Source organism: Engystomops pustulosus, chromosome 11 (assembly GCF_040894005.1).
Source record: "Engystomops pustulosus chromosome 11, aEngPut4.maternal, whole genome shotgun sequence".
Taxonomy (NCBI): Eukaryota; Metazoa; Chordata; class Amphibia; order Anura; family Leptodactylidae; genus Engystomops; species Engystomops pustulosus.
In genome coordinates, this window is record NC_092421.1 from 80,228,848 (window position 1) to 80,517,205 (window position 288,358).

General features: G+C 46.7%; 5 protein-coding genes and 1 long non-coding RNA gene across 17 annotated transcripts in view; 2 read left to right on the top strand and 4 right to left on the bottom strand.

Moving 5' to 3' along the window:
- Window positions 1–37,243, top strand: part of STK32C (serine/threonine kinase 32C) — a 285,927-nt gene extending 248,684 nt beyond the window's left edge. The window contains exons 7-12 of the mRNA XM_072131004.1: window positions 21,953–22,056; window positions 24,081–24,197; window positions 30,351–30,476; window positions 31,468–31,599; window positions 32,362–32,426; window positions 35,415–37,243. Coding sequence (XP_071987105.1) covers window positions 21,953–22,056; window positions 24,081–24,197; window positions 30,351–30,476; window positions 31,468–31,599; window positions 32,362–32,426; window positions 35,415–35,568 — 698 coding nt within the window. The 3' untranslated portion in view covers window positions 35,569–37,243. The remainder of the gene's footprint in view (window positions 1–21,952; window positions 22,057–24,080; window positions 24,198–30,350; window positions 30,477–31,467; window positions 31,600–32,361; window positions 32,427–35,414) is intronic.
- Window positions 37,244–38,942: 1,699 nt separating this feature from the next.
- LOC140106524 (uncharacterized) lies at window positions 38,943–43,044 on the bottom strand. The gene is made up of 3 exons (XR_011850798.1): window positions 40,864–43,044; window positions 40,080–40,769; window positions 38,943–39,985 (listed from the first exon to the last, which is right to left on the bottom strand). It is a non-coding gene; the product is annotated as an uncharacterized lncRNA (long non-coding RNA).
- A 4,189-nt stretch (window positions 43,045–47,233) lies between these two features.
- On the bottom strand, window positions 47,234–74,245 carry DPYSL4 (dihydropyrimidinase like 4). 2 transcript variants are annotated; one of them, XM_072129611.1, is made up of 14 exons: window positions 73,889–74,245; window positions 66,576–66,664; window positions 63,614–63,798; window positions 61,118–61,282; window positions 59,925–59,986; window positions 59,764–59,844; window positions 58,121–58,189; window positions 57,923–58,043; window positions 55,105–55,261; window positions 52,384–52,525; window positions 51,562–51,732; window positions 51,309–51,488; window positions 48,631–48,802; window positions 47,234–47,453 (listed from the first exon to the last, which is right to left on the bottom strand). In XM_072129611.1, the coding sequence occupies exons 1-14, from the start codon at window positions 74,225–74,227 to the stop codon at window positions 47,362–47,364; spliced, it is 2,025 nt and encodes a 674-aa protein (XP_071985712.1). In that variant the 5' UTR covers window positions 74,228–74,245; the 3' UTR covers window positions 47,234–47,361. The 2 variants fall into 2 exon arrangements, with proteins under 2 accessions (XP_071985712.1, XP_071985713.1); XM_072129612.1 differs by lacking the exon at window positions 73,889–74,245 and adding an exon at window positions 72,021–72,331.
- A 35,501-nt stretch (window positions 74,246–109,746) lies between these two features.
- Window positions 109,747–232,514, bottom strand: JAKMIP3 (Janus kinase and microtubule interacting protein 3). Of its 10 annotated transcripts, XM_072131094.1 has the most exons (25): window positions 232,109–232,514; window positions 199,585–199,810; window positions 196,411–196,908; window positions 194,846–194,893; window positions 177,357–177,572; window positions 173,996–174,115; window positions 172,698–172,844; window positions 170,972–171,103; window positions 170,657–170,692; window positions 168,217–168,276; window positions 165,705–165,821; window positions 164,848–164,976; window positions 164,173–164,256; window positions 161,746–161,808; window positions 159,202–159,300; window positions 157,764–157,862; window positions 157,625–157,678; window positions 155,247–155,312; window positions 155,090–155,158; window positions 154,911–154,988; window positions 154,436–154,639; window positions 130,391–130,456; window positions 129,570–129,610; window positions 125,690–126,344; window positions 109,747–113,433 (listed from the first exon to the last, which is right to left on the bottom strand). In XM_072131094.1, exons 2-24 carry the CDS (start codon window positions 199,717–199,719, stop codon window positions 126,272–126,274), a joined length of 2,634 nt encoding a protein of 877 aa, XP_071987195.1. In that variant the 5' UTR covers window positions 199,720–199,810; window positions 232,109–232,514; the 3' UTR covers window positions 109,747–113,433; window positions 125,690–126,271. The 10 variants fall into 10 exon arrangements, with proteins under 10 accessions (XP_071987195.1, XP_071987197.1, XP_071987196.1 ...); XM_072131096.1 differs by lacking the exon at window positions 194,846–194,893 and having other exon boundaries at window positions 157,619–157,678; window positions 173,996–174,109; XM_072131095.1 differs by lacking the exon at window positions 194,846–194,893 and having other exon boundaries at window positions 157,619–157,678.
- A 7,488-nt stretch (window positions 232,515–240,002) lies between these two features.
- Window positions 240,003–264,437, top strand: BNIP3 (BCL2 interacting protein 3). Of its 2 annotated transcripts, none has more exons than XM_072130561.1 (6): window positions 240,003–240,162; window positions 252,732–252,906; window positions 253,572–253,656; window positions 256,997–257,103; window positions 258,164–258,313; window positions 262,875–264,437. In XM_072130561.1, exons 1-6 carry the CDS (start codon window positions 240,117–240,119, stop codon window positions 262,918–262,920), a joined length of 609 nt encoding a protein of 202 aa, XP_071986662.1. In that variant the 5' UTR covers window positions 240,003–240,116; the 3' UTR covers window positions 262,921–264,437. The 2 variants fall into 2 exon arrangements, with proteins under 2 accessions (XP_071986662.1, XP_071986663.1); XM_072130562.1 differs by having other exon boundaries at window positions 240,006–240,162; window positions 252,735–252,906.
- A 15,253-nt stretch (window positions 264,438–279,690) lies between these two features.
- PPP2R2D (protein phosphatase 2 regulatory subunit Bdelta) overlaps window positions 279,691–288,358 on the bottom strand; it is a 16,621-nt gene continuing 7,953 nt past the window's right edge. Inside the window, exons 5-10 of the mRNA XM_072129530.1 lie at window positions 288,194–288,306; window positions 286,940–287,117; window positions 285,436–285,600; window positions 283,723–283,892; window positions 283,536–283,627; window positions 279,691–281,477 (exon numbers count right to left, since the gene is read on the bottom strand). Coding sequence (XP_071985631.1) covers window positions 281,198–281,477; window positions 283,536–283,627; window positions 283,723–283,892; window positions 285,436–285,600; window positions 286,940–287,117; window positions 288,194–288,306 — 998 coding nt within the window. The 3' untranslated portion in view covers window positions 279,691–281,197. The remainder of the gene's footprint in view (window positions 281,478–283,535; window positions 283,628–283,722; window positions 283,893–285,435; window positions 285,601–286,939; window positions 287,118–288,193; window positions 288,307–288,358) is intronic.

The following is a 288,358-nucleotide window of genomic DNA, read 5'->3' on the forward strand; positions in this document are numbered from 1 at the left end:
TAGAGCTACCGACTGATGGCGCCATGCCCACGGATGGTAATTCGGAGGAGGAGGAGGTGGAGGAGGGGTGGGAGGAGGAGGAGGCATAGTAGGCCTTTGAGACCTGGACCGAGGTAGGCCCCGCAATTCTCTGCGTCGGCAGTATATGACCAGCCCCAGGGTCAGACTCGGTCCCAGCCTGCACCAAGTTAAGTGTAGTAGCGTTCTTATAAGTTTGGGATATGGCGGGTGAGGGGAATGTAAACAGATGCGCAAGAAGCGCATGATGCGCATGGAGCTGGCGTTCCGCTGCCAGGCGAGCTTTCGCCAATCCAAGCCCCTGTCTCTAGGCTACTCCCCAAACAGCACTTCTAAGAACCTTTTGTATAAGATCAAGTGTAGTAGCGTTCTTATAAGTTTAGGTTATGCCGGGTGAGGGGAATGTAAACAGATGCGCAAGAAGCGCTGAAATAATATCCCTAAATGGTAAAAGTTTGCCAGTATATTTTGTGGATAACACAGCAGGGTGGCGACAAAGTTAACAACTTTGATGTGGAATCCATGAAAACAACCCAAATTTCTGCCTGACACACCTCGTTTGATAAAGGGACGATGTATGGAGGCAGCTATATGGATGACTTTTGGAGGTAGCAATGGAGACAACGTGTGGAGGCTGCTATGGAGACAATTTAATTTGGATAGTGCCTGTATGTGGCAGTCCCAAACATTTTTCAAACCAGAGGAGCAGGTAGGTGGCCCTCCAGTAAAATGGGATAGATTGAGTGCCTGTATGTGGCAGTCCCAAAAATGTTTCAAACCAGAGGAGCAGGTAGGTGGCCCTCCAGTAAAATGGAATAGATTGAGTGCCTGTATGTGGCAGTCCCAAAAATTCTTCAAACCAGAGGAGCAGGTAGGTGGCCCTCCAGTAAAATGGAATAGATTGAGTGCCTGTATGTGGCAGTCCCAAAAATTCTTCAAACCAGAGGAGCAGGTAGGTGGCCCTCCAGTAAAATGGAATAGATTGAGTGCCTGTATGTGGCAGTCCCAAAAATTGTTCAAACCAGAGGAGCAGGTAGGTGGCCCTGCAGTAAAATGGAATAGATTGAGTGCCTGTATGTGGCAGTCCCAAAAATGTTTCAAACCAGAGGAGCAGGTAGGTGGCCCTCCAGTAAAATGGAATAGATTGAGTGCCTGTATGTGGCAGTCCCAAAAATTGTTCAAACCAGAGGAGCAGGTAGGTGGCCCTCCAGTAAAATGGAATAGATTGAGTGCCTGTATGTGGCAGTCCCAAAAATGTTTCAAACCAGAGGAGCAGGTAGGTGGCCCTCCAGTAAAATGGAATAGATTGAGTGCCTGTATGTGGCAGTCCCAAAAATTTTTTAAAACAGAGGACCGGGTAGGTGGCCCTCCAGAAAAATGGAATAGATTGAGTGCCTGTATGTGGCACTCACAAAAATTGTTTCAAACAGAGGACCGGGTAGGTGGCCCTCCAGAAAAATTAAATGCATGAAGTACTATAGCAAGAGCCAGTGGGCCCTGTCAAAAAATAGCCATTTTCCTCTGCTTTACTGTACAAAGAGGAGGAGAAGGAGGAAAATGAGGAGGAGGAGGAGGAGTGGATCAATTATTCAGGTTGAGCTTCCTTCACCTGGTGGAGATTGGAAATTCTGAGAAATCCAGCCTTTATTCATTTTAATAAGCGTCAGCCTGTCAGCGCTGTCAGTCGACAGGCGTGTACGCTTATCGGTGATGATGCCACCAGCTGCACTGAAAACCCGCTCGGACAAGACGCTAGCGGCAGGGCAGGCAAGAACCTCCAAGGCGTACAGCGCCAGTTCGTGCCACATGTCCAGCTTTGAAACCCAGTAGTTGTAGGGAGCTGTGTGATCATTTAGGACGATGGTATGGTCAGCTACGTACTCCCTCACCATCTTTCTGTAAAGATCAGCCCTACTCTGCCGAGACTGGGGACAGGTGACAGTGTCTTGCTGGGGTGACATAAAGCTGGCAAAAGCCTTGTAAAGCGTACCCTTGCCAGTGCTGGACAAGCTGCCTGCTCGCCTACTCTCCCTCGCTACTTGTCCCGCAGAACTACGCACTCTGCCGCTAGCGCTGTCAGAAGGGAAATACTGTTTCAGCTTGTGCACCAGGGCCTGCTGGCAGGGGCGGACTGGGAAAAAAAAGTGGCCCTGGAAATTTTTTTTAAAGTGGCCCTATATTTTAGGCGGCCAAGCTGGGCGTGGTCGACACAGGTGGGCGGGGTCAATAAGTCATTGGTGGAAGATTAGCAAAATAGCATTAAGTAAAGTATCCCTTAGTTATGATAAAAACTGGATGACAACATCATGGATTAGACATCATTGCCTTAATGAGATACAGGCAGTCCCTGGGTTACATACAAGATAGGTTCTTTAGGTTTGTTCTTAAGTTGAATTTGTATGTAAGTCAAAACTGTATTTTTTATAATTGTAGATCCAGACAAAAAAAATTTTGGCCCCAGTGACAATTGTAGTTTCAAAATTTTTTGCTGTAATGGGACCAAGGATTATCAATAAAGCTTCATTACAGACACCTTACAGCTGATCATTGCAATCTGGGACTATAGTAACATCCAGAGAGGTCACCAGAGGTCACAGGGGGCAGAGGGGTCTGTCTGTAACTAGGGGTTGTCTGTAAATTGGGTGTCCTTAAGTAGGTGACCGCTTGTATACTTATAATCTGTACATTGCCCATTCGTCCCAATCCCCCCGCAATATACTCATAATCTGTACAGTGCCAGTGCCCATCAGTCCCAAGCCCAGGGGCTTTGCTAGCTTTGTAAAAGATTCGGGGCACGGGCCCCAATGTATAACTACCAAATTCTCAGTATTGTACTGTAACCTACAAACTCTACCCCCACGTTACCCATTTTAGTGCCCCAACAATTAATGGAGTATCCTCATGCACATGTAATCTTTCCACAGAACCAAAGGAAGGCCCTGTACCTATCATGAAAAAGATAGCCCCCACTTTTCCTCTACACGCTGTTGTGCAGAATGGAGAGGCTATAGGTGGGCCATAGAATATAGACTGTGATTTTTAGCACTCCCATAGACCCAAATAGGGAACAAATCCCACACCGTAAAGGGGTTTTCTCATGAACAAAAGTTAGGCCTTATCCACAGGATAGGGCCTAACTTGCTGATCAGTGCCGAGACCCCCACAGATCACGAAAATGAGGGCTCCATTAGACTAATGGAGCAGACGGCCGTTCTGCTCTATTAATCTCTATCTTTGGATAGGGCTTAACTTTTGTTCATGGGAAAACCCCTTTAAGGACATCTGCACATGGTGTGGATTGTCATGTAGAAAATCCACATCTAATATGTGCGATTTTTATCCGAGTCTTTCATGCAAATTTCATGCATAAATCTGTGAGAACATACAGGAAAGAATGCATCTTCTACATTATTTTTTCTAAATTACATTCACTTTACTCCTACTCTATTACACTGCAAAATCTGTGTGTAAAATCTGCAGGGAATCCGCAATTTGTGCAGATAGCCTTACTACTGACACACTGCTCACCCCTTTGCTCACACCAAACCCCTCTCCTAACACCTCCTGAACCATCTCCTCACACCTGACCCCTCCACTTACACCTCCTGAACCATCTCCTCACACCTATCCCCTCCACTTACACCTCCTGAACCATCTCCTCACACCTGACCCCTCCACTTACACCTCCTGAACCATCTCCTCACACCTGACCCCTCCACTTACACCTCCTGAACCATCTCCTCACACCTGACCCCTCCACTTACACCTCCTGAACCATCTCCTCACACCTGACCCCTCCACTTACACCTCCTGAACCATCTCCTCACACCTGACCCCTCCACTTACACCTCATGAACCATCTCCTCACACCTGACCCCTCCACTTACACCTCCTGAACCATCTCCTCACACCTGACCCCTCCACTTACACCTCCTGAACCATCTCCTCACACCTGACCCCTCCACTTACACCTCCTGAACCATCTCCTCACACCTGACCCCTCCACTTACACCTCCTGAACCATCTCCTCACACCTGACCCCTCCACTTACACCTCCTGAACCATCTCCTCACACCTGACCCCTCCACTTACACCTCCTGAACCATCTCCTCACACCTGACCCCTCCACTTACACCTCCTGAACCATCTCCTCACACCTGACCCCTCCACTTACACCTCCTGAACCATCTCCTCACACCTGACCCCTCCACTTACACCTCCTGAACCATCTCCTCACACCTGACCCCTCCACTTACACCTCCTGAACCATCTCCTCACACCTGACCCCTCCACTTACACCTCCTGAACCATCTCCTCACACCTGACCCCTCCACTTACACCTCCTGAACCATCTCCTCACACCTGACCCCTCTCCTAACACCTCCTGAACCATCTCCTCACACCTGACCCCTATGCTCACACCTCTAACACCTGCCAGCCCTACTGTTCACCCCTTTGCTCACACCTGACCCCTCTCCCACCACCTCCTGACTCATTTAAACCCTCTTTGGTTTTACCTGTCCAGGTGTCATTCATGTGCTGGCTCTTATTCTTAGCTCCGCCCATTACTTCCGGTCCGGACATCTTCTGATTCCCCCGTTCTGCTCCTCCAGGGTTGTAGTTCCCTATTCTCAGTTGACCCAGACTCCGGTGTGGAGGCGGGGCCAGCTGTAAGCACACCACTCTCTCCTCCCCACCAACCACAGCAGGAGCAGCACGATCCTTCCTACTGAGCTCACAGCCTCTGCCTGGCCCTGGTAGCAGTGCAGGGAGTCCTCAGCTCCGTGCTCTTAATATCATAGGATGCTGCCCTGGGACATCCGGGGCCCAGCAAAAAGGATCCAGGGCCCGAGGCTCACCTAGCGGGCACTGGCACAAGCTCCCACTTTGCTCTCGGAGCACAGCACAGGGGTAGGATGAGGCCTGTGCTGCCAGCGCGGGGCTGCTTCCTGCTCCGCACTCCCCTGACCAGCCTGCGCTGTACAGCAGCAGCGTATGATGCAGCGGCCTTAGAGCAGTGTCAGTGTGCTGTGTACACTTGTCGGCCCGGTTCCAATCAGCAGTTATGTAGCACCAGCGCTGCACTGCCTGCCAGTGTGATGCCTCACCTGCGGTCGGCCTGACCAGCCTCAGCCGGCCCCAAATCGGCCCCGGACCTGTTGGCCCACCGGGAACGGCCCCGGTGGGTTCAATAGCCAGTCCGCCCTTGCCTGCTGGTATTCATGCATTCTCACACTCCTTTCCTCTGCAGGGATGAGAGTGGAAAGATTTTGCTTGTACCGTGGGTCCAGGAGAGTGAACACCCAGTAATCGGTGCTGGAATAAATTCTTTGAACGCGAGGGTCACGGGATAGGCAGCCTAGCATGAAATCTGCCATATGCGCCAGAGTACCAACGCGTAAGAATTCACTCCCCTCACTGGCCTGACTGTCCATTTCCTCCTCCTCCAACTCCTCCAACTCCTCTTCTTCTGCCCATACACGCTGAACAGTGAAGGACTCAACAATGGTCCCCTCTTGTGTCTCGCCAACATTCTCCTCCTCTTCCTCCTCATCCTCCTCCACCTCCACCTCCTCCGATATGCGCTGAGAAACAGACCTGAGGGTGCTTTGGCTATCAACAAGGGAATATTCTTCCCCCGTCTCTTGTGACGAGCGCAAAGCTTCCGACTTCATGCTGACCAGAGAGTTTTTCAACAGGCCAAGCAGCGGGATGGTGAGGCTGATGATGGCGGCATCGCCACTGACCATCTGTGTTGACTCCTCAAAGTTACTCAGCACCTGACAGATATCAGACATCCACGTCCACTCCTCATTGTAGACTTGAGGAAGCTGACTGACCTGACTACCAGTTCTGGTGGAAGTTGACATCTGGCAGTCTACAATCGCTCTGCGCTGCTGGTAAACTCTGGATAACATGGTCAGTGTTGAATTCCACCTCGTGGGCACGTCGCACAACAGTCGGTGAGCGGGCAGTTGGAGGCGGCGCTGCGCTGCCCTGAGAGTGGCAGCATCTGGGCTGGACTTCCTGAAATGCGCACAGATGCGGCGCACCTTCGTGAGCAAATCAGACAGATTGGGGTATGTCTTGAGGAAACGCTGCACTATCAGATTTAACACATGGGCCAGGCATGGCACATGTGTCAGTCTGCCGAGTTGCAGAGCCGCCACCAGGTTACGGCCGTTGTCACACACAACCATTCCCGGCTTGAGGTTCAGCGGTGCCAGCCACAGATCAGTCTGCGCCGTGATGCCCTGTAATAGCTCTTGGGCGGTGTGCCTTTTGTCGCCTAGGCTCAGCAGTTTGAGCACCGCCTGCTGTCGCTTAGCGACGGCACTGCTGCTGTGCCTAGAGCTACCGACTGATGGCGCCGTGCCCACGGATGGTAGTTCGGAGGAGGAGGTGGAGGAGGGGTGGGAGGAGGAGGAGGCATAGTAGGCCTGAAACACCTGGACCGAGGTAGGCCCCGCAATCCTCGGCGTCGGCAGTATATGAGCAGCCCCAGGGTCAGACTCGGTCCCAGCCTCCACCAAGTTAACCCAATGTGCCGTCAGCGATATATAGTGGCCCTGCCCGGCAGCACTCGTCCACGTGTCCGTGGTCAGGTGGACCTTGTCAGAAACGGCGTTGGTCAGGGCACGGATGATGTTGTCTGACACGTGCTGGTGCAGGGCTGGGACGGCACATCGGGAAAAGTAGTGGCGGCTGGGGACCGAATACCGAGGGGCGGCCGCCGCCATGAGGTTGCGAAAGGCCTCGGTCTCTACTAGCCTATAGGGCAGCATCTCCAGGCTAAGCAATCTGGAGATGTGCACATTAAGGGCTTGGGCGTGCGGGTGGGTTGCACTATATTTGCGTTTCCGCTCCAGCGTCTGGGGTATGGAGAGCTGAACGCTGGTGGATGCTGTGGAGGATCGTGGAGGCGACGATGGGGTTTTTGTGCCAGGGTCCTGGGCAGGGGGCTGACTAGCAGCTGACACAGGGGAAGGAGCAGTGGTGTGCACGGCCGGAGGTGAACGGGCTTGTTGCCACTGAGTGGGGTGCTTAGCATTCATATGCCTGCGCATACTGGTGGTAGTTAAGCTAGTAGTGGTGGAACCCCTGCTGAGCCTGGTTTGGCAAATGTTGCACACCACAGTCCGTCGGTCATCCGGTGTTTCCTTAAAGAACCTCCACACTTCTGAAGATCTAGCCCTCGCCGCAAGAGCCCTCACCACGGGAGCTTCACTAGTTGACAGTGGCGCTGATGCACCAGCTCTGGCCCTGCCTCTCCGTCTGGCCCCACCACTGCCTCTTCCAACCTGTTCAGGTCGAGGACTCTCCTCCGTCTCAGAAGCACTGTGTTCACCCGGCCTCTCAACCCAGCTTGGGTCTGTCACCTCATCATCCTCCGATCCCTCAGTCTGCTCCCCCCTCGGACTTCCTGCCCTGACAACAACTTCCCCACTGTCTGACAACCGTGTCTCCTCATCGTCGGACACCTCTTTACACACTTCCACTACGTCAAGAAGGTCATCATCACCCACAGACTGTGACTGGTGGAAAACCTGGGCATCGGAAAATTGCTCAGCAGCAACCGGACAAGTGGTTTGTGACTGTGGGAAGGGTCCAGAAAACAGTTCCTCAGAGTATGCCGGTTCAAATGCCAAATTTTCCTGGGAGGGGGCAGACTGGGGGGGAGGAGGCTGAGGTGCAGGAGCTGGAGGAGTGGGGATTTCGGTGACATGGGTGGACTGCGTGGAAGACTGACTGGTGGTGGACAAATTGCTCGAAGCATTGTCAGCAATCCACGACATCACCTGTTCGCACTGTTCTGGCCTCAACAGTGCTCTACCACGAGTCCCAGTAACTTCAGACATGAACCTAGGGAGTGTAGCTCTGCGGCGTTCCCCTGCTCCCTCATCAGCAGGTGGTGTCTCACCCCGCCCAGGACCACGGCCTCTGACCCCTGCAGTAGTTGGACGCCCACGTCCCCGCCCTCGTCCTCTACCCCTAGCCCTCGGGTTAAACATTTTTAAAATGAGAGTTATAACTTTTTTTTTTTTTTTACTTCTTTTTGGTTTTTTTTGTGTTTTTTTGTGTTTTTTTTTTTTTTTTTGTGTTTTTAAAACCAAACAATCCTATCCTATTGCTATGGCTATTTTCTAGCCAAGTATCAAAGGAAGCACACTACTATGCCAGATGAGATGACACTGAGTTATTGCCTAATAGAAATCCAACCCCTACTGAATTTTGCCACTTCGGCCTTTGCTATGGATATGTGCGCCACTAAGCGCAGAACACAGCGGTCGCAAGTCTCACTACAAATTGCTCAGAATTGGCAAGTACATGCACTGCAGAAACTACAGCCACCAGCAGATCAACCAGAAATCAAATATATAGAACGCTACTGTAGGCTTCAAGAAGCTGTTTGTATTCTCCTATGGCTATTTTCTAGCCAAGTATCAAAGGAAGCACACTACTATGCCAGATGAGATGACACTGAGTTATTGCCTAATAGAAATCCAACCCCTACTGAATTTTGCCACTTCGGCCTTTGCTATGGATATGTGCGCCACTAAGCGCAGAACACAGCGGTCGCAAGTCTCACTACAAATTGCTCAGAATTGGCAAGTACATGCACTGCAGAAACTACAGCCACCAGCAGATCAACCAGAAATCAAATATATAGAACGCTACTGTAGGCTTCAAGAAGCTGTTTGTATTCTCCTATGGCTATTTTCTAGCCAAGTATCAAAGGAAGCACACTACTATGCCAGATGAGATGACACCGAGTTATTGCCTAATAGAAATCCAACCCCTACTGAATTTTGCCACTTCGGCCTTTGCTATGGATATGTGCGCCACTAAGCGCAGAACACAGCGGTCGCAAGTCTCACTACAAATTGCTCAGAATTGGCAAGTACATGCACTGCAGAAACTAAAGCCACCAGCAGATCAACCAGAAATCAAATATATAGAACGCTACTGTAGGCTTCAAGAAGCTGTTTGTATTCTCCTATGGCTATTTTCTAGCCAAGTATCAAAGGAAGCACACTACTATGCCAGATGAGATGACACTGAGTTATTGCCTAATAGAAATCCAACCCCTACTGAATTTTGCCACTTCGGCCTTTGCTATGGATATGTGCGCCACTAAGCGCAGAACACAGCGGTCGCAAGTCTCACTACAAATTGCTCAGAATTGGCAAGTACATGCACTGCAGAAAGTACAGCCACCAGCAGATCAACCAGAAATCAAATATATAGAACGCTACTGTAGGCTTCAAGAAGCTGTTTGTATTCTCCTATGGCTATTTTCTAGCCAAGTATCAAAGGAAGCACACTACTATGCCAGATGAGATGACACCGAGTTATTGCCTAATAGAAATCCAACCCCTACTGAATTTTCCCACTTCGGCCTTTGCTATGGATATGTGCGCCACTAAGCGCAGAACACAGCGGTCGCAAGTCTCACTACAAATTGCTCAGAATTGGCAAGTACATGCACTGCAGAAACTACAGCCACCAGCAGATCAACCAGAAATCAAATATATAGAACGCTACTGTAGGCTTCAAGAAGCTGTTTGTATTCTCCTATGGCTATTTTCTAGCCAAGTATCAAAGGAAGCACACTACTATGCCAGATGAGATGACACTGAGTTATTGCCTAATAGAAATCCAACCCCTACTGAATTTTGCCACTTCGGCCTTTGCTATGGATATGTGCGCCACTAAGCGCAGAACACAGCGGTCGCAAGTCTCACTACAAATTGCTCAGAATTGGCAAGTACATGCACTGCAGAAACTACAGCCACCAGCAGATCAACCAGAAATCAAATATATAGAACGCTACTGTAGGCTTCAAGAAGCTGTTTGTATTCTCCTATGGCTATTTTCTAGCCAAGTATCAAAGGAAGCACACTACTATGCCAGATGAGATGACACCGAGTTATTGCCTAATAGAAATCCAACCCCTACTGAATTTTCCCACTTCGGCCTTTGCTATGGATATGTGCGCCACTAAGCGCAGAACACAGCGGTCGCAAGTCTCACTACAAATTGCTCAGAATTGGCAAGTACATGCACTGCAGAAACTACAGCCACCAGCAGATCAACCAGAAATCAAATATATAGAACGCTACTGTAGGCTTCAAGAAGCTGTTTGTATTCTCCTATGGCTATTTTCTAGCCAAGTATCAAAGGAAGCACACTACTATGCCAGATGAGATGACACTGAGTTATTGCCTAATAGAAATCCAACCCCTACTGAATTTTCCCACTTCGGTCTTTGCTATGGATATGTGTGCCACTAAGAGCTAAACACAACGGTAGCAAGTCCCCCTGCTAATTCCTCACAAAATGGTAAAAGATGCAAATTAAAATAAAAAAAGTAGAATTGTTATTGTAGCCCTAAGAAGGGCTGTTGGGTTCTTTGAGAATCACTCCTGCCTAACAGTAAGCTAATAGAACACCCTAACGCTTTCCCTGACCAGCAGCAGCTCTCTCCCTAGCGGCATCCAGAGACAGAATGATCCGAGCAGCGCGGCCAGCGGCTAGTCTATCCCAGGGTCACCTGATCTGGCCAGCCAACCACTGCTATCGACGTGTAAGGGTACCACGTCATGCTGGGTGGAGTGCAGAGTCTCCTGGCTTGTGATTGGCTCTGTTTCTGGCCGCCAAAAAGCAAAACGGCGGGAGCTGCCATTTTCTCGAGCGGGCGAAGTATTCGTCCGAGTAACGAGCAGTTTCGAGTACCCTAATGCTCGACCGAGCATCAAGCTCGGACGAGCATGTTCGCTCATCTCTAATCAGGAAAGGTTCTCATCCAGGATCTCTCTGTACTTGGCCACATTCATCTTTCCCTCCATTACACCTGGCGGTCGTATCCCCCCCCCCCCCAATAGCTTGATGCTGCCCCCCATTTGTCACTGCTGGGATTCTATTTAGCAAGTGATGAGCGACGCCGGGCTTTCTCTTCTCTTAGAATTAAAACCAGAAAGTTCAATCTTCATCGCACCAGAGCAGAGAATCTTATTCCTTATAGTATGGATCCTGCACTTAGAAGCTTCCCGATTCTGCCATAAAGCCCCAACTGCTGGAGGCCGCAGTGATAGGTGACTCCCATCTCCTTCCTGCATCTCTGGAGCTCAGCCATATGGTCCTAGGGTTCTTCTTTACCTCTCACCAAGGCTATTCTCCAGCGATTGCTTAGTTTGCTGTACTCTGTGCTCTTAGGAACCTTGAGTGCTGCAGAAATTCTTTTGTAACCTTAGCCAGAACTGTGCCTTGCCACATTTCTGTCTCTGAGCTCCTTGGGCAGTTCCTTAGACCTTATGATTCTCATGTGCTGTGACATGCACTGTGAGCTGTGAGGTCTTATATAGACAGGTGTGCACCTTTCCTAATCAAGTTTAATCAGTTTAACATAGCTGGACTCCAATGAAGTAGCCAAAACATCTCAAGGAAGATCAGAAGGAAATGGACAGCATGTAAGTTACATATGAGAGTCACAGCAAAGGGGCTAAATACTTATCACCAGGTGATATTTCAGTTTTTCTTGTTTAATAAATCTGCAAAAATATCTACATTTCTGTGGTGTCAAAGTGCACATTACTGGGGGTGGGGGGGGGGGGTAGAGGGCACATTACTGGGGAAGCAGAGGGCACATTACTGGGGGGGCAGAGGGCACATTACTGGGGGCGGGGTGCATATTACTGGGGGTGGGGGGGCAGAGGGCACATTACTGGGGGGGCAGAGGGCACATTACTGGGGGCGGGGTGCGAATTACTGGGGGTGGGGGGGCAGAGGGCACATTACTGGGGGCGGGGTGCATATTACTGGGGGTGAGGTACACAATAATGAGCAAAAAAAAACGTTTTTGATCTTACCAATTGGCTGCAAAAAATCAAAGAGTGAAAAATGTAAAGGGGTTGTAATTAGAGATGAGCGAACATGCTCGTCCGAGCTTGATGCTCGGTCGAGCATTAGGGTACTCGAAACTGCTCGTTACTCGGACGAATACTTCGCCCGCTCGAGAAAATGGCAGCTCCCGCCGTTTTGCTTTTTGGCGGCCAGAAACAGAGCCAATCACAAGCCAGGAGACTCTGCACTCCACCCAGCATGACGTGGTACCCTTACACGTCGATAGCAGTGGTTGGCTGGCCAGATCAGGTGACCCTGGGATAGACTAGCCGCTGGCCGCGCTGCTCGGATCATTCTGTCTCTGGATGCCGCTAGGGAGAGAGCTGCTGCTGCTCAGGGAAAGCGTTAGGGTGTTCTATTAGCTTACTGTTAGGCAGGAGTGATTCTCAAAGAACCCAACAGCCCTTCTTAGGGCTACAATAACGTTCTACTTTTTTTATTTTAATTTGCATCTTTTACCATTTTGTGAGGAATTAGCAGGGGGACTTGCTACCGTTGTGTTTAGCTCTTAGTGGCACACATATCCATAGCAAAGACCGAAGTGGGAAAATTCAGTAGGGGTTGGATTTCTATTAGGCAATAACTCAGTGTCATCTCATCTGGCATAGTAGTGTGCTTCCTTTGATACTTGGCTAGAAAATAGCCATAGGAGAATACAAATAGCTTCTTGAAGCCTACAGTAGCGTTCTATATATTTGATTTCTGGTTGATCTGCTGGTGGCTTTAGTTTCTGCAGTGCATGTACTTGCCAATTCTGAGCAATTTGTAGTGAGACTTGCGACCGCTGTGTTCTGCGCTTAGTGGCGCACATATCCATAGCAAAGGCTGAAGTGGCAAAATTCAGTAGGGGTTGGATTTCTATTAGGCAATAACTCAGTGTCATCTCATCTGGCATAGTAGTGTGCTTCCTTTGATACTTGGCTAGAAAATAGCCATAGGAGAATACAAACAGCTTCTTGAAGCCTACAGTAGCGTTCTATATATTTGATTTCTGGTTGATCTGCTGGTGGCTTTAGTTTCTGCAGTGCATGTACTTGCCAATTCTGAGCAATTTGTAGTGAGACTTGCGACCGCTGTGTTCTGCGCTTAGTGGCGCACATATCCATAGCAAAGGCTGAAGTGGCAAAATTCAGTAGGGGTTGGATTTCTATTAGGCAATAACTCAGTGTCATCTCATCTGGCATAGTAGTGTGCTTCCTTTGATACTTGGCTAGAAAATAGCCATAGGAGAATACAAATAGCTTCTTGAAGCCTACAGTAGCGTTCTATATATTTGATTTCTGGTTGATCTGCTGGTGGCTGTACTTTCTGCAGTGCATGTACTTGCCAATTCTGAGCAATTTGTAGTGAGACTTGCGACCGCTGTGTTCTGCGCTTAGTGGCGCACATATCCATAGCAAAGGCCGAAGTGGGAAAATTCAGTAGGGGTTGGATTTCTATTAGGCACTAACTCAGTGTCATCTCATCTGGCATAGTAGTGTGCTTCCTTTGATACTTGGCTAGAAAATAGCCATAGGAGAATACAAACAGCTTCTTGAAGCCTACAGTAGCGTTCTATATATTTGATTTCTGGTTGATCTGCTGGTGGCTTTAGTTTCTGCAGTGCATGTACTTGCCAATTCTGAGCAATTTGTAGTGAGACTTGCGACCGCTGTGTTCTGCGCTTAGTGGCGCACATATCCATAGCAAAGGCTGAAGTGGCAAAATTCAGTAGGGGTTGGATTTCTATTAGGCAATAACTCAGTGTCATCTCATCTGGCATAGTAGTGTGCTTCCTTTGATACTTGGCTAGAAAATAGCCATAGGAGAATACAAACAGCTTCTTGAAGCCTACAGTAGCGTTCTATATATTTGATTTCTGGTTGATCTGCTGGTGGCTTTAGTTTCTGCAGTGCATGTACTTGCCAATTCTGAGCAATTTGTAGTGAGACTTGCGACCGCTGTGTTCTGCGCTTAGTGGCGCACATATCCATAGCAAAGGCTGAAGTGGCAAAATTCAGTAGGGGTTGGATTTCTATTAGGCACTAACTCAGTGTCATCTCATCTGGCATAGTAGTGTGCTTCCTTTGATACTTGGCTAGAAAATAGCCATAGGAGAATACAAATAGCTTCTTGAAGCCTACAGTAGCGTTCTATATATTTGATTTCTGGTTGATCTGCTGGTGGCTTTAGTTTCTGCAGTGCATGTACTTGCCAATTCTGAGCAATTTGTAGTGAGACTTGCGACCGCTGTGTTCTGCGCTTAGTGGCGCACATATCCATAGCAAAGGCTGAAGTGGCAAAATTCAGTAGGGGTTGGATTTCTATTAGGCACTAACTCAGTGTCATCTCATCTGGCATAGTAGTGTGCTTCCTTTGATACTTGGCTAGAAAATAGCCATAGGAGAATACAAACAGCTTCTTGAAGCCTACAGTAGCGTTCTATATATTTGATTTCTGGTTGATCTGCTGGTGGCTGTAGTTTCTGCAGTGCATGTACTTGCCAATTCTGAGCAATTTGTAGTGAGACTTGCGACCGCTGTGTTCTGCGCTTAGTGGCGCACATATCCATAGCAAAGGCTGAAGTGGGAAAATTCAGTAGGGGTTGGATTTCTATTAGGCAATAACTCAGTGTCATCTCATCTGGCATAGTAGTGTGCTTCCTTTGATACTTGGCTAGAAAATAGCCATAGGAGAATACAAACAGCTTCTTGAAGCCTACAGTAGCGTTCTATATATTTGATTTCTGGTTGATCTGCTGGTGGCTTTAGTTTCTGCAGTGCATGTACTTGCCAATTCTGAGCAATTTGTAGTGAGACTTGCGACCGCTGTGTTCTGCGCTTAGTGGCGCACATATCCATAGCAAAGGCTGAAGTGGCAAAATTCAGTAGGGGTTGGATTTCTATTAGGCAATAACTCAGTGTCATCTCATCTGGCATAGTAGTGTGCTTCCTTTGATACTTGGCTAGAAAATAGCCATAGGAGAATACAAACAGCTTCTTGAAGCCTACAGTAGCGTTCTATATATTTGATTTCTGGTTGATCTGCTGGTGGCTTTAGTTTCTGCAGTGCATGTACTTGCCAATTCTGAGCAATTTGTAGTGAGACTTGCGACCGCTGTGTTCTGCGCTTAGTGGCGCACATATCCATAGCAAAGGCTGAAGTGGCAAAATTCAGTAGGGGTTGGATTTCTATTAGGCACTAACTCAGTGTCATCTCATCTGGCATAGTAGTGTGCTTCCTTTGATACTTGGCTAGAAAATAGCCATAGGAGAATACAAATAGCTTCTTGAAGCCTACAGTAGCGTTCTATATATTTGATTTCTGGTTGATCTGCTGGTGGCTGTAGTTTCTGCAGTGCATGTACTTGCCAATTCTGAGCAATTTGTAGTGAGACTTGCGACCGCTGTGTTCTGCGCTTAGTGGCGCACATATCCATAGCAAAGGCTGAAGTGGGAAAATTCAGTAGGGGTTGGATTTCTATTAGGCACTAACTCAGTGTCATCTCATCTGGCATAGTAGTGTGCTTCCTTTGATACTTGGCTAGAAAATAGCCATAGCAATAGGATAGGATTGTTTGGTTCTAAAAACTCAAAAAAAAACAAAAAACACAAAAAAAAACAAAAAACACAAAAAAACACAAAAAAAACAAAAAAAAGTAAAAAAAAAAAAAAAGTTATAACTCTCATTTTAAAAATGTTTAACCCCAGGGCTAGGGGTAGAGGACGAGGGCGGGGACGTGGGCGTCCAACTACTGCAGGGGTCAGAGGCCGTGGTCCTGGGCGGGGTGAGACACCACCTGCTGATGAGGGAGCAGGGGAACGCCGCAGAGCTACACTCCCTAGGTTCATGTCTGAAGTTACTGGGACTCGTGGTAGAGCACTGTTGAGGCCAGAACAGTGCGAACAGGTGATGTCGTGGATTGCTGACAATGCTTCGAGCAATTTGTCCACCACCAGTCAGTCTTCCACGCAGTCCACCCATGTCACCGAAATCCCCACTCCTCCAGCTCCTGCACCTCAGCCTCCTCCCCCCCAGTCTGCCCCCTCCCAGGAAAATTTGCCATTTGAACCGGCATACTCTGAGGAACTGTTTTCTGGACCCTTCCCACAGTCACAAACCACTTGTCCGGTTGCTGCTGAGCAATTTTCCGATGCCCAGATTTTCCACCAGTCACAGTCTGTGGGTGATGATGACCTTCTTGACGTAGTGGAAGTGTGTAAAGAGGTGTCCGACGATGAGGAGACACGGTTGTCAGACAGTGGGGAAGTTGTTGTCAGGGCAGGAAGTCCGAGGGGGGAGCAGACTGAGGGATCGGAGGATGATGAGGTGACAGACCCAAGCTGGGTTGAGAGGCCGGGTGAACACAGTGCTTCTGAGACGGAGGAGAGTCCTCGACCTGAACAGGTTGGAAGAGGCAGTGGTGGGGCCAGACGGAGAGGCAGGGCCAGAGCTGGTGCATCAGCGCCACTGTCAACTAGTGAAGCTCCCGTGGTGAGGGCTCTTGCGGCGAGGGCTAGATCTTCAGAAGTGTGGAGGTTCTTTAAGGAAACACCGGATGACCGACGGACTGTGGTGTGCAACATTTGCCAAACCAGGCTCAGCAGGGGTTCCACCACTACTAGCTTAACTACCACCAGTATGCGCAGGCATATGAATGCTAAGCACCCCACTCAGTGGCAACAAGCCCGTTCACCTCCGGCCGTGCACACCACTGCTCCTTCCCCTGTGTCAGCTGCTAGTCAGCCCCCTGCCCAGGACCCTGGCCCAAAAACCCCATCGTCGCCTCCACGATCCTCCACAGCATCCACCAGCGTTCAGCTCTCCATACCCCAGACGCTGGAGCGGAAACGCAAATATAGTGCAACCCACCCGCACGCCCAAGCCCTTAATGTGCACATCTCCAGATTGCTTAGCCTGGAGATGCTGCCCTATAGGCTAGTAGAGACCGAGGCCTTTCGCAACCTCATGGCGGCGGCCGCCCCTCGGTATTCGGTCCCCAGCCGCCACTACTTTTCCCGATGTGCCGTCCCAGCCCTGCACCAGCACGTGTCAGACAACATCATCCGTGCCCTGACCAACGCCGTTTCTGACAAGGTCCACCTGACCACGGACACGTGGACGAGTGCTGCCGGGCAGGGCCACTATATATCGCTGACGGCACATTGGGTTAACTTGGTGGAGGCTGGGACCGAGACTGACCCTGGGGCTGCTCATATACTGCCGACGCCGAGGATTGCGGGGCCTACCTCGGTCCAGGTGTTTCAGGCCTACTATGCCTCCTCCTCCTCCCACCCCTCCTCCACCTCCTCCTCCGAACTACCATCCGTGGGCACGGCGCCATCAGTCGGTAGCTCTAGGCACAGCAGCAGTGCCGTCGCTAAGCGACAGCAGGCGGTGCTCAAACTGCTGAGCCTAGGCGACAAAAGGCACACCGCCCAAGAGCTATTACAGGGCATCACGGCGCAGACTGATCTGTGGCTGGCACCGCTGAACCTCAAGCCGGGAATGGTTGTGTGTGACAACGGCCGTAACCTGGTGGCGGCTCTGCAACTCGGCAGACTGACACATGTGCCATGCCTGGCCCATGTGTTAAATCTGATAGTGCAGCGTTTCCTCAAGACATACCCCAATCTGTCTGATTTGCTCACGAAGGTGCGCCGCATCTGTGCGCATTTCAGGAAGTCCAGCCCAGATGCTGCCACTCTCAGGGCAGCGCAGCGCCGCCTCCAACTGCCCGCTCACCGACTGTTGTGCGACGTGCCCACGAGGTGGAATTCAACACTGACCATGTTATCCAGAGTTTACCAGCAGCGCAGAGCGATTGTAGACTGCCAGATGTCAACTTCCACCAGAACTGGTAGTCAGGTCAGTCAGCTTCCTCAAGTCTACAATGAGGAGTGGACGTGGATGTCTGATATCTGTCAGGTGCTGAGTAACTTTGAGGAGTCAACACAGATGGTCAGTGGCGATGCCGCCATCATCAGCCTCACCATCCCGCTGCTTGGCCTGTTGAAAAACTCTCTGGTCAGCATGAAGTCGGAAGCTTTGCGCTCGTCACAAGAGACGGGGGAAGAATATTCCCTTGTTGATAGCCAAAGCACCCTGAGGTCTGTTTCTCAGCGCATATCGGAGGAGGTGGAGGTGGAGGAGGATGAGGAGGAAGAGGAGGAGAATGTTGGCGAGACACAAGAGGGGACCATTGTTGAGTCCTTCACTGTTCAGCGTGTATGGGCAGAAGAAGAGGAGTTGGAGGAGTTGGAGGAGGAGGAAATGGACAGTCAGGCCAGTGAGGGGAGTGAATTCTTACGCGTTGGTACTCTGGCGCATATGGCAGATTTCATGCTAGGCTGCCTATCCCGTGACCCTCGCGTTCAAAGAATTTATTCCAGCACCGATTACTGGGTGTTCACTCTCCTGGACCCACGGTACAAGCAAAATCTTGCCACTCTCATCCCTGCAGAGGAAAGGAGTGTGAGAATGCATGAATACCAGCAGGCCCTGGTGCACAAGCTGAAACAGTATTTCCCTTCTGACAGCGCTAGCGGCAGAGTGCGTAGTTCTGCGGGACAAGTAGCGAGGGAGAGTAGGCGAGCAGGCAGCTTGTCCAGCACTGGCAAGGGTACGCTTTACAAGGCTTTTGCCAGCTTTATGTCACCCCAGCAAGACACTGTCACCTGTCCCCAGTCTCGGCAGAGTAGGGCTGATCTTTACAGAAAGATGGTGAGGGAGTACGTAGCTGACCATACCATCGTCCTAAATGATCACACAGCTCCCTACAACTACTGGGTTTCAAAGCTGGACATGTGGCACGAACTGGCGCTGTACGCCTTGGAGGTTCTTGCCTGCCCTGCCGCTAGCGTCTTGTCCGAGCGGGTTTTCAGTGCAGCTGGTGGCATCATCACCGATAAGCGTACACGCCTGTCGACTGACAGCGCTGACAGGCTGACGCTTATTAAAATGAATAAAGGCTGGATTTCTCAGAATTTCCAATCTCCACCAGGTGAAGGAAGCTCAACCTGAATAATTGATCCACTCCTCCTCCTCCTCCTCATTTTCCTCCTTCTCCTCCTCTTTGTACAGTAAAGCAGAGGAAAATGGCTATTTTTTGACAGGGCCCACTGGCTCTTGCTATACTTCATGCATTTAATTTTTCTGGAGGGCCACCTACCCGGTCCTCTGTTTGAAACAATTTTTGTGAGTGCCACATACAGGCACTCAATCTATTCCATTTTTCTGGAGGGCCACCTACCCGGTCCTCTGGTTTGAACAATTTTTGGGACTGCCACATACAGGCACTCAATCTATTCCATTTTACTGGAGGGCCACCTACCTGCTCCTCTGGTTTGAAGAATTTTTGGGACTGCCACATACAGGCACTCAATCTATTCCATTTTACTGGAGGGCCACCTACCTGCTCCTCTGGTTTGAAGAATTTTTGGGACTGCCACATACAGGCACTCAATCTATTCCATTTTACTGGAGGGCCACCTACCTGCTCCTCTGGTTTGAACAATTTTTGGGACTGCCACATACAGGCACTCAATCTATTCCATTTTACTGGAGGGCCACCTACCTGCTCCTCTGGTTTGAAGAATTTTTGGGACTGCCACATACAGGCACTCAATCTATTCCATTTTACTGGAGGGCCACCTACCTGCTCCTCTGGTTTGAAAAATGTTTGGGACTGCCACATACAGGCACTATCCAAATTAAATTGTCTCCATAGCAGCCTCCACACGTTGTCTCCATTGCTACCTCCAAAAGTCGTCCATATAGCTGCCTCCATACATCGTCCCTTTATCAAACGAGGTGTGTCAGGCAGAAATTTGGGTTGTTTTCATGGATTCCACATCAAAGTTGTTAACTTTGTCGCCACCCTGCTGTGTTATCCACAAAATATACTGGCAAACTTTTACCATTTAGGGATATTATTTCAGCGCTTCTTGCGCATCTGTTTACATTCCCCTCACCCGGCATATCCTAAACTTATAAGAACGCTACTACACTTGATCTTATACAAAAGGTTCTTAGAAGTGCTGTTTGGGGAGTAGCCTAGAGACAGGGGCTTGGATTGGCGAAAGCTCGCCTGGCAGCGGAACGCCAGCTCCATGCGCATCATGCGCTTCTTGCGCATCTGTTTACATTCCCCTAACCCGCCATATCCCAAACTTATAAGAACGCTACTACACTTAACTTGGTGCAGGCTGGGACCGAGTCTGACCCTGGGGCTGGTCATATACTGCCGACGCAGAGAATTGCGGGGCCTACCTCGGTCCAGGTCTCAAAGGCCTACTATACCTCCTCCCACCCCTCCTCCACCTCCTCCTCCTCCGAATTACCATCCGTGGGCATGGCGCCATCAGTCGGTAGCTCTAGGCACAGCAGCAGTGCCGTCGCTAAGCGACAGCAGGCGGTGCTGAAACTGCTGAGCCTAGGCGATAAAAGGCACACCGCCCAAGAGCTATTACAGGGCATTCCACATCAAAGTTGTTAACTTTGTCGCCACCCTGCTGTGTAATCCACAAAATATACTTGCAAACTTTTACCATTTAGGGATATTATTTCAGCGCTTCTTGCGCATCTGTTTACATTCCCCTCACCCGCCATATCCTAAACTTATAAGAACGCTACTACACTTGATCTTATACAAAAGTGCTGTTTGGGGAGTAGCCTAGAGACAGGGGCTTGGATTTGCGAAAGCTCGCCTGGCAGCGGAGCGCCAGCTCCATGCGCATCATGCGCTTCTTGCGCATCTGTTTACATTCCCCTCACCCGGCATATCCTAAACTTATAAGAACGCTACTACACTTGATCTTATACAAAAGTGCTGTTTGGGGAGTAGCCTAGAGACAGGGGCTTGGATTGGCGAAAGCTCGTCTGGCAGCGGAGCGCCAGCTCCATGCCAAGATCCAACTAACATAGTTTTAACTGCAGCACCTTTAATCTACTACTAGTTCACTGCCTCCATACATGGTCCCCTTATCAAACGAGCTGTGTCAGGCAGAATTTTGGGTTGTTTTCATGGCTTCCATGTTAACTTTGTCGCCACCCTGCTGTGTAATCCACAAAATATACTGGCAAACTTTTATCATGTACCGATATTATTTGAGCACTTCTTGCTCACCTCCTTTGGTTCCTCTCTGCCACCCATTGGTTTGAAGCCTGAGTCCATTTAGGGTATGTCGCCATGACACTCTCTAGCCTGCTGCCGCTGCCTCTGCATGCCGTCCCCTATAGTGTCAGGGTCAATTATTGGATGTTTTAGATGCTATCTAGCTTCATTCTGTCACTCTGTCATGGCCATGCTGTTGCCCATAATTTTGGCATAATGGTGCGTTTAAGCAGCCTCAGAGGCATCCATGCATGCTGCCCCTGCTGTTTCCTGTCCATTTCCGTGGTGTTTCCATCCTTTTCTGAGGTTCCCAGGTGTTTGGCCAAGCTTCCCTGTGCAGAGCCTTGGTCCCCTTGAAAAATGCTCGAGTCTCCCATTGACTTCAATGGGGTTCGTTATTCGAGACGAGCACTCGAGCATCGGGAAAAGTTCGTCTCGAATAACGAGTACCCGAGCATTTTAGTGTTCGCTCATCTCTAGTTGTAATACTTTCTGTACCCACTGCAAAAAAGAGGGGGGGGGGGGCAGATCATACTCCATAATATGGTGCAAAGATTTGGCAGGGAAAGAGACCCTGCTTACCCCTCTGGATGTGGCAGAGGGGGGCGCCGTTCTATAGTTCACCTCAGGCAGCAGAGAATTTAGGTTCACCCCTTCCCATTAGCCAACTGGAGAAGTATCTTTCCTTCATGGTCCCTTACATATAGATCTATGGTAGTGAAGCTCACTCATAGAAACACAGCGCAGCTCCCTGTATAATGGCAGAGCAAGGTACTGCAGCTCAGCAACAATGCAAGTTATAAACCATTGATAGTTGATCCATGGGAAATGACCCCCAACTTCCACAGCGGAGCCGGGCGAATTAAAATTCAAATGTAAATGTTTCCTGAAGTAACATAATTTGATGGAATAACCTGGTATTTCTCTCCATCTCAGCCCCAGAGATTTTCCAGTCCTTTCTCAATGGCGGCACCGGTTACTCCTTTGAGGTTGATTGGTGGTCGTTAGGGGTCATGGCGTTCGAGCTCCTCAGGGGTTGGGTAAGTAAATGTTTCATTAGTCAACTTGTTGCATTTCAGTTCCCCTTTGCCGCTGCTTCTGGGTCGTCTTTTCAGGACGGATTGGTTGAATTTGCCAGGAATGTTACTGAAATTTTTACAAATTTGGGACGATTGACAAATATCACCTATAAGGACACTGAGAATTACACAAATATATTTGAATGTTCCCAATCATGGACTTCAATTACATATTGAAAGAGTAAGGGGCTCCCTAGAGCGACGGAAATCCAGCAGTGACCCATAGAACAGGTCAACGCAGACAAACATCAAGCGACATGTAGGACGACAAAGGGGCTCATTTACTAAGGGCTCCGTGGCCGCACTTTCGTAGGGTTTCCCAAATTTTTCTGTTTTGGGTTTCTATAGAATGACTGCAGGCAGAGAACTACAAAACTGTGAGGAATTGATACAGAAAGTATTCAAACAACAACATTTACTTGCTGAAATGAGGAAACCCCTTTAAATCTTCCATCATTGTACTGTGGTCTATGAACGGGATGCATGCTCCCCACCGCACCTGGTGGGGCGCACACTCCCCATCACACCCGGCAGGGCGCACACTCCCCATCGCACTCGGCAGGGCGCACACTCCCCATCGCACTCGGCAGGGCGCACACTCCCCATCGCACTCGGCAGGGCGCACACTCCCCATCGCACTCGGCAGGGCGCACATTCCCCATGGCACTCGGCAGGGCGCACACTCCCCATCGCACTCGGCAGGGCACACACTCCCCATCGCATTCGGCGGGGCACACACTCCCCATGGCACTCGGCAGGGCGCACATTCCCCATGGCACTCGGCAGGGCACACACTCCCCTTCGCACCTGGCAGGGCGCACACTCCCCATCGCACCTGGCAGGGCACACACTCCCCATAGCACCTGGCAGGGTGCACATTCCCCATCGCACCCGGCAGGGCGCACACTCCCCATCGCACCCGGCAGGGCGCACACTCCCCATCGCACTCGGCAGGGCGCACAATCCCCATCGCACTCGGCGGGGGCACACTACCCATCGCACTCGGCGGGGCGCACACTCCCCATCGCACCCGACAGGGCGCACACTCCCCATCGCACCCGGCATGGCGCACACTCCCCATCGCACCCCGCATGGCACACACTCCCCATCGCACTCGGCAGGGCGCACACTCCCCATCGGACCCGGCAGGGGGAACACTCCCCATCACACCCGGCAGGGCGCACACTCCCCATCGCACCCGGCAGGGTGCACACTCCCCATCGCTTTCGGCAGGGCGCACACTCCCCATCACACTCGGCAGGGCGCACACTCCCCATCGGACCCGGCAGGGGGAACACTCCCCATCACACCCGGCAGGGCGCACACTCCACATTGCTTTCGGCAGGGCGCACACTCCCCATTGCTTTCGGCAGGGCGCACACTCCCCATCGGACCCGGCAGGGGGAACACTCCCCATCACACCCGGCAGGGCGCACACTCCCCATCGCTTTCGGCAGGGCGCACACTCCCCAACGCTTTCGGCAGGGCGCACATTCCCCATGGCACTCGGCAGGGCGCACACTCCCCATGGCATTCGGCAGGACGCACACTCCCCATCACACCCGGCAGGAGGAACACTCCCCATCGCACTCGGCAGGGCGCACACTCCCCATCGCACTCGGCAGGGCGCACACTCCCCATCGCACTCGGCAGGGCGCACACTCCCCATCGCACTCGGCAGGGCGCACACTCCCCATGGCACTCGGCAGGATGCACACTCCCCATCGCACTCGGCAGGGCGCACACTCCCCATGGCAATCGGCAGGGCGCACACTCCCCATCGCGCTCGGCACGGTGCACATTCCCCATGGCACTCGGCAGGTCGCACACTCCCCATCGCACTCGGCAGGGCGCACACTCCCCATGGCACTCGGCAGGGCGCACACTCCCCATCGCGCTCGGCACGGCGCACATTCATTAGATCTTGGCAGATTTCATGAACAACAGACTAAGTAATTTTTTATCATATTCTTATTTTTCCATAGCGGCCGTATGACATCCATTCCAGCAATCCAGTGGAGACTCTCGTCCAGTTATTTAGCACAATCACGGTCCAATACTCATCCGTCTGGTCAAAGGATATGATTGCACTTCTGCGGAAGGTAAAATATGCTACACATAACATATGATGGGGGATTGCTTAGCAGCAGACTGCGCCATTCTCTGTGTAGTGGCTGAGTCGAGGTACTGCAGCTCAGTTCCCATTAAAATGAATGCGAGATAATTTGCAGTAACCTGGCCTGACCACGACACAGAGAATGACGCTGTTTACTTGCTTTTCCATTCTATCATCTGCTATGACTAGTGATCTGTGGGGGTGCTGGAACCCCCCCCCCCCCACCCAATCTGATATTGAGTTTCTGTTCTATTGACCCCTCGTGAATATCGGTCGCACTGATACATGTAATTACTCATCATGTAATATTGCTACATGTGTCTCTCTGCAGCTACAGTAATAGTTATATCGCATCCATGGGCTGTAATTTCTCAACCATCTGAAAATCTTTAGAGGGCGGAGGACATTGAGGCGCGGCGTAGCCTGGAGTCATTTCGAGGCGACTTCCATTAATAAAGTGTACACTTCAGGCTCTGCTTGAAAACCGAGACTCCTGTGAAATTGGGTCTAAAAGCGAGAAATAACCAGTTCTGTAATATGTGATAGAAGCATGAAATACGGGATTTTGGCAGCTGTGACGCTTTCTGCCGACTTCAAACAAGAGAAAAGTAGAATTTGTTCTTGCGAAACGTAAAGTGCTTTGCTTGTAGATGTGGAAGGAGAATGTTTTAAAGGGGTTTTCCATATCTATATCCTCTACTAACCAGCTCTCCCTAGAACATAACTCCTGACCGCCCTGGATTGAGGGGTTCAGTTTGGGCTTTGTGGATCCTTCACACAGTCCTGGGCCTCAGTGCAATGTAATAGTGATGCAAGGAGCCGACGGCTTTCTGCTCTACCATTAACCTGTGCAGAGGAATGGATCAAAGATGAAGGCTACAAAACATTAGGGGGGGGGGTTATAGATGTGGGTGCTACAGGAAAGCATAAGATAGGGGAGAGGACTGGAGAAAAGAGGCATCTAAAAGAAAAATAAAAGGGGCTTTACAAGGGGGGGGGATGGGGCATTATACAATGTATTGAGCAGAGGAGGAGGCGTGATGCAAGATGGGGACCAGTAAGAGGGGCAATGTTATATTTTTGGGTGCACTAGGGGGTGAAGTTATGGGAGATTCACAGATGGGGTAGATTTTCTGCTCCTATTGGTGCCACTTCACACAGCGGATCAGCACCAGCGCCCCCTACTGTGCGACTATTAGTATAATTTAGGACTGGAAAACCCCTTTAAATCAGTAACAAATGTCTATAATAAGTGCAGATAACATGCAGAAACACGGCAGCTCATCAGCGCCATCTAATGGTGCGCAGGAAAACAGCAGAAGAAAAGCAGCAATGACTCCATATTCCATGTGTGCGGGAGGTGGCTGCGGATTCTGCTGCGGATTCTGCTGTGGATTCTGCTGCGGAGCTACTGTGCCTGCAGCTCGTCTTCTAACAAATCTGCTTGGGATAAGAATATGATTTTGACTCATTGCAGCCTGGAAAATAGACTTGAAATAATTCAAGTTGCAGTTAAAGGGATCATCCAGGATTCAAAAAACCCATCTGTTCACATCCCCACAGTATAGTAATGTAGCTCAGCCCCAAACACTTAAAGGAAATCTACCATCAAAATCATGCATGATAAACCTCATAGATCTAGGCAGAAGGGCTCTGGGGGTGTTACCAGTGCCCCTCTGTGCTGTAGCATCAGTGTGGCTGATTCAATAGGGGAGATTTATCAGACGTGTCTGAAAGCAGAACTGTTCCAGTTGCCCATGGGAACCAATCAGAGCTCAGCTTTCATTTCCCCACAGATGATTTATAAAGTTAAAACTGAGCTCTGATTGGTTTCCATGGGCAACTCAAAAAGTTTTACCTCAGACACAACTAAAAAAAATCCCTCCCAATCTCTCCTTCTGCCTGATGTAATCTCAAAGCAGCATGGGAGGGGGAAGTGCTCCTGCCCAGTGTAACAGCTTGTGAATCTGCAGCACAGAGGGGTTCTGATAACACCCCCAGGAGCCCTTCTACCTGGATCTATGAGTAAGTTTCCCAGATGGATTCTGATTATAAATTTCCTTTAAAGGGGTTTTCTCATGAAGACAAGATTCTTATATGTATTCAGGATAACAAAATATCACGTTCTCCAATTCACTGTTATTAACAAAAATCCAGAATGTCACAGATCTACGTCCAACCTGTCTGATTACAATTTGGTTGTCCTTGGACACGACCGTAGATGTTGTGACTATGGTGGACGGATTCCTCTGCATTGCAGGGGGAGGGGCAGAGAGCGCTACAGACACTACTGGTACCTACTGGTTCAGCGGCTGCTACACTGTTCTCAGCCGCAGAGGACACAGCAGCAGCTGCTCTACAGACAACATAACCTCTGGATCCCAGGGGAGGGAAGACATAGCAGTGCTGACTGTGTTTTATTGATTAGGTGAGGTAGCAGTGCGTGTTATTAGCCCAAATTTAATAAGTGTTTGCGCCAGTTTTCTGTCTGACTTTTCACTAGAAAGAACATGGAAACTGCCTGTACATTTAATACACAGTACACAGGACACTGCACATAGTACAGACTGCACTGATTTGGATAAATGTGTCTCCGTGTGTAATATACATCTCATTGATCTCATCATCATCAGACATATCGCAGAGCTGTGTATGTTATGGCTGAGATATAGCAGAGCTAAGTGTGTCATTATGTGTAATATCTCATCATCTCTCATCTCTGATCTGTCTCATCGCTTTCTATGTGTCAGATACAAGTACAATGTCAGAAGGTAAATGAAAGTGTAGATAAACCCTGGACCCTGATAATCTAAGCACATTGTCAGCACACAGCATCTCATAGCACAGAGGGATCATGAAGTGTCTGCTCAGAGAGTCCCCACTCACAGCACAGAGGGATCATGAAGTGTCTGCTCAGAGAGTCCCCGCTCACAGCACAGAGGGATCATGAAGTGTCTGCTCAGAGAGTCCCCGCTCACAGCACAGAGGGATCATGAAGTGTCTGCTCAGAGAGTCCCCGCTCACAGCACAAGAGGGATCATGAAGTGTCTGCTCAGAGTGTCCCCACTCACAGCACAGAGGAATCATGAAGTGTCTGCTCAGAGAGTCCCCCCTCACAGCACAGAGGGATCATGAAGTGTCTGCTCAGAGAGTGCCCACTCACAGCACAGAGGGATCATGAAGTGTCTGCTCAGAGAGTCCCCGCTCACAGCACAAGAGGGATCATGAAGTGTCTGCTCAGAGTGTCCCCACTCACAGCACAGAGGGATCATGAAGTGTCTGCTCAGAGAGTCCCCACTCACAGCACAGAGGGATCATGAAGTGTCTGCTCAAAAGAGTCCCCACTCACAGCACAGAGGGATCATGAAGTGTCTGCTCAGAGAGTCCCCACTCACAGCACAGAGGGATCATGAAGTGTCTGCTCAGAGAGTCCCCACTCACAGCACAGAGGAATCATGAAGTGTCTGCTCAGAGAGTCCCCCCTCACAGCACAGAGGGATCATGAAGTGTCTGCTCAGAGAGTGCCCGCTCACAGCACAGAGGGATCATGAAGTGTCTGCTCAGAGAGTCCCCGCTCACAGCACAGAGGGATCATGAAGTGTTTGCTCAGAGAGTCCCCGCTCACAGCACAGAGGGATCATGAAGTGTCTGCTCAGAGAGTCCCCGCTCACAGCACAGAGGGATCATGAAGTGTCTGCTCAGAGAGTCCCCGCTCACAGCACAAGAGGGATCATGAAGTGTCTGCTCAGAGTGTCCCCACTCACAGCACAGAGGAATCATGAAGTGTCTGCTCAGAGAGTCCCCCCTCACAGCACAGAGGGATCATGAAGTGTCTGCTCAGAGAGTGCCCGCTCACAGCACAGAGGGATCATGAAGTGTCTGCTCAGAGAGTCCCCGCTCACAGCACAAGAGGGATCATGAAGTGTCTGCTCAGAGTGTCCCCACTCACAGCACAGAGGGATCATGAAGTGTCTGCTCAGAGAGTCCCCACTCACAGCACAGAGGGATCATGAAGTGTCTGCTCAGAGAGTCCCCACTCACAGCACAGAGGGATCATGAAGTGTCTGCTCAGAGAGTCCCCACTCACAGCACAGAGGGATCATGAAGTGTCTGCTCAGAGAGTCCCCACTCACAGCACAGAGGAATCATGAAGTGTCTGCTCAGAGAGTCCCCACTCACAGCACAGAGGGATCATGAAGTGTCTGCTCAGAGAGTCCCCGCTCACAGCACAGAGGGATCATGAAGTGTCTGCTCAGAGAGTCCCCACTCACAGCACAGAGGGAACATGAAGTGTCTGCTCAGAGAGTCCCCGCTCACAGCACAGAGGGATCATGAAGTGTCTGCTCAGAGAGTCCCCACTCACAGCACAGAGGGAACATGAAGTGTCTGCTCAGAGAGTCCCCGCTCACAGCACAGAGGGATCATGAAGTGTCTGCTCAGAGAGTCCCCCCTCACAGCACAGAGGGATCATGAAGTGTCTGCTCAGAGAGTCCCCGCTCACAGCACAGAGGGATCATGAAGTGTCTGCTCAGAGAGTCCCCGCTCACAGCACAGAGGGATCATGAAGTGTCTGCTCAGAGAATCTCCGCTCACAGCACAGAGGGATCATGAAGTGTCTGCTCAGAGAATCTCTGCTCACAGCACAGAGGGATCATGAAGTGTCTGCTCAGAGAGTCCCCGCTCACAGCACAGAGGGATCATGAAGTGTCTGCTCAGAGAGTCCCCGCTCACAGCACAGAGGGATCATGAAGTGTCTGCTCAGAGAATCTCCGCTCACAGCACAGAGGGATCATGAAGTGTCTGCTCAGAGAGTCCCCGCTCACAGCACAGAGGGATCATGAAGTGTCTGCTCAGAGAGTTCCCGCTCACAGCACAGAGGGATCATGAAGTGTCTGCTCAGAGAATCTCCGCTCACAGCACAGAGGGATCATGAAGTGTCTGCTCAGAGAATCTCCGCTCACAGCACAGAGGGATCATGAAGTGTCTGCTCAGAGAGTCCCCGCTCACAGCACAGAGGGATCATGAAGTGTCTGCTCAGAGAGTCCCCGCTCACAGCACAGAGGGATCATGAAGTGTCTGCTCAGAGAGTCCCCGCTCACAGCACAGAGGGATCATGAAGTGTCTGCTCAGAGAATCTCCGCTCACAGCACAGAGGGATCATGAAGTGTCTGCTCAGAGAGTGCCCGCTCACAGCACAGAGGGATCATGAAGTGTCTGCTCAGAGAGTCCCCACTCACAGCACAGAGGGATCATGAAGTGTCTGCTCAGAGAGTCCCCGCTCACAGCACAGAGGGATCATGAAGTGTCTGCTCAGAGAGTGCCCGCTCACAGCACAGAGGGATCATGAAGTGTCTGCTCAGAGAGTCCCCGCTCACAGCACAGAGGGATCATGAAGTGTCTGCTCAGAGAGTCCCCGCTCACAGCACAGAGGGATCATGAAGTGTCTGCTCAGAGAGTCCCCGCTCACAGCACAGAGGGATCATGAAGTGTCTGCTCAGAGAGTCCCCGCTCACAGCACAGAGGAATCATGAAGTGTCTGCTCAGAGAGTCCCCGCTCACACTCTGGAATATTACACCGGCCATCACTGAGTGATAGGAGCTAAAACACCAATAACACTGAGTAACATTGTATAGTAAGGGGTTAAAAATGATCTTTATTGTGTAACATCACTGGGTGATAAGAATTTTCTATCATGGGAAAATCCCTTTAAGTAGAGCTGAGCTTCAGAACCACATAAAAGCTTTGGCCCGGGTTGACGCTGTCTTGGAGACCCCTATAATGTAAGATGTTTGGTGTTTGTAGGGTCCACAGAATAATCCATCATTTTACTGCATCTAATATAGAAGGGACATGAAGCAGCTCTGAGATAAGAATTTACCGTTTAGTGTATACAGCTCCAGTGCAGAGCAATGTGTCTCCATGGTTACAGACCACAAACAAACCACTGATCCTGCAGGACACGTTCCTGCTGTGGATATTCTGTGGTGAATACCCTGACTCTTTGTCTCTTTGTCCTTGTCACCTCTCGTCACACGAGTGTCCCGGGGGGGGGGGGGGGGTTGTGCTTTTAGTAATATTAGGGGCATTAGATGCTCAGGTTCTTCACTGTCTTATCCTAAAATTTGGCTTTTCCTTTAGCTATTGACAGTGAACCCGGAACATCGCTGCTCCTGCCTCCTGGACATCCGGACCTCGGCCTCTCTATCCGACGTGGTCTGGGAGGACGTACTGGAGAAGAAAGTGGAACCAGGTTTTGTTCCCAATGCAAGTCTGGGCTCTTTGTATTTAATAATTGTAATCATCATCATAGTGATGGGAGAAATCTATATCTATATTATTATCATGGAACATTCTCAATGTGATCCATAAAACTGGACTCAGGACCGCACCTTCAGACCCTGCACCCTTCAGAGCCTTCATCCTGCACCCGTCAGACCCAGCGCCCTTCAGAGCCTGAGCCCTTCATACTCTGCAACCTTCAGACCCAGCACCCTTCAGACCCGGCACCCTTCAGACCCGGCACCCTTCAGACCCGGCACCCTTCAGACCCGGCGCCCTTCAGACCCGGCGCCCTTCAGACCCGGCGCCCTTCAGACCCGGCGCCCTTCAGACCCGGCACCCTTCAGACCCAGCGCCCTTCAGAGCCTGAGCCCTTCATACTCTGCAACCTTCAGACCCGGCACCCTTCAGACCCGGCACCCTTCACACCCGGCACCCTTCACACCCGGCACCCTTCACACCCGGCACCCTTCACACTCGGCACCCTTCACACTCGGCACCCTTCACACTCGGCACCCTTCACACCCTGCACCCTTCACACCCGGCACCCTTCACACCCGGCACCCTTCACACCCGGCACCCTTCACACTCGGCACCCTTCACACCCGGCACCCTTCACACCCGGCACCCTTCACACTCGGCACCCTTCACACTCGGCACCCTTCACACCCTGCACCCTTCACACTCTGCACCCTTCACACCCTGCACCCTTCACACCCTGCACCCTTCACACCCTGCACCCTTCAGAGCCTGTACTGTCTTTATATGGAACTTAATATTCAGGACCCCCATTTCAATGATTGTAAGGGTCAGTCCGATGACCTTCTATGATGATATCTAAGCCTTGTCCTTGGTTCTGACTGGGTCCACATGAGATTTTCTGTGTTAGACACACAATAGACTCCATAGATTTAGTCCGGGGTCCATCACATTTCATCTTGGTTCGGATCCCCTCAGCGTCTTCTCTTCTCTACAGAAAGGCCGGTTACATTGTGATCCAACGTTTGAGCTTGAGGAGATGATTCTAGAATCCCGGCCGCTACATAAGAAGAAGAAGAGACTGGCCAAGAACAAGTCCAGGGACAACAGTAAGGACAGCTCCCAGTCGGTAAGTCGCTCTGTGCTGGGGGGTCAATGCAAGTGACTGGATTCCCCCCCGCCGTGTGCATATTCTTTACTTACATGGGACTGCTGCTCCCTCCATAAGAAGCAGACAATCGTGTGTCATATGTTACACAGGACTGCCTGTTATCTATGGAGGGAGAGACAGCAGTCCCATGTAAGTTACACAATAAGGACCTCATATGAATGCACACTCCATAGGGAGACACATGAAACACCGCGCACACAGGGAAGGACAGAGCAGCGAAGCCTAAATGAGTAGGTGATGGTGACAATTATATCCCAGCTTGTGGGACCGGACAGTTTTGGCTTCTGTCACTAATGTTAAAATAGACCTAAGTACCTAAATACAGCACCAGAACTAAGCTTAGTACATCCAAACAAAATGTTTGCAGTAAAACGGCAACCAATGAGAGCTTAGCTTTCATTTTTTCACATGAAAGCTGAGCTCTGATTGGTTCCCATGAGCATCTAGAACAGTTTTTCTCTCCAAAATGATACATACATGCAGCACCTCCAAATGATATACATGGCACACAACTAGTTACAGGTCTCTACCTGCCGCAGTCCTTGGATGCCCAAACAGCCTCATCCTTTCCCCCGATGACCAGCTCGTAGTTTGCAGCAATCCCCTACCCGGGGCTGGAGGCACAATAATGGCGGCTGCACTTAAAGGCGCAGTGATAAATAGTTCCCTGCATGAGCGTCTGTACGATTACTGTTATACTAAGACCCTTCTGTATCACAGGACGACTACCTGCAGGAGTGCCTGGACGCCATCCAACAGGAATTTGTCATTTTTAACCGTGAAAAGTAAGTACAGAAGTATTCCCTTAGTTATATATATTTATATTTAAAGGGATTCTGTAGTTTTAGGTATTGGCTTTGGATACTGTGTGACCATTGGGGTTTATTAGTGGTAAAAATGAGTTTATACTGCAGCTTATCCAAGTGCACAAGGGGTGTGTTCTCACCATGCTGTGCTCTGTCCTCACACTGCGGTGCTCTGTCCTCACCCTGCTGTGCTCTGTCATCCCCCTGCGGTGCTCTGTCCTCACACTGCGGTGCTATGTCCTCACACTGCGGTGCTCTGTCCTCACACTGCGGTGCTCTGTCCTCACACTGCAGTGCTCTGTCCTCACCATGCTGTGCTCTGTCCTCCCCATGCTGTGCTCTGTCCTCCCCATGCTGTGCTCTGTCCTCCCCATGCTGTGCTCTGTCCTCACCCTGCTGTGCTCTGTCCTCACCCTGCTGTGCTCTGTCCTCACCCTGCTGTGCTCTGTCATCCCTCCTCTGTGCTTAGTCCTCATCCTGCTGTGCTCTGTCCTCACACTGCGGTGCTCTGTCCTCACACTGCGGTGCTCTGTCCTCACCCTGCTGTGCTCTGTCCTCCCCATGCTGTGCTCTGTCCTCACCCTGCTGTGCTCTGTCCTCACCCTGCTGTGCTCTGTCCTCACCCTGCTGTGCTCTGTCATCCCCCCTCTGTGCTTTGTCCTCACACTGCTGTGCTCTGTCCTCACACTGCTGTACCCCTAGCTGTCTGATTGAGCTGTACTACAGCTCCTCCTCTTTGCTCTGAGTTGAGCCGGAAACCAGTTACAACTATTACCTGCAGGAGAAGATGTGGAGCCGCTCAATGTAGGGTTCAGGACACAGCAGTGTGAGGAAATGCTTCCAGGTGAAGGAGCTACAATCATGTATACAACCATATAACATGTATAAAGGTTACACATCCATCCTGGGGTGTACTGAGGACTGTGTGGTCAGAACTTCATCTGGATCCCGAGGACTGGACTGGGCCAGTATATTGTGACGATATAATGACGATATAATTGATATAATGACAGTATTTTTCTTCTACCTGACGGTGACCTCGCATGACACGAGCCGAAACCTGCTCATCTGCAATGGCCAATGGCTGCAAGATGTTTTACCTGCAACATGGTGCGGCTGTCGGCCACTGTATGTGGCATCTGATTGCAGCTGAATGACAACATTATGGCCTCCTCCTGCGACCACTAGGGGGAGCGCCAGAGCTTAGTGCATACAGTTTATACATATAATGCAAAACAAGGTGCAGTGAGCTCCCCCTAGTGGATGGGAAACAACTAGCATTGAATGTTACGATATCAGAGATGGAGATTTCTTATATTCTGTAAACGCTGCATAATAAATGCGTTACTATTCATGTGGGTTTGGATCAGAATCCTATAGTAGGTTCTGCCAGGATGTTTTCAGCCATTTGATGACTTAATCTTCCGGCGTGTAGGTGATGAGTATCTGGCGCTGTCTGCTACGTTATAATGGGCCGGTAATAGAATTATTGTCTCCCTGTAATCGGATCACGTTTCCTGCTGCTGCTGAGCATGAAATGTTAATATGGTTATGAGTAAAGCGGAGCCTCGCCGCACTAATTACTCTGCTATAGGGTGCGGCGTCAGCTCCATAACCATTGTTTTCAGGAAATCTTCATATAATGTGAAGCCAATGTATTTTCTATAGAATAAACACATTACCGTTTTGTGTCTGCAGCTCCAATGCAGAACAATGTTTCTCTATGGTGACAGACCACAATCCTGTGACCTTGTATTGGTCTATTGTTTTGCTCACATGCCTGCATTACATCTGTTTAGCATATCCTATAGATGCATGGGCTGCACCACTATTGGGTTATCTATTCCGATAGATACACATGCAAATACAAACATACACTCATACACATATATACATGCACTCATGCACATACACATATATACTCATGCACATACACTCATACACATATATACATACACATACACTCATGCACATATATACATGCGTATACACTTCTATACATACACTCATACACATATATACATACACATACACTCATACACATATATACATACACATACACTCATGCACATATATACATGCGTATACACTTCTATACATACACTCATACACATATATACATACACATACACTCATACACATATATACATACACATACACTCATGCACATATATACATACACATATATACATGCACCCATACACATATATACATGCACCCATACACATATATACATGCACCCATACACATATATACATACACATACACTCATACACATATATACATGCACTCATGCACATACACATATATACTCATGCACATACACGCGTATAAACTTCTATACATACACATACACTCATACACATATATACATGCACCCATACACATGCACATATATACATACACTCATACACATACTCATACACACATGCACATACACTCATGCACATACACATACACTTCTATATACACGCACATAAACTCATATACACGCACATACACTCATACACACTCGTGCACTTCTATACATACACACATACATTCATACATACACACACACACACACACATACACTCATACACACTCATGCACATGCAATTCTATACATACACACACACATACATTCATACACACGCACACACTTCTATACATGCACATACACTCACACACACACATACATACACTCATATGTAACATAATATAAGAAGCTCCCACAGTCCCGGTGCCGGATCTGTGAGTAATGTCCTTGGTTTATCCGGATGGATTCTGATGGGAGATTTCCTAGAAGTGAATTGCAGATGTTGTTGCTGGACCGGTCTGATCCTCATATCCCTTGACACCTCCCAATACACATCACATACTTCACAGTTGAAGAACAAATATTCTGTGATATGATATCATTTACACTTTCTTCAGTTTTGTCATTTCCTATTTATCCATTTTTATGGAAAATTCATATTATTTCAGGCTAAAGAAGACTCCGGATCTGGGGACGCGGCTGAGCGTGGAGTCTACGGATGAGGCCGAGGCGCCAGTGGAGGGGGACGCAGAGAACGAAGCGGAAAGCTCCACCCTGAGCATGTGCGTCTCCGTCTGCTCCTCTACCGGCAGCATCCACTAAGACAATCCTGGGGCGCGAGGTCACGGGGGTCATTCTCAGGTGCAGAAATGAAGACTTAATGAGACGGAAACCAGAACAAGCAGTGGAACAAAACTGCGCAAAACTATCACAATACAAGGTGCACTTAGCCGCTCCTTGGCGCTTCAGTGGCGATTTTTTACAGGAATATCATGCGATGGAGTTTCCATTTCCGGTTACATTATAACTGTAGACGCCTTTACGCGTTTTCCTGTGGATCTTGTACTGACGAGGAATCGCATGGAGGTGGCGATCAGCTGGTGCCCCCCGTACAGAAGACCGGACACGGCTGCCAATCACTGTTCTGCTCCAATCCCCGGATAAATGATCCAGCACATTTATCCCCCCACGTACGGATACGTTTATACATACTGACCCCCCATCTGACTCTGTACACACAGGGGGCTGTTTCATAAATTTCATCCATTCATCCCTTATACCATTTTTTCTCGGCTTGTATATTATTGAAAGAATTACATTTTTAATTCAATTATTGAATAAAGCATCGGAAATTGTAGGTTTTGCATCGGAAATTGTAGGTTTTGCTTGTCGTGATGTGAACTTCATGGATCTTTAGATGTAATTAATGTGATTTTTGCAGGAACCATCCACAGGAGAATGAATGCAATATTGTGGCGCCATCTGGTGGCGGCAAGTATTCACTGCATTCACATAAGTAAAACTACAGTGCAGTGCAGAGAGTTTCAAATTTTTTTGGATAAGGAAACGCCAAATGCAGGGGTGCATTAGCCATACGGCGAGTTGAGCCTCTTGCCTCAGGGAGCAACACCTGCTGCATGGTGGGGGCAGCATCCAGGGTGCAGTTATCTTCTACAAAGCAGTATGTGCCACTTAACACAGATGTCAGCGTGGGTGTGAGATTGCATGGAGAGCCCACTCACTAATACATTACTATTACATGAAGCGGAGAGGGGGCTGCAGAGAGTTTATAGTTCCTCTGTTAATCTTCCTGAGCAATGGTAACTCTGAGCTTTCCCAGTATCTAATAAGATCAAGAAGTTGTACAATATTGTAGGTGCCTGTTCAACAGTCTTTGTGGAGGGTAGAGGCTGGCAAATAGTGGCGATTCTTATACACTGATCCTAAAATTGCAGATCTGCCACAATGTGCAAATTTAAGCCTTTGATGTTCATGCTTAAAGGGGTTGGTCATGTGCCTTTACTGCCTAATTCCTAAATGTTCATCAAGTGATTCAGCAGTCCTGATACTTACTTTTGTGTTGTGTGCAGACTTTCCGTGCTTCTATGTTTACATGTCTGAGGAGTGATGAATAGGAGGAGCTGTAGCAGGAGAGTTGCTCCCTCCCCTCTCCCTCCCCTATCCCTGTCTCTGTCAGTGGGAGCAATGTGTGAGAGACCCAATGAGGAAGGGCTGGAGCAGTGAGAGGGAGCTGAGTATATACAGAGAGCAGCGCGGGGAGAACAGGGAAAAGATGAAGCTCTCACAAGAGGAAAATCCACAGGTGCAAGCAGAGACGTGTCTAATGGAAGAGATTTATCCAAAAGTGGCCAATCCCTTTAAAGGAGTTGTAGCAAGTTTGATTGTTATTCCGTATCCAAAGGACAAGGATCCTTCTCCTGATTGGTCGGGGTCCGTTCTTGTGATCTTTTGTTAAGGTCAGACCCTCGACAATCTGTTCCGCATCTAAAGGATTGGGGATCACAAACTGATAAAATTTAGTACAACCCCTTGAAGTGGAAGGGGCCTGACAATAACTTCCATGATGATACCAGTCCAGCTCCTGATCTTTCAGAAATCTCCTTTCAGGAATCAGAGACGTCCTACAAAGTGCCAAGTATATACGGTGTCCATTCCCGAAAAGGGGGCGGGTCACACTACTCATGTGGGTGTGGCTAAAAAGAGGAAACTTGCCGAATTTGGGCAGATGGGGTCTATATGCACCACAATAAGGATGTCTAGATACGGCACAAAGATCCGTCCTGTTGATGGGGTTGAATATCAATTATGGTCATTTACATTTACATTGGGGATTTTGTTTTCTTCATTGTTACAATTTTGTAAAGAGACCGAACTCACATTCCAAAATGTTTTAACATAAAGAAACCCACAATTGAATGTTTAACAAACTTTATTCATAACAAATATTGTAACAAAAATTCTTCCTAACATGCAGCGGAATATAATAAACCGTATATAAGACTGAACGCTACGAGTGGTGGAAATCCGGAGCGACGTAGAAAATAGGTCAAAACGCGACTGAGAATTCGAGGCCAGCAAAATAATCCAAAAACATTACCCCTAGGCAAGATGTATGGCCACAGCTGAGACCTACCTGATGTGGTCACCTACTAATGGGGGCCACGGGGAGGGGGGGGGGGATTTTTCTGTCTTTTCATTAAACATATAGAAAAAATAGACCAAAGCGGCTTCTTATTATTCCTACTAAAAAAGATGCGGATCTTCCACTAAGGATCAAAAATGGTTTGTTTTACAAAAATTGACAAAAACCTAGTAAGTTCTTTGATTGAATCAGTTCGTCCTATGAACCTGATGAGCCTGAACCTTCGTTATAGACAAGGGGGCGGGGTCATGATCAATTCTGATGACGAGTCAATTAGGGATGATAGGAGTCAAATGGGGGAGCGGTCACATTGATGGAGGTCTAGTCCTGTCCATCAGTGCCAGAGGGAATGAATGGACCCCCTGATCATACACATGTAGATAGGTGGTGTTACTTATGGTAGACCCCCCCGATCATACACCTGTAGATAGGTGGTGTTACTTATGGTAGACCCCCCCGATCATACACCTGTAGATAGGTGGTGTTACTTATGGTAGACCCCCCCGATCATACACCTGTAGATAGGTGGTGTTACTTATGGTAGACCCCCCGATCATACACATGTAGATAGGTGGTGTTACTTATGGTAGACCCCCCGATCATACACATGTAGATAGGTGGTGTTACTTATGGTAGATCCCCCGATCATACACATGTAGATAGGTGGTGTTACTTATGGTAGACCCCCCGATCATACACCTGTAGATAGGTGGTGTTACTTATAGTACACCCCCCGATCATACACATGTAGATAGGTGGTGTTACTTATGGTAGACCCCCCGATCATACACATGTAGATAGGTGGTGTTACTTATGGTAGACCCCCCGATCATACACATGTAGATAGGTGATGTTACTTATGGTAGATCCCCCGATCATAGACATGTAGATAGGTGGTGTTACTTATGGTAGACCCCCCGATCATACACATGTAGATAGGTGGTGTTACTTATGGTAGACCCCCCGATCATACACCTGTGGATAGGTGGTGTTACTTATGGTAGACCCCCCGATCATACACATGTAGATAGGTGATGTTACTTACAGTAGACCCCCGATCATACACCTGTAGATAGGTGGTGTTACTTATGGTAGATCCCCCGATCATACACATGTAGATAGGTGGTGTTACTTACAGTAGACCCCCGATCATACACATGTAGATAGGTGGTGTTACTTATGGTAGACCCCCCGATCATACACCTGTAGATAGGTGGTGTTACTTATGGTAGACCCCCCGTTTATACACATGTAGATAGGTGGTGTTACTTATGGTATACCCCCCGATCATACACCTGTAGATAGGTGGAGTTACTTATGGTAGACCCCCTAATCATACACCTGTAGATAGGTGGTGTTACTTATGGTAGACCCCCCGATCATACACATGTAGATAGGTGGTGTTACTTATGGTAGACCCCCCGATCATACACATGTAGATAGGTGATGTTACTTATGGTAGATCCCCCGATCATAGACATGTAGATAGGTGGTGTTACTTATGGTAGACCCCCCGATCATACACATGTAGATAGGTGGTGTTACTTATGGTAGACCCCCCGATCATACACCTGTGGATAGGTGGTGTTACTTATGGTAGACCCCCCGATCATACACATGTAGATAGGTGATGTTACTTACAGTAGACCCCCGATCATACACCTGTAGATAGGTGGTGTTACTTATGGTAGATCCCCCGATCATACACATGTAGATAGGTGGTGTTACTTACAGTAGACCCCCGATCATACACATGTAGATAGGTGGTGTTACTTATGGTAGACCCCCCGATCATACACCTGTAGATAGGTGGTGTTACTTATGGTAGACCCCCCGTTTATACACATGTAGATAGGTGGTGTTACTTATGGTATACCCCCCGATCATACACCTGTAGATAGGTGGAGTTACTTATGGTAGACCCCCTAATCATACACCTGTAGATAGGTGGTGTTACTTATGGTAGATCCCCCTAATCATACACATGTAGATAGGTGATGTTACTTATGGTGGACCCCCTAATCATACACCTGTAGATAGGTGGTGTTACTTATAGTACACCCCCCGATCATACACCTGTAGATAGGTGGTGTTACTTATGGTAGACCCCCCCGATCATACACCTGTAGATAGGTGGTGTTACTTATGGTAGACCCCCCCGATCATACACCTGTAGATAGGTGGTGTTACTTATGGTAGATCCCCCGATCATACACCTGTAGATAGGTGGTGTTACTTATGGTAGATCCCCCGATCATACACATGTAGATAGGTGGTGTTACTTATGGTAGATCCCCCGATCATACACATGTAGATAGGTGGTGTAACTTACAGTAGACCCCCGATCATACACATGTAGATAGGTGGTGTTACTTATGGTAGACCCCCCGATCATACACCTGTAGATAGGTGGTGTTACTTATGGTAGACCCCCCGTTTATACACATGTAGATAGGTGGTGTTACTTATGGTATACCCCCCGATCATACACCTGTAGATAGGTGGTGTTACTTATGGTAGACCCCCCCGATCATACACATTTTGATAGGTGGTGTTACTTATGGTAGACCCCCCGATCATACACATGTAGATAGGTGGTGTTACTTACAGTAGACCCCCGATCATACACATGTAGATAGGTGGTGTTACTTATGGTAGACCCCCCGATCATACACCTGTAGATAGGTGGTGTTACTTATGGTAGACCCCCTAATCATACACCTGTAGATAGGTGGTGTTACTTATGGTAGATCCCCCTAATCATACACATGTAGATAGGTGATGTTACTTATGGTGGACCCCCTAATCATACACCTGTAGATAGGTGGTGTTACTTATAGTACACCCCCCGATCATACACCTGTAGATAGGTGGTGTTACTTATGGTAGACCCCCCCGATCATACACCTGTAGATAGGTGGTGTTACTTATGGTAGACCCCCCCGATCATACACCTGTAGATAGGTGGTGTTACTTATGGTAGATCCCCCGATCATACACCTGTAGATAGGTGGTGTTACTTATGGTAGATCCCCCGATCATACACATGTAGATAGGTGGTGTTACTTATGGTAGATCCCCCGATCATACACATGTAGATAGGTGGTGTTACTTATGGTAGATCCCCCGATCATACACATGCAGATAGGTGGTGTTACTTATGGTAGACCCCCCCGATCATACACATGTAGATAGGTGGTGTTACTTATGGTAGATCCCCCGATCATACACATGTAGATAGGTGGTGTTACTTATGGTAGATCCCCCGATCATAGACATGTAGATAGGTGGTGTTACTTATGGTACACCTGTAGATAGGTGATGTTACTTATGGTAGACCCCCCGATCATACACATGTAGATAGGTGGTGTTACTTATGGTAGATCCCCCGATCATACACCTGTAGATAGGTGGTGTTACTTATGGTAGACCCCCCGATCATACACATGTAGATAGGTGGTGTTACTTATAGTACACCCCCCGATCATACACATGTAGATAGGTGGTGTTACTTACAGTAGACCCCCGATCATACACATGTAGATAGGTGGTGTTACTTATGGTAGACCCCCCGATCATACACATGTAGATAGGTGGTGTTACTTTTGGTAGACCCCCCGATCATACACCTGTAGATAGGTGGTGTTACTTATGGTAGACCCCCCGATCATACACCTGTAGATAGGTGGTGTTACTTATGGTAGACCCCCGATCATACACATGTAGATAGGTGGTGTTACTTATGGTAGATCCCCCGATCATACACATGTAGATAGGTGGTGTTACTTATGGTAGACCCCCCGATCATACACATGAAGATAGGTGATGTTACTTATGGTAGATCCCCCGATCATACACATGCAGATAGGTGGTGTTACTTATGGTAGACCCCCCGATCATACAAATGTAGATAGGTGGTGTTACTTATGGTAGACCCCCCGATCATACACATGTAGATAGGTGATGTTACTTATGGTAGACCCCCCGATCATACACATGTAGATAGGTGGTGTTACTTACAGTAGACCCCCGATCATACATATGTAGATAGGTGGTGTTACTTACAGTAGACCCCCGATCATACACATGTAGATAGGTGGTGTTACTTATGGTAGACCCCCCCGATCATACACATGTAGATAGGTGGTGTTACTTATGGTAGACCCCCCGATCATACACATGTAGATAGGTGGTGTTACTTATGGTAGACCCCCCGATCATACACATGCAGATAGGTGGTGTTACTTATGGTAGACCCCCCCGATCATACACATGTAGATAGGTGATGTTACTTATGGTAGACCCCCCGATCATACACATGTAGATAGGTGGTGTTACTTATGGTAGACCCCCCGATCATACACATGTAGATAGGTGGTGTTACTTATGGTAGACCCCCTGATCATACACATGTAGATAGGTGATGTTACTTATGGTAGACCCCCGATCATACACATGTAGATAGGTGGTGTTACTTATGGTAGACCCCCCGATCATACACCTGTAGATAGGTGGTGTTACTTATGGTAGACCCCCGATCATACACATGTAGATAGGTGGTGTTACTTATGGTAGATCCCCCGATCATACACATGTAGATAGGTGGTGTTACTTATGGTTGACTCCCCGATCATACACATGAAGATAGGTGATGTTACTTATGGTAGATCCCCCGATCATACACATGCAGATAGGTGGTGTTACTTATGGTAGACCCCCCGATCATACACATGTAGATAGGTGGTGTTACTCATGGTAGACCCCCCGATCATACACATGTAGATAGGTGATGTTACTTATGGTAGACCCCCCGATCATACACATGTAGATAGGTGGTGTTACTTACAGTAGACCCCCGATCATACATATGTAGATAGGTGGTGTTACTTACAGCAGACCCCCGATCATACACATGCAGATAGGTGGTGTTACTTATGGTAGACCCCCCGATCATACACATGTAGATAGGTGGTGTTACTTATGGTAGACCCCCCGATCATACACATGTAGATAGGTGGTGTTACTTATGGTAGACCCCCCGATCATACACATGTAGATAGGTGATGTTACTTATGGTAGACCCCCCGATCATACACATGTAGATAGGTGGTGTTACTTATGGTAGACCCCCCGATCATACACATGTAGATAGGTGGTGTTACTTATGGTAGACCCCCCGATCATACACATGTAGATAGGTGGTGTTACTTATGGTAGACCCCCCGATCATACACATGTAGATAGGTGGTGTTACTTATGGTAGACCCCCCGATTATACACATGAAGATAGGTGATGTTACTTATGGTAGATCCCCCGATCATACACATGCAGATAGGTGGTGTTACTTATGGTAGACCCCCCGATCATACACATGTAGATAGGTGGTGTTACTTATGGTAGACCCCCCGATCATACACATGTAGATAGGTGATGTTACTTATGGTAGACCCCCCGATCATACACATGTAGATAGGTGGTGTTACTTACAGTAGACCCCAGATCATACATATGTAGATAGGTGGTGTTACTTACAGTAGACCCCCGATCATACACATGCAGATAGGTGGTGTTACTTATGGTAGACCCCCCGATCATACACATGTAGATAGGTGGTGTTACTTATGGTAGACCCCCCGATCATACACATGTAGATAGGTGATGTTACTTATGGTAGACCCCCCGATCATACACATGTAGATAGGTGGTGTTACTTATGGTAGACCCCCCGATCATACACATGTAGATAGGTGGTGTTACTTATGGTAGACCCCCCGATCATACACATGTAGATAGGTGGTGTTACTTATGGTAGACCCCCCGATCATACACATGTAGATAGGTGATGTTACTTATGGTAGACCCCCCGATCATACACATGTAGATAGGTGGTGTTACTTATGGTAGACCCCCCGATCATACACATGTAGATAGGTGGTGTTACTTATGGTAGACCCCCCGATCATACACATGTAGATAGGTGGTGTTACTTATGGTAGACCCTCCGATCATACACATGTAGATAGGTGGTGTTACTTATGGTAGACCCCCCGATCATACACATGAAGATAGGTGATGTTACTTATGGTAGATCCCCCGATCATACACATGCAGATAGGTGGTGTTACTTATGGTAGACCCCCCCGATCATACACATGTAGATAGGTGGTGTTACTTATGGTAGACCCCCCGATCATACACATGTAGATAGGTGATGTTACTTATGGTAGACCCCCCGATCATACACATGTAGATAGGTGGTGTTACTTACAGTAGACCCCCGATCATACATATGTAGATAGGTGGTGTTACTTACAGTAGACCCCCGATCATACACATGCAGATAGGTGGTGTTACTTATGGTAGACCCCCCGATCATACACATGTAGATAGGTGGTGTTACTTATGGTAGACCCCCCGATCATACACATGTAGATAGGTGATGTTACTTATGGTAGACCCCCCGATCATACACATGTAGATAGGTGGTGTTACTTATGGTAGACCCCCCGATCATACACATGTAGATAGGTGGTGTTACTTATGGTAGACCCCCCGATCATACACATGTAGATAGGTGGTGTTACTTATGGTAGACCCCCCGATCATACACATGTAGATAGGTGGTGTTACTTATGGTAGACCCCCCGATCATACACATGTAGATAGGTGGTGTTACTTATGGTAGACCCCCCGATCATACACCTGTAGATAAGTTTTGCTTATGTGTAAACCCGTTTAACACCCAACAGACTCCATGTACTGGAATTCGCTCGGCCCCTCGGATCTTGTTTTTTTATACTTCAAGGCCCAATTGGCTCTTTATCAACACTTATTATGGTTTTTGATGAAAAATTGACCCTAAATATTTATTTTCCAAGCCCAACAAGATGGATTTGGTGAAGTTTAAGAATCCACATTACGAGGATCTCCAAGGGTTGTCATAAAATAAAGAAAATAGCTTCTTTCTAGATATATTTCTATGTATATTTCTGGTAACATGCAGGGAACTTACTGAGCTTAGGATATAATTTATAGCGGAGTAATATGTGGGCTCCTTAAAGGGACATCCTTAAAGGGGAGTTCCAGTTATTAGAAGTTGCTAGGACACTTGCTGGATCAGGAGGACTCAATCAGTGCAGGTTGTACATGAACATTGGGGGACACATCCTCAGGACTTGTGGGGTCTTTCCCAACTTTCCTAAACTCAGTAATAATTCCCAAGTTTTTCTAATAAAGGAAAACCCTTTTACATTTGTTCTTTTATGATGAAACCTTTGTGCATCGCTGCATCCACCTCCCAATGGACATCTATGACCCAACACAAGTGTGAACAGAGTCTTATTCTCCAGACTTTGGCTACAATGTATCACCACTAGTGCGCTGCTTGGAATGTAATAAACCTTTTATCTACTTGTGTTCTCGCTATAACAATAGGAGATTCTCTTCTTGGCAATAATTGACATAAATCAGAGCATTTCCTGTATCCCTGGACGTTACCTGGAGGCCGTCACTGTGTGAGCTGAGATAGAAATCTCTATGGATTCACTGCTGGAAGAGAAGCAGTCACTTTTCTGACAAGTAAATGATACTTTTCTTTAGTAAGCTCCTCCTACTGGTAGGTGCAGGTGACTAGTAAGCTCCTCCTACTGGTAGGTGCAGGTGACTAGTAAGCTCCTCCTACTGGTAGGTGCAGGTGACTAGTAAGCTCCTCCTACTGGTAGGTGCAGCTGACTATTAAGCTCCTCCTACTGGTAGGTGCAGGTGACTAGTAAGCTCCTCCTACTGGTAGGTGCAGCTGACTAGTAAGCTCCTCCTACTGGTAGGTGCAGGTGACTAGTAAGCTCCTCCTACTGGTAGGTGCAGGTGACTAGTAAGCTCCTCCTACTGGTAGGTGCAGCTGACTAGTAAGCTACTCCTACTGGTAGATGCAGCTGACTAGTAAGCTCCTCCTACTGGTAGGTACAGGTGACTAGTAAGCTCCTCCTACTGGTAGGTTCAGGTGACTAGTAAGCTCCTCCTACTGGTAGGTTCAGGTGACTAGTAAGCTCCTCCTACTGGTAGGTTCAGGTGACCAATAAGCTCCTCCTACTAGTGGATGCAGGTAACTAGTAAGCTCCTCCTACTGGTAGTAAGATGTGTTGCTCCAGGTGTCTATATGCTGCCACCTAGTGGTTTGGATGTGGATTGCAGCTTATCAATGTCCTGCAGGAATGTCCTGGATTGTACTGAGTTTATGTGAAAGAAGTACAGGACCTACGAGACAATTTACCAATCTAGGAACTTTCTGTAACCCTATAAATTCATCAACATGAGGTAAAATGAATTATATTATGTGCAGAAGTTACTGCAGTGAGAGAGGATCAGCAATCACATTGTAGATTCTATCTCAGCTCACAAGACGACCCTAAAGACGACCTCTCACCTCTCCTGACACAAACTCTTTACTTGCTGTTCCTCGGTTATTCCTCTAGGAAATGCATGAATTCATGGGCTCCAGACACTCAGACACAATCGTCTCTTACAGCGATGATGGAAGTGGTGGCACCTGCACATTTACAGGAGGAATAATAGAGGAACAGCACATTCTAAGCAGGGGCACAACCCTGGGGCGCAGGACGATTGGGATTCCCCTAATTTGTCTAATCTGAGAAGTTCCGTACAGGGTAATATAAATCCTGGGGGCTGAGATCGGCTGTGCACCCCCTACCCCCACCCTGGGGCCCTACCCCCACCCAGGAGCCCCGGGGCTCACCCCCACCCAGGAGCCCGGGGGCCCTACCCCAACCCAGGAGCGGGGGAGCCCTACCCCCACCCAGGAGACTGGGGGCCCTACCCCCACCCAGGAGCCCCGGGGCTCACCCCCACCCAGAAGCCCGGGGGCCCTACCCCCACCCAGGAGCAGGGGAGCCCTACCCCCACCCAGGAGCCCGGGGGCCCTACCCCAACCCAGGAGCGGGGGAGCCCTACCCCCACCCAGGAGCCCCGGGGCTCACCCCCACCCAGAAGCCCGGGGGCCCTACCCCCACCCAGGAGGCCAGGGAGCCCTACCCCCACCCAGGAGACCAGGGGCCCTACCCCTACCCAGGAGCCCGGGGGCCCTACGCAGGAGCCCGGGGGCCCTACCCAGGAGCCCAGGGGTCCTACCCAGGAGCACCGGGGGCCCTGTCCATTTTGCAATCTACTTTTGTTTTAGGAATAATTTCTACAAATGTTATAGTATTTTCTATAATGTCCGTGTCAGGAGAGTTGCTAAGTCCTCTCTAAAGTCTAATCCCCATCTCTATGTCACCCCAGTATCAATCCCAATACAGTGCGAATCGCCCGTCCCCTTCATACACAATTGTCAGAAGGGAACTTTTTGTTTCAAGGTTTCCTTTTTTTTTTTTCATTTTCACAAAATCCTCATGCTGAATTTGCGACTTTTTTTTTCCTCCTGTACATATGTGGTTTACTATGAGAGTGAAGTAATATTAGAACGGCCACCGGGGGGCTCTACGATTTTTTGTGTTGTGCGTCTTGGTATATGGTCGTCTTTTTGAGATCCTGAAAGAAGAAAACGAGTTGGGTTAAGTTTAGGAGGTTGTGTTTGTATAGAATACTTTGTGATACAATATAATATTTATATATTATGTATCATTAGGATAACACTTCATATCTTACCAGGGAAACTGAGGATGAGGCCCCTAATGTGAACCTGTTAGCAAGGATGTCATTTTTAGCTGGTGACAGGTTCCAATAACCTCTGCTATATGGATTTATGCTATATGCCTTTGTCAGCATTCTAATCATTTCAGTACTTTATATAAGTTTATTTCACATTACCTGGCGTGTGTGTCCCTGGAGCCGACTCTTATATCACTATAATGAATGCACCAAGGAGACTGAGACACAATCACACACATGCTGCATCTGCTCATTTCCCACAAGGACTCATCACATGCTGCGAGCAGGAAGCCAGGCGATGTGAAATAACGTTTTATAAAGTAGCATCAATATTCAGAATGCTGACAAAGGCATTTTTAATATCATAGGCTTTTACAACCTATCACCAGCTGAAAATTATATTCCTGGTGACAGGTTCCCTTTAATTGGACAAGATTAATATGCACTTGAATGTTGAACCTCAATTTTTGTAGAAAGCAATATGTTAGCACTTTATCATAAGGGAATCATTGTAAAAGTTGAATGGGACCTGCCCCCAGGAACGAAATCCAAGTATTACCTATGAGATGCAATGGCTCCATCATAGGCACTTACCATGATGTTCAGCTGAGGTACATAAGGATACCATAGGGCCCCATAGCAAAATATAGAGCAGGCTTTCATATTCCCAGTCTAGTTAAGTTGAGAAATATAATATACATTTATATTTCTCTTCTACAGGACCCTGAACGATGAAACTGGCTACTTGTAGCCACTATTGAGGGGGGCGGGTGCACAGGAATTCAAGCGCCTTCCAATAAACTTAATAGAACATTAATATTATTATTATTATAATAGAACCTGTAAACATCTTTTGCATTGAGCTCCCCCTGGTGGCGGCTGCAGTAATGTATAAAGCAGCAATTCATGTTTCTGAGCCTCTTCCCTCTATGTATCAGCTGCATTCTCCACCGACATGGTGAGTACAAGGTAAGTACCCCACTGGGGGTTCCCTGTTGTTGTTACATTGTATCAACTGGACACAATATTTGCAAATTCAGTTATAAACTCAATTTACCTGACAAGCTGAACCCAGACTGATGCAGATTCCGGACCGGCGCCATCTGTACTTTTCCCGGACAGGCCGTGATCCTTGATGTTGGGGCGGGAGCTGCTGTTTTTGCAGTTATTGTGACGTCATGAACAGGTCCGTCATACAGACCCCTGGGAACGCCTCGGACCTCTGCCATCTGACACATAAAACACAAAGCGCAAAATCATTTATAGAAGCAAAGTGGGAAATGAGGTAATTTCATGGAGTTTATAAGTGGGTCACCGGATCTAATCCCTCAGGAGCGAGCGGGAATATCGGATGATTACAGCAGAAAAGAACCGACCTCATTCTCTCGCTCCAGAACTCAATATAAATGCAGAATTCTGGATACAATGTGAGTTCTGAAAATACTTATCCACAGCTCATATGTCACCCCCAAAGGGGCAATTCTCAGGGAGAAGAAGCTGCTTTATAAAGAAACGTGTCCCGGGTCTTTTACATACAATGAGCTACATCATTTCTTAAGGGAGAATTTACCCAAATTGATCTCCAAGGGTCTATAATGGTCCTATACCATAAGGTGGGGGGATGCAAAGTCACAATAATATTGGTGCCTTCCAATAGTAACCTAGTTTAACCAGGGCAAAGCGGTATAAGGTGCTGTGCCAGAGCAAGGGGGTATGAGGAGCTGTGCCAGAGCAAGGGGGTATGAGGCGCTGTACCAGGGCAAGGAGGTATGAGGCACTGTGCCAGTACAAGGGGGTATGAGGCACTGTGCCATGGCAAGGGGGTATGAGGCGCTGTACCAGGGCAAGGAGGTATGAGGCACTGTGCCAGTACAAGGGGGTATGAGGCACTGTGCCATGGCAAGGGGGTATGAGGCACTGTACCAGGACCAGGGGGTATGAGGCGCTGTACCAGGGCAAGGGGGTATGAGGCACTGTGCCAGGACCAGGGGGTATGAGGCGCTGTACCAGGGCAAGGGGGTATGAGGCACTGTGCCAGGACAAGGGGGTATGAGGCACTGTGCCTGGGCAATGGGTATGAGGCGCTGTGCCATGGCAAGGGGTATGAGGTGCTGTGCCTGGGCAAGGGGGTATGAGGCACTGTGCCAGGGAAAGGGGGTATGAGGCACTGTGCCAGGGCAAGGGGGTATGGGGCACTGTGCCAGGGCAAGGAGGTATGGGGCACTGTGGGAGGGCAAGGGGGCATGATGCGCTGTGCCAGGGCAAGGGGGTATGGGGCACTGTGCCAGGGCATGGGGGTATGAGGAACTGTGCCAGGGCAAGGGGGTATGATGCGCTGTGCCAGGGCAAGGGGGTATATGCGCCAGTACCATAAGGAGGTCAAATTGATGGATGTTGATAAAAAGTCACATAAATATGGGAGCAACTTATTAGTAACTTAGTTGTAGTTGACTCTGTGGCTGGACCTCGGCAAGGGGGTATGAGGGGCTGTAGCGGGGCAAATGGGTACAAGCGGCTGTAGTGGGGCAAATGGGTACAAGCGGCTGTAGTGGGGCAAGGGGGTATCAAGACCATCGTGAGAAATGCTGATACACGACCCAACACTACATTTATTTTACGGCACAACCCAATGTAATAATTCTCTCTCCCTTGCTTCAGTCTTAGGGCTACATAACGTCAGACATGTAATCAGAGAGCTCTGGCGCACATATGGGGTACATGTACATCGGGATCAGATCCCATTCACATGGAGTATCACACGCAGTTTATATGTCACATTATTATATGTATATTTGGAAATTCTACCATTCTGGAAAGATGTTCTAATTGTTATATCAGGACCGACCACAGCGATCCCCAGTATAGACTAGAATATCCTAAAAGGTGGTATCCGGGCTGGCAGCACTAGTATATATACTGTATATAGAGATGCACAGGTGATGAGTGTGTAATTGGTGATGCAGAGGATCCTCTGGGGATTATTATATTATTATTATAGTGACTGTGACTGTAATCACTAAATGTTCCCATCTCTGGGGGTGACGCTAATTCCTCGTGATGGTCGGAGACGCTCAGCGCTGCGGGCGGCAGGACCTGTCACATCCAATCTCTCATCCAAGCAGCGGTTCCAGGGGATGAAATATGGTTCATGTGTTCAGGATCCACAGACATCCCGGACTTGTTCTTACAGTCAGAGATGTAATTTTTATTCTGCTTTGATGGTGGAATTTTTTTTCCCTGGATCTATCACCATTTATTACAGAAAACCTGTCATCAGTTATGACCTTCACCCCCGGAGACCTGTGTGATCAAACCTTAGTCATTATTGTTAGTAGCAGCAGGACTGTGATAAATGCATTTGTATTCAAGGATTGTAGCTTCTCCAAGTGCACTGGATGTGTCCTCACACTGCTGTGCTCTTATCTCTCTGTAGTGAAATGCTCCACCTCTGCTGTAGTATGCAAACAGAAGCCTAATGCAGCTTTCACAAGGAGGAGTGGCTTTGGAACAGTTAAATAGAGAGCACAGAGCACAGCAGTGTGAGGACACCCTCTCAGAGCATTCGGAGCAGCTACAATCTTGGAATATAAATGCATTTTCCACAGTCCTGCAGCTACTAACAACCTAAACAAATAACTGCTTATACTCTACAACATCTATTGCAGGAAGGTCCCTATTGCACATAAGTGACCAGAACAAATGGATCGGACGTATAGTGACCCGCATGTCACTCACCCTGTTCCGGGCTTTAATCCTCTTGTATACAAAATCCGGGAATGTTTTCCTAGGAACGAAGCGTCCAGACCCCTGGCTCACATGGAGGGTCCCATCCTCTAAGACGATCCGTCCCTGACTTATGACCAGCTCCGGCGCTCCGTGACACTCCAACCCTTCAAATATATTCAGCTCCACGGCCTGATGGGAAAACGCGCGTCAGCGATCCGCTGATAAACGTACAATGATGGGAATATAGAGAATTGTCATTTACCAGGTTATGGGTCTTGGCTGAAATGATCTTCACGGTTTTGGGGTTCCAGATGACGAGGTCGGCGTCAGAGCCGGGGGCAATCCTGCCCTTGCGCGGATACAAGTTGAAGATCTTGGCGGCGTTTGTGCTCGTTACTGCGACAAATTCATTCTCATCCATCTTCCCCGGAGTCTGAAAATGAGGAAAATTTGGACCCTTTACATGATTCACATTACTCACTGCTTTGTTTTTCCCCTTATTTAAACTTTTTGGATATTTTTAGTTTTTTTCATTTCCATCTTATAGAGGAGTTCAGCTCAGTTTATATTTTGCACATCCCAAACTCTCCCCTACCACACTGACCCCCTCCTTTTAAGTAAAAATTTTTACGCTCACATTCTCATAAAATCAGCTTTATGTAATTATATTACCTGGAATCAGCGGGGGCGTGTCCTGCTTGGTAGACCCCTCCCATCTACTCCTCCCCATGCCTTATGCCTCCTTACTATTCACCACTTCATGTCATGTGACCAGGGTGTAGTCATCTGAGGTCCTTTTACCCCTAAAATTTGCCAATTCTACCCCATGTATGTATCTGATCACATGAAATCACAGCACATAATCAGCACCTAATCACAGTCTCCTAAAATATTCCATAGTTTATCATCCCAAATAGCCCCTTCATGGTTATTTTATATAAATCCCATGGATTCCTTATGTGCAGCCTTATGTGGCCCTCTCAGCAGCTCTGGGCCCCGGCACTCGCCCGGTACTAGCGCCGGTCCTGACTGCTGTGCTCAGGTCCTTCCCGCAGGGGTCAGTATTGAGAAGTCTCCTCCTTACCACACATTTCTCCCATATAATGGACATTCTTTCTTCTATTCCGTTCGTTCCCTCTGGGATAAGGGTAAAGTCGTCCTTCCCTATGGCTTTCTGTGCCGTGGTGAAGGTGCAATGTGCGCTGCCTGTTACCTGAAGGTCTGAACTGCAGGGAAATAGGCAAATATCAAAAGTCAAAAAGCCAAAGAGAAATAAGGGCGTATGAGGTTTGTGATGTGCCCCTGAGGATGTGCTGGATGTGACAAGAGACATAGGTTGGGTACATGGAAATCCAACTCATGGCCAAGTCCGCCTCATACGTGCAGCGTGTCCTAGAGGGGAGGGGGGAGGAGGACGCTTCTAGCCGCTGGTTTATATATATATATATACGAGGACGAAGGGCCCAGGAAGGTAAAATCCACCGGCCCGATCCTTATCTCCCCTGACATCTTCCTTTGGAGTTTGGAGGACATTAGATGGTCGTTCAAACTTGTCAAATTTCTGTCCTATTCTAAACCTCTTTTAGGGCTCTTGCACACAAACCCTATTAACTATTACAGTTCCGGCGCGGCAGAGGGAACGTCCTTTCATTGTATTTCTGTATAATGCAGCATCTCTTGTCCACTGCCACTACTGCATGCAGCCCGTGGGACTGTGCCACCATACGGCACCTATACGCAGGTTTCACATGTCCATGGACAAGAGCCCATAGACTGTGCCCAGCACATGGTCACCATCGTGAAAGCCGCCATATTGGATCAAGGGCAATCTTCCAGGGGGATGGTGCTCATGCAGAATATGCCTTGTGATGCACAGCTATGTGACGTGTTGTCTTATGGTGCTGGACACAGAGCTGAAGACGATGGATCCAATCGATATGAACCTGTAAGAGAATCTATGGAGAATCTTTGTGCTGATAACATTTAAACCACAATTCTGGTCTTCTTTAGGATGCTACATGAACACAATTCCATTGGAATAACTTGCCCTTGATCCAATATGCTGGGTGTAAAGATGGTGGCCATGTTGTGGACATAGCAAATTAGAGATGTCCACTAACTCTGGAGTATCACACCCGTCATATTCCCTTTAGTTTCTGAGGTCCTAGGACTTTTGATCCTCCCCATATAATAAAAATGGATTCTTCCTAACTACTTTACAGGCCAGAATTTACTCTCATTCACATCTTCACCTTCTTCTTCCTCTTTCTACTCTCAAAATCAAAGACATTTGTGGGAGAGTGGTTACAGGTAGAGACCATCAGGAGTATCACATTTCCCGCTCTTGGTTTGGGTTCTTTAGAGGACATTGTGTTTCTACTAATAAGAAGATAAAATTCCTCCTATTGAGGAGAAATTCTCCCAGCGGGAACATAAATAATCATCATTCAGGAGAGACTTTGTGGCTCCCATTGTCTGAATAAGGTCTTTGTCCCCCTCGGACTGCATTAGGTCCTTAGTAAGACCTCTACAGGAAGCACCTGTGGTGGGAATGTCTCCATCCATCAGGAATCGATATCCCTACTGCTCAATCAAGACTTCACTGAAACTCAGATATTTCTACTCTTCCACATAATGGGGGTCATTTACTAAGGGTCCGAATCGCTCTTTTTCGTCGGGTTTCCAGAAAATTACCGGTCTGCGCCGGAAAACCCGACGGATTCTGAAAAAACGCGGAATAAAAAAAAATGTGTTGTTTGACACGCACTTACCTGCACCAAGAATAGGATGGTGAACTCTGGCAAACCTCGGCGCAGCAGCGACACCTGGTGGACATCGGGTGCACGACCTAAGTGAATCGGCGGAAGACCCGAATCCTCGACGGAGAACCCGCCGCTGGATCGTGACAGGACCGGGTAAGTAAATGAGCCCCAATATGTTGAACTCAGCAGATAGACTAAGCTCTGGCTGAGGATATCTAGTGCACAGTTAGGCGTGTTCTGTTGGGATTCATTAAGATACATAATCACGGTTTAGGTTGGAAGCTGAATAACGTCTTGGGAGGTCATGTAAGAATTGGAGATTGGTTTTGTTTCTGATATTCATGCATTTTGATATGGCTATAGAAACTATCACAGATCATTACACCAGATGTCCGAAAAGTCGCGACAAAGTGGTCTGGAGATCTCCTCATCTTGACCCTTCACTAATAATTAAGCGTTGTCTTTAAGGGACATTTCGAAATTTGACCATAGACATTGGTCAGAAGGAGAAGCCAAGAGAGACCATCTGAAATGTACAGGGGTGTCCTGAATATCCTTCTACCTTTAGTCTATAGGAGAAGACAAGTCCCCACCAGAGAGCTCTTCATCACCTCCATCAACTCCAATTTTGTGTCACTTTTATCTCCATACAAGTTATCGGTTATTTTATGCAACAAATATGCCAATTATCCCACTACTGTCAAGTGGGCAGTCCTTTAGTAGAAGAGACAACCTGGCTCCACCAACATGGAAAGTAACGAGCCTGATTATAACGATAGGATCTATAACTAAGAGAAAAGGTTGGCCAGTAATGGTGGGAATTCACCGGCTGTGACAGGATCAGTGGAACACAACCTAGTAAAAGATACAGAGAGTCGGAGTAGATAATGAAAGATTCTCTTAAAGATGACCATGTCTTTTAGTAAGAGGTTATCATAGTCCCCTATCTGTGATGGTAATGGAAAGTCTCAAGGACCCAATATTCTACACCGGAACAACCAAACATCAGTAAGTGTATAAAATAGACAATAGTTGTGACCTACCAGGACAGTAAGGAGCTGAGATACTCGGAGGTTGTAGGGTCCGGATTAATAGGTGGTGAAGTGACGAAGGCGGCAGCTTTTGCCCAGTTTTTGCTCCAGTAGTGGGTGCCATCGGTGCCCAGAGCGGCTGTGATTGTCTCTCCATACACCACTGTACCTGCAGACACAAACATTCAACTATTGGGATCCACTGACTGTAATGTTTCCAACGTGGATGATAACACTTGATAATATTTTAATGGTTAGGATTTGGAACCTTAGTGGCCAAACTGAGAACTGCAAAACGCAACAGTCAAATGTAACATGTTCTGTAACTGTCAGCACCTGTCCAGCAAATGTGCAACCACAACTGGCCTTGGCGCTCGCTGTCAGACTGGGTAAGTGGTGGAGAGCTCACCCTGTGGCGTCCCTGCGGGCCAAGGCCCGGCCTACAGCAGATAAACCGCCCTGACAAGGGCGAACCCACTAACTGACCCTACAAGATTACAGGGAAGACTTAGTCTGGCAACTGCTGGATGGTGGAGCAGACAGGTAACAGGAATACTGAGATAGACCAGTGTTCACACTGGCGCACAGAAAACTAACACAAGTCTGAGATGGGGAAAGCGCGGTCACACTGGGAGATGCATGACACTGAGGGACAAACAACAGATACAGACAGACAAGCGGAGTCGGATGGAACCGGGTCAAAACCAAGATGGCGGCAATCAATTAGCAAAAAGAATGGTTGGTAGGCAAATAAGAAGTCAAAGCACAGAATAGCAGAATATAAGGCAGTAATGGACACCGCCCCCAGCACTGACTGGCTCAGCCGTCCATCACTCAAACCACAGCTGCAGACAAAACAAGTTCAAAGTCAATCACAGGCAGCACAGAAGCCTGAAACCTGAGTCTGAATCTGCGAGTTCTGACAGCAACTTTCCTGCGGCGCCAATACAGGTAACATGAAACATTTCAAGGACATTTGTAATGTCGGAAAGTATTCAGAATTCAGAGAACCCTTGGACCACAATCTGATGTGGAATGGACCATTGCCCTGTATCACACAGGAGAGACCCGCAGGATTCTTGGCTCAGAACATAAAACCCATTAACTGTCAATGATACAAAATTGTAAGATGTCATCATTGTATCATAATAAGGTTCTCATTTTCTGCACGGAAGATAAGACTGCAATGATATAAAATAACATCTTAGAATAGCGACAGAACAGCCATGGATGTAAATCTCAGCATCGCCTAAGGATGAAGCGGCCACCACCGGATGCCAGGGAATTCATTATCCCTTCATGAAGAAATGACCTCATTTTTGTATTTCTGCAAATTACTCTGGTTTTATTCTACTGTTTCCAAGAGGGAATAGAAGAATAGAATGCATTAGGTTTGGAGATATTTGGTATTTGCAACCATCAATAACATTCAGAAGAAGAAGAAGAAGGATAAATATGGAAATTGAGGGGTAATAAAATATTAATGTATACAATGTTACAGGGATTATCAGTTAAACTTAAAGACCCTAAACTATAAGTTAGTGCCTCTATCTAAAGGACCCAGCGTGTTGTGCATCAGAAATCATGTGGGGAATGTGTAATACCTCACCTTCCCTGTGGGGGCGCTGTAGAGAGATGAAACAACTACCACTGAATTGATCACATTACACCTGGACTCAGGGGATCTCAGCAGCGTGGTGGACGCTTTCTGATCCTCTCATTGTTGGGTAACCCTGATATTGTGTGAAATGGAGTGGACTATATAGCCCAGACAGTTAGTATTGCCATAGAAGGACCCACATAGGTGATCAACTAGAGATCCACAGGTGTGAGGCACTCGAAACCCAAACCAAGTGGACACATGGAGAAGTCCTGGTAACACATCTGCATCGCAAACCAGCAATGACAAGTCCATGTATCACACAGCCAATGTGCAGCGCAACCCCTTACAAGTGAATGCAATACCGAACACAACCACTGTATTACCTGTGGCGCTGTCTCCTCATTACTGAGCTCTCACTTTATAATAATGGAGTCTGCGGTGTTAAAGTGTTGCAAACTTTTTGAAGAAATAAGCCCAAGGGTGCAGCAGCCATGAGGAGAATTGAGCCTCTAGCCTCAGGCAGCACCAACTGAAGGAAAGTGGTGGCAACATCAGGGGCGTAACTAGGAGAGGCCCCTTAGCAGACTTCTAATATACATATCTGCTGAGCTATGTGCTGTGTACTGTGGAAGATGTGCACTGTGTGCTGTATAATATGTATATAATGGTGCACACGCTCCACTGTTTAGTGTAGCAGGTATGGTCATGGGCCCCCTGACACTGTGGGCCCCATAGCAGCTGCAATGGCTTCTACCGCTGTAGTTACACCCCCTGAGCAGCATCAGGGCGCAGTCACCTGCTACAAAGTAAGAACTGACCATTACAAATAGTGTCTCTTCACACCTGATGTCACCCAGGGGGGGGGGGGAGGGGGGCTGCATGGAGACTGTAAATAACATGATATGTTACTATTGGTATTGAAGGAGGGGCAGACCGTTTTATGGTTCCCCTCAGGCAGCAGAGAGCGTAGGTTCTCCCCTGAATAAGCCCTAAATGTTGTGACCCTCTGTATGTATAATATACTCCCCTCCAGGAGCCTCCCTGGGGGGGTCACTTACAGAGACTCTTCTGCACATTCTGCTCTTGAAAACTTTCCAGAAAACCAGGTGAATAATTATTTCTACGGTCGCTCGAAAATGAGATTTTCTGCTACAACGAACTTGGGAAATAACTCACAATAAAAAGTCCCTGGAAATGTCTGTGATGGAGACGGTGAATGTTTGTTACCTTTCCGCTTTGCCTGAGCGATGACATCGGCCGCCCCTCGGCTCATGACTTTGGTGATGTACAGGGGGCAGTTGGCTTGTTTGGCGATGGTTATCGCACGGTACGCCGCCTCCGCTTCAACCTGCGGGAACACGAGACACCACATCGAGATCTATTCCCTGTAACGTGCTCTACACACAGGTGAAATCTGTCCATTACCTCCTCCGGGTGACTGAGGACATGACCCTCCGGGCCGCTGACGCCAAGGTCTAGCAGACGCTTTTGTTCCTAAATGTAATAACATCTTATTAATATTAATAGTACATGGAGATAAAGACCAGCAAGGAATGACCCCTCATACAACTTTCATTGAGTTAAAAACAAGGTAAAAAGTCACTTGAATTATATCCCCCATCGTAACAAGTCTGGGGGTCTGGGGGTCCGGCTACTGGACTGAAGAAAACGGCCTTTGTGATAGTAGAGGAGGATGTACATTGCTGTTCTATACATCTCTATGGGACCACCTGTGTCATGATCAGTGGCAGAACCAGAAGACGGACCCCCATTGTCACTGTCCAGCTGTGTGTGTCAGGAGATGATAAGCTTTTACTACTAGATTGGTCCTCGCATGCACTTTTTTCGGACTGTTTGCCGTTTTTGGGATTTGCGCAGCTTTGACAGGTATTTAACAGGGGTTTGCACTGGGATTGTGTCGCAGCTGCGCTTCAACCATGCGCCAGAGATCGGGGAGCTGGACGTCGGACAATCCGACTGATTTGGACTGAGCGCGGGATTTAACTTTCAAATTGTGTCACAAGACCAAGCACTTACATGCACCAGGAAGAAGAAGGTGAACTCCGGGGACCTGAGCGGGGAAGTAACACATGCAGGATATCGGGGGCATGATCTTAGTGACTCCCCGCACAGTGCATTATACAGGGACAATGCACTTACATGCACCGGGAAGAAGAAGGTGAACTCCAGGGACCTGAGCGGGGAAGCGACACATGCAGGATATCAGGAGCATGATCTTAGTGACTCCCCGCACAGTGCATTATACAGGGACAATGCACTTACATGCACCAGGAAGAAGAAGGTGAACACCGGGGACCTGAGCGGGGAAGCGACACATGCAGGATATCGGGTGCACGATCTTAGTGACTCCCCGCACAGCGCATTATACATGGACAATGCACTTACATGCACCAGGAAGAAGAAGGTGAAGTCCGGGGACCTGAGCGGGGAAGCGACACATGCAGGATATCGGGCGCACGATCTTAGTGACTCCCCACACAGCGCATTATACACGGACAATGCACTTACATGCACCAGGAAGAAGGTGAACTCCAGGGACCTGAGCGGGGAAGCGACACATGCAGGATATCGGGGCGCAGGATCTTAGTGACTCCCCGCACAGCGCATTATACACGGACAATGCACTTACATGCACCAGGAAGAAGAAGGTGAACTCCGGGGACCTGAGCGGGGAAGCGACACATGCAGGATATCGGGGGCAGGATCTTAGTGACTCCCCGCACAGCGCATTATACACGGACAATGCACTTACATGCACCAGGAAGAAGAAGGTGAACTCCGGGGACCTGAGCGGGGAAGCGACACATGCAGGATATCGGGCGCAGGATCTTAGTGACTCCTCGCACAGCGCATTATACACGGACAATGCACATACATGCACCAGGAAGAAGAAGGTGAACTCCGGGGACCTGAGCGGGGAAGCGACATTGGGTGCAGGATCGGGGCACAGGGCATCATACACGGACAATGCACTTTCGGGGAACTTCGTCGGACAGGTAAGTAAATGGGCCCCTACATGTCTATTTAGGACCCCACTGAGTACCAACCTCCTCAATGATGTCTCCATTCTCTGCGTGAACCTGCGCCACTGCTCCCAGATCACGGATGATGCTGAAGATCTCATACATCTGTCAATGGAGAAAATGAAGATCAAACTACATAAAACAAAACACGACGGCATCTCACAAAAGGTTTTATTGTAGGGCACCTGAGCGTCCGTGCACTGGTATCTATCCTTGTAGGACATGTAAACCAGGAAGGAATTCACACCTGCAGAAGAAGCGAGACATCGGGGATAAAGCTGATCCGCCAAATAGAAGAACTTTCATATAGAATTATATGTGACTGTAATGTGGAATCAGATGAATTCATAGATGTCATAAATGATGAATGTACAGAGAGATGACATTCAGGAACCATCGGATCATCATGGATCATCCTATAACTTCTGTTATGTAAGATGAGATGCTCACAGGTCTCATCCATGTCGTCCATTGGTTTCTATAGTAAAGGGCTGCACGTCACTCCACTGGGTGTGCAAGAAGGGGCTCAAGTCGGATACCAGTCCATTAAGTATAATAATAACAAAAAAAACACTTGGCCCTCCATTTGATGATGCAAAAACACAGAATTTTACTGGTGTACAAAGTATGACAATCCAAATTCATGTAACGTTTCGGTCTTTACTATAGACCAGTGATGGCTAACCTATGGCACTGGTGCCAGAGGTGGCACTCGTAGCCCTTTCTGTGGGCACTCAGGCCATCACCAGAGAGGACTCCAGGTATCTTCCTACAGTCCCAGACAGCCCAGGACTTGCTGTGCACAGAGCCATTTTAAAGGGACAGCTGTACCTGGGACTATTTTCTGCTATATTGGTGCCTCAGAGTGCTGGTATCAATGAAAGCTGTGACAGAGAAGGGAGTATAAATCACTAATTACATTTCTGTGTTGGCACTTTGCGATAAATAAGCGGGTCTTTGTTGTAGTTTGGGCACTCGGTCTCTAAAAGGTTTGCCATCACTGCTATAGACCTTCTTCAGAAAAGCCTCCTCCGCAGAACTTGCTGCCTCTCGCCTCTCTCATCATCATCATCCTCTTCCACACCTTGCAATCCGTGTCTGAAGAAGGTCTATAGTAAAGACCGAAACGTTACACGAATTTGGATTGTCATACTTTGTACACCAGTAAAATTCTGTGTTTTTGCATCATCAAATGGAGGCCAAGTGTTTTGTTTTTTTTTGGCATTTGGTTTCTACACTAGATTTGGATGTTATAGGGACAGGTGAGTGAATCTGATATTTTGGTGACTCCCGAAGATTTCAATGTAAATTCGGACCAACTTGTTCCCCATCCTGATTTTTGGTGGATACTCTGTAATATTCCGGGCTACATACGCACCCTTGTCCTTGACCAAGGCTTCCATCTCCTCTTTGAGGCTCTCGTGCCAGTGAGTGATGTCCACATGTAGCGAGTAGTCGCAGCACACTTTCCCATCCGCCCATTCTCTCCACTGGTCATAAGCCGCAGCCAAACTCATCCCAGCGTCCGGAGAGACATGGTCAACTAGGAGAAGAGGAGATACCTACAGATCAGTCACATTCCTGTTACATTTCTATCGTTTCTTACTATTTGTTGTATAGAGGTGTGGAGACTCTTCCCAGTGACAGATAAAGGACTTTGTATGAGCATAACGTACAGAATATTGTATCGGTCCCTTCTAATAGGCCCACTGGGGCTGTGCTGTATACTACTGGGGGCAGTGCTGTATACTACTGGGGGCAGTGCTGTATACTACTGGGGGCAGTGCTGTATACTACTGGGGGCAGTGCTGTATACTACTGGGGCTGTGCTGTATACTACTGGGGGCAGTGCTGTATACTACTGGGGCTGTGCTGTATACTACTGGGGGCAGTGCTGTATACTACTGGGGGCTGTGCTGTATACTACTGGGGGCAGTGCTGTATACTACTGGGGGCAGTGCTGTATACTACTGGGGGCAGGCTGTATACTACTGGGGGCAGTGCTGTATACTACTGGGGGCAGTGCTGTATACTACTGGGGCTGTGCTGTATACTACTGGGGGCAGTGCTGTATACTACTGGGGGCTGTGCTGTATACTACTGGGGGCAGTGCTGTATACTACTGGGGGCTGTGCTGTATACTACTGGGGGCAGACTGGGCTGTGCTGTATACTACTGGCGGCAGGCTGTATACTACTGGCGGCAGGCTGTATACTACTGGGGCTGTGCTGTATACTACTGGGGGCAGTGCTGTATACTACTGGGGGCAGTGCTGTATACTACTGGGGGCAGTGCTGTATACTACTGGGGGCAGGCTGTATACTACTGGGGGCAGTGCTGTATACTACTGGGGGCAGTGCTGTATACTACTGGGGGCTGTGCTGTATACTACTGGGGTCAGTGCTGTATACTACTGGGGGCAGTGCTGTATACTACTGGGGGCAGTGCTGTATACTACTGGGGGCTGTGCTGTATACTACTGGGGGCAGTGCTGTATACTACTGGGGCTGTGCTGTATACTACTGGGGGCAGTGCTGTATACTACTGGGGGCTGTGCTGTATACTACTGGGGGCAGTGCTGTATACTACTGGGGGCTGTGCTGTATACTACTGGGGGCAGACTGGGCTGTGCTGTATACTACTGGCGGCAGGCTGTATACTACTGGCGGCAGGCTGTATACTACTGGGGCTGTGCTGTATACTACTGGGGGCAGTGCTGTATACTACTGGGGGCAGTGCTGTATACTACTGGGGGCAGTGCTGTATACTACTGGGGGCAGTGCTGTATACTACTGGGGGCAGGCTGTATACTACTGGGGGCAGTGCTGTATACTACTGGGGGCAGTGCTGTATACTACTGGGGGCTGTGCTGTATACTACTGGGGTCAGTGCTGTATACTACTGGGGGCAGTGCTGTATACTACTGGGGGCAGTGCTGTATACTACTGGGGGCTGTGCTGTATACTACTGGGGGCAGTGCTGTATACTACTGGGGGCACACTGTATACTACTGGGGGCTGTGCTGTATACTACTGGGGGCAGTGCTGTATACTACTGGGGGCTGTGCTGTATACTACTGGGGGCTGTGCTGTATACTACTGGGGCTGTGCTGTATACTACTGGGGGCAGTGCTGTATACTACTGGGGCAGTGCTGTATACTACTGGGGGCTGTGCTGTATACTACTGGGGGTTGTGCTGTATACTACTGGCGGCAGGCTGTATACTACTGGGGTCAGTGCTGTATACTACTGGGGTCAGTGCTGTATACTACTGGGGTCAGTGCTGTATACTACTGGGGGCAGACTGGGCTGTGCTGTATACTACTGGGGGCAGTGCTGTATACTACTGGGGGCTGTGCTGTATACTACTGGGGGCAGTGCTGTATACTACTGGGGGCAGTGCTGTATACTACTGGGGGCAGGCTGTATACTACAGGGGGCAGGCTGGCTACATACTGGGGGGGGGGGGGGTCTGTGACCAATGCATTTCCCTACCTCGGCTTATACTAGTCAATAGGTTTTCCCAGTTTTTGATGGTAAAATTAGGGGTCTCTGCTTATACTCGGGTCGGCTTATACTCGAGTATATACGGTATTTTAGCCTCAGAAACCACTTTAGTACATGACTGTTGGCACATGGGTGTAGGTGCAGGTGTTAACCAACCACCATGGAAACAACTTGAGTTGTTAAGTTCTGTGACTAGGCCTATGGAAACCAGAGGCCCGGTAGGTACTGCCCCAGTATTTCTTGGTATTAATGGCTCAGAGTCAGATGTAGTATCTGTAGGTCTATTAGTGGATGAGTCCGGAGAACCTTAGTGGTTACGAGGCAGATATCTGTTGGGATCATGTACTGGAGTCTGTGGTGCACTCACTTATCATGGTGGTGCCTCCTGACAGCGCCGCCTTGGTTCCTTGAAAGAAGTCGTCAGCGCTGGTCATCCCCATGGTGGGCATCTGTAGTCTAGTGTGCACATCTATTCCTCCAGGTATAACCAGCAAGCCATGAGCCTCAATGGTCTTCACTCCACCGGGGACAATGAGATTTTCTCCAATTTGCCTACAAAACAAAGTAACAACTGGAAAACATTCTAATTTGAGGGTCCACGTGCCTCATCATCCCCCCATTTATTTGCCCAAATATTACGATTTTGTGAGCTCCTCATAGACAATACTGGTTGAAACAAAAGTCCCAGGACTCCCTTTAAAGGGGTTTCCCACGATAGAAAATTCTCACTTTTATACCCCCAGTGATGTCACAAAATAAAGGTCATTTTAACCCCTTACTTTACAATGTTACTCAGTGTTATTGCTGTTTTAGCTCCTATCACCCGCTAGGCTGCTCAGTGCAAAATCCCAGGGTGTGGGCGGGGCCTCTCTAAGCACAAACACTATGACTTATCTTGTTCTGTGGGGTGACAATGTGGTTACATTATTAGGGTACAGGTGTAAATACACTTTCATCTGGCCTTTTGATTTAGCACGTAAATCCTCAGTAGGGTTGAGCAAACCCAAATCACAAAGTGTGGCAAGAAGTTTGGGTCCAGGGTCATCGCCACCGGTAACACTTGTGGTGTTAACCCTTTAAAAGCAGCCAGCAAACCTGTGCATGCCGCATTTTCCCTACAGTGGGTGCCACCTCCAGGTGTTGACATTCGGTTTCGGGAACCTGTCCTGAACTTTTGTTTAAAGTTTGGTTGAACTTGACAAACTGGAACCTGAATGGGTTTGCGCATCACTAATCATCAGAAGATCTTCCACCCACTTTTCGATGTAATCACTGCACTCTGCATCCACTGCACTGTATATGGTGACAAATGACTGGTGAGACCTCGCTGACACCATAGGGGACTCTTGTCCCCATTTGCCATGGAAAGGTCCATCTTACAGACATGCATCCACTGATTGGTGGTTGGACTCATGTAGTCCACATACCCAGGGTCATCCATGCTGCTCTGGGATCTTTGGTTGCTTTGTTCACCTCTTCAATTGGGTTTCTTCTTTAATAACCAATGAGTTTTGGAGATAAAGGGGGTCATTTACTAAGGGCCCGATTCGCGTTTTCCTGACGTGTTAACCGAATATTTCCGATTTGCGACGATTTCCCCTGAATTGCCCCGGGATTTTGCCGCACGCGATCGGATTGTGGCGCATCGGCACTGCCGTGCGCGCGACGCAAATCGGGGGGCGTGGCCGAGCGAAAACCCGATGGATTCGGAAAAAACACCGCATTTAAAAAACAAAAAGTGTAGCGGAGCTTGCACTTACCCTCACCAGGAATAGGCCGGTGAACTTGAGTGCATTTCAGCGCAGCAGCGACATCTGGTGGACGTCGGAGGAACTGCCTTAGAGAATCCTGCCTTAGCGCGCCGCTGGATCGCGAATGGACCGGGTAACTAAATCTGCCCCAAAGTGTCTGTAAATTATGAGTCTGTGTGTTCCCTGCAGAAGTCAGTAACCATTTCAGAACAGAACGGATGGGGAGGTGAATAAAGACATAACAGAGGGCACCAGATATATTGAACAATATTTAGTCTTCTGGATGGAGGGTCACAATAATGATTCTACTAATATCACTAATCCAGGGGATAAATACTTCTATATAGAAGTCCCCTTTAAGCAGTTACTATTGGGATTATTGCACTCACTTTACAGGTTCCAACGGATGCTTTAAAGGAAACCTACCACTTATAATGGCCGGGGTAAGCTGTAAGTACCGAGCACCAGCTCAGGGTGAGCTGGTGCCGGTACTTACTTTCGTTAGTGTTATAAACCGCGGTATTGCGGTTTTAACACTTTTTAAACTTTAGAGCAGGAGAGGCTTCGGCGCTGCGCGCGACCGTGCGCGCGCAACATCTCCGCTATTTCCTATGTAGGTGCACGCACGATCATGCGCACGCAGCGCCGAAGCCTCTCCTGCTATAAAGTTTAAAAAGTGTTAAAACCGCGATACCGCGGTTTATAACACTAACGAAAGTAAGTACCGGCACCAGCTCACCCTGAGCTCACCCTGAGCTGGTGCTCGGTACTTACAGCTTACCCCTGCCATTCTAAGTGGTAGGTTTCCTTTAATAGTCTAATAGTACGAGGCTGATGTCAGTCAGTCCCAGCATCGCTCCCACTACTCCAAGCGTCAGGGTGCGGTCACACATTGCAGTTAAAACTGCATCGCAATCAGGTTTGAGGTGGTTTTAGGTGCAGTTTTGTCAATTTCACAGGTAAAAGACATGGGGGTCATTTACTAAGGGCTCGATTCGTGTTTTCCCAATGTGTTACCCGAATATTTCCGATTTGCGGCGATTTTCCCTGTATTGCCCTGGGATTTTGGCGCACGCGATCGGATTTTGGCGCATCGGCGGCGGCATGCACGCAACGGAAATCGGGGGGCGTGGCCGAACGAAAACCTGACGGATTCGGAAAAACCGCCACATTTTTTAAAAAAAAGTGTTGCGAAACTTGCACTTACCTTCACTAGGAATAGGCCGGTGAACTTCAGTGCATTCCGGCGGGCCTCGGGGAACTTCAGCACAGCAGCGACACCTGATGGACGTCAGAGGAACTACCTTAGTGAATCCCGGCCGGACCCGAATCCTCCGCAGAGAACGCGCCGCTGGATTGCGAATGGACCGGGTAAGTAAATCTGCCCCATGAACTGAATGTGTGAATTTGATTTTGAAGGAGAAAGCTGCTCCACAAATGCCAGATGTCTTTCACTTGTTAAAATAAGTAATATCACCTAAAACCAACCCCAAAACTAATTGCGATGCCGTTTTAACTGCAACGTGTGAACGCACCCTCAGGGTTGTTACGTAAAGCAGAACTTAAGACACCACTCACTTTATTAAGCCATCTTCAATGTATATGTCCGCGCAGAACGACTGGTCGTCATTTACGATCTTCCCTCCTTTGATTAGAAGTCGGTCGCTCTACAGAAGAAGAGGGAGACTTATTAATATACCAGAGGCTCAAAACGCTACATAACCACAAGAGGGTCCGCGATACACAGACTAGACCCCTAGTATCTCTTCACTAGTCACGTTATACTTATGTAAAGTTAGGGTCATTCTGATAAACCTGAAAGTTAAACTGGGACCATTGAACCCCAAAACGGATAATAGTGCACGGTCTATTCCTCGCTATAGAAATGCCAAAACAATGAAACAAATTGTCAGTAGGGAACGTCCCTTGTCCTGATGGGTTCTGGTGGATAGACGAGGCTGTGAAGTTATTACTATATCACAGCTTCTATCATATCCTTCGTTGGAGGGGATGGTGACAAGGAGGTCCCACGGCCTCCTCCATCTACTAGCAGGACACATGAGGTCAGAGGAATCCCCGATCCTGCAGCCACAGGGTCACATGACCAATGTCTCCCAGCAGCTACAGAGAAACGTACATAAGGTAAGTAGAATATGGGAGACCCTATTAAGGACTTGTCTTCACCCGGGTAAAATTTGTAATTAGTGGTCAACCCCTTTAAGTAATTTATGGGGTTATGAATGGTGAAGCCTCCTAGGTCAATATCATCCCAGGAAGAATTGCCTTGGGTTATGGTCACATATGTCGGATATTTTGCAGATTTTATTTCCATTCATCTTAATCAGATTATTTGCACAACATGACAGAATTTTGCAAAACCCGTTCACATGAATTGAAAAGTTGTAGAAATTTCTAGATGTGAACATCCCCTGATCAGGGGGGGCAGCTCAGAGGCTGCAGGGGGGTACAATTATATATCATTGTATATGAAATGTCAGCAGGAGATGATGCAATATTAACATTTTTATGTGTAAATATTTAATACATCACAGAACAGGAAGTAGGATAATGTGTCTCCTGTCCTGATACTGAGGGGTCTCTATACCCACAATTCCCAGTGTGGAATGAAAAGCAGATAATGTAATTTCATGTGGCAGATTGTAATGAATAATGTAATAGTGATCCTGGTCACTCCCAGGCAGAGCTCTCTGTATGACGTCTTCTGGAAGCAAAGCCCCTCCTAAAATGTGTATATTATATCATTTATATTATATAGTTATTATAGGACACAGGTCAAAGTCTAACTGTGGTTCAGAGATGAGGGAATGACAATTACAACATGATATCTATCTATCTCCTATCTATCTATCTATCTATCTATCTATCTATCTCCTATCTATCTATCTATCTATCTATCTATCTATCTATCTCATATCTATCTCCTATCTATCTATCTATCTATCTATCTATCTATCTATCTATCTATCTCATATCTATCTCCTATCTATCTCCTATCTATCTATCTATCTATCTATCTATCTATCTATCTATCTCCTATCTATCTATCTATCTATCTATCTATCTATCTATCTATCTCATATCTATCTTCTATCTATCTATCTATCTATCTATCTATCTATCTATCTATCTCCTATCTATCTCCTATCTATCTCCTATCTATCTATCTATCTATCTATCTATCTATCTATCTATCTCATATCTATCTATCTCATATCTATCTATCTATCTCATATCTATCTATCTATCTATCTTTCTATCTATCTATCTATCTATCTATCTATCTCATATCTATCTATCTATCTATCTATCTATCTCATATCTATCTATCTATCTAGAAATAGGTGAAAAAGCGGTTTGTCTTTTATTCCATAGTGAGTAACAGTACTGTTACTCACTATGGAATAAAAGACAAACCGCTTTTTCACCTATTTCTGGAGTGCTGCCCGTTTTCTCTACATCCTAACTAGAGGACTTATGGCCCAGTCCTAAGGTGCCTGCACCCAACTTCATATACGAGGTTTGTGCCGCTTGGACTTTCTTTTTGGTATCTATCTATCTATCTATCTATCTATCTATCTATCTATCTATCTATCTCCTATCTATCTATCTCCTATCTATCTATCTATCTCCTATCTATCTATCCATCTATCTATCTATCTATCTATCTATCTATCTATCTATCTATCTCCTATCTATCTATCTATCTATCTATCTATCTATCTCCTATCTATCTATCTCCTATCTATCTATCTATCTCCTATCTATCTCATATCTATCTCCTATCTATCTATCTATCTATCTATCTATCTATCTATCTATCTATCTATCTCATATCTATCTATCTCATATCTATCTATCTATCTCATATCTATCTATCTATCTATCTATCTATCTATCTATCTCCTATCTATCTATCTATCTATCTATCTATCTATCTCATATCTATCTATCAGGGTCCATGGATGCATCATCGACATGAGGGTCCATGGATGTATCATCTACATGAGGGTCCATGGATGCATCATCTACATGAGGGTCCATGGATGCATCATCTACATGAGGGTCCATGGATGCATCATCTACATGAGGGTCCATGGATGTATCATCTACATGAGGGTCCATGGATGCATCATCTACACGAGGGTCCATGGATGTATCATCTACATGAGGGTCCATGGATGTATCATCTACATGAGGGTCCATGGATGCATCATCTACATGAGGGTCCATGGATGCATCATCTACATGAGGGTCCATGGATGCATCATCTACATGAGGGTCCATGGATGCATCATCTACATGAGGGTCCATGGATGTATCATCTACATGAGGGTCCATGGATGCATCATCTACATGAGGGTCCATGGATGCATCATCTACATGAGGGTCCATGGATGTATCATCTACATGAGGGTCCATGGATGCATCATCTACATGAGGGTCCATGGCTGTATCATCTACATAAGGGTCCATGGCTGTATCATCTACATGAGGGTCCATGGATGTATCATCTACATGAGGGTCCATGGATGTATCATCTACATGAGGGTCCATGGATGCATCATCTACATGAGGGTCCATGGATGCATCATCTACATGAGGGTCCATGGATGCATCATCTACATGAGGGTCCATGGATGCATCATCTACATGAGGGTCCATGGCTGTATCATCTACATAAGGGTCCATGGCTGTATCATCTACATGAGGGTCCATGGATGTATCATCTACATGAGGGTCCATGGATGTATCATCTACATGAGGGTCCATGGATGCATCATCTACATGAGGGTCCATGGATGCATCATCTACATGAGGGTCCATGGCTGTATCATCTACATAAGGGTCCATGGCTGTATCATCTACATGAGGGTCCATGGATGTATCATCTACATGAGGGTCCATGGATGTATCATCTACATGAGGGTCCATGGATGTATCATCTACATGAGGGTCCATGGATGTATCATCTACATGAGGGTCCATGGATGTATCATCTACATGAGGGTCCATGGATGTATCATCTACATGAGGGTCCATGGATGCATCATCTACATGAGGGTCCATGGATGTATCATCTACATGAGGGTCCATGGATGTATCATCTACATGAGGGTCCATGGATGTATCATCTACATGAGGGTCCATGGATGTATCATCTACATGAGGGTCCATGGATGTATCATCTACATGAGGGTCCATGGATGTATCATCTACATGAGGGTCCATGGATGTATCATCTACATGAGGGTCCATGGCTGTTTCATCTACATGAGGGTCCATGGATGTATCATCTACATGAGGGTCTATGGCTGCATCATCTACATGAGGGTCCATGGATGTATCATCTACATGAGGGTCCATGGATGCATCATCTACATGAGGGTCCATGGATGTATCATCTACATGAGGGTCCATGGATGTATCATCTACATGAGGGTCCATGGATGCATCATCTACATGAGGGTCCATGGATGCATCATCTACATGAGGGTCCATGGATGTATCATCTACATGAGGGTCCATGGATGTATCATCTACATGAGGGTCCATGGATGTATCATCTACATGAGGGTCCATGGATGCATCATCTACATGAGGGACCATGGATGCATCATCTACATGAGGGTCCATGGATGTATCATCTACATGAGGGTCCATGGATGTATCATCTACATGAGGGTCCATGGATTCATCATCTACATGAGGGTCCATGGATGTATCATCTACATGAGGGTCCATGGATGTATCATCTACATGAGGGTCCATGGATGTATGATCTACATGAGGGTCCATGGATGCATCATCTACATGAGGGTCCATGGATGCATCATCTACATGAGGGTCCATGGATGCATCATCTACATGAGGGTCCATGGATGCATCATCTACATGAGGGTCCATGGATGTATCATCTACATGAGGGTCCATGGATGTATCATCTACATGAGGGTCCATGGATGTATCATCTACATGAGGGTCCATGGATGTATCATCTACATGAGGGTCCATGGATGCATCATCTACATGAGGGTCCATGGATGCATCATCTACATGAGGGTCCATGGATGTATCATCTACATGAGGGTCCATGGATGTATCATCTACATGAGGGTCCATGGATTCATCATCTACATGAGGGTCCATGGATGTATCATCTACATGAGGGACCATGGATGCATCATCTACATGAGGGTCCATGGATGCATCATCTACATGAGGGTCCATGGATGTATCATCTACATGAGGGTCCATGGATGTATCATCTACATGAGGGTCCATGGATGTATCATCTACATGAGGGTCCATGGATGTATCATCTACATGAGGGTCCATGGATGCATCATCTACATGAGGGTCCATGGATTCATCATCTACATGAGGGTCCATGGATGTATCATCTACATGAGGGTCCATGGATGTATCATCTACATGAGGGCTGTATTATCTAGGGTACATGGCTTCCAAATTCTCCCTCTGTATTGTATATTTGGCTACTTCCTCTTCTATTAGCTACAAATTATTAAGTTACATAATTGCCAAACAATCTTTTGGACCCTCGTATCAAAGCTCAGACTGAACAGATTTATTTGGATTATACAGAAGGAAATAATTGACCCAGATTCAATCTTTGCTCATTAGTGATGGTAATTTACAATCGATGGGGATGTGATGTCTGATGGGGGGGTCAGTAATTCCCACTTATCTATAAGTGATTCTATAGGAGAACCTGCAAGCGATGATCACAGCAACAGTCAGCAAGAAGAAAACATGATACAAACATGACCCATATACGGAGGCTTCTTATATCGGTATACAGAGGATGAGCCCCCTCCCCGATACAGTGCATGCAGACCCCTGAGCCCTAGATATAAAGTGATGTGGGGCTGGGGGTCCCGGTGTGTGTTGATGTTTTTAAAGGGCCTAAGAGCATTGACTCTGCTGATATCATGGCTGTCTCTGCCCCGGATCATCCCCCCCCCCCCCTCCATCCCATCTTACAGTAATCCTGGGGATGTTCTTCTTTCCCTGGTACGACATCCTGGCTGCTTGAGATCCCCAACTTCCCAGCAAATGAGGGGTCCCCGGTCAGGGCTGTGCTCCTAGGTATTGTGCGTCTTGCCAGTCAGATGGGGTGGGGGATGTGCTTTTTGTTGTGCAGGGCTCTGTGGCTCCCCCTGCACTGGAAGCAGCTGATTACAATGCCAGCCTCATCCTCCAGCCAGGGGCCTCTCCTAGGGCCTGCGCCAGCCCACCTCCCCCCACCAGAGGGCAAACAAAGGACCAGCCTCTCATGGAGGATGCTGGGGGTGACCCTGCGCCCTCTCCTGGAGCACCACATCACACCTACACCCACAGCACCCACTGACAGGATGCGCTTAACCCTCTCACTGCCGCCTGCAATTCTCCAACCTGCCAGTGAAGGGGTTTCATCTAAGTCCAGAGTTGTCAGGAATAGTAGAATAGAAATAATACAGAATAAAAACATCAATTCAGGTTCATAAGAGAATTGTCCTAAAGTTGTGGAATTTTACAATGAAACATGTAACCAACAAACAATAGAAAAAACATCACTGAGAAATATTTACAATTATTACGATTAATATGGGATAAATAGATAATTAGATAGAGGATAGATAGATAGATAGATAGATAGATAGATAGATAGATAGATAGATAGATAGATAGATAGATAGATAGGAGATAGATAGATAGATAGATAGATAGATAGGAGATAGATAGATAGATAGATAGATAGTTAGATAGATAGATAGATAGATAGATAGATAGATAGATATGAGATAGATAGATTGATAGATAGATAGAAGATAGATGATAGAAGATAAATAGATAGATAGATAGATAGATAGATAGATAGATAGATAGATAGATAGAAGATAGATGATAGAAGATAAATAGATAGATAGAAGATAGATAGATAGATAGATAGGAGATAGATAGATAGATAGATAGATAGATAGATATGAGATAGATAGATAGGAGATAGATAGTAGATAGATAGATAGGAGATAGATAGATAGGAGATAGATAGATAGATAGATAGATAGATAGATAGGAGTTAGATAGATATGAGATAGATAGATAGATAGATAGATAGAAGATAGATGATAGAAGATAAATAGATAGATAGAAGATAGATAGATAGATAGATAGATAGATAGATAGATAGGAGATAGATAGTAGATAGATAGATATGAGATAGATAGATAGGAGATAGATAGTAGATAGATAGATAGATAGATGGATAGATAGGAGATAGATAGATAGATAGATAGATAGATAGATAGTAGATAGATATGAGATAGATAGATAGATAGATAGATAGATAGGAGATAGATAGATAGATAGATAGATAGATAGGAGATAGATAGATAGATAGATAGATAGATAGATAGATAGATAGATAGATAGGAGATAGATATGAGATAGATAGATAGATAGATAGATAGATAGATAGATAGATATGAGATAGATAGAGAGATAAATAGATAGGAGATAGATAGATAGATAGATAGATAGATAGATATGAGATAGATAGAGAGATAAATAGATAGGAGATGGGAAACAGTGAAATACATATATGAGATATTAAAATAGATAAATAGAAGATGAGATTTCTATATATATATATTTACACAGATATGAGTGAGAGAGAGCTGTGAGATAGACAGATATATTTATCTATAGAAAGATTAGACATATTTATGACATATATCATCATTGCTGCTTAATAAAAATTGGATAAATAGAATACACAACAGAGATGATAAAAGATAGAATACAGTATATCAGTATAAGCGGGTGCTATACATAGGGGGAATTTGGTGCAGTATGTAGATGGGTATTACCTGGGTACTTGCTGGGTTTGTCTCCTCTTGTCCACTCTCATTCATTGGGGGGTCCACTCTCTCAGCTGCCCCTTGCCCATCCATGCTGCCCCCACTGCTGCCCTCACTCCCACACTCACTGAGCCCATCAGAGCTGGCACTGGAGCCTGGCACCTGCGCCTTCCTCTTCTTCCCAACACTCAGGGAATCAAAGTTAATGTTTTTATTCTCGAATGCCCCCTCCACGTTGCAGAACATGCCCCCATACTTCTGCCTGGGCTTGGGGCTGCCAGACCCCAGCTTAGAAAAGTAACTGGGGACATCTCCCTGTAGTGTGTCAGTCCTGCTCCTCTCTGCCATGGCTGTGGATGTGCGACTCTGCACGATAATCCAAAGTGAAGTCTCTCCTTGCTCTGCCAGGCTCAATTTGTGGAAGGGACAGTGTCTAGAAAGTGTCACATAACCCCCTGAGGTTATACCCCAGATGGCAGCTACTTGTGATGACCAGGGGTGTGGTGCTGTCCCCCTGCTGCCATAAAATCTTATAGACTGGGACACTACAGGGTGTTGTAATGTACAATACAATATACAAAGAGGAAGAATATAGTAAATAGATACATTGTTACATAAAGATAAATAGATACTTTATATACAAGATCTTCCAATAACATATAATAATACTTATAATAATACTACATTCCGGGTAGATCTGCATAATATTCATCAGTGACAAAGTGGATTAGAAATAATTTGCAAACAAATTTCTAGATTTTAACCGTTTTGGGACCAGACACAATGGGGGGGGGGTGTTTACTAATTCTAACGCAAGCACGACTGTCGGCATCAGAGATCAGTCTCCGGAAAGCGCAGCCCGATATATTAAAGTACCACACGGCTGTAAGTAAATAATGGGTAGACGGTAATAATCAGTCGGGCGCCATAAAATGCCGACATCAATGAGATGTGCGCCAAAATCTTATATGGACTGCACCTGGTCTATTGATGCGCCAAAATTGCACCAAAAATGCCGACATCAATGAGATGTGCGCCAAAATCTTATATGGACTGCGCCTGGTCTATTGATGCACCAAAATTGCACCAAAAATGCCGACATCAATGAGATGTGCGCCAAAATCTTATATGGACTGCGCCTGGTCTATTGATGCGCCAAAATTGCACCAAAAATGCCGACAGAATATACCAAAATGTGACGGATAATGTGGAAAAGTTAGGTCACGCCCACTTGCACCCAAAAAAACTAAAGATCCCTGCATTTTTTTAGGTGCAGATACAATAATAAAATTTGTTGGATGTGTTTTAATGCCTTCAACTTTGTTATTTTTTGGGCTACCAATGTGACTTTTGTAGCTATTTTTGCCCCAGAGAATTAAAGGTTTCATATTTTTTTCTTGTTCAGTATTTTTAGTTTTCGCCAAAGTTTTACACTATGGTGGATTTACCTTTACGCTTGTTGTTATGGCGCAGGAGACTTGTGATGACATGAGCCTGCGCCGGGTCAGTTTTGACCCGTCACCATCTGACAACATCATTCATCCCCTATGGTGCAGAGCAGCAGGTAAGTATATTTGTTTTGTTTTTTTATTGGCTACTGTGGGCAGCTCTAAAACTACCTGGGAGCAGCACTGGCTTCTGGGGCATGGGGGTAGCTCTGTAACTACCTGTGAGCAGCACTGGCTTCTGGGGCATGGGGGTAGCTCTGTAACTACATGCGGGTAGCACTGGCTTCTGGGGCATGGGGGTAGCTCTGTAACTACATGCGGGTAGCACGCTCTGTAACTACCTGGGAGCAGCACTGGCTAATGGAGCACGGGGACAACAATGTGACTATTTGGGGGTAGCACTGGCTACTGGGGCATGGGGACAACAATGTGACTATTTGGGGGCAGCACTGACTACTGGAGCATGGGGGCAGCTCTGTAACTACCTTGGGGCAGCACTGGCTAATGGGACATGGGGGTAGCTCTGTAACTACCTGGGGGTAGCACTGGCTACTGGGACATGGGGACAGCTCTGTGACTACCTGGGGGTAGCACTGGCTACTGGGCAATGGGGGTAGCTCTGTAACTACCTGTGAGCAGCACTGGCTTCTGGGGCATGAGGGTAGCTCTGTAACTACATGCGGGTAGCACGCTCTGTAACTACCTTAGAGCAGCACTGGCTAATGGAGCACGGGGACAACAATGTGACTATTTGGGGGTAGCACTGGCTACTGGGGCATGGCCGCAACACTGTGACTACTTGGGGGTAGCACTGACTACTGGAGCATGGGGCAGCTCTGTAACTACCTCGGGGCAGCACTGGCTAATGGGACATGGGGGTAGCTCTGTAGCTACCTGGGGGTAGCACTGGCTACTGGGGCATGGGGGCAGCTCACTACCTGGGAGCAGCACTGGCTACTGGGACATGGGGACAGCTCTGTGACTACCTGGGGACAGCACTGGCTACTGGGAAATGGGGGTAGCTCTGTAACTACCTGGGGCTAGCACTGGCTACTGGGGCATGGGGGCAGCTCACTACCTGGGAGCAGCACTGGCTACTGGGACAGCTCTGTAACTACCTGGGAGCAGTACTGGCTAATTAGGTATGGGGACGACACTGTGACTACCTGGGGGCAGCACTGGCTACTGGGCCTTGGGCGCAGCTCTGTAACTACCTGGGGGCATCACTGGCTACTTGAGCATGGGGGCAGTTCCATAACTACCTGGGGGCAGCACTGGCTACTGGGGCATGGGGACAACTCTGTAACTACATGGGAGCAGCACTGGCTACTGGGACATGGGGGCAGCTCTGTAACTACCTTGGGGCAGCACTGGCTACTGAGATATGGGGGCAGCTCTGTGACTACCTGGGGGCAGCACTGGCTACTGGGCCTTGGGCGCAGCTCTGTAACTACCTGGGGGCAGCACTGGCTACTGGGCCTTGGGCACAGCTCTGTAACTACCTGGGGGCAGCACTGGCTACTGGGGAATGGGGGCAGCACTGTTACTTCTTGGGGGCAGCATTGGCTACTGATTCCTCCATACATTTTGCCATCCTGGTGATAATGTTTTTAATCACTTGTCGCTGCCTCTGTTTTCTGCCCACTCTCGATCAAGCGCTGTGTATGAGAAACAGTGAAGAAGAGAAGTGATAGATATCAATTGCGTCTCCTCTCCAGGGTCCCCTGAAGCTCTGGTGAACTGCAGTACCACAGCTAAGCCACTATACAGAGCATGGAGCTGTTATTCCATTTCTATTCTCTATGGAGGTCCTCAGTGATCTGACATTGATGACTTAGATTTGTTTTGTTAAAATTTGTATAAATTAACAATCCACCAAACAATATTATAGTATTTCCCATCCCGGTCTCTTCCTTGAAGTTGTGTCCGTGCCTCCGGCCTGCATAGGATCCGTTCCATAACCAATACACAGAGATATGATTGTTCCTTTTGGTAGGAGCAGTTTGTGTCTGTATATAATATCATAAACCTCAGACTTCAGCAATAATCCCTTCTTCACATCATCATCATCATCATCATCATCATCATAGTCATCATCATCATCATCATCATCATCATAGTCATCATCATCATCATCATAGTCACCATCATCATCATCATCATCATAGTCACCATCATCATCATCATCATCATAGTCATCATCATCATCATCATAGTCATCATCATCATCATCATAGTCACCATCATCATCATCATCATAGTCATCATCATCATCATCATAGTTATCATCATCATCATCATAGTCACCATCATCATCATCATCATCATCATAGTCATCATCATCATCATCATAGTCACCATCATCATCATCATCATCATAGTCATCATCATCATCATCATAGTCATCATCATCATCATCATAGTCACCATCATCATCATAGTCATCATCATCATCATCATAGTCACCATCATCATCATCATAGTCACCATCTTCATCATCATCATCATAGTCATCATCATCATCATCATAGTCACCATCATCATCATCATAGTCACCATCTTCATCATCATCATCATAGTCATCATCATCATCATCATAGTCACCATCATCATCATCATCATAGTCATCATCATCATAGTCATCATCATCATCATCATAGTCACCATCATCATCATCATCATCATAGTCATCATCATCATCATCATAGTCATCATCATCATAGTCACCATCATCATCATCATAGTCATCATCATCATAGTCACCATCATCATAGTCATCATCATCATCATAGTCATCATCATCATCATCATAGTCATCATCATCATAGTCACCATCATCATAGTCATCATCATCATCATAGTCACCATCATCATCATCATAGTCATCATCATCATCATAGTCACCATCATCATCATCATAGTCATCATCATAGTCATCATCATCATCATCATCATAGTCATAGTCATCATCATCATAGTCACCATCATCATCATCATCATCATCATCATAGTCACCATCATCATAGTCATCATCATCCTGAGGCTTGTGACATGTCAGACCCTACAGCAGGTGACTGTCAGTCATTAAGCTCTCGTGTGACTGTCACCGATTATTCCGTAGCCGGGGGGTTCTGGTGATGTCTCTTCCATGTCTATATGTCCTCCCCATCATACAGGGGAAGCAGAGGAGACGTGTGGAATAATATAAGGAGTAATCATAGAAATAAGGTCAGTAGCTTTTCTCTAGGGCAGATATGGGGGTAAGAACCAGCACTTAACCCCTTCAGCATTTCTTTATGACCCTCTTTATTCCTGACCTGTGCCCCCTTGTATGTTTAAAGCTACGGCTATGTTGACATGGTGCCATGGCTGCCACTGTTCTTGAGGTCCCAATTAGAGATGAGCGAGTATACTCGTCCGAGCTTGATGCTCGTTCGAGTATTAGAGTACTTGGAACGGCTCGTTGCTCGGACGAGTATTTCCCCTGCTCGAGATCGAGCATTTAATTCAGAAAAGACAGTGAAGAACACAATGAAAACAGTGAACACAGGATCATTTAAGTGAAGACCACAATGCAGATGTTTCCATACATCTGCTCACTTATCCAAAGAAACGCGCGCCGAACGGCGTCCACCAGGTGTCTGTGCTGCGCTGAAGTCCGCCGAGGCCTGCCGGAATGCACGATCCTATACTTGATGAAGGTAAGCGCGTGTCCCGCGACACTTTTTTTTTTTTAAATCCGGCGGTTTTTCCAAATCCGTCGGATTTTTGTCGCCCCCCCCCCCCGATTTCCGTCTCGTGTATGTCGGTGCAGATGCGCCACAATCCGATCGCGTGCGTCAAAATCCCGGGGCAATACAGGGAAAATCGGCGCAAAACGGAAAAATATGCGTAACCTGCCGGTAAAACGCAATCCGGGCCCTTAGTAAATGACCCCCAATGTTCTTCATATTTGTGAAGAACATCGTTCTGCACGCGTGTCTTCCGATAAGTTAGCAGATGTACGGAAATATCTGCAATGTGTTCTTCAGTGTTCTTCTTTCAATCTGTTCTTTCAGTGAAAAATGCTCGGGTCTCCCATTGACTTCAATGGGGCTCGTTATTCGTTACAAGCACTCGAGCATCCGGAAAAGTTCGACCCGAGTAACGAGCACCCGAGCATTTTAGCGCTCGCTCATCTCTAGTCCCAATGGCTGAACTCCCATTGATCAGATCACTCACCCAGGAGCACATGGTGAGGTGTTCTGATCCATCGACACGGCGGGTGCTACATTGCTGTGATGTCATTACTGTAGGGTGCTGGGGCCCAGAACCACAGGGGCCACATCTGGCAGGGGTGCTTTTGGGTTTCACATGGCTGTAGAGTTGCGGCGATGATAGACCTGCGCCCATTTATGTAGAGGGGTCCAACAGGTCAGTATGAAGTGGTCACTGGTCTTACGCACCTTGATGGTTACATGATCCGGACTGAGGGGTTTATGCTGTAGCTCCGCATATAAAGCATCTATTATCTCCGTAGTGTCAGACACTTACAGGACTAACGCGTTTCTGTGTCCACCTGTCTCTGGTCATGTCTGAGACTCAGGACTCATGTAGAGACTGAAACGCATTGGTTTATTCAATGTGTTGTCTGACTGTAGATCTCAATGACAGCTGCTGTGGATGGTGCTTACAGAACAGAACCGGGGACCTCCTGCGGCGTAACTGAGCCCGTCCCTGCCTGAGCCGCTCTTATTACCTTAGATTTGGTTAAGGAAATACTTCAACTTCTCATGTAGCAATGTGATGCAATATTGAAACGAAACTCCTCACTATCATCATTATCATAATCACGTTGTTATTATAATACGTTATATATATAATTAACATAACATTATAATAACGGATACATTCACCCATCGTAAACGATCTCATGTCCCCATCGCCAACACTTTCTTTATTTTCCTCTGGAAGATTAGGTTTTCCTTCCAAACACCTTCCCCTTTATCCCATCTCCAGCCCTTTACTCCATAGGGATCAATGATCTTTATGGAAGAATTGATTTCCGCCTTCTGTCCATCTGTCAGCGGAGACTGGTATACGCCGTGTACACTGCCCGGTAACATGGACCGGGTCTTCTATCCAAAGGACAAGTCCTGATCCTGGTGCACACAAAACTGAATTTACATAAAAATACAAATGCTAAAATGGTTTGGGACCTGGAATCTTATACCCTATGGGTGTCTGGGTGGTAATTTGGGGACTGCTGGACTCCCTTAGAGGAACTTTCCTGGGAGAGACATTGTGCTGCTATAGCTCCGGGCTTTGAGGGACGACACATACACCAAGAAGATCAGGTCTTGTACTATACACCAGGTCTTGTACTATACACCAGGTCTTGTACTATACACCAGGTCTTGTACTATACCCCAGGTCTTGTACTATACACCAGGTCATGTACTATACACCAGGTCATGTACTATACTCCAGGTCTTGTACTATACTCCAGGTCTTGTACTATGCACCAGGTTTTGTACTATGCACCAGGTCTTGTACTATGCACCAGGTCTTGTACTATACACCAGGTCATGTACTATACTCCAGGTCTTGTACTATACTCCAGTCTTGTACTATACACCAGGTCTTGTACTGTACACCAGGTCTTGTACTGTACACCAGGTCTTGTACTATACACCAGGTCTTGTACTATACACCAGGTCTTGTACTATACCCCAGGTCTTGTACTATACTCCAGGTCTTGTACTATACACCAGGTCTTGTACTATACACCAGGTCTTGTACTATACACCAGGTCTTGTACTATACACCAGGTCGTGTACTATACCCCAGGTCTTGTACTATACTCCAGGTCTTGTACTATACTTCAGGTCTTGTACTATGCACCAGGTTTTGTACTATGCACCAGGTCTTGTACTATGCACCAGGTCTTGTACTATACACCAGGTCATGTACTATACTCCAGGTCTTGTACTATACTCCAGGTCTTGTACTATGCACCAGGTTTTGTACTATGCACCAGGTCTTGTACTATACTCCAGGAAGAGGTCTTATACACCAGGTCTTGTACTGTACACCAAGTCTTGTACTATACCCCAGGTCTTGTACTATACTCCAGGTCTTGTACTATACTCCAGGTCTTGTACTATGCACCAGGTTTTGTACTATGCACCAGGTCTTGTACTATACTCCAGGAAAAGGTCTTATACACCGGGTCTTGTACTGTACACCAGGTCTTGTACTATACTCCAGGTCTTGTACTATACACAAGGTCCTGTACTATACACCAGGAAGAGGTCTTATACACCAGGTCATGTACTATACACCAGGTCTTGTACTGTACACCAGGTCTTGTACTATACCCCAGGTCTTGTACTATACACCCCAGGTCTTGTACTATACACCAGGTCTTGTACTATGCACCAGGTCTTGTACTATACACCAGGTCTTGTACTATGCACCAGGTCTTATACTATACCCCAGGTCTTGTACTATACCCCAGGTCTTGCACTATACACCAGGTCTTGTACTATACCCCAGGTCTTGTACTATACCCCAGGTCTTGTACTATACCCCAGGTCTTGTACTGTACACCAGGTCTTGTACTATACTCCAGGTCTTGTACTATACCCCAGGTCTTGTACTATACACCCCAGGTCTTGTACTATACACCAGGTCTTGTAATATGCACCAGGTCTTGTACTATACACCAGGTCTTGTACTATACACCAGGTCTTGTACTATACCCCAGGTCTTGTACTATACACCAGGTCTTGTACTGTACACCAGGTCTTGTACGATACACCAGGTCTTCTACTATACTCCAGGTCTTGTAATATACACCAGGTCTTGTACTATACACCAGGTCTTGTACTATGCACCAGGTCTTGTACTATACACCAGGTCTTGTACTGTACACCAGGTCTTGTACTATACCCTAGGTCTTGTACTGTACACCCCAGGTCTTGTACTATACCCCAGGTCTTGTACTATACACCAGGTCTTGTACTATACCCCAGGTCTTGTACTATACTCCAGGTCTTGTACTATACACCAGGTCTTGTACTATGTACCAGGTCTTGTACTATACTCCAGGTCTTGTACTGTACACCAGGTCTTGTAGTATACACCAGGTCTTGTACTATACACCAGGTCTTGTACTATACACCAGGTCTTGTACTATACTCCAGGTCTTGTACTATGCACCAGGTCTTGTACTGTACACCAGGTCTTGTACTATACTCCAGGTCTTGTACTATACCCCAGGTCTTGTACTGTACACCAGGTCTTGTACTATACCCCAGGTCTTGTACTATACCCCAGGTCTTGTACTATACACCCCAGGTCTTGTACTATACACCAGGTCTTGTACTATACACCAGGTCTTGTACTATGCACCAGGTCTTGTACTATACACCAGGTCTTGTACTGTACACCAGGTCTTGTACTATACCCTAGGTCTTGTACTGTACACCAGGTCTTGTACTATACCCTAGGTCTTGTACTGTACACCAGGTCTTGTACTGTACACCAGGTCTTGTACTATACCCCAGGTCTTGTACTATACTCCAGGTCTTGTACTATACTCCAGGTCTTGTACTATACACCAGGTCTTGTACTATACTCCAGGTCTTGTACTGTACACCAGGTCTTGTACTATACACCAGGTCTTGTACTATGCACCAGGTCTTGTACGATACACCAGGTCTTGTACTATGCACCAGGTCTTGTACTCTACTCCAGGTCTTGTACTATACACCAGGTCTTGTACTATACTCCAGGTCTTGTACTATACCCCAGGTCTTGTACTGTACACCAGGTCTTGTACTAAACCCCAGGTCTTGTACTATACACCAGGTCTTGTACTATGCACCAGGTCTTGTACTATACCCCAGGTCTTGTACTATACCCCAGGTCTTGTACTATGTACCAGGTCTTGTACTATACTCCAGGTCTTGTACTGTACACCAGGTCTTGTACTATACTCCAGTCTTGTACTATACACCAGGTCTTGGACTATACCCCAGGTCTTGTACTGTACACCAGGTCTTTTACTATACACCAGGTCTTGTACTGTACACCAGGTCTTGTACTATACCCCAGGTCTTGTACTATACCCCAGGTCTTGTACTATACCCCAGGTCTTGTACTGTACACCAGGTCTTGTACTATACCCCAGGTCTTGTACTATACACCAGGTCTTGGACTATACCCCAGGTCTTGTACTATACCCCAGGTCTTGTACTATACCCCAGGTCTTGTACTATACACCAGGTCTTGTACTATACACCAGGTCTTGTACTGTACACCAGGTCTTGTACTATACCCCAGGTCTTGTACTATACACCAGGTCTTGGACTATACCCCAGGTCTTGTACTGTACACCAGGTCTTGTACTATACACCAGGTCTTGTACTGTACACCAGGTCTTGTTCTATACACCAGGTCTTGTACTATACACCAGGTCTTGTACTATACTCCAGGTCTTGTACTATACACCAGGTCTTGTACTATACTCCAGGTCTTGTACTATACTCCAGGTCTTGTACTATACACCAGGTCTTGGACTATACCCCAGGTCTTGTACTGTACACCAGGTCTTGTACTATACACCAGGTCTTGTACTATACACCAGGTCTTGTACTGTACACCAGGTCTTGTACTATACACCAGGTCTTGTACTGTACACCAGGTCTTGTACTATACTCCAGGTCTTGTACTATACCCCAGGTCTTGTACTATACACCAGGTCTTGTACTATGCACCAGGTCTTGTACTATACACCAGGTCTTGTACTATACACCAGGTCTTGTACTGTACACCAGGTCTTGTACTATACACCAGTAATAGGTCTTATAGGTACTATACACCAGGTCTTGTACTATACACCAGGTCTTGTACTATACACCAGGTCTTGTACTATACTCCAGGTCTTGTACTATACACCAGGTCTTGTACTATACACCAGAAATAGGTCTTATAGGTACTATACACCAGGTCTTGTACTATACACCAGGTCTTGATCTATACTCCAGGTCTTGTACTATGCACCAGGTCTTGCACTATGCACCAGGTCTTGTACTATACTCCAGGTCTTGCATTATGCACCAGGTCTTGTACTATACTCCAGGTCTTGTACTGTACACCAGGTCTTATACTATACACCAGGTCTTGTACTATACACCAGTTGTAGGTCTTATAGGTACTATACACCAGGTCTTGTACTATACACCAGGTCTTGTACTATACTCCAGGTCTTGTACTATACACCAGGTCTTGTACTATACTCCAGGTCTTGTACTATACACCAGGTCTTGTACTATACACCAGGTCTTGTACTATACACCAGAAATAGGTCTTATAGGTACTATACACCAGGTCTTGTACTATACACCAGGTCTTGTACTATACTCCAGGTCTTGTACTATGCACCAGGTCTTGCACTATGCACCAGGTCTTGTACTATACTCCAGGTCTTGCACTATGCACCAGGTCTTGTACTATACTCCAGGTCTTGTACTATACACCAGGTCTTGTACTATGCACCAGGTCTTGTACTATACACCAGGTCTTGTACTATACTCCAGGTCTTGTACTATACACCAGGAAGAGGTCTTATACACCAGGTCTTGTACTGTACACCAGGTCTTGTACTATGCACCAGGTCTTGTACTATACACCAGGTCTTGTGCTATACTCCAGGTCTTGTACTATACACAAGGTCTTGTACTATACACCAGGTCTTGTACTATACACCAGGAAGAGGTCTTATACACCAGGTCATGTACTATACACCAGGTCTTGTACTGTACACCAGGTCTTGTACTATACCCCAGGTCTTGTACTGTACACCCCAGGTCTTGTACTATGCACCAGGTCTTGTACTGTACACCAGGTCTTGTACTATACACCAGGTCTTGTACTATACACCAGGTCTTGTACTGTACACCCCAGGTCTTGTACTATACACCAGGAAGAGGTCTTATACCCCAGGTCTTGTACTATACACCAGGAAGAGGTCTTATACACCAGGTCATGTACTATACACCAGGTCTTGTACTGTACACCAGGTCTTGCACTATACCCCAGGTCTTGTACTATACCCCATGTCTTGTACTATACCCCAGGTCTTGTACTGTACACCCCAGGTCTTGTACTATACCCCAGGTCTTGTACTGTACACCCCAGGTCTTGTACTATACCCCAGGTCTTGTACTGTACACCCCAGGTCTTGTACTGTACACCCCAGGTCTTGTACTATACCCCAGGTCTTGTACTGTACACCAGGAAGAGGTCTTATACCCCAGGTCTTGTACTATACACCAGGTCTTGTACTGTACACCAGGTCTTGCACTATACCCCAGGTCTTGTACTATACCCCATGTCTTGTACTATACCCCAGGTCTTGTACTGTACACCCCAGGTCTTGTACTATACCCCAGGTCTTGTACTATACACCAGGTCTTGTACTATACCCCAGGTCTTGTACTGTACACCAGGTCTTGCACTATACCCCAGGTCTTGCACTATACCCCAGGTCTTGTACTATACTCCAGGTCTTGTACTGTACACCCCAGGTCTTGTACTATACCCCAGGTCTTGTACTATACACCAGGTCTTGTACTATACCCCAGGTCTTGTACTGTACACCAGGTCTTGCACTATACCCCAGGTCTTGTACTATACCCCATGTCTTGTACTATACCCCAGGTCTTGTACTGTACACCCCAGGTCTTGTACTGTACACCAGGTCTTGTACTATACTCCAGGTCTTGTACTATACCCCAGGTCTTGTACTGTACACCCCAGGTCTTGTACTATACCCCAGGTCTTGTACTATACACCAGGTCTTGTACTATACCCCAGGTCTTGTACTATACACCAGGTCTTGTACTATACTCCAGGTCTTGTACTATACACCAGGTCTTGTACTATACCCCATGTCTTGTACTATACCCCAGGTCTTGTACTATACCCCAGGTCTTGTACTGTACACCAGGTCTTGTACTATACCCCAGGTCTTGTACTATACACCCCAGGTCTTGTACTATACACCAGGTCTTGTACTATGCACCAGGTCTTGTACTATACACCAGGTCTTGTACTATACACCAGGTCATGTACTATACCCCAGGTCTTGTACTGTACACCAGGTCTTGTACTATACTCCAGTCTTGTACTATACACCAGGTCTTGTACTATACCCCAGGTCTTGTACTATACACCAGGTCTTGTACTATACACCAGGTCTTGTACTATACACCAGGAAGAGGTCTTATACACCAGGTCATGTACTATACACCAGGCCTTGTACTGTACACCAGGTCTTGTACTATGCACCGGGTCTTGTACTATACTCCAGGTCTTGTACTATACCCCAGGTCTTGTACTGTACACCCCAGGTCTTGTACTATGCACCGGGTCTTGTACTATACTCCAGGTCTTTTACTATACCCCAGGTCTTGTACTATGCACCAGGTCTTGTACTATACTCCAGGTCTTGTACTATACTCCAGGTCTTGTACTATGCACCAGGTCTTGTACTATACCCCAGGTCTTGTACTATACACCAGGTCTTGTACTATACTCCAGGTCTTGTACTATACCCCAGGTCTTGTACTATGCACCAGGTCTTGTACTATACACCAGGTCTTGTACTATACACCAGGTCTTGTACTATACTCCAGGTCTTGTACTATACTCCAGGTCTTGTACTATACACCAGGTCTTGTACTATACCCCAGGTCTTGTACTATACACCAGGTCTTGTAGTATACCCCAGGTCTTGTACTATGCACCAGGTCTTGTAGTATACCCCAGGTCTTGTACTATACACCAGGTCTTGTACTATACCCCAGGTCTTGTACTATACACCAGGTCTTGTACTATACCCCAGGTCTTGTACTATGCACCAGGTCTTGTACTGTACACCAGGTCTTGTACTATACACCAGGTCTTGTACTATACTCCAGGTCTTGTACTATACTCCAGGTCTTGTACTATACACCAGGTCTTGTACTATACCCCAGGTCTTGTACTATACACCAGGTCTTGTAGTATACACCAGGTCTTGTACTATGTACCAGGTCTTGTACTATACTCCAGGTCTTGTACTGTACACCAGGTCTTGTACTATACACCAGGTCTTGTACTATACTCCAGTCTTGTACTATACACCAGGTCTTGTACTATACCCCAGGTCTTGTACTATACTCCAGGTCTTGTACTGTACACCAGGTCTTGTACTATACACCAGGTCTTGTACTATACTCCAGGTCTTGTACTGTACACCCCAGGTCTTGTACTATACACCAGGAAGAGGTCTTATACACCAGGTCATGTACTATACACCAGGTCTTGTACTGTACACCAGGTCTTGTACTATACCCCAGGTCTTGTACTATACCCCAGGTCTTGTACTATACCCCAGGTCATGTACTGTACACCAGGTCTTGTACTATACCCCAGGTCTTGTACTATACACCAGGTCTTGTACTGTACTCCAGGTCTTGGACTATACCCCAGGTCTTGTACTATACACCAGGTCTTGTACTATACTCCAGGTCTTGTACTATACACCAGGTCTTGTACTATACTCCAGGTCTTGTACTATACACCAGGTCTTGTACTATACACCAGGTCTTGTACTATGCACCAGAAATAGGTCTTATAGGTACTATACACCAGGTCTTGTACTATACACCAGGTCTTGTACTATACTCCAGGTCTTGTACTATGCACCAGGTCTTGCACTATGCACCAGGTCTTGTACTATATTCCAGGTCTTGCACTATGCACCAGGTCTTGTACTATACTCCAGGTCTTGTACTATACACCAGGTCTTGTACTATGCACCAGGTCTTGTACTATACACCAGGTCTTTTTACTATACTCCAGGTCTTGTACTATACTCCAGGTCTTGTACTATGCACCAGGTCTTGTACTATACACCAGGTCTTGTGCTATACTCCAGGTCTTGTACTATACACAAGGTCTTGTACTATACACCAGGTCTTGTACTATACACCAGGAATAGGTCTTATACCCCAGTACTTGTACTATACACCAGGAAGAGGTCTTATACACCAGGTCATGTACTATACACCAGGTCTTGTACTGTACACCAGGTCTTGTACTATACCCCAGGTCTTGTACTGTACACCCCAGGTCTTGTACTATGCACCAGGTCTTGTAATGTACGCCAGGTCTTGTACTGTACACCCCAGGTCTTGTACTATACACCAGGAAGAGGTCTTATACCCCAGGTCTTGTACTATACACCAGGAAGAGGTCTTATACACCAGGTCATGTACTATACACCAGGTCTTGTACTGTACACCAGGTCTTGCACTATACCCCAGGTCTTGTACTATACCCCAGGTCTTGTACTATACCCCATGTCTTGTACTGTACACCAGGTCTTGTACTATACCCCAGGTCTTGTACTATACACCCCAGGTCTTGTACTATACACCAGGTCTTGTACTATGCACCAGGTCTTGTACTATACACCAGGTCTTGTACTATACACCAGGTCATGTACTATACCCCAGGTCTTGTACTATACTCCAGTCTTGTACTATACACCAGGTCTTGTACTATACCCCAGGTCTTGTACTATACACCAGGTCTTGTACTGTACACCAGGTCTTGTACTATACACCAGGTCTTGTACTATACACCAGGTCTTGTACTGTACACCCCAGGTCTTGTACTATACACCAGGAAGAGGTCTTATACACCAGGTCATGTACTATACACCAGGTCTTGTACTGTACACCAGGTCTTGTACTATGCACCGGGTCTTGTACTATACTCCAGGTCTTTTACTATACCCCAGGTCTTGTACTATACACCAGTTCTTGTACTATACACCAGGTCTTGTACTATACCCCAGGAAGAGGTCTTATACACCAGGTCATGTACTATACACCAGGTCTTGTACTGTACACCAGGTCTTGCACTATACCCCAGGTCTTGTGCTATACCCCAGGTCTTGTACTATACCCCAGGTCTTGTACTATACCCCAGGTCTTGTACTGTACACCAGGTCTTGTACTATACCCCAGGTCTTGTACTATACACCCCAGGTCTTGTACTATACACCAGGTCTTGTACTATGCACCAGGTCTTGTACTATACACCAGGTCTTGTACTATACACCAGGTCATGTACTATACCCCAGGTCTTGTACTGTACACCAGGTCTTGTACTATACTCCAGTCTTCTACTATACACCAGGTCTTGTACTATACCCCAGGTCTTGTACTATACACCAGGTCTTGTACTGTACACCAGGTCTTGTACTATACACCAGGTCTTGTACTGTACACCCCAGGTCTTGTACTATACACCAGGAAGAGGTCTTATACACCAGGTCATGTACTATACACCAGGTCTTTACTGTACACCAGGTCTTGTACTATGCACCGGGTCTTGTACTATACTCCAGGTCTTGTACTATACCCCAGGTCTTGTACTGTAGACCCCAGGTCTTGTACTATACACCAGGTCTTGTACTATACCCCAGGTCTTGTACTATACACCAGGTCTTGTACTATACCCCAGGTCTTGTACTATACACCAGGTCTTGTACTATACCCCAGGTCTTGTACTATACACCAGGTCTTGTAGTATACACCAGGTCTTGTACTATGTACCAGGTCTTGTACTATACTCCAGGTCTTGTACTGTACACCAGGTCTTGTACTATACACCAGGTCTTGTACTATACTCCAGTCTTGTACTATACACCAGGTCTTGTACTATACCCCAGGTCTTGTACTATACTCCAGGTCTTGTACTATACGCCAGGTCTTGTACTGTACACCAGGTCTTGTACTGTACACCAGGTCTTGTACTATACACCAGGTCTTGTACTATACACCAGGTCTTGTACTATACACCAGGTCTTGGACTATACACCAGGAAGAGGTCTTATACACCAGGTCATGTACTATACACCAGGTCTTGTACTGTACACCAGGTCTTGTACTATACCCCAGGTCTTGTACTATACCCCAGGTCTTGTACTATACCCCAGGTCTTGTACTGTACACCAGGTCTTGTACTATACCCCAGGTCTTGTACTATACACCAGGTCTTGTACTGTACTCCAGGTCTTGGACTATACCCCAGGTCTTGTACTGTACACCAGGTCTTGTACTATACACCAGGTCTTGTACTGTACACCAGGTCTTGTTCTATACACCAGGTCTTGTACTATACTCCAGGTCTTGTACTATACACCAGGTCTTATACTGTACACCCCAGGTCTTGTACTATACACCAGGTCTTGTACTATACTCCAGGTCTTGTACTATACCCCAGGTCTTGTACTGTACACCAGGTCTTGTACTGTACACCAGGTCTTGTACTATACTCCAGGTCTTGTACTATACACCAGGTCTTGTACTATACTCCAGGTCTTGTACTATACCCCAGGTCTTGTACTATACACCAGGTCTTGTACTATACACCAGGTCTTGTACTGTACACCAGGTCTTGTACTATACACCAGGTCTTGTACTATACACCAGTAATAGGTCTTATAGGTACTATACAGCAGGTCTTGTACTATACACCAGTAATAGGTCTTATAGGTACTATACACCAGGTCTTGTACTATACACCAGGTCTTGTACTATACACCAGTAATAGGTCTTATAGGTACTATACAGCAGGTCTTGTACTATACTCCAGGTCTTATACTATACACCAGGTCTTGTACTATACACCAGTAATAGGTCTTATAGGTACTATACACCAGGTCTTGTAATATACACCAGGTCTTGTACTATACACCAGGTCTTGTGCTATACTCCAGGTCTTGTACTATACACCAGGTCTTATACTATACACCAGGTCTTGTACTATACACCAGAAATAGGTCTTATAGGTACTATACACCAGGTCTTGTACTATACACCAGGTCTTGTACTATACTCCAGGTCTTGTACTATGCACCAGGTCTTGCACTATGCACCAGGTCTTGTACTATACTCCAGGTCTTGCACTATGCACCAGGTCTTGTACTATACTCCAGGTCTTGCACTATGCACCAGGTCTTGTACTATACTCCAGGTCTTGTATTATACACCAGGTCTTATACTATACACCAGGTCTTGTACTATACACCAGAAATAGGTCTTATAGGTACTATACACCAGGTCTTGTACTATACACCAGGTCTTGTACTATACTCCAGGTCTTGTACTATGCACCAGGTCTTGCACTATGCACCAGGTCTTGTACTATACTCCAGGTCTTGCACTATGCACCAGGTCTTGTACTATACTCCAGGTCTTGTACTATACTCCAGGTCTTGTACTATACACCAGGTCTTATACTATACACCAGGTCTTGTACTATACACCAGTTATAGGTCTTATAGGTACTATGCACCAGGTCTTGTACTATGCACCAGGTCTTGTACTATGCACCAGGTCTTGTACTATACACCAGTTATAGGTCTTATAGGTACTATACACCAGTTATAGGTCTTATAGGTACTATACACCAGGTCTTATACTATAAACCAGGTCTTGTACTATACTCCAGGTCTTGTACTATGCACCAGGAATAGGTCTTATGGGTCCTATACCCCAGGTCTTCTACTATACACCAGGTCTTGTACTATACACCAGGTCTTGTACTATACTCCAGGTCGTGTACTATACCCCAGGTCTTGTACTATACACCAGGTCTTGTACTATACTCCAGGTCTTGTACTATACACCAGGTCTTGTACTATACACCAGGTCATGTACTATACACCAGGTCATGTACTATACTCCAGGTCTTGTACTATACTCCAGGTCTTGTACTATGCACCAGGTTTTGTACTATGCACCAGGTCTTGTACTATGCACCAGGTCTTGTACTATACACCAGGTCATGTACTATACTCCAGGTCTTGTACTATACTCCAGTCTTGTACTATACACCAGGTCTTGTACTGTACACCAGGTCTTGTACTGTACACCAGGTCTTGTACTATACACCAGGTCTTGTACTATACACCAGGTCTTGTACTATACCCCAGGTCTTGTACTATACTCCAGGTCTTGTACTATACACCAGGTCTTGTACTATACACCAGGTCTTGTACTATACACCAGGTCTTGTACTATACACCAGGTCGTGTACTATACCCCAGGTCTTGTACTATACTCCAGGTCTTGTACTATACTTCAGGTCTTGTACTATGCACCAGGTTTTGTACTATGCACCAGGTCTTGTACTATGCACCAGGTCTTGTACTATACACCAGGTCATGTACTATACTTTAGGTCTTGTACTATACTCCAGGTCTTGTACTATGCACCAGGTTTTGTACTATGCACCAGGTCTTGTACTATACTCCAGGAAGAGGTCTTATACACCAGGTCTTGTACTGTACACCAAGTCTTGTACTATACCCCAGGTCTTGTACTATACTCCAGGTCTTGTACTATACTCGAGGTCTTGTACTATGCACCAGGTTTTGTACTATGCACCAGGTCTTGTACTATACTCCAGGAAGAGGTCTTATACACCGGGTCTTGTACTGTACACCAGGTCTTGTACTATACTCCAGGTCTTGTACTATACACAAGGTCCTGTACTATACACCAGGAAGAGGTCTTATACACCAGGTCATGTACTATACACCAGGTCTTGTACTGTACACCAGGTCTTGTACTATACCCCAGGTCTTGTACTATACACCCCAGGTCTTGTACTATACACCAGGTCTTGTACTATGCACCAGGTCTTGTACTATACACCAGGTCTTGTACTATGCACCAGGTCTTATACTATACCCCAGGTCTTGTACTATACCCCAGGTCTTGCACTATACACCAGGTCTTGTACTATACCCCAGGTCTTGTACTATACCCCAGGTCTTGTACTATACCCCAGGTCTTGTACTGTACACCAGGTCTTGTACTATACTCCAGGTCTTGTACTATACCCCAGGTCTTGTACTATACACCAGGTCTTGTACTATACTCCAGGTCTTGTACTATACACCAGGTCTTGTAATATGCACCAGGTCTTGTACTATACACCAGGTCTTGTACTATACACCAGGTCTTGTACTATACCCCAGGTATTGTACTATACACCAGGTCTTGTACTGTACACCAGGTCTTGTACGATACACCAGGTCTTCTACTATACTCCAGGTCTTGTAATATACACCAGGTCTTGTACTATACACCAGGTCTTGTACTATGCACCAGGTCTTGTACTATACACCAGGTCTTGTACTGTACACCAGGTCTTGTACTATACCCTAGGTCTTGTACTGTACACCCCAGGTCTTGTACTATACCCCAGGTCTTGTACTATACACCAGGTCTTGTACTATACCCCAGGTCTTGTACTATACTCCAGGTCTTGTACTATACTCCAGGTCTTGTACTGTACACCAGGTCTTGTACTATACTCCAGGTCTTGTACTATACACCAGGTCTTGTACTATGTACCAGGTCTTGTACTATACTCCAGGTCTTGTACTGTACACCAGGTCTTGTAGTATACACCAGGTCTTGTACTATACACCAGGTCTTGTACTATACACCAGGTCTTGTACTATACTCCAGGTCTTGTACTATGCACCAGGTCTTGTACTGTACACCAGGTCTTGTACTATACTCCAGGTCTTGTACTATACCCCAGGTCTTGTACTGTACACCAGGTCTTGTACTATACACCAGGTCTTGTACTGTACACCAGGTCTTGTACGATACACCAGGTCTTGTACTGTACACCAGGTCTTGTACTATACCCCAGGTCTTGTACTATACCCCAGGTCTTGTACTATACACCCCAGGTCTTGTACTATACACCAGGTCTTGTACTATGCACCAGGTCTTGTACTATACACCAGGTCTTGTACTATGCACCAGGTCTTGTACTATACACCAGGTCTTGTACTGTACACCAGGTCTTGTACTATACCCTAGGTCTTGTACTGTACACCCCAGGTCTTGTACTATACACCAGGTCTTGTACTATGCACCAGGTCTTGTACTATACACCAGGTCTTGTACTGTACACCAGGTCTTGTACTATACCCTAGGTCTTGTACTGTACACCAGGTCTTGTACTATACCCTAGGTCTTGTACTGTACACCAGGTCTTGTACTGTACACCAGGTCTTGTACTATACCCCAGGTCTTGTACTATACTCCAGGTCTTGTACTATACTCCAGGTCTTGTACTATACACCAGGTCTTGTACTATACTCCAGGTCTTGTACTGTACACCAGGTCTTGTACTATACACCAGGTCTTGTACTATGCACCAGGTCTTGTACGATACACCAGGTCTTGTACTATGCACCAGGTCTTGTACTCTACTCCAGGGCTTGTACTATACACCAGGTCTTGTACTATACTCCAGGTCTTGTACTATACCCCAGGTCTTGTACTGTACACCAGGTCTTGTACTAAACCCCAGGTCTTGTACTATACACCAGGTCTTGTACTATGCACCAGGTCTTGTACTATACCCCAGGTCTTGTACTATACCCCAGGTCTTGTACTATACACCAGGTCTTGTACTATGTACCAGGTCTTGTACTATACTCCAGGTCTTGTACTGTACACCAGGTCTTGTACTATACTCCAGTCTTGTACTATACACCAGGTCTTGGACTATACCCCAGGTCTTGTACTGTACACCAGGTCTTTTACTATACACCAGGTCTTGTACTGTACACCAGGTCTTGTACTATACCCCAGGTCTTGTACTATACCCCAGGTCTTGTACTGTACACCAGGTCTTGTACTATACCCCAGGTCTTGTACTATACACCAGGTCTTGGACTATACCCCAGGTCTTGTACTATACCCCAGGTCTTGTACTATACCCCAGGTCTTGTACTATACACCAGGTCTTGTACTATACACCAGGTCTTGTACTGTACACCAGGTCTTGTACTATACCCCAGGTCTTGTACTATACACCAGGTCTTGGACTATACCCCAGGTCTTGTACTGTACACCAGGTCTTGTACTATACACCAGGTCTTGTACTGTACACCAGGTCTTGTTCTATACACCAGGTCTTGTACTATACACCAGGTCTTGTACTATACTCCAGGTCTTGTACTATACACCAGGTCTTGTACTATACTCCAGGTCTTGTACTATACTCCAGGTCTTGTACTATACACCAGGTCTTGGACTATACCCCAGGTCTTGTACTGTACACCAGGTCTTGTACTATACACCAGGTCTTGTACTATACACCAGGTCTTGTACTGTACACCAGGTCTTGTACTATACACCAGGTCTTGTACTGTACACCAGGTCTTGTACTATACTCCAGGTCTTGTACTATACCCCAGGTCTTGTACTATACACCAGGTCTTGTACTATGCACCAGGTCTTGTACTATACACCAGGTCTTGTACTATACACCAGGTCTTGTACTGTACACCAGGTCTTGTACTATACACCAGTAATAGGTCTTATAGGTACTATACACCAGGTCTTGTACTATACACCAGGTCTTGTACTATACACCAGGTCTTGTACTATACTCCAGGTCTTGTACTATACACCAGGTCTTGTACTATACACCAGAAATAGGTCTTATAGGTACTATACACCAGGTCTTGTACTATACACCAGGTCTTGATCTATACTCCAGGTCTTGTACTATGCACCAGGTCTTGCACTATGCACCAGGTCTTGTACTATACTCCAGGTCTTGCATTATGCACCAGGTCTTGTACTATACTCCAGGTCTTGTACTGTACACCAGGTCTTATACTATACACCAGGTCTTGTACTATACACCAGTTGTAGGTCTTATAGGTACTATACACCAGGTCTTGTACTATACACCAGGTCTTGTACTATACTCCAGGTCTTGTACTATACACCAGGTCTTGTACTATACTCCAGGTCTTGTACTATACACCAGGTCTTGTACTATACACCAGGTCTTGTACTATACACCAGAAATAGGTCTTATAGGTACTATACACCAGGTCTTGTACTATACACCAGGTCTTGTACTATACTCCAGGTCTTGTACTATGCACCAGGTCTTGCACTATGCACCAGGTCTTGTACTATACTCCAGGTCTTGCACTATGCACCAGGTCTTGTACTATACTCCAGGTCTTGTACTATACACCAGGTCTTGTACTATGCACCAGGTCTTGTACTATACACCAGGTCTTGTACTATACTCCAGGTCTTGTACTATACACCAGGAAGAGGTCTTATACACCAGGTCTTGTACTGTACACCAGGTCTTGTACTATGCACCAGGTCTTGTACTATACACCAGGTCTTGTGCTATACTCCAGGTCTTGTACTATACACAAGGTCTTGTACTATACACCAGGTCTTGTACTATACACCAGGAAGAGGTCTTATACACCAGGTCATGTACTATACACCAGGTCTTGTACTGTACACCAGGTCTTGTACTATACCCCAGGTCTTGTACTGTACACCCCAGGTCTTGTACTATGCACCAGGTCTTGTACTGTACACCAGGTCTTGTACTATACACCAGGTCTTGTACTATACACCAGGTCTTGTACTGTACACCCCAGGTCTTGTACTATACACCAGGAAGAGGTCTTATACCCCAGGTCTTGTACTATACACCAGGAAGAGGTCTTATACACCAGGTCATGTACTATACACCAGGTCTTGTACTGTACACCAGGTCTTGCACTATACCCCAGGTCTTGTACTATACCCCATGTCTTGTACTATACCCCAGGTCTTGTACTGTACACCCCAGGTCTTGTACTATACCCCAGGTCTTGTACTGTACACCCCAGGTCTTGTACTATACCCCAGGTCTTGTACTGTACACCCCAGGTCTTGTACTGTACACCCCAGGTCTTGTACTATACCCCAGGTCTTGTACTGTACACCAGGAAGAGGTCTTATACCCCAGGTCTTGTACTATACACCAGGTCTTGTACTGTACACCAGGTCTTGCACTATACCCCAGGTCTTGTACTATACCCCATGTCTTGTACTATACCCCAGGTCTTGTACTGTACACCCCAGGTCTTGTACTATACCCCAGGTCTTGTACTATACACCAGGTCTTGTACTATACCCCAGGTCTTGTACTGTACACCAGGTCTTGCACTATACCCCAGGTCTTGCACTATACCCCAGGTCTTGTACTATACTCCAGGTCTTGTACTGTACACCCCAGGTCTTGTACTATACCCCAGGTCTTGTACTATACACCAGGTCTTGTACTATACCCCAGGTCTTGTACTGTACACCAGGTCTTGCACTATACCCCAGGTCTTGTACTATACCCCATGTCTTGTACTATACCCCAGGTCTTGTACTGTACACCCCAGGTCTTGTACTGTACACCAGGTCTTGTACTATACTCCAGGTCTTGTACTATACCCCAGGTCTTGTACTGTACACCCCAGGTCTTGTACTATACACCAGGTCTTGTACTATACCCCAGGTCTTGTACTATACCCCAGGTCTTGTACTATACACCAGGTCTTGTACTATACCCCAGGTCTTGTACTGTACACCAGGTCTTGCACTATACCCCAGGTCTTGTACTATACCCCATGTCTTGTACTATACCCCAGGTCTTGTACTATACCCCAGGTCTTGTACTGTACACCAGGTCTTGTACTATACCCCAGGTCTTGTACTATACACCCCAGGTCTTGTACTATACACCAGGTCTTGTACTATGCACCAGGTCTTGTACTATACACCAGGTCTTGTACTATACACCAGGTCATGTACTATACCCCAGGTCTTGTACTGTACACCAGGTCTTGTACTATACTCCAGTCTTGTACTATACACCAGGTCTTGTACTATACCCCAGGTCTTGTACTATACACAAGGTCTTGTACTATACACCAGGTCTTGTACTATACACCAGGAAGAGGTCTTATACACCAGGTCATGTACTATACACCAGGCCTTGTACTGTACACCAGGTCTTGTACTATGCACCGGGTCTTGTACTATACTCCAGGTCTTGTACTATACCCCAGGTCTTGTACTGTACACCCCAGGTCTTGTACTATGCACCGGGTCTTGTACTATACTCCAGGTCTTTTACTATACCCCAGGTCATGTACTATACCCCAGGTCTTGTACTATGCACCAGGTCTTGTACTATACTCCAGGTCTTGTACTATACTCCAGGTCTTGTACTATGCACCAGGTCTTGTACTATACCCCAGGTCTTGTACTATACACCAGGTCTTGTACTATACTCCAGGTCTTGTACTATACCCCAGGTCTTGTACTATACTCCAGGTCTTGTACTATACTCCAGGTCTTGTACTATACACCAGGTCTTGTACTATACCCCAGGTCTTGTACTATACACCAGGTCTTGTAGTATACACCAGGTCTTGTACTATGTACCAGGTCTTGTACTATACTCCAGGTCTTGTACTGTACACCAGGTCTTGTACTATACACCAGGTCTTGTACTATACTCCAGTCTTGTACTATACACCAGGTCTTGTACTATACCCCAGGTCTTGTACTATACTCCAGGTCTTGTACTGTACACCAGGTCTTGTACTATACACCAGGTCTTGTACTATACTCCAGGTCTTGTACTGTACACCCCAGGTCTTGTACTATACACCAGGAAGAGGTCTTATACACCAGGTCATGTACTATACACCAGGTCTTGTACTGTACACCAGGTCTTGTACTATACCCCAGGTCTTGTACTATACCCCAGGTCTTGTACTATACCCCAGGTCTTGTACTATACCCCAGGTCATGTACTGTACACCAGGTCTTGTACTATACCCCAGGTCTTGTACTATACACCAGGTCTTGTACTGTACTCCAGGTCTTGGACTATACCCCAGGTCTTGTACTATACACCAGGTCTTGTACTATACTCCAGGTCTTGTACTATACACCAGGTCTTGTACTATACTCCAGGTCTTGTACTATACACCAGGTCTTGTACTATACACCAGGTCTTGTACTATGCACCAGAAATAGGTCTTATAGGTACTATACACCAGGTCTTGTACTATACACCAGGTCTTGTACTATACTCCAGGTCTTGTACTATGCACCAGGTCTTGCACTATGCACCAGGTCTTGTACTATATTCCAGGTCTTGCACTATGCACCAGGTCTTGTACTATACTCCAGGTCTTGTACTATACACCAGGTCTTGTACTATGCACCAGGTCTTGTACTATACACCAGGTCTTTTTACTATACTCCAGGTCTTGTACTATACTCCAGGTCTTGTACTATACACCAGGTCTTGTACTATACACCAGTTCTTGTACTATACTCCAGGTCTTGTACTATACACCAGGTCTTGTGCTATACTCCAGGTCTTGTACTATACACAAGGTCTTGTACTATACACCAGGTCTTGTACTATACACCAGGAATAGGTCTTATACCCCAGTACTTGTACTATACACCAGGAAGAGGTCTTATACACCAGGTCATGTACTATACACCAGGTCTTGTACTGTACACCAGGTCTTGTACTGTACGCCAGGTCTTGTACTGTACACCCCAGGTCTTGTACTATACACCAGGAAGAGGTCTTATACCCCAGGTCTTGTACTATACACCAGGAAGAGGTCTTATACACCAGGTCATGTACTATACACCAGGTCTTGTACTGTACACCAGGTCTTGCACTATACCCCAGGTCTTGTACTATACCCCAGGTCTTGTACTATACCCCATGTCTTGTACTGTACACCAGGTCTTGTACTATACCCCAGGTCTTGTACTATACACCCCAGGTCTTGTACTATACACCAGGTCTTGTACTATGCACCAGGTCTTGTACTATACACCAGGTCTTGTACTATACACCAGGTCATGTACTATACCCCAGGTCGTGTACTATACTCCAGTCTTGTACTATACACCAGGTCTTGTACTATACCCCAGGTCTTGTACTATACACCAGGTCTTGTACTGTACACCAGGTCTTGTACTATACACCAGGTCTTGTACTATACACCAGGTCTTGTACTGTACACCCCAGGTCTTGTACTATACACCAGGAAGAGGTCTTATACACCAGGTCATGTACTATACACCAGGTCTTGTACTGTACACCAGGTCTTGTACTATGCACCGGGTCTTGTACTATACTCCAGGTCTTTTACTATACCCCAGGTCTTGTACTATACACCAGTTCTTGTACTATACACCAGGTCTTGTACTATACCCCAGGAAGAGGTCTTATACACCAGGTCATGTACTATACACCAGGTCTTGTACTGTACACCAGGTCTTGCACTATACCCCAGGTCTTGTGCTATACCCCAGGTCTTGTACTATACCCCAGGTCTTGTACTATACCCCAGGTCTTGTACTGTACACCAGGTCTTGTACTATACCCCAGGTCTTGTACTATACACCCCAGGTCTTGTACTATACACCAGGTCTTGTACTATGCACCAGGTCTTGTACTATACACCAGGTCTTGTACTATACACCAGGTCATGTACTATACCCCAGGTCTTGTACTGTACACCAGGTCTTGTACTATACTCCAGTCTTCTACTATACACCAGGTCTTGTACTATACCCCAGGTCTTGTACTATACACCAGGTCTTGTACTGTACACAAGGTCTTGTACTATACACCAGGTCTTGTACTATACACCAGGTCTTGTACTGTACACCCCAGGTCTTGTACTATACACCAGGAAGAGGTCTTATACACCAGGTCATGTACTATACACCAGGTCTTGTACTGTACACCAGGTCTTGTACTATGCACCGGGTCTTGTACTATACTCCAGGTCTTGTACTATACCCCAGGTCTTGTACTGTAGACCCCAGGTCTTGTACTATACACCAGGTCTTGTACTATACCCCAGGTCTTGTACTATACACCAGGTCTTGTACTATACCCCAGGTCTTGTACTATACACCAGGTCTTGTACTGTACCCCAGGTCTTGTACTATACACCAGGTCTTGTAGTATACACCAGGTCTTGTACTATGTACCAGGTCTTGTACTATACTCCAGGTCTTGTACTGTACACCAGGTCTTGTACTATACACCAGGTCTTGTACTATACTCCAGTCTTGTACTATACACCAGGTCTTGTACTATACCCCAGGTCTTGTACTATACTCCAGGTCTTGTACTATACTCCAGGTCTTGTACTGTACACCAGGTCTTGTACTGTACACCAGGTCTTGTACTATACACCAGGTCTTGTACTATACACCAGGTCTTGGACTATACACCAGGAAGAGGTCTTATACACCAGGTCATGTACTATACACCAGGTCTTGTACTGTACACCAGGTCTTGTACTATACCCCAGGTCTTGTACTATACCCCAGGTCTTGTACTATACCCCAGGTCTTGTACTGTACACCAGGTCTTGTACTATACCCCAGGTCTTGTACTATACACCAGGTCTTGTACTGTACTCCAGGTCTTGGACTATACCCCAGGTCTTGTACTGTACACCAGGTCTTGTACTGTACACCAGGTCTTGTACTGTACACCAGGTCTTGTTCTATACAGCAGGTCTTGTACTATACTCCAGGTCTTGTACTGTACACCAGGTCTTGTTCTATACACCAGGTCTTGTACTATACTCCAGGTCTTGTACTATACACCAGGTCTTATACTGTACACCCCAGGTCTTGTACTATACACCAGGTCTTGTACTATACTCCAGGTCTTGTACTATACCCCAGGTCTTGTACTGTACACCAGGTCTTGTACTGTACACCAGGTCTTGTACTATACTCCAGGTCTTGTACTATACACCAGGTCTTGTACTATACTCCAGGTCTTGTACTATACCCCAGGTCTTGTACTATACACCAGGTCTTGTACTATACACCAGGTCTTGTACTGTACACCAGGTCTTGTACTATACACCAGGTCTTGTACTATACACCAGTAAGAGGTCTTATAGGTACTATACAGCAGGTCTTGTACTATACACCAGTAATAGGTCTTATAGGTACTATACACCAGGTCTTGTACTATACACCAGTAATAGGTCTTATAGGTACTATACACCAGGTCTTGTACTATACACCAGGTCTTGTACTATACACCAGTAATAGGTCTTATAGGTACTATACAGCAGGTCTTGTACTATACTCCAGGTCTTATACTATACACCAGGTCTTGTACTATACACCAGTAATAGGTCTTATAGGTACTATACACCAGGTCTTGTAATATACACCAGGTCTTGTACTATACACCAGGTCTTGTGCTATACTCCAGGTCTTGTACTATACACCAGGTCTTATACTATACACCAGGTCTTGTACTATACACCAGAAATAGGTCTTATAGGTACTATACACCAGGTCTTGTACTATACACCAGGTCTTGTACTATACTCCAGGTCTTGTACTATGCACCAGGTCTTGCACTATGCACCAGGTCTTGTACTATACTCCAGGTCTTGCACTATGCACCAGGTCTTGTACTATACTCCAGGTCTTGCACTATGCACCAGGTCTTGTACTATACTCCAGGTCTTGTATTATACACCAGGTCTTATACTATACACCAGGTCTTGTACTATACACCAGAAATAGGTCTTATAGGTACTATACACCAGGTCTTGTACTATACACCAGGTCTTGTACTATACTCCAGGTCTTGTACTATGCACCAGGTCTTGCACTATGCACCAGGTCTTGTACTATACTCCAGGTCTTGCACTATGCACCAGGTCTTGTACTATACTCCAGGTCTTGTACTATACTCCATGTCTTGTACTATACACCAGGTCTTATACTATACACCAGGTCTTGTACTATACACCAGTTATAGGTCTTATAGGTACTATGCACCAGGTCTTGTACTATGCACCAGGTCTTGTACTATGCACCAGGTCTTGTACTATACACCAGTTATAGGTCTTATAGGTACTATACACCAGTTATAGGTCTTATAGGTACTATACACCAGGTCTTATACTATAAACCAGGTCTTGTACTATACTCCAGGTCTTGTACTATGCACCAGGAATAGGTCTTATGGGTCCTATACCCCAGGTCTTCTACTATACACCAGGTCTTGTACTATACACCAGGTCTTGTACTATACTCCTGGTCGTGTACTATACCCCAGGTCTTGTACTATACACCAGGTCTTGTACTATACTCCAGGTCTTGTGCTATACACCAGGTCTTGTACTATGCATCAGGAATAGGTCTTATAGGTACTATACACCAGGTCTTATACTGTACACCAGGTCTTGTACTATACACCAGTAATAGGTCTTATAGGTACTATACACCAGGTCTTGTACTATACACCAGTAATAGGTCTTATAGGTACTATACACCAGGTCTTGTACTATACACCAGGTCTTGTACTATACACCAGCTCTTGTACTATACACCAGAAATAGGTCTTATAGGTACTATACACCAGGTCTTGTACTATACTCCAGGTCTTGTACTATACTCCAGGTCTTGTACTATACCCCAGGTCTTGTACTATACTCCAGGTCTTGTACTATACACAAGGTCTTGTACTATACACCAGGTCTTGTACTATACTCCAGGTCTTGTACTATGCACCAGGTCTTGCACTATGCACCAGGTCTTGTACTATACTCCAGGTCTTGCACTATGCACCAGGTCTTGTACTATACTCCAGGTCTTGTACTATACACCAGGTCTTATACTATACACCAGGTCTTGCACTATACACCAGTTATAGGTCTTATAGGTACTATACTCCAGGTCTTGTACTATACACCAGGTCTTGTACTATACTCCAGGTCTTGTACTATACTCCAGGTCTTGTACTATACTCCAGGTCTTGCACTATGCACCAGGTCTTGTACTATACTCCAGGTCTTGTACTATACACCAGGTCTTGTACTATACACCAGTTATAGGTCTTATAGGTACTATACTCCAGGTCTTGTACTATGCACCAGGTCTTGTACTATGCACCAGGTCTTGTACTATACACCAGGTCTTGTACTATACACCAGTTATAGGTCTTATAGGTACTATACACCAGTTATAGGTCTTATAGGTACTATACACCAGGTCTTACACTATAAACCAGGTCTTGTACTATACCCCAGGTCTTGTACTATACACCAGGTCTTGTACTATGCACCAGGAATAGGTCTTATGGGTCCTATACCCCAGGTCTTCTACTATACACCAGGTCTTGTACTATACACCAGGTCTTGTACTATACACCATGTCTTGTACTATGCATCAGGAATAGGTCTTATAGGTACTATACACCAGGTCTTATACTGTACACCAGGTCTTGTACTATACACCAGGTCTTATACTGTACACCAAGTCTTGTACTATACACCAGGTCTTGTACTGTACACCAGGTCTTGTACTATACTCCAGGTCTTGTACTATACACCAGGTCTTGTACTGTACACCAGGTCTTGTACTATACTCCAGGTCTTGTACTATACACCAGGTCTTGTACTATACTCCAGGTCTTGTACTATACACCAGGTCTTGTACTATGCATCAGGAATAGGTCTTATAGGTACTATACACCAGGTCTTATACTGTACACCAGGTCTTGTACTATACACCAGGTCTTGTACTGTACACCAGGTCTTATACTGTACACCAGGTCTTGTACTATACCCCAGGTCTTGTACTGTACACCAGGTCTTGTACTATACTCCAGGTCTTGTACTATACACCAGGTCTTGTACTATACTCCAGGTCTTGTACTATACACCAGGTCTTGTACTGTACACCAGGTCTTGTACTATACACCAGGTCTTGTACTATACTCCAGGTCTTGTACTATACCCCAGGTCTTGTACTGTACACCAGGTCTTGTACTATACTCCAGGTCTTGTACTATACTCCAGGTCTTGTACTATACTCCAGGTCTTGTACTATACACCAGGTCTTGTACTATACACCAGGTCTTGTACTATGCACCAGGTCTTGTACTATACTGTAGGTCTTGTACTATACACCAGGTATTGTACTATACACCAGGTCTTGTACTATACACCAGGTCTTGTACTATGCACCAGGTCTTGTACTATACTCCAGGTCTTGTACTATGCACAACACCCCCTACTGTTCACAAAATAGATGAATGTCGCACTTATAAGCAGAAGGGGGTGTGTACTGTACTTACAAAAATAGACAAAGTTAACAGTTTGACAATTGTTGAAACTTCTGGAGAATTTTAGGTTCTGCTTCCTACATTTGGCAGCTTGCACTTTTAAAACATATTGGGACACATGTACTTACCCGGTCACTCAAGTTCACTAAAAGTGCATTGTCCGTGTATAATGCAGCGAGCGGTGATTCACCAAAATCGTGCGGCAGAAATCATGAATGTGTCGCTTCCCCGCTCAGGTGCGTCAGAGTTCAGAGTTCTTCTGAACCATTAACATGGGGTGTGCGACACAATTTGAATGTTAAATACAGAGCTCGGTCCAAATCAGTCGGACCATCCCCCGCACCCCCATAATTTGTGCTGCATGGAAGCAGCGCAGCTGCGCCACATAAGAGTTGCGTGCGACACAATCCCAGCGCAGACACTTCTTATACCTGTGCAGACATTTTAGCCATGAAGAACAGAATGGGGCAGATTTACTTACCCGGTCCGTTCGCGAACCAGCGGCGCGTTCTCTGTGCTGGATTCGGGTCCGGACGGGATTTAATAAGGTAGTTCCTCCGCCGTCCACCAGGTGGCGCTGCTGCGCTGAAAAGCATCTGAACGTGCCTGAATTCACCGAGGCCGGCTGAGTGCAGGTAAGCGCGCCCCGAGCGACACATTTTCTGTTCTTAAATGCAGCGGTTTTTCCGAATACGTCGGGTTTTGTTCGGCCACGGCCCCCGATTTCCATTGCGCGCATGCCGGCGCCGATGCGCCACAATCCGATCGCGTGCGCCAAAATCCCGGGGCAATTCAGGGAAAATCGGCGCAAATCGGAAATATTCGGGTAACACGTCGGGAAAACGCAAATCGTGCCCTTAGTAAAAGACCCCCAAAGAGTCCAACTAAAGTGCAGCGCAAAGCCCTTAGTAAATGAGCCCCAATATATGGATATAGTTATGGATTCTTTAATGCCGATCCGAAGGAATGTGCTTTCTAGCAACTGGAAAATAGAAGAGACAAATGTCTTCAAAATACCAACAAGAATCATTTCCATTGATTTGAATGAATCATTTTATTAAAAATAGTTGACAATAAATGAAGGACTTTACAAATAAATATAAAGTATTTCATATATATCATATCACATTACAAAAATATGTGTAAAATTTTGAACCTAAAGTTACAGTTTTCAGCACTAAACCAAACGTTACAGGTAGAAGATATAGAGATGCGAGGAGAATATTTTGTACAGGATTTATACAGCAGAATATGGTAATAAAATGTACAATAATCGTTTCCATCCACACGATTCCCTGAGTCTAAACTAAACCCAAAACTGGGCTAAAACACACGAGCCATGTTAAGGTACTGATGGTGGTTCTGCTATAGGACCCTATTTGGCATCGATAGACGACCCCCAAGTAGAATACGATTGGATATATTAGGACAGGTGTTCACAATGGTGTAAGGCACTTGGGGATGTACCAACGGCTACAGATAGATGGAACGTAACATCGACAATAACAACCACAATATGTACGGTACGTAAGTTCCTACAGGGCCAGCAGTGGAAGCTGCACCTTAAAGGGCTTGTCCAGGGTTGGATATCATTTATTTTTTAAAAACGGCCCCATCCTTGTATAGGCTGCAATGGGAATTACAGCTCAGCCATGCTTAAAGGAATCTACCATCTGATTCATACTTTATAAAGAAGCGTCACTGATTGAATCCTCTTTGCACCCCGATGCAGGATCTGGTCTTGTAATACTTTTTATGGTTTCATTTTCCTAATATGCTAATAAGCTGCAAGTGCTCTGGGAGGGGCGTCACCAGAGGCCCTCTAAGCTCCAGCTACACAGGCAATAAAATGCCCCTCCCCCAGGATCAGCTCATTAGCATATCTTAAGAGCATCAGTGATGCTGCTTTACAAGGTATGAATCAGGCAATAGATTTTTTTTTTTAAATAGCTGCAATACCAACTCCAGCCACTGGACAAGAGTGGCGCTGTTTGCAGATAAGCAGACCCTGCTTTCTAATCCTGGACAATTCCTTTATGTGATGTTTAGTTTAGACAGAAATGATGATACACACAATCAATGATAATATGACTTATTGTTACCTACTTATCGCAGTTCAGGCTTTGTCCATATGGGACTGAAACACTATCTGAGGCTGAAAGGATGAAATGGGCTTTTTCTGTTTTTGATTTTGTGAATCAAAATTGGGGCTGTTCCCTATTGGCTCTTGAATGTGGCGCATGTGTCTCTGCAATGAAGAGTTTGGCCAAAAATATGCAACTTATATATAATATGTAACACGTGGTATTCCCAAGTTTACTATTTATGACAAACCCACCGCTGGGACCCTCACCCATCTCTAGAACGGGGGTCTGCCGCCCTCCTGCGCCACTCAGTAAAGGGGGTGATCCGATCCCCCATTCTTCAGAGGTGGGACCCACATGTGACATATCCTGCGCCCTCTAAGGCATAATTTCATGCAGATGTGACCACATACTCCAAAGCACATACAGATATTACTGCAAATTTCATGTACAGCACAGAGGGAAATCTGCTGTGCAATCCAATTACTTAAATTTATGCCCAAAAATTTATGCCTATTTGGTAACACGTTATCCACGCTCACACTTACTGTAAGGTGCTGACAATTTCCTACATGTAAAATCCAACCTGAAAATGTGTGGTGCATCCACATCCCATGTGGACCGACCCTTATCAGGAGCTGTGACATCAATGAACACGGGAGATACAATGGATTATGGATGTTACATAGGAGGGGTCTGCGTTTCTTCACCTTGTGCATGTTAATAGGTTTATGGAGGGACAATATACAAGTCTGCAGCAGATGCAAGGATAGAAGGAAGGTGGAAATAAAATTGTAGAATGTAAAATACTGTTGAATGGATGGGAACAATTTGGGACTGGCACAAGAGAGTGCCAGAGGATCCAACAGGGGGCGCAGGCTCTAACTTGTTATTGGACCCTATAGATACAGCAGTAGATACCTAATTTGTAGGGTCTATTCCCTGGGAAAGGATGGGGGGGGGAGCACAGAATAATTTTATCTGATGGCCCCCAGGAACCTCAGTCCAAAACTGGATAGGATGGTGAGTTCAGAGGTCGGGCAGGGTTCACATTCGCCACAGTGATGGATATTCACCCACAGGTTACATTTCATCCCTCATTTTACATTCCACTAAGCAGCTCACAATAAGTGACTACAGTATTTCAGACTAGAGATCTGGGTCGACCCAGTGTCCACCAGGGTTTGGAAAGAATTCTATAGAAATACTAAATAATGGGGCAGATTTACTTACCATTCGCGATCCAGCGGCGCATTCTCTGCGGTGGATTCGGGTCAGGACGGGATTTATAAAGGTAGTTTCTCCGACGTCCACCAGGTGGCGCTGCTGCGCTGAAGAGCATCGGAACGCACTGGAATACACCGAACCGAGCTGAGTGAAGGTAAGTGCAATTTTCGCGACACATTGGGGCAGATTTACTTACCCGGTCCGTTCGCGATCCAGCGGCGCGTTCTCTGCGCTGGATTTGGGTCCGGCCGGGATTCATCAAGGCAGTTCCTCCGACGTCCACCAGGTGGCGCTGCTGCGCTGAAGTTCCCTGAAATGCACTGAAGTTGACGATCCTATCCTGGATGAAGGTGAGTGCAAGCTCCGCGACACAATTTCCTTTTTTAAATGTGGCGGTTTTTCCGAATCCGTCGGGTTTTCGTTCGGCCATGCCCCCCGATTTCGGGCGCGTGCATGCCGGCGCCGATGCGACACAATCCAATTGTGTGTGCCAAAATCCCGGGGCAATTCAGGGGAAATCTGCGCAAATCGGAAATATTCGGGTAACACGTTGGGAAAACGCGAATCATGCCCTTAGTAAATGACCCCCAATGTGTCATGAATAGGGATGGTACATATAACCTGTGACTGACAGCAGCTCAAGAAGACCAAGTAATGACATGAAACTAACAATGGAGGAAATCATGTTCTATATGAATCCAAATGGAATTCACAGGTAGATTTACATTGTAGCCATCTTACTATGACAAGCAATTGGCTGGACACACTATATGGAGAGCGATGGTGTATCAGCATCAAGGTGGGAGACCCCCTTTAATTAAACTGTATCTCGAAAAGTGGGGTGTGCGATGGGTGATCTATAAATGAGCATAAACCTGACCCGAGAGATGAGCAGAAAGTGGAAAAATGATGTAAAGATTTGCATCAAATACAAAAAAAAAATACAAATAATAAATAAATGCAATTAATAATAAATACAAATAATAATACAAATAAATAAAACAAACACAATTAATAATAAATATATTATTTTAGATACATAATACAAATAAATACTTGTATCAATCATATTATCCTTGTAACAAATAATGGAAAACCTCACAACACAATGAAACTTTTTCCTTTGCTTTTGTGTCCCTGTCGCATGTATCTTTGTGTCTGCTATAAATGTAACATTCTCCCGCAATCTAACCTTAATAATAACAAGTGTTTCATACCGTACATATCGCACCTTGATGGAAACAGATATGACAGATATGTGAGTAGTGACAGGATGGAAGAGTATAAAGCAAAGCTGACGTGTGGGGACCAGAGGTGTTTAGACCAAGACTACAAGATGTCTATGAAGGGTTAAATTGGTGGAAAAAGGGGTTGAAAAAGAAGGCTGTATTTTTCCAAAAAGCAGCGCCACACTTGACCATAGTTAGGGCAGGTGCATAGAAATGAATGGAGCTTAGATGCAATACCACACACCACCCGTGGTCAGGAGAGGAGCTGTTTGGAAGAAAGCAGCCATGTTTTTCTGGGATTAGAAAATGGGAGTAGTCTTTGTTTTTAAGAAACTCTTTGCAGCTCAGATCCATGCACTTAGAATAGGACTGAGCTGCAATACCGTACTCGGCCTATGCAAAAGAGAAGCGCTGTTTCAAGGAAAAAAATAGGATTTTTAGTCATAAAGTGAACCTGCAAATAGAAAGAGAATGACCTCTTACACACCTGAGTGCCTAGGATTCTTAGACAGGGGGGCAGTCACATAGTGTTAGTGTAAAAGGCAGGAATAAGGACTTTCATTAGGATGTCTGTTTGGATAAGCATCAGAAATAACATTCACAAAGCTAATCCTGGGGTAATGGATGATAATGGATATGCAGTCGTACACACAACAGGTAAGTGGACTGATACAATAAGTGACATGTGCAGCCAGCATCAGCATTCTGTGCGGATATCATACAAGAAACAAACCCATAGCAGCTTCAAAACTGAGATCCTATATGACATGTTAAAAATGTGAAATTGGTACCTTGTAATTTGGCCTTAAAATATAAAACACTTCCGATTCCGATTGCTTCCCAAGAATCCTGTATGACACAACATTGAGAGAAACTCCAAGACTTCTCCCAAGCTGCACCAGTTTTCTGGAATGCGCTACCCTAGATAATCAGATTAATACACTGCAGTCCTAATTACTTTATCTCTTCTCACATTTACTCTACAGAATTCTATCTGCATTTATTGTAAAACGCTTCTCCCTGGTAAAGGAGAGTTGACAGACAATGACATAAGAAATCGCTAAATCTTTCCTGCAACTGCTGAGATTTCCACTTTGGCAGGAAATGAAAGGTAATACAGTATACGGCCTCATTATTATTAACTCCTACAGCACCACTAGTCACTAAGGTGATGACATGACTTGGTCACAGTCCAAACCACGGCATCGGAGGGCCACTCAATTTTGCAAGTAAATCCACAAAGGGCCACTGGGTGCCGGTAGCCTAAATGTTTTGGCCATATTATGGTGTTATAAAAGTTATAGTAGAAATAGATGTTAACACGTCCAATCCTTTTCTTCTTAAGACAAGTAGAAGCAATGGCCGGATTAAAACTGAACCCTGAGCTGTAGGAATATTATGGCCCCTACAAGTCCGGAATCATTTCCTACATCTGGTGCTAGAAGCTTCTTCTGCTGCTTTCAATCTGCAGTTTCAGGACCTTAGGAGGACCTTTAAAGGTCCTGAAATGGCTCTATTGTTCTTGTGTATTGAGAGCAGGAACAGATGTAGGAGGATTTTATAGGTATAAAATTTGGTGGTGGTTTGGGCAGCCATGGATCCCCTAGAAGGCTCGGGCACTGGGCTACTGCCCAAACTGCCTGTATTATAACCCACTACTAGGTATTAGAATCCAGCTTACTCACCTTCACCAATTATGAAAACTTGCATGCTCAGCCAAGCCGGGGGGGCTAAAGAGGCCATCCAACATCTATGACCCCACAGCGACATGGCAGTAATACAAATAAAATTGTAAGACATTATGGATTCCCTATGGAATAATCAGGCTGGAGGTCACTTACATACTCTAGAAGTTGTTTTAAAATCATAGTTGGCCGGCCTTAAAGGGGTAGTTAGGCAAACATTCCTTTTTTTCCCAAAGACAGCGCCACACTAGTCCACTGGTTGTGTCTGGTATTGCAGGTCATCTGCTGTGATGCCACAACCAATGTTTATAGGGAGGAAATAACATGGCAGCTTTCTTCCCAAAAGCAGCGCCACATCTGGCCAAAGAGCTGCGCCAATATAAAAGATAAAAATAACCCAAGGTCAGGGGGAAGAAGTGACCACATTTCTTTTCTTTTTTCTTTAATCCAGGACAGCCCCCAAAAATGGCGGTTGTAAACATTTTGGCAGGATAAAGCAACATTCTGTATATGACAAAATCTTCCTCTACCCATGTACATCGGTCTGATGGACATTCATGTATTAAACCCCAGATATCTGTAAGGTCCAGTAAGTTCACACTTGTTTCTTCCAGTGTAATGTTTGCAATGGAGAAACCGAGATAAATGTGACATAAATGTGAATGAGATACAGAATATGCAGAACATGAGGCCGTTTACAAGCTGATTTGTTTTTTGTCGTCTCAGCACATCCTGATCATGTGATGGTGGAATCATTGAATCGTTTTTTTGTGTCCACTGACTTTATAGCTCACCTGGGACAATGGGAGATTTCCTAAAATCCTAGACTGTCCCATTGAATCCCAGACATGGGGCTCTAGGAGCCTTTGTGTGGGTCTACTGTATACTGGCAAGTTCTGATTCCTTGTATAGAGGGAGCAGACCCCTGATCGGGCTGGTACTCAGGCTATTCTAGCACCATGATACATTGAGGACATGATGTGGGCAGTCCAGGAATTGGGACCATAATGTGATCCATTCATCGATTCTAGGAATCTTTAAGAGATCTGATCTATTGTCTTTATGCTCCACAGATCTGGAATGTTTATAAATTGTCTTCAATACTTTTCATTCTTTCTTTAATATATGTTATGAAGAACTTGTAAGCAGGATAATGGATGTAACATTTATATAGTAAGACATGACATTGCCAACATCATGTGCAAGACATAAACCCTTAACACTGGATACACAATAAAGAAAAATATTTTCGTCTTTCTGCACCAGATGTAGGTTAAAGTCCTTTAGTGACACATGATGACCCAATACAATGATTACCCAAAGTAAGGCGTAGTGCACGCCTGAAACACGTAGGACATCCGTTTTTTCACCTGTATTGGTCATCATGTGCTGCTGTAACTTTATCAAGTTGGATGAATAATGAGCTAAAGGACTTTAACCTACATCTGGTGCAGAATGCTGAAATTCTTTTTCTCTATTGTCCGAGTCAGGTGTCCTGCACATCTGTCATGGGACGATCACTGAGCTGTAAAATTCTTTGAACTTGTAACACTTGATATGGTTGGTATAGAGATACATGGATGTAAACTCAGCTCAGCTCCACCGTCCTCACGTCAGCAGTAATCGCCCATCCGTGGGGTAAGACACTGGAAGAAGGATGAAGTGTAGTCAGATCCGTAGTAATCACTGATTCCTGTCGTCTTATCACTTATCACTCCGGGATCTGGGGGTTACAGTAGAGAATTGGAGCTTGTGGGCGACACAGATAAAGACTGGTCCCTATAGAAACACAACAAACACAATAGTCACTATCTACAGCTATAGTAGAAAAAGATTAGAATAGTCAATTAATAAAAAGAGACCACATACAATTGTGCAGTCAAACATGACGGAAACTTAAACTAACCCTCTGCATGTGGGGGAACAACTATTTTTGTTGGACATTGTTGGACCCATCAAAATAAACCATGATAAAACGTACTCATAGATCCAGGCACCGGGACTGTGGTATCTTCTTATATTTGTTCTCCCTCCTTCTAAAATCTACTTTTTAAAATGTGCTAAAGAGACAGAAGTGCTATGGGAGGGGGGATTACAAGAGACCTCCATGCTATAGCATCTCAGGATGTTACACTGTGGAGGAGCGCTTCCCCCCTCCCACTGTGTGCTGACACTTTCTCTGCAGTGGGATTAAATCAGGAAGAAGAGGAGGGGAAGACAGTGTAACAACCTGTGAAGCTACAGCATGGAGGGGCTCTGGTAACGCTCTCAAGGCCCTTCTGACTCATGAAGAAAAGTTGATTTTAGAAGGAAGGAGGCCAAGAATAAGAAGATACCACAGTCCCTTTTGTCCGGATCTATGAGTAATGTCCCTGTTTTATCAGGATGGATTTTTAGTGTAGATTTCCTTTCTCTCACTATGAAACCCCTGCTGAGTTCTATGGAGCTAGGAAGACAGACGCTCATGGAGATGTCACATTACATAGAAGACTATGGAAAGGGAAGCAGTGAGTCACAGCAGGTAGGTTTCCCCCCAGGAGCTGGGAACGAACAGCAAATTCACAGGCAGAAACCACAGAGAGAAACAGGATTACTCCATGTACACCCCGTGAGCGACTGATGGATACAAATAAGATGTCAGCAGGAATTCTGCAGCTCCATTGCTGCACTTTCCTGGCAGAAGCTTTGGAGCGACTGCAGATAACAATGTTACAGGAACGTATGGATTCTTACATTCGGTACAGACCTGGAAATTTTCAGGCATTGACTTGAATCAGAAATCAGATTTGCTTCAGATGAAACTACAACTTATAATAATAACACAAGTCTGAGGGATCGTGTAAACGTCTATTGATGGAAAACGGCTTTTATTGGTTTCCATTAGTGACTGTTATTATTATTGTATAAGTGAAGACTAAAGATTTACAAATTAGTAAACAACTATCAAAACAAGGAAGGAGCCAATCAATTATCAGAACAATAATAGTAACAAATGTTCGAACCGACTCAACTTGGCGAAGCTTCAGGGAAGGAAATCTTGAATGAATTTCTCATCTCTAATGACACCAGAAGTCGGTCACACAGAAGTTCATTACCGAACTGTGACATGTAACGAGCAACGATGTGTACATGTAGCAAGACATGGGGGGTCATTTATCTTTATTTTTCTTCCTGTTTTGAGACATTTTTTGGCACATTTAAATTTTTGCGCCTTTTTGGGGACATTTTGGAATGTCCGCCCGGACATTAGTTTTTCGTCAGACACATTTATCTTCTATTCCAGATGTGCTACATGTCGCAAATGACATTTTCATTTCAAATTGTCTAAAATTTGGGACATTTTTAGGGGCAAAAAACTCCAGACTAAACCCTACTTAAGGAAAATTTAGAGAATGGAAAGAAGTCACTTGCGACATTTTTGCGATATCTGTAAGAAGAGACCTTCAAAAAAAAAATCCCCCATTTAACACAAGGAAAAATGAGAATAATAAATAACCAAAGAAGAAGATAGGAAAAAGACCGACACAAAACATCGAGCCCCTATTAGATGACTGCAAGCAGAGATCTTGAAAATGATGGAATTATGAATTTTACTAAAAGTGAATTAGAAATTTGTACAACTTTTGCTCTTAATTGCTAAAACCCTAATCAATTTTCGGGGCTTATTGATAACCCTATGACACGTCAACAATATAAAATCAGTGGAGGGTCTCCTGCCAGTCCTCAGTCTGTAGGGTCACCACATAGAATGGAGCCAGACTGGAAGTTCTGCATCACATCAAAAAGCGTCTTTTCTTCTCTACGTCAGCGCTCGTTAGAAGGTGATGACGTCTGTGGGAGGATGAACGTTGATGGAAGTGACAGGAACATCGAGAGGCAATGAGTGATCTGACACCATGTCTGTTTGTACCTACATCGGGTCCTGTATCCCATAAAGTCTCATAAAAATGATAGAACTTGGGAGATGTAATCCCTCCTGGAGTATACAGGGGAGGCAGAGTAGCAATTATGAGTGAAATATGCAGATTTTGGTCCGGTTATGTTGTAGGTTTGGATTTTGATACAGTTTTTGAGCCAAAGTGGAACCAATGTTTCTGTGACTGGATTCCGGGGGGAAGACTAAGCCAACAGCGCACAGCAACCAATCACAGCACAGCTTTCATTTCATTTTCTGCTGTTGATAATTATAAGCTGCTCTGTGATTGGTTGTTGGGAGTATTACCTTCCAGACAGTGTCACGACTCTTCCTTCAGTACGCGGCCATAATTCATACACAATTACTAGTATATAATAATCACATTTGTCACAATCAGTTTCTAGGCAGATTATTCCTCACTCGGGTGTCAGTAATTATGTAACAATGAATAATTGATCGTCATAAAAACCTTTCAGATCCGGATAGTGACGTCTACGGCCTCATTTACATTAAATATTCATGGGGCTTATCTTCTGGAAGGGACCAGATGGTTGTGCACCATTAATCCATATATTGGGGGATACACAATGTTAGGCTTGTAAAAGCGGAGGGGAAACTATTGAAGGTCCTTGTTGAGGGGTGGATGGTGAACTGTTTGTCTTCTGTGTGTTTGTGCCTTTTCTTCATTTTCTCCTCCTGCTGGCCAGCAAACCTTTGTCTCTGTCCACTATTGTTTCACCAGACAAACCAGATCAGCAGTCACCACCGAGCATCACCTGATCTTACCTGTGTGTGCAAAACCTGAGCAGAGGGTGAGCTGGGGTTATATAGCTGCACCTGATCACTGCCAGGTGATGCTGAGCTGAAGCCGTGTGGTTTATGTTTGCATTTCTAACTTTGGTTACTTTGTGTATATTGTAAACTCCCCTTTTATATTGTGTATTATATTGTATTGTGGTATTATGTATATTAAGTAAGAAATATATCTTTGTGTGATGTTTGTTGTTAAAGGTGCAACCCAGGGGTGTATCCCTTTAAAACGCAAGGGAAATAGTTGGGTATTTAACCTGTTAACGCTCAGCGTCCTAATGACTTAGCGCTCAGCGTCCGTCATCGGGAAACACGGGGTGCCGGCTGTGACTGATAGCCGGCACCCCAGTGTAACACCCGCGATCGGAGTTGACTCCGATCACGGGTGCTTAACCCGTTAAATGCCGCGGTCAGCGCGACCGCGGCATCTAACATGCCTCTGGGGGGGTCTTTCCCCCACGATCGGCCCCCCCGAACCGTTTTCGGGGGGCGCCGATCGTTGCTATAGCAACTCTGGGGTCCGATCTGGACCCCAGAGTTACCTGCAAGAATTGCCGGTAAGATGGCGTCTGTGACGTCATCTTACTGGCACAGTGCCAGCCTATGCAAGTGCATAGGCTGACACTGATAATACTCTGCAATACATGGGTATTGCAGAATATTATCATGAAGAAGCAATCAGAAGATTGCTTGGTCATTTCCCATGGTATAAAAGTGAAAAAGTAAAAAAAAAAATGTTATTCAATAAAAAAATAAAGTAATAAATCACTAAAAATGCCCAAAACCCCCTAAACATATAAAGAGACATATAACTAAAAAAAAAAGTCTAAATCATAATACAAACCCCACATATATAGTATCACCGCGTCCGTAACAACCCGTAGAATAAAAGTAAATCATTATTGAACCCCCACGATAAACGCCGTAAAAAATAACTGCTATAAACCTTCCAAAAATTATGATTTTTAGCTATTCAATCCCACAAAAAATGCTATAAAATGTGATCAAAAAACCATGTGTACTCCGACATGATACTGGTGCAAAGTACAACATGTCCCGCAAAAAACAAGCCATCAACCAGCTCCGTAGCCAAAAAAGTAACAATGTTATGCCTCTTGGAAGACGGCAATACATAAATGATAGATTTTTCCCCACATTAGGGTTTTGTTTGACAAATTTATTAAAACGTAAGAAAAAATATTCATGTCTGGTATCCCCGTAATCGTATCGACCCATAGAATAAAGATAACATGACTATTAGTCTATACGGTGAACACCAAAAAAAAAAAAGTCAAAAATCCAGTACAGAATTGATGCTTTTCTACTCCTGCCCTCAAAAAAAGTTCCTAAATTTTCAACAATAGGTGATACCAACCCCAAAATGGTAACAATGGAAAAAGCATCTCGTCCCGCAAAAAAAATGGCATCACATGGCCCAAATAACGGAAAAGCGAAAATGTTATAGCCTTCAAAAGGGGCCAATGAGGAAACTAAAATCCTGGCAGCTGCAGGGCTCTCCTTCCCTTCTGCGTCTCGCTGTGCGCCCATAAAACAAGTAATGGCCACATGTGGGGGGTCTGTGCTCTCAGGAGAAATTGCAGAACAAATTGTATGGTGGGTTTTCTCTTTTTATATTTTGGAAATGTGTAAATTTTAGGGCTAAATGAACGTATAAGGGAACAATTTGACCATTCTAAATTTCACCTCCATTTTGATTCAATTACTATGAAGATCTCAAGGGGTTAACAATCTTCGTAAAAGCGGTTTCTGATAGCTTGAGGGGTGCAGATTTGAAAATGGGTTGATTATATAGGGGGTTTTGATGCTAAATATGTAAAATTTCATTCAAAACTGTATTTATCCCCAAAATAGTCAATTCTGAAAATCCGGAAAAGCGATATTCTTTTTGTAAGCCGCGTGACATCAAAATAAATTATCCAGACATTTCAGAAATTATGAAAATGTAAAGTAGACAAATGGGAAATGTTATTCGGCAAGTTATTTAGGTGGTAAATCTATCTACCTGAAAATGTAATGATTTTGAATTTCAAAAAAGTGAGATTTTTCAAAAAATTCATCATTTTTTCTTTTTTTGGAAAATAAACACAAAACTTATCTGCCAACATTTACCACTAAAATGAAGTACAACATGTGGGGAAAAAACAATCTCAGAATCGCTTTGATAAGTAACAGTGTTCAAAAGTTATAACCATATAAAGCGACGCAGGTCAGAATCCAAAAAATCGGGCTGAGTCCTTAAGGGGTTAATGACACCTGTGTGTACATGGATGGTCTCTAGGTCAGAGTGTCTGATCTGACCACAGGGGAGCTGCTTGTTCCAAGGTAGCTGCAACCTGACCCCTGAATTATCTGCATTTTTGTTCTGTACATTTTATTTTTGTGCAAATAAATGCAAGCCTTTTCTTTGGACCTGAAGCCTGAGTAAAGATTTATTTTTTTTAACGGCCAGAAGACCCCACATCTCAACAGTCCTATAAATATCCACTAACTGGGAGATCTGTGTCCACGCACCGCACCGTCTGCCTATAGATATATGGACCCGGGGAGGGGGGGGGGGGTCCTACAAAGCAAAAAAAGAAAAAAATCCTCATATCTGCATTGCAGCTGCAGATTTCCTTCCAATCAGTAACATTACAGGGGTCTCTGATGTAACTTGGGGTAATTATATAATTTCCAGCCATAATCTGGTCTGTATAATACACACGTATTACAATTGTCAAAAATTATGTCCACTAGAATTAGGGTGACGGCTCCACTTCTCCGCAGATACTTACCTGCTTCCCTGGGTAGACTGGGATCTCAGGAAGAGACGAGCAAAGTGCAAGATTTTATACAATGGATTAAGAGATACAAGCAGTCCCCAGGTTGGAGTTTCAATTTTTTTTTTTGCTGTAATGAGACCAAGGATTATCCATAAAGCTTCATTACAGACACCTTACAGCTGATCAGTGCAGCTGGGGACTGTAGTAACATCCAGAGAGGTCACCAGAGGTCACAGGGGGGAGGGGTCCGTCTGTATCTAGGGGTCGTCTGTAAGTCGGTTGTCCTTAAGTAGGGGACCGCCTGTATAGATCTATAGATATAGAAGGAGATCTGATCCACTTATTCTGGAGATTCAGGTATTGGGGAAGTATTAGCGATTATCTATAAGTGTTCGGAGCCTGCGCGATGCTGAATTATGTATCCCAGGAGATTTATCAGACTTAGACTTGGACGAGGGAGTTGATTAATGTGGAATTTTTTTCTGATTGATTCTTAAATGTTGGATTATGAAAAGATCCCCGACACTGAGGGAATGAGAGAAAGAGATGAAATCGATGTTGATGTATGAATATATCGAATGCAGGAGGAGTGGGAAGAGGAAATGATTGGATACTGTGACATCAATGTAAATTCTATGGCATCCGTTTGGCCGGATCCGTTATCCGTGCGTTTTTTTTTTTTTTCAAACAGCGGAACCTCATTTTTTTCCGTCCAAAACAGCCATTGATAGCGGATCCTTGCCTAAAGGGAAGATAACGGATGACGTATTTTTTTTATTGATACCTTAAACCTCTGCTCTTCTCCCATAAGGTACAACCCCCCTGGGTGGCCGCACAAAGTAAAAAATAAAATAACACATTTTAAATAAATACCATTTTTTTTTGTATCTTCAGACTTGACAGTATTAATCCTAAAATTACTTGTTACAGATTAAGGGCTGTTAAAGAGACTTCCGGAAAGATCTCATGGTTATGATCAGAGGTAAAGGAAGGGTAAGAGCCACTAAAGGGACGATTATTGGTCGGGTTGGGGCTGCTGGGACGTGCGGGGGCAGGGGGCTGGCAGATGGCCACTGGGGGGGATCTCTGCACAGACGAGGGGCTTTCTCATGGTAATAAGGACGTTTGACTCATTAACTTTTACACATCCAACCGACCGCGCAAATACTACAAGTATAATCCAATTCATGGCCGGACGTGGATCAGGGAGGAATTAAATGATGTTGGAAGCAGAAGACGTTATACGTGTCTGTGAGATGACACAGACTTACATCATCTGTATTATGGTGGGGAGATACCAATGAAGAAAAAGAGATAGATGACGGATAGATAAAGGACACTCTAGATACAGATGCCCTAGATAAACATATCCATATAGGGGCAGATTTATCTCAATTTTTTCTATTTTAGATTTTTTGGCGCCTAAAATATCTCTATTTTGCGCCGCACTTGTCTAATGTCAAAATTCGCTTCGATAGATGAGATCCTTCTCTGTGGTTTGTTTTTGAAACTTTTTCAAATTTTTGCAACTTTTTGTAAAAATTCTCAATGAGAAAAAAAAACTTCAGCAGACGACATTCTGCCGACAACGTAAATCATTTACATTTAGGAACATTCTTCAGACAAATGGGTTTTTTTCTTGGGGGTTGGGGGATTTATTTTTTTTAAATATAAAAATCAAAAATTGGATATAATTTTATGGATATATTATATAATTTAATTTTATTGGAAATATTAATTGTAACAATGTCCCATAAATAATGTCCCATCCCTGTGTGTCCTGTACCTGGTGCGGCTGCAGTCACCGCTCCTTATCACATACATTATAAGGAAAACCTGTGTGTCCTTACACTGTATATCACTGACCTATCACTGTCTGCGTATAGAGGGCGATACATTGCTGCTGCCTGAATGCAGGGGGAGGAGTCATCCCCAGCAGAGCATAGTGATTGGCTGTTACCGATGTATTTTGTGGTTTCCTAGTGAGGTCACTGCTCTTATATGGAGACTGAAATCTCTGGGGATCTCCCTCCTGCTGAGTGACAGATGTGTTCAGACAGGGGGGAGGGGCAGGGTAGAAAGGGGAGGGGTTTACAACCTCATATTATGATACTTTATATTGTTAAGCTATCATTTTTTTTTTCTGTTTAAAAGCATCAATTAAAAAAAAATATTAAAAAACTGTTTAACGGAGAGAATATAGACAAAAACATTATAGTGGCCAGAAACTGTAAGTACAACCCCATCTTCCACCAGGGATGTAACTAGGAGAGCCAAGATACCACTGCAGACTCCTGAATAGGACCCCCTGCACCCTTAAAATAATTACACACAGTAAATAAACACCATATTTACATACATACCATGTACACTCATGTATCATACATACAAAGCATATACATATCACATATACACACATACAGCAAATACACACATACATACCATATACACTCATGTATCATACATACACATCACATATACACACATACAGCAAATACACACATACATACCATATACACTCATGTATCATACACATAGAGCATATAAATATGACATATACACATACAGAAAATACATACATACATACCATATATACTCATGTATCACATACACAGAGAGAGCATGTACATGCACACACATACAGCAAATACACACATACATACCATATACACTCATGTATCATACACACAGAGCATATAAATACAACATATACACATACATAAAATACATACATACATACATACATAACATATATACTCATGTATCACATACACAGAGAGAGCATGTACATACACACAGATACAGCAAATACACACATACATACATACATACCATATACACGCATATATCATATACACAGATCATATAAATACAACATACACATACATAAAATACACACATACATACTATATACACTCATGTATCATACATATAAAGCATATACACATCTCATATACACACATACAGCAAATACACACATACATACATTCCATATACACTCATGTATCATATACACAGAGCACATAAATATCACATATACACACATACATACCATATATACCTGTGTAGCAAATACACATCACATATACACACATGCAGCAATTACACACATACATACATACACACATACAGACATACAGCATATACACACCCAATACCCCAGAGGGTGGGGTCCCCGGACATCATGGGCCCCATAGCAGCTGCTATGGCTGCTACCCCTGTAGTTAGGCCCCTGTCTTCCATTCACTGCAGAGAGAACACAGACAACTTATCCTAAGAATAGATAATCAGGTATCATTCCTGGCCAACCCCTTTAATGGTTGCAGAACACAAATGTTACTATTAATCATTTGAATGTGCCAGAACTTAAAGGGGTCGTCCACTTTCAACAAATAACTGATTCCGTTTGTGTAATGAACAGTTATACAAGTTTCTAATATACTTTCTGTATCAATTCCTTGGGGTCTTCTAGATCTCTGCTTGCTGTCATCCTATAGAAAGCTTCTGTGTTTACCTCCAGTGGACAGAAGTCTTTCCATGATTCGGTGATGTCCCCCAGGTGCCTGAACCGTTATATCCAGAGCCGTGTAATAATAATGAGAGGTGACCTCCATGTCCATCACAAATCCATGGACAGGTTTCTATCCACTGGAGGTAACATAGAAGCTTTCTATAGGATGACAGCAAGCAGAGATCTAGACAACTGTGAGGAGTTGATACAGAAAGTATTTTGGAAAATTGTCTAACTTTTCATTATACAAACAATAATATTTATTTGCTGAGATGGGAAAAGCCCTTTAAGGACATTTCACACCCTTCCTTGGGGAGGGGGGCTGCTAGTTTAGTGGGGAAGAAGCTGCTGACAGGTTCCCTTGATGGAAGCTTGTTGCTGTACAGGAGCCGTTGTGGCCACTTTAGTCTTGACAAGTAAATGACTCTCATAGTCTGGCACTCGGAGAACAAAGCCCCGGCCTCACCTGCTGCAAATAACCGTGTAAGAGGTGGCGGATCTGTCACAGACGAGCGGCTATCTCACCGCAAGCGTTTCCGGATGATTGGGCCCAGACAGTGGCGGCTCTGACGTTATACTGAGTGACAACTATGAAGAAGCCCGACAGTACAAAGAACAGAAACTGGGGCCATGACATACAGCGCGGTATATACCGTATACCATGTGTATACTGCGCGCAGCTGTATGTACTGCAGGGAAGGGGAGAACAATGCTTCATCCAGGGAGTTATTCCTCCATATTAGGGGTTGGGAAGGAATTTTTTTTCCTGCTTTGGGCCAATTGGCTTCAGCCTTGCAGGTTTTGTTCCTTCTTCTGTATCAGCGCGGTATGATTTAACCCCTTAGTCACCAGCCATACAGATTTCTTTGTCGGTCACTAAGGGGCCTTGGGCTGGGCCAACAGGTTTTTCCATCGGCTTAGCCCAAGTTCTGCACGGACACAACAGCGACCTGATTGATGACTGACTGAGCAGCCGGGTCCCTGCTCTAACAGTTTGGATCGGAATGAATTCTGATCTGGCCTCCTTAGCCCATTAGATCCCACTGTCAATGCTGTGAATGCCGAATCTACGTTCCTTCAGACGGTTCTTTGCCGGGCAGCCGGGGCCTGATGAAATCCGAAAAGGAATCCAGCATCCAGGCAAAAAGTGAAAATATAAAATCCGGCACTTTATTGAAAAAGGGTTAAAAACGTAATATTCAAAAGTCACATAATCTGACTAGACGAGGTCCTTAGTTGTAGCCTAAGGCAAATTTTTTCACAATGTTTATCAAATTTACCTTTGCCATAAAATAAATGCTGAATATTACAACATTTCTGACTAACCCTAACCTGAAATACGACATGTCACAAAAAAAAACAAATCCCAAAACACTTGGGTAAGTTAAAGCCTCTAAATTTATAATTGGGTAATGTGACACCTGTTGGTTTTGAAAAATAGGCTGTGGTCATCAACGTACAAATGAGCTCGGTCAGTAAGGGGTTAAAAAGTTGGACTTGATGGACTGATGTGTTTTTTTTAACCTTTATTTACTATGAGACCTCATGTTAGAGGGTCCACGCCTGGATGCTGCGGGTGAGACATGACTGTACTGCCCTCTAGTGGATGCTAGTGATTATACACGCTGATTGGAGGAGGCAAAGGGGCTCATTTACTAAGGGCTTTGCGCCTTGATTCATGATTTCTGGCGCACGTTTTTTAATGAATCTGGCGCCCCGAGTATTACACACAGGCAGAGAACTTAGTGCAGTTTCCTACATTCTTAGTAAATGAGCCCCAATGTTTCTTATTTTAATCAGAATCCTTAAAGATTTGGGACTGTAAGAGGGGGGTCAATGTCTGTAATTTATTTTATTATTTTTCTTGGATTGGGAAAACACAATCCTTTATATCATCAGACTGTTTATCAAGAAGGTACAAAAGGAAAGTCACCGTCTACACCGGACAGAACCGTCTATGGACAGTGCATGATGGTACCGGCTCCACAGTGTCATTAGTAACATGATCAGACTCATAAAGGGAAACCTTAGAACTAGAACTGATGAACTACAAGTACCAGCTGTAGTATTCACTTCCTACATCCCATAAGCTTATATCCCAACATACAATATAGTTACATACATCAGAACACCATGATGAATACATAGTATATAATAGGTATAAAAATAAAACTATTTATGAGCAGTTACAGTCAGTAAGAGGCTCCTCTAGTCCGGGTAGTTACACACAGTAGTAGGTAAGTGGCTGTAATATGGGACTGGAGCAGAATGTTATAGGAGAGACAGATGATAGAAGATAAATATGAAAGACGATGGAGATTCATAGATGATAGATATGAGAGATGGATAGATAATAGAAAAGGTAGATATATAGATAGATATAGATGGATAAATGGTTAGACAAACACAGATATGTGGATAGGAAATTGCCACATTAAAGGATAGAGATAACTAGACGGATAGATGACAGATATAGAGTACAGGAGATCACCCGGACATTCACCCAAGTGGTATTAACAGAGCAGCACATCCTCTGCACACAAGAGTCCACATACCGGGGGCCCCTTAAAATAGATGACCCTGGGCAGATGCCCAGTTTGCCTTCCCATAATGCCAGCCCTGACTACACCTAAAGGCTACAATCCAGTCCTATCCCTGCAACATCTCAACAGAAGAACAAAGTGTTTTTTTAATTGTCAGATATTATAAATAGGACTTTTCATTTCCTCCTGGAACATGTCTGGCTGAATTTATAGATAATTTTACGAAAATTTAATTCAGCCGCCCCATGCTCTGTTGAAATGACAGTGAAGCTGTAGCAGGAGGACCCCAGGAAATGGGAGATACCGGAATCTATTCCACACCCTCGTAGCCAATGATTAGTCAGAGCATTGCCCCATGTGATCCAACCCTAATGGAGCACAGCAGGGACATCACTGCTAAATAACCGCTCCTGTTATGTCACCCCCCATACAACTTATTCCCTATTGTAAAAGTAATTACAATTTTTCTTACCTTAAAAAAATACAACATTTCTAAAAAAAAAAAAAGAGGAATTAAAAAAATATTTCATTTTTCTCTTTCAGGCATCTTCAGATTTTCTGGATTTGCAGCTCGGTATCGGTTGCATTGGATTCGCTGTGAATGTCCCTCTCTATTTCGTAGTGATCATATCTTAAAGGTAAAGTTAGATTCTTCATCTTGTATGTTGGAGGGTTTTGTGCTTTTTTCTATAATTTCTTAGTTATTTTGTTAGAGCAATTTGCTTGAATTGAACGGGTCGAGGTAAATGGGTCGGGATGGTTTGTAGGTTCCGCAGCCGGAGCTTCTCCCTCGGACACCGGGCCATAGGGCAGGATCATGTCTTGTAGCTTCCAGGTCTTTGTATAATCCGCACTGATGCAAATGAATGACGATGGATGTGAAAGACGTCAGACTTCTTTACAGAAGCAATTTAATACCTGCTCAGCAGGAAACCGAAGTGGATCCATTTGTCCTGAATCACTTTCCAGGCAAAGCTTTTTCCTGTGTCTCGTTATGTAAAAGCCGGCAGAGCACCACTGCAGCCGCAGTCAATAAAAAGACATTTTGGCCTCGTTATAATGCGTTCAGTTCATTAAGCTTCATCTGCTGTCTGGTCCAGTCAGTAGAGATGTGGTACTGAGGCAGTCTGGACCATTAGAGGGAGCACATGGAAGACAAAAGAGAGAAGCTCAAGGATTAATTACTATTTAGAAAATAACTGAAATGAGAAACATGTAACAAAGAAGAACAAACAAATGATAAACATTATAAAAGAAGCAACTGCTCCTGTGCGTGGCTATGTGTCTCCATGGTTACAGACTACAAACAGGCCCAGTATAGTCTGACCCTGCAGCAGTCATTCCGCTCTGTCCCTTACTTACAGATAACTCAGTCTTTAGTGTTGGCTGATACTGGGAACACGTAGGTGATAACGCAGTCATGTAAACCAGTGCCACAAATATTCTACAATGCATTAGGTGATGTATTCCCAATCCGTGGGTAATTGATAAGTATCTGATTAATAGTGAGATGTTTCACAACCAACACAAGAATGCGAGTCCCTCGATGCACCTTGGTGCTCATAAACAATACGGATTCTTTCCAGCTTCATCATCATATGACAGACATAATTTATGGTATCTGCTATGTGGTTCTTGTGCTGTATAATACTATGGAGGCAGTTTACTAGGCTGCACCAATATGATTGTTAAATATACACTCACTGGCCACTTTATTAGGTACACCTGTCCAACTGCTCGCTAACACTTAATTTCTAATCAGCCAATCACATGGTGGCAACTCAGTGCATTTAGGCATGTAGACATGGTCAAGACAATCTCCTGCAGTTCTCCCGAGCATCAGTATGGGGAAGAAAGGTGATTTGAGGCCTTTGTATGTGGCATGGTTGTTGGTGCCAGAAGGGCTGGTCTGAGTATTTCAGAAACTGCTGATCTACTGGGATTTTCACCCACAACCATCTCTAGGGTTTACAGAGAATGGTCCGAAAAAGAAAAAACATCCAGTGAGCGGCAGTTCTGGGGGCGGAAATGCCTTGTTGATGCCAGAGGTCAGAGGAGAATGGGCAGACTGGTTTGAGCTGATAGAAAGGCAACAGTGACTCAAATCGCCACCCGTTACAACCAAGGTAGGCAGAAGAGCATCTCTGAACGCACAGTACGTCGAACTTTGAGGCAGATGGGCTACAGCAGCAGAAGGCCACACCGGGTGCCACTCCTTTCAGCTAAGAACAGGAAACTGAGGCTACAATTTGCACAAGCTCATCGAAATTGGACAGTAGAAGATTGGAAAAACGTTGCCTGGTCTGATGAGTCTCGATTTCTGCTGCGACATTCGGATGGTAGGGTCAGAATTTGGCGTCAACAACATGAAAGCATGGATCCATCCTGCCTTGTATCAGCGGGTCAGGCTGGTGGTGGTGGTGTCATGGATCCATCCTGCCTTGTATCAGCGGGTCAGGCTGGTGGTGGTGGTGTCATGGATCCATCCTGCCTTGTATCAGCGGGTCAGGCTGGTGGTGGTGGTGTCATGGTGTCTTTGGGCCCCTTGGTACAACGCCGCAGCCTACCTGAGTATTGTTGCTGACCATGTCCATCCCTTTATGAGCACAATGTACCCTGTAACATCTGATGGCTACTTTCAGCAGGATAATGCGCCATGTCATAAAGCTGGAAGCATCTCAGACTGGTTTCTTGAACATGACAATGAGGTCACTGGACACAAATGGCCTCCACAGTCACCAGATCTCAATCCAATAGAGCATCTTTGGGATGTGGTGGAACGGGAGATTCGCATCATGGATGTGCAGCCGACAAATCTGCGGCAACTGTGTGATGCCATCATGTCAATATGGAGCAAAATCTCTGAGGAGCTTCCAGCACCTTGTTGAATCTATGCCACGAAGAATTGAGGCAGTTCTGAAGGCAAAAGGGGTCCAACCCGTTACTAGCATGGTGTACCTAATAAAGTGGCCGGGGAGTGTATAACATGCAGTCCGAGAGGGGATCAGGGTCTAAGTGCCAGTGTGTGTGTCACTAGTACAGGTAATGATCTCACGTCCATTAACCACAAGTGATGAAACCTCTGGAACGTCATTCATGAGTCCCGGGTTTCCCACGGCTTCCATATTCAGAGCTCACAATAAGTTCCTCCTTTCGCTGCAGATGAAGCAATTCCTGAAACCACTCGCTTCTGGAGGGTCTGAGAGATTTCCACAATGGAGGAATTACTGTGCATTTGCCATTAGCATGAAGCCTTCTCAGCCTTAGGAATAGACAAGGGAAGGCCCGGGATGAGAAGTGACGGGGGATGTTCTTGAGTTGAACGTTGGTCAAATCTTTGATGAAGTCAATGACTTTCTGCTGAAATGTTTGGATATGCGGGCAGCTCCACCAAATATGGGACACGGTGCCGGAGAGATTGGAATCAAAATATGAAGTCTGGTAGGCGCCACGTTCCAACGTGTCCAGATATTGAAATTAGTTTCTTTGGCCTTGGAGAAGATTGTTTAGGGCACAACTTCCCAGCTAGACACTTAGGGGAAAGGGTTTGAGGTCAGTCATCAAGAGCATGAGAGAGGAGCTTACGGGACACATAAGGGGCAGTCATTGGCTTTCCAGATTTTTTTCCTTGCTCTGTCTTGTCACCATATTTATGAAGTGTCGGTATCATAATATTGGTCCTTTCCCGACACTTGCACCTTTTTTAAATTTTTGGTTGCTCATTTTTGGGCACAGGTTATTATTCGAAACACTTTATTGCACTTCTAGGTTCCCAACACACTTTTTTGGCACAAATTTTGGTGCACAAATTGATGAGCTAAAAGCTGTTTTACCAAGTTCTGTTTCACCTTCATTAATGTGGAGACAGTCCAGAAACCATTCAGTCATGCGCCAATTCATTAAGCCCTTGCAACCAAATCTATAATCCCAGTCTAAATTGCCGCACAATTTGTGCACCAAAAATACGACCCTGCCCCACAAATGATAAGTGCCCCCCCCCCCATAGCTTCTCAAAGACAGTTAAATCCCTGTGCAGGTTGAGGTGGTCCTTATGCCTAGAATACTGGTGGGAGAGTTGATTATATCCCCTCCTGAGTCTGGGCCATAGAGTGAGGGAATTGTCAGCAGGTGGCAATAAGGAGAGGAAGCTGCTGGAGCATCCGGGTGGTGGTGGGGGTGGGGTGGGGGGGTCAGGGTTATTAGAAATGGTGTGAATGGGCCATCCCTAGTAATTTACCTAGTAATGAATATAAGCCAAAAATCTAAACTCGTCTTATTATTTGTTTGCAATGGATTCATTTATAACAATGACCCTAAGACATGTGATCAGTCATTGCAACATAGTATCTTACCTTGTACAAAGTGCATGAGATCTAAGACCATAATATAAAAGCTAAAGAGAAAAATAGAAACAAAAATAAAAACTGGAAATAAAGGGAAGAGACAAAAACAGGAAAAGTCTTCAGTTAGAAAAACATCTCCATGAAACCAAAGTTATATGAGAACACGTCATCCATTCACATCATCCATGCAGCAGGACATGCAGCAGGACACACAGGAGGGATGTGCATAATACGCATCGTCCCCAATCACCTTTCATGTCAACTTGAGGCGGCTCAAGGGGGAAAATATTCAAATTCACAGTGATGCACAAAAAACTGGGGTACAAGCCCTGACAAATCTCCCCCACAGCGTAAATTAGCATAATTTTATAAGTTGATTTTAGAAGGAAGAGGTCATGGATAACAAATATAAGAAGATCCCACAGTCCCGGTGCCTGGATTTATGAGTAATGATCCAGGTTTATCAGGATGGATCTATGATGAAACTCATTGGGGTATTTATCAGGACCTGTGGGCCAGTTTTTAGGCAAACAAGCCCTAAAATAGATTCAATTTCTGGCATAAGGAGAGGGAAGGGGGTGCATGGTGGTGGAGGGGGCTGATGTGGGGTGCTCCTGCCCTGTGCACCAGGAACTTGTTCAGGATATTGGGCAATTCTACACCAGGTCCAGCCTCATGGTACAACCCCGGTGCCTAAACCTCCTGGTAGATCTGGCAAGGGCCGGGGTGTGGGGTCTACATCATTCCATGCACCAAATGCTCCACTGCACAAAAGAATAATAGTGACAGAATTGTGGTTACATTACAGAAAGTTTGTCTCTTGGTTTTACCTTTTCTTCTAATTCTTTTATTTGTCTCTTCTGAAATTCTAATCTCTCCTCGAGCTCCTTTATTCTCTGAAAAACAAACAGCGCAGAGATGGGAGGACATTACATTCTGTGTTTCAGAAGAGCATAATGGAAACAAAAGATGGAGGTTTAATGGAAAGTCTTTTGTGCACTTCCCCCCACTTTCCCTTCCCCCGCATTTTCCCTTCCCCACATATGAGAGAGCGGCTTCTCTTACTCTTCTGGCTTATATAGTGGAGTATAAAGGCTGCTGTGCTATTTTTTATGGAACTACCAACTAATTTTTTTCTAACTTTTCATTTTTTTCTTCCTTTATTCCAGACATTTTCTCTAAATATCTTGTTTTAGTATATTTAGGTGCGCAGTGTGGTGATTTACTCCAGAGAGATGAAGACATCTGGCAGTGAATTCAGTAGTGAAAAGTCAATGTCCTGGGAAATTGTAATGAAGCATTTCCAGACGGAGCTTATTGTCACCTGTAAGGTACCGAATGCAACTAATGTCATTGGTGCCCATTTCAGCCAGGTGGAGATGGGAGGGTTAAGTGCTCCTCACCCCTCCTATATCATAGCATGATGGATCCTGACCCCTCCTATATCATAGCATGATGGATCCTCACCCCTCCTATATCATAGCATGATGGATCCTCACCCCTCCTATATCATAGTATGATGGCTCCTCACCCCTCCTATATCATAGCATGATGGCTCCTCACCCCTCCTATATCATAGCATGATGGCTCCTCACCCCTCCTATATCATAGCATGATGGCTCCTCACCCCTCCTATATCATAGCATGATGGCTCCTCACTCCTCCTATATCATAGCATGATGGCTCCTCACTCCTCCTATATCATAGCATGATGGCTCCTCACTCCTCCTATATCATAGCATGATGGCTCCTCACCCCTCCTATATCATAACATGATGGCTCCTCACCCCTCCTATATCATAGCATGATGGCTCCTCACCCCTCCTATATCATAGCACGATGGCTCCTCTACCCTCCTATATCATAGCATGATGGCTCCTCACCCCTCCTATATCATAGAATGATGGCTCCTCACTCCTCCTATATCATAGCATGATGGCTCCTCACCCCTCCTATATCATAGCATGATGGCTCCTCACTCCTCCTATATCATAGCATGATGGCTCCTCACCCCTCCTATATCATAGCATGACGGCTCCTCACCCCTCCTATATCATAGCATGATGGCTCCTCACTCCTCCTATATCATAGCATGATGGCTCCTCACCCCTCCTATATCATAGCATGATGGCTCCTCACGCCTCCTATATCATAGCATGATGGCTCCTCACCCCTCCTATATCATAGCATGATGGCTCCTCACCCCTCCTATATCATAGCATGATGGCTCCTCACCCCTCCTATATCATAGCATGATGGCTCCTCACTCCTCCTATATCATAGCATGATGGCTCCTCACTCCTCCTATATCATAGCATGATGGCTCCTCACCCCTCCTATATCATAGCATGATGGCTCCTCACCCCTCCTATATCATAGCATGATGGTTCCTCACCCCTCCTATATCATAGCATGATGGCTCCTCACCCCTCCTATATCATAGCATGATGGCTCCTCACCCCTCCTATATCATAGCATGATGGCTCCTCTCCCCTCCTATATCATAGCATGATGGCTCCTCACCCCTCCTATATCATAGCATGATGGCTCCTCACTCCTCCTATATCATAGCATGATGGTTCCTCACCCCTCCTATATCATAGCATGATGGCTCCTCACCCCTCCTATATCATAGCATGATGGCTCCTCACCCCTCCTATATCATAGCATGATGGCTCCTCACTAGAGATGAGCGAGCACTAAAATGCTCGGGTACTCGTTATTCGAGACGAACTTTTCCCGATGCTCGAGTGCTCGTCTCGAATAACGAGCCCCATTGAAGTCAATGGGAGACTCGAGCATTTTTCAAGGGGACCAAGCCTCTGCACAGGGAAGCTTGGCCAAACACCTGGGAACCTCAGAAAAGGATGGAAACACCACGGAAATGGACAGGAAACAGCAGGGGCAGCATGCATGGATGCCTCTGAGGCTGCCTAATCGCACCATTATGCCAAAATTATGGGCAACAGCATGGCCATGACAGAGTGACAGAATGAAGCTAGATAGCATCTAAAACATCCAATAATTGACCCTGACACTATAGGGGACGGCATGCAGAGGCAGCGGCAGCAGGCTAGAGAGTGGCATGGCAACATACCCTAAATGGACTCAGGCTTCAAACCAATGGGTGGCAGAGAGGAACCAAAGGAGGTGAGCAAGAAGCGCTCAAATAATATCGGTACATGATAAAAGTTTGCCAGTATATTTTGTGGATTACACAGCAGGGTGGCGACAAAGTTAACATGGAAGCCATGAAAACAACCCAAAATTCTGCCTGACACAGCTCGTTTGATAAGGGGACCATGTATGGAGGCAGTGAACTAGTAGTAGATTAAAGGTGCTGCAGTTAAAACTATGTTAGTTGGATCTTGACATGGAGCTGGCGCTCCGCTGCCAGGCGAGCTTTCGCCAATCCAAGCCCCTGTCTCTAGGCTACTCCCCAAACAGCACTTCTAAGAACCTTTTGTATAAGATCAAGTGTAGTAGCGTTCTTATAAGTTTAGGATATGGCGGGTGAGGGGAATGTAAACAGATGCGCAAGAAGCGCTGAAATAATATCGGTAAATGATAAAAGTTTGCAAGTATATTTTGTGGATTACACAGCAGGGTGGCGACAAAGTTAACAAGTTTGATGTGGAATGCCCTGTAATAGCTCTTGGGCGGTGTGCCTTTTATCGCCTAGGCTCAGCAGTTTGAGCACCGCCTGCTGTCGCTTAGCGACGGCACTGCTGCTGTGCCTAGAGCTACCGACTGATGGCGCCATGCCCACGGATGGTAATTCGGAGGAGGAGGAGGTGGAGGAGGGTTGGGAGGAGGTATAGTAGGCCTTTGAGACCTGGACCGAGGTAGGCCCCGCAATCCTCTGCGTCGGCAGTATATGACCAGCCCCAGGGTCAGACTCGGTCCCAGCCTGCACCAAGTTAAGTGTAGTAGCGTTCTTATAAGTTTGGGATATGGCGGGTGAGGGGAATGTAAACAGATGCGCAAGAAGCGGCTGATGCGCATGGAGCTGGCGCTCCGCTGCCAGGCGAGCTTTCGCCAATCCAAGCCCCTGTCTCTAGGCTACTCCCCAAACAGCACTTCTAAGAACCTTTTGTATAAGATCAAGTGTAGTAGCGTTCTTATAAGTTTAGGATATGCCGGGTGAGGGGAATGTAAACAGATGCGCAAGAAGCGCTGAAATAATATTGGTAAATGATAAAAGTTTGCCAGTATATTTTGTGGATAACACAGCAGGGTGGCGACAAAGTTAACAACTTTGATGTGGAATCCATGAAAACAACCCAAATTTCTGCCTGACACACCTCGTTTGATAAAGGGACGATGTATGGAGGCAGCTATATGGACGACTTTTGGAGGTAGCAATGGAGACAACGTGTGGAGGCTGCTATGGAGACAATTTAATTTGGATAGTGCCTGTATGTGGCAGTCCCAAAAATTTTTCAAACCAGAGGAGCAGGTAGGTGGCCCTCCAGTAAAATGGAATAGATTGAGTGCCTGTATGTGGCAGTCCAAAAAAATTTTCAAACCAGAGGAGCAGGAAGGTGGCCCTCCAGAAAAATTGAATAGATTGAGTGCCTGTATGTGGCACTCCCAAAAATTGTTTAAAACAGAGGAACGGGTCGGTGGCCCTCCAGAAAAATTGAATAGATTGAGTGCCTGTATGTGGCACTCCCAAAAATTGTTTAAAACAGAGGACCGGGTAGGTGGCCCTCCAGAAAAATTAAATGCATAAAGTACTATAGCTAGAGCCAGTGGGCCCTGTCAAAAAATAGCCAGTTTCCTCTGCTTTACTGTACAAAGAGGAGGAGAAGGAGGAAAATGAGGAGGAGGAGGAGTGGATCAATTATTCAGGTTGAGCTTCCTTCACCTGGTGGAGATTGGAAATTATGAGAAATCCAGGCTTTATTCATCTTAATAAGCGTCAGCCTGTCAGCGCTGTCAGTCGACAGGCGTGTACGCTTATCGGTGATGATGCCACCAGCTGCACTGAAAACCCGCTCGGACAAGACGCTAGCGGCAGGGCAGGCAAGAACCTCCAAGGCGTACAGCGCCAGTTCGTGCCACATGTCCAGCTTTGAAACCCAGTAGTTGTAGGGAGCTGTGTGATCATTTAGGACGATGGTATGGTCAGCTACGTACTCCCTCACCATCTTTCTGTAAAGATCAGCCCTACTCTGCCGAGACTGGGGACAGGTGACAGTGTCTTGCTGGGGTGACATAAAGCTGGCAAAAGCCTTGTAAAGCGTACCCTTGCCAGTGCTGGACAAGCTGCCTGCTCGCCTACTCTCCCTCGCTACTTGTCCCGCAGAACTACGCACTCTGCCGCTAGCGCTGTCAGAAGGGAAATACTGTTTCAGCTTGTGCACCAGGGCCTGCTGGTATTCATGCATTCTCACACTCCTTTCCTCTGCAGGGATGAGAGTGGAAAGATTTTGCTTGTACCGTGGGTCCAGGAGAGTGAATACCCAGTAATCGGAGCTGGAATAAATTCTTTGAACGCGAGGGTCACGGGATAGGCAGCCTAGCATGAAATCTGCCATATGCGCCAGAGTACCAACGCGTAAGAATTCACTCCCCTCACTGGCCTGACTGTCCATTTCCTCCTCCTCCAACTCCTCCAACTCCTCTTCTTCTGCCCATACACGCTGAACAGTGAAGGACTCAACAATGGTCCCCTCTTGTGTCTCGCCAACATTCTCCTCCTCTTCCTCCTCATCCTCCTCCACCTCCACCTCCTCCGATATGCGCTGAGAAACAGACCTGAGGGTGCTTTGGCTATCAACAAGGGAATCTTCTTCCCCCGTCTCTTGTGACGAGCGCAAAGCTTCCGACTTCATGCTGATCAGAGAGTTTTTCAACAGGCCAAGCAGCGGGATGGTGAGGCTGATGATGGCGCCACTGACCATCTGTGTTGACTCCTTAAAGTTACTCAGCACCTGACAGATATCAGACATCCACGTCCACTCCTCATTGTAGACTTGAGGAAGCTGACTGACCTGACTACCAGTTCTGGTGGAAGTTGACATCTGGCAGTCTACAATCGCTCGGCGCTGCTGGTAAACTCTGGATAACATGGTCAGTGTTGAATTCCACCTCGTGGGCACGTCGCACAACAGTCGGTGAGCGGGCAGTTGGAGGCGCTGCGCTGCCCTGAGAGTGGCAGCATCTGTGCTGGACTTCCTGAAATGCGCACAGATGCGGCGCACCTTCGTGAGCAAATCTGACAGATTGGGGTATGTCTTGAGGAAACACTGAACTATCAGATTTAACACATGGGCCAGGCATGGCACATGTGTCAGTCTGCCGAGTTGCAGAGCCGCCACCAGGTTACGGCCGTTGTCACACACAACCATGCCTGGCTTCAGGTTCAGCGGTGCCAGCCACAGATCAGTCTGCGCCGTGATGCCCTGTAATAGCTCTTGGGCGGTGTGCCTTTTATCGCCTAGGCTCAGCAGTTTGAGCACCGCCTGCTGTCGCTTAGCGACGGCACTGCTGCTGTGCCTAGAGCTACCGACTGATGGCGCCGTGCCCACGGATGGTAGTTCGGAGGAGAAGGTGGAGGAGGGGTGGGAGGAGGAGGAGGCATAGTAGGCCTGAAACACCTGGACCGAGGTAGGCCCCGCAATCCTCTGCGTCGGCAGTATATGACCAGCCGCAGGGTCAGACTCGCTCCCAGCCTCCACCAAGTTAACCCAATGTGCCGTCAGCGATATATAGTGGCCCTGCCCGGCAGCACTCGTCCACGTGTCCGTGGTCAGGTGGACCTTGTCAGAAACGGCGTTGGTCAGGGCACGGATGATGTTGTCTGACACGTGCTGGTGCAGGGCTGGGACAGCACATCGGGAAAAGTAGTGGCGGCTGGGGACCGAATACCGAGGGGCGGCCGCCGCCATGAGGTTGCGAAAGGCCTCGGTCTCTACTAGCCTATAGGGCAGCATCTCCAGGCTAAGCAATCTGGAGATGTGCACATTAAGGGCTTGGGCGTGCGGGTGGGTTGCACTATATTTGCGTTTCCGCTCCAGCGTCTGGGGTATGGAGAGCTGAACGCTGGTGGATGCTGTGGAGGATCGTGGAGGCGACGATGGGGTTTTTGTGGCAGGGTCCTGGGCAGGGGGCTGACTATCAGCTGACACAGGGGAAGGAGCAGTGGTGTGCACGGCCGGAGGTGAACGGGCTTGTTGCCACTGAGTGGGGTGTTTAGCATTCATATGCCTGCGCATACTGGTGGTAGTTAAGCTAGTAGTGGTGGAACCCCTGCTGAGCCTGGTTTGGCAAATGTTGCACACCACAGTCCGTCGGTCATCCGGTGTTTCCTTAAAGAACCTCCAGACTTCTGAAGATCTAGCCCTCGCCGCAAGAGCCCTCGCCACGGGAGCTTCACTAGTTGACACATTTGGCGCTGATGCACCAGCTCTGGCCCTGCCTCTCCGTCTGGCCCCACCACTGCCTCTTCCAACCTGTTCTGGTCGAGGACTCTCCTCCGTCTCAGAAGCACTGTGTTCACCCGGCCTCTCAACCCAGCTTGGGTCTGTCACCTCATCATCCTCCGATCCCTCAGTCTGCTCCCCCCTCGGACTTCCTGCCCTGACAACAACTTCCCCACTGTCTGACAACCGTGTCTCCTCATCGTCGGACACCTCTTTACACACTTCCACTACGTCAAGAAGGTCATCATCACCCACAGACTGTGACTGGTGGAAAACCTGGGCATCGGAAAATTGCTCAGCAGCAACCGGACAAGTGGTTTGTGACTGTGGGAAGGGTCCAGAAAACAGTTCCTCAGAGTATGCCGGTTCAAATGCCAAATTTTCCTGGGAGGGGGCAGACTGGGGGGGAGGAGGCTGAGGTGCAGGAGCTGGAGGAGTGGCGATTTCGGTGACATGGGTGGACTGCGTGGAAGACTGACTGGTGGACAAATTGCTCGAAGCATTGTCAGCAATCCACGACATCACCTGTTCGCACTGTTCTGGCCTCAACAGTGCTCTACCACGAGTCCCAGTAACTTCAGACATGAACCTAGGGAGTGTAGCTCTGCGGCGTTCCCCTGCTCCCTCATAAGCAGGTGGTGTCTCACCCCGGCCAGGACCACGGCCTCTGACCCCTGCAGTAGTTGGACGCCCACGTCCCCGCCCTCGTCCTCTACCCCTAGCCCTCGGGTTAAACATTTTTAAAATGAGAGTTATAGCTTTAATTTTTTTTTAACTTTTTTTGTGTTTTTTTTTTTTTTTGTGTTTTTGAGTTTTTAAAACCAAACAATGCTATCCTATTGCTATGGCTATTTTCTAGCCAAGTATGAAAGCACACTACTATGCCAGATGAGATGACACTGAGTTATTAAACAAAATAAACGTAAAATAAAAAAGGAAAAATGGCAGACTGTGCCTAATTGAAATCCAACCCCTACTAAATTTTCCCACTTCGGTCTTTGCTATGGATATGTGTGCCACTAAGAGCTAAACACAACGGTAGCAAGTCCCCCTGCTAATTCCTCACAAAATGGTACTAGATGCAAATAAAAAAAAAAAAAAGGATAACGTTATTGTAGCCCTAAGAAGGGCTGTTGGGTTCTTTGAGAATCACTCCTGCCTAACAGTAAGCTAATAGAACACCCTAACGCTTTCCCTGACCAGCAGCAGCTCTCTCCCTAGCGGCATCCAGACAGAGAATGATCCGAGCAGCGCGGGCAGCGGCTAGTCTATCCCAGGGTCACCTGATCTGGCCAGCCAACCACTGCTATCGACGTGTAAGGGTACCACGTCATGCTGGGTGGAGTGCAGAGTCTCCTGGCTTGTGATTGGCTCTGTTTCTGGCCGCCAAAAAGCAAAACGGCGGGAGCTGCCATTTTCTCGAGCGGGCAAAGTATTCGTCCAAACAACGAGCAGTTTCGAGTACGCTAATGCTCGAACGAGCATCAAGCTCGGACGAGCATGTTCGCTCATCTCTACTCTTTACCCCTCCTATATCATAGCATGATGGCTCCTCACCCCTCCTATATCATAGCATGATGGCTCCTCACTCCTCCTATATCATAGCATGATGGCTCCTCACCCCTCCTATATCATAGCATGATGGCTCCTCACCCCTCCTATATCATAGTATGATGGCTCCTCACCACTCCTATATCATAGCATGATGGCTCTTTACCCCTCCTATATCATAGCATGATGGCTCCTCACCCCTCCTATATCATAACATGATGGCTCCTCACCCCTCCTATATCATAGCATGATGGCTCCTCACCCCTCCTATATCATAGCATGATGGCTCCTCACCCCTCCTATATCATAGCATGATGGCTCCTCACCCCTCCTATATCATAGCATGATGGCTCCTCACCCCTCCTATATCATAGCATGATGGCTCCTCACCCCTCCTATATCTTATCATGATGGCTCCTCACCCCTCCTATATCATAGCATGATGGCTCCTCACCCCTCCTATATCATAGCATGATGGCTCCTCACCCCTCCTATATCATAGCATGATGGCTCCTCACCCCTCCTATATCATAGCATGATGGCTCCTCACTCCTCCTATATCATAGCATGATGGCTCCTCACCCCTCCTATATCATAGCATGATGGCTCCTCACTCCTCCTATATCATAGAATGATGGCTCCTCACCCCTCCTATATCATAGCATGATGGCTCCTCACCCCTCCTATATCATAGCATGATGGCTCCTCACTCCTCCTATATCATAGCATGATGGCTCCTCACCCCTCCTATATCATAGTATGATGGCTCCTCACCCCTCCTATATCATAGCATGATGGTTCCTCACCCCTCCTATATCATAGCATGATGGCTCCTCACCCCTCCTATATCATAGCATGATGGTTCCTCACTCCTCCTATATCATAGCATGACGGCTCCTCACCCCTCCTATATCATAGCATGATGGCTCCTCACTCCTCCTATATCATAGCATGATGGCTCCTCACCCCTCCTATATCATAGCATGATGGCTCCTCACTCCTCCTATATCATAGCATGATGGCTCCTCACTCCTCCTATATCATAGCATGATGGCTCCTCATCCCTCCTATATCATAGCATGATTGCTCCTCACCCCTCCTATATCATAGCATGATGGCTCCTCACTCCTCCTATATCATAGCATGATGGCTGCTCACCCCTCCTATATCATAGCATGATGGCTCCTCTCCCCTCCTATATCATAGCATGATGGTTCCTCACCCCTCCTATATCATAGCATGATGGTTCCTCACCCCTCCTATATCATAGCATGATGGCTCCTCACCCCTCCTATATCATAGCATGATGGCTCCTCCTATATCATAGCATGATGGCTCCTCACTCCTCCTATATCATAGCATGATGGCTCCTCACTCCTCCTATATCATAGAATGATGGCTCCTCACCCCTCCTATATCATAGTATGATGGCTCCTCACCCCTCCTATATCATAACATGATGGCTCCTCACCCCTCCTATATCATAGCATGATGGCTCCTCTCCCCTCCTATATCATAGCATGATGGCTCCTCACCCCTCCTATATCATAGCATGATGGCTCCTCTCCCCTCCTATATCATAGCATGATGGCTCCTCACCCCTCCTATATCATAGCATGATGGCTTCTCACCCCTCCTATATCATAGCATGATGGCTCCTCACTCCTCCTATATCATAGCATGATGGCTCCTCACCCCTCCTATATCATAGCATGATGGCTCCTCACCCCTCCTATATCATAGCATGATGGCTCCTCACTCCTCCTATATCATAGCATGATGGCTCCTCACCCCTCCTATATCATAGCATGATGGCTCCTCTCCCCTCCTATATCATAGCATGATGGTTCCTCACCCCTCCTATATCATAGCATGATGGTTCCTCACCCCTCCTATATCATAGCATGATGGCTCCTCACCCCTCCTATATCATAGCATGATGGCTCCTCCTATATCATAGCATGATGGCTCCTCACTCCTCCTATATCATAGCATGATGGCTCCTCACTCCTCCTATATCATAGAATGATGGCTCCTCACCCCTCCTATATCATAGTATGATGGCTCCTCACCCCTCCTATATCATAACATGATGGCTCCTCACCCCTCCTATATCATAGCATGATGGCTCCTCTCCCCTCCTATATCATAGCATGATGGCTCCTCACCCCTCCTATATCATAGCATGATGGCTCCTCTCCCCTCCTATATCATAGCATGATGGCTCCTCACCCCTCCTATATCATAGCATGATGGCTTCTCACCCCTCCTATATCATAGCATGATGGCTCCTCACTCCTCCTATATCATAGCATGATGGCTCCTCACCCCTCCTATATCATAGCATGATGGCTCCTCACCCCTCCTATATCATAGCATGATGGCTCCTCACTCCTCCTATATCATAGCATGATGGCTCCTCACCCCTCCTATATCATAGTATGATGGCTCCTCACTAGAAATGAGCGAGCACTAAAATGCTCGGGTACTCGTTATTCGAGACGAACTTTTCCCGATGCTCGAGTGCTCGTCTCGAATAACGAGCCCCATTGAAGTCAATGGGAGACTCGAGCATTTTTCAAGGGGACCAAGGCTCTGCACAGGGAAGCTTGGCCAAACACCTGGGAACCTCAGAAAAGGATGGAAACACCACGGAAATGGACAGGAAACAGCAGGGGCAGCATGCATGGATGCCTCTGAGGCTGCTTAATCGCACCATTATGCCAAAATTATGGGCAACAGCATGGCCATGACAGAGTGACAGAATGAAGCTAGATAGCATCTAAAACATCCAATAATTGACCCTGACACTTTAGGGGACGGCATGCAGAGGCAGCGGCAGCAGTGGCAGGCTAGAGAGTGTCATGGCGACATACCCTAAATGGACTCAGGTTTCACCAAAGGAGGGGAAATGATTTCCTATGTGAACAAAAGGTTGACGGTATATTTAGTCGATAACACAGCATGGTGGCGACATAGTGACCAAGTTCCATAACGTATCTGGTGAAACACCCGAAAAATGAGCCTGACACAGCTCTTTTGATAAGGGGACAACATGTGGCGGCAGCCATGGAGACGACTTCCATGATTAAGAGTGGCAGTATGGGGCATTCATATTGCGCTGCTATGATTGCAACTTCAGGTCTCCAGCATGGCGGCGACAGATGGGCCGAGTTCCACTATGTATCTGGTGAAACACCTGAAAATTCTCCCTGACACAGCTCGTTTGATAAGGGGACCATGTATGGAGGCAGTGAACTAGTAGTAGATTAAAGGTGCTGCAGTTAAAACTATGTTAGTTGGATCTTGAGATGGAGCTGGCGCTCCGCAGCCAGACGAGCTTTCGCCAATCCAAGCCCCTGTCTCTAGGCTACTCCCCAAACAGCACTTCTAAGAACCTTTTGTATAAGATCAAGTGTAGTAGCGTTCTTATAAGTTTAGGATATGGCGGGTGAGGGGAATGTAAACAGATGCGCAAGAAGCGCTGAAATAATATCGGTAAATGATAAAAGTTTGCCAGTATATTTTGTGGATTACACAGCAGGGTGGCGACAAAGTTAACAAGTTTGATGTGGAATCCATGAAAACAACCCAAAATTCTGCCTGACACAGTTCGTTTGATAAGGAGACCATGTATGGAGGCAGCTATATGGACGACTTTTGGAGGCAGCTATGGCGATGACGTGTGGAGGTAGCAATGGAGACAACGTGTGGAGCCAGCTAAAAAGACGACATGTGGAGGCTGCTATGGAGACAATTTAATTTGGATAGTGCCTGTATGTGGCAGTCCAAAAAAGTTTTCAAACCAGAGGAGCAGGTAGGTGGTCCTCCAGAAAAATTAAATAAATTGAGTGCCTGTATGTGGCAGTCCAAAAAAGTTTTCAAACCTGAGGAGCAGGTAGGTGGTCCTCCAGAAAAATTAAATAGATTTAGTACCTGTATGTGGCACTCCCAAAAATTGCTTAAAACAGAGGACCGGGTAGGTGGCCCTCCAGAAAAATTAAATACATAGAGTACTATAGCTAGAGCCAGTGGGCCCTGGCAAAAAAATAGCTAGTTTCCTATGCTTTAGTGTACAAAGAGGAGGAGAAGGAGGACAATGAGGAGGAGGAGTGCATAAATTATTCAGGTTGAGCTTCTTTCACCTGGTGGAGAATGAAAATCAGGAGAAATCCAGGCTTTATTCATCTTGATAAGCGTCAGCCTGTCAACGCTGTCAGTCGACAGGCGTGTACGCTTATCGGTGATGATGCCACCAGCTGCACTGAAAACCCGCTCGGACAACACGCTAGCGGCAGGGCAGGCAAGAACCTCCAAGGCGTACAGCGCCAGTTCGTGCCACATGTCCAGCTTTGAAACCCAGTAGTTGTAGGGAGCTGTGTGCTGAGAAACAGACCTAAGGGTGCTTTGGCTATCAACAAGGGAATCTTCTTCCCCCGTCTCTTGTGACGAGCGCAAAGCTTCCGACTTCATGCTGACCAGAGAGTTTTTCAACAGGCCAAGCAGCGGGATGGTGAGGCTGATGATGGCGGCATCGCCACTGACCACCTGTGTTGACTCCTCAAAGTTACTCAGCACCTGACAGATATCAGACATCCACGTCCACTCCTCATTGTAGACTTGAGGAAGCTGACTGACCTGACAACCAGTTCTGGTGGAAGTTGACATCTGGCAGTCTACAATCGCTCTGCGCTGCTGGTAAACTCTGGATAACATGGTTAGTGTTGAATTCCACCTCGTGGGCACGTCGCACAACAGTCGGTGAGCGGGCAGTTGGAGGCGGCGCTGCGCTGCCCTGAGAGTGGCAGCATCTGTGCTGGACTTCCTGAAATGCGCACAGATGCGGCGCACCTTTGTGAGCAAATCAGACAGATTGGGGTATGTCTTGAGGAAACGCTGAACTATGAGATTTAACACATGGGCCAGTCAGTCTGCCGAGCTGCAGAGCCGCCACCAGGTTACGGCCGTTGTCACACACAACCATGCCTGGCTTCAGGTTCAGCGGTGCCAGCCACAGATCAGTCTGCGCCGTGATGCCCTGTAATAGCTCTTGGGCGGTGTGCCTTTTATCGCCTAGGCTCAGCAGTTTGAGCACCGCCTGCTGTCGCTTAGCAATGGCACTGCTGCTGTGCCTAGAGCTACCGACTGATGGCGCCATGCCCACGGATGGTAATTCGGAGGAGGAGGAGGGGGAGGAGGGGTGGGAGGAGGAGGAGGCATAGTAGGCCTTTGAGACCTGGACCGAGGTAGGCCCCGCAATCCTCGGCGTTGGCAGTATATGAGCAGCCCCAGGGTCAGACTCGGTCCCAGCCTCCACCAAGTTAACCCAATGTGCCGTCAGCGATATATAGTGGCCCTGCCCGGCAGCACTCGTCCACGTGTCCGTGGTCAGGTGGACCTTGTCAGAAACGGCGTTGGTCAGGGCACGGATGATGTTCTCTTACACGTGCTTGTGCAGGGCTGGGACGGCACATCGGGAAAAGTAGTGGCGGCTGGGGACCGAATACCGAGGGGCGGCCGCCGCCATGAGGTTTCGAAAGGCCTCGGTCTCTACCAGCCTATAGGGCAGCATCTCCAGGCTAAGCAACTTGGAGATGTGGACGTTGAGGGCTTGGGTGTGTGGGTGGGTTGCGCTATACTTCCTTTTGCGCTCCAGCGTCTGGAGTATGGAGAGCTGAACGCTGGTGGATCCTGTGGAGGATCGAGGAGGCGAAGATGGGGTTTTCGCACGGGAGGTGTTTGGGCCGTGGTCCTGGGCAGGGGGCTGACTAGCAGATGACACAGGGGAAGGAGCAGTGGTGTGCTCGGCCGGAGGTGAACGGGCTTGGTGCCATTGAGTGGGGTGTTTAGCATTCATATGCCTGCGCATACTGGTGGTAGTTAAGCTAGTAGTGGTGGAACACCTGCTGATCCTGGTTTGGCAAAGGTTGCACACCACAGTCCGTCGGTCATCCGGTGTTTCTTTAAAGAACCTCCAGACTTCTGAAAATCTAGCCCTCGCCATGGGAGCTTGACTACGGGCAACATTTGGCGCTGATGCACCAGCTCTGGCCCTGCCTCTCCGTCTGGCCCCACCACTGCCTCTTCCAACCTGTTCTGCTATAGGACTCGCCTCCGTCTCAGAAGCACTGTGTTCACCCGGCCTATCAACCCAGCTTGGGTCTGTCACCTCATCATCCTCCGATCCCTCAGTCTGCTCCCCCCTTGGACTTCCTGCCCTGACAACAACTTCACCACTGTCTGACAACAGTGTCTCCTCATCGTCCGACACCTCTTTACACACTTCTTCCACTACGTCAATAATGTCATCATCACCCACAGACTGCGACTGGTGGAAAACCTGGGCATCGGAAAATTGCTCAGCAGCAACCGGACAAGTGGTTTGTGACTGTGGGAAGGGTCCAGAAAACAGTTCCTCAGAGTATGCCGGTTCTAATGCCAAATTTTGCTGGGAGGGGGCAGACTGGGGGGAAGGAGGCTGAGCAGCCGGAGGAGTGCTGATTTCGGTGACATGGGTGGACTGCGTGGAAGACTGACTGGTGGACAAATGGCTAGAAGCATTGTCCGAAATCCACGACATCACCTCTTCGCACTGTTCTGGCCTCAACAGTGCTCTACCACGAGTCCCAGTAACTTCAGACATGAACCTAGGGAGTGTAGCTCTGTGGTGTTCCCCTGCTCCCTCATCAGCAGGTGGTGTCTCACCCCTTCCAGGACCACGGCCTCTGACCCCTGCAGTAGTTGGACGCCCACGTCCATGCCCTCGTCCTCTACCCCTAGCCCTCGGGTTAAACATTTTCCAAATTAAAGTGTAAACTTTTAATTTTTTTTTTTTTTTTTGTGTTAATTTTTTTTATTTATTTATTTATTTTTAACAAAACGATACTATCCTATTGTTATGGCTAGTTTCTAACCTACACTGACAGCACACAACTGGATTTTGTGCTGTGCCTGATGAGTTTGAGCTATAAAATGAAATAAAGGTAAAAAAAAAAAATTAATCAGCAGACTCTGCCTAATTCTACTCAAACCCCTAATAAATTGTCCCACTTCGGTGTTTGAGGTGGATATGTGTGTCACTAAGAGCTAAACACAACGGTCGCAAGTCTCCCAGCAAATTCCTCACAATATGGTACTAGCTGCACTACTAATGCCAGCAAGCCCAGCCACAAGCAAACAAAAAAAAGGAAAATATAACGCTATTGTAGGCGTAAGTAAGCCGTTGGGGTTCTCCTATGGCTATTTTGTAGCCGACACTGAAAGCACACTGCTTTGCAAGAAGAGTTTGAGCTATAAAATGAAATAAAGGTAAAAAAAAAAAAAAAATCAGCAGACTCTGCCTAATTCTACTCAAACCCCTAATAAATTGTCCCACTTTGGTGTTTGAGGTGGATATGTGTGTCACTAAGAGCTAAACACAACGGTAGCAAGTCCCCCTGCAAATTCCTCACAATATGGTACTAGCTGCACTACTAGTGCCAGCAAGCCCAGCCACAAGCAAATAATAAAAAAAAAAGTATAACGTTATTGTAGCCCTAAGAAGGACTGTTGGGTTCTTGGAGAATCACTCCTGCCTGACACTATTCTAATAGAACACCCTAACGCTTTCCCTGACCAGCAGCAGCTCTCTCCCTAGCGGCATCCAGACACAGAATGATCCGAGCAGCGCGGCCAGCGGCTAGTCTATCCCAGGGTCACCTGATCTGGCCAGCCAACCACTGCTATTGACGTGTAAGGGTACCACGTCATGCTGGGTGGAGTGCAGAGTCTCCTGGCTTGTGATTGGCTCTGTTTCTGGCCGCCAAAAAGCAAAACGCCGGGAGATGCCATTTTCTCGAGCTGGCGAAGTATTAGTCCGAGCAACGAGCAGTTTCGAGTCTCGAACGAGCATCAAGCTCAGACGAGTATGTTCGCTCATCTCTACTCCTCACCCCTCCTATATCATAGCATGATGGCTCCTCACCCCTCCTATATCATAGCATGATGGCTCCTCACCCCTCCTATATCATAGCATGATGGCTCCTCACCCCTCCTATATCCCAGCATGATGGCTCCTCACCCCTCCTATATCATAGCATGATGGCTCCTCACCACTCCTATATCATAGCATGATGGCTCCTCACCACTCCTATATCATAACATGATGGCTCCTCACCCCTCCTATATCATAGCATGATGGCTCCTCACCCCTCCTATATCATAGCATGATGGCTCCTCACTCCTCCTATATCATAGCATGATGGCTCCTCACCCCTCCTATATCATAGCATGATGGCTCCTCACTCCTCCTATATCATAGCATGATGGCTCCTCACCCCTCCTATATCATAGTATGATGGCTCCTCACTCCTCCTATATCATAGCATGATGGCTCCTCACCCCTCCTATATCATAGCATGATGGCTCCTCACCCCTCCTATATCATAGTATGATGGCTCCTCCTATATCATAGCATGATGGCTCCTCACCCCTCCTATATCATAGCATGATGGCTCCTCACCCCTCCTGTATCATAGCATGATGGCTCCTCACCCCTCCTATATCATAGCATGATGGCTCCTCACCCCTCCTATATCATAGCATGATGGCTCCTCACCCCTCCTATATCATAGCATGATGGCTCCTCACCCCTCCTATATCATAGCATGATGGCTCCTCACCACTCCTATATCATAGCATGATGGCTCCTCACCACTCCTATATCATAGCATGGTGGCTCCTCACCCCTCCTATATCATAGCATGATGGCTCCCCACCCCTCCTATATCATAGCACGATGGCTCCTCTCCCCTCCTATATCATAGCATGATGGCTCCTCACTGCTCCTATATCATAGCATGATGGCTCCTCACTCCTCCTATATCATAGCATGATGGCTCCTCACCCCTCCTATATCATAGCATGATGGCTCCTCACCCCTCCTATATCATAGCATGATGGCTCCTCACTCCTCCTATATCATAGCATGATGGCTCCTCACCCCTCCTATATCATAGCATGATGGCTCCTCACCCCTCCTATACCATAGCATAATGGCTCCTCACCCCTCCTATATCATAGCATGATGGCTCCTCACCCCTCCTATATCATAGCATGATGGCTCCTCACCCCTCCTATATCATAGCATGATGGCTCCTCACCCCTCCTATATAATAGCATGATGGCTCCTCCTATATCATAGCATGATGGCTCCTCACCCCTCCTATATCATAGCATGATGGCTCCTCACTGCTCCTATATCATAGCATGATGGCTCCTCCTATATCATAGCATGATGGCTCCTCACTCCTCCTATATCATAGCATGATGGCTCCTCACTGCTCCTATATCATAGCATGATGGCTCCTCCTATATCATAGCATGATGGCTCCTCACTCCTCCTATATCATAGCATGATGGCTCCTCACTCCTCCTATATCATAGCATGATGGCTCCTCACTGCTCCTATATCATAGCATGATGGCTCCTCACCCCTCCTATATCATAGCATGATGGCTCCTCACCCCTCCTGTATCATAGCATGATGGCTCCTCACCCCTCCTATATCATAGCATGATGGCTCCTCACCCCTCCTATATCATAGCATGATGGCTCCTCACCCCTCCTATATCATAGCATGATGGCTCCTCACCCCTCCTATATCATAGCATGATGGCTCCTCACCACTCCTATATCATAGCATGATGGCTCCTCACCACTCCTATATCATAGCATGGTGGCTCCTCACCCCTCCTATATCATAGCATGATGGCTCCCCACCCCTCCTATATCATAGCACGATGGCTCCTCTCCCCTCCTATATCATAGCATGATGGCTCCTCACTGCTCCTATATCATAGCATGATGGCTCCTCACTCCTCCTATATCATAGCATGATGGCTCCTCACCCCTCCTATATCATAGCATGATGGCTCCTCACCCCTCCTATATCATAGCATGATGGCTCCTCACTCCTCCTATATCATAGCATGATGGCTCCTCACCCCTCCTATATCATAGCATGATGGCTCCTCACCCCTCCTATACCATAGCATAATGGCTCCTCACCCCTCCTATATCATAGCATGATGGCTCCTCACCCCTCCTATATCATAGCATGATGGCTCCTCACCCCTCCTATATCATAGCATGATGGCTCCTCACCCCTCCTATATAATAGCATGATGGCTCCTCCTATATCATAGCATGATGGCTCCTCACCCCTCCTATATCATAGCATGATGGCTCCTCACTGCTCCTATATCATAGCATGATGGCTCCTCCTATATCATAGCATGATGGCTCCTCACTCCTCCTATATCATAGCATGATGGCTCCTCACTCCTCCTATATCATAGCATGATGGCTCCTCACTGCTCCTATATCATAGCATGATGGCTCCTCACCCCTCCTATATCATAGCATGATGGCTCCTCACCCCTCCTGTATCATAGCATGATGGCTCCTGACCCCTCCTATATCATAGCATGATGGCTCCTCACCCCTCCTATATCATAGCATGATGGCTCCTCACTCCTCCTATATCATAGCATGATGGCTCCTCACCCCTCCTGTATCATAGCATGATGGCTCCTGACCCCCCCTATATCATAGCATGATGGCTCCTCACCCCTCCTATATCATAGCATGATGGCTCCTCACCCCTCCTATATCATAGCATGATGGCTCCTCACTGCTCCTATATCATAGCATGATGGCTCCTGACCCCTCCTATATCATAGCATGATGGCTCCTCACCCCTCCTATATCATAGCATGATGGCTCCTCACCCCTCCTGTATCATAGCATGATGGCTCCTGACCCCTCCTATATCATAGCATGATGGCTCCTCACCCCTCCTATATCATAGCATGATGGCTCCTCACCCCTCCTATATCATAGCATGATGGCTCCTCACCCCTCCTATATCATAGCATGATGGCTCCTCTCCCCTCCTATATTATAGCATGATGGCTCCTCACCCCTCCTATATCATAGCATGATGGCTCCTCACCCCTCCTATATCATAGCATGATGGCTCCTCACTGCTCCTATATCATAGCATGATGGCTCCTGACCCCTCCTATATCATAGCATGATGGCTCCTCACCCCTCCTATATCATAGCATGATGGCTCCTCACTGCTCCTATATCATAGCATGATGGCTCCTGACCCCTCCTATATCATAGCATGATGGCTCCTCACCCCTCCTATATCATAGCATGATGGCTCCTGACCCCTCCTATATCATAGCATGATGGCTCCTCACCCCTCCTATATCATAGCATGATGGCTCCTCACCCCTCCTATATCATAGCATGATGGCTCCTCACCCCTCCTATATCATAGCATGATGGCTCCTCACTCCTCCTATATCATAGCATGATGGCTCCTCACTGCTCCTATATCATAGCATGATGGCTCCTCACCCCTCCTATATCATAGCATGATGGCTCCTCACCCCTCCTATATCATAGCATGATGGCTCCTCACCCCTCCTATATCATAGCATGATGGCTCCTCACCCCTCCTATATCATAGCATGATGGCTCCTCCTATATCATAGCATGATGGCTCCTCACCCCTCCTATATCATAGCATGATGGCTCCTCACCCCTCCTATATCATAGCATGATGGCTCCTCCTATATCATAGCATGATGGCTCCTCACTCCTCCTATATCATAGCATGATGGCTCCTCACTGCTCCTATATCATAGCATGATGGCTCCTCACCCCTCCTATATCATAGCATGATGGCTCCTCACCCCTCCTGTATCATAGCATGATGGCTCCTGACCCCTCCTATATCATAGCATGATGGCTCCTCACCCCTCCTATATCATAGCATGATGGCTCCTCACCCCTCCTATATCATAGCATGATGGCTCCTCACTCCTCCTATATCATAGCATGATGGCTCCTCACCCCTCCTGTATCATAGCATGATGGCTCCTCACCCCTCCTATATCATAGCATGATGGCTCCTCACCCCTCCTATATCATAGCATGATGGCTCCTCACTCCTCCTATATCATAGCATGATGGCTCCTGACCCCTCCTATATCATAGCATGATGGCTTCTCACCCCTCCTATATCATAGCATGATGGCTCCTCACCCCTCCTGTATCATAGCATGATGGCTCCTGACCCCTCCTATATCATAGCATGATGGCTCCTCACCCCTCCTATATCATAGCATGATGGCTCCTCACCCCTCCTATATCATAGCATGATGGCTCCTCACTGCTCCTATATCATAGCATGATGGCTCCTCACCCCTCCTATATCATAGCATGATGGCTCCTCACCCCTCCTATATCATAGCATGATGGCTCCTCATTCCTCCTATATCATAGCATGATGGCTCCTCACTCCTCCTATATCATAACATGATGGCTCCTCACCCCTCCTATATCATAGCATGATGGCTCCTCTCCCCTCCTATATCATAGCATGATGGCTCCTCACCCCTCCTATATCATAGCATGATGGCTCCTCACCCCTCCTATATCATAGCATGATGGCTCCTCACTCCTCCTATATCATAGCATGATGGCTCCTCACCCCTCCTATATCATAGCATGATGGCTCCTCTCCCCTCCTATATTATAGCATGATGGCTCCTCACCCCTCCTATATCATAGCATGATGGCTCCTCACTCCTCCTATATCATAGCATGATGGCTCCTCACCCCTCCTATATCATAGCATGATGGCTCCTCACTGCTCCTATATCATAGCATGATGGCTCCTGACCCCTCCTATATCATAGCATGATGGCTCCTCACTGCTCCTATATCATAGCATGATGGCTCCTCACCCCTCCTATATCATAGCATGATGGCTCCTCCTATATCATAGCATGATGGCTCCTCACCCCTCCTATATCATAGCATGATGGCTCCTCCTATATCATAGCATGATGGCTCCTCACTCCTCCTATATCATAGCATGATGGCTCCTCACCCCTCCTATATCATAGCATGATGGCTCCTCACCCCTCCTATATCATAGCATGATGGCTCCTCACCCCTCCTATATCATAGCATGATGGCTCCTCACTCCTCCTATATCATAGCATGATGGCTCCTCACCCCTCCTATATCATAGCATGATGGCTCCTCCTATATCATAGCATGATGGCTCCTGACCCCTCCTATATCATAGCATGATGGCTCCTCACCCCTCCTATATCATAACATGATGGCTCCTCACCCCTCCTATATCATAGCATGATGGCTCCTCACCCCTCCTATATCATAGCATGATGGCTCCTCACCCCTCCTATATCATAGCATGATGGCTCCTCCTATATCATAGCATGATGGCTCCTCACTCCTCCTATATCATAGCATGATGGCTCCTCACTGCTCCTATATCATAGCATGATGGCTCCTCACCCCTCCTATATCATAGCATGATGGCTCCTCACCCCTCCTATATCATAGCATGATGGCTCCTCCTATATCATAGCATGATGGCTCCTCACTCCTCCTATATCATAGCATGATGGCTCCTCACTGCTCCTATATCATAGCATGATGGCTCCTCACCCCTCCTATATCATAGCATGATGGCTCCTCACCCCTCCTATATCATAGCATGATGGCTCCTCACCCCTCCTGTATCATAGCATGATGGCTCCTGACCCCTCCTATATCATAGCATGATGGCTCCTCACCCCTCCTATATCATAGCATGATGGCTCCTCACTCCTCCTATATCATAGCATGATGGCTCCTCACCCCTCCTGTATCATAGCATGATGGCTCCTCACCCCTCCTATATCATAGCATGATGGCTCCTCACCCCTCCTATATCATAGCATGATGGCTTCTCACCCCTCCTATATCATAGCATGATGGCTCCTCACTCCTCCTATATCATAGCATGATGGCTCCTCACTCCTCCTATATCATAGCATGATGGCTCCTGACCCCTCCTATATCATAGCATGATGGCTCCTCACCCCTCCTATATCATAGCATGATGGCTCCTCACCCCTCCTGTATCATAGCATGATGGCTCCTGACCCCTCCTATATCATAGCATGATGGCTCCTCACCCCTCCTATATCATAGCATGATGGCTCCTCACTCCTCCTATATCATAGCATGATGGCTCCTCACCCCTCCTATATCATAGCATGATGGCTCCTCACCCCTCCTATATCATAGCATGATGGCTCCTCACTGCTCCTATATCATAGCATGATGGCTCCTCACCCCTCCTATATCATAGCATGATGGCTCCTCACCCCTCCTATATCATAGCATGATGGCTCCTCATTCCTCCTATATCATAGCATGATGGCTCCTCACTCCTCCTATATCATAACATGATGGCTCCTCACCCCTCCTATATCATAGCATGATGGCTCCTCTCCCCTCCTATATCATAGCATGATGGATCCTCACCCCTCCTATATCATAGCATGATGGCTCCTCACCCCTCCTATATCATAGCATGATGGCTCCTCACTCCTCCTATATCATAGCATGATGGCTCCTCACCCCTCCTATATCATAGCATGATGGCTCCTCTCCCCTCCTATATTATAGCATGATGGCTCCTCACCCCTCCTATATCATAGCATGATGGCTCCTCACCCCTCCTATATCATAGCATGATGGCTCCTCACTGCTCCTATATCATAGCATGATGGCTCCTGACCCCTCCTATATCATAGCATGATGGCTCCTCACTGCTCCTATATCATAGCATGATGGCTCCTCACCCCTCCTATATCATAGCATGATGGCTCCTCCTATATCATAGCATGATGGCTCCTCACCCCTCCTATATCATAGCATGATGGCTCCTCCTATATCATAGCATGATGGCTCCTCACTCCTCCTATATCATAGCATGATGGCTCCTCACCCCTCCTATATCATAGCATGATGGCTCCTCACCCCTCCTATATCATAGCATGATGGCTCCTCACCCCTCCTATATCATAGCATGATGGCTCCTCACTCCTCCTATATCATAGCATGATGGCTCCTCACCCCTCCTATATCATAGCATGATGGCTCCTCACTCCTCCTATATCATAGCATGATGGCTCCTCACCCCTCCTATATCATAGCATGATGGCTCCTCACTCCTCCTATATCATAGCATGATGGCTCCTCACCCCTCCTATATCATAGCATGATGGCTCCTCACCCCTCCTATATCATAGCATGATGGCTCCTCACTCTTCCTATATCATAGCATGATGGCTCCTCTCCCCTCCTATATCATAGCATGATGGCTCCTCACCCCTCCTATATCATAGCATGATGGCTCCTCACCCCTCCTATATCATAGCATGATGGCTCCTCACCCCTCCTATATCATAGCATGATGGCTCCTCACTCCTCCTATATCATAGCATGATGGCTCCTGACCCCTCCTATATCATAGCATGATGGCTCCTGACCTATGTTTTGCAGCACGGCCACCCGCATGGTCACGGTGGAGTGAGACATGGGGGGGGGGATGTAACAATGTGTCTCAGGATCCGCCATTTTCTAACTGGAAAATACTCGTCTTTCCCTTCGCCAGATTTATCCCTGTGATGATGAATTCTGGTGCAGGATAAAACTGTCGCTTTTCTTTTCTCGTGAGGCCACGCCCACCTCCCGAAGGCCACGCCTCCTGAATCGGACAAGTAGGGAAAGTCCCAAAAAAAGCCTTGATAACTGTGGTGCAAGGCACTTTAGACAGTGGTTTTGGTGCAAAACCGCCAGAATTGTGGCGCATGAGCGTTTGTAACCCTCCCCCCCCCCCCCCCCCATGGTGTACTCACTGCACCAGTGACCATGCACAATAGACCCCAATGGCAGCCGTGCATACGGTTGTGTGCATAAGGTCTAATTCTGTAACTTGAAGTCTAGATGTACTGTATAAGGGGCTGTCTGTACCTGCTGTGCATGTTGGATTATCTCCATTCGCTCCCGCAGAATTTGTGCGTCCCTTTCCCGTAGCTCGCTCATGACTTGTCGCTTCCACTGCTCCACGGCCACCTTCAGCTTATCCTGCTCTTCCTCTGACAGCAGCTGAGACATCTTGGCTCCAGACTCTTGCTGCAAGGCGTCATATAACATGGCCTCCAGCTCCAAGATGTGCTGAGTAACGGTAAAGGACAAGACGTCAGCCGTGGTATTTCTGTCCAATACTAAAGTGATGAAGAATCCTATGGAAATCTATGGAAATCAGCTACACCACAGGCTTATCATGGACCAATTCTGATGCATATAACCGGGCTCCTGGTCATTAAAGGGTTAACAATGTAATTAACACTTAATTTTGGACCTAATTAAAGCAAGAAGTGACTGGTCCCTCTAGGAATCTCTGTTGTTACAAAGTATCCAGAAGAATTTGGTTTGTAACTTTTACCTTGTGAGCCTGATCCAAAGATTTTTTCCTAAAGTCAAGTTCTTCGTCCAGATATCCCTTCTGTCTCGTAAACAGCTCCTATATTACAGATTAATTATGTTATTAATTATTATGAATTAATTATTACAGATTAATAGTGAGACTGTGAATCCTGACATCTCTACAGCCGTGTATCTGACCTTCTCGTTCTCGATGTCCACCATCTTCTGTTGTAGAGCCGACTCCGTCACCTCGATTTGCTGAAGCCACTGGAGGAAGAGAAAACATATGAAAGCCACGGAACGTGTCATGTACGTGTCACGTCTGTTCTGTTCTATGTTCTCTTTACTCTTTTACCTTTTCAGCCAGATTTAGGACCGTTCTGGCTTGAATGATAACCACCTGCTCTTCATTGGCCAAATTCTGCACCCAAAATATAAGATGGTGGTTACAAACATATCACAAACGTATCTGTACTAAAGAATCATCCCACCTAGATTATAAAAAGCAATATTATAGAAATAGGATGAAACTAGCGCCATGTCAGGCCATGCTGGGTCCTGCAACTTAACCTTAGAGGAAATCTACCATTTGTTTTTATGCATTGTTAACCAAATATATCTTGAGAATGCTTTCACTACACTGATGCAGAAACATATCTTGTTTAATCCCTAAACCCTGGTTTTGCTCATAAAACAATAATAAAATTCAGGACCTTGGGAAAGATGGGTGCCAACAAAAAACACATTACACAGAGCTTCCTGAACTGTCCAGACAAGACTAATCAACCTGAGCTGGATGACTCATACACAGCAGCTGGGGGATGGTGCAGTAATTGATTACTTTTGCCTGTCAGGGACAGCACAATGATTACGTATTCTCAGCTTATGCAGGGCACTACAAGGCTGGAGCATAATTAGGGTAAGAGGAGAAGTGCCAGAGCAGCCACAGGAGCAACAGAGCCTCATTATCATAATTTTATAATTGTTTTTTCAGCAAAACCACCCAGCTCAGGGATTAAACAAGATATGTGTCTGCATTAGCGTAGCTAGGTATGTTTGGTTCAAAATGGTAGACTTCCTTGAATAGAATAGAGTTGCAATACCACACACAACCTGTAGACATGGGTGGTGCTACTTCAGCAGACGGCAGCCATGTTTTCATCATTCTAGAAAGCTTTCATTTTTTAGTTCAAATACCTGAAATGTGACGCACCCAAAATAATTTTCTATTTTAGGTTTGGTGGAATTATCCTTTAAGCATAAAAGTAACATAAAGCTGCACAACTAAGCAAAGCAGGTGACACTCATCCAAAAACTAGCTAAACATTGCTGTAGATAAGCACTCACCTTTGCCGAGTTCCCCTTAGTAACAGCTTTTATCCCTCTCCATAGAGATGAGTGTGTGTCTATGGACAGGGTCAGGGAGTAAGTGTTCTACTTACAGAGACTTTGCCAATTAAGGTCACCTTGCTGCTGTGGGGAGACTTATAGCCATTGATGCTCCCCTAGGGGATTCTGGGAAAAGTGCAATCGTTTTTTGCTACTATGTGAGGCAGCTCCCTCACCATCAAGCCTGACTTTCAGGAAACCTAATGACATGATGCAGGATCCAGAAGGTTCAGATTCCCAGTTGTAGACAAACTTGTTTAGCTGAGTGAAAGGCTTTTGACTATGGCCAGGAAGTAAGAGTTCTCCTTACAGAGACTTTCCCTTGTCACATCCTGGAAAACTTATTTGCATATTTTCCAGAATCCCCTAGTAGAGAATCAATGGCTACAAGTCTCGAAATGCCTTCAAGGCAGCCTTAATTGGCAACGTTTAGGTTCGGCGTCCTTTGTTTGGCAGCTCCTTGTAACCCAGACATGTTGCTTAATGGTTTGCAGAGCAGCCAATCAGGGAGCTTTACGCCCTTAGCAACTAGTCATGACTGTGATTGGCTTGGTGGACACCTGGTGGACCTCGGACCTAGAGTTTTGGACTGCTAATCTCTAGTTCTGAGCAGTAAGGATTAATGCTTTCTGCACTCTGCATATAATATAGCATGGGCAGTATTTTCTAACAGAAGACTTTGTCAATCCCTGCTCAGCATGTCTTTCCTTTGACAGTTGAAATGTAAAGTAAAAGTCAGGAAAAGAAACAATTCTGTAAAGTTCATAGAAGAGTACAGACAGGAAAAGAGCAGAAAGGGTTAACCCTCACTACTAGGAAGAGTAAATGTAAACCAGTCGTCTGGCCGGAATATACATCTTCCTTATCAAGACATAAAAGATGTTCCTGAGGGTCCTTTGCATTATGTTTCTTTGCAAACTATGAAATATTTAGTAATACAGCGAATTAAAAAGATCTCAAGGTTCCCACATTCACTCCAGAGGGCGAAACTCTAAATATATGGACTAAAAGTCATGTACTATGGATTTACAGCTGAGGTGTTAGACCTCCCTCCCCCCAAACACATCTGATATAAATCCCCTGTCCTAAGAATTGGTGATCAACAAATAAAATGGAAAATTCCTTTAATTAAAGGACATGTGGACATCATTTCATTGCACCTTGCGTGGAGCGTGACCATAGCGGCTACATAGCCCTTCCCCCATCCCCATCACGCTTCACCTCTACTTGTTGTTCTCCCTCCATGACATATGAGCAGCGCTCCCTGCTCCCTGCTCCCTCCATGTCTGCCATCAGCCATGACACAGCAAGGTCATGCAGCGTAGAAAGTGGACATACACTTACGGCGTTATCCCCTAGAATATCCAGCTTCTTCATCAGCTCAGAGACAATGATGTCCTAGGAAGAGGTGGACACAACCGTTACTACAAGGAGACATCTTACTGTAGACTCAGAGGAAGATTCTAGAAGATACTTCACTTACTGTCACCCCTTCAGCCTCACAATAAACCTGCAGGGGGCTTCTCCCTTCCGGAAAGGGGATGAGATGAAAATTAATGTTTGGTGATCTTCTCTCCCTCTCCTAATAGCAAAAAAAACATCAAAACTTAAAGGGAATCCTCAGATATGAGCACACAAAACTAAAGCCAGTGTAAGGTGGTGGCCCTGGAGATCTGGTTGTATGTAACAAGTAGCAGCAGGACTGGAAAGGGTTAACGTTAGTCTGCAGCTCTGCAAGTGCTGTGGGAGGGTCTTTGCGCATGAAGAGCTTCCTGCTCTATGCACTGCACAGTATTTACTCCTCTGCTATTAGTAAGAGCTGTAGGCTGAATACTAAAGCAGTTACTCAGAGCAGGGGGGAGGGGTTGTGGAACAGAAAGGAACAAAGCAAAATGACTAATAAAAGAATAAAATAATGACATTTTTTATGCCTTGTCCAACAGTTTTCCAAAGAAAAGTCACAATTTCTGGTGCATGGCTGAAAATTGCATCTTTTTGATGGTTTTACAACCTGCACCCCACTCTCTCAGAAAGTGGGTGAGACCGCCCAGGGCGGGGTTAGGGGCGGGGCATATGTGCTGCAGACGTCACCACCAGCTCTGACCTGGCAGAGATTTCATTCCATATAAGAGACACATGTTGTGTGAACAATAATTGTATGTTTGTCTGCAGCCCAAAACGCGATAATGTTAGATATTTAGTAACTGCGGAGCCACAGCCTGGAACCTGACGCCCCTGATGTAATCTTCATGTCACCATCAAACCTTAGATTACGAGATCCCGCGACATTTCATTATGAAACTTGTTTACTAAATTCTCATTAATGGAGGAATTATCATTGCACATAACAATAAACAGAATGTATCACCATAAAAAAATGTAATATTGGGGCAGATTTACTTACCCGGTCCGTTCGCGATCCAGCGGCGCGTTCGGGTCCGGCTGGGATTCACTAAGGTAGTTCCTCCGCCGTCCACCAGGTGGCGCTGCTGCGCTGAAGTTCCCCGGAGGCGCGCTGGAATGCCCTGAAATTCACCGGCCTATACCTGGTGAAGGTAAGTGTAATTTTCGCAACACATTTTTTGTCTTAAATGCGGCGGTTTTTCCGAATCCGTCGGGTTTTCGTTCGGCCACGCCCCCCGATTTCCGTCGCGTGCATGCCGGCACCGATGTGACACAATCCGATCGCGTGCGCCAAAATCCCGGGGCAATTCAGGTACAATCGCCGCAAATCGGAAATATTCGGGTAACACGTCGGGAAACCGCGAATCGGGCCCTTAGTAAATGACCCCCAATGTGTCAACAATTTGTTCAAAATATTAAAAAAATAACAACACTTATATAGGACAAGTCAGATATAAAATATCTATTGATATATAAAACCTAGAAGGTCGAAAGTAGCAAATATTTCTGACTCTCACTTCAAGCTCCAGAATCCTGAACTCCAGAAGTTCGTTCTGGTCTTTTGCATCTTGGACGTCGTGTTTGAGTTTGGCTTCGTCAGTCTCCATTTGTTTGATCTACGATGGAATACAAAGAGTTAAAGTGGTCGTCCACTTTCAGCAAATCATTGATATTGTCTACTTTTCCAATATACTTTCTGTATCACATCCCTACAGTTCTTTAGATCTCTGCTTGTTGTCATTCAACAGGAAGTTTCATTGTTTACTTCCTGTGGATAAAAAAACATTCACATTCCCTGGTCAAGTGATGTCACACAGGTGCACAGCTCGTTATATCCTGGTCATGTGATGTCACACAGGTGCACGGCTCATTATATCCCTGGTCATGTGATGTCACACAGGTGCACGGCTCGTTATATCCTGGTCATGTGATGTCAGACAGGTGCACGGCTCATTATATCCCTGGTCATGTGATGTCACACAGGTGCACAGCTCGTTATATATATCCCTGGTCATGTGATGTCACACAGGTGCATGGCTCGTTATATCCCATGTCATGTGATGTCACACAGGTGCACGGCCCGTTATATCCTGGTCATGTGATGTCACACAGGTACACAGCTCGTTATATATATCCCTGGTCATGTGATGTCACACAGGTGCACGGCTCCTTATATCCCTGGTCATGTGATGTCACACAGGTTCATTGCTCGTTATATAGCCCTGGTCATGTGATGTCACACAGGTGCACGGCTCGTTATATCCCTGGTCATGTGATGTCACACAGGTGCACGGCTCGTTATATCCCTGGTCAAGTGATGTCACACAGGTGCACAGCTCGTTTTATCCTGGTCATGTGATGTCAGACAGGTGCACGGCTCATTATATCCCTGGTCATGTGATGCCACACAGGTGCACAGCTCGTTATATATATCCCTGGTCATGTGATGTCACACAGGTGCATGGCTCGTTATATCCCATGTCATGTGAAGTCACACAGGTGCACGGCCCGTTATATCCTGGTCATGTGATGTCACACAGGTACACAGCTCGTTATATATATCCCTGGTCATGTGATGTCACACAGGTGCACGGCTCCTTATATCCCTGGTCATGTGATGTCACACAGGTTCATTGCTCGTTATATAGCCCTGGTCATGTGATGTCACACAGGTGCACGGCTCGTTATATCCCTGGTCATGTGATGTCACACAGGTGCACGGCTCCTTATATCCCTGGTCATGTGATGTCACACAGGTTCATTGCTCGTTATATAGCCCTGGTCATGTGATGTCACACAGGTGCACGGCTCGTTATAACTTTGGTTATGTGATGTCACAAAGGTGCACGGCTCATTATATCCCTGGTCATGTTATGTCACACAGGTGCACGGCTCGTTATATCCCTGGTCATGTGATGTCACACAGGTGCACGGCTCAATATATCCCTGGTCAAGTGATGTCACACAGGTGCACGGCTTGTTATAACTTTGGTTATGTGATGTCACACAGGTGCACGGCTCATTATATCCCTAGTCATGTTATGTCACACAGGTGCACGGCTCATTATATCCCTGGTCATGTGATGTCACACAGGTGCACGGCTCGTTATATCCCTGGTCATGTGATGTCACACAGGTGCACGGCTCATTATATCCCTAGTCATGTTATGTCACACAGGTACACGGCTTGTTATAACTTTGGTTATGTGATGTCACACAGGTGCACGGCTCATTATATCCCTAGTCATGTTATGTCACACAGGTGCACGGCTCATTATATCCCTGGTCATGTTATGTCACACAGGTGCACGGCTCGTTATATCCCTGGCCATGTGATGGCACACAGGTACACGGCTCGTTATATCCCTAGTCATGTGATGTCACACAGGTGCACGGCTCATTATATCCCTGGTCATGTGATGTCACACAGGTTCATTGCTCGTTATAACTTTGGTTATGTGATGTCACACAGGTGCATGGCTCATTATATCCCTGGTCTTGTGATGTCTCACACATGCACCGCCTGTTATATCCATGGTCTTGTGATGTCACACAGGTGCACGGCTCGTTATCACTGGTCATGAGATGTCACGAAGGCTTGTTATATCAAAGAGCTGAGTGTTATAACAAGGTATGCACCTGTGTGACATCACATAACCAGGGACCAGTGTTTATCCACAGGAAGTAAACAATGCAGCTTCTAGAAAAATGCAGAGATCTAGAAAACAGTGGACGACTTTAGCTTTTTAGAATACACTCAACCTATACAGCGATAATAGTATATAATAAGTATATAAAATAGGGAAATAACTGAATGATAGGTTGGTAAACGTTGGTTTATGAATCCACATTACAATGAAAATATTCCTGCGTAAATTAGAATACTGCTGTACTTTCTATAACTCCCCCTAGTGGTGACTTAGGACATAAAGATTTTTACAATTTATCTGATATCTACTTATCTTTGCAGGTGATTGAGAGGTGTGTCATAGAATACAGATGTAATACCACGCAGGTAGAAGACATAAATATGACAATATATAAGTCATTTTGTGACTTACTTTATCCACAAGCTCCTGGTTTCGCCTGTAGAGCGCTTGCTTCTCCTCTATCCATTTCATGTCCTTCGAAAAAAAGAAGAAATACCTAAGCAGTCCTGTAGAGGGGGCTATGGGCACGAATTACAAAAAGATTCCTAGACGCTTCATTCTAGGAGGTTTTCATGTCTTTTATGTCTCCTTTATACTGGTGACAAAACACAAAAGCCAACGGCTGCGGCAGCTCAAAAGACGATGGAACGCTGCAATGTTGGGATTCCTTTTTTTTACCTTTTGTCTATTTACAATACAAGAAGGAACACACACACAGCTCCTAGGATTATACTGTATCATGCTAATGTCTTATTACATATTTACTAATGTCTTATTGTATCAATACTAGTGTCAATTGTAAGTATTCTAATTCCTTATTGTATCTATTCTAATGTCTTATAGAATAAACCTCCGAGAAGACTGAATATATTTGCTATTTGTAAATTTGCCCTTAAAAAGTTGAAAAGCTCGTTGACCAAACCCAGGGCTTCTCTGTGGATTGCAGCGTTGATTCCCTTGGCTGAGCTGGGTATGTATTTTGTGGAAAGCTGAGTGGTTTCATTTTGCTTCTGATTGTATCATTAGTTCACTCAAGACTGGTTGTGCTTTCTCCTGTGATTTGTTGTATTGCTGTGTGTTTGTGTTTCGCTGACATGAAACCTGTAGCAGAGCGTGGATTCTGCCTGATATATTACCATGAGCCCCAGCCTGATCAGGAACCCTGAACCTCTAGCTGTACTATGATACCAGCCTGATATGGTGCCCTGACTCCCAGCGCTGCTGTTGGGGAAGGGCTGGTGCCTGGGAAGGACTGGTGCTGAGGAAGGGCTGGTGCCTGGGAAGGGGCTGGTGCCTGGGAAGGACTGGTGCTGAGGAAGGGCTGGTGCTGAGGAAGGGCTGGTGCCTGGGAAGGGCTGGTGCCTGGGAAGGGGCTGGTGCCTGGGAAGGGCTGGTGCTTAGGAAAGGTTGGTTCCTGGGAAGGACTGGTGCTGAGGAAGGGCTGGTGCCTGGGAAGGGCTGGTGCCTGGGAAGGACTGGTGCTGAGGAAGGGCTGGTGCCTGGGAAGGGCTGGTGCTTGGGAAGGGCTGGTGCTGAGGAAAGGCTGGTGCTGAGGAAGGGCTGGTGCCTGGGAAGGGCTGGTGCTGAGGAAGGGCTTGTTCCTGGGAAGGGCTGGTGCCTGGGAAGGACTGGTGCTGAGGAAGGGCTGGTGCCTGGGAAGGGCTGGTGCCTGGGAAGGACTGGTGCTTAGGAAGGGCTGGTGCTGAGGAAGGGCTGGTGCCTGGGAAGGGCTGGTGCCTGGGAAGGACTTGTGCTGAGGAAGGGCTGGTGCCTGGGAAGGGCTGGTGCCTGGGAAGGGGCTGGTGCCTGGGAAGGGCTGGTGCTTAGGAAGGGCTGGTGCTGAGGAAGGGCTGGTGCCTGGGAAGGGCTGGTGCCTGGGAAGGGCTGGTGCCTGGGAAGGACTGGTGCTGAGGAAGGGCTGGTGCCTGGGAAGGACTGGTGCTGAGGAAGGGCTGGTGCCTGGGAAGGGGCTGGTGACTGGGAAGGGGCTGGTGCTGAGGAAGGGCTGGTGCCTGGGAAGGGGCTGGTGACTGGGAAGGGGCTGGTGACTGGGAAGGGGCTGGTGCTGAGGAAGGGCTGGTGCTGAGGAAGGGGCTGGTGACTGGGAAGGACTGGTGCTGAGAAAGGGCTGGTGCTGAGGAAGGGGCTGGTGACTGGGAAGGGGCTGGTGCTGAGGAAGGGCTGGTGCCTGGGAAGGGCTGGTGCTGAGGAAGGTGCTGGTGACTGGGAAGGACTGGTGCTGAGGAAGGGCTGGTGCTGAGGAAGGGGCTGGTGCTGAGGAAGAGGCTGGTGCCTGGGAAGGGGCTGGTGACTGGGAAGGACTGGTGCTGAGGAAGAGGCTGGTGCCTGGGAAGGGCTGGTGCCTAGGAAGGACTGGTTCCTGGGAAGGGGCTGGTGACTGGGAAGGACTGGTGCCTGGGAAGGACTGGTGCCTGGGAAGGGGCTGGTGACTGGGAAGGACTGGTGCTGAGGAAGGGCTGGTGCTGAGGAAGGGGCTGGTGACTGGGAAGGGCTGGTGCCGGGGAAGGGCTGGTGACTGGGAAGGGCTGGTGTAGGGGAACGCCTGGTGCCAGGGACGGGGCTGGTGCCTGGGAAGGGCTGGTGCCTGGGAAGGGGCTGGTTCCGGGGAAGGGGCTGGGGAAAAGCTGGTGCCGGGCCACGTAGTTCAGACCTGACGCAAAAGTGCCCTGCATCGTTCTGTGCTGCCGCACACAGGAGTTTGTCAGGAGACGGGGGTTTCAGAGGGCGGGGGCGCCATCATGTGCCATCTTATGATAAATGTGCCCCTTCATTCTCAGAGATAGAAGACAGATATGATATTCCCTGCATAAATCTCACCTGACCCTCCTCAGACATCGCTTTCTCCAGATCTTCTATCCGGGATTGGTAGTGATTGATATCTGCTTGTAGTTGTTCTCGAGTCTGTGGAATAGATACAATATAGTAACATTATCATTTACATCACAACCAGTGACACATGTGCTTTAGTTTAGATGAGTGAAATGAAAGTTGCCTCAATGAACTTTTTCCAGCCCATTTTTTTCATAGATTTGGTTTGAAAATCTGTATAAAGGTTTTGTTTAGGATTTGCTTCGCTCTATGTATAGAAAATATCAATATCATCAGTTGTAGACGCAAGATCACTGCATCCTTCAGCCATCTCATCCATATAGATACATTTAAGGAGAATAATGGAAACCTTGAGGTTACATTGTACTCCACAGCCTTCATATATTAATATAAAATCTTACTAATTGGCATTGACATTGAAAGTTTTCTCCTGGCAGTCAGTATATCGTAAATCGCAGCGCAGAGAGGAAAAGTTAAAAGTTACATTAAAGTAGATTAACATGTTGTTGGAGGGGCCTTAGTGTCCCCCTGGTTTATGACTGTGACCACTGAAACCTCTACCTTTACATCACAGTACATAAGGAACACTAGGTAGACAGTTTAGAACATAATGTAAAGTAACTTCATTTCAAATTAAAGTTCAAGTTAAAGTTTAATTTATACCTTTACTTCCCGCTCTGCATCAAGTGTTCCACCAACTTGTTCCTGTAGAAGTGCGTATGCCCGCTGCAGAGCCTGGTATTCCATGGTCAACTGGCGGAATCTCAACTCCGTCTCTTCTTTAGCCATTCCCTATCGATTACACATGAAATAATATCATAATAATTGCAATTTTATTACATTATCGACATAAAACATAAAGTTACCTTTAACATCATTAACATCATTGATGGTTCCGGCTAACACCCAGAATGCATCAGGTGAATGTATCCTGTTACCACCTCCTTCTAGTGATGCTTATTACTGAGGGGGGGTTGGGCTCTTACCATGATCCATGTTATGACGTCTTAGTTAAGCAGTGAAGCTTTTCTTGGTTAAGCTTGGGTAGACGGGCCTACCAATGGGGATGAGCAGACCCATTCGCCAAGTTCGGCCAAACCTGAAAGTTGACCCTCCAGTATCACCCGCGCTCGGTGATGGCACCAACTGTGGGTGTAACTTTATAAAGGTGTCTCTGCCGGAACTGGTGTGATCCCAAACTCCCTACCTGAACCCCGACTTCTGGCTCAGAACCGGAGACCCAAGCCCTCAATATTTGGCACAGACCCGAACATTGCAGTTCGCTCATCTCTAGTTACCTATGTAAGTCTATGGGGGGAGATTCATCATTCGGCGGCTCTTTGCGATAGTTCTAGGACTGGTTTAGGAGCTTCTGCTGCTTTGCAGATTTATTATAGTGGCCCTGTAATAAATGTCTAGGGGTTTTTTAATAATTGCAAGTAGAGTAAAATAATCACAACATCACATACTGCAGAGAGACAAAATATGGTGGAATGATAAAATATGAGAAATGAAATCACCTCTTCTACATCCTCATCCGGGGTGCAGGGGGTGCGGTCCGTTTGGTACGAGATTGAGGAACCATCAGAATCCAGAGAGGCTTCGTCATCATAACCAAAGAAAGTTTCCACCACGGGCTAAAGGGTAGAAAAGGAAAGTGAAGTAGAACTTCACAAGCTGAAGTCACCCGGTCACCATTCATTGCTGGCGGACCGGTCCGATTCTCTACAGTGCCCTCTATAGGTGACATCTAGTATGACAGCCATTCACATCACACACATACATGAACGGGGGGAGTTTCTTATCTATGTAGAGGTGTCCTGAGTATGTATGACACTCTTATCTGCGTTATCTCGAGGAAACTTTACAAAAAGTTGTTAAAGTCTGTGAAACACTTACTTTACGGGTGACTTCAAGGCCATTAAGCCTTAGGGGATCCATTAGGTGTCTCTAAAGTTCTATACATAGTAACAGTATACATTGCAGTTGGGAGCTTAATACACACTCACCGGCCACTTTATTAGGTACACCATGCTAGTAACGGGTTGGACCCCCTTTTGTCTTCAGAACTGCCTCAATTCTTCGTGGCATAGATACAACAAGGTGCTGGAAGCTCCTCAGAGATTTTGGTCCATAGTGACATGATGGCATCACACAGTTGCCGCAGATTTGTCGGCTGCACATCCATGATGCGAATCTCCCGTTCCACCACATCCCAAAGATGCTCTATTGGATTGAGATCTGGTGACTGTGGAGGCCATTTGAGTCCAGTGACCTCATTGTCATGTTCAAGAAACCAGTCTGAGATTATTCCAGCTTTATGACATGGCGCATTATCCTGCTGAAAGTAGCCATCAGATGTTACAGGGTACATTGTGCTCATACAGGGATGGACATGGTCAGCAACAATACTCAGGTAGGCTGTGGCGTTGTGCCAAGAAAATATTCCCCACACCATGACACCACCACCACCAGCCTGAACCATTGATACACGGCAGGATGGATCCATGCTTTCATGTTGTTGACGCCAAATTCTGACCCTACCATCCGAATGTCGCAGCAGAAATCGAGACTCATCAGACCAGGCAACGTTTTTCCAATCTTCTACTGTCCAATTTCGATGAGCTTGTGCAAATTGTAGCCTCAGTTTCCTGTTCTTAGCTGAAAGGAGTGGCACCCGGTGTGGTCTTCTGCTGCTGTAGCCCATCTGCCTCAAAGTTCGACGTACTGTGCGTTCAGAGATGCCCTTCTGCCTACCTTGGTTGTAACGGGTGGCGATTTGAGTCACTGTTGCCTTTCTATCAGCTCGAACCAGTCTGCCCATTCTCCTCTGACCTCTGGCATCAACAAGGCATTTCCGCCCACAGAACTTCCGCTCACTGTTTTTTTTTCTTTTTTGGACCATTCTCTGTAAACCCTAGAGATGGTTGTGCGTGAAAATCCCAGTAGATCAGCAGTTTCTGAAATACTCAGACCAGCCCTTCTGGCACCAACAACCATGCCACGTTCAAAGGCCTCAAATCACCTTTCTTCCCCATACTGATGCTCGGTGTGAACTCCAGGAGATTGTCTTGACCATGTCTACATGCCTAAATGCACTGAGTTGCCGCCATGTGATTGGCTGATTAGAAATTAAGTGTTAACGAGCAGTTGGACAGGTGTACCTAATAAAGTGGCCGGTGAGTGTATATCAAGCTTTAAGCTTCACCTTTGGCGTGGACCTTTCATTTTTAGGAAAAGTAAGGATTTCAGTTCTCAGATTCTTAAAGAGAACCCGTCATGCACATTAACCCACCCAAAATAAAGACTTCATTAAAAACTATGATTAAAAATCATTGCCCTTATCCCTAAACGTCCCATTCCATGGCTGCAATGTTACAGGTCTCACTGCTAGGACAGGCTGCTGTATGGAACCGTCTGCCAATTTTCAACTACGGACATCTACAGCTCCCTATACTTTTACCTTCAGGGGCAGTAGGAAGTTTAAGTTAAATAGTCAGGAATGAGAGAGACCTGACTATATGAAGAGAAATTAACCTCTTGCTGCCTTCAGGAATTGTCCTCACATGTCTCTAATTCATGAGGGGGGTGGTATTAGCAGTGTGTCAGTGAGGAGGTGGGGTATACAAACTGTCAATCAATGACTGAAACAGGATATCAATAAAAACTTTTCTTTAGAAGACTGATGGCTCTAATTCCATGGATGAAGACATCTAGAAGGTTCTGTGTGTGGGTTCTCTAAAGTAGAGATATTCTTCGGAGCTGGGAATAACCTAATTGCCAAATTGAGCATCAGTGAAGCCCCGGCAAAGTAAATGTCACACAGATTCTCTCATCTCTACCAGAGGTCACATCCACACATTCTAATATTTACAAAAGTCCAACCTCCTCCTCATCCGATCCCTAAACGCAATAAAGAGACACGGAAGGCGACGCTTGCACGGATCACAAATTACAGGCATTACATCCGATCGGTTTGTCTTAAATGATCTGTTCTGAAGAGGAATCTTTATAAATGGAGAATTATTTTACCTTCGGGAGTTTGGTCATTTTTTTCCGTTGCCTCCTAAATCTTAAAAGCTTTTCTCGGTCCTGAAGATAAAAAATAATGGCAGAGTTATAAGTAGTTTTCCAGGATGTGCCTGGCATGAGGAATATAAGAAGCCTGGAGGAGCTCGAGCCGCTGACAAACACTGGGAGAATTCAGAGGCCACTGGGAATTTCCTGCGTCTAACACTAAGACAATTAAGTAGAGAATTGCTGTTTAAGTCATCCCCATAGAGTGGTTTCATGGGTAAAAAACATTCACAAGAGCTAAGCTGCATTTCCTCAGTTCCGCCACTACAAATAGAATGGCGCTGTTTGCTTCTCAGATTGCTGTGGTGATGCCATGCGTTTCACCCACATCAATCTAATATTAAGGACCTGAGGATCCTTAGGATAGGTCATCAATATTTTACCATGAAGTATTCATTTACATATATTCACCATGTGAAATTTACACTTTTAAGGCAATGTCCACCTTGGAGCTAAATTTCCAGTTCTTCTGGTCATGACTGTTCTCTATAAATGCGACAGCCGGCTTTATAGTCCAGAACCATCCAGCAAGCTCGTTACATCCCTTCCTGCCAATAATGAAGTTGAACTTTAAAGGGAACCTGTCACCAGGGACTTCATTTTCACTGCAGACAGGTTACAGAAGCCCATCACTCCTGCAGTGTACATCTGCCTCTCTGCTTTCTCTAAGCATTTGCATTACAATATAATTGTGTGTTGTAACTTATCCGGCTTCCTCACAAATTCCTCTGTGTAGTCCCAGGGGTTGGGCTTTGGCTTGGATGAATTTCAAAAAACTTGTCCATGCTGCTCACTCCTCAGCTATCAGCCCCCACCTTTGTGCTCCTGTACATCTCACATCACATACTGTGAGCTATGTGAAGGAGCAGGAGGGAGGAGCTGTACAGGACACAAAGCTGGGGGCCAAAAGCTGTGGAGTCTGCAGCACAGACAAGTCACATGTTGTTTATTGAAATCCAAAACCCAACCCCTGGAACTACACAGAGGATTCTGACAGGGTGCAAGGTAAGTTATAACTATATACTGTAATGCAAATTCTCAGAGAAGGCAGAAAGACAGATGTGTACTGCAGCTGTAATAAGCTTCTGGAACCTGTCTCTTGTGAAAATGAGGTCCCTGGTGACAGGTTCCTTGTAATGAAGCAGTGGAACATTTAAGAACCCACTACACAAAGAGCCCCCTATGTCCCTTGTGCCCACTCTTCCCCCTGTGACCTCTCTGCCCCCTGTGACCTCTCTGCCCATTGTGACCTCTCTGCCCATTGTGACCTCTCTGCCCATTGTGAACTCTCTGCCCATTGTGACCTCTTCGCCCCCTGTAACCTCTCTGCCCACTGTTACCTCTCTGCCCCCTGTGACCTCTCTGCCCAATGTTACCTCTCTGCCCAATGTTACCTCTCTGCCCAATGTGACCTATCTGCCCCCTGTGACCTCTCTGCCCCTGTTACTTCTCTACCCCTTGTGACCTCTCTGCCCCTTGTGACCTCTCTACCCCTTGTGACCTCTCTGCCCCTGTTACTTCTCTACCCCTTGTGACCTCTCTGCCCCTTGTGACCTCTCTACCCCTTGTGACCTCTCTGCCCCTGTTACTTCTCTACCCCTTGTGACCTCTCTGCCCCTTGTGACCTCTCTGCCCCTTGTGATCTCTCTGCCCACTGTTACCTTTCTGCCCCTTGTGACCTCTCTGCCCCTTGTGACCTCTCTGCCCATTGTGACCTCTCTGCCCCTGTTACTTCTCTACCCCTTGTGACCTCTCTGCCCCCTGTGACCTCTCTGCCCCTGTTAATTCTCTACCCCTTGTGACCTCTCTGCCCCTTGTGACCTCTCTACCCCTTGTGACCTCTCTGCCCCTGTTACTTCTCTACCCCTTGTGACCTCTCTGCCCCTTGTGACCTCTCTTCCCCCTTGTGACCTCTCTGCCCCTTGTGACCTCTCTGCCCATTGTGACCTCTCCGCCCATTGTGACCTCTCCGCCCCCGTGACCTCTCTAAAGCCTTATTGTTGTTCCCATGACTGTTCATATTTTTAAAAATCCAATTGCCACAAAACACTTTTTTTTGAGCACCTTTAACACGGGGCACGTGACGCACTTCTGTCAGACTTTGCATGTTAAATCTGGTGCACGGTCCGACTGATCACCGGACGCCCCCCAAACTTGTGTCACATGATGCCTAGTGCAGCTGCGTCACAAAAGGGTCACGTGACACAGATGTCAGCGGACATTTCTTAAATACCTGTGCAAAGTCCTACAGAAAGCTGGCGCTTAGTAAATGTGCCCCAATGTTATACGGATCGGTGTATTCATCCCTGGCAACGAGCAATTATTACCCCTCAAAGATAAAACAACGGCATTACTGACCTAAAGTACAATACACAGAGAGGCTGATGATACTCACTATGACACTTTTCACGTAGCCAGCGGTTTCCAGCGTCTAGGAGGAAAGATGGAGACGTCTAATGAGCGGAAGGTTTATAATGTTACATGATCACTGAGCACCTGCTACATTGTAATCCAGATGCTGAATGTGCAATAAAAAGATACAATTGTTGTAGTAAATATGTGAAATGTCTCTGTTTTGGTTGCTATGACATTATTATCCCGTTTTTCCCAGTAGTTGCAGCATTTTTTTAGCCAAATCCAAATTCCGGAAAGAAGATTTGATGGACACGGAGAATCATCACAATAGGAAACACGAAATATTAGGATTTACCTTTGAAAGTTCATCAATAATTATTTGCTGCTCGTTAATCTGTAGCCGTAGGAAGTCGATTTCTCGCTCTTCTCGACTTCGGTCAAGATCATTCAAAGAACTCGGCCTCCTTATAGTGCGAACCTTCTGTCTCTAAATTATGGAATAGTAAAAAATAAAAATGTGCAGACAAAAACATAAGGGGAAGGAATTGAAATTAAACCGTAAATTGTTTTAAAAAAAAAACACATAAAAGGGTTAACTGCAACCAAATTAGCATCTTAATTTATAAAAAAGGAAGTCCCGTTGTAAATAGTCGGGATTAGCAAAGATCCTATTGGACTTTAGAGCTTCGTGGCCACAGACTACAGATCAGGGCTACATGCAGGTTGTTTTTTCATATTTATCCACTTTTAATGTCTTCTCTACTGTTTGTTCACACACGTAGGCTCCATTCACATGTCCGGATATGGCGGCCATGACTTTAGCTATCACTCACGTCCGCCATATTCACACGTGCAGCTCTATGGCTGCCATATACACACGTGCACCTCTCAGATCACCATATACACATGGGCACATCTAAGACTGCCATATACACACGTGCACCTCTCAGACTGCCATATATACACGTGCACCTCTCAGATCACCATATACACATGGGCACATCTCAGACCGCTATACACACACGTGCACCTCTCAGACCGCCATATACACAGGTGCACCTCTCAGACCGCTATATACACACGTGCACCTCTCAGACCGCTATATACACACGTGCACCTCTCAGACCGCTATACACACACGTGCACCTCTCAGACCGCCATATACACACATGCACCTCTCAGACCGCTATACACACGTGCACCTCTATGGCCACTATATACACACGTGCACCTCTCAGACCGCCATATACACACGTGCACCTCTCAGACCGCCATATACACACGTGCATCTCCATGGCCACCATATACACATGTGCACCTCTCAGACCGCCATATACACACGTGCGCCTCTCAGACCGCTATATACACACGTGCACCTCTCAGACCGCTACATACACACGTGCACCTCTATGGCCACCATATACACATGTGCACCTCTCAGACCGCTATATACACACGTGCACCTCTATGGCCACTATATACACACGTGCACCTCTATGGCCACCATGTACACACCTGCACCTCTCAGACTGCCATATACACACGTGCACCTCTCAGACCACCATATACACACGTGCATCTCCATGGCCACCATATACACATGTGCACCTCTCAGACCGCCATATACACATGTGCGCCTCTCAGACCGCTATATACACACGTGCACCTCTATGGCCACCATATACACACGTGCACCTCTCAGACTGCCATATACACACCTGCGCCTCTCAGACCGCCATATACACACGTGCACCTCTCAGACCGCCATATAAACACGTGCACCTCTCAGACCACCATATACACACGTGCACCTCTATGGCCACCATATACACACGTGCACCTCCATGGCCACCATGAATATGCTTTGAGAAAAGTCCACCAGCCAAGTCCAAGCCAAGTGGATCCAGTTCTATAGACAGTCTATAGAGCGTCTACATGAGGTCTCTTTGAATAACACATTGATTGCTACACGATATCTATAAATCGCTGGTGACTACTTTGATCACATTGTTATAAATGGATTTAGGCCCCTATAAAGTACTTTAGTTTTCTTGACCCCCCTCAGGTTGCACATTACTCACCATTTCTATATTCTCTTGGGTTAGGAACTTTAATTTGTTTTCCATGCGCCGCAGTGAATGGGACATTTCTTCGTTCTTCCGGCTCAGGCGTTTATTTTTGTCTAGAATAGGTTTGTATTGACTTTCTGCTTCTCTCAGGCGTTTTAGCTGAAACACAGAACATTGGATGATATAAGGAGAGAAAATACTAATCAGTGGTAAAAAACTCAAGACCTCCATAGGAAGACCTTGGAGGCCACCTTTCCTGCCCAGTGACCTAGGTATCTGAATGCTGCTAGAACTTTTAGTGTCATTGTGGATTTACTGGGATTCAGTATAGTCTATATTATAGGGGCCCTTAGGGTCGAGAAACCAATACTATCTTTTCTACTTTGTGCCCCCCTCCCTCCCCCCAGCAGAAAGACACTTTTAGCAAACAAATTGGTAATAATATTGGCTCATGGGTCATTAAAAGAGCATGGAGGGAAAAACAAAGATCAGCTTCTACATTACTGCTCACAAAACCCCATAACAGGAGTTGTGGTGGAGTTGTGGTGGAGTTGTGGTGGAGTTGTGGTGGAGTTGTGGTGGAGTTGTGGTGGAGTTGTGGTGGAGTTGTGGTGGGGCAGGAGGACATTTTGAATTCCTTCAAGTATATTCTACAAACCATTGGGTAAAGGATATCAGAGCTCAGGTTAGAAAGTTCTGGTTCATTTGTAGGAAGACACTTAATGTAAAGGCAAATGTAATCTCCAAACGTGAGATGATCCCCTACTGATCCAGACCAGATGTGTTTATCATTTCAGCCACATATTATACATAGAATCTAACAAGAGGGAAAGAGAGAAGCCCCCACAAAGTAGTGGATCTTAAGATCCAGAAAATATTTACTTACAACTCACATTTCCCCCATTCCCTTTGGATGGGGGTCTACAGGCGGTTGCAAGTGAATTGTTGGCTGTTTAGACCCCGTTCTAAGTTTGGGTTGCCATACAGTCTAACCAAATTGGATGTTCTGGCAGGTGCAAAGTACACCTTCATCCTCCTGCCCCAGTGTCCAGAACAGAGCATTTGATCACCCCATTAGGTGACCGCTAATTTAATAAAATTTTGGGTGGTTGAAGATTCTCTCCATAGTTTTCCACTCTGGGAAACCTGTAAACCCAGAATAAAAATAGAAAATTTCCTCCGAAGCTTGAATCACTCCGTTATCTAAGAGGTGTTGGTGCCACAATAGGGTCCCCATCCTATGCAATCCTATGTAGAGATTAGTACATATAGAACGACTCCACCATGACATATAGAAACCTGACACGTACCAGCTCATTCCTCTCTTCTGAAAGCAAAGCGTTGCGGTCTTCCAGCTTACGAATAATCGCACTTAATTCTGCAATTTTTAGTTGAAAGCGACGAGCGTCTTTTTCATCCAACTGCTGTTCCTGAAACAAGAATCCACTGCAAATAACTGGAAATTGAAGGAATGGCAAATACAAGTGAGGACAACATTCACAAAAGTCATCGCGATCTCACAAAGATCAGACCACCACAAAGACAAAGCGAGTGAAAGGAGAAATGTGAAGCACAAAGAAGCCACAGGCGGCACATGAAGGAAAGTAACATCCCTGCCCTGCAGTGTATACATCAGACTCTGGAGTGATTGTTATCACCTATTACAGACGCCCCTAGTGACCCCTCCACACCCACCGCCAAATACACTAGAAGAATGTGAATCCAGACTTGAATTTTGGTTACACTTCCTACATGGCCATAAGAGGATCATACAACTGGTGCAGGAGAGACTTTGGGTCAACAACTCAATGAAATCAGGTTGTTGAGTAGAAAAAAAGCAAAAGAAGTTAAGGATGAGACTCGAAGACTCTAAACTTTTGTGTAACTGAAAGGAAACCTACAAAATCCGAAAGCTAGAGATTGATGAAATGAGCAGAGAAAGGTGTGAGCACATAATGCTGCAGCCGAGAGGGAAGCTTGGCAAGATCACTGGGATATAACACTGATCATTGATTCTATGTCTAGACTTTGTCTTAGGGATGATGAAAAAATAATATAATTCTATGAAAACTATGCAACAATGACCAAAACTTACCAAATCCTCCACATGTAGTCTACTAAGACACCAACGTCTATCTACCCAATCACATTACAAGTTCTCAAAACTTTGCTCTTGGCCGGACCATATCATGAGCACAAAATTATGGTCAAGTTAGCCAATGAGGTGTGGAAACAAATGAAAGGGTGTTGTATAGCAGAAGTTGTGGCTCATTCAGCCACTATGGTGGCCGTTATCTGGTCGCATAATTACAGACTAGATTACGCCCACCATAGACTTCTATGGGTCACAGTGATGAACTGGGCACATTCCCCCTATACATTACAGTCTAGTAGAGGGCACTATCACTCCTGGCTCACCTACCGTGTAGCAGCCCAGATTTCTACCACCATAAAGCCTTGCAACACATGAGGTCCCTGGCAACCTAGGAAACCAAACACAGCCAGACCCAAACATGTACAAACAAACACATCTGACCCAAATCATGGCAATTATATCATCACAGAGTCAACCCAGAAGCTTAAATTCTACCTACAGGAGTCTACAGAGAGACTACAGACCCTGTACCTGGAGAAACTACCGGACCCCAGAGACCGTAAGATCACGAGCCGTTACAGACTGAGCGCCCACAACCTGGTCATGGAGCCTGGGTGACACATGCCCAGGGAGAGGAGACTGTGCCAACAGCGCCAGGACCAGAAGGCCACCAAGGGTGAGGTCCACTTCCTGCTATGCTGCTCCAAATACTCAGCAGTGAGATCTCCTCCCAGACTCCAGCTCCGTGGAGGTAGAAGATTCATATTCTGCTGGGCAAAGAGGAGACCACAATGGCCGCACATATGTCACCGCCTGCTATAAGCCGAGAGACATGTGACATACATCGGACTCCTCCATCCGGCCCACGAACGCTTTACTCTGCACCCTATGTCCCCCACCCCTCACTCCGTCTCCTATTTTCTAAATGCTTTGGCAATGCTAATGTTCATTTGGTACTGCCAATCAAGATTCTTTGAATTATTCTCTACCGGTTCAATAGAATGTGTATAGACAGTTTACCAAAATTTGACTAATTTTAGTTCAAACCGAGAAATTGCTAAATTGATCCATTCACATGGAGAAACTTTTTTAAGATATTTGCAATACTGGATTTTTTTATTTTATTTGCTTCCATTCACCAGTGAAGTAAGTTGTGGGGGGAAAAGCGCCATGGAATGTTTACATTATTTTATATGTTATTATATTTTACATTTTATTCTATTCTGGAACTTATCCAAAAAATAGGGAAAAACGTTTCCTTCTAAAGTTTTTAGAAATCCTTCCAGGATTTCACAGGGCAGGAATAGTTGGCACCTCTAGTATTTTAGGCCTCGCACATGAACATTTGTGGTCTGATGTAACAATGACACAATTGGAATGTGTGATGTAAAAAAAAAATTTGTTGTAAAAGGGGATTGAATATTCATCTGCCCAAGAGACATATAATAGACATCCCAAAGCCCAATATATGTAACATCTCCAATGGAATTTATGTTTTGTGTTTATAATTCATAACAAATAATATTTATAAATTTATATACATTTTATGCATAAACTGTATAATCTCAAGATATTTAATTTGATTACAATTTGAATTTTATTATTTATTTTGTGGAAATCAACCAATCTCCATTCTTATAGGTGTGTATTATAAAATGATCCCTCCTCTCCATCAGGCATCACTATACTGTCCATGCATTAAGTAATGGAAGACACTTATAGTCAGGAAACACTTATCCCCCTCATGTCTGTACAGAATATACGGATGTGAATTATTTATCGTGTCTTCATACACAATGGACTTTTCCATTTCAAAGGGTTTAGCTAAATGCGCTGAGACGTCGTTCTCCAGGAGTTGTCTCGTGGCAGATGTTTTGCGGTTACTTATTCTGTCCATTTTTATTAGTTTACATGGGGCAGAAGGAAATGAACCTCAGGCGAGGTAGACGTTGTATTTGGGTCAAGTGACTCTGTGCAATAATTTCCCCTTGGGGATAAACAGAGATCTTATCTTTTCTTATACTATTGGGGTTGACCAGTCCCAATTTTATAGGTCCCATTAAACATCGCTCCATGACCTTGCTCCATGCTCGTAAATGGGAAGATGCCCAAAGAGAGGCAAACTTGGACCAGAGAACAGCAAAGGAAGTGACATTTTAAGGTCGGAGGAAGTAATGTCCCATTGTCCAAGTAGGCAAATTATTGGCTGAAGCTGGTCCTGTGACCTTCCAGCCAGATGCATCATGTGAAGTCTGTAAGGATCGGAGTGACGCGGGAACTAGTAGCCAGAGCAGGTAAGTGACTGAAAACGAATGACTGCAGGATCAGACTACTCATGGCGCATGTTTGTAGTCTGTAACTATGGAAACACATACTTCTGCAAGGGATCTGTTTCCATGGTTACAGACACTGTAACAGTTTAAATCACTACAAAATATCTGGTGGCAAAGGAAGAAGAAAGAAAGTTTATTGATGAGATTTAAAAAAAAAATGGAAGAGAAAGAAAAGAAAGCAAATCTAGCGAGACGTCTATGGGAGGATGGATTCTGAGGCAGCAACATAGAAAACATTCTTACAGGGCTCCCAGAATGATCTGAAGCTTCTCCTGCACCACTTGCACCAGGAAGTTCCCTCTTTGGGCTACTCAGATGGCGGTCAGACTCTTTAAACTGGACAAGTTGTTCATCTAAAGCCTCCTTTTGGGATTGCAGTCTTTGAGCATGCGCAGATTGAACACCTAACTCTTTCTCCAGCATGAAGACTGATCTGTCCTTAAATTTAATTGCATCCATCTACAAGGAGAACAGAAGAGACGTCACTTACATGCAGCGGCACCGGGAGCTTGTAGAAACCACTAGAGACCACAAATTGGGGCACATTTACTAAGGGTCCGAATCGCGTTATCCCGCGGGGTTTCCTGAATTTATCCGATTTGCGCCGAATTGCCCCGGGATTTTGGCGCACGCGATCAGATTGTGGCGTATCTGCGCCGGCTTTCACGCGACAGAAATCGGGGGGGCGGCGTGGCCATCGGAAAACCTGGCGGATCCGGAAAAAAACACAGAATTTTTTTAAAAAATTCTGTCGCAAAAATAGCACTCACATACACCGAGACAAAGAAGGTGAACTCCGGCAGACTTCAGCACAGCAGCGACACCTAGTGGATATTGGGGAGCAGAACCCGAATCAGCATCGGAGAACGCGCCGCTGGATCGCGACAGGACCGGGTAAGTAAATGTGCCCCATTGTCCCTGACATCTCTGCTCCAGTAAATACTTGTACATCAGTTCTTTACATAATCTCTGCCCTAAAAATGCATCTATAACAAATCCTGAAGGCTACTTACCCATAAACATATTTGTTGTAAAAGGCTGAAGGCTCTATTTACACAACACATTACTTACAGATCTGTGGTCTGAGCTAGAAAACTAAAGGCAGTTCTCATTCGTGGCTCAGATCATTCCATAGAACCACCACCCGTGGTGCCACTTAAACTATTTGACATTAGGCCATTCCCAAGGGAGTTGACTAAGTGACCCTCTCCGGTCATACCCTTTAACAACTGTAAATGAATCGATGGTTGATACTACAAGGTTGATACGTCTCGTACTTTTCCCGTTTAGGAAACAAGAGATGATGGTGCGAAGTAGAGAATGGTCAGGAACAAACCAAGGTCCAAGCAGAAGGAGTTTCCGTAAATTTAGATAGAGACCAAGGATAACGACAGGTAGATTCGGCTCTGGTCAACCTGAGGTTAGACAGCAGCATATCAGACAAGTTGGCTAAAAACCTCTAACTTTTAGGTACCTTCTGGTCGGGGAAGGGTCTCTTATTAAGATAATTAAGGTTAACCCTAACTGTGCCCCTACGGGCATCAAACAATACAGACACTGTCTGGACGGAAGAGAACAAGGAGACAGAGACCAAGGGCAGCACGACCAAGGGCAGGTGAAGGGGACGTTGTCTATCTTGGGGCCACCAGCCTTACAGGATGACATTGTCCACTTATCCTACAGAACTGGTATTTTAATCAGGAATTCTTCAAGTATTTACGACTAACACATGATGATCCAATCTCCATACACAGATATCTTAACCATGAGATGACCAGTAGACGATTGTGCAGATGGATATGAAGGGTTTTGGTTACATGTTATGTCGGATGGAATTATCCTTTGATTTATGAATATTAAATGGTTAATACTGTCACATAACATTATGGACCAAGGAGATATTTGCTCATTGACATTTCAGTTAGTGATTGTTACTGCTGAAATTAGATGCTTTACAGAAATTTACATTATTAGATGAGTAAAATGTATTTACCATGACATAAAGACTCACTCCATGTCCTATATAATGATTACATTAGACCTAAATAGTCCACAAATCCGCTGTTAATACTTTAAAAATCAGTTTAATCCCCGTGACACCATGCGAGGCTCTGCAGAGCGCACACAACGCTCCACAGCTCTGCTTCATACAATCTATTAATACTTCTCATACAGAGATCATTGAGAGGTTGTGGCACTAAGCAGTGTTACTCTGGGTGGTGCAGTTCACGTGTCTGATGATAAATGTGTCACTGACTGGGTCATAGGACGTAGAAAACCAAGAAGGTGAATATGTGGGAGACGTCGGCAAAGCATCTGCCAATGCCGAGTGCATTCACTTTGGTGTAATTCAGGAGTCCCCTGCTGTCTCCATCACTAATGGTCCAAGCAATCAGGCCCCAACAATGATAAGTGCAATTTATGGAACGCCACAACTTATTTAGGTTGGGAAGAAATCACATGTAAATTTCCCATAATGCAAATCCATCCAAGAAAAGAGACAAGTGACTGTTGTATCATACTCATTTATTTCGTTAATCACCATATTGTGTGGTTTGTAACTTCCTCTTTTGCCTTGACCGGATGTTGCTTGACAAGGTGTTATGGTCATGTCCAGAACTGGAGTAGATTTCTTAACTTCTTGTTGCCTCATCCAAGATGCTGCTGTTGTCCAAAGGGTTTAGGATGGTAAAGCTGGGATGGAGCTCTTATTGAGACATTGTGGGGTAGGTTGTATGGAATGGAGGTGTTAAGACACTGCAGGATGGCTCATCCAAGATGGGATGGTTGTAAAGAAAATGTGGTGGATCTTCTGAGATGGCACTGTTGTAGAGAGACTGAGACGCCTCTTCTAAGATGGTACAAGTTGTAGATAGACTGGGATGTACTTATCTGTGATGGTTTCATTGTAGAGAGATTGGGATGCATCACTTGAGATGGTGGCAGAGAGACTGAGATGGCTTATCCAAGATGATACTGTTGTAGAGACTGAGAGGCCTCTTCTAAGGTGATACTGTTGTAGAGACTGAGAGGCCTCTTCTAAGATGATACTGTTGTAGAGACACTGGATGCTCTTCTGGTTTGCTGACTTGAGGTGGTGATTTTGCGGAGACACTGCAGGTTGTTCTGCCTGAGATGCACCTCTTGTAGGTTTGCTCCTGGGGGTTTGGCCCTTTCATGGACACTGTGGGTTGGATTATCTGTATTTCTTGTCTGGGTCAGACTCGGCTGCCGCAATAAATGTTTGTGTCAATAACACAATGAAAACAATATTGAATGTGACATTTTATTTTTAGAAGATCGGTTCCACATCACAACAAACATTTTGTTCTGGTTCACTTTTGTTTGCTCGCGCTGTAGACTGGAGTGAAATGTTCCTTAGTTTTCAACAATGTAAATACATATATATTCCTATATAGAGAAACCTCAACAAAATATGCAAATCACATGCTGAAAAATATCAAAACCAAAATGGCAGTGACCATTTATATGTTACCACTCAATAGGACCGAGCAGGAGGGAAGGAGAAAACGTTTTGCTCTCCGGTGTAGAATAATCAGTATCTTTTGGAGGAAACCCACACAAACACGGAGAGAACATACAAACTCTTTGTAGATGTTGACCTGGATGGTCCCAGCGCTGCAATGCTGTAATGCTAACCACTGAGCCACCATTATTAGCACATCTATACCCTCAACTTTCTCTTTCACTAGGTGGCACTAGAGGCAATTTTTTTCACTTTTCCAGGAAGTAGAACTAAACTGAATATATTTTCCCACAAATCCCAGGAGGGCGAGCATGGCCTGGACCTCCCCTCACCTATATGACCGTCTCTACTTGTAGAAACATTACATCTCCTGCTCCCATATAAAAAGATATGTGAATCAAAAACATAAGATAACGAAAACCCTTTGTGATCCCATTGTGTCATGTTTTCTAGCTGCATGTCTTCACTTTGGAGGTTTTCTATGTGTATAGAGGCAGTTGACACATCTTTTTTAGATCTGTCAGTAAATAGGATTTTTTTTTTAATTTATTTATAATTGTAATTAAAATCTAAATCAGTTCACATGTTAATAGTAATGGAATCCAGGTTATTCCAAAGGGTCCACTTACCTCACTTACCTAATCTTGCAACTATAGATTTGGTGATATAACTAAGTATTATTAAAAACTGTTATGCTGTGATTGGGACAGGTAGCCATAAGAGTAAGACTCCCATCTATCTCTACCTATTTGCCCAGCCTACCCTAAGCGGTAGATGCTAACTGGTCAACATTCCCTTCCTGCACAAAGTACAATTAACAAACACAGAACAATACAAAGAAGAGTAGTCAACAGATACATAGAGGACAATGCAGTACAGAATCATCAGGCAAAATATATAGTCACAAAACAGGCAAAGAGTCAAAGAATCCAAAATACAGAAGTCAAGAGAAACACCATCAAGCTCCAGACAAAGAGGAAAAAGCAGTTGTGGGATGTGATGTCTCAGGTCTGGTCCAAAAGATGATTGAACCAGTTCTCTGAGATCCAGACAAGGCAGACCAGCAAGGGAAAGCGCGAGTGGAGGAATATTCTGTCCATCTCAGCTTAACTGTTTGCAACCCAGCGCAAAATCCACAGGAGAAATGACACTTAGAGGATGGCACTGAAGCCTGAACAGGCACAGATGTTACACACTTTCTGAATCGAATTAACATTCAGATGGAAAAAAATAACTAATTTCCTCTTCCATTGTCAAAAACATCCTTGACATTCTCCAGTTTTCATTTTAATGCAAAGTCACTGTATAGTTCTATAGTCACTGCACTAATGTATTATGTGATTCTAGATGTATCTATATTTTCACATCTTATGTTGATGCCTCTTTTGGAATCTTTTCCCCTAGACAGCAGAATCACCATTACTGGTAAATTTCAGCAGCCACGTGGTCCTGCTACCATCCAGCCGCGTAGTCCTGCTACCATCAAGCTGCACGGTCCTGCTACCATCCAGCCCCGCGGTCCTGCTACCATCCAGCCGCATAGTCCTGCTACCATCCAGCAATGCAGTCCTGCTACCATCCAGCTGCACGGTCCTGCTACCATCCAGCTGCACGGTCCTGCTACTATCCAGCTCCGCGGTCCTGCTACCATCCGGCCACTCGGTCCAGCTACCATCCAGCCATGCAGTCCTGCTACCATCCAGCCGCACGGTCCTGCTACCATCCAGCCCCGCGCTCCTGCTACAATCCGGCCATGCAGTCCTGCTACCATCCAGCCGCACGGTCCTGCTACCATCCAGCTCCACAATCCTGCTACCATCCAGCCGCATAGTCCTGCTACCATCCAGCCAAGCAGTCCTGCTACCATCCAGCCCCGCGGTCCTGCTACCATCCAGCCGCACGGTCCTGCTACCATCCAGCCGCACGGTCCTGCTACCATCCAACCCCGCGATCCTGCTACCATCCGGCCACTCGGTCCTGCTACCATCCAGCCATGCAGTCCTGCTACCATCCAGCCGCAATGTCCTGCTGCCATCCAGCCCCGCGATGCTGCTACCATCCAGCCGCATAGTCCTGCTACCATCCAGCCATGCAGTCCCGCTACCATCCAGCCCCGCGGTCCTGCTACCATCCAGCCATGCAGTCCTGCTACCATCCAGCCGCACGGTCCTGCTACCATCCAGCTCCACAATCCTGCTACCATCCAGCCGCATAGTCCTGCTACCATCCAGCCAAGCAGTCCTGCTACCATCCAGCCCCGCGGTCCTGCTACCATCCAGCCGCACGGTCCTGCTACCATCCAGCCGCACGGTCCTGCTACCATCCAGCCCCGCGATCCTGCTACCATCCAGCCACTCGGTCCTGCTACCATCCAGCCATGCAGTCCTGCTACCATCCAGGCGCAATGTCCTGCTGCCATCCAGCCCCGCGATCCTGCTACCATCCAGCCGCATAGTCCTGCTACCATCCAGCCATGCAGTCCCGCTACCATCCAGCCCCGCGGTCCTGCTACCATCCAGCCATGCAGTCCTGCTACCATCCAGCGGCACGGTCCTGCTACCATCCAGCCCCGCGGTCCCGCTACCATCCGGCCACTCGGTCCTTCTAACATCCAGCCATGCAGTCCTGCTACCATCCAGCCCTGCGGTCCTGCTACCATCCAGCCCTGCAGTCCTGCTACCGTCCAGCCCCGCGGTCCTGCTACCATCCAGTCTTGCAGTCCTGCTACCATCCGGCCCCGCGATCCTGCTACCATCCGGCCACTCGGTCCTGCTACCATCCAGCCATGCAGTCCTGCTACCATCCAGCTGCATAGTCCTGCTACCATCCAGCCATGCAGTCCTGCTACCATCCAGCCGCATAGTCCTTCTACCATCCAGCCATGCAGTCCCGCTACCATCCAGCCCCGCGGTCCTGCTACCTTCCAGCCATGCAGTCCTGCTACCATCCAGCAGCACGGTCCTGCTACCAACCAGCCCCGCGGTCCCGCTACCATCCAGCCCCGCGATCCTGCTACCATCCAGCCGCATAGTCCTGCTACCATCCAGCCATGCAGTCCTGCTACCATCCAGCAGCACGGTCCTGCTACCATCCAGCCCCGCGGTCCCGCTACCATCCAGCCCCGTGATCCTGCTACCATCCAGCCGCATAGTCCTGCTACCATCCAGCCCCGCGGTCCTGCTACCATCCAGCCATGCAGTCCTGCTACCATCCAGCCGCACGGTCCTGCTACCATCCATCTCCACAATCCTGCTACCATCCAGCCGCATAGTCCTGCTACCATCCAGCCAAGCAGTCCTGCTACCATCCAGCCCCGTGGTCCTGCTACCATCCAGCCGCACGGTCCTGCTACCATCCAGCCGCACGGTCCTGCTACCATCCAGCCCCGCGATCCTGCTACCATCCGGCCACTCGGTCCTGCTACCATCCAGCCATGCAGTCCTGCTACCATCCAGCCGCAATGTCCTGCTGCCATCCAGCCATGCAGTCCTGCTACCATCCAGCCGCATAGTCCTTCTACCATCCAGCCATGCAGTCCCGCTACCATCCAGCCCCGCGGTCCTGCTACCATCCAGTCTTGCAGTCCTGCTACCATCCGGCCCCGCGATCCTGCTACCATCCGGCCACTCGGTCCTGCTACCATCCAGCCATGCAGTCCTGCTACCATCCAGCTGCATAGTCCTGCTACCATCCAGCCATGCAGTCCTGCTACCATCCAGCCGCATAGTCCTTCTACCATCCAGCCATGCAGTCCCGCTACCATCCAGCCCCGCGGTCCTGCTACCTTCCAGCCATGCAGTCCTGCTACCATCCAGCAGCACGGTCCTGCTACCAACCAGCCCCGCGGTCCCGCTACCATCCAGCCCCGCGATCCTGCTACCATCCAGCCGCATAGTCCTGCTACCATCCAGCCATGCAGTCCTGCTACCATCCAGCAGCACGGTCCTGCTACCATCCAGCCCCACGGTCCCGCTACCATCCAGCCCCGCGATCCTGCTACCATCCAGCCGCATAGTCCTGCTACCATCCAGCCATGCAGTCCTGCTACCATCCAGCCATGCAGTCCTGCTACCATCCAGCCGCACGGTCCTGCTACCATCCATCTCCACAATCCTGCTACCATCCAGCCGCATAGTCCTGCTACCATCCAGCCATGCAGTCCTGCTACCATCCAGCCCCGCGGTCCTGCTACCATCCAGCCGCACGGTCCTGCTACCATCCAGCCGCACGGTCCTGCTACCATCCAGCCCCGCGATCCTGCTACCATCCGGCCACTCGGTCCTGCTACCATCCAGCCATGCAGTCCTGCTACCATCCAGCCGCACGGTCCTGCTACCATCCAGCCCCGCGGTCCCGCTACCATCCGGCCACTCGGTCCTGCTACCATCCAGCCATGCAGTCCTGCTACCATCCAGCCGCACGGTTCTGCTACCATCCAGCCCCGCTGTCCTGCAACCATCCAGCCCCGCGGTCCTGCTACCATCCAGCCCCACAGTCCTGCTACCATCCAGCCGCATAGTCCTGCTACCAACCAGCCATGCAGTCCCGTCACCATCCAGCCCCGCGGTCCTGCTACCATCCAGCCCCGCGGTCCTGCTACCATCCAGCCGCATAGTCCTGCTACCATCCAGCCGCATAGTCCTGCTACCATCCAGCCATGCAGTCCTGCTACCATCCAGACGCACGGTCCTGCTACCATCCAGCCCCGCGGTCCTGCTACCATCCAGCCCCGCGGTCCTGCTACCATCATCCAGCCATGCAGTCCTGCTACCATCCAGCCATGCAGTCCTGCTACCATCCAGCTGCATAGTCCTGCTACCATCCAGCCTTGCAGTCCTGCTACCATCCAGCCGCATAGTCCTGCTACCATCCAGCCATGCAGTCCTGCTACCATCCAGCCACATGGTCCTGCTACCATCCAGCCGTACGGTCCTGCTACCATCCAGCCATGCAGTCCTGCTACCATCCAGCCGCATAGTCCTGCTACCATCCAGCCACATGGTCCTGCTACCATCCAGCCGCATAGTCCTGCTACCATCCAGCCACATGGTCCTGCTACCATCCAGCCGCACGGTCCTGCTACCATCCAGCCACATGGTCCTGCTACCATCCAGCCGCACGGTCCTGCTACCATCCAGTTGCCTGGGGTTCTGCTCCTGCTGTTTGATGGGAGACTAATGTGGGTCTTATATGGCCCCGATCTGTTTTCTCAGCCTCTTGATGTCTTGAGATGAAACATAAAACATAGCGAGGAGCCAACAGGAGGAACCTGGAGGATTTCTAGGAAAAGCAATAAATTCTGCCGCCACCTCCCTCCCGGGCTCCATATAACACAATTATCCTGCACCGCAAGAAACTCTCCGTTATGTTTCCATTTATTTTATTTCCAATCAACATCGTTATTTTTCATGAAGGTCAGAAAACTTTCTGTAAATACTTTAGTGTTTTATAACTATCGGTCAGTCTCTAAGGCTACATTCACACGACCATATGGGGGACATATATATGGCCGATGTATATACGACCGATATACGTCCCCATAGACGGCAATGGGCGCACGGCGCCCTACGGGAGCGGTACGGTGCAGCACACGTGCGGCATTGTACAGCTCCGTACCCGGAAAAAGATAAGACATGTCCTACCTTTCTCCGTAGTACTTCCTATGGAGAGGGGCGGGGGTGAGCTGGCTCACCTCCTCCTCCTCTCCCCGTGTACTGCCGTTGCCCACTACGGTACGGGCGGGCAACGGCAGTGTGAATGTAGCGGTGGATGCCCGTATCCAGCCACCATTTACCGAAATAACAGGGGAGGGGATCAGCAGTGATTGTTCAGCCGAAACATTTTTAGATACTGCTCTCTCTCTCTGGTATTAGCCGCAGCAGGAGAGGTGAGAGGCCATAATAAAAACCGGTAGCGGCAGCTCAAGACCTCGGGGACCCCGGGTTTGTATGAAAATTGTGGCCTCCTGAATTTTTGAAAATGGTTTGATATTTATTGGCTACATACAGTACTAGAACCAAGATTTCTGAGCAAGGAGGGGGGACCCCTTTTGTCAGCTTTCAACTCTGCAGAATAAAAACCTTTGTAGGACCTCAAAGATCCTGGAATGGCTCTTGAATATATGTTTAAAGCTCATGCCCTGGGGTGGAGGTCCCGCTTCTTTCTTAAAGTAAATCTGACACTTTAACCTCTACAACATCTACTGTTGGTTAAAAAGCTTAATACTGGTATATTGTTATCAAGGACAATAACAGGTGATAAAAATTAGCATTTATGTAAATTAGGCTGAAGGGCTCTGGGAGCATGCCCCCCACAGTGCTTCTAGACCGTCTGCTGTCTCCTCTCCTCCCAATGAGGTTAGGCGGCTCTAGAGGTGGGGGATGAAGCAGGGGGCAGTTTAGAAACAATGTGGGGGCGTGCAGGCAATGCACCAGCAATGTGGGGGCTCAAGCAACACCCCCAGAGCCCTTCAGCCTTATTTACATAAACATGATAATCTTTATTACAGAATCACTATTACGTTTGAATATAATAGAATCCAATATTGCCAACCAGAAGGGTTTATCCAATATTAGAGAGCAAGATTGATGGGGCCTAGGAGAGGCGACCGACTACACCCCACACAGCAGCATGCACGTGACAAGCCGCATGTATATGTATGCGCCCAATAAAGAGAGGGCCAAGGAGTCTAGGCCAAAACCTTATATCATGGAAGGGGAGAATCCTGGTAAAAGAATACACAGGGCTATAAAATATACAATAGTCCAATCGAGAATCCTTGAATTATTGCGAATCCCAGGGGCTGGAATTTTTAGGGCTCTACGTGAAGCTTTGTTTTTGTCCTCCCCAATGCACTACAATGGCGGAAAGGTAACTCAGGGGCCTTCTATGCACCCAATGTATAATCACCAGCACTTAGGCACAGACAGTGCCGGCCTTGTATGTACATGAGGTGTAATTTGAGCTCAGCTTATCTTACAGGCAACAGTGCAACAAGATGCAGAAAATCAACATCGCATTTGGTAATGAGGGGCCCAATAGTCTCTGTGTAGGTTTTGGCAATATAGCGATGAAAAATGGTTCGCTTCTTTTTCTTCAAAATTTATTCAGCAAAATCACATCTTAGATATCACAACGACGCGTTTCTGACACCAGCTTTCATCAGAAACGCGTCGGCTACATGTGAATTCACTAGAGATGAGCGAACATACTCGTCCGAGCTTGATGCTCGATCGAGCATTAGCGTACTCGTAACTGCTCGTTGCTCGGACGAGTATTTCGCCCGCTCGAGAAAATGGCAGCTCCCGCCGTTTTGCTTTTTGGCGGCCAGAAACAGAGCCAATCACAAGCCAGGAGACTCTGCACTCCACCCAGCATGACGTGGTACCCTTACACGTAGATAGCAGTGGTTGGCTGGCCAGATCAGGTGACCCTGGGATAGACTAGCCGCTGCCCGCGCTGCTCGGATCATTCTCTGTCTGGATGCCGCTAGGGAGAGAGCTGCTGCTGGTCAGGGAAAGCGTTAGGCTGTTCTATTAGCTTACTGTTAGGCAGGAGTGATTCTACAAGAACCCAACAGCCCTTCTTAGGGCTACAATAACGTTATACTTTTTTTTTTTTTATTATTTGCAGCTAGTACCATATTGTGAGGAATTTGCAGGGGGACTTGCTACCGTTGTGTTTAGCTCTTAGTGACACACATATCCACCTCAAACACCAAAGTGGGAAAATTTATTAGGGGTTTGAGTAGAATTAGGCACAGTCTGCCAGTTTCTTTTTAGTTTACGTTTATTGTTTTAATAACTCAGTGTCATCTTATCTTGCATAGTAGTGTGCTGTAATACTTGGCTAGAAAATAGCCATAGGAGAATACAAACGGCTTAATTACGCCTACAGTAGCGTTATATATATTTGATTTCTGGTTGATCTGCTGGTGGCTGTAGTTGTTGCAGTGCATCTACTAGTAAATTGTGAGCAATTTGGAGTCAGACTTGCGACCACTGTGTTTTAGTGACGCACATATCCATCGCAAAGACCGAAGTGGGAAAATTTATTAGGGCCCGGGGTTGTATTTCAATTAGGCACAGTCTGCCATTTCCTTTTTTATTTTACGTTTATTTTTTTCATAACTCAGCGTCATCTCATCTGGCATAGTAGTGTGCTGTAATACTTGGCTATAAAATAGCCATAGCAATAGGATAGCATCGTTTGGTTTTAAAAACTAAAAAACACAAAAAAAAAACAAAAAAAAAAAAAAAAGTTAATAAAAAAATTCAAGTTATAACTCTCATTTTCAAAATGTTTAACCCGAGGGCTAGGGGTAGAGGACGAGGGCGGGGACGTGGGCGTCCAACTACTGCAGGGGTCAGAGGCCGTGGTCCTGGGCGGGGTGAGACACCACCTGCTTATGAGGGAGCAGGGGAACGCCGCAGAGCTACACTCCCTAGGTTCATGTCTGAAGTTACTGGGAATCGTGGTAGAGCACTGTTGAGGCCAGAACAGTGCGAACAGGTGATGTCGTGGATTGCCGACAATGCTTCGAGCAATTTGTCCACCAGTCAGTCTTCCACGCAGTCCACCCATGTCACCGAAATCGGCACTCCTCCAGCTCCTGCACCTCAGCCTCCTCCCCCCCCAGTCTGCCCCCTCCCAGCAAAATTTGCCATTTGAACCGGCATACTCTGAGGAACTGTTTTCTGGACCATTCCCACAGTCACAAACCACTTGTCCGGTTGCTGATGAGCAATTTTCCGATGCCCAGGTTTTCCACCAGTCGCAGTCTGTGGGTGATGATGACCTTGTTGACGTAGTGGAAGAAGTGTGTAAAGAGGTGTCCGACGATGAGGAGACACGGTTGTCAGACAGTGGTGAAGTTGTTGTCAGGGCAGGAAGTCCGAGGGGGGAGCAGACTGAGGGATCGGAGGATGATGAGGTGACAGACCCAAGCTGGGTTGAGAGGCCGGGTGAACACAGTGCTTCTGAGACGGAGGAGATGCCTCGACCAGAACAGGTTGGAAGAGGCAGTGGTGGGGCCAGACGGAGAGGCAGGGCCAGAGCTGGTGCATCAGCGCCAAATGTGTCAACTAGTGAAGCTCCCGTGGCAAGGGCTCCTGCGGCGAGGGCTAGATTTTCAGAAGTCTGGAGGTTCTTTAAGGAAACACCGGATGACCGACGGACTGTGGTGTGCCACATTTGCCAAACCAGGATCAGCAGGGGTTCCACCACTACTAGCTTAACTACCACCAGTATGCGCAGGCATATGAATGCTAAACACCCCACTCAGTGGCAACAAGCGCGTTCACCTCCGGCCGTGCACACCACTGCTCCTTCCCCTGTGTCAGCTGATAGTCAGCCCCCTGCCCAGGACCCTGCCACAAAAACCCCATCGTCGCCTCCACGATCCTCCACAGCATCCACCAGCGTTCAGCTCTCCATACCCCAGACGCTGGAGCGGAAACGCAAATATAGTGCAACCCACCCGCACGCCCAAGCCCTTAATGTGCACATCTCCAGATTGCTAAGCCTGGAGATGCTGCCCTATAGGCTAGTAGAGACCGAGGCCTTTCGCAGCCTCATGGCGGCGGCCGCCCCTCGGTATTCGGTCCCCAGCCGCCACTACTTTTCCCGATGTGCCGTCCCAGCCCTGCACCAGCACGTGTCAGACAACATAATCCGTGCCCTGACCAACGCCGTTTCTGACAAGGTCCACCTGACCACGGACACGTGGACGAGTGCTGCCGGGCAGGGCCACTATATATCGCTGACGGCACATTGGGTTAACTTGGTGGAGGCTGGGACCGAGTCTGACCCTGCGGCTGGTCATATACTGCCGACGCCGAGGATTGCGGGGCCTACCTCGGTCCAGGTGTTTCAGGCCTACTATGCCTCCTCCTCCTCCCACCCCTCCTCCACCTCCTCCTCCGAACGACCATCCGTGGGCATGGCGCCATCAGTCGGTAGCTCTAGGCACAGCAGCAGTGCCGTCGCTAAGCGACAGCAGGCGGTGCTGAAACTGCTGAGCCTAGGCGATAAAAGGCACACCGCCCAAGAACTATTACAGGGCATCACGGCGCAGACTGATCTGTGGCTGGCACCGCTGAACCTGAAGCCAAGCATGGTTGTGTGTGACAACGGCCGTAACCTGGTGGCGGCTCTGCAACTCGGCAGACTGACACATGTGCCATGCCTGGCCCATGTGTTAAATCTGATAGTTCAGCGTTTCCTCAAGACATACCCCAATCTGTCTGATTTGCTCACGAAGGTGCGCCGCATGTGTGCGCATTTCAGGAAGTCCAGCACAGATGCTGCCACTCTCAGGGCAGCGCAGCGCCGCCTCCAACTGCCCGCTCACCGACTGTTGTGCGACGTGCCCACGAGGTGGAATTCAACACTGACCATGTTATCCAGAGTTTACCAGCAGCGCAGAGCGATTGTAGACTGCCAGATGTCAACTTCCACCAGAACTGGTAGTCAGGTCAGTCAGCTTCCTCAAGTCTACAATGAGGAGTGGACGTGGATGTCTGATATCTGTCAGGTGCTGAGTAACTTTGAGGAGTCAACACAGATGGTCAGTGGCGATGCCGCCATCATCAGCCTCACCATCCCGCTGCTTGGCCTGTTGAAAAACTCTCTGGTCAGCATGAAGTCGGAAGCTTTGCGCTCCTCACAAGAGACGGGGGAAGAAGATTCCCTTGTTGATAGCCAAAGCACCCTTAGGTCTGTTTCTCAGCGCATATCGGAGGAGGTGGAGGTGGAGGAGGATGAGGAGGAAGAGGAGGAGAATGTTGGCGAGACACAAGAGGGGACCATTGTTGAGTCCTTCACTGTTGAGCGTGTATGGGCAGAAGAAGAGGAATTGGAGGAGTTGGAGGAGGAGGAAATGGACAGTCAGGCCAGTGAGGGGAGCGAATTCTTACGCGTTGGTACTCTGGTGCATATGGCAGATTTCATGCTAGGCTGCCTATCCCGTGACCCTCGCGTTCAAAGAATTTATTCCAGCACCGATTACTGGGTGTTCACTCTCCTGGACCCACGGTACAAGCAAAATCTTGCCACTCTCATCCCTGCAGAGGAAAGGAGTGTGAGAATGCATGAATACCAGCAGGCCCTGGTGCACAAGCTGAAACAGTATTTCCCTTCTGACAGCGCTAGCGGCAGAGTGCGTAGTTCTGCGGGACAAGTAGCGAGGGAGAGTAGGCGAGCAGGCAGCTTGTCCAGCACTGGCAAGGGTACGCTTTACAAGGCTTTTGCCAGCTTTATGTCACCCCAGCAAGACACTGTCACCTGTCCCCAGTCTCGGCAGAGTAGGGCTGATCTTTACAGAAAGATGGTGAGGGAGTACGTAGCTGACCATACCATCGTCCTAAATGATCACACAGCTCCCTACAACTACTGGGTTTCAAAGCTGGACATGTGGCACGAACTGGCGCTGTACGCCTTGGAGGTTCTTGCCTGCCCTGCCGCTAGCGTCTTGTCCGAGCGGGTTTTCAGTGCAGCTGGTGGCATCATCACCGATAAGCGTACACGCCTGTCGACTGACAGCGCTGACAGGCTGACGCTTATCAAGATGAATAAAGCATGGATTTCTCCTAATTTCCAATCTCCAGCAGGTGAAGGAAGCTCAACCTGAATAATTTATCCACTCCACTCCTCCTCCTCCTCATTTTCCTCCTTCTCCTGCTCTTTGTACACTAAAGCAGAGGAAACTGGCTATTTTTTGACAGGGCCCACTGGCTCTACCTATAGTACTTTATGCATTTAATTTTTCTGGAGGGCCACCGACCCGGTCCTCTGTTTTAAACAATTTTTGGGAGTGCCACATACAGGCACTCAATCTATTCCATTTTTCTGGAGCTCCACCTACCTGCTCCTCTGGTTTGAAAAACTTTTTTGGACTGCCACATACAGGCACTCAATCTATTCCATTTTTCTGGAGGGCCACCTACCTGCTCCTCTGGTTTAAAAACTTTTTTGGACTGCCACATACAGGCACTCAATCTATTCCATTTTTCTGGAGGGCCACCTACCTGCTCCTCTGGTTTAAAAACTTTTTTGGACTGCCACATACAGGCACTCAATCTATTCCATTTTTCTGGAGGGCCACCTACCTGCTCCTCTGGTTTAAAAACTTTTTTGGACTGCCACATACAGGCACTCAATCTATTCCATTTTTCTGGAGGGCCACCTACCTGCTCCTCTGGTTTAAAAACTTTTTTGGACTGCCACATACAGGCACTCAATCTATTCCATTTTTCTGGAGGGCCACCTACCTGCTCCTCTGGTTTAAAAACTTTTTTGGACTGCCACATACAGGCATTCAATCTATTCCATTTTTCTGGAGGGCCACCTACCTGCTCCTCTGGTTTGAAAAATTTTTTGGACTGCCACATACAGGCACTATCCAAATTGAATTGTCTCCATAGCAGCCTCCACACGTTGTCTCCATTGCTACCTCCAAAAGTCGTCCATATAGCTGCCTCCATACATCGTCCCTTTATCAAACGAGGTTTGTCAGGCCGAAATTTGGGTTGTTTTCATGGATTCCACATCAAAGTTGTTAACTTTGTCGCCACCCTGCTGTGTAATCCACAAAATACACTGGCAAACTTTTACCATTTACGGATATTATTTCAGCGCTTCTTGCGCATCTGTTTACATTCCCCTCACCCGCCATATCCCAAACTTATAAGAACGCTACTACACTTGATCTTATACAAAAGGTTCTTAGAAGTGCTGTTTGGGGAGTAGCCTAGAGACAGGGGCTTGGATTGGCGAAAGCTCGCCTGGCAGCGGAGCGCCAGCTCCATGCCAAGAACCAACTAACATAGTTTTAACTGCAGCACCTTTAATCTACTACTAGTTCACTGCCTCCATACATGGTCCCCTTATCAAACGTGCTGTGTCAGGCAGAATTTTGGGTTGTTTTCATGGCTTCCACAACAAACTTGTTAACTTTGTCGCCACCCTGCTGTGTAATCCACAAAATATACTGGCAAACTTTTACCATTTACGGATATTATTTCAGCGCTTCTTGCGCATCTGTTTACATTCCCCTCACCCGCCATATCCCAAACTTATAAGAACGCTACTACACTTGATCTTATACAAAAGGTTCTTAGAAGTGCTGTTTGGGGAGTAGCCTAGAGACAGGGGCTTGGATTGGCGAAAGCTCGCCTGGCAGCGGAGCGCCAGCTCCATGCCAAGATCCAACTAACATAGTTTTAACTGCAGCACCTTTAATCTACTACTAGTTCACTGCCTCCATACATGGTCCCCTTATCAAACGAGCTGTGTCAGGCAGAATTTTGGGTTGTTTTCATGGCTTCCACATCAAACTTGTTAACTTTGTCGCCACCCTGCTGTGTAATCCACAAAATATACTGGCAAACTTTTATCATGTACCGATATTATTTGAGCGCTTCTTGCTCACCTCCTTTGGTTCCTCTCTGCCACCCATTGGTTGGAAGCCTGAGTCCATTTAGGGTATGTTGCCATGACACACTCTAGCCTGCCGCTGCTGCCGCTGCCTCTGCATGCCGTCCCCTATAGTGTCAGGGTCAATTATTGGATGTTTTAGATGCTATCTAGCTTCATTCTGTCACTCTGTCATGGCCATGCTGTTGCCCATAATTTTGGCATAATGGTGTGATTAAGCAGCCTCAGAGGCATCCATGCATGCTGCCCCTGCTGTTTCCTGTCCATTTCCGTGGTGTTTCCATCCTTTTCTGAGGTTCCCAGGTGTTTGGCCAAGCTTCCCTGTGCAGAGCCTTGGTCCCCTTGAAAAATGCTCGAGTCTCCCATTGACTTCAATGGGGCTCGTTACTCGAAACGAGCACTCGAGCATCGGGAAAAGTTTGTCTCGAATAACGAGTACCCGAGCATTTTAGTGCTCGCTCATCTCTAGAATTCACGTGATTTCTAAGATGCAATTTTGAAGCGAGAGCTGGATCGTTTTTCATTGTCTATTGCCGAAACCTACACAAAGAGGATCGATCCTTTGCTCCCGGTGCTAAAATATTTTGGAGAGGACAGCGATTGGTAGCAACAGCCGCCTAGAACCTCATGTGAGATATCATGAAGGACTGATAACGCAGGGACTGTGCTGCTGCTGGAGCTCGAGGACCTTTATAACTTGAGTATCTGCCACAATGTCTACAGTTCAACATCAACTTGTAAATCTGTAGAGTTGTCAGTAAATCCTCTTAATTTTCTTTCGATCCCCTGTAATGAGAGAAATCGGTCTCACCCTCCGGCCCGGATTAGTCTTCTTTTGCAATTTCTTATTTTCTGCCATCTGAAAAACAATAAGAAACAACCTGTATATATGTGACCGATCTTCTGGTATTCGATACATCAATGACTATACACGAGGACGGTGACGGGTACTTAACTGGGTCAAGGTCGCAGGTCACATTCTGATCCACGCCATCCATTCCGCTTCTGGATTTGTATGAAAAATGGAGGATTTATAGAGCTGCACCAAGCAGTACACGGGGGAACAAGATCCAACTCCCCTGATTATGGTGAATCCCTCAAAGGAGCTTATGGAGGGGTCATGGATGAGAATGGATGAATGGAGATGGACTCTAGTCATGTTCTAACCTCAAGAGCTGCAATCATGAAGCTGCTGATGATGAAAGCTGGGACAATGTGGAAGACATATTGGGGCTCATTTACTAAGGGTCCGCGGACCGCATTTTCGTTGGGTTTCCCGGCAATTTCCGTGTTGCGCGGCATTGAACTGGGGTTTTTGGCGCACGCAATCGGATTTTGGCACATTGGCGCCGGCTTTCACGTGACACAAATCGGGGGGCGGGCCGTCGGACGATCTAATGTATTTGGACAACGCACGGGATTTAACAATGCAAAGTGTGTCACAAGACAAGCACTCGCATACACCGGGAAGAAGAAGGTGAACTCCGGGGACCTGAGAGGGGAAGCGACACATGCAGGATATCGGGTGCACGATCTTGGTGAATCGCGACGGACTTCATCTTTATTGGACCGTCCGGATCGGGGATCGTGACAGGACCGGCTAAGTAAATTTTCCCCTTCACTATTTTATATGAACAATTGTCCCTCAATAAGACTCAGATACTGTGGGGGAGATTTCATCTTGGCTCTTTATGAAGCAATTTTACTTTAAATATCCTTTAAATATCTGACTGTGCTTTAATCAAACTCTACTCCAGTTTCTTTCTTGAACAATTAAAGGGGTTGTCCAGGACTATAAGAACATTCCTGCTCGCTTCTAAAAACAGTGCCAAACCTGTTCGTAGTTTGTGTCTGGTATTGCAACTTGTTTTTGTAATTCTAGACAGATTTTATGATGAACACTCAGTATATATATGCATATATTATGTCATAATCATGGCCTTTCAAGCCCTGTCTCTTTGAGTTTACCTAACATTAGTAGCTAAAGACCATCAACCAGTGACTATTAGGTGACTGCTGGGGTTATATTGAAAAATATTGCTTGCAATACCAAGGCTATCCACACGGAGTGCTGTCAAGTTCAAAGCCGTTCATGGAAGCGCGAAGGAGAAAATCTTGTCACAGCACAACTTTCCCAGAACAAGATACTTATTGGAGTCACTTTTACCTTAATCATACATTGATGCATATTCTTAAAAATATAATAATAATAATAATAATGATAATAATAATAATGATAATGATAATGACAGCATTTTTACAGAAACACATTTCAAGCCGACCCCTAATAACAATAAATCATCAGTGACGTTCCTGTATATGTGGAAGATCAGATCATTGCATGGATTGTACGTCCAACCTTATTTCGGCACATACCAGTCTCCGGATCTCCCTCTCGCATTCCTTTTTGATTTTGGAGATCTCCTCTTGATGTAAATGATACACGCTCCTAATTTCGGCCGCCTTCATCTTATCCGCCTGGATCACCACAGTCAACGCCTCCTCCACTTGTTTTTTGGCTCCTTTAAGTTCAAAAATCTCCTGCTGCATTTTAGTTTTCTCAAACTCAAAAGCTTTTTTGGCTTCTTCCTTGGCCTCGTTGTAGAGGACAGTCTTGACCTTGTCCGGGGCGGCATCTCGTAGAGCGTTGACCACAGCCTGGAGCCTCTGGTTCTCAGAATCTTTCATCTTTATGACCCGGATGAGCTCGGACTCGTGTTGCCTCAGTAGGGCTTCCCGCACGGCTTGGAGCTCCTTCATTTTCTCCTCATGTAATTTGGCCTTTAGCTCCGTCACAAGAACAATATTTTTATGCTGTTCGTGCTCTCGAATTTGGCGGATTTCTTGGTTTTTCTCTCGCTCAAGCTTACTCACCTAGAGAGGAAGTAACGAGACAAAAAACTTGCATTAAAACAATATAAACCAGACTACTACACATTTTGAAACAGGATCAGAAGGCTCCCAATTCGTTTGTCTTCTACTGAACCCCAGGTTACAGAGTTTGGATAGAGCCTCGGCCAACCGTAGGTTCCTCTGGTACTCTGGTGAGCCAATCCAACCCTGCTACTACATGGTGTATATATGGAGTCCTTCAGACATCAGCCATGGGGGACTCTAAGACATCAACTCTTTCATATATTTCTATTATTGTAACTGCACTATTCAGCAATGGGGGAATGTGTAAGTAAGGTCGGATAGCCGAGGTGAACTGGACACCGGATATTGTCTGATAGTGTGAATCTACAGTGTGTTCCTCTATAGTTGTAGACTATAGAGCCAGGGTTGGACTGGCCCAGATTATCCATCGATAGGCAGATGCCCTGACACACAATGACAGCCCCTTAATGGGGTTTTCTGGTCGAATAATATTAATAACACATAGGAAAGGTCCTCATTATCATATTGATGGGGGGGTCCAACACCTCCACACATCAACTTTTCTCAGCAACTAACAGAGAATAGAACAGAATACAGTCAGCTCTGGTTTCAGTTTAATGGTCAGACAACGTAACTGCAGATGGGGTCCCGTTCATCTAAGTGGGACCTAAGCTGAAGTGACTTGGTCACCTAGACCTGACATAGGGATTGGAACAGTAAGTTCCATTCTGTTCTCTGTTAATTTATCAACACTTGAGACTAGCAGTTCAAATTAAAGTATTTTCTATAAAATAGATGCGATGAATGTGGCTCAGGGATGGAGACTTAACAGGTTCCTAGGGGGTGGAGGTTGCACTAGTTGCTCGGGGGGGGGGGAGATTCCACCAGTTGTTCCAGGGTGGAGATTTCACCCCATGCTCAAGGGTGGAAATTCTACCATTTGCTCAGAGCAGGAGATGCCACCAGTCTCTTGGGGGAGAACCCGTTTCTCAGGGGAGGAGATTCTACCAGTTGCTTGGGGGTGGAGATTCTACCAGTTGCTCAGGGGTGGAGATTGCATTAGTTGCTCGGGAATGTTACTGTTTCTTTTTGAAGAGATACAACTGGTTTATTTGCACACAATGTTCCATGGGAAGAGAGTAGACAATAATATTAACTCTCTTCTAAAGGGGAGACATTTGGAAGAGAAAAATTGCAAATACCTCATATAACCCCATTCTGTTTTTATCGCTCCTGCATTGCTGTTTAATAAGTAAGAAGGCAGCCCCAAAATCTGGTGGTCAATTTGTTCATTTATACATTACATGGATTGGAATAGTTATTGTTTTTATATTTTATTGAAAAGAAATAAAATCAGAATTTTGCACCTATTTATGTGATACACAGAGATGACCTTTTCATGAAAGTATAAGATGGATTATTTGTACATGGATTTACAACACACATAAAGTCGTGATGTGAGACCTCAGTATCCGGGGCTTTTGTGTGTGAAGGAACGAGGCTACTCAGGACGAATCCTGGAGATGTGATGATCCTGCAATATCTTGGTGACACAGAGGCTGCGGAGAAGATGCAAGGGCTGGGTGCACGGGCTACATGGTGTGAAGCTTGGGAATCCTTGTGTAGGAGACAGAGGATCAGTTCTCAGTGTTACATGGTTGTAGGATATAATCCATTCCAGAAGAGACTTGCTAATGTTTATTCACACAACTTCATTTCTGATCTTAAAGGGATTGTATCAGACCAGAAGAACATGGCCCCATGTACTGGTATGTCAGAAGATTGCAGGGCTGGTATAACAATGGAGGCCTTCAAACAATGTTCTGCAGCCTTTTCTCAGGGCAGCCGCCAGCTATTGTGTTAAAAACAACATTGTGGCATTATAGATAGATAGGTGTAACATCTGTGCTATCATCATCTTCTGGCCGCAGAATGCAACTTAGTAGGCATTGTGTGTGTTTTGTGTGTGTGAACCGTGGCTAAGGTTTCTGTTGTACTCGGACTGATTAAACTACATCTGGTTCTTCTCTAGCTCAGCTCTGTCCAGCAAATGGTTAACTTGAGTGATGGACGGCCGGTCCAGTCAGCTACTCGGGGCGGCGTCCAGGAACTCTTTTATATATCAGCCCAGTTTCATTACATCTGCCTGGTTTTATTAGTCTCCTAATATCTTTCCCTATTTCTGCTTGCTGTTGCTTAGCTATACTGTGTATCTGACCTCTGCTTCGTTATTTGACCATTCTCCTTGTTAAAACTGCAATGTGATTTCTACCATCACTCAATTGTAAGGGCAACATAGAATACATATAATTTACATTTTGTGTAAGATAGTGCACATTTTTGCAGCCAATTATTATTGATTTCATTGATCAAGAATACAAAACTAGAATACTATGTGTGTGTACTTCTCCTGCAGAGCTTTGTTTCTCCATGGTTACAGACTACAAACAGCCCCTGTGTAGTCTGATCCTTCAGTTGCTTATCTATCTGCCCATATAACTTCTTTGCTGCTAGTTAGATGATGTAGCAGAGTCTGTAACCATGGAAATACATAGTTCTACAAAGGAGCTGCAGACACAAAATGGAAAAAACTACGAGAATTAGGATTTCTTATTCATTGACTATTTTGCTTTTCCTTGTGACTCTGCACGATACTCCATGGACGTTTCTCACCTTACTCTTTTCTTGCTGCAGTTCTATCTGAATATCTGTGAGTTTGGCCCTCAGGTCTTCATTCGCGGCCTGTAAGGAGGCCAATGTGTCCGGTCTCTCTCCCTTTGCTCTGGCGCTGGCACCCTTCTTTGACATTGTGAGGTGGGTGCAGAGCGGCTCACAGAGCGACCTCTCTGCTTCACAGGGTCAGGGGCCTCTTATTCATTTCTACATTTTTTCTTGTTATCTGTAAAAAAAATATAAAATAACAATAAATAAAATAACAATTCAGTGACCGTGTCTTATATTCTTATAGTAATTGCATTATGTCATCTCTTAAAGGGGATGTCCTATTGTCACAATCATCATTGTATGAGAACCCAATGCGAAGAGCCACACTTACTTCTTAAAGGGTCCTGGTATCACACCCAATATACATCAATCTCTGCTTGTAGAGAACCATTTACTCCAATTATTGGAATAAAGGGGGGTCACTGCCATGTAAAGATTTGTTTCCTATAGCGTTTGGACACAACAGACCATTTTTCATGTACACCACAGGGAATCTCATTCCAGTTGCTCGTAACTCATATTATGTAGTTTACGATTCGGTTTCTAGTCTATAACTCATTTATTTTATAGTGCGGAGAGTAAATCCTGCCCATTGGTGGTACAAGGGTCTCCATAAACAATACCCAATGGAGCATAGATTCTCATCAGAACCACAGAACCAGGCAAATATAGGAAGTGGACAGCAGAGCAAATGTAAAGACCATTTACTGAGGCCAGCAAAATAAAAAAGAAGTCACCTAAACCGCTAAGCTCCGAGCAAAATAACAAAGCTCATCATACAATGAAACTAGACTCAAGCCCAATCATGTATTAAAGGCAGAGGCTTCCTAAACTACCGGGAAGATCCATAGACAAAGATCCAAGGCTGATGGATCACCAGTTCCCCTTATCTGTGCCACTTCTGGGTTCCAGCCATGTTTTTGGCCTATGCGGAAGTCCCATAAAAGGGAATGAAGCACCGGATAGAAGCTCCGTCCTGTGCTCCATTGACTTCAACAGTCGGTTTACAGGGGTCCAAAAAAAATGCAAAACATGGAGTCCCGTTCTGCTGATTGCATGGGTTTAACAGCCGAAATATGTATCCCATGTCCTCTGGAGGTAGTTAAAGACACATCCAATCTCACCACGTTCACATATCAAAACCTTCCCAGATCCTTCCCAAATTACAGAGAAGGTCAATAGGTAAACCTCGATCATTCAGCGGAGTCAGGCTCCAGACAAGCAGATCCTGGGCAAACTAACCGGAAGATCCATGGCCATGATACAGGCCCCAATCACACACCAAATGCCAAACTAACAGAGCTCAATCACACATCAAGAGTAAATCCTCGCCAATCTACCTAAAAGATCAATGGAGAAACCCAACCGGACTGTAGAATCGTGCTCAAGCCCCAATCACACATCAAATGCAAATCCGAACCGAATTACAAGGAAGATCCAAACCCAATCTCACAGGAGACAAATCCAAATGGAGTTCATAGAAATCAAATAAAAAGCTGCAAAAAATTACATAAATAAATCACTTTTTAGGATAAAGTGTCACATTATTGTAACAATGTAGTACATAATGTGAGCAAATACATGACTATAAAATGGGACACTGGGTCAAAGTTATCACCAAAGAAAACCCAAACCCATTTACAGGAACCTCTAAACTTTACTAAGGAGGTGATTGTTGGATGTGATAATTGCACCATTTTACACATTAGTTCAATGTAAATGATTTTGATGGTGTTTAACTAATGATGTGGGGGAGGGGGATCTTTGGTTCTTGGGGTTCAGAAGAGGTTTATGGGGTATATATTCCCCTCACCCCAATAAGAACACTCAGTTATATTTATTTTATTGGAGGGAGGTAAAACACATAGAAATAAACAATCACAATAATAAGAGCAATTTAATCATAATGATCACTGGCAAATACAAAGAGGGAGTCTGAGGAGTCCAAACTAATTCGAAAACCCCTAGGAGAACATAATAATATGAGACCAGACATGACAGGAAGACTATAACACGAGGGAAGAGTAACGGAGGGGGAACATGATAATGGGCCGAGGTGCCAGGGGGTCTGCAGGTGCCCACACTTGAGGGTCTTGTGGTAGGTGTCCATTGTAGAACCAGTCATTAGGCGGGAGACATCCCATGGAGGAGCTGGAGCTGAAAGTCCTCCAGGGGGACCATGTGCTATGAAATGAGTGGTAAGTCATGGTCTTCTGCGTCCATGCATTCCATGGACATGATATGGTTGAGTGTCATGACCTACGTGGTCATTGAGGGGGCAGTTGCTGATCAGTGGGAGGGCAGGTGGAAACATGTGCGGCCACTTTTTGCACATCCCTTTTCGTTAATGTTGCCTTCACATTACATTTCATCAATATATGAAGCACCTTTCCTTCTGCACATACTGGATCCTCGCCAACTAAGACGTATCTGGCAGCGGATACACATTCTAAGCCGAGGGTGCATGTGTTTGGTAGGAATAGCTGAGTCAGTGTATAACCAGCCTCGGGCAAATCAGGTTCTCCCTACGTTGCCTTATTCTGATGCACTGGATGATTCTCCAAAAATCTACGCACCCAGAGGGTATGAGTGCAAACATCTGCAATCGTGTTATATTAGATTATATAACCTGCGTATCGAGTCCACACTGTGATACATAATATATGATGCGCCCAGGAGCCTGGAAAGGGGGTCATTGAGATCCTATGTCCACGTTACATATAAATCTTCTGTATAACGTGAGGCCGTGGGGCAGCGCCTGGAGCCCCTCCTGTGCCGCAGGTTACACAAGAAATGCTAAAAAAAACCTTTAAACAATAAGAGCACAAAGTAACAATAAGACGAGAAGGATCTGATAAGCTGGATCCAGTACCGGGTGTTTTCTCTAGTATTGGGCAGGTTTAAAGCTGCACCAAAACGGCCACTTACATACAGAACATGTGGCTTAAAGGGTTGTGTGGAGTTTTATTGTTATCCACAATTTGTTTGGGATCCAACAAGGAAGGACCCCCAGTGATCTTGAGAATGGGGGTCTGTTCACACTTCCTGTCTCTTCATCCAATACTATGGAGGCATCGGATATTGCTGAGCACAGCGCTGAGATTGCATAGAGAGGAGGGAGCGCTGTGCTCAGCAATTGTCTACAGTAATGAATCAAGTAAGGTTGTAAATTAGGGAGAAATGGGCGCCCAATCTCATGAGCGGTGGGGCTCCATCCTCATGATCAGCGGGGGGTCCTAGCAAACATATTCCTATCCCCTGGGTACAATCCCTTTAAACTTATTGTTCAGGATTAGAAAATAATTGTAATTTTTTTTTCTAGAAACAGTAGTGGGGGGGGGGGGGGTCTGACATTGGGAACCCCCCAATTTTTATCTGTATGATTTCTGCTGAGTGACAAGTCCCCTCCATTGGCCTGTGATGTCACTTCCATCAGTTTGTAGCTGCAATACATGAAAACATGACCAAGCCTTTACTGTGGGATGTACGCAGCTTCTCCGTGTATATTCCGTCTCCATAGACTTGGAAGACACGTCCATTGCTGGGTCGTGTAGTTTACATTCCGGGGGCAGCACCGGGATATCACCGGATGGATCCCCAGGATCCCCATCATTCCTTAGGTGTCACTGATGGTGGAAATCTGTTCCCTCAAGGGGCGACAGCAGCTCCATTGTACGGTGTATTATCAGCTTCTAGCCCCTTGGGAATGTACCGGAAGATTATTTTTGCTTTGACGTTTTCTAGTAAAAGAAAAGCCAAATCCAACCGTCTAATTACATTACATTGTATTATATCCACAAACGTAATTACTGGATCCTGAGTGATGTCACATGTAACGAGCTCCCAGCAATGTCCAGGTAGAACAATGGAAAAGTAACAACAACCGGTAACACGACGCGGAGCTGAAGACTCTGCATCTTATTGTGATGAACCTTCACGAGGATCTATGGAGAATCTCGGTGTGGATATTATAACGAGATATTACACATCTGGTTGTGGCAATCGATTTTCTTCTATGATGTTGATGGAGTTTGAACCACATGAGATATTACAGAAGAACAAATGAATTTCCCACCAGATGAATAAAGTTGCATCGTATCATTATGTGACCGCCTTCCCATTGGGAAGATGATTCGGAAGGTGATCCAATATGGCGGCGTCCAAGATGGCGGCCGTGTGCCAGACTCATCTTGCAGTGATTGTCAGATTTGTCGTTTTCCCTTTAGATTTCCAAAATAAAATGATGTTCTGAGATGTAGATAATATTGGGACCCAGTCACTATCCAGGGGGCTGAAGGTGCATAGATCACGGCATTGTTATTGCAGAATTATAGGTTTTAGTTTCATTAAAACTGTATTTCCATTGAATAATGTTATGGCCGATGGCTACGACACGGTGTCCTGTATGTCTAGAGGAAGAGGGTGTCACGGAGGCCAAAGATGAGGAAGACGACCAAACATATTATACTCTGTAAATAATAGAGAGAAATATATGTATAGCGGGTGCTATGGAGATATACACTCACCGGCCACTTTATTAGGTACACCATGCTAGTAACGGGTTGGCCCCCCTTTTGCCTTCAGAACTGCCTCAATTCTTCGTGGCATAGATACAACAAGGTGCTGGAAGCTCCTCAGAGATTTTGGTCCATATTGACATGATGGCATCACACAGTTGCCGCAGATTTGTCGGCTGCACATCCATGATGCGAATCTCCCGTTCCACCACATCCCAAAGATGCTCTATTGGATTGAGATCTGGTGACTGTGGAGGCCATTTGTGTCCAGTGACCTCATTGTCATGTTCAAGAAACCAGTCTGAGATGATTCCAGCTTTATGACATGGCGCATTATCCTGCTGAAAGTAGCCATCAGATGTTACAGGGTACATTGTGCTCATAAAGGGATGGACATGGTCAGCAACAATACTCAGGTAGGCTGTGGCGTTGTACCAAGGGGCCCAAAGAGTGCCAAGAAAATATTCCCCACACCATGACACCACCACCACCAGCCTGACCCGCTGATACAAGGCAGGATGGATCCATGCTTTCATGTTGTTGTACCAAATTCTGACCCTACCATCCGAATGTCGCAGCAGAAATCGAGACTCATCAGACCAGGCAACGTTTTTCCAATCTTCTACTGTCCAATTTCGATGAGCTTGTGCAAATTGTAGCCTCAGTTTCCTGTTCTTAGCTGAAAGGAGTGGCACCCAGTGTGGTCTTCTGCTGCTGTAGCCCATCTGCCTCAAAGTTAGATGAGAGATGCTCTTCTGCCTACCTTGGTTGTAACGGGTGGCGATTTGAGTCACTGTTGCCTTTCTATCAGCTCGAACCAGTCTGCCCATTCTCCTCTGACCTCTGGCATCAACAAGGCATTTCCGCCCACAGAACTGCCGCTCACTGCATGTTTTTCTTTTTCGGACCATTCTCTGTAAACCCTAGAGATGGTTGTGGGTGAAAATCCCAGTAGATCAGCAGTTTCTGAAATACTCAGACCAGCCCTTCTGGCACCAACAACCATGCCACGTTCAAAGGCCACAAATCACCTTTCTTCCCCATACTGATGCTCGGGAGAACTGCAGGAGATTGTCTTGACCATATCTACATGCCTAAATGCACTGCCGCCATGTGATTGGCTGATTAGAAATTAAGTGTTAACGAGCAGTTGGACAGGTGTACCTAATAAAGTGGCCGGTGAGTGTATATATACAGTATATAGAGCTGTGCTGTGTAGTGTCTGCTGTGTGTACATTATATATATAAGGGAATAAGTGGGGTAAGTGTTTTATTTCTTTCCAAAAAGCAGTATAAAAGAACTGAATCGCTTCAGCATTTATTTGGGAATCCCTGTGCGGGAAAAACCTAGAATAACTCCCTGGCAATATTTCGGAAGGAGGGGTTCCTTAGGGCAGTGACTTTCAACCAGTGTGCCATGGCACACTAGTGTGCCGCGACACATGGTCGGGTGTGCCGTGGGGAAAGTTCCCCAAACTATGGTGCCCCCTGTGTTTTGTTTCCCATAGAAATGTAAAATGAGAAATACTATAGTTATGAGGCTGGAGTACTACAAGTACCAGCTCATATGCTGAGTATATATGCTGAATATATGTGCTGGCACTTGTCCTCTGGCCTCATGGCCATAGTACTTCTCATTGTACCCCTTTATTTTGCAGTATATGAGCCACATAATAATCAGCACAATATACTAAAACCAGGGAGAAACTGAGAACTGTTGAGGAAGAGCTTTGTGTGAGTCTTTCCACCATTCCTGCCAGGATATCCCTTTTGTGTTTATCGAAACAGGCCCAGGTTTCACACTGAGTAAAATAAATTTAGAATCTATATTATCAACTATATGTATAATATGACTGTTTTAGTGTCATTTTGTGCTATTTTGGTTGGTGGTGTGCCCCAGGATTTTCAAAGTATAAAAAGTGTGCCGTGGCTCAAAAAAGGTTGAAAATCACTGCCTTAGGGGGACAGCCTAGGTGGAACGTGTCCCATAATCTACAATGACCAGGATGTTGTACTGATGCCCCCGAGATGACTTTACTAAGGGTCCTACCAGGTCCTTTCCTATCCTTTCAAATGGGACCTCAATAATTGGCAAAGGGACCAGAGGGTTGTGGAAATGTGCCACTGGGGATGTGACCTGGCAGATAGGGCAGGATAGAGAGTAATCCCAGATTTCCCAGTAACATCCTGGCCAATAGAATCTCTGTAGTACCCTCTAAAGTGTTTTGTCCACCCCTAGGTGACCACCCAACACGTGTGAATGGGCCATATCCATAACCATACGTCTATATGGCACTGGGACTAGTAGCAGCTCCACTATCTCATCCCTTATCTTAGTTACCCAATAACTATTCAGTGCAAAATGTGGGAAGCAGTTGTCTGCCCCAGGTTCTTGAGCAGCCCATTTAACACTGTTACATTCTCTAGCGCCCCTTTCAAGGTCATGTGCCGGTTGTGCCAAAATTTCCCCTGGATACATTTGCAATGTTGCAATCACGTCCAACAATTACCTCATACATCAGTTGTTTAAAACCCCCCACATTGTGCAACACAGTACCCTGGTTTGTCCCAAGCATAACCTGAGCCACTGGGTAAACTTTGGTCCCCCCATGGATGCATGTGACATGAGTCCAACAGTCCTGAAACTAGAGTCCGGTTAACTATCAGGGTACTCATCTGTGGTACCTGCCCATTGGCTGGTATGGCACTACATGCAGATTGGGCAAAAAGGGAACTGCAGCGACCCACATAGCAATCCATGGGCTCTGTGGTGGGGGACACTGGGCCACCATATAACCTGGAGTGTGACATCTCAGTATGGTGATTTCCGATCCCCTGGACCTACCAGGAATTTCTCCATAGGGTGGAACCTCTCCACCAATCCCACTAGATCATCTGCATTCTGGGGGTCCCCTGTGCAACCCAGCACTGTATGGCACAGGGAAGCGAGTGCATGAATCGGTCCACAACCATTCGTTCCACAATCTGGGTTGGAGAGCAGGTGTCTGGTTGCAACCACTTTTGGACTAGATGCCACAGGTCAAACAGCTGTGATTTTGGCGGCTTGTCTAGACTATTGGCCAGTGGTGCACCCTCTGTGCTCGGACTGCTAAAGTGGCACCAAGCTGTGCAAGTATCTCCGCTTTTAATTTGGGGTACTCCTTGGCATCCTGCAGGGCCAGGTCATAATACGCCTTTTTGGGCTTCCGAGTTAAATATGGAGCCAGTACTTCATCCCACTGACCAGGCGGCAGCTTCTCCCGGTCAGCCACTTGCTCATACTGTGAGGAACACCTCAATGTCATCCTCTGGGGTTATCTTCTGCAATGCTTCCCTTACAGTCTTTCTGGCCCGATGACCATCATCTTGGTTTCCTCTTTGAGGGAAAATTCTTCTACCAGCTCAGGGGGGTTGCAATGGGGAGCCCATGTGCTCCCACATTTGTAAACCTCTACCTGGGCTGGTGGGAGAGAGAAGTTGTCTTCTAGGAGGAGATGGGCAAGTGGACCTCGGCCGTAATTTTATGGCTGAGGTTCATTGATGATGTCCTTATTTTATGGAATGGGTCGGTGGATCTCTTTGTTGAGTTTGTGGCCCATTTGAATATAAACGATCTGGGTCTTTTCTTTACATACGAAATTAACCCCAAAGAGATAGCATTCCTGGACATCAAGATTCTGCTTAAAGACTCTGGGAATCTGGAGACCCAACTATTCAGGAAACCTACAACTTCTAATAGCCTCTTGAGGTGGCAAAGCTGGCATCCGACACCCCTCAAGAGAGGAATCCCAAAAGGCCAATACCTGAGGGTCCGTAGGAACTGTTCTGTTATGAACCAATACCTCGAAGCCTCAAGGGATCTCCAGAAACGTTTCCTGGATAAGGGCTATCCATCTGATGTCCTGAGAGAGGCTCATCATTATGCCCTGAACCAGAGGAGACACGAACTATTGGTCCCCAAGAAAAGATCTGATGTTGGACAACAGAAAACGAGGATCATAGGGACATACGATGGATGTCATGATGAAGTGAAAAAGATTCTACACGATAACTGGAACATCCTGAGGATGGACAAGGACATTGTTGACACCATTGACGCGTTCCCCTCTATTACATACGGAAGGGGTCAGAATATAGGGGATAGTGTGGTTCAAAGCCACTTGAAACCACTTACAGGACATAGCACCTGGCTCCCAGACAAGCCCAAAGGGACTTTTCGGTGCAGTGGATGCAAGTCATGCCAGTACATCCGCACCGGTAACACGTTTCAGAGTACTATAACAGGGAGGACTTTTTACATGAAACACTTTTCCAACTGCACAACGAAAGGAGTGGTTTATCTACTCACGTGTCTGTGCCAGATCCAATATGTTGGGCAAACAACCCGTGAAGCGAGAAGGCGTTTTAGGGAACACATCAACGATGTCAAGAATAAAAGAGATACGTCTGTCTCGAAACATATTTGGGAATATCATGAGGGGAACCATAAAATCCTGCGGTTCCAGATTATCGAGGTGGTGGAACCCTCACCCAGAGGGGGGGACTTTGAAAGGAAGTTGTCCCAACGGGAATCGAGATGGATCTTCGACCTGGGGACAGTCCAACCGGATGGGTTAAATGATCATATTGCCTATGCTTGTTTCATCTAGACATAGAGGACCCTTATCCCCCAATACCTATTCATGCCTGGTTACTCGATGATAAATGGTGACCAACTAGGTCTGGATATGACACCATCAACTCTGTCATTAAGTCTCGTAGGGGTTCCTGTTTATTCGATGTAATCAAAGTACTGTAAATAGTGTAAATAAATATAATAAATATTTTGTTTACTCGATCAACTCTTCGATAGAATCTAAACGCTGTAAATACTGTAAATAAGATTCTGACATCTGACTGTGTCTTTGTGGGATTTCCTATCAGTGATATGCCTCTGTGACCTTTGTGATACTTATGTGACAAATGCCGGCATATGTCACCATACTAGCGTGACCGATCCCACTGTACTTTAAGTTAGCTAGCAAGCTGATATCAATGCTGAAGGCTAGTTAAGGCAGATGTAGGATAGGGGATCACCATCGTAATAGTCCTCTGATGAACTTCTACCTCAATATACATATCGGGGAAAGCGTCAGGCATCCATTGACGTATGGTCATAATAGGTGCAGACCCTCACGTGTGAACTATCCAAGTGCCGAACACGAGGGTCTAGCACCACTTGTATTGTAGTTGAATGACCTCCAACACTCATCATGACACTGGCTAATGGATTAGGTGCTGTATAACCGCACAATACAGCTCTACCATTTGCACACAGTAATATGTTGGAGGCTACACTACAATAATTGTATGTTTGTCTTGTTCATGTGGCCCTATATAACAATAGAATTGTAGGCAGCTCCACTTATATTTTTAAATTGCTCTAATAAAGTTTATTACTTTTAATGTCCTTTTGAGATAGTTGTCAATTTAAGTAGTTGGGACATAAACCATCTTCATTAATTTATCATTGTTGTAAAATATGGAGCCAGTACTTCATCCCACTGACCAGGCAGCAGCTTCTCCCGGTCAGCCACTTGCTCAAATACTGTGAGGAACACCTCAATGTCATCCTCTGGGGTTATCTTCTGCAATGCTTCCCTTACAGTCTTTCTGGCACGATGACCATCATCTTGGTTTGGCAGAACTGGACTCTCCCCCATGCAGACGACATCTGTCAGTGCAGTCATCTGCTGGAACTTGATTGGTCTCCTGTTGGGCTTGCAAAGCCTCAGCATGTGCTCTCTGTTGCTGCAAGTTTGACTGCACATGGTGCTTGATCACCTCCTCCATGGCAGCTGCTGTGTGCTGGTTCTGAGCTGAAGCCTTTGCTCTGAACAAACAGTATATCCGGGGCATTATGCCCGCATCCTCCACCAATTGTAAGGGATCAACTCAAATGGAAACTTCAGTAACAGTCCACAGTCCATATAAACAGGCTGGACTCACAGTCCTTGACAGGCTGTGTCTCCATCCACCAGCATGAGCAGACTATTGCTGGTCCTTGGCCGTGTGACACCTCCAGCTCTCATGCAGTATATCAGACTCCCAGACTGCAGACACATGCCCCCCTGCAGCTCACCTGAGCTTCCTATGTGTGTCAGCTAAAACCCAGCCTGGACATGTGGGAGTAGTCACCCAGCCGGCTCTATGACTGCTCCAATGTAAGTAGCAAGAAGCAGCTTTACTATATTAACAAATGTCAGAAGCCTAAGGTGAACCGTATCACTTCCCTGCGGCCCCTCAGTGACACAGATGTGCCATCAATAATGGCCCCTTGTACCTTCTCACAATATATACAAAGCGTTGGGTGTATATAGTGTATATGCTGTAACGTGTGTATGTACCAGGCCAACATCCATTATTCATCCGCCCCGGCACGCTCCCCGCTCCCCGCTGATCTGACGACCTTCTGTTTAAGCAATCGATGTAATTTATCCCTGTTTCCGCTTAACAATGTGCGATGTTTAGGGACAGAAGCCCCAACAATCTCGGCTTCTCATGTATCAGGAGACAATCCATTAGAGACGCTACAATTATAATTTATTCATAAATACAAAGTGAACGGTCATCGTGCAAATCCTTTCATCTCACCAACCACTAAAATGTGAGACTTTCCAAGTGGAATCAGCAATAACATAACATAAGGTCCCAGTAAAGTCTATAATTGTATGAAGAAATAAAGCGAAGAACTGACCGCGTGTTCCTGATTTCTCCCGGAGAGGACCTTTCCATGTTCCTCCACTATTCCGATTGGCACTTTGGGTGCTCTACGGGGTGCAAACCTTTTCTCAGAAGACATTGAATATGTATCTGTGGTAGGAGACAGAGGAGCTGGACCAGGCATGAAAGCCTCAGGTGCTCGTAATGTTTTTCATGTGCGCGAATCACATTGGGGCACATTTACTAAGGGTCCGCAGCCGCGAATCCGTCGGGTTTTTCCCGAATATTTCCACTTTGCGCTGTATTTCATGGGATTGTGGCGCACGCGATCTATTTTTGGCGCAATCGCGCCAACTTTCGCGTGACAGAAATCAGGGGGCGTGGCCACCGGACAACCCGAAGGATTCGGAAAAACCGCAGAATTTAAAAAGCCATTTGTGTCGCAAGATCAAGCACTCACATACACGAGAAAAAAGCAGGTGAACTCCAGCGGACCTCGGCGCAGCAGCGACACCTGGTGAATATCGGCGCACGGACCTTAGTGAATCCCGGCAGAACCCGAATCAGCGTCGGAGAACCCGCCGCTGGATCGCGACTGGACCGGGTAAGTAAATGTGCCCCACTGTATTCATAGATCCCAACATCTGGACACTTTATTGGACCAGATAGACCTGTGCTGGGACTGAAATTAAATAACCCCAATTTATAAGCCTTGTGGGCCATCATGAGACAATGGGGCACATTTACTTACCCGGTCCAGTCGCGATCCAGCGGCGGGTTCTCCGGCGCTGATTCGGGTTCTGCCGGGATTCACTAAGCTCCGTGCGCCGATATTCACCAGGTGTCGCTGCTGCGCCGAGGTCCGCCGGAGTTCATCTTCTTTTCTCTGGTGTATGTGAGTGCTTGATTTTGCGACACAAATGGCTTTTTTATTCCGCAATTTTTCCGAATCCTTCGGGTTGGCCGGTGGCCACGCCCCCTGATTTCTGTCGTGTGAAAGCCGGCGCGACTGCGCCAAAAATCGATCGCGTGCGCCACAATCCCATGAAATACAGCGCAAAGCGGAAATATTCGGGAAAAACCCGACGGATTCGCGGCTGTGGACCCTTAGTAAATGTGCCCCAATGTGTGGCACCTCCACAACATCCCAAGAGGAGCAGGTGAAGCCCGGATTGTCTTATCTATGATACATGTTAATGGCTCAGAGTCTTTGGAGAGAAGGGTCTTGTGTACAACGTCTCATGATGGATATGAGGCCACATATTTATATATAAGTTTTGTGTATACGGGGTCTGTCCGCTGTAATCTCCGAGCTTGATGACTTCTGCATGAGCGGCGGCGGGGACACGTTACTAAGCAGTGACTGAGGATTGTGTAGTCTATAATATAAATGAATGTAATGATGTGTAATGATGTGTAAATCCTAGAGATAAGACCAACTACACCTCATTTACTGCATTCATCATCCTGATATGTATTGATGTCAACCTATTTATGACCAAGGACAACATGACACAGCAGTATCCGCGTCCTCGTAGGCTTCTAACAAGCGAAAATTACCAGTTGTTGCCAAAGTTTCCGGCTGTATTGCCCGGGGCTAGTGATGTGTCCGGCAGTGGAGGTCACTGAATGTTAGACGATGGGCTAAATGATGGTGGAGAGTTATAGGATGGAACAAGAAGCTTCCAACTAATGGGTGGCCTCTTATACATAAAGGGGTGAAATCTGTAGTTACAACAGCGCCCACAAAGCCAACAACTGGTGCCATGCAAACCAAATCAGGTATAACACAGGGGGCTCAGCCTGAGGCTTCTAGAGTCCCCATGTCCACCCAACCCCCCACTAAGAAGATATTGTCCTGTATATATAATGAAGACAGGAGCCGCCTCATACACAAGTGCCGGATCAGGTGGATTGTGGATTTTGGACGATCCCATAAAACATTACGTTATCCATTAGGAACACTTGGTAAATGGCGCGTTCCCTGCCGTTATATAACAGTAGCAGCAGCCGGGGTTTATCTCTGCTATGAGACCTGCTGACATCTCATCTTTTGCCAGACTCGGGAAAGGATAATCCATTATCATAAAAATAATCTGCGGTGGACAAACATCGGATGCTGGAGGCTGCAGGGGGGTGGCTGGTGATTACTGAAGACCCCCCCCCCAGCTCCGCTCACACGTCTTCTATAGAATATACTTGTATTTCCCATAAAAAACAGATACATTTCCAACGCTGCATAGGAATGGTTTTGTGGTTTTGCAGTTCAGTTTTCACCATGCTACAAATAGTTAAACAAAAGCAAAACAGTTTACATCTCCAGCCACCGATCCTGCCCCATTATTAGGTCCTCACTTTGCTCCACCTCCTGCGCCAATCCCAAAACCGTTGAAAATGTCTGGAAAAACCTGTCCAAAGGCATTGTTTCCAATGATCTTTTGACTGCAGAGGAAGCCCCGGGTCCTGTGTACTATGTGCAGTGTCCTGTGTACTATGTGCAGTGTCCTGTGTACTATGTGCAGTGTCCTGTGTACTATGTGCAGGGTCCTGTGTACTATGTGCAGTGTCCTGTGTACTATGTGCAGGCTCCTGTGTACTATGTGCAGTGTGTACTATGTGCAGGGTCCTGTGTACTATGTGCAGGGTCCTGTGTACTATGTGCAGGGTCCTGTGTACTATATGCAGGGTCCTGTGTACTATGTGCAGGCTCCTGTGTACTATGTGCAGTGTCCTGTGTACTATGTGCAGTGTCCTGTCTACTATGTGCAGGGTCCTGTGTACTATGTGCAGGGTCCTGTGTACTATGTCCAGGGTCCTGTGCACTATGTGCAGTGTCCTGTGTACTATGTGCAGTGTCCTGTGTACTATGTGCAGGGTCCTGTGTACTATGTGCAGGGTCCTGTGTACTATGTGCAGTGTCCTGTGTACTATGTGCAGGGTCCTGTGTACTATGTCCAGGGTCCTGTGTACTATGTGCAGTGTCCTGTGTACTATGTGCAGGGTCCTGTGTACTATGTGCAGTGTCCTGTGTACTATGTGCGGGTCCTGTGTACTATGTCCAGGGTCCTGTGTACTATGTGCAGTGTGTACTATGTGCAGTGTCCTGTGTACTATGTGCAGTGTCCTGTGTAGTGTGCAGGGGGCGCCAGATTCAGGATTGCACCAACTTTTTTTGGAGCACCTTTAACATGTAGTGTGTGACACAATTCTGTCGGACTTTGCATGTTAAACCTGGCGAATGGTCCAACTGACGCCCCTTCTGTGCCGAAATTTCACATGCGACACAAATGTGGAGGGACACTTCTTAAATACATGTACAAGCAGTTTGCACCTAAAAGAAGCAACCAAGCACCTTAGTGAATGAGCCCCTATGTCTCTTTGTAAGTGTCCATTAATCACATCTGTACTGATCTGACGCCCGGTTCAGGTTCTGAGCTGCGTCTATTACTCTTATTTGCAGGACTGCAATCTGATTACTGCTGGAACAAATCAATATCCGGACAGACTGAGGGCGTCATTAGGTCCACAGCGATCCGAGGACCTGGTGTTACCACATTCTGTATTATTTATACAGTGTTATGTACCGTACGGCTTAATGAGAGAAGAATCTGAGAACCTACAGAGGTTCTGGAGCTTGGACCCCTCGGACCAATCTCTCCAGAATCGGTCATCAATGAACGAATCCTGTTCAACCAATTGATTTCCATAAAATCTCTTTAGTAAGTAACACAATCCGCACTGTTGAATGTCCGAAAACATCTAATGCACCGTGACATCTTCTATGACCCTGGACCGGCATCACCAAAGAAGCATCTGAGGATGTTCCCTGGTATCCCTGGGGCAAAGACTACATTTAGGACTGGTCCTGTTGGATTGTATGGTAATAATTCCATAAGTAGACCATATTATTTGGATCAGTCAATGTAATCTACTAAACGAAAGTTGAGCATCATAGAAGCGTCTCAGCTCAACTGGTGTCCATGGGTCCAATGTCAACCATAATGCTGAAAATTAAAAAATATCTCAGCTAGACCGGGGTTGTCTTTTCCAAAACATTTACTTTAGGAACAGAGGTTTCAGAGAGTCAGCAGAGATGTTGTTGGTCATTTTTGGAGTCCTAAAATCAGTAATAACCTTATTGAATTAGTGAAAACTTATGAAAAGAGACTTAAAGGGATTTCCCAAGAAGACAAGATTCTTAAATATACTCAGGATAACAAAATATCACATTCTGTAATTCACTGTTATTAACAAAAATCCAGCATCTCACACATATAATTCCATCCTGTCTCTATCAGTCCTGCTGGACACAATTTCAGTTGCCCTGGGATTCAACCCTAAATCAGAAGTCTTTGGTCAGACGGGACAGATTGTTCTCCTGTCTGATGCTGCAGTGAGCTCCTCTCTGTGTGCCGGCCAATAGCAGTGTAAGCAGAGTAAAGCTACAAGCTACCGGCAAAGGGAGGCATATAGCAGATCTAACAGAGTATGTTATGGCGGTGATAGCAAAGCTGTCAATGTCATGTGTAATATGCATCTCATGGATCTCATCATCTCTCATTTTTCTTTTTCTCTGTGTCAGATACCAGTAGAATCGTCAGAATATAAATAAAAGTGTAGATGAACCCTGTACCCTGATAATCTAAGCACATTGTCAGCACACAGGATCTCATAGCACAGAGGGATCATGAAGTGTCTGCTCAGAGAGTCCCCGCTCACACCCGGGAATCTTACACAAACCATAGGAGCTAAAACACCAATAACACTTAGTAACATTGGAAAGTAAGGGGTTAAAAATGATCTTTATTATTATCACTAGGGGGTTGAAATTTGAGAATGGGAAAAACCCCTTCGAAGTCTAAAACTTCCAAGTAATATTGGTATTTCTTACAGGTGTCAGAAACTTAAGACAAAGACTGGAAGAATCTTATTATGATGGAAATGACGAAGCCTCCGAGAAGGAGCAGAACTTCCACCGTGGTCCCTGCACCGGAGGAGGCGGAGTCCTGATCTCTGATGACGATTCTTTGTTTCTTCTGTTTCAATGAATTTATTAATACGACATTGTTCACAAATACAAACTGCTGAAGGCGCAGCTGTCACACGTCCAGCCTCGGATGGTAATCACAGATCTTATATCAGCTCTTCTTTGTTCATCTGATAAATTGGCAATTAAAGCCCAAATTGCTAAAATATCACAATTTGTTTCTCTTTGTGTAAACAAATGAAAATATAACAGATCAAACATTTCCAAAACAGATGAAATCCGAACAGAGAAATGTTTGTGAAATATTTTACTACGGATATAAATACCAATGAAAAATTGGAAGTTGCTGGGTCATAAAATTTACCCAAAAAGGTTAATCTACTCACATTGCATAATCCAGGGTCAGCCTTAGGTTGGTTGGTGACCTTTGCAGTACTTTCTACCAGGGTCTCACTGGCCCACCGGATTAGCGAATCCACCGATGGGCCCCTACACCTGGCTCTGTGGCAGGGGCTCCCTGTCCCTCTGACACGGCCGCGTATCGTGTAGCAGAGTGTCCCGACTCCCGCTGCACAGATTCAGTGACAACACAAGAGGGACCTGGAGGAGGAGGACAGAGGGGCCTGGAGGAGGAGAACAGAGGGGCCTGGAGGAGGAGGACAGAGGGGCCTGGAGGAGGAGAACAGAGGGGCCTGGAGGAGAAGTACAGAGGTGCCTGGAGGAGGAGGACAGAAGGATCTGGAGGAGGAGGACAAAGGGGCCTGGGGGAGGAGGACAGAAGGATCTGGAGGACGACAGAAGAGTCTGTAAGAGGATTGAGTGGTCTGTAGGAGAAGAACAAAGGGGCCTGGAGGAGGACATTACTTAGGTGCATTGTTATCCAGGTGACATTATACTGTATGTGACTGTGGTATTTTTAGTTGCACAGTGTGGAGATCTGCTACCAGGAGCTGAAGAGATCAATAGGTGAAAAATTCTACAGCCATCAGTCATGATATGGAGAAGTCATCAGCACTTCTGGACCCAAAGGACAAGACGTGTCACCTGTGAGGTACCAGATGCCATTTCTGCCTGTGTAGTGTTGTATCCATAGTGTCAGTGAGACGTCTGAGTTCTGTATATAGTGCGGTGACCCCAGAGCCAGGATGTGGGGTTATTGTCTTCAGTAAATGTTGTTATCAGTTATTAATTGATTGGAGCTGACACTTATGTCCCTGTTTTAGCCCAGGAAACCCTCGGGGTAAGTCCCCCCAGTCTGACCCTGCTTTCTACTGAACCTTCCTCCTGCTTAGGCCTCATGTAAATGTAGTCTCCGAGCTAAAAGCAAAACGGCAGCGAGCTCATGGCTGCCCCGTGACAGAGCTGGGCGGATAGAGCCGGTCCTGTTCCTGCAGGGAGGAAGTTTCCACCCCAAGTGCAGAAATTCACCCCTCTGCAGCTTATCTCTGGGGACAAAGAGATCCAAGGAATAGGGGACCCGTGTGTTGCTTTGCCGCCAAAAAAACTATGAAACACAAAGGAATATGATAGCTTTCCATAACTCGGGCATAATTCATAATTATGGGTCCCCAGTTAGAGGGGAGAGTTACAGGATTTAGATGGCCCGCGTATCAAAAGCCTAGCTGCAGGGGAACGCAGCCAATAGCAGAACCACCCTAATGTTACGCCTAGACACCCCAAGTTTGGTATGGGGTGAAAGGTAGCAAGGTGCCCTTGTGATTGGGAGCAGTGGCACAATTGTGCCATCATCCAATCAAAAGTTATGAGGTTTTAATAGAACCCCAGACTAAGCCAGTCCCTCTCTGAAGGGAGGAGGGCTATGAGAAACTCCATCACGGCCACGGGTGGGGGTCAAAAACCCACTTGACTTTGTTCAGTTCTGAGGACTCTATACAATAGAAGACTGGATCTTTCCATGCTGTGTCTTTGGGCCAGTTTGCCACTCGCTATCTGAACTATTGTTTCTTTTTTCCCATAACTGTATGTATCGTATGTATATTGTTTCCTAACTCCTTTTCCTTTATTGTAATCTTGTAACCTTAAAGAATCTGAGTTTCTGAAGGGATTACGTTCCCAGGTCCTATAACACAGTATAAGCAGTGAGTGCAGGTTCTGTGTGAATCCTCTGTGTGCATTGTCTGTGTGGTGGAGGAGCCTACGGCCTCTTAGAATAAGTAACTCGTGGCTGGTGGCAGCCACTGGATCTGGGTGCAGAACGTGTGGAGTAAATCTAACAATAGGACACCATTTTGTGGAAGTGGGCGGAGCTTAAAGGCTAAATTCTGGGACTCTGTAGAGTAGGTGCACTCCGTGTTTGGACTCCGGTGTGCGGGGTTCGTGACGCTACCCATTTTGCAGCATGGACGCTCAGCTTCCTATGTAAACCAGTTTGCGGTCCGGTATTGCACACCGTTATGTGCATGAGTGTGTGTGGTATATATATGAGCCCAAATAATACAATGATACCCTGCCCAAGTCATACTGACAGACCCTTTACTTCAATACTGTCGGACTGGCCCATCAGAGGATCAGAGGATGGATGAAGACAGGGCAAAACTGCCAATGATGACGTCCCCTGAAGCACTGTATAGACTGATACTAAACCTATCCTCCTGGTGACTGGTGGGAGTAGAGATAGTGGCCGGTACCAATGCTAAAACATACAGTGGCCTCTGAGCATAAACAACTCAATCAGCAAAGCAGACAGAAAATTATGCAAGAGGGCAAACAAGCAAAAGAGCAGAATACAACTTAACATTAGGTGGAGAAGAGTCTCTTCGGATGCATCTGGCTTAGTTTCCTTTCCCTAGGCTTGGGTATAATGTAACAACCTGGGCATAGACCTCCCTGGTGCAGGGCCACCAGGACCATTGATGCTTCCTTCCCAAAATGCTTACTGTATATTCTGTGAAAGGAAGTGCTGACACAGCAATTGAATCAGCCACTGATCTGCCGTAGCTTTCAATCATATTGGAGTTCTTAGGGCACCAATACCATTGAAAGAAGGAGGGGAAATTAATGTTATCATTGTCACTTCCCACCAGTTCCACCCAGGACTGTAGGAGGAGGCCGCGAGTCACCCAACCTTTCTGGCAAACTCTAGGGTGACTGCCTTGGTGCCCACAGAGAAGGCTCTGAGTGCCGCCACTGCTACCGTACCATAGGTTTGCCACCACTAGTACCCGTGCTATAGATTTGCCCCCACTGGTACCAGTGCTTTAGGTTTGCCACCAGTGGTACTGATGTTATGAGTTCACCACCACTGGTACCCATACTATAGGTTTGCCACCACTAGTACCCATGCTATAGGTTTGCCACCACTAGTACCCGTGCTATAGGTTTGCCACCACTAGTACCCATGCTATAGGTTTGCCACCACTAGTACCCGTGCTATAGGTTTGCCACCACTAGTACCCGTGCTATGGGTTTGCCACCACTGGTACCCATGCTATAGGATTGCCACCACTAGTACCCATGCTATAGGTTTGCCACCACTAGTACCCGTGCTATGGGTTTGCCTCCCTTGTACCCATGCTATAGGTTTGCCACCAATAGTACCCGTGCTATAGGTTTGCCACCCTTGTACCCATGCTATAGGTTTTCAACCACTAGTACCCATGCTAAAGGTTTGCCACCACTAGTACCCACGCTATATGTTTGCCACCCTTGTACCCATGCTATAGGTTTGCCACCACTAGTACCCATGCTATAGGTTTGCCACCACTAGTACCCGTGCAAAAGGTTTGCCACCACTAGTACTCATACTAAAGGTTTGCCACCACTAGTACCCATGCTATGGGTTTGCCACCACTAATACTCATGTTAAAGGTTTGCCACCACTAGTATCCATGTTAAAGTTTTGCCACCACTAGTACTCATGCTAAAGGTTTGCCACCACTAGTACCCATGCTATAGGTTTGCCACCACTAGTACTCATGCTAAAGGTTTGCCACCACTAGTACCCATGCTAAAGGTTTGCCACCACTAGTACTCATGCTAAATGTATGCCACCACTAGTACCCATGCCATGGGTTTGCCACCACTAGTACTCATGCTAAAGGTTTGCCACCACTAGTACCCATGCTATGGGTTTGCCACCACTGGTACCCGTGCTATAGGTTTGCCACCCTTGTACCCATGTTATAGGTTTGCCAACACTGGTACCCATGCTAAAGGTTTGCCACCACTAGTACCCATGCTATAGGTTTGCCACCACTAGTACCCGTGCTATGGGTTTGCCACCACTAGTACCCGTGCTATAGGTTTGCCACCACTAGTACCCATGCTATAGGTTTGCCACCCTTGTACCCATGCTATAGGTTTGCCACCCTTGTACTCATGCTATAGGTTTGCCACCACTAGTACCCATGCTATAGGTTTTCCACCCATTAGTACCCGTGCTATAGGTTTGCCACCCTTGTACCCATGCTATAGGTTTTCAACCACTAGTACCCATGCTAAAGGTTTGCCACCACTAGTACCCACGCTATATGTTTGCCACCCTTGTACCCATGCTATAGGTTTGCCACCACTAGTACCCATGCTATAGGTTTGCCACCACTAGTACCCGTGCAAAAGGTTTGCCACCACTAGTACTCATACTAAAGGTTTGCCACCACTAGTACCCATGCTATGGGTTTGCCACCACTAATACTCATGTTAAAGGTTTGCCACCACTAGTATCCATGTTAAAGTTTTGCCACCACTAGTACTCATGCTAAAGGTTTGCCACCACTAGTACCCATGCTATAGGTTTGCCACCACTAGTACTCATGCTAAAGGTTTGCCACCACTAGTACCCATGCTAAAGGTTTGCCACCACTAGTACTCATGCTAAAGGTTTGCCACCACTAGTACCCATGCCATGGGTTTGCCACCACTAGTACTCATGCTAAAGGTTTGCCACCACTAGTACCCATGCTATGGGTTTGCCACCACTGGTACCCGTGCTATAGGTTTGCCACCCTTGTACCCATGTTATAGGTTTGCCAACACTGGTACCCATGCTAAAGGTTTGCCACCACTAGTACCCATGCTATAGGTTTGCCACCACTAGTACCCGTGCTATGGGTTTGCCACCACTAGTACCCGTGCTATAGGTTTGCCACCACTAGTACCCATGCTATAGGTTTGCCACCCTTGTACCCATGCTATAGGTTTGCCACCCTTGTACTCATGCTATAGGTTTGCCACCACTAGTACCCATGCTATAGGTTTTCCACCCTTGTACCCATGCTATAGGTTTTCCACCCTAGTACCCATGCAATAGGTTTGCCACTACTAGTACCTGTGTTATAGGTTTGCCACCCTTGTACCCATGCTATGGGTTTGCCACCACTAGTACCCGTGCTATAGGTTTGCCACCCTTGTACCCATGCTATAGGATTGCCACCACTAGTACCCGTGCTATGGGTTTGCCACCACTAGTACCCGTGCTATAGGTTTGCCACCCTAGCACCCGTGCTATAGGTTTGCCACCACTGGTACCCATACTATAGGTTTGCCACCACTAGTACCCGTGCTATGGGTTTGCCAACACTAGTACCCGTGCTATAGGTTTGCCACCACTAGTACCCATGCTATAGGTTTGCCACCACTAGTACCCATGCTATAGGTTTGCCACCCTTGTACCCATTCTATAGGTTTGCCACCCTTGTACTCATGCTATAGGTTTGCCACCACTAGTACCCATGTTATAGGTTTTCCACCCTTGTACCCATGCTATAAGTTTGCCACCCTTGTACCCGTGCTATAGGTTTGCCACCACTGGTACCCATGCTAAAGGTTTGCCACCACTAGTACCCATGCTAAAAGTTTGCCACCACTGGTACCCATGCTAAAGGTTTGCCACCACTAGTAACCATGCTATAGGTTTGCCACCACTAGTACCCGTGCTATGGGTTTGCCACCACTAGTACCCGTGCTATAGGTTTGCCACCACTAGTACCCATGCTATAGGTTTGCCACCACTAGTACCCATGCTATGGGTTTGCCACCCTTGTACCCATGCTATAGGTTTGCCACCCTTGTACTCATGCTATAGGTTTGCCACCACTAGTACCCATGCTATAGGTTTTCCACCCTTGTACCCATGCTATAGGTTTGCCACCACTAGTACCCGTGCTATAGGTTTGCCACCACTAGTACCCGTGCTATAGGTTTGCCACCACTAGAACCCGTGCTATGGGTTTGCCACCACTAGTACCCATGCTATAGGTTTGCCACCACTAGTACTCGTGCTATAGGTTTGCCACCACTAGTACCCATGCTATGGGTTTGCCACCACTGGTACCCATGCTATAGGTTTGCCACCCTAGTACCCATGCTATGGGTTTGCCACCACTAGTACTCGTGCTATGGGTTTGCCACCACTAGTACCTGTGCTATGGGTTTGCCACCACTAGTACCCGTGCTATGGGTTTGCCACCACTAGTACCCGTGCTATAGGTTTGCCACCACTAGTACCCATGCTATAGGTTTGCCACCACTAGTACCCATGCTATAGGTTTGCCACCCTTGTACCCATGCTATAGGTTTGCCACCCTTGTACTCATGCTATAGGTTTGCCATCACTAGTACCCATGCTATAGGTTTTCCACCCTTGTACCCATGCTATAGGTTTGCCACCACTAGAACCCGTGCTATGGGTTTGCCACCACTAGTACCCATGCTATAGGTTTGCCACCACTAGTATTTGTGCTATAGGTTTGCCACCACTAGTACCCGTGCTATGGGTTTGCCACCACTAGTACCCGTGCTATGGGTTTGCCACCACTGGTATAGATGAACCGACCCAAGACTCTTATATTCTACTTTTAAATAGAAAGGTAAAGGTGAAAAGCCCTGGTGGGCCTCCTTGTCCAAGGTTGGAATTTTGAGGAGATTTTTTGTGATAACATGCAAAAAATACTTGAATATTTTTTCTGCAAACTTAAAAGACCTGAGAGGAACAAGGAAACTCTAAGATTTTCCTCTGCATTAACCCTAATGAAGGTAACGAGGGGAATATGATACTTCCATTCCTGGCACTAGACCTCGGAGACCTGAGACTAAACAATCAATGTCGCAGTAACGTTCACACGCCAAGACTTCCACGGATCCCACCGGTACACTGTGAACTCATTACCCAGCAGAATGTACATACATTAGGGACATCCTCGGATGAGATGAGACTATACCTACTGATGCTTGAGGTTTAGATAAAAACTGTCGGATTAGAGAGCAAACAATATTTCTGACCAGAGAGAATCTGAGAGTCGACCACAATATCAACTTTACTTCATGATAATAAGCTTTAAAGGAAACCTTCCATGAGGAACCTACCATGAGGAACCTCCCATGAGGAACCTCCCATGAGAAACCTACCATGAGGAACCTCCCATGAGGAACCTTCCATGAGGAACCTACCATGAGGAACCTCCCATGAGAAACCTACCATGAGGAACCTCCCATGAGGAACCTACCATGAGGAATCTACCATGAGGAATCTACCATGAGGAACCTACCATGAGGAACCTACCATGAGGAACCTCCCATGAGGAACCTCCCATGAGAACCTCCCATAAGGAACCTCCCATGAGGAACCTACCATGAGGAACCTACCATGAGGAATCTACCATGAGAAACCTACCATGAGAACCTCCCATAAGGAACCTCCCATAAGGAACCTACCATGAGGAACCTACCATGAGGAACCTACCATGAGGAACCTCCCATGAGAACCTACCATGAGGAACCTACCATGATGAACCTACCATGAGGAACCTACCATGGGGAACCTACCATGAGGAACCTACCATGAGGAATCTACCATGAGGAACCTACAATGAGGAACCTACCATGACGAACCTACCATGAGGAACCTACCATGAGGAACCTACCATAAGGAATCTACCATGAGGAACCTACCATGAGGAACCTACCATGAGGAACCTACCATGACGAACCTACCATGAGGAATCTACCATGAGGAACCTACCATGAGGAATCTACCATGAGGAACCTACCATAAGGAACCTACCATGAGAAGTAGATGTGATTGTAGATTCCTGATCTGTAATGTAATAATCCTGGAACATAACTTGCTACAAACTTTATTCTGGTAATATGTAAATGACTTGCAGAGGCTCCAGGGGTGTGTCCTAGCCTGGCGGGGCCCTAGGAGCTAAAGCTACTCCCAGGAGCCTCTGCAGGTAATTTACATATTACTAAAATAAAGTGTGAAACAAGTTATTTTCCAGGATTATTAAGATTACATATTAGGGCCGAGGCTCTACTTCTCATGGTAGGTTCCTCATGGTAGGTTCCTCATGGTAGGCTCCTCATGGTAGGTTCCTCATGGTAGGTTCTCATGGTAGGTTCCTCAGGGTAGGCTCCTCGTGGTAGGTTCCTCATGGTAGGTTCGTCATGGTAGGTTCCTCATGGTAGGTTTCCTTTGAAGTGTTCTTCAGGTCTATGTTTATTCAAATTAAGGTTAACAAATCTTTACCGTAGGGGGGTTCAACCTTAAGACACTCAATGATTTGCATAAAATGGCGCCACTTAGATGGAGGACGGAAGTGTTTGGGCTTCAGTAGCAAAGTGGCCTCTATAGCATGTTGAATGTCCACACGACACAGAGCTTCAAATCGCCACTGTGAATCTACGGCTTCATACAGACAACCATATTAGAGCTTATTCAAGAGATAAACTACAGAACCCATAGTCCATGGACCCGGGCGCACCACCATGTACCACCTATACAAAGTACAACATTCAGCTTTGCCGGTTGTATTGAGAACAGATATCTTCAGATTTCGATGTGTAAGTTGGGTTCTCCTCAGTTCAATGATCTATCAAGACTGGTGTTTGTCATGACAATATTGATCTTCTATGTGATAGAGTGAGATGTGCCTGAATTTTTAGGAGGAAAATGCTAATAAATTAGGTTCATCTTGGGAGTTCCATGAGCCAAGAACAGAATTCTACAAAAATTGGTGTAAGTTTATATTTAAAGTAGATTTTTTTGGGCCATGGGAGACCATACAATCTCTGACTGATAAGATTACTCTTTCGAGAAGTGGTGTAGGCCGTGGAAAATGGTAAAAAGTTAAAACTAATTTTGGTCAAGAAATTTGGGTAAAACTAAAACCTTTTTTTAGGCCCGGCAAATGTAAATTATGAATTGACTATATGGTGGACAATGAATGACGTTCAACAACTGATGAAAGTGAAAGCCATCAGTCATATTGACTTCACTTCTCCAGGTGGGACTACCCTCAGGGGCCGAACCATCAAAGAGGACTACTAGGCAGACAGCCGCCTTGTGCTATATCTATAACTTACCCAATGAATCAGAAAGCCAGAAGACCAAAGGTAGGTCTAGATCTAGCACTTTATGATTTTCTGATGGAGGACCTGTCCATTTCGTAAAGCTCGTAGAGCACATATAACCATCAATGATTCCACTCAGGAGACTCTTATACCACTCGTCTTTGGTTCCTGGAGCGTGAACCATCAGGATGAGATGGATTCTGCTGCACCAACACTACAATCCTCTCCCACGTGTCACCTTTAATGGATCTACTGCTCTAGTACAGTAATGGAGATGGATGGGGGTAGGTGGCACCATATTTATACATGCAAAATGCCTGACCAGATGCATTAAACCTTCAAATGTCAACATCCATGTGGATAATATGACATAATAATCCATTAGAGATCTCGTGAGCCTGAAACCTCTCTGTACGTACAGTTGTATTTCACACGTAGGGGCAATTATGTGGTTGCCCCACATCACTAGGACTCCATTGCTATCTCACACATGATATGAAGACATCGACCTTCACTAATGGGGAAGTTATTTGAGATATCAGATTAGCCGAAGATTCTGGGACACAAGGAGTAAGATGTATATTACCACTTCCGATCTTAACACCCCCCCCCCCACACACACACACACTCACATCATGTGAAGGTCTGATCAATGGGGCCCCCTGTGATCCATCACACTACATAGGACTTTTGAGATCCATCGCCCTGTAAGCAATCCCAAATATCCCAATCAATGAAATGTAGCATCGCAGCCCATTGATTTCTACAGGACTTCCATGAAGGATGACTGATGCAGGGAATTGCTATGGACTACAGGGCGGCACATGGGGGACTTGTCTGGATAACCTTAACCCTTGCAGCAGCTTATTTCTCAGTTACTTACTATATTATACAGAACTATTGCTCCTTCTGTCATTATAAGATGAATGATCTAAGCAGGTGGGGCGGGGGCAGCTTGTGTCATAAATCTCAGCGTTCAGAGTAATGTTGAAGGTTTAAAATACTTAAATTATTTTGATGTCAAAGGTGAACAAAGTGTTTTACAGCGTCCCCATTTTCTGGTTCAGAGCTGGATCTTAAGATTTGTGATAAATGAATGTAGAATGTATGTTAGACAATTGTATGTCTTGTCATCGTGTAATGACTGAGCCTTAGTTACTAGATATCCCTTTAAGAAACGCTCGCATTGATCCCATACCACACATTACTCAATATTTCCCTCCAATATTATAAAACGTCACATCAGATGATTCTTTTTTTCATCATTTTCTCTATTCCATTCGGCGTGTAACAAAAATCCTTGCAGGACCCTTTAATTTTGTGTTGATAGGTTCAGACACGGAGCAGAAGTTACACTTTAACTTTGTGTGAATCTGATTATTATTATAGAAGCAGAAAACCATCAATATTCTAATGGATTTTGCTCGGATCCAAGGCCAGAAAATCCCAGAAAATTTCAAAGTAAAACTTAAAGGGGTTTTCAAGATAAAGATATTGATTCCTGCCCATTGGAGATACGTGTATACATATATATATCAATTTGAGATACGTGTATATATATATCAATATGAGATACGTGGGATCTGCAGTCAATCCACAGATTTCAGCAGTTTTCGATAGTTGGAATAATAACAGAGAATGGAGACAATGGGGGATATTTATCAGGACCTCTGCGCACCGCCAGTGGCGCAAAGGCCCTGAAATAATCGCAAATGCTAGCTTATTGCTAGCTTTTGCGATTATTTTCCCCAATCCGCCACCTTCACGCCAGTGGGACGTGAAGGGGGGGGGGCGCGGCCAGCTGAGCGGGGGGCGCAGCCGGACGGGAGTGGGCCAGCGCGGGGCGTTACTGTCCCCACGCCTGCGCACTCGCTGCTGCCGGCGACTTTTCATATGAGGCAGAATCCTCTTGATGTATCAGGTTGCGAATTTGCAGCGGCGGGGCTGGCGCCAACGTATGATAAATATCCCCCAATGTTGGTATCTAGACCAAAATCTGTGATCAGGGGTGTAATGATCAGAGTGGCTGGGGGACGGCCGGGCCCGGTGGGAGGTCTAGAGGTCTGCGGGTCCATGAGAGCGGAAAATAATGGATTATATACTTGTAGGACACACATACAATTGATTATGAGAGTGCGCAGGCAGATGATTGCATGTGCGCTCTGCCTGTGCACTCTCCATGACATCATCAGGCGGCGCCATCATACAGTGTGCACAGGCAGAGCGCTGCTCACAGAAGCTGAGGACGAAGAGGAGGCTGTGGGGAGCGCCGGAGATGAGCGCTGAGTTTATTTATTGGTAAAGCGAGAGACTGCTAGACATGTCATTAGTAAACTATTAGGCCAGAGGTGGCACTCGGAGCCCTTTCTGTGGGCACTCAGGTCATCCCCCCAGGACAGAGTTCACCAAACAGCACCAAATCCACTAAATCTTCCTGCAGTCCCAGGCAACTTTAGAGATGCTGCTCTCAGCGCTAATTTAAAGCGACACTTCATTGGCTGTTTGGAACTGCAGGTAAAATTAGAAGGTGTGGACAGAACTGCAATATATTTGGAGGTCCTCATTCTGGACCCATCATTCTTCCTGTAAAGAGAGACCCTACAATTAGAGGCCGAATTTGCCCTCCTTCTTTCAACTGTATTGGTGGCTTCAGGGGGCCCGATACGATTGAAAGATGTGGAAGAACAGGTAGTAATAAGGTACTGCTAAAAATGCCATACTGGCACTTCACGGTAAATAACTGGATTTTGGTTGTAGTTTGGGCACTCGGTCTCTAAAAGGTTCTAAAAGGGGAGGCTGCTGGACATTTCATGAACAAGGAGAGGCTGCTGGACAGTTCATGAGTGAAGAGAGGCTGCTGGACATTTTATTAATAAGGGGGCTTCTGAACGAGCGGAGGATGCAGGATAGTGTATTTAAAGGGAGGCTGCTGCTGGATATTTCCTGACTGAGGGGAGGCTGCTGGACAGTATATTTATAGTATATGAGTATAGAGCTATGTCTATTATCAGGTATAGGGTGTGGAATGGGGGTGGCAGCAGGAGTTTTGGTATATGGGGAGCCAATCCAAAGTTTATACCGGGACCCACTGGTTTGTTACCCCACTGTCTCTCTGTACTAAGGGTCTCCTATGCTGGAAAGTTTATTTGTTAGGGACTCCCCTTGACAACGCTATTTGGAGGAAGAAGATGAGCGTCGCAAATGATAAAACATAGTATTAGATGTAGGACAAGTGTGGGATAGACACGTCCTGGATACATTCATAGTCCCTCAGTGATGCAGCAGTGTGACCGGGGGACAATACTCCTGCTGTCCGGAGGGACAACACATATGGAGTAGATGGCGGCCCGGACCCTCCTCGTGATGTCCCCACCGGATCCCTTTGTTTCCATCTCAGAAGACGCATTTATTGCTGGTAATACAGAAATACACTGAACGGGGAGGGGGTGGGGGGGTCACTCCATGTACAATGTAACCACCTGGAGGATCGTAGTATAATATGCTCCATCCCTGTGGGGGTCATCAGTGCTTGATCCAAGATATCTGGCCCCAAGGACTCGATGCTTAACCCCATTAAGAGGCCCACAAATGATTTAGGGTCTAATTGTCTTATTACTACGGGACCACTTGGACCTACACAAGAACTGAGGGTCCGCAAGTAACCCATGTAATGAGCAGAGCACCTGTGCATACCTGCATTACCATTCCTGGTAGATCAGGGCCGCCGGGATTCCTTGCATCGTCTTCTATATCTTCAGGTTAAGAGCTGATAAAACCAGGGATGTGTCCTGGGAAATACTGGAGGTTCTATAATCTCCGAGATACAAGGAATAGTAATGATCGGGGGTCTCAGTGGTCACATGGAGGGGGAAACAGTCTAACAGTCTATGAAGCTACTGCATGGAGGGGCTATGGTGACGCCCCCAGGTGCCCTTCTGGCTCATTATCATAATTATAAAAGTTGATGTTGGATGGAAGGAGACCATGGATAAGACATATAAGAAGATGCCACAGTCCCGGGGCCTGGATCTATGTCCCTGGTTTATTATGACACATTTTGGAGGTAGTTTTCCTATCAGGACCATCCCCGATTATACATCTCTTCTTAGCGCCCCTGCAGGTGAAATGAAGTATTACATGTCCTGATAACCGGTTATGGCAGATAAATAGGATCCACTGATCCGATCGGAGACCTGAGGGTCATCACCAGCAACACCTGGAATATTACGAGGAACACATGAACACCCGGCCACGACAATAATCCGGAATGCATTATGTCCCGGAGGCCTGAGCGCCACCTATAGGCCACGTGTAAGGAGGTGCATTCAGTGTCACTTGTATCGATGGAGGATCATGTTATAACCTGACTCTAGGCTTCCATTACACAGATGAAAAGCAACTGTGGCTGCAGCAGATGTGCCCGCTCAACGGACGCAGCACATTGCACCTGACACATCTGCAGACTATTACACCGGACAGGACACAGCACATCACACCTGACACATGTGCAGACTATTACACCAGACAGGATGCAGCACATTGCACATCACAGGGAGAATGCATTCCTATACCATGTATACCTGCCACATCTGCAGACTATTACACAGGATGCAGCACATTGCACATCACAGGGAGAATGCATTCCTATACCATGTATACCTGCCACATCTGCAGACTATTACACAAGATGCAGCACATCACACATCACAGGGAGAATGCATTCCTATACCATGTATACCTGCCACATCTGCAGACTATTACACAGGATGCAGCACATTGCACATCACAGAGAGAATGCACTCCTCCTATACCATGTATACCTGCCACATCTGCAGACTATTACACAAGATGCAGCACATCACACATCACAGGGAGAATGCATTCCTATACCATGTATACCTGCCACATCTGCAGACTATTACACAAGATGCAGCACATTGCACATCACAGGGAGAATGCATTCCTATACCATGTATACCTGCCACATCTGCAGACTATTACACAGGATGCAGCACATTGCACATCACAGGGAGAATGCATTCCTATACCATGTATACCTGCCACATCTGCAGACTATTACACAAGATGCAGCACATCACACATCACAGGGAGAATGCATTCCTATACCATGTATACCTGCCACATCTGCAGACTATTACACCGGACAGGATGCAGCACATCGCACCTGACACATCTGCAGACTATTACACCGGACAGGATGCAGCACATCGCACCTGACACATCTGCAGACTATTACACCAGACAGGACACAGCACATTGCACCTGAAACATCTGCAGACTATTACACCGGACAGGATGCAGCACATTGCACATCACAGGGAGAATACACTCCTATACCTTGTATACCTGACACAACTGCAGACTATTACACCGGACAGGATGCAGCACATTGCACATCACAGGGAGAATGCACTCCTATACCTTGTATACCTGACACATCTGCAGACTATTACACAGGATGCAGCACATCACAGGGAGAATGCATTCCTATACCATGTATACCTGACACATCTGCAGACTATTACACAGGAAGTAGCACATTGCACATCACAGAGAGAATGCATTCCTATACCTTTTATACCTGACACATCTGCAGACTATTACACAGGATGCAGCACATTGCACATCACAGGGAGAATGCATTCCTATACCATGTATACCTGCCACATCTGCAGACTATTACACAAGATGCAGCACATCACACATCACAGGGAGAATGCATTCCTATACCATGTATACCTGACACATCTGCAGACTATTACACCGGACAGGATGCAGCACATCGCACCTGACACATCTGCAGACTATTACACAAGATGCAGCACATCACACATCACAGGGAGAATGCATTCATATACCATGTATACCTGACACATCTGCAGACTATTACACCGGACAGGATGCAGCACATCGCACCTGACACATCTGCAGACTATTACACCAGACAGGACACAGCACATTGCACCTGAAACATCTGCAGACTATTACACCGGACAGGATGCAGCACATTGCACATCACAGGGAGAATGCACTCCTATACCTTGTATACCTGACACATCTGCAGACTATTACACAGGATGCAGCACATCACAGGGAGAATGCATTCCTATACCATGTATACCTGACACATCTGCAGACTATTACACAGGATGTAGCACATTGCACATCACAGAGAGAATGCACTCCTCCTATACCTTTTATACCTGACACATCTGCAGACTATTACACAGGATGCAGCACATTGCACATCACAGGGAGGATGCATTCCTATACCATGTATACCTGACACATCTGCAGACTATTACACAGGATGCAGCATATCGCGCATCAAAGGGAGAATGCATTCCTATAACATGTATACCTGACACATCTGCAGACTATTACACCAGACAGGGCGCTGCACATCGCACATCAGAGGAAGGATGTATACCTGACACATCTGCAGACTATTACACAGGACGCAGCACATCGCACATCACAGAGAGAATGAATTCCTATACCATGTATACCTGACACATCTGCAGACTATTACACCGGACAGGAAGCAGCACATCGCACATCACAGGGAAGATGTATACCTGAAACATCTGCAGACTATTGCACCAGACAGGACGCAGCACATAGCACATCACAGGGAGGATGTATACCTGACAAATCTGCAGACTATTACACCAGACAAGACGCAGCACATTAGCTGCTGTGGTAGCATCTTCTTCCTATCTAAGCTTATGCAGCAGAGACGGGTTTGTCATGTGGCACTACACAGGGTGAAGTGGATTTTACATAGGACTGCAGATATATATATACATTGACCATGTCACAATCTCAGCTCTGCTACGTTGCGTCTATCATCGCACAGGCTTCACACATTGCACCAGGGAAACATCCTGCGCTCATACAGGAGTAGGAGACGCCGAGGTCCCTGCTCCATTACCTGTGGATGAGGCATCGGGGAGGCGCCACCTTCCATCCTACAAGCAGCAGGTCCTTCCCGTCATCTCATCCTGTAGCAGAAGCCATTGCTGGATTTCCACAAGGGAGGAGGAAGCCGGAGAGAAAATGGTCCAAAGAATCAGCATGTAGCAAATGGGAGAGAAGCTGCTGAGCATCTGCACACCCCCACATCAGGGCAGCAGCGAGGATGCTGAGGATGCCCCGCGCAGGGGAGATGCTCTGCAGGTCCCTCCTGGGAGAATGAGCTCATTGCTCACATCCACCAACCTCCTCTCAGCCTGTGCAGTGTCATCTCCGAGCTAGCGTCATCAGCCGACACGTAGAAACTGCAGCCCAGAGCACAGCGCCCGCAGGATGCCCGGCCATGGCACAGCAACATCTGCTCCGCACTCTGGGATTAACCTCTCCAGCTCCAACCCCAAATTACATTATCATCCATGTCATAGCAAAGGACGGATCCGACATCAAGATCCTATATAATAAAAGACTGGAGGCGACAAGGGGTTAAAAACATAAAGGGGGGAAGTGGCGCAGAGACAGTGGGGCTCATTTACTAAGGGTCCGAAAACCGCACTTTCGGCGGGTTTCCTGAATATTTCCGATTTGCGACGAATTGCCCCCAAATTGTGCCGCATCGGCGCCGGCTTTCACGCCGGGGAGTGGATGTCGGACAACCGGACAGATTCGGAAAAACTGCTGAATTTAAAAAGCGATTTGTGTCACAAGATCAGCACTTACATGCACCAGGAAAAAGAAGGTGAACTCCGGCGGACCTCGGGGCAACAGTGACACCTGCTGGATCTCGGGCGCGCGATCTTAGTGAATCCCGGAACACCCGAATCCTCGTTGGACAACACGCCGTGGGATCGCGACTGGACCGGGTAAGTAAATGTTCCCCAGTGACTTTCACTGAAATGGTGATTGTATTGGGGGATCGACCTCTGATAGTTCCTCCTGGAAATGGACGTATAGCGCAGCAGAGGTGCTTTTTATCCAGGGCTGGGGATGCGGGGGCAGGAACATTCTGTCAGGACCAGGGGTATTGGACCCACTGGACCACTGCAAGCGATGGCGCAAGCTGACACCTGGGTGCGGAGTCTAAGTGGCACCAGGTATTCACCAGAGACGCCGCAACGTTGGTTGGCCTGCTCCGGCTTGGAACCACCAGGTCACTATAGAGGCGCAACTTTGCTGCGGTTGTGGCCAAGGCGAGGTACAAGAATGGCAGACAGAGGCAGAGTCGTGGTCAGGCAGGAGATCAGGACAGCAGGAGGTCACCACAGATAATACAGGCAGGGTATAAGCTTTCTCAATGGCCTAAGGGCACAAAGATCCAGCAGAGGATACAGGAAGGAGCCGGCTACTTATCAGGTCAGGTGGCCAGCAGCACCATTTAGCGGTGCGCTGGCCCTTCAAATCTCACATGAGCCAGCGCATGCACACCTTAGGAGCTGGGGACACACTCGCCGGACCGCAGGAGCTGCCGCTGGAGCGTGGAGAGGTAAGTGACACTGCTGCTGGCATGGAGGGGCACACAGAGGAACGAGGGTGCACCTGTGACCCAACACATGGGCCTAAATTATTGCCATTCCCACATGAGGAATTGAAAGTCAAGTATTGATTTATGAAAAATATTTTCTGAATTCTATTAAAATAAAAATAAACATATTAGACATTTTATTCTAAGACTATTTAATATCCAGTTATTTCATTTCTCTGTTTTCTATTCTTAAAAGGGTCTTCAATAGCGATGAAAGGACCCGAACTTTAGATTTGCCGTCTCCATTCAGCACCTGACCAAGACATGTGGCTCTATGGGCGGCTTTAAGACTTTGCTGCTTTAAAGGAACCCTCCAGTGTAATTAAACATGGTGCAGGAAGGAGGAGTCAGACTCCCCCTAGAGTCAGGCTCCTCCCTTCAGGCCCCATATAAGGTATAATGCACAAGTGTTCCTTCAAAGGTCCATTCGGAAGGCCTATTGAGCCGTATTTCAGGGCCTTTGTTGGCCGCATTCTCAGGGCTGATTACAGTCGATTGTTGTGTCTATATTTATGATCTCTGGAGTGATCCCTACTGATCTCACGTATTCCAGAACTTAAGTAAGTTCTCAATCTTTCCCTCACATGGAGCAAAGATACTACAACCTCTGAACCCATAAAACTGGCTTAAGGGTAACTCGCTCAGTCCCACACAGAAAGAGTACAATAAAAAGTCATACATGATGCCACTATATCACGTACATGTAAAGGTTATTAATGAACATAGAGATATGCAGTGTACACAGATGTATACACACCATGTGCTCATATATTTCTAGGTATGTGTTCCTGCAGGGGGAGGAGTGGAAGAAAGAAATGAGAAGATTTTGCATTGAACTCTCCTGTGAATGCGGCTTCACTCCTCCACCCCTCCCATCAGACCCGACTACAATCGCTGAGTTGCTGTCTGCAGGACAGGAAGGGGCAATGCAGGATCTAGATTTGTCTGGGTTTGGAAACGACAAAACATCTACTGGGATGAAAAAATAGAGAGAGAACAAAGAAAGATGGAGGAGAAGCAGCGTAGAATGTCCTGATATAAAACTATTATAGATGATAAGACAGTGTCAGGTATAATAAAGCTTTGACCAGTGGTTGTTCTCCTGGTGTCTTTGGCTCCTCCGTCCATAGACGCAGATTATCCGCGCAGTTCACGATTGCGGCTTTTGCAGCCGTGGAGGATGTGCTGGTGGCTTGGACCTTTGTAACGTCTTGTTTTCACTTATTTATAGCTTAAAAGATGATAATTTTACAATTGATTGCGGAAAATCTTTGTAGAAAATTGACCGTATTTCCTTAATGTACGACGAAGCATCGCCATGGAATCAGACAACAAGCTCCGTAGTCTGGCTCTTCTGTCATGTTCTCTTATATTGGTTCCTGCAGTTGTCCTCATCATGTGTTCGGATCAGGTTATGGACCACGTAAGGTCCAGCAGGATTACACTGCCCAGAATGGGGCACATTAACCATATGTGTGCCAGTGATGCTGTCCCCAGATTTATCAAGAGCTTGTGGCCTCCTGATCGGGCGATTGCGCCATAAACTGCTCATGAGCACACGCCCACTTCACCGCCGGCCACGTGCCCCCTCATGCCCCCCTCATGGCGTGGAGGTGGCCTCTCGGGACATAGCCGGGAATTGCGCCTATTTCAGGTTTCCCAGAAGTGCAGAGATACATAGAAGCAGATTTATTACTCCTGACACCAGAAGATGTAACAAATGTATCAGATCCCCATCCTTCCTCCTTTCTCCAGGCCTCCTCATGGTTGGTTACTTTTCACACCAAAATAACAGTAATACCCATGTTTTTAATAAAAAAAAAAATTTGTAATAAATCTGGTGCACGGCACGGACACAAGTTTTCCGGAGCCATTTTCGTCAGGATTCTGGGGATTTCCGCTCCGTAAATCTGCCGCACTGCAGGAAATACACAGTGGGGACGCTTTAATTAAGACTTTTTTTAAGAATTGTTTTTTATTTGTGTATTGTAGGTAAAGTTTTATTTTACAGCAGTTGAATAAAAGTTGTAAAAAAAATCCCCAATCGTAAACATTGCTGAAGTTTTGATGCGTTTTGTGCAGATTTAGGAATCGGCAGGTGACACGACTGTGATTGTAAATACAAGGGAAATATTATGTTATTTGTACATGAAATTATTATTATTTTATTATTGTTGTTGTTATTATTCAGATTATCACTAATAATTGCTATTATTATCACACTTTATCCTGTTACCTCCTATCACAAATAGGCACAACACACCTCACTCACCCCCGCTGAGCCTTTGTTGAAAAGTGCAGCGCAGGTCGCTGGTGACTCCACCCACTGCTGCTTGGCCCCGCCCATCATGGGGTGCGTGAAGTGGGGAATATTGCTCACTGCATAGTTCCCCATGTAGTTTGAAGAGACAATGAGCTGGAGACGTAGTCCTGGAGAAAACCTGACTCTTCTCTTCAAAAGTTGACTCATGTCTACTCATTTGCATAACAGAAAAGCAGCTGTAATTGAGGTACGTTTCTATGAGGTTACTATGACGTTACTATGACATTACTATGACGTTACTGTGACATTACTATGACGTTACTATGACGTTACTATGAGGTTACTATGACATTACTGTGACATTACTGTGACATTACTATGACGTTACTATGACGTTACTATGACGTTACTATGACGTTACTATGAGGTTACTATGACATTACTGTGACATTACTATGACGTTACTATGACATTACTATGACGTTACTATGACGTTACTATGAGGTTACTATGACATTACTATGAGGTTACTATGACGTTACTATGAGGTTACTATGAGGTTACTATGACATTACTGTGACATTACTATGACATTACTATGACGTTACTATGGCGTTACTATGACGTTACTATGACATTACTATGACGTTACTATGAGGTTACTATGAGGTTACTATGACATTACTATGACGTTACTATGGCGTTACTATGACGTTACTATGGCGTTACTATGACGTTACTATGACATTACTATGACGTTACTCTGAGGTTACCATGACATTACTATGACATTACTCTAAGGTTACTATGACATTACTGTGACGTTACTAGGACATTACTATGTGTGTGGGGTGGTAGAGGACGGGTGAAGCGATGATAGATTTGCCATTGAGTCTTATTTCCAATGTTGGACATTGCAGCACAGAACCGGCAGTGGGGAGACTAAATTTGGGTTTTTGGGCTTCCCCTTAGGTGTCACGAGCAGTGAAAGGTACAGCAAGGGAGCGGTGGAGACATGGATCTGGTCTGGACGCGGGGTATGGGGGGCCACCCTGCAGCCATTGATCCGGAGGCTCATCTGGTAACTACTTACCTGCTCCATCCCTTTAAGAGCCTCTCTGCTTTCTACTTATGACCATGACCTCTAAGGCCTTCGGGGCAGAATTATAGAACTGTATGAAAAAAAAATTGTTTCATCATTTGCACCAAAAACTCTAATGCTTTGTGTCACCTTTTCTGACCAGTTTGACAAAGGGGCGTGGTCTCAAAATATGGGAGGGGCTTTGTGTTGAAAAGTCAGAGCGGCAAAAATTATGTAAATGCATCTAAATATTTCTTTTTCTGGGATAAACCAAACTAATCAGAGGTGCAGAGCACGGAGCAGGATAAGACGGGAGCAATGTCACTCCAATGTTTCATCCAGTGACACTTGTGATAAATCAGCAGTAACTGTAGCTCCGCCTACTGGAGCCCATTGTATGGGGGTCTGCCTCTTCCTTGTTCTATCCTTAAAGGAACAGTCCAGTCACAGCTGATTCAGTGAATTATATCCCGTGCAGGACTCCAGAAACACAATGACAGTGGGGCTCATTTACTAAGGGGCTGAATCGCCGGGTTTCCCGAATATTACCGTTTAGCACCATTTGTCCCTGAATTGCCCCAGGATTTTTGGCGCACGTGATCGGATTGTGGCGCATCGGCGCTGGCATGCGACAGAAATCGGGGGCATTAGTGTTATTAGTAATTGTATTAATGTCATTATTTATGTGTCATTTCTTATTTAGATTATTATAATTATTGTTTTTATTATTATACTTTTTTCATAATTGTCAGTCTTATAATTGTTATTATCATCATTATTGTGGATATTAGAGTCATTGCTATGTGTAATATTATTGTTATTATCACTGTTGATGTTTTTAGTTTTATTATTGTAGCAGTGTTTTGTTTTGTTTGTGATTATACTTACAGTACACGGTGAGTATCATGATTACTATTATTGTAATGTTGTTATTGTCATTATAACCCCCGCAGTTCTTTCTATTGTCCCTATTGTTATTTGCATCATCATTATGGCTATTATTAATGTTATTATGTTGTGTTGTTTTCAGGCAGTTCTTTTATTATAATTTATTTTATTGTTATTTGTATTATTATTATAAATGTAATTTAGTCATTGTTATTATAGAGTCTACAGCGCAGCACTACATCCAGCGGCCTCCCCCGGTCACACTTCCCCCCCTTGGGAGACCCCACTACATCCAGGTAATGTTGCCCTGCACCACCAACACCCAATCCCAGGGCCGGCTCCAGGTTTAAGTAGGCCCCTGGGTGACAGAGCCTTAGTGGGCCCCCTAGGCCCCCCCCTAGCAAGACTGTAGCCCCCTAACCCACAGTAACCACACTGTGCCGCCCACACAGCCACAATATCTCCTCTATGTAGCCACACTGTCCCGTCCCCCCCCCATACGTAACCACGCTATCGCTCCTAAGTCGCCAGACTGTCCCCCCTACATGGTCACACTGTCCATAAGCCATACTGCCTCCCCCTACGTAGCCACACTTTACCCCATAACCCACATTCACCCCATCAGGTAGTCATACTGTCCCCCATAGCCACACTGTCCCTCCCCCAGGTAGTCATACTGTCCCCCATAGCCACACTGTCCCTCCCCCAGGTAGTCATACTGTCCCCCATAGCCACACTGTGTACCCCCCCCCCACCCCCCACCCAGGGAAAGGAAAGAAAAGAAAAACCCTCACCTTTCCTCACTCCCCCGGATCAGCGGCCGCCTTCTTTCTTCGGCATGCGCCCTCTGTACGCACCAGCTCTGGAGCCGGCACACATGATGTGATGTTGGCACGATGTGGCTTCAGAGCCGTCACATACAGTGCGGAGCGCCGCCTCGGGGGAACGAGGAAAGGTGAGTTTTGGATTCTGCCTCTATGCTGCGCTCCCGCCGAGCCGGAAGGTGATCATTTGTATCTTAAAGCGACACTGGTACAATTGATCTAGGTGCCTAATTTATTTTCAGCGTCCGAGTGGGCCCCTCCAGCACCCTGGGGCCCCAGCACTTGCCTGGGTAAGCCTGGTCCTGCCGCCGTGCCTGCCCAACCCCCCAACATCTTGTCTTTATATGTACCCCATGATCTGTACCACGCCTCAGAATATGATGGCGCTATAGAAATATAGATGTATTATTATTTATATTATTAATGTAATTATGATTATGCAATGAGCTTATATCAGAAGGTCTTGGGGGGGGGGGCAGATGGAGTTTGGCTGTTTGTTTATTGTATTTTTTATTTATGCTTGTTTGTGTTTTTTTATGTGTAAGTAATTTTTCATGTAATATTTAATATGTGTTTTCTCATTGAGCTGTGGTACAATAATTCCCCCCCCCCCGTGGGGATAAATAAAGCGTCTATGTTGTTAGTCATTGTTATTGTTACGGTTAATAAGATTATCGATGTCATTATTATGATATTCCTTATTATCAGTGTTTTTAAATTGTTATTAAAATTCTAGTTATTGTTATCAAAATAATGATTATGTTGTTATTCTACTTAATATGATTGTTATTATTATGATTATTTATGTTATTATTATGAAGTTTTTTATCATTAATTGTGTTTTGATATTATTTGTATTGTTATTCCCATTGATAATGCTTTTATTATTATGACGTTACACATTGTAACTATTATTATTATGATGATGATGATGTTAGACATTGTAACTATTATTATTATGATGATGTTAGACATTGTAACTATTATTATTATGATGATTCTGCTCCCTGCTTCTCCTCCTCCTATGTTTCTGCCTTCCTGCCCCTGTGCCAGCAGACATCACTGCAGTGTCTCAGCCCAGAACCAAGAGCCCAGAACCAGACGACACAGTCGTTGCGTCCAATCAGCGCGGCGCTGCCATAGAACTTGTGCACAACTAGTTGATGTGAGCGCAGGCCAATGGCCGCCTGTGATGTGTCTGTATTGGAAGCTGAAGCTTCTCCATGGTGGGTGGGAGCCGCACTCAGCTAATCAGCTCCTGGCTACGTGTGAAACGTCATCCTTGGAGCTTAAAGCAATAACAATAACAAGCCCAGCGACAAAGACAGCTGCAGCAGCTGTGCCTGCGTATATGAGAGCGCAGCCGAGCCCAGGGAACACAGCACCAGCACCATGTCCCACAGCCAAGGGCAGAGCCTCCAGGATGAGCCCCTGCAGGGTAAGAACATCTCCTTCTGCCCCATCATCTTACATTACCGCACGTTCATTACACATGGAGATGTAGCAGAGCTGAGTCTGTCATGTAACTCTCTCCATTCCAGCAATCACCATTACAATGTTATATGGAACTGTGAATAACGCACAAGGATATCCTAATGACGAGACTGGATTCAGCTCTGCTACATCAGTACAGGACATAGTAGGTTGCTCTGTGTACATACAGTCCTATATAGAAGCACAGATCACGACGCGTCTGGATTCAGCTCTGCTACATCAGTACAGGACATAGTAGGTTGCTCTGTGTACATACAATCCTATATAGAAGCACAGATCACGACGCGTCTGGATTCAGCTCTGCTACATCAGCACAGGACATAGTAGGTTGCTCTGTGTACATACAGTCCTATATAGAAGCACAGATCACGACGCGTCTGGATTCAGCTCTGCTACATCAGCACAGGACATAGTAGGTTGCTCTGTGTACATACAGTCCTATATAGAAGCACAGATCACGACGTGTCTGGATTCAGCTCTGCTACATCAGCACAGGACATAGTAGGTTGCTCTGTGTACATACAGTCCTATATAGAAGCACAGATCACGACGCGTCTGGATTCAGCTCTGCTACATCAGCACAGGACATAGTAGGTTGCTCTGTGTACATACAATCCTATATAGAAGCACAGATCATGTCGCGTCTGGATTCAGCTCTGCTACATCAGTACAGGACGTAGCAGGTTGCTCTGTGTACATACAATCCTATATAGAAGCACAGATCATGACGCGTCTGGATTCAGCTCTGCTACATCAGTACAGGACATAGTAGGTTGCTCTGTGTACATACAGTCCTATATAGAAGCACAGATCACGACGCGTCTGGATTCAGCTCTGCTACATCAGCACAGGATGTAGTAGGTTGCTTTGTGTACATAAAATCCTATATAGAACCACGGATAACGACACGTCTGAATTCAGCTCTGCTACATCAGTACAGGGACGTAGCAGGTTGCTTTGTGTACATACAATCCTATATAGAACCACGGATAACGACACGTCTGAATTCAGCTCTGCTACATCAGTACAGGACATAGTAGGTTGCTCTGTGTACATACAATCCTATATAGAACCACGGATAACAACGAGACTGGATTCAGCTCTGCTACATCAGTACAGGACATAGTAGGTTGCTCTGTGTAATACAATCCTATATAGAAGCACAGATCATGACACGTGTGGATTCAGCTCTGCTACATCAGTACAGGACGTAGCAGGTTGCTCTGTGTACTTTGACTTCTTTGCTTTCTATGCGCCTTTGTTTGTGTCATTTGTCACCCGCACATGTCGGCAGCGCGGGCAGTGATTGCTTTTCCCAGAGGGTTTGTTGACATGACACAGACCGGGGCGATGATGGAGGCGATCACCGGGTTTCCCAATAGTCAGCAAGAGCTGGAATCCTGACATCAGCAAGCGGTGACGTTGTCCTCTCTGAAGATTAAAATGTCCCCAAATAGAAGCGCAGACAAGCACAGATGGATCTGATGAGTAATGTGTAGCTGTGCTGAGTTTGTCAATGTAGTAGTAACGAGTTTGTTATCCCTGTACACACCAAACAAGAGAATGACACACTCAGCTCTGCTACATCTGCGTTCAGGGTGAATAAGGTAAACAATGAGGACTGGCGGCTCAGCAGAGCTCTCTGAAAGCTCCTTTGTTGTGTGTGAGCTCTGGAGACCAGGTATTTCTTCTGTGTATTGTGGGAACCGTGTCGCTCTCTGACAAGGTAGAACTCCCAACATCCCCTCAGGATGCTTGGACTTGTAGTTCGTCTACGGCGAGAGAATAAAAGTTTGCTGCAATAATCCTTTTACAATAAAACCTTTTAATAAACCTCCTGATGCTCATCAGTTTTAATTCCTCCTCTTCTATAAAGTTCCTGCTTGCTGTCAGTGAATGAAAACGATCATGTATTCATCCACAGAACGGAACCTAAGGATCCCTGGAACTGCTCAGAGCAGGGAATTTGCTTCAATTGTATCCAAAGAGCCAAATGCAGCACAATCCTGTCCTGCCTGTGCTGATAATCCGCTACAATGTATCAGTGCAGGTCCAATGTTTCTAGCTGACCGAGACTTGTCTAGACTGGAGGAAATGTTTCCGTTTGTACAATGTGACTGCGACAAGGATTGGACATTTACCGGTAGAATGGAAAACAAGCAAAAGTTTAGAAAGTTCCGAATTCTTCAAAATGCAGCGTAAAAATGACAGCAAGAAACACAAAATTATTATTGAATTGCTTGTTATAATATATTGTTTATGAATATTATATTAATTTCTAATAAGTGACTATATTTGTGGGTACAATGGTGCCCAATAACTGGTCCCCAATGACACACCTGGGCTTGCACTGGTTAGTTTTTAGGGGCTTCATTGGGTGTTATGTAACCGATTTGTTCAGGATGATAGAAATTTGCCTACTTCTTCCCCCAGTGCCCCATCTGTGTATAGGGGTATCTGCTATTGTACTTCAACTCCTTTAAAGGGAACCTTGACAGGATTTACCCCATTAAACCCCGAGCCCCTCAGGTGGGGTATGAAATGTCCTTTCTAGAATTCCCTCTTTTATGTGAAATCTCCCCATTTCCTTATAATAAAATATCTCCCCCAAAGTCAGGCAAATATGACTCTTCTCATCCTATTTTCACAAGAGATGAGTCAAGTTTAGTGGTATCAGGAGTAGCGTCGCTTCAGTAGTCAATGGGGGTCATTTACTAAGGGCCCGATTCGCGTTTTCCCGACGTGTTACCCGAATATTTCCGATTTGCGCCGATTGTACCTGAATTGCCCCGGGATTTTGGCGCACGCGATCGGATTGTGGGGCATCGGCGCTGGCATGCACGCGACGGAAATCGGGGGGCGTGGCCAAACGAAAACCCGACGTATTCGGAAAAACCGCTGCATTTAAAAACCGAAAATGTGTCGCTTTGGAAGCGCTTACCTTCACCGGGTCCAGCTCGGTGTATTCCGGCGCGTTCAGATGATTTTCAGCGCAGCAGTGCCACCTGGTGGACGGCAGAGGGACTACCTTCATAAATCCCATCCGGACCCGAATCCTGTTCAGAGAACGCGCCGCTGGATCGCGAATGGGCCGGGTAAGTAAATCTGCCCCAATATCTTTAGTTCTGTAGCACCTGAAAACATGCATTTTGTGTCATATTAAAGATAAAGATCTCATCATCCTGTTCCCATTACTTACGGTTATGTAAGCAACAGAACTGGACATTGAGGCAGTTAAAAATAGTTGGGAACTGAATATCTGCAGCTCACATTTCCAACTATGTCTTTAGCTGCCTGAATCTCCAGTTCTGGAGTCCACAGAACCATTAGCCTAATGTGATCCGAAAGATGATCCTTAACTATACTATGACCAAAATTATGTTTCCAGGTGCTATAGAAGATCAGGGCTTCTGAAGTGACCCCCCCCCCTCCCCTCCCGCTGCAACCACTAAACTTGACTCGTCTCATGTGAAAATGGGACGAGAAGAGTCATATTTGCCTGACTTTGGGGGATATTTTTTTATAAGGGTGAGATCTGGCACCAGGACTATTTTTGATACCATGACATAAGAGGTTTTTCTTGTGAGAAAGATCAATGGTGGATTATAATGCGGGCGGTTTGAGTTGCCGTCTGAGGCCAAAGCCTCAACCTCACTGACTGAGAAGTTGATTAGCTGCAGCCTGGGGTTGTCACAGCATATGGGATGCACGGGGCAGAATCTTTAATTGCCCTACGCTCCATGTGGTGCCTGTAGGTAGCAGCGGTGCACTAAAAGATGTCTTTTGGGATATTATGCGGCTCACTAGAATGGAGAGGAGATGTGGGGTCACTACACAACTTTAGTGCAGGGAGGCAGCAAGCAGAAAGTCATCCGAACCAGGAGGGGGCAGAAGAGCGGGAGGTCGGGGGCTAAAAGATACAGTGCAGGAGGAAGCATAAGAAGCCAAGAGGAGAGACAGGCAGAAGAGATCAAAGATTCCGGTGTGGAATGATTCTGGAATTACATGCAGGGAGCTTGGTTCTGATAATATTTCTTTGTATCAACCTTGGTTCTGCTATTGTGCCTATGCAGTGAGCTTGGTTCTGGTAATGAATCTATGTAGAATGCTTTGTTCTGGTAGTATTTCTATGTCTCAACCTTGGTTCTGTTACTGTACCTATGCAGTGAACTTGGCTCTGGTAATGTATCAATGTAACATGCTTGGTTCTGGTACGGTACCTATGCAGTGAGCTTTTTCTGGTAATGTATGAATGTAGGATGCTTGGTTCTGGTACTGTACCTATGCAGGGAGCTTGGTTCTGGTACTGTACCTATGCAGGGAGCTTGGTTCTGTTACTGTACCTATGGAGTGAGCTTGGTTCTGGTACTGTACATATGCAGGGAGCTTGGTTCTGGTACTGTACGTATAGAGTGAGCTTGGTTCTGGTAATGTATGAATGTAGCATGCTTGGTTCTGGTACTGTACCTATGCAGGAAGCTTGGTTCTGGTAATGTATGAATGTAGCATGCTTGGTTCTGGTACTGTACCTATGCAGGAAGCTTGGTTCTGGTAATGTATGAATGTAGGATGGTTGGTTCTGGTACTGTACCTATGCAGGGAGCTTGGTTCTGGTACTGTACCTATGCAGGGAGCTTGGTTCTGGTACTGTACCTATGGAGTGAGCTTGCTTCTGATTTTGTATCTGTAGTGGTTGAAATAATGTATATACATGTCCTGACTTGTTGTGCAGGAAGTTCCTATGATATCTGCAGGTGCACACATAGTTGTGCTGGAGGTGTCTCTTTGTAGGAGGATCCAGCACCTACGTGAGGTCCTCTCTGTGACCCGGTTGTACGTACCCTATGACTTGCCCTGTGTGGGTGATACAGTCCCTTAAGCCTTGCAATAGCTTCATGGACAATCCTATGACATCTGACACAATGACCGGCACCTTGGCTTACGACGAGCAGCGCTGCAGTGTAAAGCATTAGGATTGTCATCATACACAGTGACCTGTATATAACCCTGTAATTGCCTATAACCTGATTATTCCTCCTCTGTCCCTGCTGCAGGCTGCGGCTGTTATCATTGCAGTCTCTCTGCTCCTGCAGCTTGTCACGTCTCCCCCTGCACACTATAGTCTGGGGTCCCATAAAGTCATTGTCTTCGGAGAGTCATTATTTTTCAGTCCATGAAGTGATGTGGGACACATGTCACCTCTTTGGGTGATTCTAAGGATCATTACCTGATAACTAAAGCTCAGGGGCTACGGAGAGAGCCCCTGCCACCCTTCAGGACCTGCCAGGTCCTTGCACGTACATAATCTATAGAGTCTAACCCAAGTTCATCCCATTCTCGGTGTAAACCCCAAGGACACGTTTTCCTTCACACGAGACCCAGAGACATTCTGAGCACCGGGCCGAGTGCAGAACAACCTCAGATCAATAAGACATTAACTGTACGTTTATTTCTGTAATGCGGGTCACAGGACTGCATATAAATCACCTCCATATCGGCCTTTAAAGGGAACCTGTCACCAGGAAGGTCATTTTTAGCTGGTGACAGGTTCCAATAGCCTCTGTCAGCATTCTGAATACTGACACTACTTAATAAAAGTTTATTTCACATTACCAGGCCAGTGTGTGTGGTGAGGGCAGATGTAGCCTGTGTGTTCCTGTCTGCTCTTTTCAGTGACTGATGGGAGCAGAACTTCTTGACATTTCCAATGCGGTTATCTCCAACCTGGACCAGAGACTTGGCACAGACGGCTGCCCATTGCTGTCCCCGATATATAAATTATAACGTCTGGCAGTGGAGTCCAGTTCAGACACAAGTCTGGCAAAGGGGGTGATTTTGGGGTGACAGGCTGTCTCCTCATTTACCCTCTTAGAGACTGATATTTTAATCTGCGGCCTCTATAATAAGCCCCCGGCTGGGAAGGGCTAGCACCGGGATAGGAAACCTTCAATCACAAGACTCACTGCTTCTCAGTGCTCTATAACAACCCGGGGAATCCCTCCCCTCCCCCATATCTGCTTCTCAGTGCTCTATAACAACCCGGGGAATCCCTCTCCCCCCCCCCCCCACTCGCTGCTTCTCAGTGCTGTATAACAACTTGGGGAATCCCTCCCTCCCCCATATCTCTTCTCAGTGCTGTATAACAACCTGGGGAATCCCTCCCTCCCCCGTATCTACTTCTCAGTGCTGTATAACAACCTGGGGAATCCCTCCCCTCCCCCACTCGCTGCTTCTCAGTTCTGTATAACAACCTGGGGAATCCCTCCCCTCCCCCGTATCTGCTTCTCAGTGCTGTATAACAACCTGGGGAATCCCTCCCCTCCCCCATATCTGCTTCTCAGTGCTGTATAACAACCTGGGGAATCCCTCCCCTCCCCCATATCTGCTTCTCAGTGCTCTATAACAACCCGGGGAATCCCTCTCCCCCCCCCCCCCCCCCACTCGCTGCTTCTCAGTGCTGTATAACAACTTGGGGAATCCCTCCCTCCCCCATATCTCTTCTCAGTGCTGTATAACAACCTGGGGAATCCCTCCCTCCCCCGTATCTACTTCTCAGTGCTGTATAACAACCTGGGGAATCCCTCCCCTCCCCCACTCGCTGCTTCTCAGTTCTGTATAACAACCTGGGGAATCCCTCCCCTCCCCCGTATCTGCTTCTCAGTGCTGTATAACAACCTGGGGAATCCCTCCCCTCCCCCATATCTGCTTCTCAGTGCTGTATAACAACCTGGGGAATCCCTCCCCTCCCCCACTCGCTGCTTCTCAGTGCTGTATAACAACCTGGGGAATCCCTCCCCTCCCCCACTCGCTCCTTCTCAGTGCTGTATAACAACCTGGGGAATCCCTCCCTTCCCCCACTCGCTGCTTCTCAGTGCTGTATAACAACCTGGGGAATCCCTCCCCTCCCCTGTATCTGCTTCTTAGTGCTGTTAAACAACCTGGGGAATCCCTCCCCTCCCCCACTCGCTGCTTCTCAGTGCTGTATAACAACCTGGGGAATCCCTCCCCTCCCCCGTATCTGCTTCTCAGTGCTATACAGAGGCGTCATGAGCCGGACATAGGAGGAGGATTGGCCCGAGGGATTTTTCTGATCTCTGAGCTTGACACAACACTGACCAGATATATGTGATGGTAAAAGTTCATCTTTGCAGCAACATCTGTTTATGTTGCATCAGCGACCACAGATCCGGGATCGTCCTCTGGCTCACGGGATCGTCCTCTGGCTCACGGGATCGTCCTCTGGCTCACGGGATCGTCCTCTGGCTCACGGGATCGTCCTCTGGCTCACGGGATCGTCCTCTGGCTCACGGGATCGTCCTCTGGCTCACGGGATCGTCCTCTGGCTCACGGGATCGTCCTCTGGCTCACGGGATCGTCCTCTGGCTCACGGGATCGTCCTCTGGCTCACGGGATCGTCCTCTGGCTCACGGGCTCGTCCTCTGGCTCACGGGCTCGTCCTCTGGCTCACATGATCGTCCTCTGGCTCACGGGATCGTCCTCTGGCTCACATGATCGTCCTCTGGCTCACGGGATCGTCCTCTGGCTCACGGGATCGTCCTCTGGCTCACGGGATCGTCCTCTGGCTCACGGGATCGTCCTCTGGCTCACGGGATCGTCCTCTGGCTCACGGGATCGTCCTCTGGGTCACATGATCGTCCTCTGGGTCACGGGCTCATCCTCTGGCTCACGGGATCGTCCTCTGGCTCACGGGATCGTCCTCTGGGTCACGGGATCGTCCTCTGGGTCACGGGATCGTCCTCTGGCTCACGGGCTCGTCCTCTGGCTCACGGGATCGTCCTCTGGCTCACATGATCGTCCTCTGGCTCACATGATCGTCCTCTGGCTCACGGGATCGTCCTCTGGCTCACGGGATCGTCCTCTGGCTCACGGGATCGTCCTCTGGCTCACGGGATCGTCCTCTGGCTCACGGGATCGTCCTCTGGCTCACGGGATCGTCCTCTGGGTCACATGATCGTCCTCTGGCTCACGGGATCGTCCTCTGGCTCACGGGATCGTCCTCTGGCTCACGGGATCGTCCTCTGGGTCACATGATCGTCCTCTGGCTCACGGGATCGTCCTCTGGCTCACGGGATCGTCCTTTGGCTCACGGGATCGTCCTCTGGCTCACGGGATCGTCCTCTGGTGCTCGGTCGCACTTGTCTCCGGTGAATTCTTGGTAAAGGAGGAAAACAGGTGAAACCAGACCTTGTCCTACAGACACATTGGTGGGAGTTACTAATTCTGACGCAAGCACGACTGTCGGCATTGGAGATCAGTCTCCGGCACAGCCCGATGTATTAAAGTGTCACACGGCTGTAAGTAATTAATGGATAGACGGTAATAATCAGTCGTGCGCCATAAAAATGCCGACATCAATGAGCTGTGCGCCAAAAGCTTACATGGACTGCGCCTTAATTTTGCTCTCTGACCCTTCCCTGCACATGGAGTTGTCTACTGCGGGAACTCTTGAGAACTGGGGATTCTGTTGGGCCGCTCCAACACTGTCTGCAGGAGAAGTTTTGTCTCTTTTCCATTCCCAAGTATTGGAAGTCCAGGTGCAACTTCATGTTAAGAGGAACATTGTCCAACCACAGCAGGAACCACTGACTACCACATGCAGGGGCTACTGGTGCTCGTCATTTAGTAACTACCACACCCATCATCTTCTGGACATGCTGAGGTCAGGTGTGAGGGAGGTTGTAGTCTGATTATATGTTGGGGACCTCAGCTCTAGAGCTACACCAGGGGGGTTGCCAGGTCAATAGATCCGGGACTGGTGCCCTCCCTGCAGAACATCTGCCCCACTGCCCTCCCATCCTCCCCTCTCTCCACCTGCTTTCCCCTGCAGGTCCTAGTCTCCAGGAAAATAAGACTCCCGGAGGCTGCAGGACCTGTGATGATGTCACGATCACATGACCGGCAGAGAAAGTAATGTACAAAGCTGCACCAGTGAGGAGGAAACATAACAGCAGCTAAGGGAAGGGGGTGAACATGGGGGTAACTCTGTGAGGACATTACTGGGGGGCTGTGTGAGGACATTACTGGGGGTGGGGCTGTGTGAGGACATTACTGGGGGGCTGTGTGAGGACATTCCTGGGGGGGCTGTGTGAGGACATTTCTGGGGGGGCTGTGTGAGGACATTACTGGGGGGGCTGTGTGAGGACATTACTTACTGGGGAGTTGTGTGAGGACATTACTTACTGGGGAGTTGTGTGAGGACATTACTGGGGGGGGCTTCTTGAGGACATTACTGGGGAGCTGTGTGAGGCACATTACTGGGGGGGGGGCTTCGTGAGGACATTACTTACTGGGGAGCTGTTTGAGGTCATTACTGGGGGGCTGTGTGAGGACATTACTGGGGGGGGCTGTGTGAGGACATTACTGGGGGGGGCTGTGTGAGGACATTACTGGGGGGCTGTGTGAGGAACATTACTGGGGGGGGGCTGTGTGAGGACATTACTGGGGGGCTGTGTGGGCACATTACTTACTGGGGGGCTGTGTGGGCACATTACTTACTGGGGGGCTGTGTGGGCACATTACTTACTGGGGGGCTGTGTGGGGCACATTACTTACTGGGGGGCTGTGTGGGGCACATTACTTACTGGGGGGCTGTGTGGGCACATTACTTACTGGGGGGCTGTGTGGGCACATTACTTACTGGGGAGTTGTGTGAGGACATTACTGGGGGGGGCTTCTTGAGGACATTACTGGGGAGCTGTGTGAGGCACATTACTGGGGGGGGGGCTTCGTGAGGACATTACTTACTGGGGAGCTGTTTGAGGTCATTACTGGGGGGCTGTGTGAGGACATTACTGGGGGGGGCTGTGTGAGGACATTACTGGGGGGGACTGTGTGAGGACATTACTGGGGGGCTGTGTGAGGAACATTACTGGGGGGGGCTGTGTGAGGACATTACTGGGGGGCTGTGTGGGCACATTACTTACTGGGGGGCTGTGTGGGCACATTACTTACTGGGGGGCTGTGTGGGGCACATTACTTACTGGGGGGCTGTGTGGGGCACATTACTTACTGGGGGGCTGTGTGGGGCACATTACTTACTGGGGGGCTGTGTGTGAGGACATTACTTACTGGGGGGCTGTGTGTGAGGACATTACTTACTGGGGGGCTGTGTGTGAGGACATTACTTACTGGGGGGCTGTGTGTGGGCACATTACTTACTGGGGGGCTGTGTGTGGGCACATTACTTACTGGGGGGCTGTGTGTGGGCACATTACTTACTGGGGGGCTGTGTGAGCACATTACTTAGTGGGGGGCTGTGTGTGGGCACATTACTTACTGGGGGGCTGTGTGGGGCACATTACTTACTGGGGGGCTGTGTGGGCACATTACTTACTGGGGGGCTGTGTGGGCACATTACTTACTGGGGGGCTGTGTGTGAGGACATTACTTACTGGGGGGCTGTGTGGGCACATTACTTACTGGGGAGTTGTGTGTGAGGACATTACTTATGTGATGTATAATGGAGGAGCCGGAGGACGCGTCACCTGCAGGCGCTGGAGGGATCACGTAGGGATTTCTCCTGTGTCTGGAGTGTATAGACCAGAAGTAACCTTGTTATTGGCACAGCCACTAGGACCCAACAATGTGTTAATACGTCCCTTGTATTCTCCATAACACGTGACGAGATGAATCATTGCTGCGGCTCCTGATGCTGATAGAGAAGTTGTTACATTAATAGTGAGATTGTAAACATGGAAGTAAGAGCGTCGCCAGCGCCCGCGGCTCCGCGCCATAATCAGGGCCATTATTAGGGCCACACAACTCTTCATCCCCTATAACTAATGAGCAGGTTAGAGATCTCCAGCGGCCGGGGGTCTCTTGTAGCGGCTGAGGACGTGTTGTGTCGCTATTTTTATGTGAACTTTTGTTCTCCGGTCTCCGGTGAAAACAAGCGTCATGTGACCGGGAGTCATCTGATTGCCACATTCTGTACAATACTTGGCGTGGAGCGATAACACAAGGTATGTGGCCATGACGCGAGGCTCCTTCTCATCGGCGCTGGTAAATATTGTCTCTGTGTTTCAGGTTAATAATAAAACTGGAGCTGCTTGTCCTCAGGCCTGAACCTAAATGACCTCAATCCTTGTGTCTACGTGTCGCACTCACCATGGAGGAGATCCAGTCATTCTACTCCACCTGCCCATAACACATCTTCCCATACAAGGCAATGGAGTCCATAAACCAGACTCACTGCAGATCAGTATCACAATCACAGAACCAGATACGGATCAGTATAAACTCCATTGACTTATATGGGTCTTCCATTGGATTCAATGGGGCACATCTACTTACCCGGTCCCTGCGTGATCCCAGATCCGGAATGTCCGACGAGGATGAAGTCTGCCGCGATTCCCGATTTCCTTCTTGTGTCGCTTCCCCGATCAGGTCCGTCCATCTTCTTCCCAGTGTATGTAAGTGCTTGGCTTGCGACACAATTTTAAATGTTAAATCCCGGGCGTCGTCTGAATCCATCAGAGCATCCGACGGCCCGCCCACCGATTTGTGTCATGTGAAAGCTGGCGCGATTGTGTCACAATCCATTCGCTGCGACGTAATCCCCGGCGCGATCCCCAAACGGAAATGTGGCCGTGGGACCTGAGTAAATAAGCCCCATTGAGTTGTCAGAAAAGCAATGGAGGTCAATGTATATATATATACTGGCTGCATATAAGTTGAGATAAGTTCTGATAAAGCGTAAAAATTGACTGAAGGACATGTAAATTATCTCTCCTGCAGAAGGAAGGAAACATTGGGGCTCATTTACTAAGTGTCCGAATCGCACACTTTCGTCGGGTTTCCCGAATATTTCCGTTTTTGCCCTGAATTGCCCCGGGTTTTTGCCACACGCAATTGGATTGTGGAGCATCGGCGCTGGCTTGCACGCGACAGAAATCCGGGGGCATGGCCGTCGGACAACCCGACGGATTCAGACAAACCGCGGAATTTAAAAAAACGATTTGTGTTGCAAGATCACGCACTCACATGCACAGGGAAGAAGGTGAACTCCAGCGGACCTCGGGGCAGCAGCTACACCTGGTGGAAATCGGGCGCACGACCTTAGTGAATCCCGGCAGAACCCGAGTCCTCATCGGACAACGCCCCGTGGGATCGCGACAGGACCGGGTAAGTAAATGTGCCCCATTCTCTCTAGTGCCCCGTATGGATGGTTGGTTGCCCTGCAAGGTAACGGTGAACTTTGAGATGGGGCTAGAAATATCAGCAGATGTACTTGCTCCTTATAAGTTCAGGGAACTCATTCACTGGTTGCGTTGACCTTCGTGTAGCTCTTGCTGGTTCTCCTACTAGGGAATTATGGATAATGCTTCCTCCTGGAGGAGACACATTTGCATATTCTTTTCCAAGGAGCATTTACTGTAAGTCCTTCCTACAAAACATGATGAATTTATAAATCTGTGGATCAAAGATAACTGAGTGTTTTCTCTATTTAGGACTCTTAGAACAATATGACTTTTGTTGTTTTGCTGTGACCAGCAGGTTCCTGGGTAGAACTGCACTTCAGCGGCAATGGTGGTGGGACAACCCTAGGAGGACAGGAGCAGGTCCCAGCCTCCATCTCCATCCACAATGGAGACATGGAGAAGATATTACTGGATGCTCAGCATGAATCCGGAAGAAGCAGCTCCAGGGAGAGTTCCCACTGCGATAGGTAAAGCTTCAGATACATTTCCACAAAGGTCTACGCTAAGATCTAGATATTGGGGATCTCCACCTTGGATGAATATTAGAATATGACATTTCCACCTAAGCTTGGTTCGTACCATCGACACGGCTTTTATCCCTGATGCAGGATGGTTACGATACCATTTTTATTGGGTTTCATGTTTTTGAAGAGATCCCATTATTTAGGTGAAGGGGATCTGCTGGACCTGGGATACACCATTAGTGTAAACAAGTTTGTTCTGACTCAAAGGGGTTTTATGGGTCCACAAAATGTAAGGGCCTCATTTATTGTGGCCTACCGAATTTTTTACATCATTTTTATCAACATGCAGCAGGTGGAGGTCCCAAAGGTGAAACCGGCCATTGTCCACTTTTGGTCACCTCTCACCAAGGGTCTAACAAGGATCAATCGTCCACAGGATTAGCGGTTTTACACATGGGATTCAGACTCTATGCAGAGAGGGAGTCACTTTACTTCTTTGTGCCATAATAAGGATTTGTGAGGTCGTTGAAAATGAAGCATCCCTTGAATCACAGGGTTTTTGGGATTCTACAACTAAGGAAAATTTGGAAGATCCAACCAGATTTCAGTAGCCAGGCCATGTGACTCTCACCTACCCTTCTCCTAACATGTTGTATTCTCTCTTGAAGCCCCCCACGATCTCAAACCCCCCAGAGCATCCAGAGACTGAGTGACAGTGACACCCATGGGAGTAAAGAGAAGAGCAGTTCTCAGGTGAGACTAATGATACATTGTATATAACATAAGACAATGCATTGTTATATTGTATTACTTTCTATGGGAATTCTGGTGATGGATACTTGGCGGCACCTTAGGCCGCCCCAATCTAATCTGCCTGACAATGGTCGGACCCTACCTTCCCATAAGGGCTACATTGTATGGATCGTCACATCCCTTTAAACAGCACTAAGCTACAATATCACTTCCTATACATGGAGGACAGTGCTGATGTATGGAGAGTGCACATGTTTTAACGGGGTTTTCTGAGATATCAATGATCTATCCTATAGGTCATTAATATGATTCCTGGGTTTTCCCTTTAATTTCTTCCCCAAGTTTTCTAATTCTAGGTCCTTGTCCTAATATTACCCTCACGTGTAGCATTGCACCCTGTCTGTTCCCTGCCATGGATTTGCCTCCTACTTTACCCTGAAGCTCTTAATCTGCTTTATATTTTTTTTAATTGTTTTTACGCTTTCCGTTTCGTTGACTCAACATTATACGAAAATGAAAGAAGGAGGAGGAATGATCCTGGAAAACTACCAGAAGGAATAACACTGTGTGTGCAGATTGGCTGCTATTAGTGCTGTATTACTGATGCTCCGCGGCTTCTGCGTTCCTATGACAACACTTCTGGCTCTGTTGATTTAGTGTAATCCCAGGGACGATGCCAAACATTTACTAATATTGTGCAGTGTATCTGATGCCAGAGGAGAGGACTGCAGAACATCTGTCCAGAAAGCATCTTCATCTGCAATGAATATTTGAGCCAAAAATCTGTGACATTACCCCATAACTTAAGCTGAGAAATTTGCCCTAAAATACCTATATTACAAAGCCACTGTTCAAATTTGAGGAAAATTGGGAAAAACTGGCATCGGCACAGTTTGAGCCGCTGCACTTTCCAACCAGATTGACTTCAGGTCACCACTAAGGGCTAACGTAAGGGTTATCCTCGCACCTCTCTGGTTCCCACCACTTCATCCCTAAATACGGAGATCTCCTCTTCACTCCTCTTGTAGTCAGGGGTGAACCAAGCCTGTCTGCTGCCGGAGGCAAGCCATAGAGAGACGCCCCCCCTATATATATAAAATATATCAGATACAGCGTAGAAAATAGATACAGTGTGCCGCCATGTAGTATAAAATGCATACAGTGTGCCGGCATGTAGTATAAAACTAAAATTGACATTTCGCAGAAGTATGCGGGGGGGGGGGCTGCATGTGCCAACCGGCGGGCAGGGGGAGCTGCTGGCGGCCGGGGCACAACGCCGCCCCCTGGTCCAGTAGGAAGCGTGCCGCCTGAGGCAAGAATCTCAACTTGCCTCAGGGCAGGTGTGCCCCTGTTTGTGGTGGTCCCGCTATAATAGCAGCTGGCCAAGATGGTTTAGGGGACACCTGTGCTCAAGTGATCAAACCAATGTACAGGCAAACATGGACAATCAGGTCAGATCCAGCAGAATCCAAACTATAAACCAACAGAAATCCAAATCCTATCAAACAGAACACATCTCTGCCAAGACTCCGGCACCTCCCAGTGGTGGGGATCGGGGAGGTTGCTGTCTATCACTATAGATGTGCACTAATTGGTAGGGGGCAGATTCGATGTGGGGACTTGGACCCATTACATTTCAGGTATTGACATGCGCCCCGTCCTACAGTATAAACATCCCTATGATAACATGATGTGCATATACATAGCCTGGACCCAAAAAACATCCTAATGACCCTACAACATGGTGCACAGGACATTTTAGCAACTTTGTCAACTTTTATTTGTCTCCCCTCTCTTCCCATTGTTTTGCACTGCAGAATGTAGCGGCCACATGTCGCTGGTTGGATTAGTAACAGTAACACTGCTTAGAGATGGTTTCATGATACTTTGGTGCACTTGTTAAAAAAAATAGGTACAACTCCCCCCCCCCTCCTTCCCCCTCAAAAAAAAAATACAAACCTGCTATTGGTGATTTAAGGAATTTTTTCACAGTGAAAAACCAAGTAAAATCCAACGTTGGAGACGACCCTCATCAAGTGATCCCATTTATAAAAGTTTCCTACACAAGTAGTTCATCCGCTTTCCGTGTTGTAGAGGAGCGGCCCCTCAGCGGAGGCAACAACCAAAGGAGGAGGAAGTGCAGGGCTCCTTGTTCATTGCTTAAAATAGATTGTTTTCCTTTGTGGTTAATGTTTCACTGGACTGAAAGAAAAGTAGAAAATTTGCACAAAACTCAGACTAAGTGTAAGATCCAGGCGGCGGGAGGCGTCCGCTTCACACATCCACAATCACTGTCAGACTCTAGAGGAGCCGGTGCCCTTCATCTAGTCACCAGGGGCAGATTTATCAAGCCGCCTAAGAGTAAGAATATTCTTAGTTTCCCATGGCAACTCCAAAACATCCATGAGCACTGGTAGAATGAAAGCTGAGCTGTGATTGGTTGCCATGGGCAACAGCACATTCTTACTCTTAGGCAGCTTGATAACTCTGCCCTTAGGTCTTAAAGAGGACCTTGTCACCCCCCCAAAAGACCCGCACCAAACATGTCCCCCATAATTCTCCCCCAGCACTATTCTAGCAATGACATTTTTAAAAAAAATTTAGGTTGGCAAGTTAGTTTTAATCTTATTTGGTAAGAGGTCGGATCCTCGTACAGGTCCCCTGGCAGTCGGCCGACACACCCCGTCCACGCCCCAGTCAGCGACGACCTGTAAGAATAGCCGGCAGCAGCGCATGTATTGCGCAATATATAACATTCGGCCGGCGCTGTGAATAAGCCCCTCTGTGACCGCATCGGAGAGAGCCAGCAGCAATTGTGCAATATATGCGCTGCTGCCGCCCATTCTTACAGGTCCCCGCTGACAGGGGTGAGGATGCGGTGCGTCGCCCAGGGACCTGTATGAGGATCCGACCTCTTATTTGGTTCGGATCGATTAAAACTAACTTTGTCATCCTAAATTTTTTATAAAAATGTCATTGCTAGAATAGGGCTGGGGGAGGATTATGGGGGACATGTTTGTTGGGGTCTTTTGGGGGGGTGCCAGGTCTTCTTTAATGTTGGTTCTCTATCCGGAGTCTTCTTGACCAGTTAGGATCAGAATTTGATGTAACAGGAAGACCCTCGGACCTTCTTGTGGGCCCAGGTTGTTACACACCAACATTCTGGACTCCGTGTAGTTGACCTTAGATGGATGATTTGGGGTCCATGACCTCCCCCCCGCCCCCCATCTGTAATCAGTTAGACCCTACACATTATGTGACCTACAAATCCAGAATCTATTCTACCACTAATCTCTCCAGAATGACATAAAATCTATAATTCTCTCTTTTCTTCTCGCAGTCAGAAGAAGATTACATCGAACGGAGGAAAGAACTGGAAAACCTACTGAAGAAGAATTCCGACTGGATCTGGGATTGGTCGAGCCGCCCAGAAAATATCCCTCCAAAGTAAGAGATTTGGGATGTTTTTACTACATTGGAGGGAAGATCTTTTTGTGTATTTCCCACCTGATAGAAGCTGGTAAAAAATGACCTCCGGGTAAATAGGATCCGATACGTAGAGATATTATTTCATAGCGATCTGTTCCCTCCCGGATCAGGAAGACAAGTTATTCATCTCACGTCTGTTACTATCAGATCCCAAATAGCAAGGTCCAAGGAAGTTTATTAAAAACCTTTTTATCAGTTTGGACACTTTAGTTTTTCATCCTACCATAATAAAGGCGTATTGTTATAGATGAGGGGAAGTAAGGTCCAGGTTGGGGTTCGGTCACCTGAATCGTACATATTGCTGAACAGCCAATCCGGCAACAAGCCTTGGATAGGATTGGCCGAGGGGAATTTCCATAAATGAGGTGCAACTCATCCCAGCACAAAGAAACTCTACTCCAAAATATCCTCAAGTGTCCATGACCATTAGTGTAAGGGCGCATTCACACTGCCGTTGCACGCTGTACAGTATCATGGCACAAGGTGGCGCCGGGGAGAGGAGGAGGGGATGAGCGCTGCTCACCCCCGCCCCTCTCTATAGAAGAATATGGTGCACGGACATGTCCTATCTTTTCACGTGGTGCGGAGCGATATGGTGCCGCACATGTGCTGTACTGTACCGCTCCCGTAGGGCACCATGCGCCCATTGCCATCTATGGGGGGGCTTTTATCGGTCGTATATACGTCCCCCATATGGCAGGGTGAATATAGCCTGAGGGGTAGGGGTGAGCAGACTCCTTCCGGACTTGAATGTTTTGTTCAACCTCCGCTGTGGGACTCAAACCCAAAATCCCCCCCCCCACACCGGTAACACCCTGGATGGTGGCTGTTGGTTACTGTACTGCTTGTTTGAGGCTGCTTTATAGTTAGATCCAACAATGTCCAACACTGAAGATACAGTAACCCCCTTATCTATACCCAAGGTCAGCGGCAAACTGAGAGGTGAAACCCAACATAGCGGCCGCGAGTCACACACGGATCTGTTCCAGAATCTCATCAAAGACTTTTTTCCATACAGGGAGTTTGCCTTCAAACATCCAAAGCGAAGCGCGGCACTAAGTATGAGGAACACCAGTGTCATGAAAAAAGGTGGAATTTTCTCAGCAGAGTTTCTAAAGGTCTTTCTCCCATCCTTACTGCTGTCTCACCTTCTCGCTATCGGACTGGGGTACGTTATTACTGCCAAACCTGACAATAATAATATCATTGGTGCTAGTACAACTATAGACTTCATGTCAGCATCTCCCTGGGTTCTCCAGACAAAACTTCTGCTTTGATAGAGCTGGTCACACTTTCTGATAATCAAATGAACCACTTAATTTCTTTGGTGTCACCACTCAGGTGCCCAGTGATCAAAGCTTTCAATATGTGGAAAGTTTTATGAAATCCTGGTAGACTTTACAATTCATTTACATAAGATCGGACAACTTCTATCCATGAAAATATTCCAAGGTCAAGGAGAGGACGGGTGGTTTTCTTACTGTTTGCACAACGTGGTTATAGAGATATTTGCTGTGTATAAGCACTTGGTGGATATTTATACACAAACATTATATATATATATAGACTCTCATGGTTATATATTGGCCTCATTAAGCTGTAATCATTGTTTGGTCAATCTATATGTTGTGTATGTATATACCCCCAGCACATATGTTGTATATGTATATACCCCCAGCACATGTGTTGTATATGTATATACCCCCAGCACATATGTTGTATATGTATATACCCCCAGCACTTGTGTTGTATATGTATATACCCCCAGCACTTGTGTTGTATATGTATATACCCCCAGCACATGTGTTGTATATGTATATACCCTCAGCACATGTGTTGTATATGTATATACCCCCAGCACATATGTTGTATATGTATATACCCCCAGCACATATGTTGTATATGTATATACCCCCAGCACATGTGTTGTATATGTATATACCCTCAGCACATGTGTTGTATATGTATATACCCCCAGCACATATGTTGTATATGTATATACCCCCAGCACATATGTTGTATATGTATATACCCCCAGCACATGTGTTGTATATGTATATACCCTCAGCACATGTGTTGTATATGTATATACCCCCAGCACATATGTTGTATATGTATATACCCCCAGCACATATGTTGTATATGTATATACCCCCAGCACATATGTTGTATATGTATATACCCCCTGCACTTGTGTTGTATATGTATATACCCTCAGCACATATGTTGTATATGTATATACCCTCAGCACATGTGTTGTATATGTATATACCCCCAGCACATGTGTTGTATATGTATATACCCCCAGCACATGTGTTGTATATGTATATACCCCCAGCACATGTGTTGTATATGTATATACCCCCAGCACATGTGTTGTATATGTATATACCCTCAGCACATGTGTTGTATATGTATATACCCCTAGCACATATGTTGTATATGTATATACCCCCAGCACATATGTTGTATATGTATACACCCCCAGCACATGTGTTGTATATGTATATACCCCCAGCACTTGTGTTGTATATGTATATACCCTCAGCACATATGTTGTATATGTATATACCCCCAGCACATGTGTTGTATATGTATATACCCCCAGCACTTGTGTTGTATATGTATACACCCCCAGCACATATGTTGTATATGTATATACCCTCAGCATATGTGTTGTATATGTGTATAAGCCGAGCACATGTGTTGTATATGTATATACCCCCAGCACATGTGTTGTATATGTATACACCCCCAGCACATGTGTTGTATATGTATATACCCCCAGCACTTGTGTTGTATATGTATACACCCCCAGCAAATGTGTTGTATATGTATATACCCCTAGCACATATGTTGTATATGTATATACCTCCAGCACATGTGTTGTATATGTATACACCCCCAGCACATGTGTTGTATATGTATATACCCCCAGCACTTGTGTTGTATATGTATACACCCCCAGCACATATGTTGTATATGTATATACCCCCAGCACATGTGTTGTATATGTGTATAAGCCGAGCACATGTGTTGTATATGTATACACCCCCAGCACATGTGTTGTGTATGTATATACCCTCAGCACTTGTGTTATGTGCACTGTGCACCGGCTGCTCTGCTCCGGTATAATCTGTAGACACCACTTATAGTAACTGACTCACCGGCCGCATATCATTCCCAGGACGTCTGTTCTGTCCTGTGTCCCTGGACACCAAGTCTTGGGGGTTGTTCTGCAATTGTCCTCTGATAATATAAGATTTTTCTAGGATCCGGGAAGGAGATGCATTGTATTACCCGAAAAATAATAAATCTGGAGCCTCTTCTTTATGTTGTGCTGTTATACATATAGATATATGTATCATCTTCTAAGAATGGAAACCAAAAAAATCCATATTATTACAAAAATCCCCTTGGTCACAGAGGTTTACACATATGTCACGGGGCCCCATGGCAAAATGTCGTAATCCTCCCATGTAATGTATGAAATAAAGATTTCAGCTCATCCGGATACATCACTTCTGTGCTGCAGAGATAAATCCCTTTCCTAATAATCAAACTGTCTACAGCCACCACTAGGGGGAGCTCAGTGCATAGTAATGAATACAAGTTACATAGGAAAGCTGTAAAAATGTAATTTCACTTAGCTCACCCTAGGAGTGGCCCCTTAATAATGCAAAAAATTAATACTAGTGCCCCTTACCCCTTGGGCCCCTTAGCAACTCTGTGGTCTGTTTACTTGGATGGCGCTGTCAGGTTCTCCAATTATTTAGACCCCAGAAAACTGGTTACAAACTTTACAACTTTATCTAGTGGAAAGTGCATCATTTTCCTGCACTGCCCCCGCAGGTTAAATTTAGCATTACACAAATGTGAATGAAACCAATTGTGTAAATCACAGTCCTGGGTAAACAAGATCTAAAAAGGAGCCTGAAGAAAAGTGTCGCATTGTAATATAGAATCATTTACTAATCATTTATCACATTGAATACTGATTATTATTAGCAGTTGAGTAATAGAAGTTGGAAGGAACAGAATAATTCTTACCCCTGACCCCTGACCTGTCTATAAGGGACGGAAGGGGGGGGGGGGGGTTAGGCTAGTTCCTGGCACCTTATTATATCAGTTATGAGGATTTGAGCAGAGTCTTGGGTCGCTATGATGTGGATATAGGACAGTGATGGTGGTTTCCATGTCTGGGCCCCGGGTATATAGTATAGACAGCATATTGACCACACGTGGCACTTACCATCCCCCCACCTCTTAGTTTTCTCTTTTTTGTTGCACTGTTGGCCCCACGTTCCTGAAACATGATGTACCCGGAGCAGAACATGTTGTCTCACTTTAGGAACAGTTGGCAGCTCAGTATTGTCTGAGAATTTATTTCGAGGGGTGGGGGGGGTGGGGGTCGCAGCGTTTGGGTTTCATCAGACTTTATGAGAAATAACTTCTGTATTTGTTTCCCTAAATTGCCGCATCATTGTCATCATAAAACATGTTGATTTAAGGAAAGGATCCAACATTGTCCAATGTGTAAAATGTGATGGATCCGGTCCTGCCGGGGACAGATGAGAGGAACCTACAGAAGATCAGAGGAGCGATCGTATCTACCATTCTCTATATTATCAATACAGTCCCCGACTTAAGGACACCCGACTTACAGGCAACCCCTAGACACAGAAGGACCTTTCTGCCCGCTGTGACCTCTGGTGACCTCTCTGCCCGCTGTGACCTCTGGTGACCTCTCTGCCCACTGTGACCTCTGGTGACCTCTCTGCCCACTGTGACCTCTGGTGACCTCTCTGCCCGACATGACCTCTGGTGACCTCTCTGCCCGACATGACCTCTGGTGACCTCTCTGCCCGCTGTGACCTCTGGTGACCTCTCTGCCCGCTGTGACCTCTGGTGACCTCTCTGCCCGACATGACCTCTGGTGACCTCTCTGCCTGACATGACCTCTGGTGACCTCTCTGCCCGCTGTGACCTCTGGTGACCTCTCTGCCCGTCGTGACCTCTGGTGACCTGGTGACCTTAGTGTCGTTAGTCCCAGGCTGCAATGATCCGCTGTAAGGTGTCTGTAAAGAAGTTTTATTAATAATCCTTGTTCCCAAGATTTTGAAAATCTATTTTTCACTGGGGCAAAAAAAAAATTTGTCTGGGGCTACAATTATAAAATATACAGTTCCTACTTACATACAGATTCATTTTAAGAACAAACCTAAAGAGACTGGATATTTTCCACTGCTTTTCTCCTACTTGCAGATTCGATTTCCTATAACATGTGACCCTCGGGGCTCCTTCTATTTTGGATATTTCCTCCGTCCTGGTACTTAATCCCTTGTATCTCAGACTGGAGGTTCCTATTATATCTGGGATCTGAGAACAATGAGAATATGATAATTTCTAATAGTTTGAGCTCCTGCAGATAATCCCAATGTTATCGGGGCCATTACTGTGCGACACATTTTATTGGTTTCTCATGGAGCGAGATTGTTCTGCGCGATACAATGTAGCAGAAGCCTCAGCGCAGAAGATTTTAAGAAGATTTTTAATATTATTATTTAACAAAACCACTGTATAGTATTTTAACAGGGCGGGCTCCAGGGTAAATTAGGCCCCTGGGCGACAGCCTCCTGGAAGTGGACGAGCCCTCTAAATGCATCTTGGAATCTTATTAGATGTAGTTTTATACTCCATTGTGTGTAATATACGTTGTCTCTTCATAGGGTTTACATCGGAAGGCGTCTGACAACCTCTACAGGAAGCTTCTAGTCCGGAGAGACGCCATCACAGCGGAGAAGACCCCAGACCTGCGGTCATGCAGTATATCTGAGGCCATGTCCATGTCATCCAGTGGCCATGTTTTATGTAGATTATCTTCAACTGTGAATCGTAGTTGCTTAAGTATTTGGTCAATATGATGTAGAGAGATAAAGATTCCTAGTGCCTCTTCACAATCGTTGATTTCTCCGGCCTCCGGTGCCGCCAGATGTATGGAAATCTCTCCTGGATCTACCTTCCTGCTGTGCTGCCCGTGTCTGACAAGGTGTATTATCTCCTTTTTGTTAAAGGGCTACACAACACCCCCGTTTTCAGTGCGTAGATAGTGTCCTACTTCTCTTGCATGTTCTTATGTACCAGCATGACTTACTGTGATTCTTAGAGGGGACGTCTACAAGTCGTGGAGCGCGGAGAGGCAGGGAGAACATCATGTGACCACTACATGTATCAAAGATCATGTGACCGCTACACGTATCAAAGATCATGTGACCGCTACACGTATCAAAGATCATGTGACCGCTACACGTATCGAAGATCATGTGACCGCTACACGTATCAAAGATCATGTGACCGCTACACGTATCAAAGATCACGTGACCGCTACATGTATCAAAGATCATGTGACCGCTACATGTATCAAAGGGGCGGTCACTCAAACAGGAAGTAGAACAGGAAGTAGCACAACCTGCCAATGGGGAAGGGTTAGAAGACAGAACTTATGGCTTTCATGGTTCTGATATTGATACGGTGTCAATATCTGGAGTTGAGTACATAACGCACCTTTAAGATTGTATATAATTTATGTGTTTCTTATCTAATGATATTGTTAATATTATCAATAAAGAGGAAATTCTTTAAGGGTAGAGGCCGTTCTATCCACATCATCCAATATGGCGGCAAGAAATGGATCGGCCATTAGTGTCTATAGAAGCACAAAGACGGCAGCAAAGAATGTAAGGGAAGGGAAAGGGTTAAGCCAAAGAAGGCGCCAAAGCCTCAAATCTAAAAGTTACATTTCAGCTTATGCTGTGAACGGTTCCAATAAAGATTCAACCAGGCAAAAGTGAGGGGTTGCAAGAAAAACAGCGCCGCTCTCGTCCGCAGGTTGCGCTTAGTATTGCAGCTCTTAAAAAGTTCTGAGATTAAGGGACAAATTTGGACAATTCTGATGCTTTAACCTCTATTAAAAATACAATCAAAGAAACCAAATTGAGAAAAACTTTTCGTTTTGCCCAAACTTTTTATGGGTTGACATATGAACATATAAACACATCTGCAATGGGTCAAAAGACAGAAAATTAGAGAGTCTCTTGAAAATATAAAGTCTGCTAGAATATTGTATATTGCGTCATTTTTCAATCCGTAAATATTGACAGTAATAAATCCATTCAGAAAAATATGAAGAAAGATTTTTGTCTATGTATTTCATCATATTTCTTTATATTCCCAGCGCAGAAAAAAGGTTAAAAAAACAGAACAATGTCAATAAAGTTTATTGAATACAAACAGGATGCAGTTTTTGATTGTTATTTCTTGAGTTACTTGGGTTCTCATGATAAATTGCAACATGAACCTGAAATTGTGATATGATGATGACTAACAGTGAGAGTCCTGATTACCCCGCCCACACACAGTGATTGACAGTGAGAGTCCTGATTACTCCTCCCACACACAGTGATTGACAGTGAGAGTCCTGATCACCCCTCCCACACACAGTGATTGACAGTGAGAGTCCTGATTACCCCACCCACACACAGTGATTGACAGTGAGAGTCCTGATTACTCCTCCCACACACAGTGACTGACAGTGACAGTCCTGATTACTCCTCCCACACACAGTGATTGACAGTGAGAGTCCTGATCACCCCTCCCACACACAGTGATTGACAGTGAGAGTCCTGATTACCCCACCCACACACAGTGATTGACAGTGAGAGTCCTGATTACTCCTCCCACACACAGTGATTGACAGTGAGAGTCCTGATTACCCCGCCCACACACAGTGATTGACAGTGAGGCCTGATTACCCCACCCACACACAGTGATTGACAGTGAGAGTCCTGATTACCCCGCCCACACACAGTGATTGACAGTGAGTCCTGATTACCCCGCCCACACATAGTGATTGATAGATAGTAAGAGTCCTGATTACCCCGCCCACACACAGTGATTGACAGTGAGAGTCCTGATTACTCCTCCCACACACAGTGACTGACAGTGAGAGTCCTGATTACCCCGCCCACACACAGTGATTGACAGTGAGAGTCCTGATTAGCCCGCCCACACACAGTGATTGACAGTGAGAGTCCTGATTACTCCTCCCACACACAGTGACTGACAGTGAGAGTCCTGATTACCCCGCCCACACACAGTGATTGACAGTGAGAGTCCTGATTAGCCCGCCCACACACAGTGACTGACAGTGAGAGTCCTGATTACCCCGCCCACACAGTGATTGACAGTGAGAGTCCTGATTAGCCCGCCCACACACAGTGATTGACAGTGAGAGTCCTGATTAGCCCGCCCACACACAGTGATTGACAGTGAGAGTCCTGATTACTCCTCCCACACACAGTGACTGACAGTGACAGTCCTGATTACTCCTCCCACACACAGTGATTGACAGTGAGAGTCCTGATCACCCCTCCCACACACAGTGATTGACAGTGAGAGTCCTGATTACCCCACCCACACACAGTGATTGACAGTGAGAGTCCTGATTACTCCTCCCACACACAGTGATTGACAGTGAGAGTCCTGATTACCCCGCCCACACACAGTGATTGACAGTGAGGCCTGATTACCCCACCCACACACAGTGATTGACAGTGAGAGTCCTGATTACCCCGCCCACACACAGTGATTGACAGTGAGTCCTGATTACCCCGCCCACACATAGTGATTGATAGATAGTAAGAGTCCTGATTACCCCGCCCACACACAGTGATTGACAGTGAGAGTCCTGATTACTCCTCCCACACACAGTGACTGACAGTGAGAGTCCTGATTACCCCGCCCACACACAGTGATTGACAGTGAGAGTCCTGATTAGCCCGCCCACACACAGTGATTGACAGTGAGAGTCCTGATTACTCCTCCCACACACAGTGACTGACAGTGAGAGTCCTGATTACCCCGCCCACACACAGTGATTGACAGTGAGAGTCCTGATTAGCCCGCCCACACACAGTGACTGACAGTGAGAGTCCTGATTACCCCGCCCACACAGTGATTGACAGTGAGAGTCCTGATTAGCCCGCCCACACACAGTGATTGACAGTGAGAGTCCTGATTAGCCCGCCCACACACAGTGACTGACAGTGAGTCCTGATTAGCCCGCCCACACACAGTGATTGATAGATAGTAAGAGTCCTGATTACCCCGCCCGCACACAGTGATTGACAGTGAGAGTCCTGATTACTCCTCCCACACACAGTGACTGACAGTGAGAGTCCTGATTACCCCGCCCACACACAGTGATTGACAGTGAGAGTCCTGATTAGCCCGCCCACACACAGTGATTGACAGTGAGAGTCCTGATTACTCCTCCCACACACAGTGACTGACAGTGAGAGTCCTGATTACCCCGCCCACACACAGTGATTGACAGTGAGAGTCCTGATTAGCCCGCCCACACACAGTGACTGACAGTGAGAGTCCTGATTACCCCGCCCACACAGTGATTGACAGTGAGAGTCCTGATTAGCCCGCCCACACACAGTGATTGACAGTGAGAGTCCTGATTAGCCCGCCCACACACAGTGACTGACAGTGAGTCCTGATTAGCCCGCCCACACACAGTGATTGATAGATAGTAAGAGTCCTGATTACCCCGCCCGCACAGTGATTGACAGTGAGAGTCCTGATTAGCCCGCACACACACAGTGATTGACAGTGAGAGTCCTGATTAGCCCGCCCACACACAGTGACTGACAGTGAGTCCTGATTAGCCCGCCCACACACAGTGATTGATAGATAGTAAGAGTCCTGATTACCCCGCCCGCACACAGTGATTGACAGTGAGAGTCCTGATTACTCCTCCCACACACAGTGACTGACAGTGAGAGTCCTGATTACCCCGCCCACACACAGTGATTGACAGTGAGAGTCCTGATTAGCCTGCCCACACACAGTGATTGACAGTGAGAGTCCTGATTACTCCTCCCACACACAGTGACTGACAGTGAGAGTCCTGATTACCCCGCCCACACACAGTGATTGACAGTGAGAGTCCTGATTAGCCCGCCCACACACAGTGATTGACAGTGAGAGTCCTGATTACTCCTCCCACACACAGTGACTGACAGTGAGAGTCCTGATTACCCCGCCCACACACAGTGATTGACAGTGAGAGTCCTGATTAGCCCGCCCACACACAGTGACTGACAGTGAGAGTCCTGATTACCCCGCCCACACAGTGATTGACAGTGAGAGTCCTGATTAGCCCGCCCACACACAGTGATTGACAGTGAGAGTCCTGATTAGCCCGCCCACACACAGTGACTGACAGTGAGTCCTGATTAGCCCGCCCACACACAGTGATTGATAGATAGTAAGAGTCCTGATTACCCCGCCCGCACACAGTGATTGACAGTGAGAGTCCTGATCACCCCGCCCACACAGTGATTGACAGTGAGTCCTGATTACCCCTCCCACACACAGTGATTGATGTTAGGAACAGTGGATCCTCTGGACCACCGCGGGAGATGTAACTAGCCAACACCCGGAACCGGAGCCCAGCGGCACCTGGTATTCACCAGAGCCCGCCGCAAAGCAGGTTGGACTTGCTGCGGCAGGATACCACTAGGTCGTTCCCAGGTGTGACTAGCCCACGGTGGCAGCCGAGGTCGAGGTACCTTAGCGGATGACAATCTCGTAGACAGGTCCAGGAACAGGGTCAGGGCAGGCGGCAGAGATGCAACGTCAGGTCCAAGTCCAGGGTCAGCAACGGGAGGTCCAGGCAGGTGGGAACGGGAACACAGGCACACGGAACACAGCAACACGGAGGAACTCAGGTAACACAGGACTCAGGAGCGGGAACACACAGGAATACACAGGAACGCAGGAATACATGGGAACGCAGGAATACTCGCTTGGAAGCTTTCTCTAAGGCTATGAGGCACAAAGATCCGGCAAGGAACACAGGAAGAGGCAGATTCTTAAAGGTGAGGTGTTCAGCCAGTGCACCAATTAGGAGGCGGGGACGCGCGCGCACGGCAGTCCGAGGAAGTGCAGGAGCCGGGAGAGGTAAGAGACACCGGGCAGCAGCGGGGGCACATGAAGGAGCACGGATGCGCCCGCGATCCGTGACAGGGATCGCGGGAGCACCCGTGACAGTACCCCCCCCCCTCTTCGGCCTCCCTCTCTTCTTGGGCCTGAGAAAACGTTGGAGCAGGCGCTTGTCCAGGATGTTATCCTCTGGCTCCCAGGATCTCTCCTCAGGACCAAATCCTTTCCAGTCTACCAGAAACAACCGTCTACCTCTCACAGTCTTAGTATCCAGGATCTCTTTCACCTCGAAGACATCGGTGGAATCAGCTTGTGGTGCCGGAGGAGGAGTAATTTGTCGGTTGAAGCGGTTGAAGATAACTGGCTTAAGGAGAGAAACGTGGAAAGAATTAGGAATGCGCATGCTGGGAGGCAGACGCAACTTGTAAGCCACCGGGTTGATGCGGCCGAGAATTTCAAATGGACCCAAGAACCGAGGTCCCAATTTATAGCTCGGGATCTTCAGCCGAACATATTTGGCGGACAGCCAAACCTTGTCACCAGGAGCTAAAACAGGGAATGGTCGGCGTCTTTTGTCTGCTTGACGCTTGGTCTGGGCTGTAGCTCGGAGCAATGAGGTGTGGACTTGCTCCCAGATGGCTTTCAGATCACGTACCAGGTCCTCCACAGCAGGAACATCTGCAGACGTAGGTAACGGAAGAGGAGGCCGAGGATGCAGTCCATAGTTAATAAAAAAGGGAGCAGAACCGGCAGAAGTGGAGTCCAGGGAATTGTAAGAGAACTCCGCCCATGGTAGAAGAGATGCCCAGTCGTCCTGACGGGCAGAGACGAAATGGCGGAGATAGCAACCTAAAGTCTGATTCACCCTCTCCACTTGGCCGTTAGTCTGTGGGTGATAGGCAGAAGAGAAGTCCAAGTTCACCTGCAACTGGTTGCACAAAGATCTCCAGAATTTGGACACAAACTGAACTCCTCGATCCGAGACGATGTGCTGAGGGAGACCATGAAGCCGGAAAATATGCTGGAAGAAGAGGCTGGCGAGACGTGGAGCAGAAGGCAAACCTGGTAGAGGGACAAAGTGAGACATCTTCGAAAAGCGGTCAGTCACCACCCAGATAACGGTGTTGCCAGAAGATGGCGGTAGATCCGTAACAAAGTCCATAGCCACATGAGACCATGGGCTGGTAGGCACGGGTAACGGCAACAGAAGACCAGCAGGTTTAAGTCGTGAAGACTTGTTGCGGGCACAAGAGGCACAGGAACCCACAAAATCCCGAACGTCCTTGACCAAATCAGGCCACCAGTAGAATCGGGAAATTAAGGCCACAGAGCGCTGCACCCCAGGGTGCCCAGCCACACGAGAAGAATGTCCCCAGGTCAGAATCCTCTTTAGGAGACCAGGTCGCACATAAGTCTTGCCGGGAGGCAGCTGCCGGAGGTCCACCGGCGCAGCAAGCACAAGTCTCTCTGGAGGAACAATATGCCTCGGAGCAGAGTCCTCCCCCATAACATCAGAAGCACGGGGCAAGGCGTCAGCCTTGATGTTTTTCTCTGCAGGGCGAAAATGGATTCGGAAGTCAAAGCGAGAAAAGAAGAGGGACCACCGGGCTTGACGTGGATTCAAACGCTGAGCCGTCTGAAGGTACTGAAGGTTTTTGTGGTCCGTGAAATTGCTGACTGGAAATCGGGCTCCCTCCAGCAGATGACGCCACTCTTCCAAAGCCAGCTTGATGGCTAGAAGCTCCCGATCTCCAATGGAATAATTTCTCTCTGTGGAGGAGAAGGTTTTGGAGAAGAAACCACAAGTGAGTGTTCGTCCCCTGGGACACTTCTGGGTAAGGACTGCCCCAGCACCCACGGAGGAGGCATCAACCTCCACCAGGAACGGCTTTTCAGTATCCGGTCGGGTAAGGACTGAAGCGGAGGAAAAAGCAGTTTTTAATTTCGTGAAGGCTTCTTCTGCTACTGGTGGCCAGTACTGGGGATTAGCACCCTTTTTCGTAAGCGCCACCATCGGTGCGACCAAAGATGAGAAGTGTGGGATAAATTGCCTATAATAATTAGCAAAGCCCAGAAATCTTTGTATAGCTCGCAGACCCACTGGGCGTGGCCACTGAAGAACCGCAGATAACTTGGCAGGATCCATTTGCAAACCCCTATCAGAAATTATGTAGCCGAGGAATGGAAGGCTCCTCTGATGAAAGTGGCACTTCTCCAGCTTGGCATAGAGGTGGTTTGTCCTGAGGCGGCTGAGAACCTCCCGTACATGAGACTGGTGGGACTCCAGATTGGCAGAATACACAAGGATGTCGTCCAGGTACACCACGACACAACTGTACAATAAGTCCCGGAAAATATCATTTACAAACTCTTGGAAAACGGCTGGCGCATTACAAAGTCCGAAGGGCATAACTAGATATTCAAAATGCCCATCACGGGTGTTAAAGGCGGTCTTCCACTCGTCACCCTTCCTGATGCGGATGAGGTTGTAGGCCCCACGAAGATCCAATTTGGAAAAAATTCTTGCACCCTGCAGACGATCAAATAGCTCCGTGATAAGCGGCAGAGGATAGCGGTTCTTAACGGTGACCTTGTTAAGACCGCGATAGTCTATACAGGGGCGGAGAGAGCCATCTTTTTTTGTGACAAAAAAGAAACCAGCGCCAGCTAGTGAGGAGGATTTGCGGATGAAACCTCTTTGCAGATTTTCCTTAACATATTCCGACATAGCGGCAGTCTCAGGAACCGAGAGCGGATACACACGACCCCGTGGTGGAGAAGATCCAGGCAGCAGATCAATGGGGCAATCATAGGGACGATGTGGAGGAAGGATCTCGGCTTGTTTTTTAGAAAACACGTCTGCAAAGTCCCGGTACGGAGCTGGAAGTCCCTCCAGGGGCTTGGGAGACAAGGTAGCAGTCCTGACAGGAAGCGGATGTGGAACCGTCATGCAGTGTGAGGGGCAATCCGGACCCCAACGGAGAATTTCCCCAGAAGACCAGTCCAGAACAGGGGCATGATGCTGCAACCAGGGGAGACCCAGCAGGAGAGTGGAAGTGCACTGTGGCAGCACAAAAAAGGAGAGTCTCTCTTTATGCAATGCACCAACTTGAAGGAGCAGGGGTTCAGTGCGAAACCAGATAGGCACGGAGAGAATCTGGCCACAGACTGAGGCAATGGACAAGGGCTTCTCAAGACGAACCACCGGGAAGTGATGCAGGGCGACCAGTGCAGCATCTACAAAGTTCGCTGTGGAGCCCGAATCCAGGAAAGCAGAAACCTGGACCGGAGTACCGGTGCCAATGCTGAGGAGTACAGGGAGAATCAAGCGTGGAGAAGCTTTATTCACACCTAGGGACGCTTCTCCTGAGAAGCCTAGGTGCTGGCGTTTCCCGGGCGTTGGGGACGTACAGGGCAAGTCCCGACGAAGTGCTGTGGGCTGGCACAATACATGCACAAGTTCTACTGACGTCGTCTGGAACGCTCTTGTAGAGTGAGCCGGGTTCGGTCAACCTGCATGGGTTCCTCAACAGAAGGTTCAGGCGGGACCTGGAGCGGCCTTTGGAAGACTGGCGCCAGGCGAGGAATGCGTCTAACACGGCCTTGGGGATACTCAGAGCGTAGTTCCTCAGCTCGCTCCTTAAACCGGACATCAATTCGAGTGGCCAAGATGATGAGGTCACTCAGAGTAGATGGAAGATCCCGAGCTGCCAGTGCGTCCTTGACCTGCGCAGAGAGCCCTTTCTTAAATGTAGCGATGAGGGCTGCATCGTTCCAAGCCAGTTCTGAAGCCAGGGTGCGGAATTGAACTGCGTACTCTCCCACCGATGAGTTGCCCTGACGCAAGTTCAACAATGCAGACTCCGCAGAGGAGGCTCGTGCTGGTTCCTCGAAGACTGACCGGAACTCTGACAGAAACGCAGTGAGGCTAGACACAACCGGGTCATCTCTGTCCCAAAGCGGAGTAGCCCAGGCCAGGGCTTTCCCGGAAAGAAGGCTGAGGACAAATGCCACCTTGGACCGCTCTGTGGCAAATTGCGACGGCATGAGTTCTATGTGCAAGGAGCACTGGGTTATGAAGCCCCTGCACATCTTAGGATCTCCATCATACTTGCCGGGCAAAGAGAGGCGTAGCCTGGGTTCAGCAGCAGGATGATAAGCCGGGGTAGCAGGAGTCGCAGCGGCCGCTTCTGGAGACTGTTGCTGATGTTGGGTAGCAAGTAGTTGTTGTAGCATGGCGGTGACTTTCTCTAGCTGATTCCGCTGTGCTGCAATCTGCCGGGACTGGTGGATCACGATGGTGGCGAGATCAGGCTGACTGGGAGAAGGAGCCTCGGCGGGATCCATGGCCGGATCTTACTGTTAGGAACAGTGGATCCTCTGGACCACCGCGGGCAGGGCCGGATTAAGGTTGGTGGGGGCCCCTGGGCGCAAAATCTGGTGGAGGCCCCCACTGATTGTAGCGTGCACACACGTCCTGCTCACTATCCACTATCCCCGCAGTAACACCGCTACATACAGCTGCCTCGCCTCCAGTAACACAGCTACATACAGCCGCCTCGCCTCCAGTAACACAGCTACATACAGCTGCCTGGCCCCCAGTAACACAGCTACATACAGCTGCCTCACCCCCAGTAACACAGCTACATACAGCCGCCTGGCCCCCAGTAACACAGCTACATACAGCCGCCTCATCCCCAGTAACACAGCTATATACAGCCGCCTCATCCCTAGTAACACAGCTACATACAGCCGCCTCATCCCCAGTAACAGAGCTACATACAGCCGCCTCACCCCCAGTAACACAGCTACATACAGGCGCCTCGTCCCCAGTAACACAGCTACATACAGCCGCCTCATCCCCAATAACACAGCTACATACAGCCGCCTCACCCCCAGTAACATAGCTGCATACAGCCGCCTCATCCCCAGTAACACAGCTACATACAGCCGCCTCGTCCCCAGTAACACAGCTACATACAGCCGCCTCGTCCCCAGTAACACAGCTACATACAGCCGCCTCACCCCTAGTAACACAGCTACATACAGCCGCCTCCCCCCCAGTAACACAGCTACACACAGCCGCCTCACCCCCCAGTAACATAGCTACATACAGAAGCCTCGCCCCCAGTAACACAGCTACATACAGCCGCCTCGCCCCAGTAACACAGCTACATATAGCCGCCTCATCCCCAGTAACACAGCTACATATAGCCGCCTCATCCCCAGTAACACAGCTACATACAGCCGCCTCACCCCCAGTAACACAGCTACATACAGCCGCCTCACCCCTAGTAACACAGCTACATACAGCCGCCTCATCCCCAGTAACACAGCTACATATAGCCGCCTCATCCCCAGTAACACAGCTACATACAGCCGCCTCACCCCCAGTAACACAGCTACATACAGCCACCTCATCCCCAGTAACACAGCTACATACAGCCACCTCATCCCCAGTAACACAGCTACATACAGCCGCCTCATCCCCAGTAACACAGCTACATACAGCCGCCTCACCCCCAGTAACACAGCTACATACAGCCGCCTCGCCCCCAGTAACACAGCTACATACAGCCACCTCGCCCCCCAGTAACACAGCTACATACAGCCGCCTCATCCCCAGTAACACAGCTACATACAGCCGCCTCATCCCCAGTAACACAGCTACATACAGCCGCCTCGCCCCCAGTAGCACAGCTACATACAGCCACCTCGCCCCCCAGTAACACAGCTACATACAGCCGCCTCGCCCCCAGTAACACAGCTACATACAGCCCCCTCGCCCCCAGTAACACAGCTACATACAGCCCCCTCACCCCCAGTAACACAGCTACTTACAGCCGCCTCGCCCCCCTGTAACACATCTTTATATCTACCTTCACCGCTACCAGATATGCAGTCCCATGTAACATACACCTCAGCCCGCACAGCAACACACACACACATTCACTATATAGAGCATATACATAGCATATATAAAAACACACATCATATATACATATATTTAAAGGTGCACCTATATATGTGCATATAAATTTATGCGTGTATAAATACAGTACAGACGGTCCCCTACTTAAGAACACTCGACTTACATACAACTCCTAGTTAGAAACGGACCTCTGGATATTGGTAATTTATTGTACTTTAGTCCTAGGCTACAATGATCAGCTGTAACAGTTATCACAGGCGTCTGTAATGAAGCTTTATTGTTAATCCTGGTTCTTATGACAACCCAACATTTTTAAAATACTATTGTCACAGAGACCAAAAAAGTTCTGGCTGGGATTACAATGATAAAATATACAGTTCCGACTTACATACAAACTAAACTTAAGAACAAACCTACAGACCCTATCTTGTATGTAACCCGGGGACTGCCTGTATATGAATCTATGCATATATCCACAGCATATACATATATACACAGTATAAACATATATGCACAGTATATACATATATACACAGTAGATGCATATATACACATATATACACAGTGGGGGTCATTTACTAACGGCCCGATTCGCGTTTTCCCGACGTGTTACCCGAATATTTCCGATTTGCGCCGCTTGTACATGAATTGCCCCGGGTTTTTGGCGCACGCGATCGGATTGTGGCGCATCGGGGCCGGCATGCGCGCGACAGAAATGGGGGGGGCGTGGCCGAACGAAAACCCGGCGTATTCGGAAAAACCGCCGCATTTAAAAACCGAAATGTGTCGCTTGGGAAGCGCTCACCTTCACCTGCTATGGGATGGTGCATTCCGGGGCGTTAAGATTATTTTCGGCGCAGCAGCGCCACCTGGTGGACGGCGGAGGAACTACCTTCTTAAATCCCAGCCGGACCCGAATCCTGTGCAGAGAATGCGCCGCTGGATCGCGAATGGGCCGGGTAAGTAAATCTGCCCCAGTATATACATATTTAGGGCTCATTCACACGGCCGTCTGGGGGGACGTACATGCGGCCGCAAATTTGCGGCCTCATATACGTCCCCATAGAGGGCAATGGTGGTCCGGCAGCGGTACAGTGCCACACATGTGTGGCACCAATCCGTGCCATACATTGCAGAAAGATAGAGCATGCTCTATCTTTTTGCGTGTGTGTGGCCGCTCAACGCTTTTTTCTATGAAGAGAGGAGGGATCACCTCCTCCTCCTCTCCAGCACATGGCGGTGCCCGCATGTTGGGCATACCTCGTGTGAATGTACCCATACACAGTAGATACACAGTATATACACATTTACACAGTATATACACGTATATACAGTAGATGCATACATACACATATACACACATTTACGCAGTATATACACATATATACACGTATATAGTCGATGCATACATACACATATACACACATTTACACAGTATATACACATATATACACGTATATACAGTAGATGCATACATACACATATACACACATTTACACAGTATATACACATATATACACGTATATACAGTCGATGCATGCATACACATATACACACATTTACACAGTATATACACGTATATACAGTCGATGCATACATACACATATACACACATTTACACAGTATATACATGTATATACAGTCGATGCATACATACACATACACACATTTACACAGTATATACACGTATATACAGTCGATGCATACATACACATATACACACATTTACACATTATACACGTATATACAGTCGATGCATACATACACATATACACACATTTACACAGTATATACACGTATATAAAGTCGATGCATACATACACATATACACACATTTACACAGTATATACACGTATATACAGTCGATGCATGCATACACATATACACACATTTACACAGTATATACACTTATATACAGTCGATGCATACATACACATATACACACATTTACACAGTATATACACTTATATACAGTCGATGCATACATACACATATACACACATTTACACAGTATATACACGTATATACAGTAGATGCATATGTACCCAGTATATACACATATATATAGTAGATGCATATATACACAGTATATACACATATATTCAGTAGATGCATATATACACATTATATACATTATATATACACACAAATACATATTTATATACTTACCTTTAAGGGTTACTGGCCACAGCGTCAGGCGGGTGTTCGAGCCGGTGGGGCGTCTTGCAGGTGCTTGTTCGGCCGGGGGGGGGGGGGGGGCATGGGGGTATGGGCGCGGCTGCATTTTTCAGACGGGGGAAGCTGGGGAGGGCGGGTGCTCTTTCGGGCGAGGGGCGGCAGGGTTGCTTGTTCGGCGGAGGTGGGGCGGCGCAGGTGCTTTTTCCAGCCGGGGGGGGGGGATGGGCGGACGGAGAGAATTGCGGAGGGCAGGTGCTTTTTCCAGCGGGGGGGGGGGGTTGGGGTTGTGACGGAGGGAGTTGCGGAGGGCGGGCGTTTTTTCCAGCGGGGGGGGAAGGGGGTTGTGACGGAGGGAGTTGCGGAGGGCGTTTTTTGGGCGGGGGGCGGCGGGAGTACTAACATTGTAGCGCAGGTGTATGGGCAGGCGTGTTGGCGGTCGACTGTGCAGTGGGCGTGCAGCTCGGCCTTGCAGGGGGATGGACGGGGGGGCGGTAGGCTCGGACATGGAGGCGGGTGGGGAGGAGGTGACCTATGCCGTGGAGGCGGGCAGTTGGAAGTCACCTGTGGCGGGGGGCAGCCGGGCTTCAGGGAGGTGGCGGCACAGGATTTGAGCCGCGGGGGTGCAAACTGGTGGAGGCCCCCTGGGGGGGCAAGATGGTGGGGGCCCCGGGGCTAGAACCCCGTGAGCCCCGCCTATAATCCGGCCCTGACCGCGGGAGATGTAACTAGCCAACACCCGGAACCGGAGCCCAGCGGCACCTGGTATTCACCAGAGCCCGCCGCAAAGCGGGTTGGACTTGCTGCGGCAGGATACCACTAGGTCGTTCCCAGGTGTGACTAGCCCACGGTGGCAGCCGAGGTCGAGGTACCTTAGCGGATGACAATCTCGTAGACAGGTCCAGGCACAGGGTCAGGGCAGGCGGCAGAGATGCAATGTCAGGTCCAAGTCCGGGGTCAGCAACGGGAGGTCCAGGCAGGTGGGAACGGGAACACAGGCACACGGAACACAACAACACGGAGGAACTCAGGTAACACAGGACTCAGGAGCGGGAACACACAGGAATACACAGGAACGCAGGAATACACGGGAACGCAGGAATACTCGCTTGGAAGCTTTCTCTAAGGCTATGAGGCACAAAGATCCGGCAAGGAACACAGGAAGAGGCAGATTCTTAAAGGTGAGGTGTTCAGCCAGTGCACCAATTAGCGGTGCGCTGGCCCTTTAAATTTTCGTCCGGAGCCGCGCGCGTCCCCGCCTCCTAGGGCGTCCGAGGCAGTCCGAGGAAGCCGGGACAGGTAAGAGACACCGGGCAGCAGCGGGGGCACATGAAGGAGCACGGATGCACCCGCGATCCGTGACAGGGATCGCGGGAGCACCCGTGACAATTGATAGATAGTAAGAGTCCTGATTACCCCGCCCGCACACAGTGATTGACAGTGAGAGTCCTGATCACCCCGCCCACACAGTGATTGACAGTGAGTCCTGATTACCCCTCCCACACACAGTGATTGACAGTGAGAGTCCTGATTACCCCGCCCACACACAGTGATTGACAGTGAGAGTCCTGATTACCCCTCCTACACAGTGATTGACAGTGATAGTCCTGATTACCCCTGATTACCTTGTAAAATGCAGATCTCTTCATATATACAATGTAAAAGAGTCTAGTTTAACATAAGTGAAAAATGAATTTTACAGAGACGCGGTCACCAGCAGGGGGCTCCCTTCAGGTCTGGGTATCTGTACTACGTCCTAATGGGTGCAACCATAAGTAGCAGTGCAATGGATCCTTAATTTAAAAGGGTTTTACCAAATTATACTGTTATTTTAGACTTGTTGGGAACCCCCATGATCATGAGGGGGAGGGACCAGGGTCCTTGGAACCGATTGATGGAGCAGCAGGTTGAGGATGCGTCCTCCCGCTCTGTTCAATATATTAACAGTAGAATGTTTGACACCCTCCATCGTATTAAATGGAGCCGCAGGACAAACGCTGGACCTGCTGCTCCAGCCATCGGTGATCGGGGGAGGTCCCAGCAGTCGAGCGCCATATTCATATTGTGGATTAGGAATAATAATCCAACCCCTTTAAGTTGTTCTGCGTAGTAAAGCGCTGACATGTAGTCACTGCATCTCTATACTTACAGGAACACTCCAGCGACTTATACCTTGTGCAGGGAGGGAGGAGCAGGACTCCAGGGGAATACAAGGAGTCCTGCCCCTCCCCTCTGACCTACAACTCCCCTAAGTCCTGCTCCTCCCCTCTGACCTACACCTCCCCTAAGTCCTGCCCCTCCCCTCTGACCTACACCTCCCCTAAGTCCTGCCCCTCCCCTCTGACCTACAACTCCCCTAAGTCCTGCCCCTCCCCTCTGACCTACAACTCCCCTAAGTCCTGCTCCTCCCCTCTGACCTAAACCGTGTATTACTCTATGACTGTGACCGCAGCACTCACATAAAGGGGAAGCCAGAACTTACCTGGAATTGGGGTCGTTCTCCCACCTACTTGACAATGATCTATTTCTGATGTAAATCGTGATTGTTCGAGTAAACCTTGGAATAAAGTTTTTATTGTTCCTAATTCCAATCTGTGATGTTCTTTGCATTACTTTTTGCAGCAGATTTGCGCTTTGTGACCTTCATCCAGGCTTTGTGATTTACACATGGAACGAGAAGTGAAAGGGTTAGAGGAAATCTCCCATCACATCCCATCGTCACAGAGCCGGGATACTTGGGGCCCCATCACATTGGCGTTTTACTTGTCAGTGGTGATGCCGATCACAGAAAGCAATAGAAGTCTACGAGTCCCCAAAAAAACGGATACAACTTATTTTTCCCACTGATGAGGCTGAAAACCCCGGTGTAATTTTGCAATGTGATGTTACACCTTCAATTTATTTTTTTGCGGACACGAAGACACAAAGGGAAGCAAAATAAGAGGCAAAACGCAATGGAAGCCAACGCCGATGGGAAAGAGCCCTTACTCATAGATCCAGGCTCCGGGACTGTAGTAATCATCATCTATAAAAAGCAACTTAAAAAATTATTCTAATGAGCCAGACATTCCTGTGCATAAAATAGCTGCCAATGGAAAGTCATTTGATCTTTATTGGTCCATGAACAATCCCCCTGCCGGGACCTTGATCTTATACTCATAAATGCTATGATAAAGGTCCTGGCAGGGCGATTGTTCATGGACACTTAGCGATCACATGACCCCCCCATCTGTGACCATTTTATGGTCAGGAATCTCCGGCTGATGAGGTGAAAGAAAGCAAAGCAGAACTATAAATAAGTAAAATACATCTAATACCGCGCACTTACACAAAACATGGGGTAAAGTGGCCAGCCCCTTTAAATATTAAAGGGCTTCAGATTTTTTTTTTTTTTTTAAGAATAAGCTCCCATAGACAAATCAAAGTCAGGTAAACATTTAAAATTTATTAAACTTTTTTTGGTCAAAATAACTGAACAAATATATACAATCCTGTTGTATCGGTCTTGGAGATCTTTAATGTAAGTGTCAGATTTAAGAGGGGAAAAATAAAAAGATTGAAGAATTTCCACAGCTTTGTATTTGGAAATAGTGTTACAACATGTATCCAAGATTTCCGACCTCCCCCCCGCCCCTCCCTCAGATATTTTTAGCCCGGCTCTACTGACATTATTAGGGGGTGAGGTACATATTTTGTTCTTGCATATTAACATAATTGACCAAAAAAAAAAAAAAACTTGCGGGTCGCTCGTCTTATCATGGAGGCACAAAATAAAATTATTATTCAGCTTGTTAATTCATTACATTATTAGGAAACCAACTTTTTTGATTGTTTGTTCTTTGAGGCTTAGATTTTCATGTTTGAAGGAAAAACCAGGAGAAAAAAAAAAAAAAAGTTTGGCATTTTGCAAATTAAATAACGTAAAACATTGAAGGGAAGTGCAATGACAGGAAAAAAAAATATGAAAAAATATATATATATTAAAAAAACCTAGAAAAATATATAAATCATAAAATAATGCACGTTAGGTAGGATTAAGGGTCTAAGTTATAACCGTTCTGGGTAACACTGTGCAAAATCCCTGCGTTACTTATTGTCATTTCCATCCATTGAGGGACACAAGTCTAAAGGTTCCTAACTGTTATATTGTATGGACAAAAAACAAAACAAATCTATAAAAAATGACTCAATGCGATTGGAGGGCTGATCACACATCCCAAGACATCAAGAGTCCGGAGGAAATTTTCTTCCACATTTGTAATGTGATAATTCATGTGCGATGAGGGGGGGTTGGGGGAGGGGCGGAGTTCATGTACAACTGTCACGGAACATGCAAAAAAAAAGTCAGATCATAAAGATCAATTAAAAAAAAAAAACACTTTTTTAAATACTTTGTTATTTTATTCAGTGGTTTCCACAGGGAGGCGTGGCCATCGATAGAGTACATATACACGAGATGGAGGGAAAAAAAAAAAAAAAAAGGAAATAAAACATGAAACGACCCAGATGTAAGTGCCAAAATGTAAAAAAGGTCTAAGAAAAAGGCCAGAGAAGGAATGTTACACAATGCAGGAGGCCGAATACATAAAACACAAATAAAAAGTGTGGAAAGTAGATTGGACTCCCCTGGGTAAGGACGGGACATGGTCTCCCATCAGTTTCTACCAGATTTGCAGTTTGGGTAAAATGGCCCTTGGGGCCCCCACAGGTAACAGAGGGGCGGCCATGGAATAAAATCCGGCTCAGCATTCTAGTTTTTTGTTTTATTTTCTACAGAGGGAAGTGCATCCGTGTTCAGTGCAGCCGCCTCCCATCTCTTACAGGGAAACGGCTGAGGTTTAACTATGCAAGAACAAGACACCGTCCTCAAAAAATAATAATAATAAAAAAAAAAAACGAAAAAAAAAAAAAAAACAGAAGAATTTGCCATCTTTAATTAATTTTGTCCTGAAATATATACAAATTATTGGTGGCAGCGACGGCGATGATGTTATCCTTTGGGTGCCATGCAGTGTGCAGAATCTTTTTGTTGAAATCTAAGCTGTCGACGTTGATCTCGTCTTTCTTCCTCTTACCGCCGGTACACACTTTCCTTGGCTTTAGGATGGCACGAGGTTTGCTGCTCTCCCGCGAGGCTTCCAGGGTGATGTCCCGCCGGGTGTTTCTGTCAAACATCCTGAAGAAGTTGTTGTAGGAGCCGGTCATGATCGCACTGGGAAGGAAAAACAAAATCATCAATGCCAAAACGTTATGTAGATTGTAAACTGACCCGTCCTGTCAGAGGAGAGGACAGTATAAGAAAGCCGGAACCGCCCCGTCAGAGGAGAGGACAGTACAAGAAAGCAGGAAGGCATCCCATCAGAGGAGAGGACAGTACAAGAAAGCAGGAAGGCGTCCCGTCAGAGGAGAGGACAGTATAGAAAGCAGGAAGGCGTCCCGTCAGAGGAGAGGACAGCATAGAAAGCAGGAAGGCGTCCCGTCAGAGGAGAGGACAGCATAGAAAGCCGGAACCGCCCCGTCAGAGGAGAGGACAGTACAAGAAAGCAGGAAGGCGCCCCGTCAGAGGAGAGGACAGTACAAGAAAGCAGGAAGGCGTCCCGTCAGAGGAGAGGACAGTATAAGAAAGCAGGAAGGCGTCCCGTCAGAGGAGAGGACAGTATAAGAAAGCAGGAAGGCGTCCCGTCAGAGGAGAGGACAGTATAAGAAAGCAGGAAGGCGTCCCGTCAGAGGAGAGGACAGTATAAGAAAGCAGGAAGGCGTCCCGTCAGAGGAGAGGACAGTATAAGAAAGCAGGAAGGCGTCCCGTCAGAGGAGAGGACAGTATAAGAAAGCAGGAAGGCGTCCCGTCAGAGGAGAGGACAGTATAAGAAAGCAGGAAGGCGTCCCGTCAGAGGAGAGGACAGCATAGAAAGCCGGAAGGCGTCCCGTCAGAGGAGAGGACAGCATAGAAAGCCGGAAGGCGCCCCGTCAGAGGAGAGGACAGTATAGAAAGCAGGAAGGCGTCCCGTCAGAGGAGAGGACAGCATAGAAAGCAGGAAGGCGTCCCGTCAGAGGAGAGGACAGCATAGAAAGCAGGAAGGCGTCCCGTCAGAGGAGAGGACAGCATAGAAAGCAGGAAGGCGTCCCGTCAGAGGAGAGGACAGTATAGAAAGCAGGAAGGCGTCCCGTCAGAGGAGAGGACAGTATAGAAAGCAGGAAGGCGCCCCGTCAGAGGAGAGGACAGTATAGAAAGCAGGAAGGCGCCCCGTCAGAGGAGAGGACAGTATAGAAAGCCGGAAGGCGCCCCGTCAGAGGAGAGGACAGTATAGAAAGCAGGAAGGCGTCCCGTCAGAGGAGAGGACAGCATAGAAAGCAGGAAGGCGTCCCGTCAGAGGAGAGGACAGTATAGAAAGCAGGAAGGCGCCCCGTCAGAGGAGAGGACAGTATAGAAAGCCGGAAGGCGCCCCGTCAGAGGAGAGGACAGCATAGAAAGCAGGACGACGTCCCGTCAGAGGAGAGGACAGTATAGAAAGCAGGAAGGCGCCCCGTCAGAGGAGAGGACAGTATAGAAAGCAGGAAGGCGCCCCGTCAGAGGAGAGGACAGTATAGAAAGCCGGAAGGCGCCCCGTCAGAGGAGAGGACAGTATAGAAAGCAGGACGACGTCCCGTCAGAGGAGAGGACAGTATAGAAAGCAGGACGACGTCCCGTCAGAGGAGAGGACAGTATAGAAAGCCGGAAGGCGCCCCGTCAGAGGAGAGGACAGTATAGAAAGCAGGACGACGTCCCGTCAGAGGAGAGGACAGCATAGAAAGCAGGACGACGTCCCGTCAGAGGAGAGGAGATGCTGTCAGACGCCTGCCCCAGATGGACGTGCATGTCCTTGCTACCTCATTCATCTCTATGGCCCGGCGCTCAGCAATCTCTGCCAGCTTCATAGAGATGAATGGAGCAGATGGCCGTGCATGTCCTTGCTGCCTCATGTATCTCTACGGCACGGCGCTCGGTAATCTCAGCCAGCTCCATACATGCGCGTCCTGCTGCTCCGCTCATCGCAGGGACCCCGTTGTAACCCAGTTCTCGTGATCTGTGGGGGTCTCATCACAAAGCCCCACTGATGGGCAAGTAGCAGGGCGGCTGAATCATTTATTGGGGCAGTAAAGGCACATGGGAAACTTATGTTAATAGAGCGGCCAACCCCTTTAAGCAGAGAGATAAAGTTCTCCTGCTCTTATCTCCGGGCGCCTAATGGGAGATAAAATCCCTTTTATCTGCTTTCTACAGACAACTTACCTGTCCGATCCATTCCAGCAGCATTCAAACTTGTCAAAGATGCAATCGTTTTCATATAGGGAACAAAGTTTACTTCGAAGATATTCGTGAACCTGTACAAAATAAAATAAATTAAAAAAAAAATCTCAAACATATAACAAAAAACAAAACAAAAAATATACTCACACAGATGCGAGTGGGTACAAACCTGATATGTTTCTACAGGTCTACTCTCCATGTTGAGGTCCCAGACTTTGACGGACAAGTAGTCTCTGGTCATCATGTAGCGGCCGTTGTGACTGAACTTGACGTCTGATATTGAAGAGATGATTTCAGAGAAAAATGATCTGCTGCTCGGGTCCTCCGGTTCCTCAAAAACTGCAATTAAAAAAAAAATCATAAGATTCCATCAGTCTTATTGTTTTCATTTTATATTATAAACGTTCATACAAAAATGTCAATGTCAAATGGATACGTCCGTACAGGATTGCTCTTAACGACTTAAAGGGGTTGCCGGGTCTGAGGAGCAGGACTCTTCCTAGAACCTGGAGTCTGGTACCAATGAATCAGCTGTGACTGGAGTTCTCCTTTACACTTCACCAATTCCTGACCTGAGCTGCATTACTGGCACAGTCCATGGTCACAGGTGGCCATGATTTTCATCTTCCGACAACCCCTTTAACCCCTCGGCCGTGGAAGTCACTTTTCGTATTCCTGACACAACCCATTTTTTTCAAATCTGCCCCGTGTCACTATAAGTGGTTATAACTTTGGAACGCGTTAACATATTCAAAGTTATTTTGAAATGGTTTTCTCGTGAAACTTTGAACTTCATGTTATTGAAAAATTTTGGTGGTATGTTTTGCATTTATTTATGAAAAAAAAAATCTGATATTTGGTGAAATTCAAAATGTTGGGGGTCCGAATCACTTGTGACTGCGGTGTTTAAGGGGTTAACACCTGTGAATGGAGGAATCTTGGATCGGATCACGGGTGTTAGAGGCGGGTGTCAGCTATAATATACAGCAGACACCTGTAGCTTCTGGTGCCGGCTCCGTTCAGGAGCCGGTGCCAGAAGCTTGACATAATTTAACTGCAAAATGCCGGAACGCACCTCCCGCCATGCAGTGCTATTAAATGTCGGGAAGGGGTTAAACTAACCATAAACTGAAACTAACCATGCTCAGGAGTTGGGCCTGGTACTGAATATCAGGTTCCTAAAGTGTATGTGCTGGACTGGAGGAAACGGGCCTCATATTCCACGGCGGGGGAGTACACCACATGCAGAAGAGAAAGGTGATGTAAGTTATCGCAGACTCCACCCCCTTGTCCAGCAGCAGTCCATTTGTGCAAAATCTGCATCACTAGGCCTTATGCACACGGCCATATGGAGGATGGATACGGCTGCACAATTTGCAGCCAGATTGAGGTCCCCTCAGAGGGCAACGACACAGGGTAATTGTGCAGAGTCTCTCTGTGCCGACACCATCCATAGGCGGCCACTCGCCCTTCAATGGACAGGGGAAGAGTGATGAGCGCTTACCCCCTACCTCCAACCATGTGCTATACCTGGGATCCATCCAATCCAGCACACGGCTGAGTGTAAGAAGCCTAAACAGTAATGTAATGTAATGTAGTGTTCTGCGGTACTTTGGGATTTATCCAAACCCCATAGACACAAATTAAAAAAAAAAAAAAGTAAAGACTTTCCAGCTCAGATTTCGGCCAGCGCTGAATTCAGCGCATGCAATGTAAAGGATGAGCTGCAACAAAAGTCACATGCCGCACTGCAGCCATTGAGAGAATGCGTCCCTGCAGGGATCCAGTGGGCCGGGACTTCTGCAGACACAAACCTCACCAGTGTCTCACAATGCGGCTCTTCTACATCCCCCGTGTAACCAGATATACAAGCGTCACTCACATTTCGAGTGTCTATCGCAGAGCGCCGAGTCCCGCATGTCACAGAGTCTAATTGTTCCTTTGCTGCTGCTGTAGACGAACACGTTACATTGGTGAGGGTGGAATTCAGCAGCGGTGATGACTTCTGTCAGCTCCTCCATGTTAGCAGGTTTAATATCTACAATGTCTGGAGACGGGTGGTTAAGGTCTTACCTCCTACAATCACAAAAGGACTCGCCCCTAAAATAGTCCATACAATGTGTCTATAGCCAACAGGAAGAGGAAATTCTCAGGTCATTCATTTTCTGGCTGACTTTCACTTCCTTGCAGCGGGTCTTGCTATACACTAGGTGCCAGAACTTGGCGTCACGGCTTTGGCAGCAGTGAAGATCTCCCCTACCACAGTATGCTCCAGTATACACCTGCAGGACGATTTATGGTGGATCAGTTACAATATAATTTTGTGAGAGCCCGTTTCCTAAAAGCTCTTTCAGAAGGCTGCGGACTGTGCGCTGGCTGGATACTACAGCATGACCACAGTGCAGAGGACGGGACTCCCAGCATCAGCGTGAATTATAATGCAAGGAGTCCCTACTACTGTGTAAAAACAACAGCATCAAGTTGTAATCATGATTACAGCAGGGAAGAAGGAACTACAGGCAGTCCCCGGGTTACATACAGGATAAGTTCCATGGTTTGTTCTTAAGGTGAATTTGTATGCAAGTTGAAACTGTATATTTTATAATTGTAGATCCAGACAAAAAAAAATTTTTTTTGCCCCAGTGACAATCGGAGTTTCTAAATTTTTTTACTGTAATTGGACCAAATATTATCAATAAATCTTCATTACAGACACTTTACAGCTGATCATTGCAGCCTGGGACTATAGTAACATCCAGAGGTCACAGGGGCCCGTCTTTCTCTAGGGGGTCATTTGTAAGTCGGGTGTCCTTAAGTAGGGGACCGCCTGTAGTTGCATTTTATATCACTACGATGCAGGTAGTCCAAGCCTCTGCACAGTTGGTCCATGAAATTCAGCCGCTCCTCGATTCACAGACCATCCATGGTCCATATCACATGAAATGTTTTTTCTGGTGTCATAATCCGTTCTGGGACAGGTCACTGTGCTCCAGAAGGAACCCCTGAGGCTACAGCTGGATTGGGCTTTAGGAGTCACCAGTGCAAGAATGGAGGGGGCAACTAGGACCCAGAGATGATCTTTAAAACCTGAAGCCACATCCATTGTCACAGGTTAGAACAGAGGATCCTGTGCAAAGCAAATGCAGCCATGGACACGCGAGGTCAATGAATAAACCCTTTGACCAGAACCATATATGCTTCAACATGAAGACATTCCAAAAATATGTATCTTAAATGGGCATTTCAGGATCTCCTATATCCCAGATACAGGAAAACAGCTAATTAGACGATAATACATGAAGGGGGAGGGGGTGGTCAGGCACATAAACCACCCCCCCCCCCCCCCCCTCACTGACAGCAGAACATTTTCACCAGGAAAAGGATACTAAAACTTCTATCTGTAATTTCTAAATGCCATAAATTAATCCTCAGGTCGTCTGCGGAGAGGTAAGTTTCATGATCGCTATTAACTGAAATAGAGTTTATGTGATATGTATGTGCATTAGCAAATATCCTCCGTGGACTCGCTTCAACCATTAGGTCCATGGGCTTCAATATTGGCACCTAAAATAAGAGAGGAAAGGATGAAGTACAAGAAATGGAGATTCTGCGATTCTACAGGCCAGGAAATAGAACCTCCTATGGCTCACACACACAGCAGCGATCCCCAAACTCCACAGCAGCTTGTGCTTTCCCGGTGGAGCCGCCATTACTCATCTGGTTCTGACAGCGTCAGTGGTAGGTCATGTTATACAGGAGGCCAGGATAAGTAGCCAGAGCCCAGAGGCACACACAGACCTTACATGGAGGGGAGATCACATGTTCTGCTGGTTCTTTCGGACCGCAGTACTGAACATAACATAATGTGCCCTATTAAGCCATACAGAGAGATATATATATATATATATACACACACACACCATTTATTTCTGGTGATACTAGAATAAAAATTTCTGTGCCATGCACTGGGGAACAATGGAATTGTTCCGCCATATTCTGATGAGCTTTATTTTTTCATCTTTCTTTGAGCCATTGAGAGGACCCCTCCCATTTATTCTTTGATTCAGTGACACCAAAGTTATATTGTTTATGTCCTAAGGCATTAAAAACCCTAACTTGCAGGAAAACAAAAAAAAAAACTGAATATGATGATTTAGGGTTTTTTCCTGACTTTTTATTGTAGGCAAAATTGCTACCCCGTTTCCCTGAAAATAAGACAGTGTCTTATATTAATTTTTGCTGCTAAACAGGCGCTAGGTCTTATTTTCAGGGGATGTCTTATTTTTCTAAGCTTGAACAAAATTCTACTAGGTCTTATTTTCAGGGGACGTCCTATTTTAGGGGAAACAGGGTAATAGCGGCAATTAGGACATTTAGATGCAATTTTCTGGTTATTTTCCATAACATCCTGTGTCTGCATCACAGCCGGGCTGCCACTGACTAATACTGGATGCCAAATGACAGCTATGGGAACTATCTGTGCCTCCGATGACATCACATAGGGAGACGATCAGCCATACAAGAGGCGGCCGCTGTGTAACACAGCAGACACCCGCCGCATGTGGAGAGGGGGTTAGATGCCTGTATGACTGGCCAACTTATCTTTACATTGGACCATGTGATCACATGAAGCCACTTACCCGTAGAGAAGTGATTCTAAAGGGGTCGCGTAGTCGGCCATCCTCATCTTTTAGGTTGTAACCTTCTGCTCGTTTATCACGTTCACTAATCTTCCACAACTTTATAGTCTTGTCTAGAAAGAAACCACAAGTCAATGTTTGTAATCTGTGTCTTTATTCAAGGGC

Excerpts from the sequence above, each read along its gene's own strand:
- DPYSL4 (XM_072129611.1), bottom strand. The coding sequence starts at position 74,227 with ATGGCAGAGAGGAGCAGGACTGACACACTACAGGGAGATGTCCCCAGT. Across the intron at positions 66,665-73,888 it reads CAAACCCAGCAAGTACCCAG|AGCGACCGACTTCTAATCAA; the intron begins GTAATACCCATC and ends CTTCTTCTGTAG. Across the intron at positions 59,845-59,924 it reads ACCAGTGCACGGACGCTCAG|ATGTATGAGATCTTCAGCAT; the intron begins GTGCCCTACAAT and ends CTCCATTGACAG.
- JAKMIP3 (XM_072131094.1), bottom strand. The coding sequence starts at position 199,719 with ATGTCAAAGAAGGGTGCCAGCGCCAGAGCAAAGGGAGAGAGACCGGAC. Across the intron at positions 164,257-164,847 it reads ATGCAGAGCGGGAAGTAAAG|ACTCGAGAACAACTACAAGC; the intron begins GTATAAATTAAA and ends TCTATTCCACAG. Across the intron at positions 154,989-155,089 it reads TGGACATCGAGAACGAGAAG|GAGCTGTTTACGAGACAGAA; the intron begins GTCAGATACACG and ends TCTGTAATATAG.
- BNIP3 (XM_072130561.1), top strand. The coding sequence starts at position 240,117 with ATGTCCCACAGCCAAGGGCAGAGCCTCCAGGATGAGCCCCTGCAGG. Across the intron at positions 253,657-256,996 it reads AAGAGAAGAGCAGTTCTCAG|TCAGAAGAAGATTACATCGA; the intron begins GTGAGACTAATG and ends TTCTTCTCGCAG. Across the intron at positions 257,104-258,163 it reads CCAGAAAATATCCCTCCAAA|GGAGTTTGCCTTCAAACATC; the intron begins GTAAGAGATTTG and ends TTTTCCATACAG.